This window comes from Oryzias latipes, chromosome 6 (assembly GCF_002234675.1).
Source record: "Oryzias latipes chromosome 6, ASM223467v1".
Lineage (NCBI taxonomy): Eukaryota > Metazoa > Chordata > Actinopteri > Beloniformes > Adrianichthyidae > Oryzias > Oryzias latipes.
The window spans coordinates 10,450,348-10,735,404 of record NC_019864.2 but is presented as its reverse complement, the minus strand read 5'-3'; the positions used below and the strand labels follow the sequence as shown (position 1 = coordinate 10,735,404).

Below are 285,057 nucleotides of genomic sequence, written 5' to 3'. Positions count from 1 at the left end.
CGGGACCAGAACGCTTCTCCTCCATTCCTCAGGCATCTTCTCACTCTCTAGAATCCTATTGAACAACCTTGTTAGAAATTCCACTGCTGTCTCTCCTAGGCACTTCCATACCTCCACAGGTACGTCATCAGGACCAACGGCCTTTCCGCTCTTCATCCTTTTCAGAGCCTTCCTAACCTCATCCTTTCCAATCTCTGCTACTTCCTGCTCCACAACAACCACATCTTCCTCCCTTTTTTCCCTGTCATTTTCCTCGTTCATCAGCTCCTCAAAATACTCCTTCCATCTTTTCTGTACACTCTCCTGGGTTGTTAACACCTTTCCATCTCTGTCCTTAATCACCCTTATCTGTTGCACGTCCTTCCCATCTCTGTCTTTCTGTCTGGCTAGCCTGTACAAGTCCTTTTCTCCTTCCTTTGTGTCTAACCTGTCATATAGCTCATCGTAAGCTTTCTGTTTGGCCTTTGCCACCTCTCTCTTCACTCTACGCTGCGCTTCCTTGTACTCCTGTCTACCTTCCTCAGTCCTTTCTACATCCCACTTCCTTTTAGCCAACCTCTTCCTCTGGACGCATTCCTGTACTTCCTCATTCCACCACCAAGTCTCTTTACCGTCTTTCCTCTTTCCAGATGACACACCTAGCACCTTCCTACCTGTTTCCCTGATAATCTCTGCTGTAGTTTCCCAGTCATCTGGAAGCTCATCCTGACCACCCAGAACCTGTCTCAACTTCTGCCTAAATTCCTCACAAGTTTCTTCATTCTGTAGCTTCCACCACTTGGTCTTCTTTTCTGTTTTCCCTCTCTTCTTCTTCCTGACCTCCAGAGTCATCTTACACACCACCATGCGGTGCTGTCTGGCTACACTCTCTCCTACCACCACTTTGCAGTCAATAACCTCTCTAAAATGACCTCGTCTACATAGGATGTAGTCCACCTGAGTACTCCTACCTCCACTTCTGTATGTCACTCTATGTTCCTCTCTCTTCTGGAAGTAAGTGTTGACTACAGCCATTTCCATCCTCTTCGCAAAGTCCACCACCATCTGTCCCTCCAGATTCCTTTCCTTCACACCAAACCTGCCCATCACCTCCTCATCACCTCTATTGCCCTCACCAACATGCCCATTAAAGTCTGCTCCAATAACAACTCTCTCTCCTCTGGGGATACTCTCTATGACCTCATCCAACTCACTCCAGAATCTCTCCTTCACTTCTAATTCACAGCCAACCTGTGGCGCATACCCACTGACTACATTCACCATCACCCCTTCAATTTCTAACTTTAGGCTCATCATCCTGTCTGAGACTCTTTTCACCTCTAGAACACTGTTTACAAACTCCCCCTTCAGAATCACTCCTACCCCGTTTCTCTTCCTATCAACACCATGATAGAACAGTTTGTATCCTCCTCCAATACTACGTGCCTTGCTGCCCTTCCACCTTGTCTCCTGCACACACAGTACATCTACCTTCCTTCTCTCCATCATGTCTGCCAGCTCTCTGCCTTTCCCTGTCATTGTGCCAACGTTAAGAGTCCCTATTCTCAAACCTATGTTCCTGCCTTTTCCCTTCTCTCTCTGGCCACGGACCCTTCTGCCTCCCCTCTTTCTTCCACCAACAGTAGTCAAATTTCCACCGACACCCTGTAGGTTAACAGCATCGGTGGCGGTCGTTGTTAACCCGGGCCTCGACCGATCCGGTATGTCTAAATCTTTCTCGTGGATGATTCGCATGGTTATTTTGGCAATTTTTATGCCGGATGCCCTTCCTGACGCAACCCTCTCTATTTATCCGGGCTTGGGACCGGCACAGAAGTTACTGGCTTGCAACCCCTGTGGCTAGATTCTTTTCATTTACTGACTGCAATTTGGCATATGTAAAGGGAATCAAACAAGTTAGCTCTGGTTTTTGCTTTACAACAAGTGGCTCAGCATACTTAGAAGTAAACCCTGGAGTGGTTTACTTAAGTTTACATATTTAGGGGCTTTTCAGGAAAGAAAGAAAGAGCAGAAATAAACGACAGAGCCAAGCATCCAAAGAAGTTTGATTAGAGGAAAAGGTGGAAAATGTCTTGGGGAGGATTTGGCCCCTCTCACTAATGATCTTTTTTTTTCAACAAAAGCTCATCTTCCCGGCTCCAAGCGCGCACATGCACACCAACGCACAGCGTGCACGGTTTATGATTTGCCACAAACGGTTCAGAGATGCTGCAGGAAAACATGCTGGGACACATCGCCCCGCTAACCTTCCTCTCAGGCTGAGGCGTGTTCCAGGTCGCTCAGCCAAAGATTAATGTGTGTTTTGTAATGCTGTATTGCTTTATATCTGCCTTAATACAAACATACCTACATAGTTTATGCTTAGGTGGGAAAATACAAAAAAAATGCTTATTCTGTTTTTGCCTAAATTTCTATCTGTGTGTAATTTTTCACGTCTATTCCTGTCATTAATTTGATGTCTGCCCTGATTTGACAAAGATCCCATTTTTGACTGGTCTGCAGAAGACTAAAACGAACAATAAACTCGTGTTTAGTTCAGGAGCTTCTTTGGAACCGGGGGAAAAATCCGTTATGCAACTAAACATCTGCATTGAGCTTAAAGTATCACATAGATCATCTTTTCATCTATTGTAGAATCAATCCCAGTGGTCTCTTAATCATGATTATGCCATTTTAAGCCCAAAAGCCTGTGTCGTTTTCAAGGACATAGTTTCTGCAGAGCGGCAGCAGGAGTTCGTTAGAAATTTACCTATGAGTTGTGGGCGGGACCGTTGTCCCACAACTCATATTGGAGCTATGAGCCAGATCCCAGGTCAGATGAGGAAAACAAGGATGTTGATCTATTCGTCTATAAGTGGATGCATCCAAATGAAGAGGAGCAGGAAGCTTGTTTCCCACCCAACGTAACAAATAAAATCTTTTTCCAACTGTATTCTTTTCATCTGCTCCTGATTCATAACAATTTGAATAAAGAAATACTCTGAAATGCAATTTTTAGCTTCATTTTCTTTATATCTGTCCTCCATCATCAGAAAAATCCCAAAAGAAAATGTCAAAAACACTAGAAAGACCATTTTCAACAGAGTGGGTTTTAGATGTATCAGTTACGTTTACAATTCTTTTCTGTTTCTTGTTGCTTTTGTTCAATTTCTATCATGGTTTCTACAATACATTCATGATCTGAGGGTTACACACTATGTGAGGGAAAAAAAAGAGTTTGTAACATCCATCTACCTCTGTTTGCAAAAGTATAAGTTATTTTATTGTTCTCATATAACATCACTTTCTGCTCACCAGCAGTCTACTATTATCCTTCAGCCACACTGGATGTACAATTTCGATATTACATTGTACATTTTTAGTTTGTTAACATTTATTTTTATGTTTAATCCTAATTTATATATTACTGTAACCCTTGTGCTGTCCTAGGCACGTTAACATTGGGAGTTGGGTCATCTGGACCCACTAGACAGTGCTCTGAACCTTTTTTCTTCAATGATTTGTGATCTTCACTGGTGTCCATGGATTACATGAAATCTTTCCACCTTTATCCACCTTTGTCATGGTAGGAAGAACACGTCAATGTAAGTTTGTTTTAAAGGTAGAAATAAACTTTCAAGTGCATTTCTAGGTGTTAAACGAACTAAAATGAAAAGCATTTAAAGAACAGAATCTGGGATTGTGTCAAAAATTGGTTCATAGACGACTGTAGAACAACCAAGTCACCATCATCTCCCAAATAAGAGAAAGTAAAGAAAGTAGAAGTGGAAAAGTGGCAGGTGAAAAACGTTTATTGGGCTTCTTAGATGACAGTATGATAAACACGTTGGACCAGAACATTTTTGAAGTATTTTATGTAATTATTTATTTTTCTTAAGTGAAAAATTTAAAAAAAAATCTTAAAATTTCAGATGCTGAAGCCTTATTTACCTCACTGGTTTAAAAAGCCAAAAGAATACAAAAACTTTTTAAAAAATGACCAGAAGCATACCAACAATCTCAGTAGTCTTGACGTCGATTTCTGCTGAGCTGTGATGATTATCTTGCAGAAAAGAGAGGGTGTGTTCTGCAAATATTGGTTTTAAGGTTGACCTCAGGGGATTTTGAGATCACACCTTCAGAAAAGGAACACAAAATAGTTTCACAGAAAATGATGAATGAATGCCAAAAATGTTCAAAGAGTAAACAACATACTCCAACTTAAACAAAACAACACTGACTCGATAACTGTTTCTTTAGCTTCTTCTCTGCTCTTGGGTCATTTTCCTGTCTGAGGTCAGCAGAGCTGTGCTGTGATCTGAACAGCTGCTTTGAGACATGTTGATCCTCTTTGTCCGTCCATCTCCCGGTGACTCGTGCTTTATGCAAAATTGAATTTATTCCTCATAATTGATTGCCCGTAATCACTGCTTGTTGTTTCACCTCATTTGGCGACAACATCTGCAGCACTAATGACACGTGCCATCTGTCTGATTCGTAGAGTGATTCACTTATCTGCCATGTGGGACCTATTCCCATCCGAAATAATCTGCACAAACGCTCTGGTGATCCAAGTCACGCAGAACCGCGCTGCTTCTGACCTTCAGCTCATTAGCGAGGATAAGCTGCATATCTCTGCTAGGAAGCAGAGGGCAGCAAGCTCAAACCCAACTGCAGTTTGTGAAAGGTTTTTAGGCCCCGAAAATTACAAGAAACGTTCACACCGGCCTCGGTGACGAGGGTTCAAGAGACCATTTCCAATTAAAAGTCTATGTTAAGACATGTTTTGGGCTAAACGCATGTCCAAGAACCCACATTTGGCACGTTTTTGAAAGCACGCCACATGCCCCGTGTGAACTTAGCTTAACAGTTTATCACAATAGGATCTCTTGCTCGTTTCCAGTCAGCCAAGGCACAGAGAAGAAGAACAAGTTTTTTTTCTAAATAATAAAAAAAAAAAACTTTTGACAAGTATGCAGTATATAAAATTCAACTTTAGATGGATGAAGTGATAGGGGTATGCACTTCTTTAATCAAACATTCTATTTGCTTCATTCTTGTGGAGTCTTAACCTTAACCTATGGGTTAAGAGCAATTCCTTCCCCTTAACTTTTAAAATAGGAGGCCTAATCAGTTGTTTTTGATAGTAATGATCAATTTCTTATTGCAAAAAATTTGTCCATTGTGAACATAACATACAGTATAAGGCTCACATCATGCAGTTTCAACACAAAACAAGAAAAAAGCAAGAAGCTGCAACAAAAAATGAAAAAAAATCACTGAGGGCCACTGTGAAAGCGGGGCACTGACATGATAATGGGCCTTCTTGATGAGTTGTAGGTTTACAGCTACAAAAGAAAGCCTTTTACTGTTTGGTAACACAGTGACAACAGATGTGTTTACTCAGCTTTTATTACCTGTCATCATTGAGCCGACAGTGTGCATGTTGAGACAATCGAGACTTTGCACGCGCACCGAGAATAAACTTTCAATTTAGGGTTTCGTGAAAGTGTGACATGCCTCCGAGGGAGGAACATTACAAAACCTCAACATTTGGGAGGCTTGTATGAAGAAACTTGAAGAACTTGCTGCCTGAAGTGGGGCAGAGTTTACAAAATTGAGAAATTCTTGTAATCACAGCTCCCTGCAGGCATGACTTCGAAGGTCGGCTTTTTCGCAAACACCTCAAGCCATTTCTTGTGTTTTTGTGCACACGTTATTTTGACCGCCGTCCTGTTTTCCTTACCGTTGTGTTTTTTTTTTAGATCACAAATGTTTGTTTGCTAAACTTGCAAAGCTCCTTTTGGCCATTTTTCTGCAAGTTCTTCATGTTGCAACACACTTTTCTTATTCAGAACACACTTTGAATGTATGTTTTTCCCTCAAGGGTAACAGTTAAAAACAACGTATTTAGTGGTTTTGATTTGTCTCGTTTATCTTATATTTGATCCTCAATTCAAAGAATGAATATTTAATAAAAGTAAAATAAAAGCCCTTATTCTTGTAATAAATGCAAGAATTTTATTTCTTTTACACAGACTTTAACATCTGGGCTTGGTGTATAAATATCCATAACAAAAGGCCCTTTGTGCTTCTGCCACAATAAGAGAAGACCAAATGTGCTTCCTGTTGTTTTATAGTTTAAATGCCGAGCTTACTGCTTATTGTCTGCAATGTCATGCTCACCCAGCAATTGAAAGATTTCAAGGCTCCCTGAAATACATCTGCCCAAAAGGGGAAATGTGTTTTTTATGTCTAAGCAAGAAGTCTCTTGACATGCAATGAGCGTATTTTCCACACTATAAGACACACTTTAAAAATATATTTTTTTTACTAAGACCAACAGTGTGCCTTATAATCCAGAGAGCATTACATAAGCCTGTGAATTAGCCCAGATTTTGAAGTGATTTTGAGAGTTACACGGTACTCTGTCAAAATGTCGGTCTGTTTTTTGCCGTGTCCCAAACAAGATTTGGTATTATTGTGAATATGTTGATGTGACTAACGTGTAGTGGTGTCAGACTGTGTTTTCTTACGTTTCAGTAACAAGGTGGTTGGGAGTACGCGTGGTCACGGAAACATTTGTTTTAGCGGTACCAGTCTATGTTTTTCCCATGTTGTGAACAAAGTTGTGTGTTGTTGTGGATACGCTTATGCTTCAAAGGTGTAGGTTTTATTTATTGACGGTGCCCCTCATAATTCAGTGCGCCCTGTAGTGCGGAAATTACAGTAATCAGTAAAAATGGTGAGAAAGCAACAGAAAAGCAGTGCAACATTTCGAAGAGGAAAAAAAACATGAGAAAGAGAACAAATGAAAAAAGTAAGATTAGTCCATTTGCAGGATGATGCTGCAGATACATCTCAAACCCACTTTCCTCAAACAAAAGTCTGGAGGGTTTAATAAAAAATGTGGAGGAACGTGAGCGGAGAGGCCGCTCTCCAGACCAAAGCCGTCTGTTTATTTTCTGCCCATCAGAGTTTGTTGCTGTTTCTGCTTGGCTGCAGCCTGAGCTTTGGAGAGGTCCACAGCTGCAGGCTATAGTGTTCAACACAGACCACGGCAATTATAGCCAAGCTTTTCAGCCAAGCAAACAGCTACAGTGGACACTCCAGGGAGTGTGTTTGTGTGTGCGTGTCTGCTCTGTTACACTGTGTTTAGTTATGGACAGCTGCCAGTTGAAGGAGCACGATGAGGGATACGAGCTGGATGGATATCAGTGTTTACTCTGGCACTGCACCAAAAGACTCCTCTGTTTTGCTCAGCTGGCGATAATAGATGGAGAGGCCAGAGACGGAGGAAAAAAGAGCCAGGGTGACAAAAGGAAAAAAGAACTATATTGAGGTGAAAAGGGAATGAAAGGAGATAAAAGAAACAAAGTTTGAATCATGGGATTCTTTGTAGCCAGATAAAAATAATACTAAAACACGAAAATAGGAGGCAAAAAAGCTAAAGTATGAAAAAAAATAGAACCACAAGAGGGAAAAAGAGAGTTGGAAAGAGAAAGCAAGGTTGCAGTAGCAGGACAATAAAGGAAACAGGAAGAGGATAAGGAGACAAAGCAACAATAAAGGGAAGGAAAAGGGAGAAGAAGAAGGTGCATTTTATGAAATGTGGTGACAGAGTGCATTTTTATTTATCTGCAGTTATTTTAATATTCAAACCAAGAAAAAAGGGAACATGCGGTCACGAGTAAAAAAGAACATTTCTGTGGCTCCTTCCCTGTTTTGCTGTTTTAGGAGTCAGCCTAAGCTCACAAACTCCCAACAAACCCAACCTTTTCTGTGCTTGGTGCAATAATAAAGCCTTTGTTAGCTGCCTGCGTCTTTGAGATAAGTACAATGTGGCCATAAACCTGATTTATTAGGACCCGACCTACACTGCTTATAAATCCATAACAGCAGGGACATAGGCAGCTGCTGCGACTGCCAGAGTGTTTACCTCAGCGATGCCCACACTTTTTCAGCATGCTTTTGGAAGATCTAACTTCATATAGATACACGCAACAAATTTGATTATCTTAATTAAATAAAATCATAATTACATTTACAGACTTATTATAAAAGGAGGATTTTGAGGGAATTAGGGAATAATTTTGATTTGAATTGATACATTTAAATAAATATGTAAGATTACAATATGATCGAAAGTTCCTCTTTCCTTTCTCCTTCAACCGCTTGTCGAATTGGACCGTGTGTTTGTAGTTGTCATGTCAACAGTGGGACAGCGTCTGCCACAACAGAAACGCTCCGTGTCCATCCCGATCAAGGTTGTTTTAAGTGACTGTTCTCAGGCCAGATGGAAAAAAAAAATCAGCTACATCAACGTTTAGGAGTCTGACGCTGAACGCTCATACCTTTCTGAATGTCAGGAGAAAGAAAAACTCCATATCAGGCGGTGACGTATGTATCAGAAGATGTTCAGTTGGCCGTTCTGCTTGTCAATCAAATGATTTATTTCACAGTGTGGATGATGATTGTCTGATGGCTATTTTCTTTATAAAAGTAAACAAATTGTTTGTTTTCCGGTTCTTAATTTTAATGGTCTACCATCTACCCACACATCCTTCAATGTGTTGGGGACCCCAGTTTAGTTGGATGTGTAATTAGGGGTGTAACGATTAATTGACTTAGTCGATATATTGATTAATATTCATACAATCCAACCAGATCCATCTGTCTGAGGCCAGTTGTTAATCAAAATGCCCTATACCATTATCATTTCCTTTCAAAATAAAATAAATCAATTGTAGTAATATTGGAAAATACCATCTAGATTTAAGACATGGTGTGTTTATTTTACTATAACATAAAACTGATCAAGTGTCATCACAGCGGAGAACATACATGTGATGGCAGCAAAAAAGGATTAAGCCATCATTACAGACCCAGTTTGAATTTAGCAAAGTCATGTCACCATACAGTGTGGTAGAATGTTCTAATAATGTTTCTTTTGGATTTTTTTGACATGGAAACTTTATGAGACTAAAATATGAATGGATTTGACATTACTTGTTTGTTTGTACACATATTTAATTTATAGTTGATTTTTTGCAAGAAATACAAGGAATCTGGATAACTTCCTCTCTGTGCAATACCCAGGTACTTATCTCTGAGTCACACTGATTGAATCTCTGGCAAAAGATGTCCTGAATCAATTTTAGGCCAGTGAATTGGATCATTTAAAATGAAGCAAAATTGACTTTGAATTATATCGCCAGCCCTGACATCATTACTGAGTCTGACATTAGCAAACTATTTAGTTCTGTAAATAGTCAATTAAATATTTATCCATCAACTATTTTTTTCAACAAAAACAAAATTAATGTTGAAATTATTTTGCCAAATGTTATCCTACTGCCTCACCATGATTGAGCTTTTTGCATCATTTAATGCTGAGACATTGTTCAAATGCTGCATACAGTTTTTGTATAATTACATTTGTCTGACTTTGAAAGCCTTTGGAGCAACAGTTTTTTTTTTTTCCTATTAGAAATTGCGTCCAAGCTTAATGCTGCGTTCACCGGCCTCTGCAAAGCACGTTTAATCAACCACTTCCAATGTAAAGTCTATGTAAATGCCTGTATCAGTGCATTTCTTTTTTTTTTTTTTTTTTTTTATTTTTTTTTTTTTAACTTGTCCTGTCCAACAGCTAGGCAGACAGATGAGAGCTGAGGGCCTCTTGGGTTGGACATATTTTACTTTAACAAGAGGGGTTATTAATCTTCAGACAAACCAAAGGTATGTCTGAATAAACCCCTTTTGTAATTGAGGCCAAACTTTATTAATTTCAAACATGTCTGAAAATCTTTGGTGTTGGACCGGACGGAAAAGGAAAGAGGGGAAGAAGAGAGAGGGACATTAGAGAGAGGGGGGGTAGGGGGTGATAATAGGAGGGGAAGGGGGATAAGACCATGAAGCAGCATAAAGCAGCAAGTTTACTGGTTGTTAATCATTATGGTAAGGTTCAAATGAAAAAAAAAAAAAAAAAAAAAAAAAGGGCGGAGCCTGTCCACACACACACTCAAATGTTATAAACACACCTGTTAGTTGCAAAAATGTCCACCTGTCGACATGTACACAAAACAGATAGTGTTCACACGCATACTTATGCCTTAAAACCAACTAGTGTGAAATATTTCAGTCATTCAGTCTGTTGAGCTAACACCAGTGCTCAGGTGAGTGTTTATGTTCTTCTAAAATGGATGGTGGAACGTGAAAAGAAGGAGGGAGAGTGCCCAGCCATCCCCACCCCAAGACCCCCACCGCACCAGCAGCGGCAGCCGGAATCCCCCCAACGCCACACGGGAACCGGCAGGGAACAACCGCCGCCCGGGCGACCAAGCCCGCCACCCAGGCCAGGGCCAGCAGGGCCGCCGCAAGGCCCCCAGAGCCAGAGAGCAGGGAGGCACGGAGGGAAAGAGGGCGCCGCCCCAGCCCAACCAGGAGAGCAGCCCCCCCGCCGCGCCGGGAGAACCCAACGCAGGGCCCCACCGGAGAAGGACGCCCACAGCCCCAGACGAGCACCCCACCACCACCCAGGAGTTCCGGGCATCCCCCCGCCCCAACCCCAGGTACGAGCCAGGACCCCCCAAGGGAGACCCACTCCGCACTCCAGGCAGCCATCCGCCCGGCCCACGGTTGGTCCAGGGAGGAGCGAGGCAGGGGCCCGCCGCCCCCGCCCAGAAGGGGGGAACCCCGGGGAAAAAAGAGGGCCCACAAGGGGTGTTGTAAATATGGCCCGACCAGGCTCGGCCACAGTTGGAAATTTGGCGGGGCCCAGCACTCAGGAGCAAGGACCAGAACCCACCCCCCAGGGACACGAACACCCCCGGCTCAGATGTAATGTGAACCCCCCCACCGCGCGGAGAGAGCACCGCCGGTCAGTGCATTTCTGGCTTCTGCGTTCAAAACTCTCGCGTTCGTACATCAGTACAAACGTTCTTAAGTACGTTTTTGGGCTCTACATACGAAACGCATAGCCACTGAACGTGAGTTGATAGTCACACCAGTTGAATTTTGACCACCCCTTAGGGACTCGGATTTGGTAGTGAAGTATAGGTAGAGTCGCTTTTAATTTATGGAAATGTCAACTGTTTGAAAACTGATCATGGAGAAGTTAATATTTGCGGTTTGTGTCCGTCCGGAGTTATATGACACCAAGTCTTCCATATATCGGAAAAAAGCTGTGAAAGAAAACGCCTGGTCCAAAATTCGCAAGATTTTTACCACTTTGACATTTCACACCAAGCCTCTTCCAACGCGTAGACCGCCGGCCGCCTGCCCCTAATCTCGCCTGGATCCAGACTACTCCTGTTTCTTCTCTGCTCTTCTCTGCTCCCATGTTCGTTATTGACCCCTGCCTGGCTGACCCTGATTTAGCTTTGTGGACTTTAAGCTGTGCTAATAAAACCTGCTGCAGTTGGAAGCAGCCGTCTGCCTGTTTTGTGACTGCCATGCAGCACCTCCAGTCTGACACACGCTGCTCCACGTTCACCACATCTGTGGCTTTGATGGCAGCGACCACTAATCCAGCTGGGGCGGTGTTTACGGTCGGTAGTTGTCGCCTCTGTGCGACTTTGGAGCTGAAAAAAGTGGCACCGCGTGACGTGACTTCTTCTAACTTCATAAAAATCAGCCGAGCGCAATTAGTCGTGTTTTTACACTACCCATCAGCCCCCGAGGCCTTTTCGTGTGGGCCTCTCCGTATCGAGGAGGGACAGGAGGCAGAGGAGCACCCACGTTAGCTAATTGAAGCCCACATCTGACGCAGCGTGCTCTCTGATGTTAGATGAGTCCACATGTGAGGCTGTGGGAGGATGAAAGGCTTTGGAAGACTTGATTTTTAGTCTTTTCATCATTGGGGAAATGTAAATCTGGTAAAAGACGGGACACGTGATCTGGCAACAATTTCTCTATCTTTTATTTTTGAAGCCGAATGGTTTTGGTAAAACGACTCTTGCTTTGTCACAGCTCCAGCTCGAGGAGCGGGTGGGAGTTAAGCAGATTAAAGAGGCCGGTTCCTGAAGCTCAGTGTTTGTTGTTGTTCAGTTTGAAGTTTTCTGTTGATGATAAGAGTCCTCTCTGATCATCAGGCCTTGTTAGTGACCTTTTCAGAAGGCAGCTCATTACAGCTATCTGATAAAAAAAAAGAGGGGAGAACAAAGCAAAGGGGCGGATTTGAGCTCTCATAACAAAAGATCAAAACTATAATATCTGAATCCCTCTGTGTTTGTTTGCCTTTCTTTCCATCCTTCCTTGACTGAGTGGCTCTTCAGACTGATAGTGTTTTTTTGGGAGTCTTTAAAACCCAGACGCTCTGCTCTTTTGTTGGGGGGACTTTGATGAAAAGAGGGAAAATCCTCTTAGATGCAAAAGAAGAAGAGATTGGAGGGGTTTGTAGACTTTCAGCTGCTCCTGAGGGAAACGTCTTGAAATGGAGAGAAAATTTTATTAAGTTGAATGTTGTGAGCGGTGTGAACATTTGAAACCAAACAGGACTTAACCGCATTGCTGTGTAGCAACTTTACCGTATTTTCTGCACTTCTGCACAAAAAACGTACCTGTGACTACGCTACCTCCCAACCTTATTAGTAACACAAAAAAGAACACAATCTGACATGGCTACATGTTAGTGTATTTACAAAAATAAAGACTGACGTGTTGACAGAGTGCCGTGTCAGTAAGCACAACAAGAATTAATCCAACATGACCCGGATTATTGCTGTCATTTTGAAAATCATTAAGACTTTCTTAACACCAATGACCATATTCACAGAGACTTCCTTTAAGTATTTCTGAAAGGTAGTTGCATCTCAGGCTATGCTCACACCTCAGCAACACATTCAAGCAACCACTTTCAATTAAAAGTCTATGTTAACGCGCATATAGGCAAAACTTTAGCATTCACGCGTCGCTTTTCCAACTTTTTATGACTGTTTTCAGAACTTTGACCAATCGGGGACCAGGATCTGGTAGTGACGTATGAATGGCATCCCCTTTAATGCACGGAACTGCCAACTATTTAAAAATTGATCATGGAGGAGAAATTAATAAGTAGCTTGTACTTGGCCAGAATTCAATGACACCGAGTCTTTTAGTTATCAGAATAGAGCTGTGAAAGAAAAAGCCTGGAGCAAGATTCAACAGAATTGCACCACTTTGACTTTTCGTACCCAACTGTAGGTGGTGGACATGCGCTAGTCAACAGTAGAAGAAGAAGAAGAAGCCCGTCACGTGTCAAGTGTGAACACCACAAGCTGTTCAGAAATGTGCACTTAGTGCGTTCTGGTGTGTACGTAGCTTCATAGTTCACCAGAGGCTGCCAAACGTTGCTTGCTTTTTTCTCATTTAATAAAACCTTAGGCAAATCACTTAAGTTCCGAAACGTCCTGGTGAGGGTGGGACATGATGCTGGTGCCTTTCCTGTAGGCCAGACTGCCTGATTTAATTAGGCCTTTTCCACAAAGCAATGCTTTTGAAAGCTCAGCTCCTTACTTTAAACACGCCAATTAACATAATTGCTTCAATTGGCTGCACCTGCAAAGGGATTCGTAATGAGGTCAACACAAAAAAGTTGCTTTTTTTTTTTACAAAGAATTTTACTTCATAATTAAGTTAAATAAAACCGGCCATTTTAAATATGATTGTTGGATAAAGGTGTTTTTCAAGCAGTATGTTGTAATGCTGTTGCATCAATACATCTGTTATCTTGTGTTTTGGGTCTTGTCTTTTCTTGTTTCTGATGCATTTTTTGTAAAGGCTTTCCTAAAGATCCACCTGCAGCACACAAATATACACCCTCGATGCAATAAATAGGGTTTCTCTGCAGCTTTCATTAGATAAAACAAAAACAATAAAACTTATATGTTGGTAAAACTTTTTCATGCCAGAAAAAAAATATGGAACTTAAATCCATTTTATTAAGTATGGAGCTTCGTTTTATTACTTTTAATGCACATTAAAGTTGAAAAATTAACAATTGAGTAAATACCATTTTCAAAATTTGACTAGGTGGAAGTCCCAGTGATTTCCATGCCAGCTGATCGTATGTGTTTGTAATGCTGGAGTGTGTGAGTCTTAATAGTATGGATGATGTGTTTGTGTGAACTGAAGCTAAATGCTCTTGAACAGATGTTAAAACACCCAAAAAGCTTTGGATTGGCCTCTATTTCTCAACAGATAGTAGCAAAGATCAAGGGTGGAGTTGATACTAACTCCAGGAAACATTTGAAGTTTTCTATCAGTCCAAGGAAATACATTTGAAGAAATATTGTTCCTGATAGACATGTTAATAAATAATGTTTAAACATGTTTTTGGGATAAAAAAAAAAAAAGGTCTTACATTCATCTGAACTCAATTTTGTAGAAGAAGAATAATAGTACTGACATTAAACAGGGTTGATGACAGATGCTTTTTGTATATTTGTTGCAAGCTACATCGCTGTTTTGCAACAACCTGTAAAACCAAGTTCATTCATTCATTCATTCATCTTCTTGACCGTTTATTCCCTTTCGGGGTCACGGGGTTGCCGGAGCCTATCCCGGCCACTTGGGCGTAGGCAAGGGATGCCCTGGACTGGTCGCCAGTCTGTCGCAGGGTGAAAACCAAGTTAAGAAAAAAAAAACATTTATCAGAAAAGGATGTTATCAGACTTGCAACCACAAAATTAGGTCATTTATCAAAGTCCAATCATTGGCAGTGCGCTCTTTCTGCTAAAATGACAAGGTTATCTCTGTTGAGTTCTGAGCATTTCTTGCAGATCACCTGTTTTACACTGAAGGAGGGCAGAGTGAGCCTTCATTTGTGATTGGTGATTTGTTCTGCTTCACTGAGCCTGTGCATGTTGTCAGTTGTGTTGTGGTAACAGCATTTGATGTTTGGCTTGGTAAATTTGTTTCCGCTTGTGTGGTGACTTTGTGTCAGTAATCCGTCTGGTGTGCGGCTGTTGCGCCTCAAGCTGAGTTGTAAGGGTTTGAGCAACCTCGACCGGACAACCTCTGATTATGAAATCATTCTGCTCAGACACGATACCAATTGTTTCTAATTACAAAATAAAAGCTTGGAATACGTGTTTTGTATTTTAATTGTTTGTTTAGGCAACTTAATAGGTTACAGTCAGGTTCCATGGATGCAATTAGTTTTACATTCCATCATATTCTGCAGATGCAGCTGCACATTCAAAATGCCTTTGGGTAGAACTCATTAAGAAAGTGAAAAAATCTATTATCAACATAGTAAATGGGATATTCATTTTTAGGCAGGTGTACTGCGGGTAACAACGTTTAGATTTTACTGTGAAAGGCACTGCTATGAAAGAGTTTGTATGGAGAAAACCACCTTAAGTTAGACCAGTGATTCTGAAACAAAATGCATGAAGACGCTGAGGGTACTACATAGCCCAGTACTCTAGGGCAGTGTTTTTCAACCAGTGTGCCGCGGCACACTAGTGTGCCGTGGGAGATGGTCAAGTGCGCCGTGGGAAATTGCCCTCATTAACTGATCTAAAAACATTTCCATCTCCAGGATTTCAGCTCTGTGTTCATCCAAACAGGCCCTGATAAAACACTGAGAAGTTAGGAAAATCAAAAATCGTAAAATGCTTTTTCTTTGCGTTTATTTTATTTTATTAAAGACATTTTAATAAGAATGACGGTACCGCGATTCAGCTGTAGCTTCGGCTGTATTTTGGAAAAGTCCCGTCCCTTTAACTGTCTCCACCAATCATTCTTGGGGGGCTTGATCACATGTCATCAGTCTGACCAATCAGAAGTGGTTAAAGTCTTCACTTCCTTGTCCCGATTTAGCTCGTAAAGTCGCTCAGTTCTAACAGAAATACCAGCTAAAGCTCATCTTTAGCGCTGTAGCTTTCCACAGAATCTGGTATCAGACCGTGGAACAAGTGAACAAAATAATGAAGCTCCGATAAGCGATTTCCGGCCGTTTTATGCACTACATCTCCCATGATGCATTGGGTTGTGAGAGTGACAGCGCACAAGGAGATCTGTTGTTAAACGTCTTGAAACCAACGAACAAAAATCAAACTTTTTTTAAATCTTCTAACTTAACTTTTATTGCATCTTTTTGAAAAAAACAGCTGCAGTTTCCAGCTTTTTCTGCAACAATTATCTCAAAAATGCATGTAAGATTGTGGAGGGACTGTAGATCAATACAGACTATGAGTTACTCCTTTTTTTTTTTTTTTGGATGCTGATTTTTTTTATGGTTGAAGTGTGCCGTGGCTCAGAAAAGGTTGAAAAACACTGCTCTAGGGTTCTCTCCAGAAATGTGAAACTTTATGAAGTTTTTTTTTTTTTATCTGTACAGTTTTTTATTTTTAAACTCTGGTCTAAACAGGGTCAACCCAATTTTTTATTGCCAACCAGAGAGCATTAATGAAGTCATTTGTTATTTTCATATTTTCTGCAGGGTGTTTATGTAAAATAAATTGATTTTATTTTCAAAAGGTTTAAGAACTTCCTCAGTCATTCATTTTGTACAGGATTTTAGATAATCAGATCATATGAAACAGTGTTTTCTTTTTGATGTTTTATTTTCCTACCAATAATTGTGGGTGAGTTTATTTTTATTTTTGTATTTTTTGTTCATTTACAGTTTTTTTGTGCTTTCCTTTTGTTTCTGTTGTGAATTTAGATAAATAGAGATACTTTAATTATCCCTGAAAGAAATTATTGTGAAGTTTGTGAAGCATTTTAAATTTGACATTCAGAGGATTATTTGTCTTTAAAACTGTTTTATAAGAGGTGAAATGTTTGAAAAAGGTCAAAAACGGCAGATTTAAAGAATGTAAAATTAACAATTTTACAAGAATATGTGTAAGAAAGCAGAAGCATGACATCTTATGTTATGTTTCTCAGCAAATATTTCATGTTAAACTTATATTTCAACAAAATAAGATATTTTCCAGGTGATTGGCCTAGAAGAAAATCCCTGTCATAAAATGAACATGAAAGCTCACATGATCAGAGAGAGGAAATCCAAAGTGATTGGAATAGAATGATCAAGGGGTCATTTCAGGTTTTAGACACAAAGATGTAGCCATTTGGTGGCGTCCAAAACTGCTGGACTTGGATCGATTAGGATAAAGATGCAGAGCCTGAGAGAGGAGTGACAAAAAAAAGTTTCTTTCAAACCACAAGCTGTGGAATCGCTGACACTTTCGCTTTTAAATCAAGGCATAAAAAGCAGAAATTAGTCAGAAAACGTTTCTTCCTCTGATCTGCCTCCTCTACTTCTCCCAGCGGTCACATGGGGGCATACTTGAACCGATGGACGCTCTTTCCTCTCACAGACCCAGCCTAGCTGACAGAACACTTTTGACAGTCGCTCTCACGCAGGTTGACACCCCCTCTCTTTTCAAAATACACAATTGCCATTCACTCTGCAAAACACACACACACACACATACACCAAAGCCTGTCTGCTTGGGTTCACTTCATCAATACACACGCACTCACACAAACTTACCAACATGCAAACACTCTTCACCCAGCAACCCTTTGGCCCTGTTAGGTGCTGGGTGATTCGATAGGTGCGTTTAGTTCTCAGCTTTTCGTTGTTTTTGTCTATTATTTGCTGGTTGCAGAAACCGGCTCATTGGTCTCGCTGGGAGGCCACACGAGGGAAGCCTTGCCCTTACTTGTAGACCCGTGACCTGAGACATTAACAGCTATAAAATAAATCCGCTTTTGCACAAAACCAATGACTGATCAGATTTGTGCATGCTCAGTTTTTTATGTCTCAATTCTGTGATTTCTGCAGGCTAAAACAACAGTTCCTGAAGGCTTTATTTGTTGTTTGTCCTTTGCACATGATAACTATTTCCTATTTAGACCATATAGCAGTTCATGTGAGGAACACATTTGTCAATCTAGATGACCCGACGGGGAATCAAGGGCCTCTGCAGACAGCTTGAAAATGTAAGCAGTATCACAAGTTCACTCACAGCTTTGCTATGGTTTTACCTGAAGGTAACCCAGAAGATAAAATAAGTTTATGAGTATTTATTTATCCAAATTGTTGTGAATCAGGAGCAGACAAAAGAAATGCTGTTGGAAAAAGCCTGTAGCTGTGACGTAGAAGCTTCAGGCCGGGACGGGCCACAATCTCCCTGCTCCGATCTATTCCGATACATCCACTTGCAGACAAATAGGTCCATGTAAGTCTTGGTTTTCCTCGTCTGAGCTGGAATCTGAATCTAAACTGTACGGCTGGATCGCTTTAATTTTACTCACCATTTTTCTTTTCACCACTAATGTTAGGTTTAGGGTGTGAGGGACTGTAAGCTAGAGGGAGAGCGTCTATGGATGACAGGAAGTAGAGGCGGACTTTGATTTTACCTGAAATCAGTATATAATGATATCATCATAATTAAAAGACCACTAGGAACACTTTGAAAATAGAGCAAAAGATGATCGGAGTGGGATTTCACAAGTTGAAGGTTCAGAGGTTTGTGTGGACAGTCAGACCTTGGTGGCTTGTAGCGTGTCCCTGATAGAAGTATGCAAGGTCCCTCACATTATGCAACTCAATCCCGGAGGATAAAAACGGGAAAAGTTTAATGTTTGATGCTTTTCCTTTTCACACAAACATGTGATGTGAAGTAAAAACTTGAACTATGCAGTATTACAAAACCTATTTGAATGCTGTAGGATTTTTGAAAACAGTATAAAAAATCATGCATCTTTCTTTTTAACTGTCCTTTTAAACTGGTTTCAGAATAAACAAAACAAAGTCAAAGTAACGTTTAATGCCCTTCGTTTATGAGACGTTTGGTCTCTGCACGCATGCAGGCTGTGCACTGTGGTCCGCTCCTGTCTCCAATCTCTTTCTAGGGATGGATGAAGGATCACTGGAGAGGTCTGGGTGGGGGGGGGGGGGGGGGGGGTTGAAAGGTAAAGATGAGGGGGCTATATATGGGGGGATGGACATGACAGGGAAGGGGGTGACCGTAGTCTCTGGGAGCAGATGGCGTGCCTCTCTCTGTCTGTCCTTTTTGGTGACGTCCACTGGGAATTGGAGAGGCCTTTAGGCATTCCTTTAGAGGCCAGAGACAGATAAGTGAGTTATGCAGTTCACCACCATCTGGGTTCAGACAGCGCCTGGCCTGCAGCTGACAAGTGTGTGCGTGCATGTGTAAACTATAGTAATAGTAAGGGGGAGGTGGCTCCGAGTTTGTTTCCATAGCGATAGGTCCTATTCCTGGAGAGAGGTCTGCACACACTCCTCCTCCTCCACAGGCTTGTTCCATTATTGTTTCTTGAGGATGCTGACTTTGGGAACCCTCTTTCGCCTTTCTCTACTATCAAAGTTGGTCTCATTCTTGTGCAGCTGACAGAGTCTTCATGGAACATAGCATCTGTTGTGGAGCAGAATGGAATGGGGGGTTGGGTGGGGAGGGGGTGATGGCAGGGCACCATGTGATAAGGTTTGCCAATTTTCTTCTTCCCATCGACTCTGGCTTTGTGTGTTATACGAGGCAGCTGTGCGTTGCCAGATCGGATCTGTGCGAGACGCCCTGCACATATGTGTGCTTTCTCCACTTCTTCATTGTTTTCTCGTGCACAGAAGCAGTCTTGTGCAAGTGCACCAGTGTGTGCAGATTGCAGAAAACTGTACTCCTAATTACATTTGTGATTGCAGCTTTGGTGAAAAGGCACATTTATATACCTATATCAGTGCTACAGCAGCTTCCAACACAGTCAGGCCTGCAACCAATAATACAAACATTAACAACAGTGGGGGGGGGGGGACACAGGGGAAACTGACATGTGGAGCTGAAATATCATTAAATGCTTCCTGGATTTTTATGCATTACTATTTGACCCCTATTAATGCAAATATGCATCAAACCACTTCAACTCCAAAATTATTATTTTTTTCTTAGATGGACATAAATTCAGACGTCAAGGGGTAAAAACAAAAACGTTATTTGTAATTTGATTTTTCAAACTTCAGATAAGAATCCACAAAGCCTTTTATTTTCAACTGATTCCAAGCATATGTTCAATACAACATCTGTAAATTCACCATTGATTAAGGAAAGCTGCATCTTTGTGAAGATGTTTGTCTTTCAGCAGTTAAAATCTACGTTGTCTGGTTCTGTTTTCTGGCTTTCTATTTATGGAAAACTTTGTGAATTAGGATCAGAAAAGTTATCTTAGTTTAAACATCTAATTCTTTTTAATTCAAATCTGAAAAAACAGTACAACTGACAGCTGTCATTACAAAATTGCCTTAGAGAAAAATGGTTCACTAAAACGGACTAGACCATTGTTCTGCAACCTGTGGCTCTTCTACCCCTCATTTGAAACTTTCTTCTTAAAGAAAAAAAGTAAATAAATAGTTGAATTACAGTTGGTTTCATTTCCCCAGGCTTTTGACTGTGTCAATCTTAATGCTCCAACAATCCATCAAGCCTCATGGTTCTCAAAGTCGTACTAAAACATTTTGAACGATTCTGAAGCGCAGTGTACCACTGAAAATCAATTGGAAATCAGTGACCACAACCAGAATTCAAACTTAAGGTTTGCCGGGTTATAAAGCAGAATTTTTATTGTTGGAAATTGCAAAGATTTTATTTATGGTCAGGGTCCAAAAATATGGTAAGGGTCACTTAGATCTGATTCACAAATTTCTACAACAGTAGAACAAACAGATATTGTTTTCCCTGCTGACATCACACCACCAACCACTACCTTGCTGCAAAGAGATGTGATACAGGATGTCTTTTATTTTGAAAGAAAGACATGTGAACATCTGTCAAAAGTTATAAACTATTTAATATTTGGGGAAAAAATGAGGCTATTTGCTTTTTCTGTTTATGTTTTACTTACTTATGCTTAAAAAAAACCATCCATTTATTTATTCATTCATTCTCTTCCGTTTATTCTCTTTCGGGGTCACTGGGCTGCCAGAGCCTATCCTCGCCACCTGTGGGCGAAGGCAGGGGACACCCTGGACAGGTCGCCAGTCTGTCAATTTATATTTATCATAATAGTAACAATGACATAAATACATAGCAGTGTTTTCTTTTTCTGGAGAATTTTTTTAGACTCCTACTGGGTTGTAGTCGGGAAGAAATGTGTTGACAGTTGCAGACCCCTGGGCTAGATGTTGAGCTTTTCAAGCGTAAATTAGATTTTAAACTTTTAAATGTTTTACTCCCTAAAGTACTTTTACTTGGCTTTACTGGGCCGTTTAGTTAAATTTTACAATATTTGTACCATTTACTACAGGGATGCACAATAAGAACATCATCTGTGGGTTGGGATAAAGAATTAAAACAGGTGTATGTTTATTTTATTAAAGAAGAGTTTTATTGCAAAGTGTGGAAGATTTTTCCCTCATAGTTTGTTTTATTTGCCTGAATCCATAAAACAGGGAACATAAACTAATAATAAGGCTTTTGTCTCAAACTATTTACTTGTCTAATCATTAAAACAAATATTTTTTTACTTTTACATGAGTGATATTGTTCACAAAAACCAATGACTCCTACTTGTGTACTATTAGTGGATACTCTGCTGGTCTCTGCTGTTTTCTGAGGACACAATGCAGGCCGAGTGCCCACAGAGTGAGTACAAAACACACACTGAGACAGTTTCCCCTTTTTTTGTTCCGTCTTACTTTCTTGAGTCGTCTTCAAATTGGCCCTGCACCACATCACCTGCTTCTTTATTCTCTCCCCAGCCAACTGTTCGTGCTCCCCACTATCCATGCGTGCGATTTTATACGTGAGCATGCATGAGTTTATATGCGTGCATGTCTAAACAGGCCTGTCCTGCTGTGTAATTGCAGGCAGTGTGTCAGCCCATTGGCGCTGCTCTGTGTGGAGACTAAAAGATGTTGCTAATCCGCCAGGTCAAGCAGCCAGCAGTGACTGAATTCAACCCCAGGACCATAGCCACAAATTGGGACAGACTGACAAGGCCCTGAGGCATTCTGGGTATTGTTATGAGCTGCCAATAGGCCTCTATAGCTTTGGCTTATTTGTGAAAGAGCAGCCAAGGAGAGGGGAAGATTAATAGGGCCCTGCTGACCCTGGAGTACGGTTGTAGATCTATATCACCACCAGACACTTTCTGCTTGTTGCATGTGTGAACGTTTTTGACAAAGATTCCAAAACACTTCAAATTCAAAATCAATCTGAAAACAAAGCAGGACATCACAAAAAAAAGAAATCTGATCTCCAAGAAAAAGCAGCAAAGTCCAAATTCTGACTCTTCTGGAAGCACTGCAGTCTGATGAATGATGGCCCTTTGTTGCGTAATGCATAAAGCGGCCATGGCCGACCCTGTTTTATCGGACTTGGAGAGCAAATGTGAGAAGTGAATAGCATTAGTCCAAGTCAGTGCACCCATAGCAGTGTAGCCAGCCCTGAAAACTCAGTCTGCTCCGACTCATCCACAAGTTTTATGAGCCAAGATGATTGAAGGAGAAGCAAACGGGAAGGCTGTAGGAAGAAGAGGCGTTACTGAGATGGATGGATGGAAGGCTGAAGTAGAGACAGCAGCCGCTCAACAGAGGAGCGTCGCCCTGTGGAGGACGGAATGCGAAGGGGAACAGGTTTTCCTCACAGGGACTGAAAAGGATTGACACAATGAGAGGAGGGTAAAAGAATGGAAGTGGAGGACTCTGGCTGTCAGGACTGGCGCTGGGATGGAGTTAGATCTCATTTCTCAAGTGTCGTTGCACTATCTGCGCCTCCTCCTCTCCTTTTTGAGCAATTACAACCACAAAGAGGCTGACTTCTTTCCTGCAGATCCTGTGATGAAAATGCCACCGTGTTCAGGGAAAGCTGACTTATTACGAACACTTTTCTGATCATGATGCAAAAAAAAAAGAAATGTCCACCGCAATAACATCATTGAAAATCTAATTTTACAAATTAAAAATAACCCAAAACCAAATATTGAGAAACCTGTCATTCCATCAGAGCCGTAAAGGCCTTGCTTTGGTGGCTGCAGTGCTGGGCGCATGTGGGCGTTACACTGCTCACATACTGATGGAGATCTATTGATGGAACAGAGTCCAGGGAGGAGCAGCTCAGCTGAAAAATCCGTTCAAAGCCGGGATTCTTCTTCATGTAAGGCAAACGGAAAAAAGCTAAAAATCTTAAACATTTTCGTATTAAAACACAGTATATATTGTAAAAAATGAATAAATTGTTATGTGAGCTGATTAAAGTCCCCCTCCGATCATCTTTTGATCTATTTTCCAAGTGTTCCCGGTGGTCTTTTAACACTAGAAGTCCCAGGCTTTTCAGTGCCTATTTTTGATTAGTGGAAGCTAGGTGGCAAACTCTGGTGGCTAAAGTAGCATTACTTCACATGTAAACATGGTTGTTAACTGAGGAATGTGCTCGGGATGTAAAGATGTGCTACGGGGTTGTTGCTGTGGTTTGTTTGTTTTTGTGTGTGTGAGGAAGGGATAGCTGCTAACTCACTGTTGAGAAGATTTTTGGCAGACTTTTGGCAGTCTTCATCCTCTTGCCCAGTTTTAGTTATGTATATATTCAGACATGTATGAATTTCCTTGTCTGCATAAATGTAGATTGCTCAGCATAAATGGGTACACCCATTTAAAAATACACATTTTGTTTGTAGCTCAATGATATAAACAGTTCATCACGATTGTGTGTCACTACTGCTCTGGATTATGTCACGCATAGACGGTGTGGTGCTCCAGAAAAAGCTTAACCCGCTGCTCGGCGCGAGTGAACCGTGTCTGTGAGCAGAGCAGCCGGAGTTATAGCTTTGTGTTTGCGGACAGGCGGGTGGTGCTTTGTTATGTGTTTATTACGGGTTCTTTGTTAGGCTTCCGACCCGCCGCTCTTAGAAACCGTTCAAACGATCACATGGATTTGTGTTTCCAGACGTGTCCCGACTAAATAAAGGCCGATGTTATTCCCACATATTTACGTGCAGCCAAGATGCAGATTGTGACATTTCCCGCATGGATTTTGTGTTCATCAAACAAGGCTAATGTTGTTAGAGCGTGTTAGCTTCCTCCTAACTCTTCTTCCAGCACTGTTCTTCCACAAAAAAAATCACTGACCACACAGATTAAAAATAAAATGATGAGCGAACAGACGCTTCATAATATTAATAACAGTAATAAAAGCACATTTAGAAGATCGTCTCCTATATTACCGAGCTGCTGCATAAATGTATGTGGCATCTCGGTTTGTTTACAGAGGGACTCATTTCCTCTTCTGGTATTTTAAACACAACTGCGCATGCCACAATGATTTATTCTGACCAAAAGTGTAAACGTTTGTTATTATCGGAAAAGGTTTTTCTGGGCCCATGCACACGGTTGAATTCTAATCTGACCATTGATCCGATCAAGATATTTTGCCCATGTAACTGCGGCTATTGGTGCTGCAAGAAAAATGGTGAGCAACATGAGAGCTATCCAGTCGTACAGTTTAGAGCCAAGACCATGTTGAAAACACCAAAAAACACAATTTTCATGCGTGAGTCTATAATAAGCTCAAACTAAAAGGCTCAAATATTTTTACAGATAAAATTGTCATGTTTAGTTTCCTATATTTACATTTAGATGGAAGCTCATATGAAGATGATTCATTGACAGTTTTATTTGTCTGACTTGTTATTCCTGCTGCAGGAAATTATTATTAAATCCCAATTTTTCCCAAGTCTGGGAGTGAGCAGACAGTCTCACAAAGGCGACTCAGAGTGAAGCAGTCTTTGACGTTGAAGTGTCGCCGTTTGGAGTGAAGATGGTGAAACCTGGTGCTTTTTAGGCGCCAGCCTTGACTGACCTTTTTCACCTTTTTTCTAAGGAGGAGGGGGTGGCTTTAGGGAACAGAAAATCCTTTAATTGCAAACTTAAAAAGGAGCAGGTAAACACTTGGGGTTGGGATTTTGAATCCTAATAAATTGCGTTTTGGGGAATTTTTTTAAGCACATTGGAAGAGATTTTGTTCAGAAATAAACACAATATTGGAATATCACAGACTATAGAGTTCACTTACAATATCATGCTTCAATTTTGTACGAGTTCTTGCAAACTAAACTACTTTTATTAGTAAAGTGAAGCCTAAATCACAACTTTAAATAAAGCTTAATGCTCTGGTCTGGCAATCTTTATTCATATTTTCAACATAAAAGCCTGCTCCAACAACAAAGAATTTTAAGAAGGCAAAAAAATAACATATACATCTTTCCTACATGTTCAAAATAAAAAAATAATCTAAACTAAAACCCTTGAATTGCAGTTTATACCCGTTTATGTCAACACTCTGGCTTTGATGTGGCTTTTCAGCGTGCGTCATGCAGACAGGACTCAAAGCCGCCGTGCGCCACACGTTCCAAAGCTTTTCTAAAGGATCTGCTTTTTCCTCTGCGCAGCATTAAACCCGATCCCCTTGATGCGTGGGGAGCGCAAAGTAAATTAGAGATAGAGGAAGGAGGAGGTTGATCCGCTCCCCGTCACCTCCATCCTGCTCCGCTTCGAGCACAAAGTCGGGGCGCAAAGAAAAAAAAAAAAGAACAGAAATGGAGGCAGAGAAAAAAGATATTTGAAAAGCTGCCACGAGTTCCCTGTCACGCCGCCTCCTGTGTGGACTGAGCCACGCTCTTTGTTATCCACGGGCATGAATACTGAGTGGATGTAAGGAGAAAAAAGGCCCAGAAGAAAGGAGGAAGAGAAAACCTTGCGTCTGCATCTGCAACAAGCCAAACAGATTGACTCCTAATATGATGCTTAAGATCTCTTTTTGTCCACTTGGATGCAAATATTAAAAAAAAAAATGTGTCATTTAATAGGATCTTCGAGACATTAAATCAAAACAAAAGCTTATTTGTAACGTTTGCTTCAAAACTGCTTAATATTATAGTGACTCCACAAAATAAAATAAAAATTCATTTTATCCTTTTAGCATTTCTCCTTCTAAAATCCATGTTATCATTGTTTCAGTAAAGACATAAGTCACTTGAGACCATTTTTCACAAGAGGGACAGGTGTCTCCTCCAATCTGCGCCAAGGACACGTGACGCAGACAAAGAGGAGGCAAAAAAGAGACTTATCTTATATATCAATATATTATAACAATATTGAATATATACTTAATGATATGTAGTTGAAGAAAATGCATAAAAATGTGTCTAATTTTGATTCCATGACCGAAATGTGTGACCTGCATGGATGTGCCCCAGCCCTGGACAGTAATTAAAACATTTTCCTATCATTTGAGATAAATGGAGCAAAATACAAAAACCAGATGATTACTTTTTGAGGGTTGGGTTCGGTGTGTGTGTGTGGGGGGGGGGGGGGTCAGGGAGCTTTAACTCGGTGACAAAGGCTCATTTGCAGGTCAATGCGATGGCACACTCGGCTCTCCTCTCCATCCATTTCGTCTTTGTTCCCCGTCGCCTGCGCCGATGCCAGATGGTCATGGAAAATGCTAATTTTCACAAGCACCCCCCCCCCCCCCCCCCCCCCCAGAGGCTGATTTTCCTGTTTTCTAAATTTAATTGCAGACTTCTTGTAGGCTGTCTCATTAATTGTGTGTTCAAAGTGGAGATTGTGTCGTCCTCAGTCATATTTTTGGTTGCTACTTTGGACAAACTTTCAAGCTTTTGCGTCTCAACATGTGCCTTATTTAAAGAGGAAGATATATATATATAACTATATGTATATATAGTTATATATATATATGTGTATATATATAACTATACAACTATATATATACATACATATATATTGTTTGTGTGTGTAGAGAGAGAGAGAATTTGAGACTTTGTCAAACGTTATAGTGTTATTCTAAAAAAAGAAAACATGTTTGCAGATCTTATTAAAACACAAAGTCCATTTTTCCTGACATACTTCTGAAAATATTAATAAACATTTTTGACCTTTTTATTTACCCTTTAATTTCTAGATGTTTTTGTCATAAAAGGAAAAGAAAACTACGCTTTTTGTTTCTGTAACCCTAAGAAATGATACAAAGAATGAAAAAAAAAACATGGAATTCTACAGGAAATCTTAGATCTTCTTGCTAATAGGAACTAATTTTTTGATGACTGAAACAAATGAAACTCTGGCTGTAAGAGTTAAAGGTCAGACGGGTTGTGAAGGGCCCATGAGACTGATTCTCTCTGTCAGCAGCTGCCCTGTTGAGTAATATTCTGTAAGGAGGCATATTAATGAGGTCTATATGCTCCCTGTCATCCTCCCTTTATGGCCGTCATATATCAAGGCTAAATGAAGTTATAATTGTCATCCAGGGTGTTGTATGATGCTGCATTAACGTGTTTGCTGTCTTGGAAGTGCTTTAAATGTCTGACATAAATTGAAATCATCTTCTATAGATCATAAAATTACGTTTTTGTTATTTCTCTTTTGAAGAAAAGTGGAATTTAGTTCCTTCACCTGAATGACCTCTTTTAAAGTGCCTCGAATTCAGGCCCTTTTTAGGAAAACAAATCCGAATTTAGGTTCTTTTAAGGGGGACACATTTTACATAGTTACACAGCTGCGGAGACAAATAGGGGAAGATGACCCTTTTAGCACTGTGGGGTACTGGAACCCCCTCCAATGTGTCCAGTGTCCAACATAGAGGAGACTTCATTAAAGTAACACATAAACAGCTGTTGTCTTTAACATGTGAACCATTGAGAGTTTAAAACGATGCTGGGCTCCCCCCTGTGCATATGGGCGTTAATTAGCTGGATATAGCCATAGATTAATTATAATATTTTTTTCACCCATTCCTATCAATGGAGCAGCGAGACAAAGTGCCCTTTGTTCTCTGATGCAGGACATTCTGTGGCTGACTGAATAGGTCTTGGCTATGTCTACATGGATTTGCCATATGGCAACAAAAAGGAAAGAATAGAGCCGGAGAGCGCTTTGTGTTAGAAATCCGAACAAGCTCCGTCACAGCTTATAGCCGCATAGAACCGACAAAGTCACTCTGGCAATCAAAAGTCTGCCTTCTTTTAATCTGAACACTCATGTGAGACAGTCAAGGCCACTCACAGGCCCGCAGAAACTTATGGAAAATGATCTGTCGGGTGTTTTTGTGTGCGCCCTGGTTGGCTGGCTGGCAGGCGGCACAGGCCCTGCGCGCATTCATGAGGCGCTGCGTTTGGCTTCTTTCAATTAAGGGTAAACTTGCAAGTATGACCTGTTGAATGGTTTGTTTCAATGGACGAGGACAATTACAAAGACTAGTAGTTCTCTTTTTCCAGCTCTGGCAGGTGGCCTCCACGCCCGGTGTATCCACGGAGGGGTAAACAGTGGATGTGAGTGGGTCTTTAGAGGGCTTGTTTGAGTGCGGGTGGATGTGGGGGAGTCTTACAAAGCCCGGATCCGAATGCAGCTGCCGCTTCTTTTAGAAGAGCCTTTAAATCCCGAGACTGGATCCTGCAGCTGCCATCAAGGTCGCGCAGAAGATGGAGCTGCGTCCACTTGAGCCCACGGACTCGGGCCTTCAAAACGCAACAGCTCAAGGCGTGTCCGGTTTCATAATGTGGCTCATCGGTCAATTTAGGAGAGAGAGAAAAAATGACGCATGGGATGTGGCAACGTAAAGGCGTCACTCAGCAGTTTGCGCAAAATTTCACTCAAAAAAAAAGAGAAGTGAGGAAAAACCCTCATAAAAGACTACAACTACAAACAAACAAGTAAAGTGAAAGACATTTTTTATTCTCATCTTTTACAGGACTCAATCAGTATGAAAGCACAAAAAACGGCTCAGACACACACAAAGAAACTAGTTTTCAAGTCAACTAAAGTTACATGATTGCAAAAAAAAATGTAAATAATAAAATATGCCGAAATCAACAAGGCTTTTAACAAATACAGAGAAACATAAATAACTTATAAGTTAGAATAAACTTAAAAAATATACATTTTACAGTAAAAACCCGGAACAGAAATAAAATACGCTTTTGTTTCTATAAAGCTGTACACTTTTGGCCAGTGTATTCTTTTAAAGAAATTTTTAGGATTGCACAGATGTTAAAACATTTAACACTGTCGAGTGGCTGCATGCAAAAGCAACAATGTCTGCTACATTTGTACTGGATATAAGTCATCTGGCGCAGTTTCCTCTTTTTTTTTTCCTCCTCCTCAAACTCCTACGTCTCCTCCGGTCCTGAGAGTGAAGCCGCGCTCCGCCGCAGGTCGCTCCAGGCGCGCCGGCTTCTCTTCGCGGCCCGTCCTTTCCTCCACCGCCGCGGCGTTAAGGATCCTTTGTTTTTTTATAATCATGCATTGTAAAATAAAACGGAGGAAATAGTGCAAAAATCCACCTGTAGAGAGGAAAAGAAAACCGACATGAGTCACTGGAGAGCCAGGATAGACGGCCGCTGAAGCTTCTCTGCTGAAACAAGAGACAGCAGGCGTCACCCTCTTGCCTTTTCCCGCCACATCGTGACGCAAATCCCCCTCCCCCAACCACTGGTGTTACTACAGCTACTACTATCACTACTGCATTTTCACCACCACCCCATCCCCCACACAAATAACACGCTGCACCCGTTTAAATCCCCGATTTGATGCGTAAAAACGCAAAGCTTCTATCCAATCCAGCAAGGAGCAAGATTTTGTCCTACTAGAAACAACACTGCTGAGAAAATGATTTACTGTAACCAGAGTCGATAATTGTGACAGCTCTTCATTACCTTCAGCGGATCCTTTTTCGGGGAGTCTGCTCCACCAGGATGGCTGACTTGGAGAGATGGCAAGCGCTGGTTTCATTCGTTTTTTTGTCAGCAGACCTCCTTCGTTTCACGAAAAATTCTGTACGAAAATGAAAAAAAGAAAGTTAGAAGAAGACATAAGACGAGTGGGTTTAAAACGTAACCGTGGGTAAGACGGATGGAGCCACGCAGGAGCTTTAAACGTACCTGTGATGCGTGCGTTGCCGTCCGCGGACGCCGACCTTTTGCGCCCCGTAAACGGGAGCTGTCTGCTCGTCCTCCCTGAGTAGACTTTCTGTGCGCGGTTCTCCTGGTTCACCTCCGCCGCGCACGGAGCGCCGCTGCCTTCGGGAACCGCTAAACGCTCCAGTACAATCGGGTTCTCCGGGAGAGCGCAGTCCGAGGAGGCTCTTTGCTTCACGGGCGTCGCAGGGGTCCGGCCGCTCTGCACGCAGTCCCGATAAAACGCCGGGCTCTTCTCCTCGGGAACCTCCTCCCACTTGTAATCTCCATCCAGAGGGGTGTCGGCCTCGAAATTAAAGTTCCATCTCTGTCGGTCGCGCTCGGAAATCTCCCGGAGCTTGGCTTTCACGTCCCGGCTCAGCTCTTCGTGGTCCACTGGTCCGAAGAGGCTGCGGCAGACGCCGGTGCGTCTGTGGAGAGGAAAGGTCCTGCGGGCCACCAGCCTCTCCAGCGCGCTGCTCGATAACTCGACGTTGGACATATCCGAAATCTTGGACACTCGGGGATGACAGAAGGAGGCGCGTTGTGGAGTCCAGACGAGGGGAACACCAAGTGTTTTTGTTGTTGTGTTGTGGGATCAGTGCGTGTCTTCTCTCCAGACAGACAACACCCTTCCTCTTCCACAGATCTGTTTAAATGTACCTTGACTCGGCAGTGCCCTGACTATATAAGCTCCCGACGCGTCAACACTCCAAACAGGCACCTCGGACGGCTTTCTGATTGGTGGCTTGCATAAGTCCAACCCTCACCAAACATACCCCCCCTCTCCCATGTGCCCACTTGGCTATGTGCCGACTGCAGAGAGTTTCTGTCCCGCTGATGTTACAAAATTTGTGCTTGATGTCCTGGAATCACAGAGAGGTCCCCGTTCATGGCTTTTTGGGAGTTTTCCGACCTGCTTCCATATCTTCTTCACTGTTTTTCTGCTACTTTTATAATGCGTCCGATTTACTGATGAGCATAGAGTTTTAAATTAAATGAATTTGCTCATTTTGAACTTAATTAATGCCAGCAAAGGGTTCAAGTCACCTAATTATTAAGTTCAGAAGAGTAGAAATCAGCGCAGGCATCATTAACTTTGACTTCTGTCCTCTGAGCTCCGAGGAGAGACCCCAGATTCCTGTCAGGGGAAAAAACAGCAAGACAGAAAAGGAGGACAACGCCTAAAGGAGCCAAGAGATGAGCGCACAGTGACCCCTAGCGGGCTATGAATGAAATTGCAGTTCATTAATGTGGGAACTCGGGGACAATTTCATGTCTATATATTACAGTTTTTCTCCATTGGTTTGGCTCATTTCTTGAAACAGAAATACATTCTCAAAACAACATGGACAAAATTCCAAACCACTCTGCATTTGTTCACAACAGAATGGCATTTCTCATTAGTTTCATCAAAATGCAAATGTCTTAGTACATGTCTCAATGTTTCAGTACGTCTTTCAAATGATTAAGTACAGGTAGCCTTCATTTAGCACAGATTCCAAGTGAATAGATCTTGTTGATCTAAACTGATTGTTGATTCTCACTCCAATGGTTGTTCGCTCCAAAATGAGTCAGCATTATTTCATTGTGTAAATCATCACATGCACAATAGTCTGTTCAATTGTCAAAATCAGTCAAGAACATAATAGCATGAATACGATATATGATCCCTTGGAACATTTGACAAATTTATTACAGCAATTGACAGTCAGGTGAAACTAGAACTTGACTAACGAAGGAGGATGTCCCAGGCCAGCGAGGGGGCAACATAACTATGTGTGCTGCCATATCTGAGAATGGTGTGGCTACTCACATCCCCAGTCTTGTCCCATACAATACACAGATGATCCTCATCTTCTTTGACCGCCTTCATTTTGATTTCATGACTGAAACTGAGAGAGATGTCGTAGGGCCTCACCTACCACTATTTGTTATTGTATGGGACAATGTGAATTTCCACCATGGCTCGCTCATCAGGGCCTGGTTCACTACTCATCCAAGGATGTTCATAGTGTTCCTACCACCTTACACTCCTTTTCTCAATCCGATTGAGGAGTTTTTCTCCGCTTGGAGGGGGAGAGTGTATGAGCATCAAGGTCAAGATCAGAGGTCCCTGCTCTATGCAATGGATGCTGCTTGTGAGGATGTTACAGGATATCAGTGTAGGGGATGGTTGCCACATGCACGCCGTTTTTTCCCTCGTTGTATCACAAGGGAGAAAATACGCTGTGATGTGGACAAGAATCTGTGGCCAGACAGACAGCAGAGTGTGGACGGCCAGCAGGGTGAGGACGATGGCCAGGAGAGGGAGGGTGAGGACAGCGACCAGTGAAAAACTGTAGGCTGCATATCATTGTCATTGTTTTTTGTTTGTGTTTAAATTATAAAGTATATTATGCTGTAAACATTTTCTTTTTATTCTGATGTATGAAAGTTACTTTATGTGTGTGAATGATAATGGTTAGAATTTCCTTGGCAGTATGAGTGCAACGTGTGCTGTTACTGTAAACCTAAGAGGCTACTCTTACCCTAAAATCCAATTTCTTTTTTTCAGTTTTGTACAAAATTTTATTCTGTTAGCTATACAAAAACAGTACAGTTACCATTGTCAATAAAGTACTGACCTACAACTGAAAGGTGGACATGAGGGTTATTTCAATGGTCCTCTGCTATAGTGACAAAACATCTAATCATTTTGTCTTGCAGTGCCTACACAATGCCAAAGGGACAAAGTATTTTGGAGGCACTGACTGTTTAAATGAGAAGGAAATTTAGTTTTGACACATGAGTGAATTGCTTTGGGAGAGATATGGCTTTTGCAGGTGAACCATGGTGTTGTGCCGACCCATCCACATTATTTTGAGAAAAGTACTAAGAGTGTTGAGAACGTCCAGTCTGATCAAGAAATGAGCCAAAGCAATTGAGAAGGATCTTTGCCTTTTTGGTGGCACTGACTCTTTACATGGGAAAAGAATTTAGTTTTGAAGCATGAGTGAACAGTTTTGGGAGATATATTATGTTTTGCAAGTGAGTTTTTGTGTTGTGCTAAACTGTAATACTGTTTTGCCAAATGATCTTAGAGTTTTGAGAATGTAATTTCTGTTTCAAGAAATGAGCCAAACCAATGGAGAAAAACTGTATTAAAAACATGGAAGTTCTTAGTGCAACGACATTCTTGCTTTGCCATCCAACCCACTAGATAAAAAAATACACAAACATACAGGTAATAAATGCAGTTAATAAAAAGAACACCATTTAAAAGCAGAAAACGCACTAAAATGTGACATTTGTCAAAATTAAAACGTGCTTCGCACTGAAAAAAGCCTGTTATTACTTATTATTATTGTTTTCAAGTGTGGATCCGTCACAGCCAATGGGGGTGCAGATGGTCGTGATGCAAAGGAGGAAGTTGTAGAGGATCAAAGTTTTTTCAAATTTGGCCTTTTTGACCAGCTGTGTAGTGTTGAAAGTCTAAGTGAAGGTTCCTGCTGATGTGAACTCCCATGTTTTGGGGCGAACAGAGGTTGTAGTAAAAGAAAAAAAGGGAAAAGAAAACTAATTTTACTAAGAAATTTGGGCTCTTGCATCACGGTGAGGAGGCGCTGGTTCCAATCCCAGCTGGGATCTCTGTGGAGTTTGTATATGTACATGTGTGGGTCAGATTTCCTCCCACAGTCCAAATAATAGGGTAGTCCATAGGGTAATTGGTGACTCTAAATTGTCTCTAGGTGTGAGGCTGCTGCAACAGACTGGCGACCTGTTTACTATTGCCCAACAGCAGCTGGGTTTTCTTCCAGCAACCTTGTGACCCCGTGAAGGATTCAGTGGGTTCTGGAAATACATGGATGAACGGATGTATTACTACATGCAGTCATCATCACAGAAGTAAACGAGATGAGTGAACAGGCAGAAGCACTCAGGTGTTCAGTGAACTTCTGCATTCTTTGTTTAGAAGACAGTGCCTTGGGCCTCTCGGGTGGCACTGAAAAGCATCATAAATAAGTCAGTAAGAGCATCTCACCTAACATGAAAGTGAGGATTGTCACATGTGCAGAAATGAAGGGAGGGATGGGACTGTATGCAGCTTCCTACTTGAACCACCCACATAGATGCCCCCCCATGTCCTTCCCTGTTGTCACTAAAGTTCTCACATGCGTTCCTTCAAACAACAATAGTTCACCAGCTATTTCTGCTCTTTTAAGTCATTCTATTTGAACTGTAAAAAGATAAAAATGTGTAGATTTCAAAGTTTGCTATGTTTGTTAGGGAGACAAGTAAAGATGTTTCTTTCTGTTGAAGTATGTTGTTAAAGAAAATGATTTACACAGGGAATTGTATCCACAAAGTCAACACAGGGGCATTTTCTTTTAGTTTCTCTCTCTTGGCTTCAATAAGTAAAATTTCAATTTTTTTCTGGTTGAGCTGCAGAAAATTTGCCATCGGTGATTTCACATCTAAAATAAATTTTAAAAAGGGCTTCTATTGGTCTTGTGTCATCAGGAGACATATAGCTGGGTATCATCAGCATAGCTATAAAGGTTACCTTATGGCTTCTGATGACATTCCTCAGAGGAAGCACATAAATGATAAAAAGCAAGGGGCCCAGTCTGGAACCTTGAGGCACACCACATTTACAGTTTTTCTCGGTCACTTTAGTACAATTCTCAGATCAGAATGAAATTCCCAAAACAATTTTCAATCTTCACATCATGATGTCACTTGTGCACATCATATGAGCAGTTTCTCACTTCTTTGAACAAATTGGTACATCCATGCAAATGATTATGTACAATTCTCTGCTCTTTGCTAAATTATCAATTGTTTATGTCATGTTGATCAAAATGTATTATATAGTTCCCTATGCAATAGTCTTACTCCTCAAAACACCTAGTCATTAGTTCATCGTATAAGTCATTAACTGCAAAATGGTTGACCAAGTTGTCATAATGTGACAAACATATTTCTATACATCTCCATTATATGTTTTTGTCTAAATCACACCAGACGCCTGCATAGGCTGGATAAGACACTCTAAAAGATTCTTTCCACGCTGCATTGCAAGAGAGGATATTTGCTTTGATGTGGTTGAGAATTTGTGGCCTAACATACAGGAACGACAAGAGGGTTTTTTTTCCCCTTTGTGTTACTGTTTGCAGTGGATTTTTTCTATGTTGGGATGACATGGTCTGTCAACAAATTACAATATGAACAATAAAAGTGTAAATGTGAATCTTGTCCAGTCTCTTGCAATCAAACAAAAAAGGTGTAACTTACATTTTACAATAATTGTCATCAAAACTTTAGCCATAGTTTACATCAGAACCTTCCTCTAAAGTACACAGTTACATTGACAACATGACTAAGTCATTTGACTGTCTTGTTCGTAGACAATGACACAAGGACTTGAGATTCTGATGGCACTGACATGTTCAATGACATAAAGACTTAGTTTTGAGAGATGAACTAAAGATTTTGAGCAAGTTACGGGCTTTTGCAAGAAATCCATAGTTTTTTGCTGTTTGTACAAATTGTTTTGAGAAATGCACACACAAATTTGCAAACTTCAATTCTGATCTGAGAATTGTACTAAAGCGACTGAGAAAAACTGTAAGAGCAGTACCTGAAATCCCAAGACTTTTAAGTCTGTTCACAAGGACCAGGTGATCAACACTATCAAAATTTGAACTTAGATCTAATAGAACTAATGCTAAGATCTATATCCAAGGCACACCTGACATCATTAACAATCCCTAACAAGTCTGTCTGTACTTTGGTTTGTTTTGAAACCAGACTGGTTTAACTCAAAGATGTTGTGTTAGGAGAAACTCATTCAGTCGTTTCTGAGTGTTCCTTTAAAACTGGCGCTCTGAGCACCAGCCCCTCCCAACCCACAAAAAAGAAAAATGCAGTTTTTATCTTAATTTTCTCTATATATGCCCTCCATTATCAGAAAAATGCCACAAGCACATGTTAAAAATAGTTTTAACATAATAATTTTCATTGGAGTGGGATAGAAACAGTATTTTTATGCTATTTAGCTCTTTCTAGTGGAGACTCTTGTTCACTGCAGCTATTGAAAACGTTCCAGCAGAAAATCCTTCCATCGTTTATGCTCTCATTTTCTTTTTGGGGGTCACAGACACTTTAAACAAAGGTTACTGCAGGATCACATGTAAATGAACAGTTGCACAGGCTAACTAGGTGCAATAGAAGAATAATCATTTATTTATGCAACACATATGGAGGACAGTTCACACAGGAAATCAATTAGTCAGCCTTTTCTTTTTGCTCTCAGGTGTTCAGTGTAAGCCACCCCTATCAGATCTTCTCTGTGGTGTGGCAAATTTTATCTGAGCATTAGCCAACACGAACCAGACATGTGAATTAGTAAATCTCAACAAAAAACAGCATATCTCTGAGGAAATCCCACAATGATGATAGATAGATAGATAGATAGATAGATAGATAGACAGACAGACAGACAGACAGACAGACAGACAGACAGACAGACAGACAGACAGACAGACAGACAGACAGACAGACAGACAGACAGACAGACAGACAGACAGACAGACAGACAGACAGACAGACAGACAGATAGATAGATAGATAGATAGATAGATAGATAGATAGATAGATAGATAGATAGATAGATAGATAGATAGATAGATAGATAGATAGATAGATAGATAGATAGATAGATAGATAGATAGATAGATATGGCTTTATTATTGTCACTGTCAACTTGGACAATGACACTGTAGTAGTCGCAATTCCAGTGCAAAAACGAAATCTAACAAAGTACCATATAAGACATGTCAATATGTCCAAAGGAAATGTGCAAATAAAAAAAGTCTGTAATACTATGGAGAGTGATATGTACAGACATAAACATGTCTGATGTGCAAAAACAGCATGTAGGTGGGGAAGTGTTGACAAGTTTACACAGCATAGTTACTCAAATAAGCAGATATACCCCTTGTGCTATCTTAGATGACCCCACCCTTACATTGACGTGTTCTCCCTACCATAACAAAGGTGGATAAAGGTGGAAAGATTTCATGTAATCCATGGACACCAGTGAGGATCACAAATCATTGAAGAAGAAAGGTTCAGCGCTCTGTCTAGTGGGCCTAGATGACCCAACTCCCAATGTTAAAGTGCGAATTAGTAAGTGAATTAGTAAGTCTCTCAGCAGCTAAAATCCAAGGAGAGTGTGTGAAATAAAGAGAACATTCTGGCAGCTTTTTAATCAGAGTAACAGGTTTGGTCAGTGGGCAAGTTCAGTGATCCCTGACCTGTTGGTGGGAAAAATGTTACTTTCATCTTTTAAGCACACACATGCTTCAGCTGGTTTAGTTCTCTCTTTGAAATCTTTGGAAACATCCAGAGGGGCTTAGCCCCAGTTAAGAACGCCCTGGGGACAAACCAGACTTCAGACAGAAGACTGATTGATGAGCATTCAGAGACCAGAAAAAGATTTTGATGCATTTGAAGAGGAGGCTCTTGTCAGACGATTGATGTGTACCCAAAAAGGTTTGAACTCAGTGAAAAATAACCCAAATAGAAGCTTTCATGAGTGGCACTTCAAGAAGTGGAACTTTTACATAAAATGTTTGTTTTGAACTAAAAACTCACATTTTAAATATGTAGTAAGAAGAAGTACAAACTGCAGTATGTTCTATTCAGATTTAACATTATTATATTACACAAACTTCCCATTTGCTCACTTAACTTGGTAAATCACACAAAAATCAATCACAATTGGCCATTGTTTTTGTAACTTTTCATTTCCTTTTTTTATTTATGCTTTTTCGATTGTTGTCAGCTGTAAATGTGTAACTTTTGTCGTTCTACATCGAAAGCTGTGCAGCCGCGCCTCAACCAAGATCAGTCACCTGAAAAATGGAGTCTTTTGATGTTTCAGAGGAGCTGCAGGCATGTCTCCTTAGAACAAAAGCCCTTTTGATCCCACCATCCCAAACATGCTTTTTATTGCATGTTTAGAACAAGCTTGAAAATCTGAACGAGATGAAAAAGCTTCTTTGCTTCTTTACAAATGAACTCTTCCACACAATAAAATGGAAATCTAGAAAGACACAAAGTGTTCTCCCAGCACACAAATCTGTCCTTGCTTGAGAAATGCTTGTGAATTGTTTTTATAATTCTTTGTTTTCAGAAGCGAGTTCGGTCACATGGCTAGCGTTAACCCTTGTGCTAACATTGGGAGTTGGGTCATCTGGACCCACTAAACAGTGCGCTGAATCTTTTTTCTTCAATGATTTGTGTCTTCACTGGTGTCCATGGATTACATGAAATCTTTCCACTTTTGTCATGGTAGGGAGAACACGTCAATGTAAGGGTGGGGTCATCTAAGATAGCACAAGGGTTAAGAAAAGCCCTCCTGTTGTAATGTCAGATCAAGCGTGGAAGTGGAATCTGTCAATCTGCATGTTATCCTGTGGTAATATTACATTTTTATTTTATTCCAATGGAAAACCTGTTTTGCACAATTGATCATATTCTGTTTTGAATTTATTTCAAGTTAAAATTGATGTTAACTGATAGAAAAACACATTTAGGGAGCATTTTTTTGTGACTCTGGCACCGAAAAGAACATTTGAGTTTAAATGAGTGTAACTATTTGGGTGTCAAATTACCATGTAAATCATGATTAATTCATTACAGACATTTCAGCACATTATCTTTTAAAATTCACATCAATTTCATTTTAAATGTATAACTACGGCATTTTCTTTTATGTAAGGGATAATGCCTGACGAGGTGTCGATTATCAGAAATTAAATGACGACACGTCAAACCGTTACCACCAAGTTCATTCATTTCGCATAATACACCCCCCCATCGGGCCTCATTATACCATGGTCACTGACCAAACAAATAAACATTAAATCAATTATTAGTACTTTAATCTTGTTTTGTCGTTTAGGTTTGAAAATTCTTTCACAAATTGCAAGTTATTTAAAACACAGTTTGACTCGTTGTCATGGTAACAGCTACCAAAGCGTCCCTCTGCAGCAGGACAGGAAAATGGTATATATGCTGAATAAGAAGCACGAGGCATCATTTCAGAGGGACAGTTTACCTCTTACCGCTTGTTTTTGTCCAGACTATGAAGCAAAAGTTTGTTTCAAAGAAACAAACTGTTCATTTCCTCTGGTGTCAACTCCTAGAGTTTCATCTCCTCCTCTCTCCTGCATCCTGGTCTTCAAAATGATCAAATTCACCAATCAGGTTAAAGCAGGGGTGTCAAACTCATTTTCACTGAGGGCCACATCTGCGTAGTGGTTGTCCTCAAAGGGCAGATATAACTTATACATGTAACTAAATGTAATGAAAAATAAATGTAACTACTCCTTAATGTGCTGCACGGTGGCGCAGTGGTTAGTGCTCTTGCCTCACAGCAAGAAGGCCCCCGGTTCAAGTCTCGGCTGGGGGACCTGAACCAGAACATCAATGGGGGACCTTTCTGTGTGGAGTTTGCATGTTCTCCCCGTGCATGCGTGGGTTTTCTCCGGGATCTCTGGCTTCCTCCCACTGTCCAAAAACATGCTTCATAGGTTGATTGGCAACTCTAAATTGACCATAGGTGTGAGTGTGAGAGTGAATGGACGTGTGATTGAGGATGTTCTACCCTGCGACAGACTGGCGACCAGTCCAGGGCATCCCTTGCCTACGCCCAAGTGGCCGGGATAGGCTCCGGCAACCCCGTGACCCCGAAAGGGAAAAACGGTCAAGAAGATGAATGAATGAATGAATACTCCTTAATGTTAAATAACTCAGTTTTTATTATAACCTTTTAAAGTGACAATTATAGTTGCATAGAAAACATATGTTTGCTTGTTACTCTAACATAAATTCTTTTAAATATTTTCCGCTTATTAAAACTTCATTAATGGAGTTCATTAATGAAGGATCAAACTGTCAAAGTGAATAAAGAGAAATATCAGAAAACTGAGCTGAAAGAACATGAATTATTGTGTATCATTTGACAAACAAAAGGCTGCACACAACAACAATTTGTCTGCATTCACACAGAAGACCTGCAAACATTGAATAATTACAACAGCAGCTACGTCTAAATAATATGTAATCAACTAGAAAATTGTATTTCATTTTAAGAAATGAAAAACCTTTTTGCTCTCACGGGCCACATACGACGACATGGCGGGCCGCATTTGGCCCGCGGGCCTTGAGTTTGACACATGTGGGTTAAAGGAAACTACAAAGCTTTTTCTAATGTCTTGCTGTTGTACTGCACTGTGGAAAAGGGTATAACGGTATATTTTATTGTATTAATAAGAGATTCATGGTCGCATATTTAGGATTGTTCTGAAAAGTGTTCCTATATTGTTTTATTTTATGTGTTAAATTAGAGCACTCTGACCTTAATGCTTTGTTGTTTTTTATTTTTTAGTAATCGTTCAAGATTGAAAAAAATTCCCCTTAGTGATGTAAAAGTAAATGTCGGAATGACGAACATAAAAAAAAATTTTTGTTTGTAATTTGATCTTTTACTGTGGCACATTGTCAATAAATGTAATGAAAATTCCTCAAAATTATTTTGTTCAGAGCAATTGTGGGGTTTAATTATAAAAAGATTAATTAGATTAAATAATTATAGAACATGATTAATGAATAGCTCAGAAGTTATAGAGTATATATTGTCTGTATTATCACTTATAAAGACATTGTTATTGCATGTTTTATAAATAGTTTGTTAAGGAATCTTATTCTTAAGTGTCTCTGTATTTTTTTAAGTGTATGCGTATTTATTGATTTCTCTGATTATTTTTTGTCTCTGTTCTAAGTTCCACTGGTGAAGAAAGTTCCTACCAAATCTTTATTTTAGGTTGGTTGATTTTAAAGTGTGCAATACTTTGTTTTTGATTCATTTATTACTGCACTATATGGGGTAAACACCACTGAAATGTAATTTTACTGTAGAATTTGGTTAAATTTTCATATAAAGTTGCTCTTCTGTTTAAATATTCGCATCTTGACATTTTCACTACATATTTTTTCATCTTCTAAAAGAAGAAAAGCAAAAAGCAGATTTGTGAAAGGAGAATTATATGACGCGACCAGAAGGAGGCACCATAATGTACTGCTAGGAGTCTGGGTGAATGCAGAGGGTTTTGCCAGGAAGGTCAAACGAATCACAAATAAATATTTTATACCGTGTACGTTTATTCATTTGTGGCCCAAGTTAACAACAACCACCACCAGTGCTGTTGACCTACAGGGCATCAGTGACAATTGGGCGACTGTTGATCAAATAAGGAGTTCAAACTAGAGAGTCATTTGATGGAAAGAGGAAAGTTGGAGCTCCCGAGTCTTCAAGAGACTTGATGGAAAAGCAGCAGGACTAATAAACTACAAGAAGGTTAAAACGGTTTATCATGGGGTGGATGGAAAGAAGAACAGAGGGATCATGAAGGAGGATTTTGATAAAAAAAAAAAAAGTTAAGGAGGTGAAGAAAGTGTCAGAAAGGGTGATGAGTCTGAACCACGAAGCTGAAGGTGTGATGGTGAATATTTTAGTGGTTATGAATGTGGGCGAGAGGAGAAGGAGAAATTCCAGAGGGAGATGGATGAGGTGATCCAGGGTATGTCTTCACAGGGAAGAGAGGGATTAAGAGACGTGTGGGTGAAGGAAACGAAGGCGATGAGGATGTTTGGTGTTCAAGACAGAAATGCAGACGGACACAAGAAGAGCAGAGGACTACTTCTTTTCAAGGAGGGGGGCAGAGGATTTGCTGTGACGACCCCTTAAAGGAAGCAGCTGAAAGAGAAAGAGCTTTCGTTGGAGCTTGGGCTTTCTGTACCCTTAGCAAAAAAGTAGTCAATTTAAGTGTACTCCAACGATATTTAGTCTATACTAAAAATTTTCTTTTTATATACTATCTATATATTGTAAACTCCAGTTTAGTCTAAATAAATATTCTGTTCGTACACTTCCTACACTACACGTCCACAATCTATACTATAATATACTTGCTATACTTATAATGAAGTAGTAAAATAAACTTTGAGTGTACTACTTTCTTTCTAAGGCTACTCTTCTCAAATTTTAACTGCAACCTCACTGATCATCATTTTTTTTAAATATTTTTTTTCTATAAACTGTATCTCACAGTAGATGTAGAAATAAACTGTACACTTTCTTTGTATTAATTTCTCATCTAAAATCACAGATTTAATGAATAGACTGTCCATTAATAGTGTTTCAATGGGGTTAGATTATAACAACAAGGTCTTCATGAATTAGTAGTTTATTGGCAGCTTTTTTAGCCTATAGATCCAATGCAATTAGAAACATAAATAATACACATGATAATGTGGTAACATACTACATATCATTAAAATCATACTAAGAATTTTGGAATCTATCCAGAATTATAGTTTTTTATAATTGTACAGTGAATGCATGATCCAGTAATTGGCTGGTTAAGGTGCAACAAGTGAAATGCTGTTAATTTTTACAGAAAGGGTTCATTGTGCACAGCTTAAGGTTTTGGGCTTTTTTGCAGGAGACCACAGAGTTCCAGGACGTTTTATGCAAATGTGAAAAACCACTCTGGCGAACTCCATCTCACAGACAATAGACTATGCTTCAACAAAAGAAAGGAAAATAACATCAGGATGCTGTTCAATAATCACAAAATTTTGAATTTCCAACATCTGACAGAAAAGCTGATAAACTGTTCTGAAGCTCTTTGTCAGAATCATAGGTTGGACGTGCATCATTTGCAGTTTGCTCATTGATTTTAAAGAACAAATCAGTAAATATAGGAAAGTCTCATTTTTCTAACCTGGTGGATCTGGTAAATCGTTCCAAAATTGATTCGTTTTCTAAAAATTGTAAATAACGGACCAAACTTTGTTATAATCAAAGGGGTTTTTTTTGTAAAGAAACAACATCCTCTTTAAGGTTTGGAGACATGACCAAGTTTTTAAAGTTGAGAGAACCATACAGTGTTTATCCATCTTCCTGGTGCCTCACAGTTGATCATCTATAATGATTGCTGTAGCTCTTTCACATAATGTACAACAGCCATTTGATGAATAAATAAGTAGATGAATAAAATTAAAAAAATGTTAAAATTACTATCAAAAATGACCATTCATAGATAAATTGAAAAATATATTATATATGTATATATATATATATATATATATATATATATATATATATATATATATATATATATATATATATATATATATATATATATATATATATATATATATATATATATATATATATATGTTGTTGGGTTACTATAAGGCCCTCATAAAACTTATCTGGCAATTTAATGTTTTTTTAGCTTTTTATATATATATATATATATATATATAGTCAGACATCAACTGGGATTTGAATTTATTGATTTAAATTTCAAAAGGTATTATCAATAATATAGTAGTGTGAACAATTCTATACAGCGTTTTACAAAGATATTTACTAAATGACAAGTACAGGAAAGATCTCCTGAGGGGACTTGAGATATGCTCACCATTTAGGTCTTTGCACATGCCTGCATTAGTTCTCAAGCTGGCCCTGAAATGCTAGCGCATGTCTCTGGTTCTGAGACAAGAAAATCTGAGCATATTTATAGAGCTTTACAGACGGGTTGAACTGAAGAGACGACTCGGATTAGTTTTCAACACATTAATAGATGGAAAAATTATCCTCTCTCTTTTTCTTATGAAGTCATGTCGTTATAGAGGTTTCACTATGATACTTTCAAATTTGTAAATTTCTTCACAAACTAGGTAAATGATGCAGAATTAAAAATTGAAATCAATAGGATGCAGATGCCCCTTGGCAAAGAGTAGTACATTTGAAGTTTATTTTATCAAATATACTTGAGTGTAATTATAGTCTAGTATCCCTTGTGCTATCATAGGCACTTTAACATTGGGAGTTGGGTCATCTAGACCGCACTAGACAGTGCGCTGAACCTTTTTTCTTCAATGATTTGTGATCTTCACTGGTGTCCATGGATTACATGAAATCTTTCCACCTTTATCCACCTTTGTCATGGTAGGGAGAACACGTCAAAGTAAGGGTGGGGTCATCTAAGATAGCACAAGGGTTAAACTATAGAACATGTTTGTGTAGTGTAGAAAGTATCCCAACTGTATACTTCTTGGCTAAGTTTGAACATTTTAAGTTTGAAATGTATAGATAGTAAATAAAAAGTAAACTTTAAGTATACTACCTCACTTTTAACAGACAGTGAACTACTGTAATTGTAATACACTTAAATTAACTACTTTTCGCTAAGGGCCTTCTAATGATAAGAATGTGAGAATAACTGCCATAATTGACTATTACGGTATTTTAGTAAAACACCTTACTCAGGTTTTTTATGCTTTCTACATTCGCACTCCCATGTTTATTCTTTTTAAATTTCTGTTTACAAAGAAAACGGATGTGACGTCATACAAGCCACCCAATTGTACCTCCCTAGTGAACATCTCTTGCCAGAAATCGGGTTTATTGCTCGTTTCTGTGGTCAACAACCTTAGCTAAATCAATGCATAACTTGATTAAATATCGGTAATGAGTTTTTGCTAAACAATTTTAAAACACGACATTAAACTACGCACGAATGAGCCAAACCCGCCAGAAAGGTCAGACTGTCAAGTTAAATAAAATTAACAAGGACAAGTGAAAGGATGACTTCCGTGTCAAATATTTTGATTTCAAAATAAAACCCCGTGACTCGGAAAAGGTTGATAATATTTTAAACTTTAAGATCTCAGTCCGGATGATGTATTTCTGAATGACAGTTTTACCAATTGTACATGTGTGTCACTTGGTTATAGCCGAAAAGAGTCCGTCTGCTTGTCTGAATGTGTAACTGGCGGTTTATGGCCGTATGATTACGGTATCGTTCAAATTACCCTCTCTCTTTACAGCAAAGCGGATTTGAAGCGCACGTGCTAATGTAACTATAGCAGCGTCTTAAGCCAAGCGGATCCGGACTGCGGCTTCTAATTCGGTAAATGCAGCTGGTAAGTGATGTTAGCCACATTTAAACACAACAAAAGCCACGCTGAAAACAGTAACGGTAACGCTCTCACTCTAACTGAGATTTCACGCCGGTCAGTGATTTATAAACAGCCTTATCACTTATTATTTAATAGCCTCTTTCGCGATGTCAGCCCATAAAAAAGTAGTCCGTTGAGAAAAATAGCTAACGCAGTGAAAAATTCTTGTAGATTTACGGGTACACTACCTTTACTGTGATTTATTTACGGGTTGAATATTTTAAAATAGTTTATCTTATAGGTGGTAAAAGACATTTAGAAATATCCCGGTGGTGTTTGTTACTTTTATTTGGTCGTATAAAACATGTAAGTGTTAGGTCGTCATCCGCCTGTCTTAGCAGTGAGCTGGTCAGCCACTAACAGAAAATGTAGGACGTGACTTTTCAGGTCCCCCCTCCTTAGCTGTTATGCTCTAGTAACGTTGCTTTCCTTCGCCCCCACCCCCTCTAAGGATGCTTGGGAGGGGCTGACGCAGATGACAGAGGACGGGAGTGGAGCCCTTCGGATAAGCCCAGCCGTACTGGGTCATATTTAAAGCGCTCGCGGGCTGTCCATGGGCACAGCCATGACCAAGCCCGAGACGAAGAAGAGTGGCGTCGGCGGCAAGAGTTCCTCCGCCCCCGCTGTCAAGCAGGACGACAACGGCTCCCTGGAGGTCGGCTGTCCGGATCCGAGCCCGTGCTGCAAAGCCAAGGTGATGAGGCAGACGTCCAAGGAGAGCCTGCTGCACCGGAGGCACGCGGAGTGCGAGGTGTACGACGACGGGACCAACACCTTCTTCTGGTCAGTGTTTGGTGATGAACTGCTGTCTGTCAGCGCGCTGTGTTGTAACTGTCAAGGTTATCTGAAAGGCAGACCACAATGACCCCGTAAACAAACCAAACGTTATGACACAGTTCTTAGAAATCCCGAGGTGGGAATGAGTGTCAGGCTGATTCGATCAAGACTGATCCATTTAGTTTCCAAATGGGGAAGTCTTGTAGCAAAATTCCAAACTTGGATCTATTTTTTTATTGATACACCACAAGTCTCCCATGATAAATTGGTGGCAGAAACACATTTGAAATGTGTGTTGGTGAACATGTGCGTCTTCATGGGAACACAGGCAGCTGATCCAGAAAAGTAACATTCTCCTACACATGCCTTTGTTTTAAAGCTGTCTTGACTCATCGACCCGTTGCTCCAGTATTGTCTGAGCTTAAACGCCCACTCTTAAAAGTATTGTATTTTTTTTTTGGTCTTCGTAACATGTTCTTGTGGCATCTTTCTAAAGATTTATATAGAAAATTCAACTTAAAATTGCATGTCCAATTTATTTACATTCAAATTTGTGTGAATCCAAAGCAGACGCAAAAATGCAGTTTGGAAAAAGATCATGTTTTTTATGCAGAAAATAAAATCGGCGGGCCACAAACTCCTTGCTCCTCTCCATTCCGATGTCTTCCTTTGTTGACAAATGGAATCATGTACGTCTTCCAAGCTGGCATCTCGATCAAAACAATAGCCCTGATATTGCTCGCAATTTTTGTTTCACCGCTAACATTAGGTTGGGGGTGTGAGGGTGTGAGGGGCTGTAAGCTAGTGGGAAACGTGTAAACCGATGAGGGACGGGAAGTTTGGTAGGGCTTACTCCACATTATCAGTCCCGCTGTAGGTACCATAACCGTTCGGCCTGGAACTTCTGTTCGGGGTCACACTACGGTAACCCCACTTGGACAAACTACGTAGCATCGAGATCTGCTCAGGCAAATTTTCATTTCACGTTCCCTTTTGTAACCTTAAATTATTTTCCCTCATAAATTGTGTCTGACAATATTCTTTGTAATTTTTGTAAAGACATGTTGCCACAATCCGATTGTTATTCCAGTTTAAGTTCAGCCGTGCCTGAAAATGTTGTTAGTACGGCTTAATGTTGTTCTTCCTGGACCGTTCTGCCAATAATAAAGCACTGGGTGCACGGATTACAAAAAACTATAAGCGAACATGCATTCAATAATAATGATAACAATAATAAAAGCACGTTTAGAAGACAATCTCGCTCTATGTCCGAGTTTGTTTACAACAGATTCATAAAATCTTCTTCTATGGTAGTATCGTAATTTGTCCAGACCAATCATTATCTGATACGTCATCGGACCAACGTACAGCCAATCACCTAATGTGACGTCAGCATTGGTCTGAGGAACGGAAGTTCCAGGCCGAACGGTTATGGTATCTACACCGCCCACAATTCAGAGGCAAATTTCTAATGAACTCCTGCCGCCCTGCAGAAACTATGTTCTAGAAAACAACACAGGTTTTTTGATTTTTGCAAAAATAAACGGTATAATTCTAAATAAAAGGGCACTGGGAAAGCTTTTATAATACATTAAAAAATGATCGGACTGGGTCTTTAAGTGCATGTTCATGAGTTGTGTGTGACCTGTGTATAAACTCAGGATTTAGTGGCCTAGTGAGTGAAACACCTTTTAAGCTTCTATTCAGGTTAGATTTTTGTAAATAAAGGGTCACATTATTACACCATAAACATTTTATATTCAGAAGAGGTAAAAATCTCCTTTAATACCTGTCATTCCTTAGCTTTTTGTAGATAAAAATGCGACGATATAGAACTAGTTCAAGCTGCATCTTTGTTAAAATACTGTGCATCAAACTCAACACAAAGTCTTTCTGACGGCTTAGTTTATTTTCTAGAGATAACATGTTTTTGATTTGTCCAAACCTTTGGTCTGTACTGTATGTGGATTTTTTTTTGTACTGTTTTGTATAAGTGTACGCCATTTTACTGTGATGATGGATTGACAGATGAGACCTTGTGGTTTAGTGAAAGCAAGGAGTAGGTGGAGGGACATCTAGAGAGGTGGAGGTTTGCTCTGGAAAAGAAAGGGCAGGTTGGAGCAGGAGGTGAAGAATGTGGAGGACTTGGGGTCAACAGTCCAGATGGATGGAGAGTGTGGAAGGGAGATGAAGAGCCGTGTACGTGAACAGGTTGGAGCAGGTGGAGGAAGGTTCCTGGTGTGATGTGTGACAAGGAAGTGTCAGCGAAAAGGAAAGAAAAGGTGAGGAAGACTGTGGTGAGAGCTGGTCTTAGATGAGCAGGAGGTATGAGCTGAAGATGATGAGGTTTTCTTTGAGGATGGATAGGATAAGGAATGTTTCGGAGATAAATGCTGGGAAGCAGATTGAGATGGTCATAAGATGGCTTTCAGAGGAGGAACAATGATTAAAAGTGACCTTGAGGTAAAGCAAAGCGGAGGTTCATGGATGTAGTGAAGGAAGAAAGCTAAGGACATGGTAGTGGTTTGGTGTGTGAACAAGGAGGATGCAGAGTAGAGCCGATCAGGTTTAAATAGGCCGGATTTTTTGTTTTTCTGCGGAAGTAAGTGATATTTTCCAATATATTTAGGTTTATTTAGGTTTTTGTTGTTGTTGTGTTTGTTTTTATTTTTGTAGTCAAAGTTGAATTGGTATAAGGTAGGGCTGCACGATATAAGGAAAACTTGCGATTTGCGATATTACTGGTCAATATTGCAACGATGATATAACTTGTGATACATGAAAAATAGCATAACAACCAATAACAACATTTCCATGTCAACACAGCAGTTTTATTTAAATAAGACTCATAAACTTAAATTAGAATTCAAATGACCCTCGTCTACATAGGAGGCAAACATCTAACATAAAAGGGTTCTATCAGAATGTCAATGATGGAGTCCATCCACTTGGACAAAGGCATAAAGGCATTTATTTGATTAGTTAAATACTTTTGCCAACTTTTGCGATGATCGTATTGCACAGCTTGATATCGCGATAACGATAAATTTGTGATTTATTGTGCAGGCCTAGTATAAGGGAGTAGGCTTAAATAAGTTACAGCTTCTACCTAACTCTGTGTATTGTTCTTCAGTTTTGTCAAATAGAGACTGACTATAGTTATCATCGAGTGTATACATTTATCTATTGTAGTTTTTATAATAAATGAACTAAACTACTGTAACTACCTTCAGTAAATGATTCGTAAGTTGTTGACTATTTACTTCTCAGAATGAAACTGTTTAGACTGGAAACAGATTCTCTATCAGCCGCATCTATTCATCTGTGGTTTGTTGTGCGGTTGTTAGGCAGGAGTGAAGGGAGGCTCTCCCTGGCGTATACTATGAACTGTTAAAACCGGTTGGATGAAAATGTGGACCAGGGAGAAAAGGCTGACACCCTGCATGCTGTCGGGATTGGAACACTGAGCTAAATGGTTTGAAGAAAGGCTGACGATACGATCCGAACTCCTTAAACACTGCAGCTTCCAAGTTTTGGAAAAGTCAAAGCAACAGATTGTGGTCTGTGCTTGAACCACAGTGCCTCCTCTGCTCTTTTAAAGTTGTGAAAACAACAGAAACAAAGTGAAACTTTGCTAAATAATGGTAAATCTAAAACCTGTTATTATCCTAAACAAGTTTTTAACTGCAACTGAACTGGTTCCTGCTTAACAAGCTGAAAACAACCCTTTAATTAGTTAGAAACATTTGACAAATAGCAACACGTTCATATTATCTACTCTTGTGCTCAAGGAACCTTTTAGTGTGTTAGGATTATTGTTCTTTATTTTTTTTTAAGTCAATAAAAATTGTGTTATCTCAATCGGAGACAGCTAAGAACTTGTTTGGCAATGGTTTCTTGGCCTATGTATGTGTGTAAACATTTAAGGTAACCTTCTATCACAGTTGGCACCATTTATTTGTGATATTGCACAAGCTGATATTGCAATGTCGATACATTTTCGATTTATCATGCAAGCCTAGATGCAACAAATCACTTTCTCCACGATTTGGTTCCATGGTGTTTTAAATTAAGATTTGTGGCATCCCTAGTCGTAACAGGAAAGGTTACAACTCACCTGGTACATCCCAGGTCTCACCAACCATTGTCCTTGTTAACACTGAACAAGTTCTTTTACCTCCTTGGTCTCTGGATTTTTCTGCTTTACGTTGCTTTCCAGGCTTTTTCAGGGTTTAATCATGCAGAAAGACTCTAAATTCATTTGATTTAGTTCCAGTTACTTGGGCCACAATCTTGAGAACACATGAACCAAAAAAGGTACATGCTCAATCTTTTCACTGTGATGTCACCACTAACATGAAATATGTGATCATCCAATGATTTGGTGGGATTTCCTTTTTAAGTTTTTTTTTTTTTCCAGAACCACAGCATATTCATTTTTAATCCTGCCAGATGAAAAGCTATATTTACTTTGCAAAGGCCGTACATGTCATTGGACCTTGGAACTATGATTGAGAATATAATCCACACAGAATTGACCCACAGAGGGTCAAAGAAAAACCTTTAACCATGAACAGCTGATATAAATGTCATAGGTGTTCATGTTTTCTGGTCCCTTCAGATCATTTGCTAGCCAGCAGCCAAAGCCGTGGCCTTCAAAGTCACCTATGTTCCGTTCCAAATCACGAGAACGTATCAGAGCAGATGGAAGATCCATCAGAGAGTTGATGCAAGAGCCTTTTTTTTTTTAGACGTGTTTGCATAATGTTTACATATTAAGGTCGATGCACTCTATCTGCATCTATTTTTAGACCCTACAGTAGTTTCCTGACACAAACCGAAACAAAGATAAGGATTTTTTTATTACCAGTTGAGGCTAAGATAGTTAACAATCTTTGATTCACTGAAAATTGGATTTTTTGAATTGACATTTATTAAAATAGGCTCCAACTATTGTCGTCTTCCCTCTCACAGGCGGGCTCACACTCTAACGGTGCTCTTCATCCTGACCTGCGCTCTGGTCTACATCACGCTGTTGGAGGAGACTCCTCGTGACACAGCGTACAACACTAAGAGGTCAGTAGGTCATGTCCGTCCCATCCTCTGTGTGAAGCACCAGCAGGCCCGCATCCAAGAACATGGTATTCACTCTGGACAAGCAGGGAGAAGCTTCTTCTTCTTCTTTATCTACTGTTTACTAGCAAATGGACCTACAGTTAGAAAAGGCTTTGCGTGAAATGTCAAAGCGGTGCAAATCTTGCTCCAGGCTTTTTCTTTCACAGCTCTTTTGAAAGTCTGGGAACAAACCAAAATGATTAACTTCTCTTCCATGAGCAATTTCCAAATGGGTTGACACTTCCATGAATTAATAGGAATGCCCTCCATACGTCCTTACCAAACCATGTTCCTAAAAGGTCAAAGTTCAAACTGGTTTAACTTGCAGCAGACGTTAAACGGCCATGCGTTTGGTACGTGGAGCATAAAAACGGCCGTAGAAACTTACGTAGCTTCGTGTGAATGCAAGTTTAGAAGCCCCGAAAAGCGCATATACACACGTTTACATAGACTTCATTGAAAGTGGTTACTTGAACACACATTGCCCAGGACGGTGTGAATGTGACTTTAGAGTTCAGAGCCTCAAAGAACAGGCCATAAAAAACGGATAGACTCATTTTTGTGTTAGTTCTTGGTTTTATTTTAATCTCTGGATGGGAACGAAAAGGAGAGAGACGGTGTTCTATTATGCGGCCGAACACTGGCCACATGGATGTGTGCAGAACATTTCAACCCCATAATCAGAACTAGAGTCATCAGCAGAGCTGAAATGCCAGTTTAGGTGGCAGTTTCTTTCTGTCACGAATTCAGAAAAACAGTTTTTGATTTTGCAGCCTCCCATTCTGCCTCTATCTAGAAACTTAGAGTTTTAACTTTTCTTTCACTATTGTTATTAGAGCTGTCACTAACGATTATCTCATTAGTCGATTATTTTTTTGATTAGTCAGCGATTATTGTTAACGTAAAATTATGGGCAATTTTTTTTTCTACAGAAGGTGATAGTGCTGGTACTCAGTCCGTGGAGGTTCGCGTCATGTATGGTACTGCTAATGTTTGGCGTGTGGTGCGTTCACAGAAGGGGAAATTTTACATGTGTAGTTCATGGATTTCAATTTCAAACACAAAGTTTAAGGTCCCAGGTGAGCCATACGCTAACACAAAAAAATGACATAGTTGGCTCGCAAGCTATAGGGTTCCTGATCCCTGCACTGAATCATTGTCTAAACTTCCCATTGGAACAGTTAGCAAAAACATATTTTCAAGATCATGGGCTTTACTTTATTGCATTTAGTGAACAGTAAAATATTCTACAATCATTTTTCCTCCATTAGTTTGTGGGGGTGACTTAGATTGACCCAGATTTGCAGGATTTGCACCTCTTTGACTTTGTGCACCGAACCTCTACCTATTTTAGATGACAGAAGTGAGCGAATAAACAGTAAATGCACAAAAGAAGAAGAATCTTTTCTCTGTCGCTACCTGCGTGTCTGGCGGCGGTCCAGTGTGTACATGACCGGCTGGAGGCGCATTCGTAAAATCAAAATGGGAAAAGAACAAAATACCAAATTAGCGTCGACCATTTGTAATAGTTAATTTGTAACCAGGGACTGCACAGGGAAAAAAGTCTGACTCCCAGCTACCTGATTTACTGATTACATCAATAATCCTGGAAATCCGCCAATTCCAGTCACCAGACCAGCAGCTGGTTTGTTCCTGCCACTAATCTGAGCTGATAACAGAGCGTTGAGGTTTATGTTGTGGATAAGAGCTCCACTGATAAAGACAGTTCTCAGCGTGTGACCGATTTGATTAGATAGAGAAAGAAAAAATCCAAAGATGAGATTCACAAACCAGCTGGGAAAACGTTTCCAAACAGCGTTTGCATAATGTTTTTGCAGTTTTGGTGTGGTCTTTGTCTCTTTAGTGTTGAGGACAAAGATTCGAGTTCCCCAAACTTTCTGAGCCAAAGTTCAGACCCCTAATAATCTTCTGCATTTTTAGCTCCATCAATCAAAGGCTGCAAAAGAAGCAGTTTTGTTTACCGGTATATTAAACAGCTAAGCGGTAGAAACAACTTTTATTCACTCATCCAATAAGAAGAAGAAGCCCTTTCCTTTACTTTCTGGGAAAAGAATGATTGAAATAAGTATTTTTATGTGCATTTCTGAAAGTTGATTTCTCTGCTGTTATGTAAGCTGAGGAGACTGACTGGGAAAGTCAGGAATGAACGCCTCCATCAGGCTCTGTTGGTGATGTGAGTTTTTGTGTGTTGCTCTCTGAGAGATTGCGGAAAGGTTCTTAACGGGATTTGCTGAAGTCAGCGGAGTCCGGCTTGCTGGGATAAAGACCTGAGAGCTTCTTCCTGGCAGCGGCGGGCGTTCGCACAGACGCACTGGCTTTTTAATCCCCTCCCACGCGCTCACTTTTACTGTTTGGAGTCCCACGCAGCACCATGTGCTTTCAAGTCCACTCACCACTTCACAAGAATCCCTGAACTGATTTATTCCCCTTTGCGCTTGTGGATCACAACACGCTGTAATCTCAGTGTGTGTTCAGTTTTTTAAAGCCTGTGCTGGTGGCCCTCAGATTTACCTGCTTCGTTGTCAGATCTGAACTGCTTTGATAAGCTTGCTCCTCAAAATAAATCAAAAGTGAGCAGCTGAGGCCTGCACTCAGACTAAAATTAAACCATTTATACTCGGTCTGTCCAGCTTCAGGTAAAAAAACTACAATGTGCTAAAGGCTAAGAAGTGATTTTAGATGCTATATTGATTCATGAAATGCACCAATTGGTTTTCTTTGATTCCATTTCTTTTATTATTTTTTTAAGAAATAAAAGGCTTCCCTCTTTATTTTCCTCATACATGCCATCAGTTAAAAGAAATAGCAAATTTATTCATAGTTCACCTTAAAAAAATCATTTTCTTTTTTAATACAATTTGTTTTTAATGAAAATATTTTAAAAATTGTGTTTGTGTCGAACATAATGAAGAATGTGTCTGTGATCTGGACAGCTGCTGCAGTCTGAATTAAGGTTTTTGTGTGCGTTTGTTGTGTGTCTGCTCTGCCTGGTGTAGGGGCATCGTGGCCAGCATCTTGGTCTTCCTCTGTTTTGGAGTGACGCAGGCCAAAGATGGACCTTTCACCAGACCCCACCCAGGTACCAAAACTCCCCAACCCACCTAAAAGTGCAAGCCAATGTTAAAAAACAGACTTTTTTTCCCCTTGACTTTTTACTCACACATTACTCTGGAGAATGAACTGATTGGCTCAAAGTTCATCCCGTTGCCTCTTCTGCTCTGAACTTTGACCAAAGTCTGTTATGAAAACCTTAAAAATAGACCATGGAGCAATAAAAGCAGAGCCTTTCACCGATTCCGTCACATTTTCCCACAAAACTGGCCGATAATTGCGTTAACTTAACAGTAGTGCTTAGGCTTAGACGACATTACCAGCCCAACCAAACGCATTAGAGCGGCTTAAAACTGCTCTACTAAACGGCATAATCTTTTTTATGCAGTATAGAAACCCCATGTTGTTCATTTAATGGGTGTTTTAAGACTCGTTTCAGGCTTAAAATGTAACAAAGATCACCTGAAATCTTGAGCTTTGACCTCATAATGGTCAGTAACTGTTATTTATTAGCATAAGTTTGATGATGCAAGTAGAAAAAAGGCTTTCTTGACAGTAAAGCTTTCAGCACACACTAAAATATGAAGTTTCTGGACTAATAATGGGATTTTTGGACACCTTCATTCACCGTAATGTATAGGGGAAATAGAATTAGATGCAGAAAGAATGCGCAGACTCTTATAGACTTAAAGACTGCAAGATTTGTGCAAACCGTCAAAGCTACACTCCCTGACTTGTTGAGCCAGTCGAGCCGTTCCTGATGTTGCTCAACGCGCCACTTTTCGGTTGAATCAGTTCAAATCCGATTTGTAGTCAGGGAAGGAAGCTCAGAAGGATTTGCAGACCTACAACCTGCAGTTCCTGCTGGATCCCAGCCTGGGAGTGCCACACAAACTGGTTCGTACATATGAATGTGTATGCATGAATCACCTCTGCAGTGACAGTTGGAACAGAGAAACACTTCACCCACGATGGAATAAAAATCCCTTCTAAAATAAAACCAAAGCCAAGATTTTCCAGTTTTGTGGTCAAATGTTACATAAACCTGAGTGAAAGGCACAGAGGAGAAAAAATACTATAACTGGTTATCTAGGAGCAATTCTTGAACATCTGGCAGGATGTATTTATAGAATCAGATTGGTGAAAACTACTAACTAAAACCAGGGCAAAAGTATTTCATTACATAACACTTCTGAAGGATAAATATTTCTAAATTAAGCACAGATTAGCGCTGTCATGTATGGACGTGTTTATACAATGAGTGCACTTGTTGGGGATTTGAAATGGACTTATTTGTTAAAACCTGCCGTCTTTCTGCAGCTTACTGGCGGTTCTGGCTCTGTGTCTCAGTCGTCTACGAACTGTTCCTCATCTTTATCCTGTTTCAGGTGCGAGCATTTTCAAATCATGGAAGATGTTTTGTTTATTTTTTACACACCAAGCCCCTGTTTTTACTTTCCATTCTGTCAGTCTGTACTGTAGTTCTGGTTCCACCTCTATTCTACATTGAGTTTTTTTTTTAAATGTGTCTGAAGATCAGCAGATGGAAGCAGAAATAGGTTGCTGGAACGCTGGCTCTGATGTGGGACTTCTTAAATTAGATTTTTCCACTAGTTCCACTGGAGGCTCTTTTTTCCTTCTCTCTGGTCTGATTCAAATTCAAACGCCACGGAGCCAGACCTTGTATACTTTCAGAGGTTTAATTACCTCAAGCATCTGAAGTCGTGAGAATAAAGCCGTGATAGCAGTCATTGTTGTTTGCTCCTACGTACCCTTTTGACCCAGTGGGCGTGGCTACAAGCAGCACTGATGTTCAGCAGGTTTGCTGTGAGAGTCGGGCCTATGTGACACAGCAGATACAGCACACAAAAAAGCAAATAATTCAACTTTATTTGGGCCAAATTTCACATTTAATGTATTGTGTCATGTACTATATGTAACTATACGGCTATTGATGATTAAAAGTAGTTAAAATTGCATCATTTACACATGGATGTCTTCTTTTACTTTTCATTTAGTATTTTTTCCAAGTAGGTCACAATAAATCATCCAAAGTGTGATATATTTATGTATAGATCTGTTCTTTTTTTGTGTGTCTTCCTAAGTATTTTTTGTTTTTGATTGCTTGAAATAAAAATAAACTAATTCCAATATTTATCTTTTTTTTTTTAACCTTATAACTACAACACTGATCAAAGAAGATTTGAAATATGACAATAAATGTCAGAAATGGACTTAATCACATTTGAATGCATGGAGATCTTCAGTATAGTGAACCAGTGGTTTGTTGAAGTTACTGACAAAAGCTGTATGTCGATGAAAATCTTTCAAACCTGTGTGGGGAAAGATATCCCCCTCATATTATGCTTTGATTCTCACTTTAATCTGCAGACAGTTCACGATGGCCGACAGTTCATGAAGTACATCGATCCCAAATTAGGGGTACCCCTCCCCGAGCGCGACTATGGAGGAAACTGCCTGATCTATGACCCGGGGAACACCTCCGACCCCTTCCACAACGTCTGGGTGAGACGAAGGTTTCACTGTGACGACTCTCATCTACGCAGAATCTCATTAAAGTTCACCTCAGATTCCGTTTTGTAATAGTAGGCTACGTTTCTGGATGGGCTTTAGTTTGAGGTTCCATCGTGTCAGGCCGTCTCATTTTCCTGCATGTGCCGCTGCTTTTAGGAGGACCTGTTTTTTAAAGTAATATTTGTATTTGATTGTGTTTGCTTTTCTTGGTTTGAATGAATTCAACATTGCAGCATGACGAAAAGCTGAATACACAAATGCTTGGACATCTGCAGAAACTTGAATGTGGAACTTTATTACAAAGCTAACCATTCAATTATAAATATCATATTTATAGTGCCAGTTCCGAGTAAATTAAAGTAGGTATGTAGGTACTCTGATGCTGCTACTTCAAAATAAAAGCATGTGTTTTCTTGGCATGTCTGGTCAGCTGGGTTTCTTAAACTTTGGGGGAAACTTTTCAGAGAAAAAGCTTAAATGGGGCGGCAGGGGTGTTGTTGGTTAGGACTGTAATGTAAACAGCTTAGGCAGTGCATCATGGGATTTTTTCTATCGTTACAGGACAAAATGGATGGCTTTGTTCCAGCGCACTTCTTGGGCTGGTACATCAAAGTAGGTTTGGAACAGAAGAAAACACAAAATGTTGTGTAAATGTGTGCAAAAGAAATATTCATGGATTTGAAGCAACTCCATCAACAATATTATTATTAAATTATAAATGAACATTTACTCTTTCTGCTCCATCGCAGACTTGACCTTGTTTCCATTTTCTTTTGCTCCCTCCAGACTCTGATGATCCGCGACTGGTGGATGTGTATGATCATCAGTGTCATGTTTGAGTTCCTGGAATACAGCCTGGAGCACCAGTTGCCCAACTTCTCCGAGTGCTGGTGGGACCATGTGCGTACAATGACCTCTGCGGCGGCCGCACACAAGCTGTCAATGTTTACAAGAAGAGTTTAGTACTCTGAGCCGCAGCTCTCCTCCTGTCAACTGTGGGATCAGAAATATGAGGCAGATTCCTGAAACGAGGAGGGAAAACTCTCCCTGTTACTTTTTGGTTGCAGCAAATTGTTGTCAACCCTACTGATGTTTGAAAGTGTCATCTAATACTGAGTTGTGAGGCTTGCAGCCTTTTTCCTGTTGAAATAGGAGTCAGTTTAGCATGAGAACAGCCTGTTGTGGGAAAGGAGAATCCTACCCATCACTAGAAGGACTAAGGAAGAATTGCAGCTCATTGAAATAACTGGAATGTATGTAAACAGACAGAAAGTGTCTTGCTGAAGCTGATATTGTAAAAGCATAACTTTCTCACACACTCAGGCCCATTTTAATGCTAAAATAACTGAAAAAAAGTTTTGGAATTGTCGTTTTTTTTCATTTGTTCTTAAAGATCCACTCCAATGAAAATTGTGTTGTTTTTTGTGTTTTTAACCCTTTAACAACCCAACCAAGACATGATGATTAAAACAAATGTGTTTTTTTTTTTCTCTACTCGTTGACTTGGTGGAGTAATACCCACAATCCATTTTAATTGGTTTTTAGATGTGCTCTGCAGTTTGGTTGAGCAGGCAGTTGATTGGATGATCAGAGTGGAAGTTTAATGAATTTGAACTTTTTTTTCCCCCTCTAGTGGATCATGGATGTGTTGCTGTGCAACAGTTTTGGAATCTACTGTGGCATGAAGACGCTGGGTTGGTTGTCCATGAAGCCGTACCAGTGGCAGGGCCTCTGGAACATTCCTACTTATAAGTACGACATTACCGAAGCTTCTGAGCAGAAAGAAAAAACACAAACCTGTTTTTCTCTGTTTCTATGTTACATGTGAACATTTGAACTTGCTTCCTTTCGCCTGCAGAGATAAAATAAAGCGAATAGCATTCCAGTTCACGCCGTACAGCTGGGTGAAGTTCGAGTGGAGGCCGGCGTCAAGCCTTCGCCGCTGGCTCGCTGTACTCGGCATCATCTTCATGGTGAGAATCACCAATAGATTGTGTGTTTCCTAGCTGTGACAAAGTGTTTGGTTACTTTCACCTCTCCATCACACTACAAATGTCTTTGTGTGAAACTCAACGTTGACGGAATTCAAAGTTGTAGGGTATAATTAGCTGTTTTTGTCTAGTTTTATTCCATGTACTTTTTCAAATTAAAGCTGTTTTGCTTTGGTGAGCACCATTTGTTAGCACAGCCTCATTTGTTATGACCTAGTGCTGAAAGATATGAGGAAAACTCGCGATTTGCGATATTAGTGATCAATATTGCGATGATGATATAACTGGCGGTATATGAACAAATAGCAAATCAACCAAAAACATCATTTCCATTTCACTGAAACAGTTAAAAATTACATTCTAAATGATCCTCGTCTACATAGGAGACGAGGATCTAACAGAAAGGGCTCCATCCGATTGGTCAAATGCTTAAATGGATTTATTTAATTTGCAGGCCTACCCTTTTTCTTGTCACACAGTAAAAAGACAGAGGACATCAAATCACACCAAAGGAGTTGGATTTTCCCTTTTCTTTTCGGCCAATCATTTTTCTAAATGCCCTGTAATCTGACAGAAGTTTAAGAAGAAGATGCTCCTCTTGGGTTGTGGATTTCAGGTTCATTAATATGGAAGCGATTCTGTAGCATAATTAAAAAAGTTAAACCAGAAATGCTTTTTCATTTTCAAAATGAAGGTGCATATTTTGACTCAAAATTAAAATGAAAAAGCAATCCACCAAAATGCTTTTTCATTTTCTTCCTCAACGCTGCTTATTCTGTCACTTATTTAAAATGATAATGAAAATGGTATTTGACATTTCATTTTCAAAATGTTCTCTGGTAAATGTGGAGCAAAATTCATTTAGAAATGTCTAATTTGACATTTAAATGGATTAACAGAAATGCTTTTTCATTTTCTAAATGAAGCTGCATCAAATGACTTAAAATTAAAATTCCTCATATTAGCATAATGATAACCCGTCTTTCGGGTTCTCCTTGCAGCGAAGAAAAGAGCACTGACCGCATGCTTCGCGCTGAGTGAGTGTTGGACCAACCAGCAAACGTTTAGCATGGTGAAATCTGCTGGAGCTGTTGATGCGGCTCCAACTGTCATGGAACAGCAAAATCAGCAGAAAGGCTGCAGGAGACTATCTTCTAAATGTGCTTTATTACTGTCATGATTACGCCCCTAACACAAAGCCACACTGCTCCTAGCATGTCTGTGTCTGTTAGCAGCCGGACACACGGAGATGGCACTGACATCATCACCCCACCTCCACTCTGGAAATGCTAAGTCGAATTGAATAATGCGACAATGTTCACAGGGTGGATGTTAAAATGAAAATGCAATCCCCTCTTTGCATTTTCTTTTAAATTATGACACAGAATAAGAGTTTTTTTAAGTAGAAAATAAAAAAGCATTTTGAAGTATTGAGCTTCATTTAGAAAATGAAAAAGCATTTCTGGTTTTGACTTTTATTTTTAATTATGCTACACAATCACTTCCATACATTAGTGTGTATTTGGCTGTGTGTTTGATTGTTTCCAGCTCTTTTCTTCGTGCTGTTCTTGTGCTCTTGGTTTAGTAAAAACGCTGTCACTGTTTTTCTTTAAATTGTTTATTTTCTTTTGTTTCTGTTCAGTTCCTCCTGGCTGAGCTGAACACCTTCTACTTGAAGTTTGTGCTGTGGATGCCTCCTGAACACTACCTGGTGCTGCTCCGTCTCGTCTATTTTGTCAACGTGGGAGGCGTGGCCATGAGGGAGATTTACGACTTCATGGACGACCCGTGAGTGACTGCTGTGACCCTTTCTAGTCGGCCACCACATCCCTCTATACTCATGTCTTTAGATTCCTTCAATCGGGAGAAAAAAAGTACATCCGGTTGACTTTGTTTCCTAAACTATAACTCCTCAATATTTTCCCAACAGGAAGTTCCACAAAAAGCTGGGCCAGCAGGCGTGGCTGGTGTCAGCAATCACAGTCACAGAGTTCCTCATAGTGGTCAAGTATGACCCCAAAACCATCATGCTGCCCATCCCCTTCTTCGTCATGCAGTGCTGGTTTTTAGGAATCTTCCTCATATTCATCTGGACTCTGTGGCGGTTCTTCATCCGGTAAGAAGTGGGATGTGAAGGGGGGGTAAATATTGACAGATTAAAACAATCAAAGTGTTTGAAAACATAGTGCTGGAAATCAGGAAAAAGTCACAGGAAATCACCTGCATCACTATTATTAGTTTTTTGGAAACAGATTTTAAACTGTGGCCACTTGAAGCACATTAATATGATGTCAGCATTTTTTTAAGTTCAGATCTTATTTCATCTTATTCATATTCTGATTCAAACACGACTGTGACAATGCACTTATTTGATCATCCTTAGATCATATTTAGGAAATGTTCAAAGATTCCAGCTGGTTCATATCCTCCTGAATACCAGATAAAAATATAAAGTTGAAATATTAAAAGAAATCCAACAAAAACTACAATTCCCAGAGTTGGTATCATTGAGAATCCCCAGATGTCCTCTGGAGACTCCAAAAGGAGTTTATTCAGTAGTATGCACCTGTTGGGACATATTCATATTTAGAAATGTCCTCCACAGAGGAAACACGTTCACAGATGGTAACAGGAGCTTAAAATGATCCGTCAGCTGACAGTTTTCTAGATAAAGTTTTTACTTTTGAACTACAAATTTTGTGCGAACACTCAATCGAATCAATCAAAGGCTGACAGATTTATTGCTTTTAGGAATGGGCGATATATCTGTGCCAGTATCGGTATCAACCCATATTTGCATAATTTAACTTCATCTGTAACGGTCCGATATTAAAAAAATGTATCGATATTTTTCTGACTGTTTTCAGAAACACTTTATTTATATGCATACTTGTTCTTAACAGATTGGGAAGCTTATGTTTACAGTCATAGTCAGTAATTGACTGTTTCCAGGTAGATTTTATTTTTGATAGGGAGACAATGGGGAGCTTATGGTTTACAGTTATGTCCAATATTCAATAAATGGTTTGAATATTTTCAGATATATTTATATGAAAGCTTTAAAGTGATACTTGTTCCTATGAAATCCCTTGCAGTTTGTTAAAAAGGTCAAGTACAATATATTTGTCCAGTAAAAGTTGTGCATTTCTAGTAAAGACACAAAAATAAAATCTAAACTAAATATTGGTTGTCTGCCACAGCTGCAGGGAAAATATCAGTTATGGTATTGACCGGAAAAAATTAAATCAGCCCATCCCTAACTACTTTATGTAAAATAACTAAAAAAAATCTGTTTTACAATATAGTATCGTGTGAATGACCTCAATATCCTTTTTTTTTTATCTTTATTTGCTGTGTCATGAGGTCATAAAACGCAGATAGTTGTTATCACTAATGTACAATAAACAGCAACCATCTTGTTGCTGTGTCAGAATAATAATAAAATCTTGTTTGGATTAGGAATGAATCCAGATTGTGGATGTAAACTCAAACAGGCGCTTTAAAAACTGTTCAGACTCCTTCGGTTTTTTTGTAAGTTTAAGTGTCACAGTCACATTGTAATGGTCTGCCAAGTGATATTAACAGTCATTCCCCCTTAAATCTGGATAACTTTAGTCCTCTTTAGGCCTGCACAATAAATCGCAAATTTATCGTGATATCAAGCTGTGCAATGTGCGTATCGCAAAAGACGGCGAAAATCGCAATAAATGGTTATCTTAAATGTGCTAAAACAATCTCATGGCAGCTTGAAGTATTTAACCGATCAATTAAATCCATTTATGCATTTGAACAATCAGATGGAACCCTTTCATGTCAGATGCTCGCCTCCTATGTAGACGAGGCTCATTTGGCGTCTAATTTAAGGTATAGAACATACCAAAAGTCATTCAAAAGTCATTCAAATGAATGGGAAGGTGTGTCCAAACTTTGGGTCTGTACTGGATGTTGACTCTTATTTAAACTAAACTGCAGTGAAATAGAAATGATGGTTTTGGTTGTTTCGCCATTTGTTCATGTATCGCTAGTTATATCATCGTTGCAATATTGATCACTAATATCGCAAATTTTCCTCATATCGTGAGCCCTAGTCTTCACTGACTGGTTGCTGCGTTTTGTCAGTTCTTTGTGCGTTCCCCAAAGGAATTTGTTTTAGCCAGCAATGGAGCCTAAACCTCAGGCCCTGCTGCCAGTTTGCTGTAATTAGATTGTTTGTTTTCGCCTCGCTCAGCGCCTGAGCCAGCATGTCTGCCTCTTGTTTGTTTTCTTCCCTGCACTCTTAACCCTCGCTCTTTACCAGGTCATTGCTGCTCATGCTCAGCAGCAACGTACCCATGAAGGGACGCCAGGGGACACCGTCCTCTCCTTTCCACTTTCTCCTGTCCCCTATTTTTTAAATGGTTTTACCCACCTCCTCCTGCTGTCACAGAGCACAAGTGGACTCCCCCTGTGATGCATATGGAAGCATTTCTGTATCGTAATTCACATTAAAATGCTTTATCATTTTCACAATAAAGCTGCGTTCGTTAACTCAAAAACAAAGTGAAAAATCAATCCGCCAAACGGCTGTCCAGCTGACGGATTTGAGTCCGATTCCAGCTCAGACGGGTAAAACAAAGACGTTGATGAATCTAATCATCTACAATCATCAGAAAGGAGCAGAGCTGGGAGCTTTTGGCCCCGCCCAGCGTATTTTCTACGTCACAAGTAAAAAAAAAAAAAAGTTCAATCGGCATCTTTCATCTGCTCCTGACTCACGGCTATTTGAATAAAGAAATATTCAGAAATGCTAATTTTAGATGAATTTTCTTGCCTTCTGTCCTCTATCATCAGAAAATTGCCACAAGAACAAGTTTAAAAAACAACCTAAACACCATTTTCCTCTTAGTGGGTGTTTAAAATGTGACACTGCAATGTGTGAAATGTTGCAGATCCTTGTCCTAAATTATGAATTTATTTTACATAACTGGGCTTCAAATGTCTGCCTCCATGGTTTTAGTATTTTTTTAATACAAAGAATTTCTCAAACACCAACATTTCTTTACGTTTTGACTCCTCCTCCTCCTATGACTCAGTCATTTTTGATCCATTGTAGCGATCATTTGATCTGTTGGATCTTTATTGAAAGCAAAAATTAAATGATTTGTTTTTTCTCCACCCCGCCCCCACAGTGACATCACACTCCGCTATAAAGAGACCCGCCGGCGCAGGCAGGAAGTCCGCGCCGATTTGGACCGGCCTGTGGGTGACGGCAGCACAGCCGCCCCGTCTGGACGGAGCAAGCTGAACGGCAGCTCTGAGACGCTGCGGCAGAGGAAATCCTGAGAGCGGAAAGGGGGCGGGGTCGCTGGGCATCACGCCGCCACAGACGGCCAGGGAAGGACGGTTTTTACAGAAGGAGATGTGTTACTTAGAGGCCAGCAGGTGGACACACGGTGCCGTTTAGGTTTGTTCTTGTGCCTACATGAACCAAGTAGTGGTTAAGCCCAGGCAGAGTGGTCTGTTGTGTAGTTAGTTTAACCCGAGCATGGACCTCGTTCTGCTACTTCTTCTTTCTAGACAAACATTCGTGAAGTTGTGCACAGGAGATGAAGCATTTTTGAGGGGTGGGGACGGGGGCGGTGTTATGGAAGGGTTGTGGAATCTACACTTTTGACTAAAACTCAATAATTTCCTTTTTCTCAGCGGCACTTTATCTAAAGAAGGGGACAGGGGCTTCAGAGTCCACGCCTGAAATAATGTTTGTGGTGCAAGTGAGAAAAGGAGTGTTTTAAAGCTCATTTCTACTGATTGAAGTGACTGATCTGGATTCTGTTGGTACACTGCTGTGCATTTGTTCCTGGGGGGGAAATCTGTTACGTTTGTGGAGCCGCAATGACACGTTTCTGTTGCTGCACATTTGCAGTAGTAGGTACATGAAATGTTTATTTTGTTTACATGAGGAAAACGATTGGTTTGTGAGTCTGGGGGTGTTTCTTATTTCTTATTTTTTTGTCTGACATTGAAAGCAGCACTGACCAAAAGCCATTCTCTCCTCTCAGGCTTTGCTTTAAAAAAAAAAAAAAAAAAGATTTTGAGAGGTGAGAAACAAAAATCAGACGGCTTTACTGACTTTTTTTTAAGCTGAAGTAAGCTTTAGAAATGGGATGTTTCTTCTTTTTTTTGTGTAGATTTTACAGTTTATTTAAAACGAACAAATGTCAGACTTGTGAGAAACACTAGATCGTGTTGGTGTCAGACTCCGGACGCTCTCACTGACAGTTGCAGCTCGTTCAGCCATTTCTCAGTAGGAAATGTGCTTTTGTCCCCCCAAAAAATATATGGAGATGAAAATGGTTTAACCGGAAGCCTCCTTTATTTTGTGAGGAGGTAAAAAATGGGGTTAAAGCTCACAAACACATCAATAAAAAAGTGCTGTTCAGCAGACCCAATGTAGTTTTCCTTTAGAATGGAGCTGCTCCTTCATTCTCAGCAGCTAAGATCCAATGTAGGTTTCTTTTTCTCGTTGTGACCAAAATGAATCTGTTCGCCTCTTTAGATGTGGAGTCAGGCTGATGTCATTGATTTTTCCAATCAAAATGTGACATAATCTGCTGTTCTAATGAAAAAGCTTTTATTTTATGGTAAACTGACCTTTTTGTTCTTGCTATGTCGTCATTTTTCCAAAATATGATTCTTGTTCGCATTTTAAAATCCTTGGAATATTTTGTTGTCAAAATAAGTATTTATTATTCTCTGCCGTCTTAAATCACTTGACTTTTATTCCTGTATTTGCCTCTTAATTGAAAGCAGATCGGGGGGTTGCTCTGCAAATGTGGGCTTGTCTGTTGAAAAGCTTAAATCAATGGAAAAAATGCAATTTACCGCGAAATTGAAACAAAATTGAGCCATGAAGGAACTATTTTAGTGGGGTAGTTTCCCCTTTTAGCCACATGGTGGCAGTATATGTTTGGATGGTTCGGCCTTGTCAGGTCTCAATGATTGACATCTCGCTGTAAATGCCATGGTGGGAGAATTCACTTTCAGGACTTAAAAAAATTCACATCTGCTGCTGCTCAGTGTAATTTTTTTAAAAACATTTTCAATAAAATCTATGGGAAGTTTGTTGGTTTACTTATTTAGTCTCTAGCTTGATCTTTTTTTTATTTTTTTTTACATTTCTTAACTCAAGTTATTAATACGCATACACCATGCATTGATCATTTCTTACCTCGACTTTACATGTATTCTGGTTTGGTAGGAAGTATCGTTATCACCATGGCAACTAATGATCCACTGATAAAACAATTTGGACGAGCTCAACAATGTTTGAGAATTCCAGAAAACACTGAACGTAACGAAGAGTATGAAACTCCTGAGTGACGACTTTGAAGGAAACTTGATTTAATAAATCCTATTTAGTTTTATAATTTTGTTTTTAACCTGTAAAGCTTTTTGTGTTGCTGCTGCATGAAACTGCTTGATAAAGAGCGTTTCAATTTGAATCACATTTGTCCAAACAAGTTCATCGGTGTCGACTTGATACAAATTTAGGAAAAGAAGACATTAAAAAAGACAAACTTAAGATGTACGGAGTCAAACTGGTTTAGAACAAGTTTAAACCAGTAAAACTACCCGATGGCCGCCAGAATGAGACAACTCAAATGTTATCGAACATCAACAGCACTTTGAGGTGAAATGGAGCACAAGATCCACAGGTTTACACTTCAGTATTCAGTTTTTATTGCATAGTTTCATTAATCTGTTACCTGTTCTTCCTGAAATCACTGTTCCCCTTATTAAAGTCATCAGAACAAAATTGCATAGTCCTATAAATGTAAAAAATCCCATGAAAAACAGTGAACTCGTCAGTTTCTGTGGAGCCACAAGCAGCTGGAGTGAATAGAAAATGTTTTTTTCTGCATCAGAGAACAAAGCAAGTTTATGTAAGAAGATAAAAGTATTATATAAAAGAAACATTTAAAACAATTATAGCTCCATCCAGAGAGACAGAGGCAAAAAATAAAGCTATGGAATTCACAGGCTCTCAAAAAAAGAAAAAGAAAAAAAGCTTCTTTGGTTTGAGAGCAAAAATTCACAAAATAAGGTGGTTTGGTTCAATTACAGTACAAGGCAGTGAATACTCAATCTCAGGCTGAAAATGGGATCAGTCAAGAGCTAGAACCCCTTAATGCCAGAATTTATTTTCAGCAATGAATAGAAAAATTCACCTCCATTGGTTTTCAAGTATGAGCTAAATGTAGTTAGTTTGGGGGCTGAAATGCTCCTTTTTTCCATATCAGTAGGCATCAAGGGGTTAAATGTGTAAGGTGCTGCTTTCAATGTTCTCATTAGAAAATACACTCTTTCAAAATAAAACTGCTACATTAAGAAAATATTATTCAATACATTAAAATTGTATTTAAAAAATGTCATCAGTAACTGGTTCATATTTAAAGTTGGAGTTGTGTTTTTTTTTTTTGGCTATTTCAGTTTAAAAGCGACTTTTTTTCTTCTTTAAGGGTTAAAGACAAACGTTGTCTTTCAAACGGCTACGATCTCACTAGTTTGAAGCCTTGCCCGGTGTCCAGTATGGCAGGTGGGCACCAGTTCAGCTTCCATCTTTTCAGACATTTCAGACAAAAACTCCAAATCCACAGCAAGTCCAGGCTGCCGCACCACAGAGCCAGCTGAACCACAGGAAAGGAGAACCGGGGGAAGGACCCGCTCAGGTGGTTGCTCACGTCGCTCCCCGTGGGAAGGTGCAGGGTGTAGTCGCTCCAGTGCTTGGAGAGGCCGTACGCGGCGGAGACGGGCCTGCCCCGCTCCGACCACTGGATGTTGCTGCTGGGGTTGCAGTTGTACTCCACCCACTGAGCGGTGAAGTCGCCGAGCTGCGGCGGGTCCTGCAGCTCTACGTCCGTCGCCCTGGAGAGCGTGGCCCCCTGCACCGCCGCGTACGCGCCCTCCACCTTCTGAACCTCTTTGACCCACGGCAGCGAGTTCTCACAGTCGAGCACCAGCACCAGGCGGGAGCAGAAGCTGCCGTTCTTCTCCCTCCACCAGTCCAGAATCTGATGCAGGTGCAGAGTGTCCCCACCTGAAGATAAACACGGTTAAGAACCCCCGTCAGAGCAGGACTCCACCGCTGAAGCGCAGCGCCGCTCACCTGCCAGCGCCCACTCTCCGGAGCGGTGCGTGTGACCACTGTAAAAGATCATGTACGTGTCGTGGCGAGGTCCGTCCGGGGTGCGCAACTCAAAAAAGGCTTTGATCTTGGCCTGCAGGGCCTCGAGGGTCAACCCGCTGGTCGAATAGTCGCAGCCAAAGTTCTCGATCAGGTGGTGGGCGAAAAACCGCTGCACGTTGTTCAGCATGCCAGTGGAGCGCTTGTTCAGCTCCTGCACTTGACCCGGGGGCAGGAGAAGGGGCTGGCCGTCGGGACTGCAGAGGAACGAGTGTTTTAACGCGTGAAGGGCACTCCAGTCAGAGATCTGTTGGGTCGTTTCTAATACCTGCAGTAGTTGGTGGGGATGACCACGGCGTAGCCCACACAGGTCCCCCCCAGAGTATTCCCCAGCTCGTAGAAGAGGCCATGGAACAGAGACTCCAGGGGCAGGATCAGGAGAAACATCCCTGTGAACAAGGCGCTGCCAGCCTGCAGAGACAACGGAAACTGCTGCAGACAAATCGAACCACATGTTGGAAATCTCTCGAAATGTTCGATTCCTCTCACCTGCAAACAGAAAATGGCGATCACAATGCTGGAGACCAGAGTGAAGACCGCCAGCCGCCCTGAGATGAGGCAGAAATGTCTCAATCCCTTGGAGGCCATGACCTTGTCCAGACTGGTGTCCTGGTAGTGGAAGAGGTGCTGGCAGTCGCTGAGTTTGGAGTGGAAGCCCCACAGGGTGATCAGGAACAGCACGTGGCAGGTGGCCCAGAAGAGCAGAAAGACCAGGAAGCCCGGCAGGAGCATGTACCACTGCGGCTGGTCTGCCATTATCCAGCCGGTCAGGCTGATGAAGAGCACCTCCACCCCCAGGAGCGGCAGCAGAGCCAGCCGGCGCCACAGACCCCTCCACAGCAGGAAGGACCGCCAGCGCTCCGTCACGGAGAGCCCGCAGAAGTAACAGTCCAGCAGGGGGTCGCAGATCAGCCGGCCGAAGAAGCAGGTCAGGGCGAACGGGTTCGGGGAGATCCCCAGGTTTTTGAAAAACATTTCACCTGATAAGACTCCGAAGAAAATCAGGTTGTATAAAGCCGCAGGGGCCCTCATTCGAAGCACGGCCATGACGGCGGCGAGCGCCGCCACGAGCGCGAACACGCTGGCGCACGCGCGCAGCGGCATCAGCGTGCTGGCCACGGCGAAGCCCCCCAGCTCCATCCGCTCCGCAGAGGTCAGGAAGGCGGGACGGTACCTGGTGCTTCCGAGGAGGCGCTCCAGCAGCGCCCACAGGCACCTCAGAACCACGCTGGCCAGCAGCAGGTAGTTGGTCGCCTGCTCCTTGCTGGTAAACTTTAGGTTGGGCGCGCTCGCCAAGGAGAGCAGACCCAGTAAAAAGCCATACCACAGGTGCAGGAGGCCGAGGCTGAACCGGTCCAAGTTGAAGAAGTAGTACAGAACTCCGGCTACTACCAGGACAAACACCCCCAGGACCAGAATCACCAGGTAAATGCTCTCGGAGGTAGCGTCCCACCGCGAGTACAAACCCCAACAGAGGGCGATGAGCAGGTTCAGACCGGACAGGTAGCCGAGCCACCGAACCGACGACCGCATGCTCACTTCCCCGTTGACCTCCTCCAGCCGGGTCATTGCTGCGTTGAGACAATGGCTGGTACAGTACCGAAGAAAACGACACATTTTCACGGGGAACGGGAAATGTAAAGAATGTTTCAAAGTAAAAAAGAAAAAGTTAATTGGTCTGAGTTTTGACAGAAACTTTAGCTAATCGCCCTGCTGATGACGGCGGTTAGCTTAACTTAACCGCCGGCTCTGCATCCTGAAGTCGGACTCGTTCGCATCGCGAGGACCGCAGTTGGACTCCTATCTGATGTCAGAGGCGGTTCGGAAAGACTGCGAACCGAACGGTGTCCGAACAGCCGCTGCGGATGTCGGAGACATGGTTACTCCAAAAGTTTGTTCCGTCAAAACTTGGAAGTCAGATCGAGTCAGACGCCATAACTATTGTGACTGTACGGCGTGCGCGAAGGGTCAAAAAGTCTTGGGTTGTGTACGAAAGCGAAAGAGCCAGCGGTAGAAACAGATTACGTCGTTAAAATAGTTTACCTTTTGAATATTGGTAGGTAAAATAGTAAAACTCTAAGAGGAATACTTTCTGCAAATTAATGTGTAATTTTAATGATTCAGATTGTAAAATAAAGGGAAAAGAGTTCATCTGTATGCTCTAAAACGTTTTATGATTTATCTGTTGTATTATGCATAAAGGATATAATGAAGTTGTATATATTGTTGGGTTACGAAAATGTTATATGATTAACAAATATGATAGCTTTTGTCTTATTTATCACAACCCATTAGATCAAATAATAGGTAAAAAGTTTTTTTAGAATAAAAATGTTAGAATTTTTTATTCTTAGAAGAAATCCACGATTAATTTAGCAAAATCGTGATATAGATAGTATCAATTATAGTAGTTTAACTGGGAAAACATCTGGAGGGCCTGGTTAACTGTACAAATGACACTTGGTCATTACAGTTATCCCTTGTGCTATCTTAGATGACCCCACCCTTACTTTGACGTGTTCTCCCTACCATGACAAAGGTGGACAAAGGTGGATGAAGGTGGAAAGATTTCTTGTAATCCATGGACACCAGTGAAGATCACAAATCATTGAAGAAAAAAGGTTCAGAGCACTGTCTAGTGGGTCTAGATGACCCAACTCCCAATGTTAAAGTGCCTAGGATAGCACAAGGGTTACAGTTTTCTGCCCTGTAGTTCATCGTCACTCCACTAGAGGGCAGTAGAAGTGCTTTTCCAGCTCTTTTCAAACTGGCTGCTTTCTCAAAATCTCAAAAACACTTAGCGGGAAAAGTTTGCTAATTTTAAAGCTTAAATATGAAAAAGGCTCATCTAATGTTATGTTGTCTTTTAAAGGGACTGCGTATTCTAAAGGTCTATATGTTTGATTCTTCAAATAGTACAGTTATACCATGTTATAAATGTGTGGATCAAATTTGACACAAAAAGCTGTTTTTTCCTCTGAACACATGTCATATTTTCATCCTAAACTACTATTGTTGTGAACTTTGTAACCCTTGTGCTATCCTAGGCACTTTAACATTGGGAGTTGGGTCATCTAGACCCACTAGACAGTGCGCTGAACCTTTTTTCTTCAATGATTCATGGATTACATGAAATTTTTCCACCTTTATCCACCTTTGTCATGGTAGGGAGAACACATCAATGTAAGGGTGGGGTCATAGGATACAAAAGTTTGGGTCATGCTAATGAGATAAGAGTCTCAGAAATGCCTGTATTAGATATAATAGGAATGGTTCCATAGGGTAAAATCAACATTAGTCACCATTATTTGATTTTATGTAAAGATGTGAATATCTTAAGTTTTATTGCACATAACATACAAGATGGAATTTTCAATTGAAAGAATGAACAAATGAATGAATACAACAAATAAAGAAAATGAAGGTTAAACGTTTAAGGGCTTTTTTTGTTTGTTTTTTAGGAAACAGACCTGTGAGGAAGTTGATGGGTGTCATAGTTCAAAAAGAGAGGATTCAACATTTCACTTCATGTCAAACTTTATTACCTAAATGTAACCCAGCCGTGTTGGGTTCAGAAATGTTTTGGTTTCTTTTCAGATACAAAGAAAACTTTGGGGAACTTCTACAGCTTGATGAGCAGGTCTGATGTCCTAACTCTACACTTTCCAGTCTGAAGGAGGCTATGCAACGATTAGAATCATGTTGACTTTTTATTTATTGCAGCACTTTCAACTTTCCTTTTCCAGTTCCATACTTTTCTTTTTCGTTGACGTTTTTCAGGATACAGAAATGCTGAGATCATGATGGAAAATATGCCAAAGCAACAATCAAACTCTCTATAATAAAGACAAAACACTGTTTACTCATTTGATGATTTTTGTTCTACTACAACCAGCAATTTCCCACAATACTTAATAAAACTTTAAAAAGTAACATTGCCTTATGGGTAAAAGTAATTGAATGTATTTTAACCACCGTCAGGCCTTCAAACCTTTTTGGTTTCTAGCTGATTTCAAGAAAATAAGCAGCTTTCTTAACTGCTGCTTCTTTCTTGACTTGAAACCCTTTAGTACACATCTGCAGCACTGGATAGTCAACACAAAAACAACACAACTTATACATCACATTCATTTATCACAGAGAAATACAACCGTCTGATGTGCACACCTTGTTCTGCATGGATGAAACGGTGATAATGAAGAAAAATAAATCATGCAAATGGGCCAAAAGACTGGAAGACAACAAAAAAGAAAAAAAAATAGAACTCATGTAGTCTCAAAATGATATAGAGAGCACAAACTTTGTACACCTACACTGTCTTGTTCCCTTAACACAACAGAGGAAGATCCTGTCAAACCACTCATTTTGTCCAAAACTGACATAAAAATACAAGGCACCTTCGTCTGAATGGGATTGTTTTATTGGCCAGTCATCGACTATTATTAAGAGCTAAAAGGACACATTTGCTGGGGCCCCCCCTGGATTAGGCAATAAAGTGCAGGCCACAAAAACAGAGTCCACTCCTTCATTCAGACCCACAAACACACTTTCACTTCACCTGGTAGTGTCCTCAGCTGAAACCGTAGCAGTTTTGTCAACTCCACGCCAGCCTTTTCTTCTGAATGACTCCCTATTAGAAAACTACCACTTAGTGCAAAAATTGGTTCGATTTTTTTAAATGAAAGGACACAGGTGAGGGGAAAATGCCACCCACTCCCACTGGTGTTTTTCTCTTAAAATAAAAGAAATGTCTATAATCTAACAAAATTTTGTCAGAATAATGAGTGAAGCCCCCCCAAAAAAGTACCTATTTAACATTTGTACCTTTTTACACATGAAGTAAACAGTTACATTTTCACAAAAGTAAACCAGGGTAACACTTCTTCTACTGTAGGATTCTAAAATTGCTACAAATACTAATTTTTTTTTTGTAAAATCTACAGAAGTCATTCAGTTCAAACAGCATCATCACAGATTTCACAGGTTAACATCTGACTAAAAGTATGGAGTATATTTTCCATTTAAAAATGATTTTTTTTGTCTAAGTAAACTAAAAGCACATCAATAGTCTGCTGCATGACAGTGACAGAAGCGAGTGCAGCCGTCCTTCCAGCCTTCGTGGCCTCTCAGCTTGTTGTTTTTGATCAGCACTACCTTATTCCAATCTAGACAGAATGTTGACGAGCCCATTTGGACTTTTCGAGAACGGTTTGGGAAATTTGCATTACAAAGGGGGGTCAATTTCCAAATATTAAAAATAAAAAGGAGAAAAACCTAGTTATATATGAAAATAGATCCATCTTAGTGTCAGCATGTGCAATTTTTACTCTTTAATGGAGTGTGGATATGAGAAAATAATCTGTAAACTTTTCTCGGTCACACTGTGCAAATTGCATTTTCTCGGGAGAAAAAGGGGGGAGAAGGATGCAGCAGGTTTGAATTTGGCAGCGCAGCAGCAGAAGGGGGGGTGCTGGTTCCGTCTAGCTCTGGAGCAGTATGGGGTCGTCCAGCTCTTGAAAGCAAGGTACAGAGCTGCTCTGGCTCTCCCCGGAATCCGAATCGTACGGCGTGTCCGGCAGCTCGTTGAAGCTCCACGCCAGCTGGTCGTCCTCGAACTCGGAGCGTGACTGCGCCGGCACGTCGGCGCAGTCCTCCTCCTCGTTGGAGTTAAAGTCCTGGGGGATGTAGAGCATCTCGGGGTAGTTGCGCGACACCAGATCACTGCTTGTAGCCAGGGACACCTTCCGGAATGCGATGAGGTGCATGTGGGAGTACTTGACGTATTTGTAGCGCTTGAAGCCCAGGGACTCCACCGCCACCCGCCAGCTGCGCATCATGAGGGCGTGGCGGTTCTGGTGGGAGGAGTCAGGCGTGATGATGAGCAGGAGGCCGTGCAGCTCCAGCAACTCGTGGGCTTTCTTGCAGCAGATCCAGCGCTGGTACGGCGAGGGGAAGTAGGAGAGGAGCAGGGAGAAGACCACGACGTGGAACAGCTGAGCGGGCAGGGCGTCGATGGGGTTGTGCAGCTGGCGGAGGAAGGCTTCCACTGCATCCCCCGCCAGCTGCAGAGGCTGCTGGAGCTGAAGGTTGAGGAAGTCACACTTGTAAACACTCTGAAAAGACACAACAAACAAATAAGACACACAATGCAAATGATTCGTAATTCATAAGCTTTAACCACGCACTAACACGCACATACGAGTCATCTCTGCTGGTTTCTAGCCTTGTGTCCTACAGGCCGTTAGTTAGCACACAGGCAGGACGCCTCACACCATGGGCGGCCATGGTGCAGCGCTAGGACTGTCGACCCATGATCGTGATATTGCAGGTTCGATTCCCGCCTTGTACACCCATGTGTCGAAGTGTCCTTGGGCAAGAGCTGCCACCGGTGTGTGAATGTGACTATGACTGTAAAGCGCTTTGGGCCTTCGAAAGAAGGTAGAAAAGCACTATACAAGTATACCCTATTTACCATTTTTATGTGATAAGAAAAGCGTAAAATAAAAATAAAAAACATACATAAAAAAGACCCAAGAGTTCTCACCTCTACTGCAGGCACGATGTCGATTCCAACGGTGAGGAATTCATCAAACTTCAGGAACGGGTTGAAGCAGCTTCCAACATCCAGAAGGCGCATTTTGCCCAGCTGGGAGATGGAACTGAAACGTGGGAGAGGCATCCGTGGGCAGACAGTCGCATGTAAAGCATATCACATAGAAGTACAGCATTTCCTCGTTTATCGCAGGAGTTCTGTTGCAAAATGAATCGTCTTTGTTTTTTACGATCACTATAGATGGTTTAAGGCTGTAACCCCCCCCCCCCCCCCCCCACTACACACTTCACCCACTTTTCTCATACAAACATTTTCACACTTTTCTCTCTTGTATGAGGTTCCACTTGGATGATCTCTTTCACAAGCGTTTCCGGTGGTCTTTCAATTATGAGGCTTTTAAGCAAAATCAGAAAACCTGTGTTGTTTTCTGGGACTTAGTTTCTGCAGAGCAGCAGGAGCTCATTAGAAATTTAACTCTGAGCTGTGGGCAGCTCTCCTGCTGGCTTACAGCCCCTCACAACCCCAACGTAACAAACAAAAATGGCGATCAGAGCTATCCCATCAGTTTTGAGCCAGAGGCAAAGACGTCCATAGATCTAGTAGTCTGTAAGTGAAAGCGGAGCCAGGAGCTCGTGGCCTGCCCAGCACATTTTTTACAGTCAGGACCATAAATATTTGGACAGAGCACATTCTTTTTAATTTTGTGTCTTTAAATTACCACAGTGAATTTTAAATCAAACAACTCAGATGCCATTGAAGTGCAGACTTTCAGCTTTTATTCCACGGGTTGAACAAAAAGATTGCATACAAATGTGAAAAACTAAAGCATTTTTTAAACCCAATCCCTTCATTTCATGGGCTTATAAGTAATTGGACAAATAAAATAACTGAAAACAAAATGGTCATTACAAATATTTGAAGAAAACCCTTTGTTGGCAATGACAGCCTGAAGTCTTGAACTCATGGACATCACCAGATGCTGGGTTTTCTCCTTCTGAATGCTCTGCCAGGCCTTTACTGCAGCGGCTTTCAGTTGCTGTTTGTTTGTGGGCCTTTCTGTCTAAAGTTTAGTCTTCAACAAGTGAAATGCTGCTCAATTGGGTTAAGATCAGGTGACTGACTTCAAGAATATTCCACTTCTTTGCTTTAATAAACTCCTGAGTTGCTTTGGCTGTATGTTTGGGGTCGTTGTCCATCTGTATTCTGAAACGCCGCCCAATCAGTTTGGCTGCATTCACCTGGATCTGTGCAGACAGTATGTTTCTGAACACCTCAGAATTCATTGGGCTGCTTCTGTCCTGTGTCACGTCATCATTAAACACTAGTGTCACAGTGCCACTAGCAGCTATGCACGCCCAGACCATCACACTGCCTCCACAGTGTTTTACTGATGATGTAGTGTGCTTTGGATCATGAGCTTCTCCACGCCTTCTCCATACTTTTCTCTTGGTAGAGGTTGATTTTGGTTTCATCTGTCCAAAGAATGTTTCTCCAGAACTGTGCTGGCTTTTTTAGATGCTTTTTAGTAAAGTCCAATCTAGCCTTCCTATTCTTGAGGCTTATGAGTGGCTGTTGATTTTGCCACTCCTAATACTTTAGCAATTTCTGGCATGGTTTTTTTTCCTGTTTTCTCAGCTTAATGATGGCTCCTTTCACCTGCATGGAGAGCTCCTTTGACCGCATGTTGTCTGTTCACAGCAAAATCTTCAAAATGCAGCACGAGTCCTCTAATCAACTCCAGGCCTTTTATCTGCTTCACTCATAATGACATAACAAGGGAATTGACCACACCCGCCCATGGAACAGCATGGACGTCAATTGTCCAATTGCTAACAGGCCCATGAAATGAAGGGATTGAGTTTAAAAAATGCTTTAGTTTTTCACATTTTTATGCAAACCTTTTTGTTCAACTCATGGAATAAAAGCTGAAAGTCTGCACTTCAGTGGGATCTGAGTTGTTTTATTTAAAGTTCACTGTGGTAATGTACAGAAACTAAATTAGAAAGAATGTGTCTCTGTCCAAATATTTATGGTCCTGACTGTACGTCACAAAAAAGCTGCTGGTCCAACAACATTTCTTAATCTGCTCCTGATTCACAACAGTTTAAATAAAGAAATACCCAAAAATTAAAATTTGAAATGATGTTTTTTATGTGTATCTTCCATCATCAGAAAATGTCACAAGAACAAGAAGATGTTAAACACAAAAAACACGATTTTCATCAGAGTGCATCTTTAAACCCTCTTAAAGTTCAGACCTTGGCGGAAAAATAAGTGCAGTATTAATAAATTATTATGAAATAATGTACAGGAGACACAGCACTGATCGGGTTGATTGATTAATTATACAGCCAATCAGGACACAGAACAAAATCCACGGTTATAGAGAAAAAAATGTAAAAAAAAGCAAAAAAAATTGAAAACCCAGCATGATTCTAAAATGTGAGACTGACTGGTAAAGGGTGATCTAGCTAGGGACCATGAAAAAAATCATATTAATATAATATTGTAAATGATGTTAAAGCCAAAATCCCTTGGGGTTAAATGTTCGTATCTGGCTGCAGGATTGCTGTTCTTGTTTTGATTTGAACCTTTTAACACCAGAGCTTAGCTCCAGTGTTGGCATACTTTAACTGTTTACGCTATGAACGCAACTCCAGCAGCTTCTGATGTGGAAAAAAAAATATGCGCCGATATGCAACACTGTACGGTAGGTGAGCGCTGACACAGTCTTCGTACATCAGCGGATTCTGACGTGAAGACAAGCGGCTTAGCGCTGTTGTGTTGCAGCGAAGCCGATGTGAAAAGACGCTTTTCTCTGCATCAGAATCTGCTGATTGGCGTTGATCAAAGAGTGACGGCGTGTCAAAGGGCGTGTGGGTTTTGAGGCGTTACCGGCAACATCTCAGGTGTTGAAGAGTTAAAGCACCAATTCAAAACCAGGGCTGATTTTAAAAAGCTTGACAAAAATCCAAAAAGAAATGTGAAAATATAAAATTATAAAAGAATATTTCAATCCTTTTCTGCTCAACCTATTGCACCAGCTAATGGTCTGTGTGAGTGACGAGCAGACTATATAATATTCCTCTGGGTGTTAGCCACTGTATTCTGTATCTTTAAGTTTCCTAACATTTCATTTATACAAAGGCTGTTTTGACTTCAACCTACCTGGGGATGGCGCTGTGTGCTTGAGCATTCACAGATGCTGCAGGCGGGTTTGCGCCCACCTTGGCACTCTTCTCATCCTTTTCTAAGACTCTCTTCACCCCACCCTGCAGGAAATACTCCTGACAGACGCTGAACGAGATGAGAGCAAACCCGTTCAGACGCGCAAAAAAACCTGGATCAAAAACCTAAAGCGTGTTCGGTCACCTGCGACACCACTCGATGCGGTTCTCTCCTTCACAGTTTTTGGTCCAGTGGTTATCAGCGAGATTTTTCATGGCCAGCGCGTACTCGCTCAGCATCTGCTCGTCCTCGCAGTGCTCACGCCAGATCTTTTCGAAGTCGCCCACTGAGGAGAGGAAAAGCACAACAAGATTAGAAGAATTTGCATTCAAGGCTGTACAAATTGGCTGATGTAGCAGAATAGCCAAATCGTATGGTGCTTTTGATTAGTCATCAAAAAATGAACCCACTTGCCAGCTTTGGTCATCAGTTTAGAGCTCAAAACATGATTTCACTTCCTAGAAAAGCTGCTGATAAGCTTCGCCACAGCTCCGAGTACTTTGATGCTTCAACACAGCGCACATTGCTGCATGAAAGCACAAAGGTAGCACTGTTCTTCAAAAAATTTAAATAAAATCCACCTCAGAGCAACAATGATATCCCACAAAAACTTCTCATCCAAGCAGCTCAGAAGCAGACAGCCAGTGGCATAAGCAAACGCGTTGATTAGAGAGAAATCCCATGACCAGAAGGGAAAAACAAAACTCATCTGATTTGTAGAAACGAGAAGCCAACGAGTCGATTGGTGGTAAACAGCGGTGCTGTGGAAGCATGACCACGCGATTCAATGCCAAGCCCTCCAGATCATGCTTTACTTATTAACCAATCATGAGGTCTGTGGGGATTCCTGTAGTCTTCAAAACAACCAGTTTCTCCTTCCCAGAATGTTTTAATTGACACATTTGACTTTGTGATTCATTTTAACAATCTGATAAAGGAGCATAGAAAAACCTGACCTCTTTGGTTTAGCTCCACACTGGAATTATAGGAGTATTGTTGCCTTGTTTACCTGTTTCTATGCTGTTGAAACATTCTTTCTGATTCTTGCTTTGCAATTTAATGATAAACAATCAGGAATGTATGCTGAAACCGTCTTAATTCATTACATTTATAGTTTTTGAACCAGAAAACTGAATAAAAAAACCAACATGGTGAAAATAAGCCCCTATTAATATTAAAAAGGGAGGGGGGGTTTAAAAATTTCATTTTTTTTTTAAGTTTCTTTCCTTTTTATCACAATTCCCTTAGGAAGATGCATCCTTTGTTTGTAAAGATGGAAAATGAATAAAAGCACAAAGGACCACGGTACATTTTGAAGACTAGATTTAAAAATAAAAACATCATATTGCTCTCAGAAGTCATGCACAGAATGAAGTTCTGCACCAGTGCTGTAAAGTTTATCTGATGTCTTTGACTGCTGATGATGGTGAGCTTATGTAAGTCAGTGCTGCCATGCTGCAAGAGGGGGTTTTCCAAACTTCCCATCTAGCACAAACCCAACTAGAAAATAAGACACTTAGCGGCAGACAAACATGCACAAAGGAAACCAAAGTCTTAGGCTGATATCTTCTTGATGTGGGGGTTTCAATCACTTTTGTGTACGTATGTGCACCCACAGCCACACACACACACACACACACACACAACATTGAGTTTGGTGTTTACGTTTAGAAGGATTATTCCAATCCTTTCCTTTCCTGACAAGCTGATCATTATTGTTGTTCCTGCTATACATTTTCTTTATGTTTATCATATGTGACACACATACATCAGTCTATATGTGTTACTGTTAAACCACATAAACAAACCACCGAGATCATTTCTCTAAAGAGTAAAAATCAAGAACCAAAACTTACATCTCCCATTTAGCACAGAGGGTGCAGAGGTAACCTACTAAAAGTAAAAGCTCAACATAATATGTCATTTAATTAAATTAATTTAAAAAAAAAACAAAAGGGAAAATTACATCACGTAGCATTAGCTAAATGCTGATTAAAACTGAATAAGCAATAATAATACAATCATTGCAAACCTTGTAATTACGTCACTTACCTTCCATAATTGATCAAATGGGAGATTCTGTCTGGATTTTAAACAGTCTGTTGTCTACCTCAGCTCCCATAATGCATTGCTCATATAAATCCCTGTCATTCAAAGATATTTTAATTTTAAATCAGTCTACAGTCGCTTTGGATAATTATTATTTTTTAAAATTAAAATATATTCAGAGTTAAATTAAAATTGATAAATCAGATGTCAAAATATTACTGTATTGCAGGCTTTAATAAGACAGAAAATACTCTATGAACATGATCCGATTATTTTATTGACTAGACCAGAGAGGCGGTATAAGTTATTCATTTCCAACAGATAATGTTTGTAAGAGAGAATACACAAAGATTAAACACAGCCCAATGGCCAATCCAATGCCATTATCAAGACCTTTTTTGCTAAAGCCTCTTTCAAAGCACTCGCTAGCTAAACATTGGCTAATAGACAGTTAGCTAAGAAACGATGCCCCAACGTGCTATGCATTTGATTAAAAATGTTTTGAATGTTAAAACGGTGTGCATACGTGAGAAGATTCGGTGTTGTTAGCCACAGGGCTGCAGTGCCACAGAAGGGCCCAACAAGAACAAGCTGCTTACCCTCTTTGTATTTTCTGCGCAGTTTCCTGTGGACGTTTTTGACGAGCCCCGACAGCTTCTCCTGCTCCTGCTTGCACGGTGCTTCATGCGGAATCAGCACGTAGGATCCCTCCGGGTGGCAGTCCGTCTCCCCTGTCTCTACATTATCCCTGGGATTCATCGCTCCGTTCCGCCGACGACGCCTCCGCTGACCGCTTCTCTTTTTCCAAACTGCAATCCGACCGGCCAGACACCACCAGGCAACAACGCGCAAGACGATTGGTCAATTTTGACACACATTCTGGGGAACTGACAGCCTGTCGTCCAATCACAGCTAGAGAAAGGCCTCCTCCCTCGACTGCGTGCTGCCATGAGGCATTTAGGTGAACTCGTAAATTTTACAACTTTTAATGTAGTTATATTAAATCGAAAATGACAAAACTTACTGAAGATATAAAATTGAGTTTTAAATAGACATTTTTTCTTTAGTTTTAACCGATTTAAGTGCTTTTGTGCTCATTTTGGAGACAATGAAGATACATTTCATTTTGGATTGAAAATCCAAAACGAGAAGGTTAATTCTTGATGACAATTGAGCCGCAGAATGCATCCCAGACATCAAATCAAATCAAATCAAATCAAACTTTATTTATAAAGCACTTTTCATATAAAAATATAACACAAAGTGCTTTACATTAAAACAACAAAATATAAAAACAAGCAAGCATTAATAAATAAATAAATAAATAATAGGGCCCCCCTCCCCGTACCTAGCCCCCCACGCCTTTCACACCTCCCACTCTCTAACTGATGGAAAATGACAATGAAAAATAGGCTGTAAAACATATGCTGAGCACAAAAACATGATGCGGGAAACGCTAATAATTGGAACCTCCCCCCCTGTGAACAGCCGCATAGACGGCCAAATGCAACATCACAGGCGGGGACCGCTCCACCACAGCTAAGCGGTGATGCAGGTCCCCACCCAGAGCCGCAGCGGCTGAACAGCAGCCGTCCAAGAGGGAGAGGTTCCAGCTGAGGAAGCACCGGAAATAAAAATGAATAAAAATTGAGAATCAAAAAGTAAACATATTGATAAAAACGATAAAACATTGAAATAAGGTAAATTAAAATAACACGTTAAAAATCAGGTTCAAGTTCATAAAACAAGATAAAATGGATAAAGAAATAAAATAAAAATAGAAAATACATATAGATAAATAACAATAAATAAATAAAAGTAGTAAAATAAATAAATAATAAATAAAAATTAGATAAAAGCCAGGTTAAAAAGATGGGTCTTGAGCCTTTTCTTAAAAGTATCAATGCTCTCTGCGGCTCTCAGGCCCTCTGGCAGACTGTTCCATAAGCGGGGACCATAGTGCTGAAATGCAGCTTCTCCATAGGTTTTAGTTTTTACAGTTGGAATGGTTAACAGACCAGTGCGAGAGGATCTCAGGGTCCGCGAGGGTTCATATCTTACTAAAAGATCTGATAAATAAGAAGGCGCAAGACCGTTAAGACATTTAAAAACTGTTAAAAGTATCTTAAATGTAGAGACATATCTATCTAACAATACATCTGCAATCAATCATTCATAACAATACCTTACTGCTATGTGGGGTCATCGGAGGCCCATGCATGAAAACATTTTTTAAAAAGGTGACTGGATGGGAATATGATTCTCTAGATTTTTATAATAAAACTTTTGATTTACAAATAGTATTACAACTTTGTTTTAAGAAATGGAGAGCTTTAACAGCAACAATTCAGTGACTCACTAATACACAAAAGTGAACAAATACACAAAATGAGAAAAAAAAGATTGAATCCTAGACTAGTCATCTAGTCATTTTGTACATCACTTTAGCTAAATCCTTAGCAAAAAGTATTCTATTTAAGTAAACAGTACTTAGTCCATACTAAAAGTGAGGAAGGATACTTGAAGTTTGCTTTTTATATATTATCTATATATTTTAAACTTAAAATGTTCCAATTTAGTGGAAAGAAGTATTCAGTTAGTGTACTTCCTACACTACACAAACATGGCCTGTAGTAGCTATACTTATACTTAAGTGCACTACTTTTTCTAAGGAAAAAGCGTTATTTTAATAGTGCATTTGTGTACATAGCGCCACCCTATGATCTGGTAGCCAACTTTAATAGGTTCGGTCTCATTGCAAAAGTGTTGGCTAATGTACATCAAATAAAGACAGTTTAATCACAGGTATTGTTCTTGATTTGAAGTGTATGTTTTCTGAAACAAAGAGAAATAGTTTTCAGTCACCCATTTAGAGTGTAGGTATGCTTTCCTGTAAACCTCTGACATTTTGAGAGCACTCCTCTCTCCCAGAATATCTCACAGCATGTGACGACTGCAGTGCTGTTTATGCAACTGCAGTAATCCATTGTAAATGAACTGTCATGCTGCCTGGCAAAAAGTAATCTTCACATCAGGATAAGGTTATCCTCACTTCAAAGCAAACAAACAAAAAAATATTAACCCTAAAATAATCCCCTTGTTTTAATTTATTTTTCATCAATTCCAAATTCTTTTTCATTTTCGCTTAGAATTCTTAAGATGTAGCTATGTGGGACTAAGAGTAAACTGTTTTTTAGTCAAATACCTATTAAAATCTACAATAAAACTGAGTATGCCTGATTTATTACTGCACTCAGCCAGTAATATACTCATAACTTGGATGTCTGTCACTGTTTCTGTGAAGACAGTTTGATGGCTGTGTTTCAAGGAAGTGTTAAACACTGGAATAATGACAAGGTGTGCAAGATTCCGCCAAAGTGCCAAGAAAGACAACCAAAAAAAAATGTCAATCATACAGTTAACAATGATGAATTGTCTATTACAAATGTGGCCCCACCTACTACAAGTTAGGTGACAGTAAAGTTATAAAAGCTGGCTAAACACACTGAAAAATTCCCGATTTATAAAAAAAAAACACTTAAAGTTTACAGTGATGCAATTAGAGCCATTGATTTCATTTTAATGTAATGGAGTGGATCATTGTTCATTCATTCATTTTCTGAGCCTGTTTTCGTCCCTTTTGGGGCTGCTGGAGCCAAACCCAGTCACTTGTGGGAAAGTATTTGGATGGTGGGAGAAGCTGAAGTCCCTGGAGAAAACATGTAACACATGGAAACTCCACACAGACAGGTCTCCTGTTGGAGATTCTGTTTCAGGCCCCCCAGCTGGGACTTGAACTGGGGCCTTCTTGCTGTGAGGAAAGAGTGCTAACCACTGTCCCACCGTGCAGCCCAACTAGTTAAAAATTAGTTTAACTTTGAGAATTTATTGATAAATGACTAATGTGACAGCTTTACTGCTTTGATTGTTCTTAAAGCACAAAGGAAATAAGCTCTCAACAACATACAATTTTACCAGCTGCAGTTTAGAAATGATAAAAACAATTATTAAAGAGACAAATCTGGCATTTAGAGCCATGAGAGGCAGACATTTGTATTCACTTTTAAATGTTTTTTTTTTTACTTTTTTTATTTTATTAAGAACTTGTCTTTGTACCTAAACAGCACACATACTGGTTTGGCAGTTTGATAGGATAGGTCAGCTGGATGTTAAGCATATTTTAAAACGGATAGTTCTTTAAAAAAGGATTTTTTTGTGAAGACTAAAATGCAGCTGTAGATTTAAAAAAAAAAGAAAAAAACGCACAAATCCAAACAGTAGGTAACTTTTTCTGAATTTTGGCTTTTTAACAACAGATCCTTCACCCACAACATTCTTTTACTCCATTTAAAGACGTATTGTGCAGAAACATGCCTCAACATCAGTCTTTGATATAACTTAGTATTTAAACCTAAAAGTCTAATTGGAGGTGAACAATTATAATATGAAATTCATATTTCCTAAATATACTTTAGAAATACAGTGCGTAACTGTAAAGCTTAATTGGTGATAAAAGCTATACAAATAAAATGTTAAAACTTTGCATTTAAATGTATTTGCCAGATGAAAAAATACTTTTTCATCTAAAACTTCCTTTAATTAAAAGCTCTAAACATAGAACTCCAAGCTCTAAAAGTCACTTTGCCACATGTTATTTATTCTAATTGAAGTGTGTGAATATGTGAACAATATGAACTGAAATTTGTTGTAAAGTAAGGAAAGGTACTGTAGCGTTCACGGTTTATCAAGTAGGTTTGGGTTTTTTCCTTTGTCTGAATTTGTTTTGTTCCTCTCGATCTTGGCCTGTTTTACACTTGTTTGGTTTTCTGATTCACTAGGGATTCCCTGATGTCTTTTGATTCATCTGGGGAAAAAATTAAATCATGAACAATAATAGAACAAAATTTAAATAATTGGAACATGGAACAATTCCCAGATGACGAGAGACAGGTTGTGTATCCATAAAAATGGTATTCAAGTAAAAGTAAATGGCGTATACTTGTATAGTGTTTTCTACCTTCTTACGAAGGCCCAAAGCACTTTACAGTCACAGTCCCATTCACCCATGCACACACACATTCACACACTGATGGTGGCTCCGCTGCCGAACACTGGCGCCAACCTCCCACCGGAGGCAAGGTGGGGTTCAGTGTCTTGCCCAAGGACACTACGACACATGGGCGTGCAAGGCGGGAATCGAACCTGCAATCTCACAATCATGGGTCGACCGCCCTACCACTGCTCCACGGACGCCCCAGTAGCAGGGGCGGAGCTACAGATGACGAGACCTTAAGCCCTGACCCCCCAATTGCCCCTGAATTTGGATTCAATATTAGTACAAGTATTGACAAATAAGAAATCATCAATATAAGCTTCTAAAGGCTCTGCACAAAAACCAAAAGCAGTATTTAAAAACAAAATCTTAAACCCCTCAAATTATTATTTTAAAATAATAACAGTTAATTAATAGCAGTTCATTTTTTGAATTAATTGAAAAAAGACTTCCTCTTGTTTCCAGTTTTTTATCAACAGTTATTATTCACCTTTTAACATATCCCATCACCACAGCGAATCAGCTTTCACTGATTTGCACAGGTGGTTTGGCAAAGATTTCTGCGTCAGATGCCCTTCCTGACGCAACCTTGTTTTTATTACCCGGGCTGGGGACAGGCACAGGGAGACCCAGACTTGGTCCCCTCGTGGCTACATGGTTAGGCCGTGGCGTGAAGGGTCTTGCCCAAGGACCCGCACTGGATTGAGCTCATTGCACCCCGTGTGAATCGAACCTTGTTTTTTCTGCACACCAGTCCAAACTTAAGGGTATTAATTGAAAAAATAAAACTTTTGCTTTCCTACTGTAGCTTTAGAAACATTACAAGCAAGATTGTTGACTCTCTCTGAGAATTCCACATCCTAACTATGGGCGCCAGTGTAAAGGATCTGGGTGCTCTACATCCAGCACCCGGATCCTTAACGCTGGCGCCCCCCAGGGGTGTGTTCTCTCCCCTCTGCTTTTCTCCTTCTACACAAACGACTGCACATCAGGAGCCCCTTCTGTGAAACTCTTGAAGTTTGCAGACGACACCACAGTCATTGGGCTCATCCGGAATGGTGATGAGAATGCATACAGAGGAGAAGAGGAGCGGCTAGTCCTCTGGTGCAGCCAGAACCACCTGGAGTTGAACCCACTTAAAACGGTGGAGATGACAGTGGACTTCAGGAGGAACCCCCTACCACACACCCCCACTCACAATTCTGAACACCACTGTCCCCTCAACAGACTTACACAGGTTCCAGGGTCCACCATCTCATGGAACCTTAAGTGGACCTTAAGTCCCATTGACTTAGTCCGGAAAAAGGCTCAGCAGAGGTTATACTTCCTGCAACAACTCAAGAAGTTCAACCTGCCTCAGGAGGTGCTGCTCATCTTCTACAAGGCAATAATCCAATCTGTCCTGACCACATCTATCACGGTCTGGTTTGGATCAGCTACCAGACACGACAGGAACAGACTGCGGAGAATCATCAGATCTGCTGAGAGGATTATTGGTTCCAGCCTTCCCTCTATTCAGGACCTGTACCGATCCAGAGTCAGGAAGCGGGCTGGCAGATTCGTAAAAGACACCTCTCATCCCGGAAACTGCCTTTTCAGCCTCCTCCCGCCAGGGCGGCGCTTTAGAACAATGCGCACCAAAACCACTCGCCACAAGGACAGCTTCTTCCCCCGAGCTGTCACTTTAATGAACTCCTGACTCCTGACCACTCAAGAACACGGAACAAAACCACAGAAACCGTAACAGCAGAACTACTGCTGCAGTTTTACTTAGTCATTTTTCTTATTTAGTTATGTTTATTTATTCCTGTATCTACCTTATATTATATTACATTACCTATAATATGTCTGCAATTGAATTTTGGTTGATTTTATTCAAAGATAATGTAAATATTAGAACAAGTTTTTTTAAGTGTTTTGTTAGACATATTTTTTCACATCGTACACAGAATGCATCTTTTTCTTTGGATGTTGGTGAGGTTTGAGGCTCAAGAGAACACAATCGCAGAGACCCTCTGACAACAAATGACGGACGCTTCATATTGAGAATATATAGTGTTTATTTCATAATGTGTCACAAACAATATGTAATGCCCATTTTCATTTGCGTAAAGTGCACAATCTCTGAACAGCCATGACATAAACAAGTCTTGTTTCCCTCGTCGTCGTAAGATTTCGGTTGTAATTATATTTTTCTCTTTTCCTTCTTCATGTTCTTTCTGGTGTAAACACATATCCCTGCAGTCGTGGGGCAACAAAGGTCAAACATCTGGTGACTTAGATTCAACCCAACATAGGAGACAGTAAAGTAGCTAAAACTTTAAAAGCCCACCCCAGTTCAAATTGTGTGTTTTTGGTGTTTTTAACATGTTCTTGTGGCATTTCCTCATGATGGAAGAAAAAAATTGAAAATTTATCTTAAAATAACATTTCTGAGAAATGGTTTATTCAAATTGTTGTAAATCAGGAACAGATAAAAAAAAATTCTGTTCAAAAAAGAGCTCATGTGTTACGTGGAAAATACCCTGGGCGGGCCAAAAGTTCTCTGCTCCGTCTGAGCTGGTGTCTGGCTCTGTACAATTGGATAGCTCCAATATTGTTCGCCATTTTTGTTGCACTGCAAATGTTGGGTTGGGGGTGTGAGGGGCTGTAAGCTAGCAGGATTGTGTGAACAGGTAGCTCTAAACCAGGGGTTCTCAAAGTTTGGCCCGGGGGCCAATGGTGGCCTGCGGGAAGATTTTTTGTGGCCCTCAATGAAAGAGAGCCATAGCAGGTTCTTTAAGGAAAAACATTGTGTTGGCGAGGAGAAAAGGCGCTTTCAAGCTAAGTGGACAAATACTTACTTTGTTGTACTTCATGGGTGTAGATAAAGTCCTGTGCCTTATTTGCAAGCAGGTAAAGAATTCAATAAACATTGTCACTATGTTACAAATCATAAAAGCTATGACAAATTTGCCAGCGAGGAGCGCAACAATAAGCTCCAACAACTACAACGACACTACGCTACACATTAGTCAAAAATGACTAAATTCAGTGAAGCTGTGACAAAAGCTAGATACGTTGCAGCTTTGGAAAAAAGAATGTCTGCTGATGGTAGCTGACATTTTTTGTCCAGTTTGTTCCAAAAGAAGGTCTGTCACATGATACAATTCCTGAACGAGTTAAAGATCTGGGCAGCAACCTCTGACCGCAACTGGGAAAACATCTGGAGGGCCTGGTTAACTGTACAAATGACACTTGGTCATTACAGTTATCCCTTGTGCTATCTTAGATGACCCCACCCTTACATTGACGTGTTCTCCTCTGACAAAGGTGGATGAAGGTGGAAAGATTTCATGTAATCCATGGACACCAGTGAAGATCACAAATCATCGAAGAAAAAAGGTTCAGACCACTGTCTAGTGGGTCTAGATGACCCAACTCCCAATGTTAAAGTGCCTAGGATAGCACAAGGGATACTAAAAACAACCTTTTCTGTTTATCCATTTTTTTCACCGAAATTGGCCCCCAGTCTAATGTCGAGGTCCTAATTTGGGTCTCCGTAACAAAAACTTTGAGAACCCCTACTCTAAGCAATGGGGAGGCGAAGGGGGGCTGGGGTTTCCAACAGTCCCGCCCATAACTCAGAGGTGAATTTCTCCTGACGCTCTGTGGAAACTATGTCCAAGAATATTACACTTTTTTTTTTTGCTAAAAACTGCACGATCGTAATTAAAAGACCACTGGTAATGCTTTTTAAAATAGCTCAAAAGATGACCGGAGTGAGTCCTCAAAGCCATGATGCTAACCAGTATGTCTTAAAAATTTGCTTCAGCTAAAATGTGGCAGTTTTGTTGGTCTTGAGCTGCTTTCTTGTTGTTTTGAACTGCTTGTTTCTCCCCTTGACACCACAGCCAAACCACAGATATCAAATAGAGTCCAAAACAGGCCAGGAAATCATATTGGTTTGCCACAGCCAGGAACACCACCAGCAAAGTGACGTATAACAGTGATTTTGAAACATTGCTCCAGGATATGCACCATAAAACATTTTGGCAGTGGTCTTGTGATGGACCCGCTGCATACGGATTCTCCTGAGTGTCACTGTTGTGGTGCTCTTCATCCACAGATTCGCAGATGGGGGGTAAGACTGGGGATGGGGGTCTGGCCCTGCTTGCAGAGGCTCTTTTGCTAGCCGGGAATCCTGCTTCTTTGACTTTGTCTTTACCTGCCTGTGCTGTTGTTCCCACAGCCCTCAGACGAAACATGTACAACTCCACCTCGTCGTCTGAGTCGGACTCTGCTGAGCTGCTGTTCTGACTTGTTAGGTCACTGTTGCGTTCATATGATAAAGTGGGCATTTCTTCACTCAGATGCCTCCCTATGACTTCTTTAACACACTGAGAACCATCTTTATTGTGTAGAATGTAGTCAGCTTGAGTGCAATCATCTGTCCTCTTATCTTCTCTGTCATCTTTATTACTACCTGGAACAGATACAACCTCTTCCTCCTCGTCTCGTGTAAGACCTGGGCCCTTAAAATTTCTGTTGTCCGCACACATGTCTGCCTGCACCTTCTCTTTTTCTCCACAACTTTCAGCCAAACTCTCTGGTGTACAATTTGAATTCTGCTTGTCATTGTTAATGTTTTTCAACTTTTCCTCACCCTCCCACTCCAAAACTCCCTCAAACTCGCAGTTTTGTTCTGTTTTTGCTTCCTTTGTTTCCTCCTCACCTTGGCAAGCCGCCATTGCCTTAAAATCTTTTTCTTCTGCACTTTTTTCCCCGAAAAAATGTTCTTTTATTACAACCTGAACTCTCTCTGAGTCATTGCATTTTTCGACCCCTGTTGCCCCCTGTTTTTTGACCCTTTGGCGTTCCAAAGCAGCTGCATTATTCTCCTTCTGTGCTTTCATTTCTGCAGCCATCCGTTTTTCCTCTACTTTATCTATTTTATTTGTCTGAATTCCTCTGCATTCCTCTGCATTTAAACCTATTAGCTCATTGTCTTTGTCATTCGTTGATGTGTTATTTTCCTCCTCCTCAACCATCATTTCCCAGTTTTTCACCACATTAATTTCTGCTAAATAGAAATCTCCATCTTGTTTTGAGGAATCTGTCATCCCATTTTGTTCATTTTCTTCCAGAGTTTCTTCAAATGCATCCATGTTTATGGATTTTTTATTTTCCATGGACTCTGCTACTTCATAAAGGATATTTATTACTGCAGAGTGTTTGGTTTCATCTTCAAGTGGACTGAACGTCTCAGTTTCTATTGTGTTGACATTTTTAAAATCGGTTTCTGGCTTTGAAACGAGACTATTTGAACTGATTTCAATGACGACTAAATCAGAGTTTTCAGAATTGGAGTCATTTTCTTCTTCTACCAAGTCTTCCTTTGTTGAAGATTTGTTTTTATTTTTCTCTATTTCTGCTAAGTCATCGTTCTGCGTCACCTCAACCAAGTCACAGCTGCTCTGTTGGTCTGCATCGTCACCAGAGCGTCCCGACTCCCTTTGAAGGGATTTCGGATCAGCTCGTGTTTCAATCTTTGCATTTCTGTCAGCAGCATTGACTGCAACGTGCAAACAAGCTCGCTCTGCTGGCAGAGCTCCATCAATGGCTTTGAAGCGGTCATGGGTAAGATCATCTTCTTGCGCCTCTCCCTGGAGACCGTCACTATCTTTATCCCTTATCTTTGTCTGGGAACTCAACAAGTCTGTGTCTAAAGAACCGTTTACTCCGTCAAGACCGTCTACCAAGTCTGCTGAATGGGGCTGTGGACTCTGACGGGTCTTTGTCCATCTCTGTTCTGACTGGGCTGGACTCTGCACTGCATCTTCCCAATCCAATTTTCCACCGTCTACGGTTTGTTTGCATTCAGTCTGTCTCCTCTCAGAGGGATCCATTCTTGCTTTGGTTTGTTTTCCCACACCAGCTGCACTAGGAACGTCAGCATCTAACCTGCCAAACACCTGCTGATACAGAGGAGCCACCACGGTTGTGAACGTGAAGCTTTCTCTGCTCTCAGTTATTGTATTGTCTTGATCCTGACAGCTTCTTTCAGTGACAGACTCCTTGAGGATTTGCTTCTCTGTAAGATGAGCAGGATCATTGAGTGGATCCACATGGCTCTTTGGTGTGTCTTCAACCCTCTCCCCTCCTGCTGATGGGAGTTTGGACAACTCAACCTCCTTGTTAGCTGCAAAGCCTTGTTCTCCGTTAAGAACAGGTTCACACAGTTTTTCAGAAGCTTCAAAGACAAACTCTGAGCCCTCAGAGACTGAGTTTCCTTCTTGAGATGCCTGCTTTGTTTCTAAAGGTGTTTCATGTCTATCAGTGTCATCAGCATCCCTTTGAGCAAAGTAGTTCCTCACCCTGTCCATTCGTTCAGCCGTCCTGTGCCTCCGTTGGGTTCTGTTTTGTCTGTCCTCCATCTGTCCATCAACAGGGAAACAGTCATTTCAGTGGGCTCACACGCTAGTCATGTTCCAACAGGAAAAAGGAATGAGGGGATATTTAAAGCAGCTCATCACATAGTAACATGCCTGAAGCTTATAGTGCAGACGTGACAAAATACAAGGCACCTAGGAAGGGCTAACAGCCTGCAGGCTGTCGGTACATTGTCCTACACAGCTGGCACTTGTGCTTCAGTCACATGATAGAGTTACACAAAGTGAATGGACACGTTGAGTTTCTGTTGCAGGTATTGACACATTTAGCTCGTACAAAAAGGTCAGAAGAGCGTTTCAAAGTGTTTTAGGTCACTCACCAGTAATTTCTGTTTCTCTTCTGCTGATGGACCCGCTTGGCCGTCAGATTTGTTGCTAGTTTTCCTTCTTTCCAGTTTAAGGGAAGAGTTTTCTGGACAAATAAGACAAAAGTTGCTATTTTAGTGCAGATGTTGTCTTTCAAATGGACAAAAAATAGGGCACCTTCTTTGATAGAAATTCTGCAAAACAAACATTCACCTGATGTCATCATGTCCTGCAATGGAGGTTGCTTTGATGAAACGTTTTCCACCGTGGAGAGACTGTAAAATGGTTCAAATCCACATCAGTCAGTCTCTATCCATAGGTGTGTTTTTTTTAAATCTTTATGTATAATTCCATAGGCATGCCACAATTCTGGTTTGATAACTATGTTGCACCATTGAACTGAATCATGGGGAAAGTGACGAGGTGCATCCCTACTGCATACCAGCATGTTTATATTGAAAGTGTCAAACACGCGTTGTACTAAATTTAAGACAAATTGATTGTTTTACTACATTACACCAGGCTTGGTATGAGCCAAAAGTAAAAAAAAAATTTGTCATTGTCACTTGCTTTATAGCAAGTTAAAAGAAGACTTTTTCAGAATTTTACATTTTTTATTGTTTTTTTGTAATAAGCAAATGTCAAAAAACCAAGGTTTGACCGAACAGGAAAGTGAATGGTTGCATCCCTGGAATCCCCACATAAGGTAGTACTGCAGAGGAATAGTGCAAAGACAGATGCACTGTCACTCAAAAATGATCAAGCTTCACTGTAAATTAGCTTTATTGGCAAAATGAAACCATTTTAACCACTCAGAAAAACAAAAAAGCTGTTCTATAACATTCATTTCCACATTCTAGGACCAATTGAACCTTAGGATTTTTGTTCTACAGAAGAAAACATTCAGCATTTATTGCATCATAAAGAATTGATCCGATGTTTAGGAAAGGATGTGCAGAGTTTGTGAATTCAAAGTAAAACAACAGTGGCAGAAAGAGGAAGTCAGATTGGCTGCCAATGGATTCCTGAGGAGGCCGGTGGCCGAAAAGGCTCAACTGAAAGCATAGGAAGAACACATGAGCCTCAGTGGCTAATGGACTAAAAAAATGATGAATAAAAAAGTGGAGTTTTAAGATTCTGCTCTGTAAAGTCATTAAAAGTAAAATGAAGCTTGTGGTATCAGTGGTTTGCCTAACCCTTGTGCTATCTTAGATGACCCCACCCTTACATTGACGTGTTCTCCCTACCATGACAAAGGTGGATAAAGGTGGAAAGATTTCATGTAATCCATGGACACCAGTGAAGATCACAAATCATTGAAGAAAAAAGGTTCAGCGCACTGTCTAGTGGGTCTAGATGACCCCAACTCCCAATATTAAAGTGCCTAGGATAGCACAAGGATTAAAGGGGGAGCACTTGGCTCAAGAGAGTATTCTGCCTATAAAACCTGGTTGGTGATTCTATGGAGATGTTCAGCTTTCTATACAATCAATATCTATACTGTAGAAGGTGAGATTAATTTGATGACAAGTTAAGAAAATCCTAGCAGAATAGGTTGTGCTGTCTGTGAAGACGATGAAGCTTATGCGTCAGTGGACCTTCCAACAGGGCAGGAACACCTGAAAATCCACCAGAGCTTGGTTTCAGAAGAAGATTGAAGAGTGACTACAGTCAGTTGCCTGACTTGGCTCATAAAAAATGTGTCAAGAAGGTTAAAGGAAGCTGAAAAATGAATTTCCATTAGAGATAAACATTTCTCAGGAGAGACGCCAGATTCTACTGTCTGGCAATACGTCACGTATGGAGGTTACAACTTAAAAAGGGTGCTATTCTGAATACTAAAGATAGTTTTGAAACGTCACTAAATCATTTTTGATTGTTTAGAATGAGCCATTATGACGTGATTTCATTGTAATTTTGACAACTAAAAGTTCCATTTTGCCAGTAAAACCAACAAACAAACTCAGTTTAGATTTTTAAATGCACAAAAGCTTATTAGAAACCAGCCAGTCTTGTCTTTTACTAGAAGTCCCCTCCATGAGTATAAAAAAGGTGCACCTCACCTGATGTTCTTCAAGCAGCTTTTCACATTCAAATTTTCTTTCTGCTGCGTGTTTGCATCCTCTCTGATCCTTCTGTGACAGAGCAGTACGTAGTTTCTGGCATTATTGTTAGCCCAGAATGTTCCCTCAGGAGTTTCATATCGCAGGCAAAACTCTACTCTGGCTCCCTGTTCCCTGAACCAAGGCACTACGGTGAGCCTAAAGGAGAAGCAGTCCGTCACACCATCGCTGGAGCCGGGGATGTACTCTGCCAAAAGGTCAAAGTGGGTGGCCCATTGGTCCAAAGTTGTTCTGATGAAAACCGCCTTACTGTAGGAGATGTTGAGGACACGGATCACACCTTTCAAGATTGTGGTCCCAGGAAGAAAATCGATTGTTTCCAGCTCTATTTTCTGCTCGAGCACTTTGGCAAACACCTCTTCAGATGACAACGTGAGGGAAAAAGTTAAAGGTGAGAGGTAGTATTCCTCTCCATCTATGGCTGTGGCTCCAGAAGCATCTTGTCCTGGCAGTTTGGACACCTCCCATGTATCAAACTCCTTCACCTCCACCAGGCTGAGGCCTTTGGCGTCAGCAAAGGAGACTCTCCTGGAACCGCACAGGGGAACATCAGGCTCCAAGTCTTCATCCGTGATGGAGCTCTTTCTTCGAGGCAGAGGAGAGCATTTGGGCCTGATGGCAATGAAGTCCCCCTCATCTTCATCCACGTCCAAGATATTGAAGTCAGGGACTCCTAGGAGGTTGCAGGCCTGAGGAGGTCTTAGTTGTCCCACACACTCCATGCTGCTCTCGCAAAGAGTCTGTGGGAATTTTCAGTGCATCTACTTCTGGCAACTGACATTCAACATGCTCTGACTTAACAGACGGAGTCCAGTTACAGATGACATTGTTGCAAGGGCCAACACTATAAATAGGTCAGCAGGAACATACACTACGTACAGTAATCTAAGCCTAAAACACAAGACAGCTGTTTTGATACAAGCTAAACACAACCATTTGACATTTGATTTTTGAGGACAGCCTTCCTCTAAAAATGCCCTAACTTCCCTGAGGAGATGTTTTTCTATCTCAGTAATGACCCACAGGAGGATCACAACAGAACAAATGTTCATTCCATGTGTTGTCGGACCTAAATCTTTGTATTTTCTTTCAGTTCCGCCAGTGTCTCTCTTGGGGTGCACAGACTAAATGTGTGGGATAGTTGTTATGCAAACTATCTTATCTTTTGAGACGAAATTTCCTCTACGAGTTACACAAGTTACTGTTTTTATCTTTTTATGTATTCAAAAAACACTAAAAAAAATCTGCATGATGTGTGATGTACAATAACCATTCCTGCAACAGTGTAATAATATGTTTTGTTAAAGTCAAGTTAAAGTCCAATTATCTGTCACACATCTGGGTGGGGGGGGGGCTGAGGACACAGCTGGGAGGCATTGGGGCTTATTTTTAAAGTCTTTGGCATGACTGGGCCTGGATTTGAACTCACGATCTTCCAGTCACATGGCAGACACTCTACCACAAGGACACTAAGCTGATAACCTGTAAGGATTTCTTCTTTGTTACTTGATAAATAGTCCGCAACTGATAAAGTATTCTTACAAATGATCTATCAACTTGTTCTAAAGACTCACACATTTGTGATGTACAACATGCTTTTATTTATGCCTTGTGCTTGTTTTAAGTGTTGATCTTTAACTGTACACCCAGTGGTGTTCTGCTTCCATCCACAACTTAAATTAAAACAGTTCATTTGGTGTACTACAGCAACAGATACAGGATACAGATGTAAATGTAGGTGCAATTGTAATTGTAAAAAACTGATAGTTTTGAGAATTTTATATAGAGCTGTTCCTGAGTGATCTGAATAAAGTCACAGATGGCTCGTATTCACCCAAAAGGAAAACGATTAAAGACCTGTACAGTAAATGTTGGATAGTGGGCCCAGGGGCGGAGCTAGGACATTTTAAATGAGGGGGTGGGGGAGGGGCAGAAGACTATGGAAGGGTGGCAAACCACCAGAGTGGAACGTCATTACAAATGAAATGATCAGAATTATACATTTCTAACAGTTTAATTTTTATTGTATTTATTTAATAAAAAATGCTGCTTTGGTTATTTTAGCGATGCTTGAAGAAGCTTGTATTAGTGATTTCTTAATCTTTGTCAATAATGGAGTGACAGACTCATTTTCTTTGTCGTTTAGGGAAACGACAGCCCGCTTGGCGCTTCAGTCAACTCTGGCATCGCACATCTCAGTGTATCAAAGGGGCTAGAACTTAGCTAAACAGTTTCTAGGCCTTTTGCTCCTACAATGACACTGACTCAAAAATGGGTGGGGTAAAAATTTTTGCTGAGGGGGCCACTGCTCCCCCTTACCGCCTGTAGCTCCACCCCTAAGTGGCTGTTAAATCTCAGTACAACTCGGGTTGTTGCATGGAATAACATTGAAGACATATGTAGAAACACTTTACATAAAATCACCGGTCACTATTTTAGGTCCACCTTGCTAGTACAGGGTTTAACCTCCTTTTGCCTTCAGTACTGCCTTAATCCTTGGTGGCATCGATTCAACAAGGTACTGGAAACATACCTAAGAGAGTTTGGTCCATATTGACATGACAGAATCACACAGTTGCTGCAGATTTGTCGGCTGCACATCTATGATGCCAATCTCCTGTTCCACCACATCCCAAAGGTGCTCTATTGGGTTGAGATCTGGTGACTGTGGAGGCCATTAGAGTCCAGTGAACTCATTGTTGTGTTCAAGAAACCAGTTGAGATGATTCCAGCTTTATGACATGAAGCCTTATCCTGCTGGAAGTAGTCATCAGAAGATGGTACACTGTGGTCATGAATGGATGGAGATGGTCAGCAACAATAGGCTGTGGCGTTGAAACCATGCTCAACTGGTACTAAGGGGCCCAAAATGTGCCAATAAATGTCCCCCAAACCATGACACCACCACCAACTGCCTGAACTGTTGATATGAGCCAGGATGGATCCATGCTTTCATGTTGTTGACACCAAGTTCTGAGCCTGCCATACAATGTGGCAGCAGAAATGGACGCTCATCAGACCAGACAAAGTTTTTCCAATCTTCTATTGTCCATTTTGATCCTCTGTGAATTGTAGCCTCAGCTTCCATTTCTTAGCTGGCAGGTGGTCTCCTGTCCATCTGCCTCAAGGTTGGACTTGTTGTGCGTTCAGAGATGCTCTTCTTAGACCTCGGTTATAACTAGTGGTTGTTTGAGTTACCGTTGCCGTTCTATCAGCTGGAACCAGTCTGGTCATTCTTCTCTGACTGCTGACATCAACAAGGCATTTACACCCACTGGAGTTGGTTGTGGGTGAAAATCCCATTAGATCTTAATGGAATACTCAGACCAGCCTGTCACCAACAACCATGTTCAAAGTCACTTCCATCCCCTTTCTTCCCCATTTTGATGCTCGGTTTGAACTGCAGCAGATCATCTTGACCATGTCTACATGCCTAAATGTATTGATTTGCTGCCATGTGATTGGCTGACTAGAAATTTGCATTAACTAGCAGTTGGACAGGTGCGCCTAATAAATTGGCCAGTGAGTTGTTGTTTCATTATAAAAGTTATTTCAACAATGGCAACATACTCTGCAGAGACTGAACCTTTTATTTTGCCACATTTCCAAACTGAGAATATATTTCATTATCCTTTGGACACATTTCTCTGAATCTTGTATTTTATCTGAAGTGTTATTCTGGCTTTCAATTGTACTGAGTGAAACAAAGACTCCTCCCTCTGCAGGATGCCACAGAAGTCCATCACTTAGCTCCTTTTATCAGTCTAGACGTGCTTTACTAGCAAGCTCCTGCTCCTTCTGGCTGCTCTGTCACGGTACGTACGCCTAATGAGTTTTTGTGTTTACTTACATTTGACTTTAATTGTTTTTCTGGATTTCGTTTTTTAAGCATAAAACCTCTGGATGTACTGCCAAAATAGGCCCCTTAAATAAGTAAAAAATTATTTCTCCAATGGCAGGTTTTGTTTAAATAAGCAAAAAATATCTGCCAATGGGGGAAGAAAAATGGTTTTACCAAAAATTCTTATTTTAAGAAAATAATTCTAAATCACTGAGACATGAATTCTCAAACTGAGATAGTTTTGCTATTGGAAAACTTTCTTGATAAGATACATTTTTCTTGCCAGACAGAAAATAAGACAATTTTTCTTTTTACTTTCTGAGATTCAATTTTTGCAGCATGTGTCCTTATATAAACAATAACTTGGTTGAATTAATTTCTCCAGTGTTCATTTTCTCCTAACTTGTACAGGATCCTCATGTCTCGACTGGAGATATAAATATTTTGGCGACCCTCTATTTAAAAACATAGTCAACAACAAATGCAGAAACACGAGTTTCTGAAAGTAAAAGTACAACTGTCATGAAAAGCTTTGAGTGTCAAAATGCTGCTGGAATTTAAAGTGAACTGGATTAAATCAAAATATTACAGAAATATCTGACTGTGTGCCCGAAGCGTTTCTGAAATCTTTTTTTCCGGCTTCACTTCATAGGATAATTAGCCTTTGATTTTTCCTGAATTCTCCTTTTTGTCCGCACAAAACGGCAACAGCAGCTCTTAAAATAAGAACAAAAGTTTTGTTTTTACCTTGTAGTTTTTACAAAGTCCTCATCCCGCTGGGATTATCATGTCAATCTCACATCTTTTTTCTTTATGTTGCTTATTGTCTATAGGAGCTGAACTGAGATGCCAGAGTCTCCTCTTAGTCCCACGGCGGCCCGTCGAACCCTCGCCAGCTCCCTGCTCAGCCACACAGACGCGGGAGCAGAGAGAGCGGCTGATGGGGACTCCTGCAGGGGGTTGAGGGTTGAAAGCTGGCAAAGCCTCCTCCAAAAACAGGTTCATTCCTTCCCTCTACCCTCCCCTTTAAGATTAAAGCTTTAAATAAATGGATATCAATATATTATCTTGCTCTTATTTAGATTTCTTCTGACAGAACTGTGACTCTCCTGCTTGAAAGCACAGTTAATGGATGCAATGTCATTTAGAATCTCAGTTGGGAAATGACAAGCAGAACTTTGAGAGTTTGTGAAGTTTTGCTCAAACACATGTACAAGAAAGCCACATTACCATTGCAAAATTTAAGTTCTCATCTTTTACTTTTCTTCCTTGTAACCTTAATTTACTGGATCACTGCAAATACCTTAATAATTTTCAAACAATCAGCTTCTTCTTTCTTCATTTTTCTCCTTATTTGCCATCATTTTGTGCTCATAATTCAGTTTCTGGTTCACTTCCTAAATAAAAAATTAGCATTTTATTATGATTTGTCAAAAATTGTATATGTGGTATACCAACTGACGGAGAACAGAGGAACATTTAAACAAAGTGTGCACATTTTTCAAACAAAAAGTTTTTTTGTTTTTGTTTTTTTGATTTCATATGTAAGTTTTACTTTGCTTGGTTTGGATCATTTCACTATAGAATAGAATAGAATAGAATAGAATAGAATAGAATAGAATAGAATAGAATAGAATAGAATAGAATAGACAAAGAGCATAAGATAAGTAACTTTTCATCTTTGTAACCCTCTCAAACAAAAGAAATAGACTTTAAAGTTATGTGACAACAGATGGACTGTATCTAACCCCTATATTAATAAGTCATAGTAAAAAAAGGGTTTATTCTAACTTTGTCAAACAAATATCTTTGTTCATCATGTTGTGAAAAAAAGATGAAACTACATCAAGATTTGTTCACCACATGTTTGAGGCATGTTCATGTAAATCTGTTCAAAAAAACACTTAAGATTGTGCTGTAAATTAAAATTGTTATCACAAATCAGTCATTTTTTTAAAAATATGAATAATGGAAAAACTGCCTTTTATAGTAAATACTTAATTCTGTAATGTTTTAAAACTTGACTTAAATGAAGCTAAGGTAAAAATTGATTGAAAAAATCCGTGCAGACTATTGATTTAAATTGTTTTCATCTGATGTGACTTATAGGTTGATTTCAAGCATCGATTGTAGACAACACAACACAAAATAAAACAGAAATATCAAACTCAATACAGAAATGACAAAGTGTAATGATTAAAAAACCTTAAACAAAGAAAAATTCCCATAAATGTAGGAAGAAAATACTTGTCTCATAATTATAAATAAAGATTTTTGCAAATTCATTGAATATGACTATTGACTAAAGTCATGTAGAGCTTTGTTTATTGCTTGAAAATAAGTGGCAAGAAGCGAGCTTATCTCGTCCCACCCCCTACTGAGTTATTTAATTTTTTGATTTTGCATTGTTGTTATATTCTGGTTCTGATCAGAACAAGTGCAGATTTTTTATGGAGTGCTGGGTGATTATCCTCAGAAAGTATTCTTTCAAACAATAACAGGAGTCTCACATCATGTAGTGGATTAATCCAGTAATCCTCGCTACACATTGCAACTCAAGTAAAGAAAAATGATGGTTTATTAATACTAATCAGAAAAACACTTTTGACTAACTTCAATAAACATTATCACACATATCAGCCATTTGATTATTTCCCCTCATTCAAGTTCACACATCCATGTATTTGAAATGTATTCAAACACCCTTTTAATCCAGCAGTTTCTTTGTACATTTCCTTGAATTTTGGGATATTTGAAAAATTTTTTTAACAATCCTAGTCACGATGATTTCATGCTAATCACATGCTGAAATTCTTTTCTCGATTATGTTCTATTTTAAAACATTCTATGTAAATGTAAAAGAACATAAATGCTGTTTAAATAACAAGAAAACCTACTCCCCAAAAAATTAAATTTTTCAGCAGTTTTACATGCGTTTCTTTTTTTGTTTTGTTTTTTATTGTAGATATTCTCTTTTCTTTTTGACTTACGCGGCAGTGAATTTTCTGTTTGTGTCCCAGTAGGGAAGTAGCCTCTGCTTTTTGCAGCTCAATCCCAACCAGAGCAGTTATTATTCCGCCAGTGTTTGCTCTCATTAATAGCCGTTCACTCCCATTAAAATCCACAACAAGCATGAAATTGTGCCGCTAATCAGGTCTCCCATTATCTCCCGTTTTATTTAGGGTCAATGACACAACTCAGCATGATGATGTTCACAGAAGGTTAACAACACTGGAGTGTAATTGGAAAAATTCACACTTAATGGTTGTTCATGTTGACCACATGCCTCTTTGTCTTGAAGGCCTTGTTGTCTGTGATGGCTCCTCAGCAGATGAAGCAGCTTCTGTCTCCAAACCAGCTGCAGGCTCTGATCCTCCACAAGCAGCAAGCCCTCCTGCTCTACCAGGTAGGTTAAGCCTGACAAGACTAAGCCTCATCATTTGGTGTAGTGTTAGTTAGTAGTGTTAGTTGCAGTATAAATATTTCATATAAATGAAACAGATAGAAAATTATAAGCAGTTTACTTTTATTAATTCGGCTGAAAATAACATAAAATACCCTCCAGAGAGGCCCAAATTACAATTATTATTTCTTTATAAGATTTTTTTCTTAAGGGGTTGCAAAGCATATGTTAAATGTCTCACGAGACCTTTTGTAAAAGAAAAATAAAATTAACTAGTGTTTATAAATGTCATGATTTGGATAAATGTATTTTAAAATTATACTATGAAAAGCTTTTTGTTTTTACTTTTTTTTTTTTTTTTGCAATAATTTTGTAGATGTGCACTAAATATTCAAATTTGCACTGTCAGTGTTTTCTTAAGCAATATCTTTAGGCCAACAAAAAAACAATATTTATTGTATTTGTGTCGCTTTGTCGTGTTTAGAAAGTGGAAACTTCACCCGAGATTGAACTAGCATGTTTTCACTGTTGGCTCAAAAAAGGCAGATTGTTTGTGGGGTTTTTTTTTAATGTGTGTCAAAAAGAATGATGGCTTCACAATACAATTTCCATCCCAAATGTTTAGCAACATCTGAGGGAGCTTTACAAGAAATACCAGGAACAGAATGAACTTCTTCAGGAAGAGTCCTGCAAGAAAATAAGAGAGGTGAGTTCTTTTTATTTTATTTTATTTTATTGTATTTTATTTTATTACTATTTTTTATTTAGAGGGTTACCTTTTATGGTTATTTCAATGATGTTGTCCTTTTTAAAGTTTTCTTTTACATTTTTTTGTACTTATAATTTTCGAACAGTCTTACAATTCACACACTGTACCTCTCACACATGAGGGAATAGTTCAATTTGATGTCATGACTTTACTTTTAGCGCAAAACTTCAGCTTCATAGTTTTTCTTGAAATTGTTCTAAAAAAAGTAACAAACTACTAGTAAATCTTTGGACCGATGTGGTTTCACAATAAAAAGTATATGTTTTTGAATCTTATTCTGATTAATTTCCTTTTATTAACACCCTTAAAATGAAATAGATAAATAAACTTGATAAAAATAAACTGATAAAGTGCTTAAAAAGGAGAAGAAAAACTGTATTATTTCCCCCTGCCAATCTTACTCTATTTTTTACATTAATTTAAACATTTGTCAGATAATTATTATTTACATAAACACAAACTAATTAAAGAAAAAAACCAGAAAACATTAATGTCCAAAAACAATGTCACAAAGTTATGATTATATGGATATTGACACATTTGGCTTCTGAGTTTCTAATTGATACGTTCCCAGAATTTTCAGTTTGTAATTTTTTTTAAATTTGAGTAACGTTTTTATCTATTTTGATACTTTTGTTCTGGTTATTCCACAACCTCACCCACCAAACAGAAATGCACAACATTTTTTTGGTTGTCTTTACACAAGGCTGTTTGAAGTCCTTTTTCTTCTCCTTCTCTTTCCTGAAACAGTTTTTGGATGTTTTGTGGAACTTTATTCTCATTTTGCATCCCGACATGTCACTCCTGATCCTGCAGCTGCCTGCAGATCAGCAGGTCTTCCAGCAGCTTCTTCAGCAGCAGCAGCAGCAGCTGCAGACTCAGAGGCTGGCCGCTCCAAACCCACCTGCAGGTCACCCACTCTTTACCTTTATCTCCCAAAATTGATCCGATTTGTCTTTTATGTCTTTTCCATCTGCCTCCTGTGAACATTTGTGACATTTTCTGTCATCTTTTAGGCTGCCTCAGTGCTGCAGAGATGCAGCAGATATGGAGAGATCTCACATTTGGAATAACTGAAGAGAAAAACACCACAAAGGAAAATCAGGACTCTGCAGCTCAGACAATGTCAGCAAAAGACTTGTGGAGACTGACTGGAGACCAGCCCCTGTCGTCAGGCGCGGCAGAACGGTATCATCCTTCTGTTGTAAAGTCACTGCAGCGCTCAAGTGATGCTCTGTCTCTGTGAACATGAAAGACTTGTCATCTACAAACATTGTCTTTCTCTCACAGCGAGTGGGAGTTGTTTGCTTTTGAGACTTCACATCCAATTCCCGGAGGAAAGGTGTAATTGTTTGTTTGCTTTGAGTTCCTCCACCTGAGGTGGTTTAACGAAGAAAAAGTTTACACAACTACAGTACATGTCCCAAATCAAAAGTAAATAGTTCTCCGTTTATTTTTCGACAAACCTTTCCACCTTTCCCTGTCATGTCATGCTACCTAAAAAGAGAAAAGAGACACTTTTATGTGAGTCCTTTGTTGCAATTTTGCTACCTGTCTTCTGTGGATCCTCATCCTCCTCTTCCTCCTCGTTCAGCACCACTTCAGGTGATGAAGCAGCTGCACTCTTCATTAATGGTGTGTGTAACTGGCCCGGCTGCGAGTCTGTCTGTGGAAACGTCAATCAGTTCATCAAGTAAGTGATGTTCATGAATTTCAATTTAGCTGGAAAAGAGGATAAGTGAGGACAGTAAAGACTTATGGGACTTAATGATGGATTTGTCTTTATCAATTCTATTTTTTACTGCAAACATAATTAATAACTCAAACATTACCATATCGTTTATTGCAGAGCTGCTTCTCCTTATTACTCTTTCTTCTGTCGAAAGTAAAAGCTGCTGCATCTCAGGACACAGATTTGAATCAGTTCCTAAAGCTAGTCCAGTAGTTGTTACATACCTAAGTTTTTGAAATTTGTTCTCTGCATTTGATCCATGGAGGAGCGTTGAGCTGCAGACACACACAGTAATCATTTGGTGCTTTAACCCCTAAAGCCAACCCCGTAAGTGTCAAGCAGGGAGTCCTTGCTTTGATTCAGCCTGGATTTAAACTCAAACTTCCAGTTGCAGGGCAGACACTCAACCACAAGGCCACTGAGATAGTTATGAATGAGTTCTAAATGAACCAGTCAGGCTAAATTATATATTTTATTTTCAAAATTACCACCAAGATTTCCTATAGGCTCACATACAGCAAGAGTTATTCCACCAAAATTCAATGGTGTTGCATTTAGCAACAGCAGAACTCATTGATGATTTCAAATCAGGCATGCATGTGATGTATCTGCAAAAGAAAAAGTGGACAAAACTTCTCTCCGCTGGCCATTTTGCAGACAGAAGAAACATTTTTCAGCCCACATCATGACTTCTCTGCATGCGTTTCAGGCACATGAGCAGTGAGCACGCGCTGGACGACAGGAGCACAGCTCAGTGCAGAGTCCAGATGCAGGTGGTTCAGCAGCTCCAGCTTCAGGTGAGGCCTGAAGGGCTCAGTGAAAGTGACAGAAATGTTTGTAATAGTCCACCTCCAATCACATTTGGATCTATTGTAAAAGCGTTCCCAGCAGTCTTTTAAGTATGATGATGTCGTTTTTACCCAAAATAAAAAAAACTGTTGTTTTCTAGGAGAATATTTCTGCAGTAGTTCATTGGAAACCTACCTGACTTTCATTTGCAATCACTCACAGTAAACTTAAGCACTGCACTGAGCCTCACTCAGTGTGAAGTATTGGTTGTGTCACTCTGCCTGCATTACTGTTTTGTCAGACACCGTTGGCCTGTCACCTGCCCGAATCTCGCCTGGATCCAGACACTCTCGTCTCTTCTCTGATGCTCCCATGCTTGTTATTGACCTCTGCCTGTCTGACCTTGATTTAGCTTTGTGGACTTTTAGCTGAGCCAGTAAACCTGCTGCAGTTGGAAGCAGCCATCTGCCTGTTCTTGTGACATTATGTATTTTGAAAAAGTCAGAATTACAAAAAAATTGTTACACCCTGAAAATCAACAATCTAGAATAAATAATAATGTGAGGTTTTGTGGTCTTAAACATTTATGGTTGGATTTTTCAAAATCTCTTTACATTTCTAAAAACAAAACATATAAAATTTTTCAGAATTAAAAATAATATTCCTATGACATACTGCTATTATATGACCTCTTTTCGCCTGATCCTTTTCCTGCTTCCACCAGCTTTCCAAAGAACGGCTACGTCTCCAAGCGATGATGGCTCACCTTCATCTGCCATCTTTAAAAGCACAGTTCTCTGAAACGGCTGTGGAGCTTTGTGGACCACAGGTAGACGCGCTACAAACAAATGCATGTCTAATTCAAACTTTATTTTCTTCTCCGCTGGAGAAGTTTCTTCCAGGCTGTAAGTGACCAGATGAAATATCAGGCTTGAAAAATCTAATTTCTCTGGCTCTATATGACAAACAGGTTTTGGAGGCACTCCTGCATGAAGATGACCATCAAATGTGTCCTATTGTGTTTTCAGACAAGCCACACGCTGTGATTATGTGAAAACTAATCATATGTTAATCTTCCAATCATCATGCCCTAATCACAACACTGACCAAACAATTTCACCCTGTAATTAACAATAATTGCCTTCCTTTTTTGGGGGGTAAACATGGAATCACCTCAGTTGAGGCGATTCAAATCAGTTTGTTCCAGCCTGTTAAAAATGTCTGGCCAGGTTTTTTTTTTCTTTTTTTTTTCTTCTCAGTCCTTTTGTTCCTTTTGCTGTCAGCTTTGTAAGTCACCAAAAATCTGTGCCCAGGAGTCCCCACAACCTCTGGGTCCTGTCGGCGCTCGAGCCAAGACGAGCAAAGAAGAAACGCAGACTCTCAGAGGAAGTGCCGGGGCCATCAGACGTCCTCATCACCCGCTGATCTTCTCTTTGTCTTCAGGTAAAACCAGATCTTTTCAGCTAAAAGGCAGTTTGATTTTGATTTCTCCGCAACTTCTTTATCGTCTTGTTTCAGAAAATGAATACGAGCTTTACGGGAGCGCAGACATCAGGCCGCCGTTCACGTACGCAACTCTGATTCGACAGGTAACTTAACCCTATACCTCAGATCTAAATGCTTGTTTTGTAGATTTTATGCACCAGCACATGTACCTACAGCTGGTGTGAAATGTCGAAGTGAAGCAAATCGTCCTTCAGGTTTTTTTCTTTCATAGCTCTATTCCAATAAATGAAAGACTTGGTGTCATAGAACTCAAGCAGGGCACAAACCACAATTATTAATTTCTCCTTTATGATCAATTTCCAAACGGTTGGCACTTCCGTGAAATGAAAGTGACGCCATCCAAACATCACTACCAAATCTGAGTCCCTGATTGGTCAAAGTTCAACCAGGTTTGATTTGCAGCATGCGTTCAACTGACGCACATTGTGTATGTAGAGCCTGAAAACGGTTATAGAAACTTGCATTGTTTCAAAACGCGCATTTACATAGTTACAACTATTTGCATGTTTTTAAGTTTTGATCTTTTAAAAACAGTATCTCAAGATAAAAGCCGTTACACAGCTATATTACAAAGGATGTGAGATTAAATATTGTAAAAATAAAAAATTTTGCTTTGCAATTCTTAACCCACTTTTAAGTCATCCTGCAATGTGCAACGCTTTAATTCCATCTACAGGCTATCATGGATTCATCCGACATGCAGTTAACCCTCAACGAGATTTACAACTGGTTCACAAGGACATTCGCCTACTTCAGAAGAAACGCTGCCACCTGGAAGGTAGCACACCTGCCAACATTTATCTCCAAAATGTGTCTGATCAAACTGTGAGCTCTCCTTTTACTCTGGTCAGAACGCGGTCCGCCACAACCTAAGCCTTCACAAGTGCTTCGTACGAGTGGAGAACACGAAGGGAGCCGTGTGGACGGTCGATGAGGCGGAGTACCAGAAGAGGAGGCTGCAGAGGATCACAGGGTAAAACTCCTGCTCCTCACTGCACTGCCAGTAAAAAAAAACTAGAAAAGGATTCCAGAAACAACTCAGTTTCAGTCAAACACAAATTCGGTGTGGTCTATCATTCAGGATTGCACGTCAGGTAAAAATAAAAATTCATCAAATTCTAAACATTTCCCTAAGGAGAAGTAAAAACATAAGAAAATCTTCAACTCTATTTAGAAGAACAAAGTTTGGCAGGTTCATTCAATTTTTTTTCTAGCAAAGGAAATTCAAAGAAAACATTTATTGACATTGACACTGTAAGTTTCCTCAACGTGGGTACAAAACCTTCTTGAATATTTTTTTGTATGCATTTAAAGGAAAAAACAACATACATTTATCAAGAAATGAAAACGTTATTGAGCTCCTGTTTTGGTTGATATTTTAGTGGACCAAATCTGCCAAAGAAAAGTGAATTAGCGACAAATTTCACTTAAACGCAACTTTTTAAAATTAGAATTCAACTTTATTGTCATTACACATGTCACAAGTACACAACAACGAAATGCAGTTTGCTTTACCAATATAAATATATATACGGATATTCATTGTAGAATAGAAAACTTATAACAGATATTAACAGAGAAAACAGGTCAAAAGCAAACATAAAAGTTGTCTCTAGTAGAATGCAAAATGTTTCCATGAAAAAATAGTTTAGGTACATTTAAATGACTGGGTGCAGTTCCATTACATAGTTTATACAGTTGGCCCCATTTGTTTCATGACCTCACCAACATGACTGCAATGTCTTAGTCACATGCACTTGTGCGGGAGTTGATCCGTACGGGTACTTTGAGGTTTTCAAAGGGATGTCATGAAAATGAGACATACAATTGTTGTGCATGTGGTAAGTGTATCATGAAGTATGTGTTAGGATAATATAAGTTACACACGCTTATGACGTACAGGTGATGCTGTCGCACGGTGGCCTTTATGCAGCAAACTGGGTCCTTACTGACCGTGCGCAAATGCTGTGCACACAGGTGATACATTAGAGCCAATGTCTTCATTTCTAACAGCCAGGCTGCATGCACAGAGCATGCACCTTTCACTTGAACAGCACTAATGGGCCCCTTCTCTAAGTGCGCAGATTTTGGGGGGAAAAAACATCTGTACTACACGCCTGCGTCTCACCTACTTTAGTCCTACTCCACCTGTGATGTTTAAGTGTTCACTACAACCTGTCGTCTGCAGCATGCACACAAAAAAAAATGCATGAAGATTTTTGCTTTACAGGCTCACTGGGTGGTCTACGATCCTAAAATTTCTTATGGGTCACCTGTACAGATTTGCCACGCACATTTTTGAGAATTCCTCTAAAAAACTGCACTCTGAGCTCCAGCCCCTCCCTACCCATAAAAAAAGAAGGTTCTCACATCGTCATGTAGACCAGTGAGAACAGCCCCTTCCAGGAAGAGTCTGCGCTGCCAGCACCGCCCCCAGGCTAACACACACATTTTCTCTGCAAAGCTGGCGTTGATTGGCAGAACGCGTTTCTTTTACATGCACAAGTTTGCATCTTTGCAAAAGTTTGGATGCTGTTTGTTTTCGTGGGCAAAACGAAGGCACGCTGCCGAGGTCGACTAGGTTGACGCCATGAAATGGGAAACACCGCCAAGGAGCAAAAGGCGGTCCCTCAGTGATTGAGACGCCTTACTTCTGGGTAGGAAAATGAGCTGCGAAAATAACTCATACTTCATTCAAATAGTGCTCAGTTGTGTGCCAAAGGTTACACTGCACATTATCATTTACATGGATATTGTTAACTGTAAAAGGCCTAGCATGGTATAGAGCCTTTACAGTTATTGAAAAATCAGCAAAGGTTTTACCTGTTATTTCCTTTGTAACTAGTTCAGATATCCCTGTTTTTTCTGCAGAAGTGCATCACTGATGAAAACCGTCTCCTCCAAATCAACCTTTGGGAAAGATTTGCACCCCAGCTTACAGGTGAAAATCAATTTTAGTAACTTTTTAAAAGGGCTGTGTAGATCTAATGTTCTGCAGTGTAAATATGTCAGATTCTTGCTCAAAAAGTGTTCAGCTGATAGAGTCAACTGTTCTGGTCATGACTCATAATGTATCTTTATGATGGATTTCCTGCATTTTGAAGAACAAATTAACCTAAAGCGTTCAAGTCCTCTGCAGGCTTCGATGGAACAGGCGTCGCTGCCCAGATTCAGGAAGCTGAGTCTGAGCGGCACCTCGAAGCGCCACTTACAGGAGCAGAGAGCTGCACATGACAGCAGCCTCAGGAAGCAAAACCAGCAGTGAGTTGGCTTATTTGTGATCTCGAGCGGCAAATTTACTGATCCTGACAGTAATATTTGAGTTCTGAATTCTTGCAGGGATTTATTCAATGAAGAAGATGAGCTGAACGACCAAGAATGTCTGTTGACGGTGGTAAAATCCATCAGCCAGCAGGACAGCGCAAAAGGAAACGATGACAAGCAACTGTGACCTTGAATGATCCCTCTCAGCCAATGTTCTGAAAATCCAAGGAAACAAAGGATTTTTCAGTCAAATATATGTAACTGTGAAGGTTTTCTGAATTGATATAATATTCCAAGATTCAAAAATGTAGTCATTAAAAGCAGCGAAAACGTCTGGAGAAGTTTAAAAGAACAGGAAGGAAATGTTACATAGATGCAGTGTCATGTAAATTAGAAATAATGACATCAGTAAAAGAATAAATCTAAACATTTCAATACTTTGTGGAAAACTGCTAGTGTTGTATAAATGTCTGTTTTTTCTTATGTTTTTTTTGTAATAGACATCATTCAAACTTCAAAATAAAAGTGTAAACCAACAGTAAACATCAGATTTTAGTCTCTGGTGGTATTTATGCCGTGTATATTTGAAATTATGTAAGCATATTTGAGAAAATAAATAAAAAATAAATAAATAAAATAAAATAAAAACACGACATGAAAACAGAACCAGATTAAACATTTGCATGTCAAACAAAGGTCTTTTAAGTTTTCCAGAAAATTGTAGCTCCCTTCATTTTTCTGTACACATAAGGGGCAAAATAAAATATACATTTGACTGATGGTGTGTCATCAGGATGAGGTCTGCTGAAAGAAACTGGTCTTTTGACATATTCAAAGTGCATTTCTGTGTTCTTTGTACCCTTTTTCTTTTAAAAATCAAAAATATTCTGTTTTAAAGAAGTAGTTAATAACCAACTATTTATAGTTGTTGTGCATGCATCCATGTGTTTTCACTTTAATAATAAGGCTGCTGCCGTTAGGAGCAGACACTGGTGTTTCTCTGTGCAGGTGAATAAAGAATATGAAAACCTGTAGAAATACGTCTTCTCTTTCTGTTTCAAACTTCCTTTTTTCTTCCCCATTTCATTCTTTGCATAGACGGAGAATAGGGGCTGCTCCTTATAAAAGTAAATATTTTACTAAAAGCAGATTTTAGTCATGCAACAATGGATAAACCAGAGAAACAAAAATGTGTAATGGTTGCAAATTTTTAGGAATCTGAAAAGTACACAGTTGATGTGTGCAGAGCATGAGAAATACTAAATTTGAGATACATTGGAAAAGCAGGTTTTGTCGGTGATGTTGCATAATAATCTAAATATTTGTGTTTTTTCAAAGTATTTCAAAGTGTGCAATATAAACTGGAATACTGCTAATAGAAATACTTTTTTTATATTCACATTATTTCTGTTTAGAGTGGAAAAACTGTCAGACCTCGATGGTCGGCTGCATAAAAGTCTCCAGTTCTTGCTCATATTTTAGTTTGTAACCACTCAATTAGTTTACAAAAACACAATCATTCATAACATGAAGGAGGCTAAAAGCTTTATAAATTCATATGAGGTAAGATCTAACGATCACAAAGATATTAAACATGCACCCTTAGAAAATCACAAAACCAGTCTGTGTAAAGATGATCTTCACACAGACTGGTTTGGTGCAGCTGCTGTCCTGCCTCTTGGAACCTATAAATGTGCAGGCAGAACAACTCCTGAGGCTCCTCAGCCCAGACACAAACTCCAAACACAGCCTCCATTCTGACAAGAGACTATTGATCCTATTTTATGCATATTTAAACTCATCCAACCATTGTCTTAACTGGCTGAATCCCTTTGGGGCTACTGTTGGGCAAGGTGGGGTACACCCTAGACAGGTCGCCAGTCTGTTACAGGGCCACAAAACCCATGCACACCTATGGGCAATAACCAATTAACTTATGAAGGACATTTTCGAACTGTGGAAGGAAGCCAGATTTCCTGGAGTAAACCCATATTCTATCAGTAGAACATCCAAACTCCACACAGAAAGGTCCCAGCTGGGATTTGAACCAGGACCTCCTCCCTGTAATGAACCACTTTGCCGTTGTTCAGCCCTAAACTCACTCAGTTAATTTAATTTCCAGGTTTAGATTTTTGATTCTGATCTTGCGGAATATTTGTGATAATTTAAGACCCTCTTAACCAGAGGTCTCAGACTCCAGGCCTTGAGGGCCACCATCCTGTTGGGTTTGGGGAAATCCTGCCTCTTCTGCTGTGATTACCTGGATCAGGTGTGTTTAGCCAATAAGAAGCTTCAATGGTTCTTGAAGCCCGAAGTTTGACCCCTGTGCCAAGTTATTGGTGCCAGTTTTTTTGCTGATCATCAAGACAAGGTTAAAAGATTCAAATAAAATGTTTGGTAATACAGTTTTAGAGTCCTTCATGGAATTGGAGACAAATCTTTCCAAAACAGAAACATAAAGACATCAACAAGAAACACTGATGAAAAAATGCATGTCACTAAGCCGAATGGCAATATAGATGAGGGAATACAAATCTGTATAAGGTCAAATTAAAATTGATAAAAGTTTAGCATTGAATGGAATAAAAACATATACATCTTTATCCAAGACTTTTGGTTGCTCTGGTTTTCAAGCTTTTCGATGTTTTGTTAGAAGGTAATGATATAAAAAAAAAAAAAAATCTTTCCAATCAAGAGGAAATATTAGTTGCAACTCAGCTTTTAAAATATTACAGCCATAACAAAATTAATGAACAAGCAGTCCAAACCTTATGACAACGTCACGTCTACTGCTGCATTTCTTATCTTCACAGCCAAACACAGAACAAAAGATTTTTCATCTTCCTGTTTTGACTAATGTCAGCGCTTGTCTTTGTTGATATCATGTTTGCTTTTTGTTTGCCTCTGCCTCTCAGTTCCGTCTTTGATTCGCTGTCAGGATATTAGAAGACATTTTTCCCTGACTGTCTCTCAGTGTGGCGGCTCCCTGACTGAACGCCATGGGTTGCTTTGATGTGCCACATGCCCACTGTGAGGCAGACAAGTCTACGCTGTTTTTCAGAGCGGCGTTTCTGACAGCAGTTAGTCAACAGCCCCTTAGTTCACACACTCACATCTATAAAGCATTATAAAACCATTGTTTTTATTTCTTCTTCTTCAGAATGGTAGAGGGCAGGGAGCCTGTCCTCTGCTAATCAAACACTAGAAATGATCCTTTCTGGTTTTCTCTTGTCTTAGAATGCAGATTTTCCAAGATTTAGTTATTGTTTTGTTAACATTGATATTCTGACTAATGTTGTGCTTTTACAAAAACTGCACCGATTCAACAAAATACATGATGGTCCTGCAGGCAGCTTCAAACCAGACAAATGTTAGCTTTAGAAGCTGAGCTGAGGTTTGAAACAAAGATTACGACCGTTTTATATGGGCTATAAGTCACTCTGGAGTACAAGTCGCAGCCACAAAATTCACAACAAAGAACAAAGGTAATATTGTTAATACTGTTAAATTAAGGTGATACATTTTTTTAACACAATATGAGAACAAGAACAGACATTTTCTATTGAAAGACGAGTCATAATAATAACGGAATAGATAACAATAATAGACTAAATGTATGCCAGCTTCACTACAGTTACACACTTTTTAACTTCATGAAACAGGAGGAATTTTGTAAATCAGTGCAACACATGAACAATTATTCAGGTAACTGTGGCATAAAGAACAAGCTAACAGGTCAACTAAACTCTTTATATCGCTTTATATCACTAAATCTGTTCAATTCTTCATCCTCTGTTTCGCTTTTGAATAACTCCGCCAGTGCCGGCGTCAGACTGAGTAGAGCTTCTTCCTCTGTGTTGCTGTCAGTATAAATACTGAAATCTACCTACAGTCCCCTTTAGTGGTTGTTGCTTTTTTTTTAAATCACATGTAAATCTCACCTGGGGGTAAGTTGCACCCGTGGTCAAACTATGTAAACAAAGAATGCGACTTTTACTCCGAGAAAACATATGCAGAAAACATTACAATCATTAACTGCATATTTGGGAAATAAAAGAAAAGGACATTTGATTTATAGATTTTACCTTATGTTCAAATTCAAATATTAAAAAAATAAGATGATCTTACTCACTGCACCAGCACTTCTAGCAGGAGTAGCTAAAACTCATTGACTGTAAATGAGAACTGGATTGAGCTAAAGTCCATTCATCTACAGAAAATGATTTACTTCTGGCTCCAACAAAATAAAGTCTATTTAGTCACTATATTTTCATTATAAAGATGTCGCCATATTGGATGGATGGATGTAAAGATGTATAGAAGAACGTGTTAAAGAATGGGTAGCCGAGCAAGAATGGTTATACCGACAAATAATCCTGCATATAACCATTCATATCATTCTATTTGTCAGTAATAGCTGTTTATTCTCAATTGAAGTCTATGGGGTTTTGGCTTCTTGGGGCCAGTGGGTACTTCCTGTTTGGATCTTGCAGATTGGACACCGGAAATCAAACATTCGGCTTAAGCTTGAGCTATTTCCATTTTATCAAGATAAATTGAAGAGATATTCGCAGACAAAGTGTGCATCATCAGAAATGAACGCACGCCGTGGAAGCCTGGACTGTCTGACTCGAAGCAGAGGATGGTTGGTTCCGTGAAGTACGTTAATTTCTGATAATGCTCACTTTGTAGGCCATTAACCCGCTAATACTCTGGCCACTTACAAAAGAAATAAACATTCAGTCAGTCAGTTTTTCGTACATTATTCTTGTTATTTTTTTGGTTTGGAAAAGTTACGTGGATCGGCATGACACGCACTCTTTAGCCTGCTTGGCTAGCACGGACCTCGAGTGCAGCAGCAAAGGAAAGCAATACTTATGCTGATTGTCACGATGTAGTAGTAAAGCATCAGTTCAGAGAGAAAGTTCACCTCTTACCGCTTGTTTTTGTCCATATGATGAAGTTAGAATCCACTGCAGTAATACAGAACATTTAAGACGTGACTTGAACTTCTTTTTCGGAGTGCAGTTATAACTGTGGTATATCACTTTTTAATGCACACCCAGCAGCCAATCAGAATTGAGAATTCACCCGGACCATGGTATAAATGACGGTAATCTTCTGTTGGCTTTGCAATCAGATTTTAACATTATTTAGTTCATTGCTCCCGAAATCTTTCTAATTCTATACGTTTTCCTGACTGCATCATACTCATACACACTCATTCTGCCTTGTTATTATGCTGCTGCATGAAGAGCATATGAAAGGCAAAAAATACAGCAAAATGACATTGGTTTGTGCTTTGGTTTTAGCAGCAAATTCTTTGAATAAAAATATAAGAATATCAGCCCTGACATATATTCTTGGATGGAAATGGATTTGTGCACATATTGCCATTTTTACATTTAGCTGAGAAAAGGGTTAATTGTAGAACAATGGATTGTGTGTGTGTTTCAGTTGGGGGGCATGCATCCAGACATCAGCTCACACCTTTGTGAGGCATGTGTCTCCTCTGTGTCAGGTGATTAAAAGCATCGATGAGAATGCAGGCTAAAAGTACACCAATGGCTCTGCTGTATTATCAACAGGGTCAAAGTGGCCACCGACATACAGGGCAGGAGAATATATTTAGGGCAGCAGACGGTACAAAGACGTGGAGCACAGCTCAGAGTCGCCTGAGCTGTGACTCATGCTGGGTGTTGTTGGACGTTTCCTGACTACTCAGCACAGAGAAAAGCAAGAGGACAAAGACAGTGTTTGGGGGGAACAGCCATGAGAACCTGACATGTTAGCAGAGAACCCTTTAGGTGTGGAAGAGAAGGAGAAACAGAACGACTCGACTGGCGGCAAGTACTGAAGATCTGAGCAATCGTTCACCAAAAGCTTGTGTGGAGCAAAACAATCAGGGTTTTATTGCTCGAATTGTTACCAAACTGATCATAACTGCGTTTCTGTTCATTGATGAGAATTTCTGCTTATATTGATTTGTCAAATGTTGGTCTTGTCACAGGATATAAGATACAGCTGATGGGGCTTTGGAAAAAGCACATTTTCAACTTGATTTATTGATTCATGGCTCTTTAAATAGAAGTTAATGGACAGCAGACTTCTTTTTTGTTCTATTTTACATAGTAATTGATTTATAATTGCTGTATTTAACAGTAACTTAATGGAAATTGTCCCCATTGCAGATAAGTGAATATTAATTACTTTTATAGCCAGAGTACAATTGTTTCGTTGGCTTCAATTTCCATCTCACTTAAACAGAGAAAGACAGTTTTCATGATTTTTCATAAAAACACCTTGGAGGCATTTATTTTACGATTACCTGAAGCTTAGCCTGTTTCCTATCTATGCACATTACATCAGAACGCGTTGATAGTGTTATAATAATGTAATATAAGTCTGATGAACTTTATAAACCGATCTTTGATCTCTGTTATCTCACCCAACATGCTTTTCTGTTGATGAACTTGAAGGTTTCAAATCAGCGGAGGAAATCCTTTCAGTGTTGGAGCCTGTTAGCAGAGGAAACGCTGACGCCACCGCCCTCATCAGCAGTGAGTGGAAACAATGCCGTGGGAATAGGCTCAGGTTATCAATGCTGATAATGGGCACTAATGTCATATCGGCTTTAACGTAAAAAAAAAAGATTAGGAAGAATTCTACGTTATAAGATAAACCTGAGCATTTTGTTACCTTGCTTCCAGTTTGTGCAAGCAGAACGTTACTGCTAACGAAAGTATTTTGTTTAAATTTAAAACTGAAAGTCATACTTGACAACATAACTTAAGTTAACTTTTCTTATGTCTCAATTCCCAGTTTTTGTGTTAAGAAAGACAAGTTTGTAAGAATTATAATTCAAAATGTATTCAAGTTTTAGGTGAAGTAAAAGAGAGTTTTCCAAACATAATTATAAAGCAAAGTAAACATTCAACATGTGACACGCGTTCAACCTGGTTTAACCCATGGTGTTCCCACTGGACAAGCAGGGAGGGGCTTCTCCTTCATTTTCTACTGTTTACTAGCGCATGTCTGACACCTACAGTTGGAGGGGGCTGGGAGCAAAGTGTCGAAGCGTACATAACTCTTGATTCTTGCTTCAGGCTTTTTCTTTCACATCTTTATTCCCATACAAGAAAGACTTGGTGTCATATAATTCCAGTGGGCACAAACCATAATTATTAATTTCTCCTCTATTATCGTTTTTCAATGGGGTGGCATTTCCGTGAATTAAAAAGGACACCATCCATATATCACTACCTAATCCGAGTCCTGGATTGGTCAAATTTCTTCCTAGTTCAAGCGTAGTGGCTACGCATGAACGTAAAAGTTTTGAACACAGAAGCCCAAAACGCACACGTACGCACTTAAACACGCGTTACTGAGGCCAGTGTGAACGCTGCTTAATGGTTTCATTTCACTTTGTCACCGGTGTCAAATAGTTTTCAAGTAGAGACTAAAGAAATGTTCATACTTCATCTTCATGTACTACTTCATCTTTTAATGCAAAAATTAACAGCAGCATAGAAAAACTCTAAGTAACACTTTACATGGCTTTCAGTGCTGTAATTTTGACTGTCAGCACAGCAGAAAATATGATAATGAGGCGACAGAAACTTTTCTCAATCACAAAATGAAGTCAGATGGTTTACAGGATCCACTTCTGAAGATCAAGTCATCCCGGCTGTTTGTGTCTCGTCATTCAGAATTTTTTCATTGTATGAATAGTTTTTACAAGTATAAGAGATAAAATTTGAAATTAATGTTGTTTTTTTACCATAGATCAGTTATTAACTTATGTTTAAAGCCTTGGAGCCAGCACAAGATGACATTAAAACGTTTTGAGGTTTTTTTTTAACTCACAAATGACCCAGAATGTCCCTTTAAGGTAAAATAAAACAAACAAATGTAGAATGTTATAATTAGATTAATTATAAAATCAGTTTTGCACAACCTAACCTTTTCCCATCTGTCTGGTGACTCCAGCCCAGCCTCTGCTGGCCACAGCTCCACCAGAGGAGGCCACACAGGAAGCAGCAGCGTTTCAAAAACCCCTGCTGGACGATCAACAGATCACATGTCCACAATGTGGCCTCCTGGTACCAGATCACAGACTGCAGCCTGCTCATCAGCTGAAAAACTCAAAGCACGGCAGCAAAAGGAGCAAAAGTGGCAAATCCGGATCCCACGAAAGTGCTGCTGCACCTGCTGGTAGGAGTTATGCTAAATGTCACTTTTACACACTTTGACCGAGACTTGACAATGCAGTCATAAACACAGGCGTGCAGCCGAGTTTTGACGAAGCTGCAGCTGATTGATAAGATTTTTCTTAACGCCAGAAAGAAGAGCATTACAAATATCTATAGGTCTTATAAAAACGTGGGAAAATGTTTCACCTCTGGCTGCATTCTAAGATGATAAAATGCAGTCTTTGTAACTTGGTTTGTGCGCACTATTAATTATAGTTAAAATGTATTTTAAACACTAAAGTAAGTGCAAGGCTGTTTAGCTTAAACAGATATCTTTTTAATGTATTTTACTGGATTAAACAAATGTCCTTCTGCAACTCCTTGTTTATCAGGAGTTGTTATATCTATGAAGTTAAGCATCAACATTATAGCATCTGGCACAAATAGTCTTCTTTTATCTGTTCATGCATTAGCATAGTTATGTAGGGGGGGTGCATATAATTTGAGAAGAGTATTGAGCCTTCCCTCTGGGGACTTCTGCTGTCTTCTTTTCATTTGCTTTCGTCAGTAAACAGGATGAAACAGCTGGATTTGCATCAGCTCCCACACAGCAGCATTGTAACAGTAGAGACGGAGACGCTCCAACACAACCGTGAGGTTAATTCATGCAAGTTTATCCGTGCCTAATTTGGCTAACGGGGCAATTATCATGTGACGACTTCCTGCTTGTTTATGTTCATCACTGAAAGCTCTGCGTGGCCTTTTGTATTTTCCCACGGGAATAGAGAGGGAAGCTCTGATTAAACAAACACAATCACATTTGATCACTTCAGAAATGGTTTCTTTTTTAAGCGCTGGATGACACCACCAAACATCCAAGAGATTAATTCGGGGGTTAATGGAAATGTTAATCCCTGCATTTGACAGACTTTTAGAAGACACAACAGCTATTGTGCGATCTCACATGTATTCATTCTCATTTGATTCCCTCATTTCCTCCACAGATTATTGTTTTCACCTGCTGCTGGCGTGCTTGTGGTGTGAGTTTTCGGTGCTGCTTTTGGGTCTGATGGAGGCCTGCTCCTCCTGCCTGCAGGGCCTCTGCTCCTCCTGCTGCCACGCCTGCGCCCGCTGCTGCTCGGCCATCCAGGACACGCCGGTGGAGGAGTTCAACTGCCACACTCACTGCCACTCGGTTTTGTTCGAGTCATGCTGCGAGCCAACCGAGTGTCTGGAGTTTTGCTTGGAGTGCTGTGAGATCTGTCACCGCAGCTAGTGTGCTCTACACACAAACTCACAGACTTTTTCAAACAGACTAGTATTAAAGTCCATGTTTTAAATCATGAGTTTGCTGCAATCTTGTTGGTTATGGAGTTATAATAAACTATTTGGGGAAAAAAGTATGTTTCATCAAAAAGAAACAAACACAAAAAAAACAAATACTTTGCAGAAACAGCTGTTTATTTCGTACACAACAGAAAAAAAAACCTATATATCGAACTTTAAAATAAACGTATAGGAACAAATTTACAAAATAACACAATACCTATATTTTACTTAATCAAATTACCTGAAATGTGATTTTGAAGTTTAGAAATAGTTATCTCCACAGAAGTCAAAATATAGCACAAGTAAAAACACAACACATGCAAACATAAATAGGCATACTAACCTTCAAAGACCTCAGGGGGTCCCCGAGTCTTGGTCTGCCTGTATCGGACCCTAGCCTGGATAAAATACAGGGGCTGTGATACGGAGGGCATTTGACTTAAAAACTCTCTGTGCGGATCGATTAAATCTGATTCACTGTGGCAACCTCTGGAGAGATTGTCAAATGTCTGGGATTCCCTCGTGCACCTGTTCTAATCAGACGGCCTTTATGAGTTCATCACGCCCTCCACCCATTGTCGGTTTGTCTGCTTCTCTATAAAAGAATACAACAATCTATTTTGGTTGAAGCAAACTAAAACTCAAACCAAACCAAGCAAAGCACCAGTAAGCCAAGTCAAGCTCCTTAAAGCCCAATTAAGCCAAGCTTCTTCTAACCACTTTAAGCCAACCCGAACCAAGCCACATTAAGCCAAGTCACTTGAAGCCAAGCCTCGTCAGATCCTTCTGGATTCATCCCCTTTACACCATCAAACACCAACTCTGGACCTGCCAGTTGCCTCTTCATCATATTTTTTATCCACATTACTTCGTTCAATAAACTGCACATCTTCTAACCTAATCCCTGTCTGCTTTTGGGTCCAGCTTATTCAAAACCTGAAAGGGATATGTCAAAAGGTGACCAAAAATAAAGTGCACTTTCTGTAGTTAAAAGTTACTAAAGGGGACATTACAGCAAAAAGAAAGCCACAATGCATTAGGTTCACACATAACATATAGTTCAAACGCCATTATGCTGATGGTCTTTGGCTTCATGGAGTTCAAATAAATGAGCATAAATCGGAACCTAAAAAGGTCTGATACTTTTCTCTGCTGAGTGTTTCATATGATCAGTCATCAGAGGGTTCTGCTGCTTTTTGCAAAGAACAGGAGCAGGGCCGATGAAAAACTTACCCACGCTTTCCTCAACACTTTTCATATTTGTCAAAGAAGCACTTAAAACATGAGACGGATGCTCACAGCTCCTGGATCTTTGAAGATCTGAGCCTGCTCCCTGAAAGCAGCACTTGACAGCAGAGGAGCAGAGTAAACAGCCAAAAATAAAACAAAGCGCCGATAAAGACGGTGCTGTCAATCTGAACCAGCACGCCAAAAGGCTCATTTACAACATGTTACACCACATGAATCCAATTTAAGTGTCCCTTTTTGCCCAGAACACATTTGGATTGGGCTAGAGAAAACACAAGTCTAAATCGGAGCGTAGCGCAAAATAAATACTCAGGCTTGTTCCAGTTGTTTCCACTGATTTGTTCTGCTGATGTTTCCCTCCCTGTTCATAAGCAGATTCTTGAGCTGCAGCCACACACCGACACTGAATGCTTGTTGACATGACGCCCGCACCAATAGAAATCTTTTTAATTTGACATAAGATTGTTTATCTTTAGACCGCGTCCGTGAATATTTGCTTGTATGAAAAATAGAAATATATACCATGACAGGACAGGGCATACCATTGGGAGGACTCACTCTGGCCTTTCTGTGTATTTCTTTTCTTGCACATCTGTCCCTTGCATATTTCTACAGTTGATATCATGTCAAGAGTGCACTTGTACTGTTTTGCTCTTGGGGCCAAAGACTGCCTCTTTACTGCTGCATCCAACCTATAAAAAAGAACTTCTACATTTTATCAGATTGCTACTTGGTTGGATTTAGTTTGTTCTGAAGATTGGGAATGAGGAGTCCAGACCAGAGAGACAGTGAAGAAGACTCATCGGTAGCTTGACTTGTCAGATTTCTGAGCATGTTCACAATGTTTGGAAGCATTCATCTTATCCTGGAATTCAAGTTGTCAAAGTTCTGCCTTCAGACAGATAAATGGATGTACTTTAATAATTCCAAAGGGAAATTGTTGGCTCTGCTGTAAACCAATGACAGATAAAATAAAATAAAAATATCATAAGAGTACTGGTAATTAATAGTTAGAAATAATAATAATAAATATGAGTTAAAGAGTATTGTTACTACCAAAGAAAATGAAAGAAAGATAGGAGAACAGCAGACGGGAATCTGTTGGTGTGCAGGCGCACAGAGGAATGTTACAAATCAGATTGAAATGAATAAGAATAAAAAGACCTTGATATGGTAAAAATAGTCACAAAATTAACAATAAATACGATATTTAAAGAAAAAAAAGAAGAGATAAAGTTGTTTAAATATAATATAAACATTCTCTACGTCACATTAAACCGGAAGGTCTTGAGCCTTCCTTTAGAAATACGAACAGTCTCTTCCAATAGATGACAAGTTTTCGTATCATAAAAATCATTGCACTAAAAATATTTCTTTTGATAATGCACATTTGTAGTTTTTGTATACCTTATGTCTTTATCTCATGTGCTCCCTGATGTTCTGGTTGCACCCATTTTCAATGTGCCTGTTTTCAGAAATAAAACAAATGGTTTGATGACCAATTTGATCTGATAAAATGTGGGGTATTTTGTGACCTCAGAATCAGAGAATCAAAATCAGAAAGCCTTTGTTATCATTGTTACACAAGAAACTTGTGACAACAAAATTCCGGTGCTCTCCAGCTGTTCAAACAATATAAATAAGAAATATACTTTTATAAAAGAACAATAAAGAATTTGTGTAACTGTGGAAAGTTACATACGTACATACCTACATAATTTTCTGGATCTAAAACTATATTGCACATGGGAACTGTTACTATTGCACATTGAAGACTTCCAACATTGCACGAGTTCCAGATTCTTGTATGGTTCACATTTGTTTAGGGGGTTGACTGCTCTGGGGAAAAAACTGTCCTTGAGCCTGTTTGTGCGAGCCTTGTGTAGCAGTTGGAACAGGTGGTGGTTGGGATGGTGGGAGTCCTTGATGATTTGTTTGGCTCTGCTTGTGTAGTGAGACCTGGTGATGTCCTCTAGGCTGGGCAGGGGGGAGCCAGTGATATTCTGGGCCGAGTTGATCACCCTCTGCAGCGCCTTCCTGTCTGCGGCCGAGCATCCTGCATACCAGGCTGTGATGCAGTACGTCAGGATGCTCTCTATGGTGGCTCTGTAGAAGCTCACCAGCAGCTTCTTCTCCAGGTTGTTTCTCCTGAGTATTCTCAGAAAGTGGAGGCACTGCTGGGCCTTCCCTACTGCTGCTGTGGTGTTTGCAGTCCAGGAGAGGTCCTCAGTGATCAGCACACCCAGGTAGCGGATAGAGTAGACCCTGTCTCCCCTTTCTGAAGTCCAGGATTATTTCTTTGGTCTTGGTGGTGTACAGGTGGAGGTTGTTTCCTGAAAACCACTTTTCCAGTCTGCTGACTTCATCCCTGTAGTAAGTCTCATCTTCCTCTGAGATGAGCCCGACCACAGGTGAAGCATTTTCTCAGTCAGGATGTCAGGGATGATGTTGTTGAAGGCTGAGCTGAAATCCAAAAAGAGCCGCCTTACGTAGTTCCCTGGGTGGTCCAGGTGGCTCAGGGCAGAGTGTAGAGTGGTGGATATAAGATCAACTGTTGTGCGATTTGGTTTGTAGGCAAACTGGAGCAGGTCGAAGGTGGGTGGAAGCTTAGCTTTGATGTGTTTTGATATTAGTCTTTCAAAACACTTCATGACTACAGTCGTGAGAGCAACTGGCCTGTAGTCGTTAAGACTGTCTGCTACTGGCTTTTTGAGACCAGGAATTATTGTGGAGGTTTTGAGGCAGGCTGGGATGCTGTACTAATGAAAGGACTGGTTGAAGATTCTGGCGAAGACCTCCACTAGTTGGTCGGCGCATGCACTGAGTACTTTGCCTGGTACTCCGTCGGGTCCCTTTGCCTTTCTGGGGTTGGTTGACTTAAGCACCCGTTGTACTTCATGTTCCTGAAGTACTAGTGTGCTGCTGGTGTGGGCTGGTGATGTTTGTGGCGTAACTACTGGGGGGACATATTGGTGCAGTCAGCTTTTCACAAATTGGCCTCCTATTCCTTTGACTGAGTTTGGACATGTTGGTTAACCAACATGTCCAAACTCCCATGATTGTGAGCAGCTTCAACAACAGACTGATCCACAATTACTGTGTAAAGGAGACATTTTGCAGATCTTTCCAGCTGCTGCTGTCAGGCTCTACAATTAGCATCACTATTAGGATCAGTCTGCACCTCTCATCACAATTCTTAACCTAAATGTGTTTATGATTTTATTTTATTTCCTATTACAGTAAACCCTTGTTTTTCGCGGGGGCTACGTTTTTTTACAATTATTATACAATTAAATACTCTATTATACATTGAAAAGAAAGAACAAACCATTTTACCGGCTCAAGCATTTGTTTCACAAATTAGAAAAGTTTTTTCAACAAATAACTTTTGTACTGTACTGTCAAATAATAATTTGAATCATCGATGTGAACAGAAGGCTTCAAATGGCAGAGATTAGCCCCGCCCACCGCGACCCGAGAGTAATTGGAATAAACAGGAGAAAATTTAAAATGACTTTGAAAAAAATACAAAGTACAGTCGGACAAATAGTGACTCAGGTGTATTTCACTGCTCTTCATTCTGAGCCGCTGCATCCTGACTCCGCTCTGCAGTGTTTTCTTCTTTTGAAACCTGCGGTGCAGGTGTGTTTGTTCGGGAGAAGAACATAGTGATAGGCAGTTGTTGTTGCTCTTTCTTCTATGGATTTTAGAGAAACTCGAAATTGCAAGAGAATTTGCACGTACGTGTTGTAAATTTGGCAAGCTGTTTTACGTATGTGTACATATTAAACTGCAACGTTATTGACGCACAGGTAGAGAAGAAGCGGAGTGACTTTTTAGCCAATCAGAATTCAGAACACAATGCACGATGCAAATCCGTGAAGTAGCGAAACCGTGAACAGTAAACCGTGTTATACCGAGGGATCACTGTACTGTAAAATATGAAGAAATTAAATTTAGTTAATTTTTTTTTATCATTATTCTGTTTTTTTATTATTATTCTTTACAGTAGATTTCTGTAGCTGTGTTAGTAAAGCATTGTGTGACTTTGTTGTTGTTATTCCTCTTCCTGTTGTTTCTTTAAACCTTAAACAACTAAAAGACCCACTCCAATCAAAATTGTGTTTTTGGTGTTTTTAACATGTTCTTGTGGCATTTCTCTCATGAAAGAAGACATAGATAAAAGAATAAAAACTCAAAAATGATCGAACGTCTGTCGTTAAAGCTGTTCTCCAGTTCAGGACTTCTGGTCCATTGATGTCAATTTATTTTATTTTTTTTTATTTTTTTTCTTTTTAACTTGTCCTGTCCAACAGCTAGGCAAACAGATGAGAGCTGAGGGCCTCTTGTGTTGGACATATTTTATTTTAACAAGAGGGGTTATTCATCTTCAGACAAACCAAAGGTATGTCTGAATAAACCCCTTTTGTAATTGAGGCCAAAATTTATTAATTTCAATCATGTTTGAAAATCTTTGGTGTTGGACCGGACGGAAAAGGAAAGAGGGGAAGAAGAGAGAGGGACGTTAGAGAGAGGGGGGGGTAGGAGGGTGATAATAGGAGGGGAAGGGGGGTAAGACCATGAAGCAGCATAGAGCAGACAGGTTAACTGGTTGTTTATCGTTACGGTACGGTTCAAATGTAGTACAAAAAGGGCGGGGCCTGTTCACACACACTCAAATATTATCAACACACCTGCTAGCCGCAAAAATGTCCACATGTCAACATGCACACAAAACAGATAGTGTTCACGAACGCATACCTATGCCTTTAAACCAACTAGTGTGAAATCTTTCATTCATTCAATCATGCAAACTATTAGTGCAAAGGTGAGCTAACACCTGTGCTCAGGTGAGTGTTTATGTTGTTCTAAAATGGATGGTGGAATGTGAAAAGGAGGAGGAGCGCCCAGCCACCCCCACACCCATACCCCCGCCGCAGCAGCAGCGGCAGCCGGAGCCCCCCCAACGCCACACGGGAACAGGCAGTGAACAACCGCCCCTCGGGCGACCAAGACCGCCACCCAGGCCAGGGCCAGCAGGACCGCCGCGAGGCCCCCAGAGCCAGAGAGCAGGGAGGCGCAGAGGGAAAGAGAGCGCCGCCCCAGCCCAGCCAGGAAAGCAGCCCCCCGCCGCGCCGGAAGAGCCCAACGCAGGGCCCCACCGGAGAGGGACGCCCACAGCCCCAGACGAGCACCCCACCACCACCCAGGAGTTCCGGGCATCCCCCCGCCCCGACCCCAGGTACGAGCCAGGACCCCCCAAGGGAGACCCGCTCCGCACTCCAGGCAGCCACCCACCCGGCCCACGGTTGGTCCAGGTAGGAGCAAGGCAGGGGCCCGCCGCCCCCGCCCAAGAGGGGGGAACCCCGGGGGAAAAAAAAGGGCAGCCCACAAGGGATGTTATAAATATGGCCCGACCAGGCTCGGCCATGTTGGAAGTTTGGCGGGGCCCAGCGCCCAGGGGCAAGGACCAGGACCCACCCCCCAGGGACACGAACACCCCCGGCTCAGGTGTAATATGAACCCCCCCACCGTGCGGAGAGAGCACCGCCGGGCCCAGGGAGCCGGCACCCAAGGGACACGGCCGCCATCGCCAAGGGGCCCGCACCCCCCACCAGGGAAGGGGTAGGGGACAGATGGACCCAGGTCCCACCTTCCTTGTAAAATGTGTGTGCGTGTATGGGTGTTTGAGAGGGTGTTTGTGTGCATGTGTGTGTGTTTATGTTTGAATGTATATATTGAAGGGGGAAGGGTGTGTGTACTAAGGGGGGTGCAGTTAAAATTGGCGAGTAGGGCACTAAGGGGACATCTCCTGATTACTCACAGTGATGTCCCCTCACCCTCCACACCAAGGGGCCCTAAATGTCTAAGGTGCGGTTAAAATTGGCGGGTAGGGTGCCAGGAGGACATCTGCTGCTTGCTTGCAGTGATGTCCAAGCACCCCCCCACCAAGGACCCTACATGTCTAAGGTGCAAATAAAACCGAAAGAGGGGGGGCCCACTCCATACGGCAACCATAGGAGGGGGGCCACTCCCAAGTAGCCCCCCCCCCAAGGCGCATCGCAGGCTAGACCCCCCACCCCCTCACCCTAATATGAGGTTATATAAGGAAGGGGGTAAGTTGGGGACAGCTGGTAGACTGTCCCCCGGTGGTCAAACAGCCGTCCCCCAGCCCACCCCCAGCAAAGGGGCCAGGGCCACCCAGCCCAGGGGCCCACCCCCGGAGGCGCCGACACCCCAGGCCCGGCACCACCCACCCCACACAGAGAGAGAGGAGCCAGAAAGCGTCGCCCCCCCCCCGGAGCAAGCCCAGGCCCCCACCCCCAGACGCCGGCCCTAGAAGAGCTCTGGTCAGGCCTCGACGGGACCGAGGAGGCCAACCGGCCGAGGCAACCACTGATTGCCTCAGCGGAAACCCCGACCCGCTAGCCCCCCCGACCCGTACTAATAATGGGCCCCCCCTCCCCCCCAGAACGCCCCCCCACAGGACAGGGCCGACAAGCCCCCCACCCCACCCCACCCCAGACCCCGCAGCCGAAGCGGGTGACACCCAGAGCGACCGGGGGCCCCGAGAGGGTTGTCCCGTCCCGTCCCAGAGCCAGGGAAGGGCCGATCCCAGCCCCAGGTGCAGATGGGCAGCCCATCCGGCGCCGCTGGGCCCCCCCACCCGAGCAGGGCCCCCCGCCAACCCCCCCCAGCACAGGCAAAGGGACCACCCCCCCAAGCCAAGCCAGACCACCACCCCACCCCCCACCACGCACCCCCACACCCAAGCCCAGAGGACCACGCAGCGCCCCAGCCCGCCCCACCCAGGCACCGGACCGACCCCCCGACCAACGGAGCCCCCCACCGCCCCCGCCAGGCACCGGAAGCCCCGACCCCCACCCCAAACCACGGCAGAAGGGCAAGGAGCAGCGACGACCAAGCCCTCCACCCCCTAAGTCATGGAGTCAACCACAGGAGACCAGAGAGACTGAATTCTTTCAAAGTTACTTGAGCTTTGGGCTGACATTTTTTCCAAGCTGATATGATCAAACAGCAGATTTGTGTGTTGACTTATGTTTATATTTTTCTTGTTTATCCAATTTATTAAAATAGTTTTTTTGGCAATACAAAGAGTTATGAAAATGATAGATGCTAATCCTTCTTCTATATCGATGGCACTCATGTCACCAAGCACACAAAGTGACGGTGAGGCAGTGATTGAAACCTTAAGCCAGACTGATAAATCGGCACATACCTGCTGCCAGAGAGCCTGGACAGGAGTGCAGAACCACAGTGCGTGCATGTAGCTGTCGGGTAGATTATTATCACAGTGCTCGCAAATGTCTGAGTTACTGAGACCCATCTTGAACATCCTCTGTCCAGTGTAGTAAATTCTGTGAAGAGTTTTGAGGTGGATTAGCTGCAGATTTGGACTTGTCGTCAGTTTAAAGGTGTTTAGACAGAGTTCTGACCAGAAGCTTTCATCTGTGCTGATGCTCAAATCTGCATCCCATTTTTTTGTTGGAAGGGCAATATTGTTATCTAAATTACATAAAAGTTTGTAAATTTTGGAGAGAGTTCTATTCATTGAAAAATTAATCAGAGTGGTAACTACATCTGGTAGCTTTAAATCGTCGTCTTTAATTTTATACTTTTTAGTAATACTTGATTTAAGTTGCTGATATTCCAAGAAGTTATTTATTCCATGTTTGTCTTGAAGTTCCTGGGGGGTTATGAATCTTCTATCAATAATTACGTGCTCTAGTTGTTTTATGCCCCCTGCTTGCCAAGCTGGGAAGTGAATCATTTTTTTGTTAATAAGGATGTCCGGGTTGTTCCAGATGGGTGATGTCAATTTAGCCCTTGTGCTATCCAAGGCATGTTAATGTTAGGAGTGGGGTCATCATTGACCCCACAAGATAGCACAATTTCCCCACTATGGTAATTTGCCTAGATAGATTCCAAAAAGATTCCAAAGCAGAGGACATGCCTGGATAATACAGAAGAAGGTCAGGGTCCAGACACTGGAGTCTAGGGTTGGAAAAGCCTATCAAAATAAAGAAAGTTTTAGCCTTCCAGGAATTAAAAGAGGTTTACCCCTTTAAATCTTTTCATATGCCAGGAAGACTTACTCGACAGGAAAAAAATTATACATACAAATATAAATACACACATTCAATGTGTAAGGCAAACAAATGCGACACTAGTAAGATGGAAAATTACAAATCTGGTTTGATCCTAACCCTAACCCTGACTCCTTGATCTTTAATCCTCTACAAAACCTGCCTCAAATGTTAGACAATTCACATGTTTTAAACCATTTACAAATTGCATGACAACAGTGGTACATCATGGGAACAGTGCTAAACAGTATCAAGCACAGAAAGTTCCTGACATTTAAAACAAAGTATAGAATGTGCCGCTGTGTTGATATCAATCAGTTGAGCTGTCACTGATAGAGATTTTGACAGAAAAGTCATTTGAACTGATTAGCTATCTTCTATTGCACATGTGTGTTCAGTTTTAATACAGCTAAGCATGTTTTAGAGATTAAACATAAAAAAGATCATCTTGTATCCATGGATGTTGGTGAAGTTGCAGAAAAGAGCACAGTTGAAATGTGTAGATGACTTAATCAACATGGATTTTTTGCTTATTACACTGCTGATTAACTTTTCTTTTTTTTCCTGAGTCAGACCAGAAGTCTGTATAAATAAGTGTTGTCAAGTTTTCGACTCCACTTGTGTTTCAAACCAGTGGCAAAAACAGCATTTCTAAGGTAATTATGGCTTTTGATAAAGAAGTTTAAAATAATTTCAAGAATAGGATTTTTCTAATGCAATCTAAACAATTTCTCCCATTTCAATTCAAAAAAGGTTTCAAGGTCAAATCAATAATAGGTGGATAAATGTGTAATTGTGTAACTTTCATTAGCTTTAAATTGACTTGTTATAGTAAAGCCCTGCTTGGTTATGTTGCTTTTAACCTAAATGGGTTACACAGTTATAGGAATTGTGTCATCATTTTTTTTTTAAATATCTGGATTCCATCTCTGCCTTTAGATGATCGGGAAGCGTCTTCTGCTCAGCATCTTCAGCTTGTTGATTCCAAGTGTCTACAACCTTGCTGGAGCTTCCACGACAACAGATCCAAACAAAAAGGATCAGCATGCATCCAAAGGATTGGATCAGCGCTCCTCAAAAGACTATGCACATTATTCACATGAATATGGTAAGGTTTATTGTCCTTTCTTCTGGCATTTTGACAAATATATCTTACAAATAAAACTAAAAACTAAATAACAAAAATCTACTGCCTGTTGAAAAGTGACGAAAACCAAAAAGGGATGTTCTAATTCCTCTGTCCATCTATACACAGCTACTGGATTAAAATATTGACAAATTCTACAAAATTTAAATTTTTGGATTTGGAAATTTTAGAATTCATAGACTTAACTGTACAGTCTATTTCCGTTTGGTTGTTTTTCCTGCTTCTGTCTGTTAAAAAAAAATATCCAAAACGAATTTCATAACATTGTTTTATAATTACTAACTAAAGAGTCTTTTGAGTTTCCTTGAAGTTAAAGAGGAGTTAAAAACTCTATTCAATTCAATTTTTAATTCAATGTTATTTTTATAACCCAAATTCACAACAACAGTCGTCTCGATGGGCTTCGTATAGTATAGATAGTATAGATAGTAAAACATAAAATCAAAAGGATCATGAATACATAGAATTCAATAGGAAAATACTAAATTGAACTAACAAACTGACTAAGCTAAACTGGACATCCCTGCCCTTAGACCCCCCTTCATGGTAAGGAAAAACTCCTAAAAAAACAGATTCCGGAAAAAACGAAGAAACCTCAGAGGTGTCCAGATGAAGGAGGGATCCTCCCCCACGATGGACAGGCGATTACCAGAACTCATAGAAAAGAATTAGCTTATCTAACCCTACAACTACATATTTTAAGTCCAGAAGACAAGCTTCATCCAGATGGAGTTGGGGGGACGGCCGGGGCCGCGAGACGAGCCAAAGGCAGGATCCACAGCCAGGTGTAGGAGCAGTAGTAGAGGCGAGCCAGATACAAGGTACACAGTCAGGTACAGGGGCACGGATGAGCCAACTGGAATCTGGAAGCACTCCCACTCCCCAGGAGGGGAGAGGGAAAGAGGGACAGTACATGGATCACACTGCACCAAACAGAGGCATGGAGAACTAAATGATGAATAATAATCAAGAATAGAGGAGAGAAGGAGGGTAGAAGTAGATGAGAAATGAAGACAGAACCCCAATGCACCATAGTTACCCCAGCTTCAAAATTACTTGCAGCCTACAAAAAACAAATAGCTATTGTTAAGTTTAATTGAAACACATTAATATTAAGTTAAATAATCTCTGAATACTAGCTATTCTGACAATAAGCCTGTCCAAAGAGGAATGTTTTCAGTCCAACTTTGAATGTAGAAACTGAGTCGGCCTCTCTTCCATGAGCTGGGAGCTTATTCCATAAAATAGAGGCTTGATCACTAAACGCTCTACCTCCAACCGTACTTTTACTAATTCTAGGAACCACAAGCAGTCCTGCATTTTGGCAGCGAAGTGTTTTATTTGGATGGTATACCTATCGGATAAATAGGATTCAAACCACTGGAAGGCAGATACTCTGATCTACACGTCATAATCTAATCTTTGGAGTAGAACACTATGGTCGATAGTGTCAAAGGCTGCACTGAGGTCCAACAGGACCAGAATAGTCTCTTTTCTGAGGCCAATAACAAGTCATTAGAGACTCTAACTAGTGCAGTTTCCGTGCTGTGGTGAGGTCTAAACCCCGACTGAAAGTCTTCAAAGTGGCTATTTTCCTGTAGGTGGCGGTAAAGCTGCTTAACTACAACTCTTTTTAGGATTTTTAAAATAAAGTGGAGGTTTGATATTGGTCTATTGTTGGCCAGATTGCTAGGATCTAAACTGGGCTTTTTTAGAAGAAGTTTAACAACTGCATATTTAAAAGAATGTGTCGCTTCAGCCTGCTCTGGGCTGATAGTAGGAACAACTAGATTCAACTTATGTCTAATATTTGAGATTTTACTATCGAAAAATGTAAAAAAATCATCAGAGCTGAGAGAAACAGGAACACGTGGTTCTACTGAGCTCTGATTGCGAGTTAATCTAGCAATAGTACTAAAGAGAAATCTTGGATTATTTCCATTCTGTGATATTAAGGTTGAATATATTCACTGGGTACTGGGTTCTAGCTCTACGCAAACCTTTATTATAATTAAATAGGCTATGTTTCCAGGTATTCAGAGACTGCTCTGAACTGGAGCGACGCCATTCTCTTTCCAACTTACGGGTTAAGAGAACGTTTTTCAGCGTTAAACCACGGTGCTACTCGGTTTTGTCTAACGAACGTAGGTCTCAGGGGGGCAACAACATCGAGTGTACTCCTAAGGGCCTGTAAAGCATCATTAACAAACAGGTCATTTATAGTAGGACTGAAGCTATGGGAGCTGTTCTCAGAGTATTTGCTCTGCACGTTACTTACTTACTTACTTACTTACTAGTTCCAATGTGAGTTTAAACGGAGACACAGAACGGTCAGATAATGTTCTTGTAAGGGTTTTTTTTATTCACTGGGGCAGTAGCATGTTCTAATGTAAACTGGAAGGTAATCAGAAAAGTGATCAGAAATTATGGGGATATGAAGAAGGACTATCAGCATGCTGGTCTCTAGACCATGAGTTAAAACAAGGTCCAGGGTGTGCTTGTGACAGTGAGTGGGTTCATTTACATTTTGGGTGAAACTGAAACCAACATCATCTAATAAAGCTGCTAAAGCATTTCCTAGTCACTGGGGTCATCAACAAGAATATTAAATTCCCCTAATATTATAATTTGATCAGAATCTAAAATAGTAGTCGATAGGAAGTCGGAAAACTTCGTTAAAAATTCTGAATACGGGCTGGGGGGGGGGGCGATAAATAATTACGAATAAAACAGGTTTTCGAGTCTTCCTCTTTGGGTGATTTATAGGCAATATGATGCTTTCAAAAGAGTTATAAGCATGCTTTACTGTAGGGCTGAGAAGTAAGCTAGACTGTGATATTACTGCTAAACCATCTCCTTTCCCTGAAATCCTGGATTTCTGTTTGTTATTATAACTGGGGGGGTGCTTCATTCAGTCTAACATATTCATCCTGTTTGAGCCAAATGTCTGTTAGGGCTAGTAGACTAAGTTTGTTATCATTAATTAACTCATTGACTAAGAGGGACTTAGACAAAATGGATCTAATGTTTACTAAACCACATTTAATGACATCATAATTCTGCTTGTGAGTACTGTTGTCTGTTACTTTAAGGTTTCTGTGACGCAATCCTTTCACTTGTTTTTCAGCACATAAGGTAAAGCTAGGACCTGCTTGACTTTCCCTGTATGGGTTTTGCACCAGCACTAAGGGAGGCTCAGAGGAGACATAAACTGCTGCTCTGCGCCTGGGTCTCTACCAAATATCTGCCATCCAGTGGCGGTTTTTGATATGGGCGATGTGGGCGGTCGTGGGCACTTCATAGGGGGCGGCATTTGCCGTGCCCGATGCTGTGCAACTATATTCAAAGAGGCTACTATATTCTAGGAGGAAGCTTTGCGCTTTTAATTTGAAATTGCTTCAGCTGCCGACACTTAACACTTTTAAATTGAAACATCAGACACTTAAGAATGTCTTCATCCTGTTTCCTCTTCACACTTATGGTGCAAAAAAAAAAAAAAAGATGAAATAACTCAGAGTGAAACAACATAAAACAGGCACATGAAAAGGAATTAGGCAGAACAAACACCCGTGCTCAACCCAATTTCAACAAAAGCAGGCAATGGGGATTATTTCCCATAATTCTTTGCTCCGACACAGCAGACCCGACGCACGCGTGACCACCGCCCTCTGCTGCAAGATGCTTGCGGCCACACCTCTTTGCGGCAGTCTTTGGAGCATAAGTCCAAAAACTCGAGAGGGGGGCGCAACTCGCCGGTGGCTGGCTGAATCACACTAAGAGGTGATTGGGAGAATTTTCTATCTGACAATCAACTCTGAGCCGCAGCTGCGCCTCCCGTCATAGAGACAGAGCCGCGTGTGTCAGAGGGAAGGGGAGGGGGAGGGATTGTTACGGGGGGAGAAGGGAGGAAGCACCCAGGCGCAGAGAGCGAGAGGAGGCAGGGGAACGGGGGCTTTAATAAACAAAACTAAGGACACAAAACCAAAACCACTGCAGACGGCAGGCTAGAAACACTAAACACTCGAAACGGGGAGAGCAGACTAACAAGGGACTAGAAGGGAATGACAAGACTTAAATACATACAGACAACCGAGACACAGGTGAACACAATCAGGAAGGATGGGGAACCAAAGTAAAACTCACAACAAAAACGAAACAGGAAACCCTACAAAATAAGACAGGAAGTTAAACTCAAAACATGCCAGAACAAAAAGGAAACAAACCACAGGGGCAAAGAAACAGAAACCGTAACAGGGGTGCTGGGTGCAGACCATTTTTTATGGATTGAGTTTTTTTGGGAGGATTTCTACTGTTGGTGTTGCACAAATTTAGGGAAATGCCAAATATTTTTGGAGTAATCCCACTGATGAATTCTATGATTTAGTCTTTTATGTTTTATAAGACATAAACATATTAATCACAATACGTTTTTTTTTTTAGATCTAATCCCTCTGATATGTTTCACAAAGACTCACTCAGGACGTCACACATTAAGAAATTATTGCTAAAAATGAAGCAGGAGTCCAGCTCTAAAAAAAAATGCTCAAAAAATGATGAAAGAGCAACAAAAATGGAATTATTTGATATGTAATTTCTTATTAATATTTCCAGGCTTTCTTTGTTTTGTTCTGCAGCATGTTCATATTTGTATAATTTTGACAGAATATATTTCTATGGAGAGCTAAATATTACAAGTTATTTAGGGTTTAAGTTAACTTGTGTTCCTGTTTTTATTCAGATTTATGTTAAAAAAGTTCAGTTTAAAAGGTTTAAAAGTTTAGCTTTAGTGTGTTCAGTAAATCTTTATCTTCTTCGGCCAAAAACCTTAAGCGTGTTTTTAACTTAGGCCCCTGTGTAACTGAGTTTGACCCCCCTGTAATACGAGTCTAGAAAATGCATGCATTTTTTATGTAAAATTGCTAAAAAGAAGATAGGGAACACAACAGGATGTTGTCAAATTTTGTATGTGTGCGGTGCGGGGGGGGGGGGGGGGCTGTGGGGTTACTCGCCCAGGGAGTAAGTTAGTGTAGAACCGCCACTGCTGCCATCTCAAAGAATTTGACACTATTTAAAGTATATAAAATATAGGTGATCACAGAAAAGTAACCCTCTCATTCATGACAAGAAACGTTTTTCAACAGCAACACCATTCTTGGGTGCCAACACTAAAACTATCCATCCATCTTATTAAACCACTTGATCCTTTTGGGTGGTAGCTGGAGCCTATCCCAGCTAGTATTGGGCAAAGGTTCAACCCTGGAAGGTTTGCCAGTCCATCACATAGCAACACAACCACACAGTCACACTCACACTTAGGGACAATTTAGATTTTCCATTTGACCTACCTCGCACAACTTCTGGTCATTTTATGATCATGTAGTTAAACTAGAAACTGTAGAGAATCCTTTTCAAAATTATTCCGAAAGTAGTGGTATCAGCTCGGGGCAGGAAAGATCTCCTAAACTCCAAATGAAGATTCTCTGTTGTGAGAAAGTCAGTGTCAGAAAGAGGATTCAATTAATTATAATAATAATTATAATAGTAATAATTGTAATAATTAAGAGCCATATTAATTTCTTTTAAACTGTTGCAATGATTGAGTGGTTTTCTTCACTCTGCTTCAGCTGTACTTTACTCTTCTGTCTTTATTCAAACCCAGATCCCCATTTTCCACCTGTGCTAATGGGACCACCTGGACCACCTGGACCATGTGGACCACCTGGACCACATGGACCACCTGGACGTCCTGGAAAAAATGGACAAAAAGGCGAAAAGGGTGCAACTGGACCTAAAGGATCACAGGGATCACCTGGAGAACAGGGTCCAGAAGGGGAAAAGGGTCTAAGGGGCCCTCGGGGGCCAAGGGGTCGAAACGGAAAAAAGGGGCGTCGCGGACCAGAAGGTGAAGAGGGACCACAAGGGCCAAAGGGTGAAATGGGACCTGAGGGACCACCTGGACCTGAAGGGCCGTGGGGTCCAATTGGACCTGAAGGACCTTGTGGACCACATGGACCTAAAGGTCAACCTGGACAAAAAGGTGACAATGGACAAAAAGGACAACCTGGACCTCAAGGACCAATGGGACCTCCAGGACCACAGAATTTGAAAGGTGAAAAGGGAGCAAAAGGATCACCAGGATCGAGTGGACCACCTGGACCACCTGGACCTCCAGGACCACAGGGATCAAAAGGTGACATGGGACCAAAAGGATCACCAGGATCAAATGGACCACCTGGACCACCTGGACCTCCAGGACCACAGGGATCAAAAGGTTACATGGGACCACAAGGGCCAAAGGGTCAAATGGGACCTCCAGGACCACAGGGATCAAAAGGTTACATGGGACCCCCTGGACCTCAAGGACCACCTGGACCACCTGGAAGTCAGGGACCAAAGGGTGAAAAAGGACATAAAGGTGAAAAAGGTGAAAAGGGATCAAAGGGAGAAAATGGTGAACCCGGAACACAAGGACCTCCTGGACCATTGGGACCTCCAGGACCAAAAGGCTTAAAAGGTCAACAGGGTTATCCAGGACCAAAAGGTACGCCTGGAATACAGGGACCCCCTGGACCATGTGGACCTCCAGGTCCTTCTGGATCAAAAGGTGCAAAGGGGGAAAGAGGACCAAGTGGACCTCCAGGACCAACTGGAAATAAGGGATCACCTGGAATGAAAGGTGATATTGGACCGCAAGGACCATGTGGACCGCCTGGACCATCTGGACCTCCTGGACCAGCTGGAAATCAGGGGCCAAAAGGTTATAAGGGCGATCAGGGCAACAGGGGACCACCGGGGCCCAAAGGTAGCACTGGACCACCTGGACCAAAGGGTTGCAAGGGAAATAAGGGAGACAAGGGAGAAAAGGGCGAAAAGGGTAAACGGGGTAGAAAGGGAGAGAAGGGTGAGAAGGGGGAAATGGGTCCACCAGGTCCACCATGTTCACCATTACCTTCACTTCTACGAACTCGACGTGGAGTAACTGGACCAATTGGAATGCCAGGACCAATTGGACCTCCTGGAGCAACTGGACATCAAGGACCTCGGGGCTTAAATGGGGAAATTGGACCACAGGGGCCACCTGGTGAGCCTGGATCCCATGGACAACAAGGTCCAGCTGGATCCCCTGGAACACCCGGAATCTGTAAAACAGGTAATCATCTTTTGATGTACCTACCACTAGAAAAATATGAAATGGGACCAAATATGGGATGTTGTTAATCTGATCAGAGCAGGGGGCTTTAGAAATATTATAATCACGCATATGTGATGAAAGGCACGTGAAACCATAATGAGACTAATTGCTCTATAATACATGTTTTTTTAACTTGTTTTATGTTACATTTTTTTGTCTCTGATCTAGACTCGGATATCAGCGTTTTGCTGAACAGTGTAATCAAGATAAAGCAGCGCATACTAGGTAAGACAATGTTCAACATTACAGCTTTATTTGGAACCGGAAAAAGCTGCAATTTATTCATTTATCAAGTCTGTTCAACAGATCTGGTTGTTTCCATATTTTTCTTTCTTCCTTAAAACATCAGTTGATTATTTTCATCTCTTTTTCCAGCTAATACCTTCCAGTTCCTCTGGAACGTTGGTCAGAAATTCTATGTGTCCAACAAGGACAGCGGTTCTTTTGAGACAGCCGTGGAGTTCTGCTCCCAGCAAGGCCTGGAGCTGGCTCTGCCCCAGAATGAGGACGAGAACAGCAAACTGATGGAGGTGTTTGGGGACGCCTTCAAAGACGTCTGGATCAGTGTCAACAACAAAACGGCAGAAGGGAAATTCCATGTTGACATGAACAATCAACGTCTGACCTTTACCAAATGGGAAAAGGGACAGCCAGGTGACTCCATCCAGCACACAGGCTGCACTGTGATGACTGGAAACGGCCTCTGGAGGGTGATGCATGACTGCTTTAGTGATGCATTCATTGTTTGTCAGCTATAGGAGAAACAACGTCTTAACTGTTGTGTCACTTCTTAAAAAGTAATATATTTGATCTAAGTTTTAAAGTTTTTTTCTACAATCTATTTTGTCATCTGTAAAAAACAAGCGGTTCTGATCTTCGTCTTTATTTAAAATAAGGTTATATCTGTCTGAAGTGTTTGCCACTTAATTCTACTAAATATAAATCATTAAAAGAAAAAAATATTTATTTTAAGAATGGAAAGTCTGTAACATCCAAGTGATGTTTGTTAAATATCAGCTTTTAGTCTTTAATACCACTGTCTTCTTTCTTCATGAAAATGTGCATTAAATGGTTTAAAAGCTGTTGAATTCAGAAAATAAACACATAAAACCTACTTTTTCCTTTCTGTGTTTTCACATTTGTGCTTTTGATAATGTCAATTTAGTATAGGTTGCTGTGACTTTCACATTAAAAACTCCTGCATATGCACAGTCTGAAGATGTCTTAGACATTTTCAGACCGAGAATGCAAGAGTTTTGAACACAGAAGCCCAAAACGCGCATTTGCTCAAGTTTACGTAGACTTTTCATTCAAACTGGCGGTATGAACGAGCGTTGTTGAAGGTGCTGTGAACATAGTTTGAAATGCTTTCCTAAACGGAAATCTAAATGCAAAAATACCTTTTTTCAAAGATGTTTTCTGATTAGTATAGAATATGTCCATTATCACTTCATAGGTATGTCTTGAATTATAATATTATTGATGGCAGTAGATACATTTGGGTTAGCAATAACATTCATGTTTTTGGTTAAATGTGCTTCATGCCAAATGGTGTATACTTATATAGTGCTTTTCTACCTACAAGGACAAAGTGCTTTACAGTCACAGACCCATTCACCCAGTGACACACACTGGTGGCTGCTCTGCTGCCAAACACAGGTGCCCACCTACCACCAGAGGCATGGTGGGGTTCAGTGTCATGCCTTAGGACACTTTGACTCATGGGCGTGCAAAGTGGGAATTGAACCTGCAATATTATGATCATGGGTTGACCGCCCTACCACTGCACCATGGCCGCCCATATGTTTTAATGCATTTCAGCCCATCTTCTTGGTTAAACCCAATCAGAGATAGTCATGGGCATGACTCCATGTATACAGAAATTTAAGTTTGCATTTGCATTTCTAATATTAATAATGGGTTAGATTTATCTGCGCTTTTCCAGACACTCAAAGCACTTACAATGTTTCCATGATTAATTCATTATTCATATTCGGTGATGTCAGGGGCGTGGCTGCCAGTTCGTACCTACAGTCCCTCTGACCATCGCCAGGACACTCATGCACATTCACACACCAGTGGAGCCACACTGAAGGCAGGGAGAGTGAAGTGTCTTGCCCAAGGACACAACGACCGTTGACTGGAGGAAGCAGGGATCGAACTGCCAACCTTTTTATCAATGGATGACCTGCTCAACCGCCCAAATATTTCTTTATTCAAATTGATGTGAATCAGGAGCAGACGAAAAAATGCTGTTGGAAAAAACTTCTAGATGTGAAGCAGGACCTACAGTCTGCAGGCACAAGCTCCCTTCTCTGCTCCATTCTGATGCATCCACTTGCAGAAAAATAGATCCGCATACGACTTTGCTTTCCTCGTCTGAGCTTGCAACTGGTACAAAAAGTACATTTTTATTGTACCGCTAATCAGATACGTGTGGTGAGTTTCAGCACAGGTGAGGCACTAATGTTATCTATCAGTCAGATTTACAAACACATGACACTTAAAGAGTAGCTCAGTCACCATTAGATTGACAACAGTTAAACTGTGTTGTTTAAAATTTCATTTCAACCTTTTTCAACCTATCTCTAATGGTCTCCAGTCATTTTCCTTCAAACTTGCTGTGATGATCATGAACATCACTACCAACAATAATCCAGTGAAAGTTTTGTGTCACCTTAAATGAAGCAACTTTAGAAAGATTTGACATATGACAGATGTGCCCTTTTACACTGAGTATCTTCATTTCTGTTTGTTTCCATTTCATGACAAGCTCAACAACTCACAAAACACTCTTCCTAGTGTTAAATCTCACTTTTAGAATCTGTCTGATTGATTATATTTCAAACAAAACACGTTATTTCTGGTAGTTTATTATGGAATGAACATACATGCAATCTAAATGAATACATTTGTACATCAAATGACAATATAGGGCTTGCAATAGCTCTCATTGATTTCTGAGCACAGTACATGTTATTTGAGGATGGGTAACTGTGACATAATGATATTAGCGCTTTATACCGTCTTTTCGGCTCGCTGGGCGCGTGTACCCTAAACTGTTATGTAATTGTGCATGCAAAAAGTCAGTGACGGCTAGCGAGACCGCACTTCCACAGATGTCGGCTCACTTGACCGCGGTCTTCTTTACACATTCCTCCATCCATTTTAGAAGAACATAAACACTCACCTGAGCACAGGTGTTAGCTCACCTCTGCACTAATAGTTTGCGTGATTGAATGAATGAAAGATTTCACACTAGTTGGTTTTAAGGCATAAGTATGTGTGTGTGAACACTATCTGTATTGTGTACATGTTGACATGTGGACATTTTTGCAGCTAGCAGGTGTGTTGATAACATTTGAGTGTGTGTGTGGACAGGCCCCGCCCTTTTTTTTACTACATTTGAACCTTACCGTAATGATAAACAACCAGTAAACTTATTGCTTTATGCTGCTTCATTGTCTTATCCCCCCTCCCCTCCTATTATCATCCTCCTACCCCCCCCCCCCCCCCTATCTCTAACATCCCTCTCTCTTCTTCCCTTCTTTCCTTTTCCGTCCGGTCCAACACCAAAGATTTTCAAACGTCAATTACAAAAGGGGTTTATTCAGACATACCTTTGGTTTGTCTGAAGATTAATAACCCCCATTGTTAAAGTAAAATATGTCCAACACAAGAGGCCTTTAGCTCTCATCTGCCTGCCTAGCTGTTGGACAGGACAAGTTAAAAGAAAAAATGTAGAAGTGTTCCTTTTCTTCCTTCAGTTTCTATGGAAGCATAATTAAAAAGAAAAGTCAAAACCAGAAATGGTTTTTCATTTTCTTCTTCAACACTGCTTATTTTGTCACAGTTTTAAAGTAAAAAAGGAAAAAGCATTGTTAATGATTGAGTTTTCATTTTAATTTCGCGTCATTGATGTAGTTACATTTTGAAAATTACAAAAGCATTTCTGTTAATTCATATTAATTGTCAAATTAAACATTTCTAAATGAATTTTGCTACGCATTTAATGCAATTCAATTCAATTCAATTTTATTTGTATTGCCCAAAGTCACAACAACAGTCGTTTCGATGGGCTTTGTATCGGTAATTGCAAAAGTGAAACATACAATCAAAAGGATCATGAATACAATTACATAGGAAAATACTAAAATGAACTAACAAACGGACTAAACTAAACTGGCATACCTGCCCTCTTCGCGGTTAGGAAAAACTCCTAAAAACAACATATTCCCGAAAAAACGAAGAAACCTCAGGGGTGCCCCAGATAACTTTTTGAAAATGAAATACCAAATAACATTTTCATTAACATTTTAATTAAGTGACACAATAAGCAGTGTTGAAGAAGAAAATGAAAAAGCATTTTAGCGGATTGCTTTTTCATTTTAATTTTGAGCCAAAAAACACAGCTTCATTTTCAAATTCAAATTAATTTTATTTATATAGCACCTTTCATGACAGCAAAGACAGCTCAAGGTGCTGTACATAAAAACAAAATCAAATGCAATAAAATACAATAAGATACATTAAATTAGCCCCACACAATAAAATACACAAAGACAAACACCAGTGGAAAATAAATAAATAAATAAATAAATAAAGATAAACCAGAGAAACCAGGGGCCTGTTTCAGAAAGGAGGTTAAGTGTAAACTCTGAGTGCGTTAACCCTGGAATCAGGGAAACCCTGGGTTTTCCATTTCAGAATGGGAGGTTTGTTAAACCAGAGAAAGCAGAGTAAGTCAAACCCGTTTCTGAAAGAGAGGTAACTTATACTCGGAGTCAGTGTCCATGGTTACTTATGCTGTGAACCTAACCTGGTCGGGAGCAGGTTTTATTCTCCAAACTCAAGGTTTCTGCCGGTCCCCTCCCCTTTTTAAAGACGAAGTGGTATTTTTCGCTTTAACCTTCATTGCCCACATTTCCGTCACACAGAGACTGTCTAAGTGACAAGAATGGCTTGTTCTTTTTTGGAGGACCCAATAGACGAGGAGGCTGCATTAATTCGTAGAGAATTATATTTACCTCGTACGAGGATTTTGAGAAGACTCAATATTTTGTCATTTCTCCATACGTTTTTGTTTGAGCGTTACCGTTTTTCGTTGCAGTCAATTACATATATACAATGAAAACAACATTAGATATTGCTATGTAGATGTTTCATACGTCAAATATTGTCAACAAAGCCTACATCCATGACATGCTCATATTTGACCTGATTGAATTATGTTTTTATACTTCATTTTTAGCTGCTGCCATGTTCTTTTAATTCCTGCAGGATTGCATCTACATGAAAATGAAATCAGGGACATTGAATTAGATTAATGTAACAATTACTTTTTGGAAACACAATTTGCTAGTACTGCTTACTTTCTTAATCCCATATAAACCTATACCACTTGATCAATACAAGGGTAGTGTTGCAGTGTGTGTGTGCTGAGCGGGGTGCGAGTGCAGGTGCTGATGGGGGGGGGGGGTGTGAGCACAGAGCGGAGGTGTGTGCGTGGAATATATTGTGTGTTCGGAGGACGGAGCACTTAGTTAAGTAAAGAGAAGGTGTCATTCCCAGAATAACTGTTTTGGGGTCATTCTTAATCCGCTCTGGAGGTTGAGGGTTTCCAACGGGAAGTGAACCCCGAAGGAGAATTCCCTTCGGCCCTGAAGGAAATCTCCCCTGCGCTTCTGACCACGGTCGGAAAGACGAGAGAAAAGAAAGGAGAAGTCTTCGCGCAGCGAAAGGTTCAACAGTAGACAAAAGTTCCCTTTTAAAACACAATTGCATGTATTAATATTAAACTGACCAAGAGGGGAAGGTTAACAAAAAAGTCCTCTAAACATTATCAACATTAAATGCATTTTTCCCCCAGATTGGTTCTGAACACTATGCAGCATTTCATGCATTTACACCAGGAATAACACTTCAAAAGTACACCTAAATATTGCCATTTTTTATTTCACACCTTACGCTATTTAGAAAGTTATTACAGCCAATATTTTATAACAATGATTTAAATGCAAACTTAGGCATTAACTTGAGCAGCTATGTTTTCCCACGCTAACTGTCTCTGTTTTGCAGATGCAGCGGTGTTGCTTTTCTTCCAGAATATGTGCTCATATTCACTGTAACTCTGCAGCAGCACGTCAAGTTCAGCTGGCGAAAAATACGCAGACCTCTTTTTTTCACGGTTGCCATGGTGACTCGTGATATCTGCGCTCCATTGATAATGGCTTCTTATAGTCGCGGTGCGCACGCTAAACTCCGAATCAGTCCACTCAGAGTTGATTGACCTAACTCTGATCAGCTTCTCTGAAACAGAAAACTCAGAGTTGTTAATCTCTCGATTGACCAACTCAGAGTTCAAGTTCAACCTCAGAGTTGGTTGAACCTCCTTTCTGAAACAGGCCCCAGAAGCCAGATTTTGAAAATGAAAAAGCATTTCTGGTTTTGACTTTTATTTTTAATTATGCTACAGAATCGCTTCAATAGTTTTCAAGGTCTCTCTATCACTACCAGTGACGTGTCTCCTTAATTTCCTGAGTTTAGAGACATAATCCTTCGTTTGGAAAATAATTATAAACAATAGTAAAGAAACACTGGATGACTGCACTTGACTTGCTACCACTAATTCTATTATTCTTTTGCTGCGGTGTCACATTCTCTAAGATCACCAGCGCCCTCTGCCTTGAGGCAAGCGGACCTCACCAAGTATACTCCTAAAGCGCATGTTTTAACGGATAAAAAAAACTAAATAGGTCACAAACTGGCACCAATGTAATCAGACAGTTTGCAAAAAATAACCAAATTAAATCATTTTTAATAAAGGGTCTTTTTTGACAATAGAAAGACTGAAACAGTGAAGTGCATGTGTCAGCTGCAGCTCAGTGTGTTCAGCTCAGGGGAGGAACAAGTGGATGGTGCCACCTTATCCTACATTATCCCCCCCCCCCCCCTTTTTTTTAACCAAAGAAATTTTGAAAACCCACACAGTAAAACGTAATCATGGAATATACATGTAAAAAAATTAATCAATGTTTTATTTTTCATTTAAAAACTATATTGATTTAATATAATTTAATTTAATTTATGCATTTTGAAGCTATATTGCCTCCCCCTGACTGCACGTCACTGCCGCTAATGTTAAGTTGGGGTTGTGAAAGCCTCTAAGCTAGCGGGAAAGAGTATACAAAAGGATGATGGGAAATGTCGGCAGGTTTACTCCATGCCAACAGTCCAGTCCACAACTCTGATGCAAGTTTTTTTTTTTTTTATGTCCAACAGCTGGGTAAAAGATGAAAGCTGAAGGCCTCTTGTGTTGGACATATTCTATTTTGACTACAGGGGTTATGAATCTTCGGAAAAACCAGAGGTATGTCTGAATGAACCCTCTGAATGAACTACCACCCAGGAGTTCTGGGCATTCCACCACCCCAACCCTAGGCACGAGCCAGGACCCCCCAAGGGAGACCCGCCCTGCGCTCTAGGCAGCCACCCACCCAGCCCACGGTTGGTCCAGGAAGGGCAAGGCAGGGGCCATCCATCCCCGCCCAGGAGGAGGACACCCAGGGTAAGAGGAGGATCCACAAGAAGTGTGGTAAACATGGCCCGACCAGGCTCAGCCACAAATGGAAATTTGGCGAGGCCCAACGCTCAGAAGCAAGGACCAGAACCCACACCACAGGGACATGTGTGTTTGTGATGGTGTGTGTGTGCAAGTATGTGTGTTTGTATTGGAGTGTATATTTTGAGGGGTAAAGGGTGTGTGTACTAGGGGGATGCAGTTAAAATTGGCGGGTAGGGTACTAAGAGGACATCTCCTGATTTCTCACAGTGATGTCCCCTCACCCTCCCAACCAAGGGGCCATAATGTCTAAGGTGCGGTTAAAATTTGCAGGTAGGGCGCTAAGGGGACATCTGCGGCTTGCTGGCAGTGATGTCCAAGCACCCCCCCCCCCCCTGCCAAGGGCCTTGCATGTCTAAGGTGCAATTAAAACCCGAGAGGGGGGGGGGGCTATTCTATACGGCAACCATGGGAGGTGGACCACGTGCAAGTAGCTCCTCCCCCAAGGTGCATTGCAGGCTGAGAGGGTTGAGATGTAAATTTTTATTGAACTACTGCCACTCTCCAGAAACTATCCTAGAAAATTGATTAATAATATTATTATTATTAATTGATTAATAATAAAAGGACCAAACATAACCCCCTAACCCTGACAACACACTGTGACATGGTCTTGCTGCATCTTAAGTTTTTTTGTGCAATATTCGATTATATTTTACTGTACAGTCATTCTTACTTGTATAGGTATTAATTGAAAAGAGCTGCTGGAAAAACTTTTATTGTGCACTGCATAATGACAATAAAGGATTCTGATTCTGTAAAGGTGGCCCTGAAGTGCAAACCCCATCAGCAAATCACCCAACATGAAAACATAAGACCACAACAACAATTAAAGGAAAAATGATTGTAAAAACATTTTATTTAGAAATGAAAGCAGAAACCAAAACACAATTCCTTAAAAAAGTTGTTTTTATTTAGATTTCTGTTTAGGAAAGCATTTCAAACTATGTTCACAGCACCTTCAACAACGCTCGTTCATACCGCCAGTTTGAATGAAAAGTCTACGTAAACTTGAGCAAATGCGCGTTTTGGGCTTCTGTGTTCAAAACTCTTGCATTCTCGGTCTGAAAATGTCTAAGACATCTTCAGACTGTGCATATGCAGGAGTTTTTAATGTGAAAGTCACAGCAACCTATACTAAATTGACATTATCAAAAGCACACATGTGAAAACACAGAAAGGAAAAAGTAGGTTTTATGTGTTTATTTTCTGAATTCAACAGCTTTTAAACCATTAATGCACATTTTCATGAGAAAGAAGACAGTGGTATTAAAGACTAAAAGCTGATATTTAACAAACATCACTTGGATGTTACAGACTTTCCATTCTTAAAATAAATATTTTTTTCTTTTAATGATTTATATTTAGTAGAATTAAGTGGCAAACACTTCAGACAGATATAACCTTATTTTAAATAAAGACGAAGATCAGAACCGCTTGTCTTTTACAGATGACAAAATAGATTGTAGAAAAAAACTTTAAAACTTAGATCAAATATATTACTTTTAAAGAAGTAACACAACAGTTAAGACGTTGTTTCTCCTATAGCTGACAAACAATGAATGCATCACTAAAGCAGTCATGCATCACCCTCCAGAGGCCGTTTCCAGTCAGCACAGTGCAGCCTGTGTGCTGGATGGAGTCACCTGGCTGTCCCTTTTCCCATTTGGTAAAGGTCAGAAGTTGATTGTTCATATCAACATGGAATTTCCCTTCTGCCGTTTTGTTGTTGACACTGATCCAGACGTCTTTGAAGGCGTCCCCAAACACCTCCATCAGTTTGCTGTTCTCCTCCTCATTCTGGGGCAGAGCCAGCTCCAGGCCTTGCTGGGAGCAGAACTCCACGGCTGTCTCAAAAGAACCGCTGTCCTTGTTGGACACATAGAATTTCTGACCAACGTTCCAGAGGAACTGGAAGGTATTAGCTGGAAAAAAAAGAGATGAAAATAATCAACTGATGTTTTCAAAGAAGACAGAAAAATATGGAAAAAACCAGATCTGTTGAACAGACTTGATTAAAGGAATAAATTGCAGCTTTTTCCGGTTCCAAATAAAGCTGTAATGTTGAACATTGCCTTACCTAGTATGTGCTGCTTTATCTTGATTACACTGTTCAGCAAAACGCTGATATCCGAGTCTAGATCAGAGACAAAAAAATGTAACATAAGACAATTTAAAAAAACATGTATTATAGAGCAATTGGTCTCATTATGGTTTCACGTGCCTTTCATCACATATGCGTGATTATAATATTTCTAAAGCCCCCTGCTCTGATCAGATTAACAACATCCCATATTTGGTCCCATTTCATATTTCTTAGTGGTAGGTACATCAAAAGATGATTACCTGTTTTACAGATTCCGGGTGTTCCAGGGGATCCAGCTGGACCTTGTTGTCCATGGGATCCAGGCTCACCAGGTGGCCCCTGTGGTCCAATTTCCCCATTTAAGCCCCGAGGTCCTTGATGTCCAGTTGCTCCAGGAGGTCCAATTGGTCCTGGAATTCCAATTGGTCCAGTTACTCCACGTCGAGTTCGTAGAAGTGAAGGTAATGGTGAACATGGTGGACCTGGTGGACCCATTTCCCCCTTCTCACCCTTCTCTCCCTTTTTACCCCGTTTACCCTTTTCACCCTTTTCTCCCTTTTCTCCCTTATTTCCCTTGCAACCCTTTGGTCCAGGTGGTCCAGTGCTACCTTTGGGCCCCGGTGGTCCCATGTTGCCCTGATCGCCCTTATAACCCTTTGGCCCCTGATTTCCAGCTGGTCCAGGAGGTCCACATGGTCCAGGCGGTCCACATGGTCCTTGCGGTCCAATATCACCTTTCATTCCAGGTGATCCCTTATATCCAGTTGGTCCTGGAGGTCCACTTGGTCCTCTTTCCCCCTTTGCACCTTTTGATCCAGAAGGACCTGGAGGTCCACATGGTCCAGGGGGCCCCTGTATTCCAGGCGTACCTTTTGGTCCTGGACAACCCTTTTTACCTTTTAAGCCTTGTGGTCCTGGAGGTCCCAATGGTCCAGGAGGTCCTTGTGTTCCAGGTTCACCATTTTCTCCCTTTGATCCCTTTTCACCTTTTTCACCTTTATGTCCTTTTTCACCCTTTGGTCCCTGACTTCCAGGTGGTCCAGGTGGTCCTTGAGGTCCAGGGGGTCCCATGTAACCTTTTGATCCCTGTGGTCCTGGAGGTCCCATTTGACCCTTTGGCCCTTGTGGTCCCATGTAACCTTTTGATCCCTGTGGTCCTGGAGGTCCAGGTGGTCCAGCTGGTCCACTTGATCCTGGTGATCCTTTTGGTCCCATGTCACCTTTTGATCCCTGTGGTCCTGGAGGGCCAGGTGGTCCAGGTGGTCCATTTGATCCTGGCGATCCTTTTGGTCCCATTTCACCTTTCAAATTCTGTGGTCCTGGAGGTCCCATTGGTCCTTGAGGTCCAGGTTGTCCTTTTTGTCCATTGTCACCTTTTTGTCCAGGTTGACCTTTAGGTCCATGTGGTCCACAAGGTCCTTCAGGTCCAATTGGTCCACACGGCCCTTCAGGTCCAGGTGGTCCCTCAGGTCCCGTTTCACCCTTTGGCCCTTGTGGTCCCTCTTCACCTTCTGGTCCGCGTCGCCCCTTTTTTCCGTTTCGACCCCTTGGTCCCCGAGGGCCCCTTAGACCCTTTTCCCCTCCTAGACCCTGTTCTCCAGGTGATCCCGGTGATCCTTTAGGTCCAGTTTCACCCTTTTCGCCTTTTTGTCCATTTTTTCCAGGACGTCCAGGTGGTCCATGATGTCCAGGTGGTCCACATGGTCCAGGTGGTCCAGGTGGTCCCATTAGCACAGGTGGAAAATGGGGATCTGGGTTTGAATAAAGACAGAAGAGTAAAGTACAGCTGAAGCAGAGTGAAGAAAACCACTCAATCATTGCAACAGTTTAAAATAAATTAATATGGCAACAACCCAGCATCAGTTTCACCAAAGGCTTTGTCACAAATTAGTTGGATGTGGGTTTAAGATATTGGATCAAAATAAGCCATCAATAAAAATGGAATCCTTTTTATAACACTAACTCAGTCACAAGAGACTCTTCATTTGGAGGTTTCTTCACATGTGCTGTAATGCTCACTCTTAAAGTTGGTCCTTCCTGCCCCCAGCTGATACCATTACTTTCTGAATAATCTTTGAAAAGGATTCTCTACAGTTTCTAGTTTAACTAAGTTATCATAAAGTGACCTGGGGCCTCATTTAAAAATGTTGCGTACACACAAAAGAAGGCGTACGTCACTCTCTACGCAATAATTGAGATTTATAAAAAGCAAACTTGACGGGAAAATGTGCGGTCCTTCACGCAAGCTCTGACCCAGGCGTACGCACAAAAACGGGTGAAATGAGAAGCGGCGACACCGTCGGCAGACGGAAGAAAAACACGTGAAAGTGAAAATGACAATACTGCCTATCAGAAATTACATGAAGACTTCACAAAGCAAGTCTTACAATTAACAGCCTACACGAACACCCGTTTGATCGATCAGCAGTGAGACAAACAAAAAAAATCAAACGAAAATTACAACAGAAATTGAAATGAACACTTATTTGCAGAAAGAAAAGTGAAATATGTTCTGCAATATTGGCATGTTGTGCAATTCATCCTCATAAATAATATAGTTAACAGAACGAAATAATGTACAAAACTGATATTGTCGTTAATGTGTTCATCTGGCGGAGCAGATATAGGTGCAATTAGACAGACAGACAGACGTATTAATTGTCCAATGGGGAAAGTTGTTTTCATAGTAAAACATTTCTTCAGAAGCTACGGAATTATGGTATTCATGCATATGCCTTTAGTTTGTTTTATTTTTGATAAAACAATGTATGGCGTATGTCTCATTCAGAAAGCAACAAGAAATTACATTTGCGCTGATCAATTTCCCATTTCCACGTTGATTATTACCGACATCTGTAGCTTGTCAGATGTAATTAAATGGATGGAAATAAAATGCCCCATCTGCCCCATCACAATGACGCACAATGGGTGGCTGATCTTGCGCTCTTAGAAGATGTGGCAAATGGAAGAATTCGGAGTGAACGCATCTTTAGACAGCAAGAAGACGCGTGCTGGCAAACGAGGACAGGTGGCTTATGAGCCGGTTCCGGCTTTCTCGAGCCGCCCTGTTGGACCTCTGCGGGCTTTTGGGGGTGTGTCACCCGGTTCATCTGGCACGTCGGTGCCCCCCCTGCGCCCCAGTCACCACTCCACTTAAGGGATTCCCCAATTATTTTATGTTTTTTTTTTTTTTTTTTTTTTTTTTAAACTTGTCCTGTCCAACAGGACTGGGGCTGTGGGCGTCCCTCTCTGGTGGGGCCCAATTATTGCCGCCAGTCTCTCATCAAGAGGGGTCAGCTCCGGAAACCCCCCCCCCCCCCCCCCCCCCCCGTGGCAGACACACTCTGGCGATGCAGCGCCAGACGTTTTTTTGCCTCGACTTTGATGTCCGACCATTTCTTTTTTATTTCGGCCACGGTCCAAGGTTGTGAGGCTACAGCATTTAAGGCGTCTGCCACCGTTTGCCACTCACGTGCCTTTTTGGCATTAGTAATGCCCACACTGTGCCCTCCAAACAACACTTTTCTCCTCTTTTCCACCTCGCCAACGATAACTTCTACTTCACATTGAGTGAAGTTACGTTTTTTTTTATTTTCTCTCCGTGTTTGGCATGGTTTCGCAATCAATGAATATTCATTTGTGGGCGTTTCACGGACTATTTATGGGCAACTATGGGCGTGTCATGAAGCCGCAAAAGCTGCGCTGCATTTAGAATCGGTTGTGATTTATTAAGGGAAAGATGCGTAGGATGTGCGTGCGCACGGTTTTAATAATCCGAATATTTCTGTGCGTACGCACGTCCTATGTTTCATCCGTGCGCCACTTCTGACGCAAATCCTACGCAAAGTTTTATAAATGAGGCCCCAGAACTTTTGTGAGGTGGGTCAAATGGTCTTTTAACTGAAATTGTCTATCCTGAACCTGCAGTTGGTTTTTCAATCTCAAGTAGCAAGCAAACTTCTTCTTCTTCCAACAAATAGAGAATGAAAACTTGAAAAATCTTACCAAAATATATTAGTTATAATTAAAATCAACAAATCAAAGCAAACAGAAATAGTCAGACATCCACATTTTTGGAAAAACTTTTTTAAACAGCAACATCTATTGGTTATAGTCAGATTCAGTGTTTGACTGTACGTTGATCTTTTTAGTTGCTGCAGAAGATTTATGTATACTAAATTCTGCTTGCACAGCAAGTTTGACATGTAGATATAAAAATGGAATTTAAAGTCCCCTATATTTTAAATACTTTAAATGGGGTAAAATTCTTTGAGATGGCAGACATTTGGTAGAGTTTTTAACTGCTCTTTAACTTCAAGGAAACTCCAAAGACTCTTTAGTTGGTAGTTAAAAAACTCTGTTATGAAATTTGTTTTGGATGGGTTTTTTTTACACAAACAGAAGCAGGAAAAACAACCAAAACGTAAATAGAAACTGTACAGTTAAGTCTATGAATTCTAAAATTTCCAAATCCAAAAATTTTCATTTTGTAGAATTTGTTAATATTTTAACCCAGTAGCTGTGTATAGATGGACAGAGGAATTAGAACATCACTTTTTGATTTTTTGACACTTTTCAACAGGCAGTAGATTTTTTTAAATTTAGTTTTTAGTTTTATTTGCAAGATATATTTGTCAGAATGTCAGAAGAAAGGACAATAAACCTTACCATATTCATGTGAATAATGTGCATAGTCTTTTGAGGAGCGCTGATCCAATCCTTTGGAGCCATGCTGATCCTTTTTGTTTGGATCTGTTGCCGTGGAAGCTCCAGCAAGGTTGTAGACACTTGGAATCAACAAGCTGAAGATGCTGAGCAGAAGACGCTTCCCGATCATCTAAAGGCAGAGATGGAATCCAGATATTTAAAAAAAAAATGATGACACAATTCCTATAACTGTGTAACCCATTTAGGTTAAAAGCAACATAACCAAGCAGGGCTTTACTATAACAAGTCAATTTAAAGCTAATGAAAGTTACACAATTACACATTTATCCACCTATTATTGATTTGACCTTGAAACCTTTTTGAAAAGAAATGAGTGAAATTGTTTAGATTGCGTTAGAAAAATCCTATTCTTGAAGTTGTTTTAAACTTCTTTATCAAAAGCCATAATTACCTTAGAAATGCTGTTTTTGCCACTGGTTTCAAACACAAGTGAAGTTGAAAACTTGACAATACTTATTTATACAGACTTCTGGTCTGACTCAGGAAAAAAAAGAAAAGTTAGTCAGCGGAGTAGTCAGCAAAAAATCCATGTTGATTAATTCATTTCCACATTTCAACTGTGCTTTTTTCTGCAACTTCACCAACATCCATGGATACAAGATGATCTTTTTTATGTTTTATCTCTAAAACATGCTTAGCTGTATTAAAACTGAACACACTGATGCATTAAAAGATTGCTAATCAGTTCCAATGACTTTTCTGTCAAAATCTCTATCAGTGACAGCTCAACTGTCACACAATATGTGCTTCAGAATGCCAGGAACTTTCTGTGCTTGATACTGTTTAGCACTGCTCACACGATGAACCACTGTTGTCATGGTGGTCTGACATATACCAACATGCAAGCGGCGGCAGATCAGTTGGTAGAAAACAAAAGGAGTTCATATAAATTAGTTCAATATAAGTATAAGTTCTTTTCGCCAGGACTTCAGATTCCTCCCACAGTCTTAAATCATACTTCAGGTTATTTGGTTATTCTATATTATCCCTTTGGGCTTAGTTTGTGTGGTCGCCTGTTTCTGTGTTGTTGCCATCCGATGGATTGAAGTTTGTGCAACAAAATTGAGTCAAAAATATGTTCCTTCAGGCTTTAATGTTTGCTACTGATCATGTGAAAAGTTGAAAACCATCTTTCATTATAACAGAACCCAAAAAAGAGACCCAGATATTTAAAAGTGGTGTCAAGTTTATTTAGTATTACACAATTTAGGGCCCCTGGTCAAAATCAGGATTGCTTGGGATGACACGGTGGTTGGAACCAAAAATCTTCAATTTGGACTCATTAGACCAAAGCACAGATTTCCACGAGACTAATGTCAATTCCTTGTGTTCTTTAGCCCAAACAAGTCTCTTCTGCTTGTTGCCTTTCTTTAGCAGTGGTTTTCTAGCAGATATTCTACCATGAAGGCCTGATTCACACAGTCTCCTTTTAACAGTTGTTGTAGAGATGTGTCTGCTGCTAGAACTCTGTGTGCCATTGACCTGCTCTCCAATCTGAGCTGCTGTTAACCTGTTAACCAGGGCACACATGTGAAGTGAAAAACATTTCAGCTGACTACCTTTAGAAGCTCATCAAGAGAATGTCAAGAGTGTGCAAAGCAGTAATCAAATCAAAAGGTGGCAACTATGAAGAACCTACAATATGACATATGTATTTATTCCATATGTGTTAATTTACAGGTTTATGCCTTCAGTGTGACTCTACAATTTTCATAGTCATGAAAAGTAAAGAAAACTCTTTGAATGAGAAGGTGTGTCCAAACTTTTGGTCTGTACTGTAAATATATGTATAGAGAAAAAGATGAAAGGATTTTTAATGTTTGTAATGTAATGATGAGTATTTTAAAAAGTAAAACTAGACTAAAACATCAGACAGAGGAATTTTACAAGTCAGCAAAAAACCTTGAAGTCATAAAAAACTGAAATGACTTTTTTTTTTTACTTTAAAAAACTAACGTTATAATAAAACTATCATTCAAAAAAAGACAGTGGGCTTTTGACAAGTACAAAAAGTAAATGACTGACCAATCACTCAAGTTATCATCATGTTTTTGTGTTTTAAAGTATCAGGCCAATATATAACTTAAAGTTATTTAGTGTGAATTATTTTTAACACTTAAAAATAATTTAAACCTTCTTGCTAACAAGGTATCAACCCCTTGATGCCTGAATTTATTTCCAGCTATGAGAAAAACAATTCACTTATCTTTTTACTTTATGTATATGCTATAAATTAAGGTAATTTTGAAGCAAAAGTCTTTTGCTCAGAAAATTGGAGATCCCTTCACTACTGTCCTGTCATACTTTATTAATTTAGCTTCTTCTTCAATACTCTTTGTAGGACCTGCACACAGTGGATAGTGCTCTCATTTCACAGTGAGAATGCCCTGGTTGAAATCCCAGCTGGGAATTTCCTGTGGAGTTTCCATGTTCTCCTCGTGCATGTGTGGGTTTTCTCTGCTTTCCTCCTAAAGTCCAAATAATTACTTCATAGGTTGATTGGTATCTCAATTGCTCCAGCAACCCTCCGAAAGGGATTCAACGTGTTCTGATGATGGATGAATGGACAAACTTCAGACTGTTATCATAAGGGGACAGTTTGGTCTGCTGTACACAACACACTGTCTTGGGTCATTAAGTCATGTCACTCATCCTCTAACTTTTATGCGCATTTTACTATTATATTAAAAAAAACATCATATGCACCAAAGCTGAAGCTCTTCTTGTGGAACTACTGTGGATAGTACAATGTCAGTAACTGATATAATCAAATACACACATGTTGGACCAGAGGTGAAAAATACAATTCATTTCCTAAAGTAGATGGATGTTGTTGAATCAACACACTCTTCAAACATAAATAATTGTGTAATTTTGTATCAAATGTAAACAGCTTACAAGTATTTATTTGTTTAAAACTTTTCCCAAAGAAAAGAGAAGCATTAACATTTATTTTTAACTTTGTAAAATATAAATTCAGGTTTAAAAAAGTGAAACCAAATGTAAAAAGGGATGGTTGGTCTTTATTTTATTGGAGCAGAGTATCCGCACCAAGCACTTACTTTATTCATTTTTATTTATTTATTGAGAAATATGTACACATAATGTTAATTAAATCAACACATATTTAAGTTCTTAACAGAAACTCAGATTTCAAAAAAAGAAAAATAGAGAACAAGTCTAAAAAATGTATTTAAAGAAGTAGGAAACATTTAGTTTCACGAGACATTAAGGAAAAACTTGGACAAAAATGTCACTATAGCTGACAAACAATGAACGTGTTGTAGTGGCAGTCATGCATCACCCTCCAGAAGCCGTTTCCAGTCAGCACAGTGCAGCCTGTGTGCTGGATGGAGTCACCTGGCTGTCCCTTTTCCCATTTAGTGAAAGTCAGAGGTTGATTTTTTACGTCAACCTGAAATGTCCCATCTGCCGTTTTGTTTTTGACACTGATCCAGACGTCTTTGAAGGCGTCCCCAAACACCTCCATCAGTTTGTTGTTCTCCTCTTCATTCTGGGGCAGAGCCAGCTCCAGGCCTTGCTGGGAGCAGAACTCCACGGCTGTCTCAAAAGAACCGCTGTCCTTGTTGGACACAAAGAATTTCTGACCAACGTTCCAGAGGAACTGGAAGGTATTAGCTGGAAAAAAAAGAGATAATGATAAACTCTTGGCTACAAAGAAAAAAACAACATGAGTTTTCATGGAAGCAAATGTCAGAAAATAAACTACAGTACTGTGAGTTTGAATTTTACAAAGAGAAATGTTGAAATTAAAACAACTAACACAACTTGGTGGCTTTATTTAAATGCAACCTATGCAATAATCCACATTTAAACATGTTAAACAACAAGACCAGAAATTTATCAATAAGAATATAACCAAACTATGGACATTTTAGCTTGATTTTAATGGACTAGAGGAAAGCACATGAAAGCTAAGAGGCTTTAAAAACGAAAATCAACAAATACAGCTGTCCTACAGAAATGACAAAAAACGTGCAATAATGGGAACGTGATTATCCTGCATGTTTACGTGGTAATATGCTTAAACTTACAAGTAATTGTTGGCTAACATTTCACACTTCTGCAACCATTGTAGTAGTGAAGGATAGGCCTCAAAGGGCAAACATGCTGCTGTTTTTTCTTACACAGATCAATGGGTTTCTAAAATAGCTGACAGTTCAGTACCATGTATAGTTGAACCATACAACTTTCTATCTTTACAGTTGCAAGAAAAAAGTATTTTAACACATTCGAATTACTTAGATTTCTGCATGAATTCATGAAAAAACATGTTTTGATGTTTATCTAAGTCAGAAAAATAGAAACTGTCTGTATACTTAAGGACCCACTCCAGTGAAAATCATGATTTTTTTGTTTTTTAACCTCTTCTTATGGCATTTTTCTGACAATGGAGGACAATTAAGCTTAAAATAGCATTTCTGAGTATTTCTTTATTCAAAAATGTTGTGAATCAGGAGCAGAGAAAAAAATGCCATTTCAAAAAGGTTATTTGTGACATTAAAAATACCCCTGTTGGGCCACAAGCTTCTTGCTCTGAGCTCTCAGCAAAAGGGGTGGGGGTTGCTTTGTCCAAACAGTCCCGCCCACAACTCAGAGGAGAATTTCTAATGAACTGCTGCCTCTGCTGAATCTATGCCCTAGAAAATAACACAGTTTTGTTCTTTTTAATAGAAACGGCATAATCATAATGAAAAGACCACCGGGAACACTTTCACAATTGTTCAAAAGATAATTAGAGTGGAACTTTGAAAGTTCATTCTAGTCTTTACCAAGAGTACAATTCCTTGTTTCTCGTAATCTTACCTAATATGTACTGTTTTATCTTGATGATGCTGTCCTGCAGGTCACTGATGTTCAAACATCCGCACTCTAGGTCAAATGGAAAGAATTTAGTTAACACATGGCAAACAGAGAATAGTTATCAAGCTCTTGAAATATCACAGTCAGCCAATTTTAGATGTTAACTGTTGCTTTTATTTAATTTGCTAATAGTTAAAGAGTATTTACACACAGTCTGTAAAGATTATAACTTGGACACAAAAAAGCTGGGTGGTTGGTATATTCATTTACCTTGTTGACAATCTCACTGGCTTGTGTTAAAGTTTTACAGTAAAACATTTTTTGTTATTTCCAATTCTATTTATTATTTTCAGTTATTTTAAGGACATGAAACACCACTTAAAACAAGAACTTGAATACTGCAACACAGTAACTGTATGACATCAAATAATTAGTTTATGGTTTATATTTAACATTTGTTAAGGAGAAATAGGATGTCACCTGTTTCGCAAACTCCTGGTGTTCCTCGTGGTCCGGTTAATCCTTGTGGTCCCTGCTGTCCATGTAAACCAGGTTCTCCAGGGGGTCCCTTAGGTCCCCATGGTCCCTGTAACCCCTGTGGTCCAATGTCCCCCTTTAACCCCTGTGGTCCCATTTCACCCTTCAACCCCTGTGGTCCAAGATCTCCACTTGGTCCTCTTAGTCCAATAGGTCCTGTTAGTCTTGATGGTCCACGTGGCCCTGGTGGCCCAAAATATCCAATTATTGAACGTGGGCTTCTTGAGTTTGGAGGTGCTGGTGGCCCTGGTGGCCCTGGTGGCCCCGGTGGCCCTGGTGGTCCCGGTTCTGCTGCTGAACCCTTAACCCCCATAGGACCCAAATCACCCTTTGTTCCCTTTTCTCCTATTTCACCCTTTTGTCCTTTGGCTCCTTTATCACCCTTTAGTCCCTGTAGCCCCATGTCCCCCGTTGGCCCCGGTGGCCCCAAATCACCCTTTAATCCTGGATTCCCAGGTGTTCCAGTAGGTCCCTGTGATCCCTCATTGCCCTTGGGACCCTGTGGTCCTGTATCACCTTTTTGCCCTTGTTGTCCCACATCACCTTTTGGCCCCTGTGGTCCTAAGTCCCCCTTTTGTCCTGGATTTCCTGGTGTTCCACTAGGTCCCTGTAATCCCTCATTGCCTTTTGGCCCAGGTGGTCCAATTTCCCCCTTTGGTCCCGTGGATCCCATATTTCCCTTTAACCCCTGTGGTCCCATATCACCCTTTAGCCCATTTGGTCCCATTTCTCCCTTTGCTCCCATTGCTCCTGTATTACCCTGTGGCCCCTGTGGTCCCATTGCACCCACTGCCCCTTTTGTACCCTTTTCTCCCTGTCCCCCTGGTGGTCCAGGTGGTCCCTGTGTTCCCATTACACCCATTTCTCCTTTTGTACCCTTTTCTCCCTTTTGACCTCCTGGTGACCCAGGCGGTCCAGCTGGTCCCTGTGGTCCCACATCACCCTTTGGCCCCAGTGGTCCTATTGCACCCTTGAGTCCCTGTTGTCCCATATCACCCTTTAAACCTTGTGATCCCTCGTGACCTTTTGGCCCTTGTGGTCCTAAATCACCTGTTGGCCCCTGTGGTCCCATATCACCTTTTGCTCCTGGTGTCCCAGAAAGTCCAGGCAGTCCCTTTAATCCCTTTTCACCCATTTCACCCTTTGGCCCTTGCTGTCCCTTTGCACCTTTTGCTCCCTTTGGTCCAATGTCTCCCTTTGGCCCCTGAGCTCCTTTATTCTCAGATGGTCCAGGTGGTCCCTGTGGCCCAGTTTCACCCTTTGGTCCCTGTGGTCCTGTTTGACCTTTAAGCCCTTTTGGTCCCATTTCACCCTTTGACCCCTTTGATCCCATTTGACCTTTTTGCCCCTGTGGTCCAATGTCACCCTTTGCTCCTTTCAAACCCATTTTACCCTTTGGCCCTTGTGCACCAATTTCTCCCTGTGGTCCCTGTGGTCCTGGAGTTCCACACATCCCAGGTATTCCATTTGACCCCTTTGGCCCCATATAACCCCTTGGTCCTTCTGATCCTTTGATTCCAGGCTGGCCTATTGGTCCTTGATGTCCTCTTTCACCTTTTGGCCCAGGTGGTCCTTGACGTCCAGGTTGTCCACGTGGTCCAGGTGGTCCACATGGTCCAGGTGGCCCAGGTAATCCAGATGGTCCACTTTCTTCAGGAAGTACAGGTGACCGGGAATAGTCTGCATGTAATACAACAAACGGAAACATTAAAGTTTACCTTTTGAAAAGATCAACTTTAAATACCCATGTAGCACTACTGCCCTCACTCTTTCTTTTCCCTTTTGATTTAACAATTCATTGACAAAGATTTTTACATTGTGTTTATTTATCTTGGTTATATTGGTTATATTGGTTGTCTTTATTAGCAATATTCCATCGAAATGTATTCATCTTAATTTTTAGCATATTGATATTTTTATTTGCTCTGTCTTTTTTGCGCAGGACCAGAAATACCAATTTAGTGTCACCCTTATGTGAAATTAAAAAAAGGATCTTTTAAAAATAAATGTCATTAACTACTCAAAGGGAAGTTTATTTGATCACCAGTCACCCAAACAAAGGGGTTTACTTCTGGCTCCAACTAAATAAAGCAAATTCAGTTGCCAATTTTTTGGCGATACAGACGTTTGGAACCAAATTACGTCAGTAAGCAATGATTGGTCCGACTAAGTCTAGGTCAACATTTCTATAGCAACCCCTCTTACCAATCAGGAGTGAGCTTGTTGAAAGGCCTCATCCCTACCATTGAAAGCAGGCTCAGGAGAATCTCTCAATCAAATGTTTCGAATACAGTGATCCCTTGCTATAACGCGGTTTACTTTTCACGGTTTCGCTACTTCACGGATTTGCATCGTACATTGTGTTCTGCATTCTGATTGGCTAAAAAGTCACTCCGCTTCTTTTCTACCTGCGCGTCAATAACGTTGCAGTTTAATATGTACACGTACGTAAAACAGCTTGCCAAATTTAAATTACATACGTGCAAATTCTCTAGCAATTTAGAGTTTCTCTAAAACCCATAGAAAAAAGAGCGACAACAACTGCCTATCACCATGTTCTTCTCCTGAACAAACACACCTGCCCCGCGGGCTTCAATAGAAGAAAACACTGCAGAGTGGAGTCAGGATGCAGCGGCTCAGTCTGTAGAGCAGTGAAATACACCTGAGTCACTATTTGTCCGACTGTACTTTGTATTTTTTTCATAATCATTTTAAATTTTCCCCCGTTTAATCCAATACTCGGGTCGTGGTGGGCGGGGCTTATCTCCGCGATTTTGAAGCCTTCTGTTCACATTGATAATTCAAATTGTTATTTGACAATTCAGTACAGAAGTTCTTTGTTGAAAAAAAGTTTCTAAAGTACTTTTATTTGTGAAACAAATGCTTGAGCCTGTAAAATGGTTTGTTCTTTCTTTTCAATGCATAATAGAGTTTTTAATTGTATAATAATTGTAAAATAAAATAGAAGTTTCTACTTCACGGATTTTGCCTATCACGGGTTCTTTTTGGAATGTAACCCCCGCGAAAAACAAGGGTTTACTGTATATGACATAAGAACACCTACTGTTATTGACCCATGTGATTACTCAGTTTATAATTTGAATAACTTGAAATAAGATTAAAAAAACTGCAGAAAAAAGTTGAGTAATAATTGTTATTCTAACATATGACTGAGTAATAGCTGTTTTTTTCTCTATAGAAGTCTATAAGACCTCGACTTCTTGGAGCCAGCAGGTACTTCTTATTTAGAATTATAGGGGGAAGGAGTCACTCAGTCCAATTCTCATATATAGTCAATGTCAAAGACCTGAAATTGGATGGTATTATCAACTTAGCCTACATGGTTTCGGGTCATTAAGAGTCCTTTGTCCTCAGCTGGGCGTTGGGGAGCCAGTAACTCCCTCCCCAAACTGGTCATCTCTTTCAGCTTTCCACTTCAGATGGAAGTGGTTTGGTTTGTTTAGGTTTCAAAACACTGCCGTAGATGGATGGAAGAATAAACCTGAGACCACCATTCTTATTAAGAGAAGGTTTATCCTCACTCAAACCATCCTTTCTCTCTGGCTAGAATTCGGACTTCACTGTCCTCGAACGAGTGGTTTGTGGCCTTCAGGTGGAAGTGCACTGCAGACTCAGGTCCACTTGGGTTGGCTCTGCGATGTTGGTAAAGCCGCTACACCTCAAGCGGCTTTACCCCATTAGCGCATATATACCTGGCTCTTCGACCAGCTAATTCAGAATTGACAAAACCTCTTGGATAGGAGGTGAAACGTCTTCTAACTTTAAAAACCAAGTCCAGATGACATCCCCTAAACCTACTACAATGGAACCAACCTGGATGAATGAGAGTCTTCATAGACTTATTAATTTATTGTAATCATGTTTGTTTGTATCAAAATTTCCCGCCTTCATCAGAGGTCAAGAACCAACACAGAAACTTAAACCAACCTGAAAGTGGCCGTTTTATCAAAGTAAACAAAAGTACTGAAAACTAATTAAAGTTTTGACTCCATCTTTTTCTTTCTTTTGCTTGTAAAGCCACATAGACATACAAAGTCTAACATTGTGTGATAAATGTTTTTTGAGAAATAGGTGTCAACACTCATAAATTTATGGACAAATGACCCTATGATGAATGCCATTTACCCAGGTAGAAACCAATGACGATCCTTCAAAATAAACAATCAACATCAGATTTAAAGAAAATAAAATGATAGGTTTCTACTTTTTCTTGTGGCTGCATTTATTTACTTTGAAAATAAGCACTTTGCTGCCTTTCCTAAGACCTGTCCCACTCAGCCTCGTGCTAAGTTTCAGGCAGTGGTTGTATTGCTAATCAATCGATGAATAAGGAAGGTTTTTGTTTACCTTTTATCCAATTGTAAAATACATCTTTAGATTTGGTCATATGTCATGTTTTTGATGAAATTTGCATATTATAAGAGAGATCTTCAGTCTGCAAACTCTAGAAGAGAGCAGTGTACTTGTTTATCTCAGAGGAAAGAGGATAGAGAAGAGGGTTCTCAGGGAGCTTACACGTGTCGGTAAGATTCCCCCTGGCTTATTAAATTCGTTGATTTTGTTATATTTTTGTTTTCTTCTTTTTTCCTAGTCTCTTGTCCTTGCAAAAGTAAGCAGATGAAGGACTTAGGAGATTATAAAAAAGTGTTTAGACATTCAGACTAGCGGATACACAAGCTATTTACTTAGATAACTTTCTTATGACCTTGAACAATGTCTGCAGTCCTGGTGAAAAGTCAAAATTATTTACAAAAAAGATTTTGCAAGTAACTTAATGTCATTGGATAAGTGCAATTTATCTGCAAAATTTCTGATTTTCTCTTCTCACTAGTTGATCTGCTTTATTTGAGAAAAACCTCAAATTTGAGCAAATAAAATACCTTTTTTAAAGTTAACTCTTACCTCAAAACGTCAGACTATTTTGCAATGGTGGTTTTGATTAAAGTTGAATGTTAGGGAATATTTGTAATTGGGTAGATGAGGCTCTTTGCTTTTGTGGTCAACCAAAGCAGCTGATCATTCAGATTGTTTAAGGCTGATCTTGTTTTGTTTTTTTAAAGAAGACGTTTTGCTGCAAAATCACATTATTTTACTTTTGTCAAATAGTAGAACTTAGTAAAAGAGAAGTCAAGCTAAATTTACTTTATTAATTCTATAAAAACAAGAGAAAGGAATATATTAGGGTATGCATTGTAGCTTTAACTGTTCTGGTAATGACAGTGGAATGTGTCCGCAGAACGCGAGCTCCACCTTTACCCTGCTGTTTTACACACACAATGTTCATAAAATGTAACCTCGTTACTCTATATGTTGCTAATTACCCAATAATTAATAAATAAAACAGTTAATTTAAGGTTACTTTATGTCATGCGGCTTTCTTGCTTCCCCCCCCCCGTTTTCTCAACATTAAAAAACACGTCCTTGAACAAAATTTCAGTGCTCTCAGCTAGTTTTCCATTTCTGATGTATTTATGGAATGAAAAAAATTTAAACCCTTGCATTTATCTATGTCAGAAAAAAAATTATGGAAATTAAACTTACCATATTTGTATGGTAGATATGGGTGTTTGGGTTGGTAATGAAAAGCCCATCCTTGGTTAAAGGAGTTTAGAACCATCAAGTAGAGGACACAGAGATGAAGGAAAATCATCATCTTCAATGCACAAACCTGAAATTAAGACAAAATTACAGTAAGGAGTATCAGAACAATGTTTTTGTAAACTGTTATTTTTACGTTTAATTTCCCCAGATGTATAGATTAAGAAATGCAATACTATTAATCTTGAAACCTTGAATAAAAATATGACAATAAAACAGAATTTACCTTAAAGGTTAGGCTTTGTCAAAGGTTGAAACACAGAAAGGACAGAAAAACCAGTTTATGTATATACATGTACATATATTAATATATGAATATGTATGAGGCCCAACCCACCGGAGAAAAAATCAGTAGTGCATCGTGAGCATTATTTCTCATGCAGTCAGAGGAAACATCCCGTTTAGATAAAGCCTTCCCATAACAAAGTTTTATCCAGATAGATATACTTAAACAACTGCACTGCACTCTACCCTCTGAAACATGTCTGGGTAAATGATTCTGGTTTGGCAAAATAAAGCTGTTCAACTGCTAAATCAGAAGCTAAAATAGACTGTCCATTCTATGCACGGCCATCCTAACGTGGTGAGGGGGGCTGAGCTTGAGTGATTCTAGGAGTTGCTAGGACAAATACCCCTAGTGGGGTCTCTCATGCCAGACAGGTTCAATTTAGTTCAACTTTATTTATATAAAGCAATGTTTCAAAAAATGGTAATTGCATAAGAACATGAAATCAGTCATAAAATTCAATAGGTAATTGCTGAACCAAACTAAACAGACTAAACTAAACTGGACATCCCTGGCCTTATACCAGAGGTGCTCATTATGTCGACAGATGTGGCCATCAAAAATAAATAAACAAAAAAATGAAAGCATGTTTTTTTTTTAAATCCGTCAGTGAATCATCATCATCCTCAGCGTGAAATACGTCACTTGATTGACATGCAGAACGACAAATTGAACATCCTCTGAAACATACGTCACTGAGTTTAACTACACTGAGCAAACTTTTGTTTTTCTTTGTTTCTTCTCCCGGCGCGCAGTGAGGCCTCTATCGGCCCCCCTGCATGAGGGCTTGTATGACATCATTAACAAACTGGTTGTTTTTACTGGGACTGAAGCTATGGGAGCTGTTCTCAGGGTATTTGCTCTGCACGTTACTAAGTACTAGATCCAATGTGAGTTTAAACTGAGACACAGAACGGTCAGATAATGTTCTTGTAAGGGTTTTCTTGTTCACTGGTGTAGTAGCATATTCTAATGTGAACTGGGAGGTAATTAGAAAGTGATCTGAAATTATGGGTTTATGAGAAAGGACTCTCAGCATGCTGATCTCTAGACCATGAGTTAAAACAAGGTCCAGGGTGTGCTTATGACAGTGGATTTATTTACGTTTTGTGTGAAACCAACCTGATCTAATAAAGCTGCAAAAGCATTTCAACCACTGGGGTCATCAACATGAATATTAAAATCCCCTATTATTATTCATTGTAATTTGATCAGAGTCTAAAACAGTGGTTGATAGAAAGTAAGAAACCCCAGTTAAAAATTCTGAATACGGGCCAGGAAGGCGATAAATTATTATGAATAAAACTACTTTTTGAGTCTGATGTTTTCATAAATAATAAAGTAAATAATTACGAGCAAAACAGGTTTTCGAGTCTTCCTGTTTAGGTGATTTATAGACAATATGATGCTTTCAAATGAGTTATAAACATGCTTTACTTTACGGCTAAGAAGTAAGCTAGACTGGGATATTACTGCCAAACCACCTCCTTTCCCTGGAAACCATGGATTTCTGTTTGTTATTATAACGGGGGGGGGGGGGGGGGGGGGTTGCTGCATTCAGTCTAACATAGTCATCCTGTTGGAGCCAAGTTTCTGTTAAAGCTAGTAGCCCAAGTTTGTTATAATTAATTAACCTATTGACTAAGAGGACTTAGACAAAACGGATCTAATGTTTACTAAACCACATTTAATGACATCATAATTCTGCTCGTTGTTATTGAAAGTGCTAGTGTCTGTTACTTTGAGGTTTCTGTGTCTCCCTCCTTTCACTTGTCTTTCAGCACATAAGCTAAAGTCAAGCTAAAAACTGCCCGACTATCCCTGCATGGCTTTTGCACCAACGCTACAGGAGGCTCAGAGGAGACTTCTAAACTGCTGCTCTGTGCCCGGGTCTCGTCCCTGGCTTGTCAGTTTACATACAGGCTAGCAGAAATGTTCATAAAAAGAAGTGCGATGCATTCCATCTCTCTGCATGAGACTGCGTTTTTCCCCAAAAGCACTCCAATTGTCAACAAAGACAACGCCAAGGTTCAAGGTGAAGAGCCAGACTAAAGCAGTTTAAACACACCTTATTGAACCATTAAAAAAAAAGGAAGTTAAAATAAGATAGGATAACCCTTTAGTTATTGCTCAGAGGGGAAATGTCTTCATTGCAGCATTAGATAATAGTTGAAGGCCCACTTAGAGGAAAAGTGTGTTTTTAACATTATTGTAGTGTGGAGGACACATATGAAGAAAATTAAGCTTAAAATTGTATCTCAGAGTATTTCTTTATTCAAACTGTTTTGAATCAGGAAAATGTAAAAGATGCAGTTAGAAAAAGGTTGCATATTTTATGTAGAAAATATGCTGTTTGGGCCACAAGCTCCCTGTTCCACTTCATTCTGATGCATCCACTTGCAGACAAACAGATCCGTGGACGCCTTTGTTGTCCTCGTCTGAACTGGCATCTGGATCAAAATTGAACGGTTGCTCGCCATTTTTGTTGCAACACTAATGTTAGGTTGGGGGTGTGAGGGACTGTAAACTAGCGGCAGTGACTGTTAACAGATGGATGATGGGAAGTGGGGAAGGTTTGCTCTGTGCCAACAGTCCCGCCAACTATTCAAAGTCTAATTTCTGATGAACTCCTGCCACTCTGCAGAAACTATTGGAATGTCTAAGAAAATTATTTTTTCTTTTTTCTTTTGACCAAAAACAGCATAATCATAATTAATAGACCACTGGGAACGCTATTACAATAGATTAAAAGATGAACGGTGTAGAACTTTAAAGAAAGTTAATGGAAGTTCACTCATCCAATCCCTTTTGCTTCATAGAGAAGGTTCTTGTCCCTCACCCATGGGTTTTGTAGAAGGTGCTCTTGGAATCTGGGACCTGGGATCCCCTATTAGGGGTCATTCAGTCTCTATACAGCCAGAGAACAAATTTGACTAAAATAGCAGTAAGTCAGTCCTGTTCTCAGTGCATGTTAGATTCTGGTAGTGATGCTTCTTGTCACTAATTCTAGAAAAAAGACCGGACAGAGTTTGGTTTGGTGACCACAGGATTTCATTTCCATTTTTACTATTAATATCATTTTAGCAAGTGATGTTGTTCCGTTGGCTCCACCAAATTAAAATCTCTCTGAACTGAAAACCAAATGTTGAATTTTAAAATTATAACTTTTTAAGTTGCAAAAAAAAATTAAAATTATGTTTGCTTGCAGAATCAGGTGATTAACCTGGATTCCATCCTGTATTCATTTATGGTAAATGGTGCCAACTGGTGCCAACCCATTACCCCCAGCAGCAGTTGTAGATACCATCCTGCATCAATTGCAGTAAAAGATGGATTTAAGGATTGACAAAGCACTTGAATTAGTGGTCAGCCAATGGTTCTACCCTCTCACATGACTATGAGCTCTGGGTCATGACTGATAAGATGATACAGTTGGCTAAAATGAGCTTCCTTTGCAGGGGGACTTGGAGCTCCCACAGAATAATGAGCTCTGTCATCCGAGAGGAGCTCATAGGAGAGCTACTGCTCCTCCACATCGAGCGAGGCCAGGGATGTCCCACCAAAACGCGACCCCAAGTAAGTCCAAGGACTCGCCAGATGGTGTAACCCTTGTGCTATCCTAGGCACTTTAACATTGGGAGTTGGGTCATCTAGACCCACTAGACAGTGCTCTGCACCTTTTTTCTTCAATGATTTGTGATCTTCACTGGTGTCCATGGATTACATGAAATCTTTCCACCTTTATCCACCTTTGTCATGGTAGGAATAACACGTCAATAAGGGTGGGGTCATCTAAGATAGCACAAGGGTTACGTCTCTCTGCTGGTCTGGTAGCACCTTGGAATTCCTGCAGTAGAACTGGAGGAAGTTACTGTGAGAGGGAGGACGTCTATGTTTAGACTATTAGATAAGCAGGAAAAGATGGATAGATAAATGGATTAATAGGGACGTTTGTTTAGTTTTTGTAAATTCAGTTCATGGACAAGACAGCAGCAGCACATTCAAGGATGGAATTAGTGACTGCAAATGCCAGTAACTATTACTGGCATCCATCAGTGCTCCCTCATAGTCAGTTTTGCAGCACACAACAGAAATAAGATGTACAGTAGATGCTATTGTTGTCATTTTTTTCTACTTTTGGAGTGCAAGGATTCCATTTTATCTGAAATTCTAAATCAGAGCAAAGAAATTTGGCCTCCTAAAGGTCAATACATTATCAGCTCTTTTATTGTGGTTCAGTCCAACCTTGTGATGGGGATAATGTTGTTGATAGGGTACGTTCTCTTCAGTGAATGATAAAATGCAAAGATGAAGCTTGACGCCTCCATCTCAGTCAAACTGTGTTATTTTGAGGTCACGAAGAGGTCACGGGCTTACAGTGTTCATGTCATGTTACACCACTGGCAGACTGAACAGTTTGAGGGCCCCAAGTGAATAATAACATGGGGCCCTCTGCAGCGGTTTTATTTATTTTTTTATCCATACCTTGGTTATAATGTCAAATTACTTCCAAACATCCACTTTTAGACTGCACCAGAGTTAATAATCCAAAGAAAATTGCTTTAAAAAAAAAAGGTTACTTTAAATCATAATTTCATCTCTGCCAGTGTTGCTACGTAGAGTCATGATTTTTTTCAGCCCAAAATGTCATGATTTGATTTTGTTGTCTTGTTTTTGGTCCTTGTTCTGTCTTGTTTCTGTTTCCTGTTTTATTTTGAAAGTCTCCTGTCTTGTCTGGTTTCTTGAGTTTTACTTCCTTTGGTTCCCATTCAGCCCTGATCGTGTCCACCTGTGTCTTGTCTGCCCTGTCTGTATATAAGTCTTGTCTCTGCCTTCCTCCTGTGTTGGTCCATTAGTTACCCCTGTTATGGTGTTCATGCCATGTCCCTCGTTTCTTGTCTCATGCCATGTCACAGTGAGTTTTGTTTTTTGGTTTTGTCATCCTGCTCTGCAGCGCTTTTCGTTTGTGTTTTGTAATTAAACCCCTTGCCCCGGAACTTTGTGCCTCCTGCCTCTGCATTCTGGGTCCTACCGGCTGTCGAGCCACCCCACCGCCGTGACACAAAAGTCATTTAAAACCAACAGACCCAACAAAGAACTACCCAAAATATGAATCGGTTATTCATTATCAATTATCAATCATGCAATATTTATTGGTTCCTGATTTGATTGAAAATACAACTTTGACACATTTTTAAATCCAGCATTTTTGCAGTCAGTCAGAGAAAAACACAAAATAACAGACTCCTATTGAACTTTATCAAACACAGATCTTTTGCTCAATTTTAAGAACAATTAAAAAAGGAGAGGAAAGGGGAAAAATTCAAATAATCAAACACCAGAAGTTCTAGTAGCTCATAACTTATAAGCCTATAATAAACAAAAGTGGAATTTGTTCTCATGTTATTACTTTTCACGAATCGAGGTAAAAAAATAAAGAAGGGTTTGATTTTCAAAAACCTATTTTTGTGGGGGGAAATCCCCAAGTATATAAAATAATACATTAAGAACGAAACCAAATATCACCTAAAGATAACTCCAAAAAGTATTTGTTGTGCAAATATTACACAAATACACAAAATATTGAGGATGAAAATGATTAAAATGAATATAATTAAACATAAATTGCATTAATAGAACAGGTAAGTGGACACATATTTAGTCTGACTGCACATCACTGGTTGAAAAGGTTTTCAATGAGGAACTAAAAAACCACCGAACCGATCCCTGACCGCCCAATTTATATCTCCCCACCTAAAGCAATTGTTGCCCACATAAATTAGAAAAAACTGCAACTATCAAGCTAGAAACCGCCCACCTCTTGTTAATTTGAGTCTGTCCACTTGCTGTTGACAGGGACCCGATAGTCCAGATTGACCACATGCTCCAGTTGGTCCTGTTTCACCTCGTCGACCCTGTAGTCCCATACTTCATGGAGGTCCAGGTAGTCCTTAAAATGCCTTTGGTTCCCTAGACCCCCTTTGGTCTGTGTTTACCTTCATCCCCAGGTGGTCCAGGTTTACTTTGTGGTCCCTTTTCACCCTGTACACTTTTACCTTAAAATCCTTCTGGTCCATGTGGTCCAAGTTCCCCCTTTAGTCCCCGTTCACCTATATCCCTAGGTGGTCCATTTGGTCCACTTTTTCCATCCCTTCCAGGGAATCAAGGGATTCCTCTTTGACCTGGAGCTCCAATACAAGTAGTTGCTTAGACCATTGCAGGGCCACGTCCTGATGTCTCTAGTTCTTGTCACAACAAATTCTCCTGAAAGGAAAACATGTTTTTAGTATATAATTGAGGCTTTTTCCTGAAGATGGAGAACATATATAAATAAAATGAATCCCCAAATTGCGTTTCTGAGTATTTCTTTATTCAAATTGCCATGAGCAGACAAAAAAAAAAAACCTTTGGAAAAAGAGGGATGTGATGTATAAGCAACAACATACCACAAAGCTCCATTCTGATGCCTCCAAATAGATCCATTGGGAGCAAACAGTCCTGCCAACAACTGAGAGGAAACTGTCAAATTAACTACTGCCGCTCTGCAGAAACTCTGCCCTTTAAAAATGACAGGTTTTTTGATTTTGGCTGAAAACGGCACAATCATGATTAAAAAAAAGACCACTAATGGCTTTGACAATATGTCAAAAGACGATCGGAGTGGGACTTTAAGTAGTTAGTTGTAACAAAAAAAGCAGAGATTAAAACACATTTGTTTTCTTTGATCTACATAACTTCACAAATGCAAAGTATTTTGTTTTTTAAGTGTTTCTCAGTCTTCCCAGTGTCAGTACAGTGTAAAGGCAGGAAAACAGTGCCATCAAGTGAGAAAATCGATCACTGCAGGACGTTTTAAACCAATGAGAGAAAACACATATTTCATTTCAGTTGATAAGGTTATTAAATTTAAAAAAATGTATATCTAAATCAAGACGTTTACGTGCAGTAAGTGAATTAAAGCTGTCTTTGGGGTCTGAGTTAACGTGTCCACACATAAAAGCTCACTTTAATTTGCATTTTTGACAAAAGATTTTCGTTAAGTGATGGCACATTAGAAATTAGGTGGGTAAAAAATCAGGGATTCTTTATATACGTCGTCTTATTTTTATATATCTCCGTGGTCACTACATTTCCTATGAACACTAGACTATGACGTGTCATCAATTTATTATTTGACTATTTGCAATTGTATTACTTTTGTAAATGGCATAATGTGCAATAAAGTTTATTTGAAAAAAAAACATTTAGCGTTTAAGTACATTGGACTAAACCATATATCCAGTCAATGGTTTAGCCCAAAGATGGGGGCTCCTTTTGGGCTTTTGGGCATTGGGCCAGAGGAGACACGCCCACTTGGGCAGCCTGGCCAACGGTAGCGGAGTGCGACGCCATTTTGGTGAGGTCGTCGATGCCCAAATGACAATGCTTTCTATAGCATTTGGTGGCATCGAAGTTGCTTATATATATATATATATATATATATATATATATATATATATATATATATATATATATATATATATATATGTATATATATATATATATGTATATATATATATATATATATATATATATATATATGTATATATATATATATATATATATATATATGTATGTATGTAACATTTTGACGTTTTAGACCTCTCTGACATGTAATTTAAATTATTAAGAAAAGCCCAACAATAAGTCAATAAATAATAATAATAAATCACTAATAGTCAATAAATAACACGAATAAATCAATCTTCTTCCACTTTCGGCTTCTCCCATCAGGGGTCGCCACAGCGAACAAGTTGCATGGTAAATTTGGCAATGTTTTACACCGGATGCCCTACCTGACGCAACCTTCTCAAACCGGGCTTGGAACCGGCACAGAGGTAGAGAAGGGAACAGGGAGCAGCCCGGAGTCAAACCCTGGTTTCACGGACGGAAGGCGAATAATAAGTAAACTATAAGTCCGAAAGTCAACAATAGATTTACCCTAAAAAAAACAAAGAAAAACTATAGATTTACTGATACACAGTGAGTGATCGATTTGGTGTAACACAGATGCTATGGTGCCGGGTTTCAAGCGAACAGTCTGGCCTCTTATCAAGATCTGTTTCCACCAAATGTTTTGAGCATAGCCCGACTGTATTACTAGTTGGTACCACAGTGATCCATCCGGGTTAGTTCTTTTGATAGCTAAGGCCCACTTTTTCCTTAAGTCTGAATCCATTGGAAACCTGCAAGAAAAGTTCAGTCACTGAGTCAGAAATGTATAAATCTATATTACTATAATTGCCTAGTCCTACAATACTGTATATAGGTTTAACAAAATAAAGTTTACATTTATGTCGACAGCAAATTATACGTACATCATGCAGCATGTTGATAATAGCCCTGCAGCATCATGCATATCAACATGTGTACTATGAAAGATTGCCCCTGGAGCATTAAAGGGAAGAAATTATAGTCCTTACCTTTGAAATGTTATGTCTTCCTCCTTCGTGGACTAATTTCTCCGATTTTGGCAGTTGAAACCCGCACAATGAACTGGCATTTTGCAAAATATGTGTTCACATACATGCACTGCAGCAGTGACTTCACCTCACCAAGATGGCAGTGCTCTGCTCCCACGAGGAATCACGTGATGTCTCCTCTAGTCATATAATTCATTGATTTAGCACATTCCAATGATGGAGAATGAGGCATTAGGGCAGGGGTGTCAAACTCATTTTCACTGAGGGCCACATCAGCATAGCGGCTGTCCTCAAAGGGCCAGATAAAAGGTATACAAATAGCTAAATGTAATAAAAAATACATGTAACTACTCCGTAATGTTAAATAACTCATTATTTATTTACTATTACTTTTTAAAGTGACAATTACAGTTGAATAGAAAACATACGGTTGCTTGTTACTTTAGCATAAATCCTCTTAAATTTGATTCTGTCAGGTTAGGTTATATGGACAGTGTTTAAGTCCTAATGTTTAGTTGCCCAATCCGATGTTTCAAGTCAGATTCTAGATATGAATAAATACATACCAATTTTTATTTTTTATTTTAAGAAATTAAAAACTTTTATTTTCTCGTCTGTCTCATAAAATGACATGGCGGGCCACATTTGGCCCGCGGGCCTCGAGTTTGATACATGCGCGTTAGGGGAACGGTCAAAAAGCGGGAAAAATAAAGACATAATTATTGTGTAACAGACGTTGAAGAGAAGAGTGAATAAAAATATTTCGTTTAAATGTGCTTTTTGGTTCCATAAAAGCAATAATTACATTAAACTTTTGATAAATGGAAATTATTATTGGAACAGTTTTTAAAAAAAACTATCAAACAAAAGTTGAAAATAGGCCATTTACTATGTTATCAATTGAAATTACATGTTTCTTTGATATAATTCTGAGCCTCAAAGAGTTGTTTTTGTTGTCTTGTATTTTATTTTATAGGACTAATGAAAAAAGGAACAATTTACGTTTAAGTGGAGGGTATATTAATCGGATAGCTTTAGAAACCTTTTCTCTAGTGATTGAAAAGGTTAATTATTAAAAATGACAATTAAAACCATTACCTATGTATTAAACTGATAAAAAGCGAGATTATACTAAAGATTAAAAATATTAATATTTGCCAAAGTCAAACTTTTGGGTTTGAAGCTCGAAAATCACGTGACCACTGCATCATCACTCCCCCTCCTCTTTCCCCCATCATCCCTCAGTGCGTCCCGGAGATAACGGCGGTGTCTGCGCGCCTTTCAGAACCTTCCTCCTTCAGCGACTCCATCCCCGGCCAGAATAAACCCGCACCACGCCGCGACCATGTCTACCAGCTCCGCTTTCAATGATGAGAAGGGAGGCTCGTCCAGTGTCGGGGAACCGGAGTACGGCCACGATCCGGCCAGCGGAGGGATTTTCTCCTCTGATTATAAAAGGTAGAGCCTCCCGCTTTCGGTTGACGCCGTTTTTCTCTGAGTGTCGAGGTTTAAAGGGGCGGCTTAAGGGAGGAGGGGGGAGGTGCAGATAAAGCGCTCTTTTAAACATGGGAGCTCAGAGTGCAGAAAAACATCAGACTTGAAGTTCGGTGTTAGAGAGGGCCGTCGTTACGCGGCAGCTGCGTTTTGTTGTCATGGCCGTGATTTAGGCGCGTGCTGAGGCGCAGTCGCGGCAGCTGCAGCCGACTGCGTGTCCCTTCACCCCTCATGCGGACAGGAACACATTTTATAGATGTATAGCGACGCGCTGAGTTGAGATGTGATTGGGCCCGTTTGGGAGGACGGCAGGCCTCTGCTCCGGCATTTCAGCACCACCCCTGCTGAACAGCGACAGCCGCGCACGCGCACATCCCCCGATAAGGCTCACGACCGGAGCAGGATTCTCGTGCTTGTACTTTACCACGTGCTTGGTGTTTATTTTCACCTTGTATCTTTTTGAAGTAATTAGATATAAACAACCGGTTTGCTGTTTATTTCTTCAATTACCATAAATACTTTGTAGTAAATCAAAGTCAATCTTTTGATTTTTGGTAAGATTTCTGAATGTAAGTTCAGTTCGTTATTAAGCTTCACTATTCTCACCTATACTGATCATTTTAAACTTTATAACTAGCTTTTTCCATAAGTTCAGTAGGAAAAAAAATCATCTCATGTCATGTAGAAAGCAAAGAGTAAAAAATACAAACCAACACATTTGGACATTAAAGTCTATTCTGTTGTTATATTGTTTATGTTATAGCTTAATTTAGGCAAATAAGCATACACAAAAATAACCAAACGAAAGGAAAGGAAAGAGAGACAGTAGATGGTTTACCATGCATGAGGTGACAATAAGGAAGGACTAGTTTCACGCCCCCCTCAGCAACGCGAGTTAAGGAACCACTTTTAACGTTAACGCACGTTTAGGGTTTCCGTAAGTGTCTGCGACCGATTTTGGGTTCTACATGCAAAATGTGCTGTCATTGACTGCACTAAAGTTAAACCAGGTCAATCTTTGACCAATTGGGGACTCAGATTTTGTAGTGACGTATGGATGGCGTCCCTTTTAATTCAGGAAGTTAGCCGTTTGAAAATCGATCATGAAGGAGAAACTAATAATCGGCCAAAATTCCATGTCTTTCATATAAGGGAATAGAGCTGTGAGAGAAAAAAGCCTGGAGCCAGATTTACAAGATTTGCACCACTTTGACATTTTGCACCAAGACTTTCCAACTCTAGGTGGCAGACATGAGCTAGTAAACAGTAGAAAAAGAAGAGGAAGCCCCTCCCTGGTTGTCCAGTTGAACACCATGGGCTAAATGCACATTCAAGAATGCTTTCTGGAATGTGAGTTCTTGAACGCATGTCACATGCCTAGCTTGAGCGTAGCACCACAGAAAATAACCTCAGAAAGGCCCCATAGTTTGGGGCAGAGAGATGCTCCACTCCGATGAAAATTATGTTTTTAACATGTTCTGGTGGCATTTTTCTCATGTTGGGGGACATGTTAATTAAGATGTTTCCGATTTAATGTCATTTTGATTCTTTAAATAGTTATGAATCAAGAACAAAGGAAAAGAACGTATTTGTGATGTAAAAAATACACAGGCTCCCTGCTCCGCAACAGCGATGAGAAGGGGGTACAGGCCGGGTTGCTCTGCACCAACAGTCCTGCCCATTTCAGAGGAGAATTTCTAAATAAACTATTGTCGCTCTGCAGAAAGAGTGGTTGCGGTTCCATGTGCAGAATAGCTTTGATCAGATCCAAGATTGGATTAGAACTGAACTGTGTACATGGGCTCAGAAAACCTTTATCCGATTATATATAAAGTTTACATATGCCAAACTTTCGGTTGGAATAAATCATTTAGACATACGCAGAATGATCTAAAACACCGGAAAAGACCGTAGAAGAAGAAAAAGTGAGTCCCGTTGTAAACAAACAAAGCTGAGGCATAGAGCAAGATGATTTTCTAATTGTGCTTTTATTATTGTTATGATAATTATAAAGTGCTTGTTCGCTTATAATTTTTTTAAATCTGTGCGAACAGTGCTTTATTCTTGACGGAACGGAGCCGGAAGAAGCAGGGTAGGTTCGGCAAATACGTACTGACAACATTTAGCCCTGGGTGAACTTAAAAAATCCATGCGGCCAGTGTGCATCTTGGCTGCACGTAAATATGTGGCAATAACATCAGCCTATATTTTATGTGGACACGATTGGGAACATGACTTCACATGATTGTTTACACGGTTTCTCAGGAACGTGTGAAGTGAAATTTCTGCTTTGAAAAGCCATCCCTGCCAGCTCACACTAAAGCCGCTCCTCTTCTCGGAGACACGGTTCCCCTGAGCAGGGCTCGACATAGCCATTTGTCCGCTGGCCCGGTCCTGTTTTTCGAGCAGTACGGACCACAAGACTTTATTTTTTACTTGTCCGCTCGGGCCACTAAAATATCTAACAATTAATACATTTTTCACCTTTTACAATAAAGTATATTTTGCGAAAACGTGTAGATTTACCTCGTCTTTATAATTCACTTTTTCAGCTAGTCCTGTGTTCAGACTTCAAGGGTTTCTATGGGAAACCTTTTATCACTCTTCTCCTCCTCTCCCGCCTGCGCGCGCGGCTGTCACTGCCGAGCACCACGCGGCACGCGCTCAGTCAATTTTTTTTTCAAACTTTATTGAATGTAACAATTCAATACTAAACAATGTTAAACAGCAACAACGAAGGAACAAGCCAGTGGGTTATTATTACATTTTAGGCAGATATATTTAAACTGACACACATATCAGCGCGCCCCCTGGTGGTTTTTCACCGCGATGATCATAAATCCAACACCGTCACTGAAGAGAGACTGAAGCATGTCAGAGATGTGGAAGACATGGCAGGAATAGATAGGAATATGTTAGATGGAGTGACGGGTGGAATTAGTACTATGGACAGCAAGATATTTAATGAATGCATTGAAGATGAAACTGTATGCACTAAGCTTTAAGCTGAATGTCAAAGAATCAAAGGCAACTCAAAATACCTGAATCTCAGACTCAAATGGAGTATAAGGTCAAACTACTTAATTTTGTTTTTCTTTACAACACTGTAAGCAGTAAGTATTTCTAGTTAGCTGAATGATCTCAGTAATTTAATTGTATTTAATTTTTCAATTATTTAATTTAATTAGGTAACTAAAGTAACTAAAAAGTAAATGTAACTTTGCAACAGTAACAAAAAGCAGAACCTTAAGGCAGTCAGGGCAAAAAAGTCAATAAAACTTCTTAACTATTGATTAGGAACAAATGTGAAATAGCAGTGATTAGAAGCAGCATGAAAACTTCTTAACTAGTGTTTCCTACTACACTGCAGTGTTCTCTTCAAAACATCTGAAACAGACTAGAGCAGATTTAAGTTTGATATGCTCTATTTTTAGTCATTGAAAAGTGTATAAATAAGTGCTAGATGTCACCAGAATGCACCAAATTGCACCATATTAAAATTTTCCGGGGGGGGCATGCCCCCGGACCCCCCTAAAGTTGCAAGCACCTGCGGAGCGGCGGGTCTCGCTGTGCGCGGTGTCGGGCCAGTAACTTTCAAAAACTACTGGCCCTGTGGGCCAGTGCAAATTTCTGGGCTATGTCAACCCCTGCCTGAGTTTAGCAGCTCGCTCATGCAGAGCAGCCGGACGGACTGCGGTGAGAAGCCTCCTTCGGAGCGCACACACTAACAAAGCACCCTCCCCTGCCCGCAAACATAAATACCAGTCTGCTCTGCTGAGAGACACGGTCTGCTCGCATGCATCTTCCGCTCATACTGCAGTAAAAAGATCGCCGACAAACGCCTCCAGCCCAGTCACATCACCAACATGAACTAAGCGCCACTGACTTTTGACTGCTCTCGTTCTCGAGAAGAACAGGAGTAGCGATACACACAACGGGGCAGGAAAATTCTGCGTTTATTGTTGTGGAGGCAGCGCCGGGCACGTTACGCCTCACTTTGTGAATGGACGTCCGCCTTTTTTAAACACACACTGAGTGTGTGTGCGTATGCTTAACCCGGTGTGTCTGCGCTCGCGCATGTGCAGGAAGTAGGGGGGCAGAGCGCTCAGCGCGAGCGCGCATTCTGTTTGCGTTGCTCTGTTCTCTGTCTTTTATAAACCCGCTCTGGAGGTTCTGAGGGTCCGAACGGAGAAGTGAACCCCGAAGGAAGACCCGTCTTAGGCCCTGGAGGGGATCCCCTTGCGGTCAGAAACGTCATCGAAGAAAAGTCACAGTAGTATGTTCATTGACATATCGCAGGAAAGTTTCACCACTAGCATGCATATTTTATCATGCCCTAACACCCGGTGCACCTTTTGTATGTGTCAAAAACTGAAAAATCACCCATAACTGAGACTGCGCTTTATAACCCGGTGCGCCCTATGGTCGTGAAAATACGACTATGTCATTTTTGGACCAAAAAAATAAAAACCTGCGTTGTTTTCCAGGACATAGTTTCTGCAGAGCGGGAGGAGTTCATTAGAAATTCACCTTTGAGTTGTGGGTGGGACTGTTGGCGCAAAGCAACCTCGCTCCTATTCCCCTCCCTATTGCTGACAGCTCGAAACAGGAACTTGTGACCCGATCAGCCTATTTTCTATGTAAAAATGATGCTCTTTTTTTCTCCTCATTCACAATTATTTGAATAAAGAAATACTCAGAAATGCAATTTCTAAGCTTAATATGTCCATTGTCAGAAACAATGCCACAAGAACAGGTTAAAACACCCAAAAAAACATTTTCATTAGTGGGTCTAAAAAAAAAGTGGTTTGTTCAAAATAATTGTGTTTGCGGTTGTTTATTCACTGTTGAAGGCAAGATTTGTTTTGTGTCTTCTGATATTTTCTTCTGGTGATGTTTCTGCTGTCTGCTATGAATAATAATTAGCAGTAGTGTTGATCTAGTTTGAGCATTAGATAATACAATTATTTTACCAATATGCATATGGGAACAACACTTAAGTTAAAATTGAATCACCTAAAGAGTAATTCTTAACATAACCACACATCCTGCCTATATGAACACTAATAAAAGTGTAGTTTTGTTAGCTGAAAAATAAAAACACAATGCTAGTTTTTTTTTAATTTCAGGACATCAAATGCTATTTTCTTACAATATATAAATATGTAATCATAACTGTTAATCTCCTCCCCTGCTCTCTGGCTAAAAGCTGCAGAGGAACGTCAGGATTCAGGGATGAGCAGCCTGGTGTCCTTCAGTTTCTCACCAGTAGGGGGAGCTCACCGTGTGCACAGCTGAGGGAACTGCAGAGCTGTCAGTGCTTAAAGTCTGCCTTCACTGAGTGGTTTAAACAGAGCATGTTGATTCAGAGATCTGTTTGCAGAAGGGATGTCTACCTAAAGCAGACAGCCGGACCAGTTTGTCTGTACACATGATGGAGGACGGCCCTGCTCTGAGGCTCACTCCTGTCTCCTTGGAAACGCAGCCTCAGTCTTTTTCAGAGCAGCTTTCTTTATAGGCTTTTGACAGTATCACATCTGGTTGAGTAGAGAGTGAGAGGATGAAAGTGCTCCATTAGAAAAATCTGAACCTTTATTTTTCTTCTCCACCGATTGTTTAACGCTGTTTCTTTCAGAAATGACCGGTTAATGTTCAGCTTCAAAACAAAACATCTCTATGATCTTAGGGCTTATATATTTAAATATTTGGTTACAGTTGTGAAGTTAATGCTTGAAGACACATAAATGAAATGAGTAGATAAAAATGATCAACTTTTGTTTTGAAATTCTTTCAGATTCATGGTTGCAGAGTAGTTTGAGTAAATCTGGAGCAAATGTTCTCTGTTAAGGTGAAATGTGTTGTATAGATTTTTATGTAATTAATTAGAGAAAATGTGTGGGCTTGAATTCAGTCACACATTTTACAGACAGTAAGTCATCAGCATTGTTGGTGTAAATAAAAACCAGGAACAATAAAGAGAAAAAAAAATAAAAGCACATCAAATAATAAAATCCAAAGCAATATAGTTTATATTCTGTCTTCTTACATCCTAATTTCAAATTCCTTTGAAGGGTAGATATGAAGAACAAACGTGTGACGATGCAGGAGTTGAATAATTCATGGAGAGGTTTTTTCTTCTAAATTACATTCCCTTTAGGATGAGTTACCCCTCCTTTAAAAAGAAGTATTCAGAATGAGTAGAACTAAAAATCAGAACTCTGGTTTCATTAAAGGGAAAGCATTAGAGGAGTTCCTAAAAGATTTGCGGATGGTTCTTTCAAAATGCTGTGATGGGAAGCTAAAGGCTGCAGTCTGGTGAACCAGCATCCCTTTCTGAGCCGACCGGAGGAGGAAATGTTCTCGGCTTTCCATCAATTTGTGTTTTACAGCCCTTTTGGGGCGCAGCATTCTAGAAACGCTTGAATGCGTCTCTGCAGCCTTAAGGTACCGCTCCTGATCCGGGGTTAAAAGTCCCGTTAGTCATTAGCGAATGTCAACAGATCCTAAAGGAGAGCGAATTGTGCTTTGAGGCAGTCACTGGGAACATGGAGGAGAAGAGTGGGAGCGAATGAGTGAAGTGTCCTCGTCACGACACTGTTGAAAAAGCTGAGTCATGTTAGACCAGAAGAAAGGAGGCTCAGTGGGAAAAAAAAGGGATAAAACCGAGCAGATTCTCAACACAAGGAGTGAGAAATGTGACAGCGTCTGCCACGGCGATTCATTCGTGGCAGTGACTCACAGAGTGAGGTTCTAAGGGTTTAGCCAACATGATAGGTGTGAGGAGAGAAGCTGATAATGTTTCAGGGGAAAAATGGTAGCAGCCGTTTCATTGGTGGAAGATCATGCATGTGTGTGTCACAGAGGGGAGGGTGCAGCAACAGGAACCACACGAGGAGGAGCTGTTAGAGAAGAGGCGTCACAGCAAGTAAAACTCCACGCCCCTCCCTGCCGAGCATCCATTTACTGAGCCGGCGCTGTGCACAGACTCAGCAGCAGAAGGGGGGGGATGCAGAAGTGCTCCGTGGCATCGCTGGATTTAGATTAGAGCTCTGCGGCGGCACAGAATTGAAGCGTCTCCACGCTGGAGCATCTGTGAAGGGACTTGCTGTAACAGTCATGCAAGAAAGATCCACACTGGATTCATCTGACCAGGTTACAGAGGAGGTGCTCTTGAGTGCGTGAAGACCGTCTGAGGAACATCACTGGAGCAGCCCTTGTTCTTTTTGCCTACCAAGTGTGGAAGATGACCACCATGCAGAGGCTGCTGCAGCTGCCAGTGAACGCTGTGAACATGGTGAAGACGGTGCAGAGTCAGGTGCAAGGCCAGGAGGAGGCCAAGAGTCCGGTGCTGACCCCCGACGGCGCTCAGCAGACTTGGTACAACGCCCTCCAACCTGATGAGCTGCGCCACCTTCGGTCTTCTTCAGGTACAGGTGGAGGTGGAGGTGGAAGTGGAGACCAGGAGGAGCGAGCAACTCTGGAAGAAGGTGGCGGAGGAGGTGGCGGCAGTTTCCAGACTCAACCGCTGCGGTAATCATAGCTGTTCCATGCTGAAGGAGTGTTGGAGGCTTCGTCTGCCTGTCAGGGCAGGTCCCACTGAAAGCAACAGGGCAGCTCGAAGAGCAAACAACACTGGATTTTTGCTGAAATCCAATTTGCTAGTATTAAGTAGCTGTTTGAACATAACATTTAAACATTTATTTTCACTTATTAAAGTTCTACCAACAAAAGTCAGCAATCCACTTTTGGACTCACCGTAAACCACATTAGCTAAAAGCAGGAAGGGAGGTTAGTTTCAAATAAACTCTGTCCATTCAAGAGTTAAACTTCACTTAAATGTATTTATCAAAGACATTTTCTACTTTAGCTTTTTCCAAACGGTTTACCGCTGTTCAGGATTTGTGTTGCTGTTTTGATTGTTCAAAGTAGATGACGTAAGGTTGACGCGTTGGATGTCCAGAGGTTGCCTTGTTTTTTGTTGCATTTTTAATCTCAAACTGTGGCAAATGAAAAACTTTTCTTGGGTTTTTGGATTTGCCACAAAGCTATAAATTCGGAATCGCTGCGCTTCTGTTTGTTGTAACAACACTCTCTTGATGTCTCTCCTCATGAAAGCTTTTGGCAGAAAACTTTGAGTGTCTGACGGCTCTATTTCGACAGAACAGAACAGGAAATGTGACGCGTGCCCAAAAATGTGTTCATAAACTTGACACGCCAGACGTGTGTGGGAGGAGCTACAGTCTAAAGCTTTCCGCCTCATTGCTACATGGAAGCATTGTCCCGCAGTAGATCATTATTGTCTTGATGAAAATAAAAAAAAGATCACAAAGTTCAGGAGGAGAACGATCAGATTCTCCTCCTGTGTTTGTTTTGGACTCCACCCACTGATTGTTTCATCTACACGCCACAATCCGAAGCTGAGTCCCTGATTGGTCGACGCATCTTATCTGCCAAAGTTCAGATTTTTGAGCTGTCGCTGTCCTAATTTTGCCAAAACATGCTTAAATTGCGACGCAAAACCTCTGATCATGTCTGTACATTGATCTAACATTGAAACTGGGCGTCCTGGACATGCTCGATCATGTTGAGACTTTAAATAGTCGTTACCGTTTACCGCCAATGTTGCCGGAAAGCCAAAACATGACTATGTTCTGCAAAGATGTTGATATTAAACAATAGTGGCAATTAAAGAGACAAGTTGGAAGAACAGGACGGACAAACTGCTTTAATTTTAATCTTTGCTCTCCATTTTCTCCACACACGTCATGTTTTCCATTAAAACCTGCTTATTTTCAATTATTTATGTAAAAGAGTTTCAACAGAAAGCTTACGTAATACATGTACATAGCATTAAACTTAAAAGACATCTTAAATAGTTCAAAAGATGAGATAAAAACATGGATGGATAAACTGATATGATAATAGCTTGTTTTTCTAAGCATTAGACAGCCTACAATCTCAGCACACCCAATTGCTTTGACTTGCTCCACTGACATTCTAAGTTTGGGGTGGCTAAGTCCGGGACTGTTGTCGCACAGTTGCAACAAACATTAAAAATATATCTATAATGAAAACTGCTCAATCAAAAACAAATATTGAGGGTTTTCATATCCGTACCTTAGTCTTTTTTAAGGTAACTTTTCTAGATGTTCCAGGAAGCCAAAATGACATTACTAAAACAACATTAGTAAGTCAAATACAAACTTCATGCTCTTGTTTGATCCGCGTTCTTGTTAACAACCAGTTTCCACAACAAATTTGATATCTTTTAGCGCACATTAGCTAGCTTTGCATCTCTACCTTTCTCCAATTGCAAACCTTTGTATATTTCAGTTTTGTAAACTTCCTCCAAATTTGTCAAAGATTTCTGGGTAAATACGCAGTTATTTCACTTACCCTGCTGTTTAATAGTAACAGAGATGAGTCATTTCACAAGTTGGAATTATTTAAGCTGTCCTTAAACAAAAGATATAAAGAAATGTTAAAGAAGCTTAAAGAGCATCATTTTAATAGATTTAACAAAAATCATGAATGAGATCTGCTGAAACATTTTAGCTGCAATCTGAGGATGATGGTGATGAAAGATCTTTGTCTTACAGCTTTTATTCTGTAAGATAAACAGCGTTTTTTCAAGGACCTGAGCACACTTTGAAGATTCAGAAATAGAACACAAAGCTTTTAAATTAGCAGCAAGACAATCAGCAGTTGATAGATATCAAGAACTGAATAACGGTTTCGGGTTTTGTGGTGGTGGTAAACGCCAGCGCAAAGATCACACACAGTGGTACTGAGAACCAGTTGGGGTGTTTAGGGAGCTTCAAGATACAACGACAGGAAAAAAAAAAGAAATGTCTGCGCTCAAAGAGTCACTTTATGTAAAACAGCTACTTCCAAATGCAAACTGAAACTCCTTGATCTTTTGCTCAGAGCTGAGTCACGAACATTTCCTTTCATTTGATCTCATTTTTTAGTTGGTTTGTCAGGTCGTGTCTTTGGATACTGGCCTACTTTCAGGGATACTTTCCAGAAGGAGAGTCCTGATAATCTTTGTGCTTTGGTGCCAGGTAACCTGACCCCTTCGTACCACGGCGGGTTCAATAATTCAGAGCTGTTCAGTGGGACTCCAGAGTAACCAGAGGAGTGATGGTGGGATGAAATTACCCCTGTTCCTTTGTCCGTTTTTCACAGATATCTCACAGACGGAGTTAAAAGACAGTAAAATTGACAGGGACGTCACCTGTCCGCCTGAAATTGCTTTGAAGCTTTCCATTTTGTTTATTTGTGCTCAACTTTGTGTTTCCTTTTATCTTTTTGTCATTCTTTAAAAAAAAAAGAAAGGCTGTCAGAGTAAACAAAAGAGTTGTTTCCTTCCCTCTAGGCAACATTTTTCTGCACTACTAAATTAAACTTTCATCATGTCGTTTTATCATTTAAATACATGGGAATGCTCCTAATGTATGGCTCAATTATCTGTGGATGCAGACTCACAGCCAGGCTGACTCTAGCCTGGGTAGAACAGAACTAATAGGACTTTCTAGGTTTTAATTAGGCAAAGCAAAGCTTGTTTGGCTTTAAAGAAGCTGCTTTAATCCCTTTCACACAGTTAATTAGCAGGACTGATCAGCACGAGTTATTATTTTTTTCCTTATAAGTAAAAATTGAAGAGCCAATACTCTATGTAAATGATAATAAAGATAATTCTTCCCTCAAACACTCCAGTGTAGTCAGCTTTAATCATTATTAGTCCGGGTTCTTTTTTAGCATTTTAGCTTTCGCTCTAATAATTTTTTTTAGAGGCAATTCGTAATAATATTTATAGTTTTTTTAGTGCACACAGCTTCTTTTTTACAGATATTTTTATTATGTTGCAAAGTTATTCTACAATACACCTGAAAATGTTCAAGAAACTCAATACCAAGAAGTTAATGTTGTCAATTTTTTCTGAAACAATTCCCGTAAATTTAGATGAAACTGTCTTTATGTTTTGTAATAACATTTAAAAGTATACAGATAAAATAAAAATGTATAAATCTCCCCCAAAAGTAAAGACAAGGTTTAAAAAAAGGATTTACAGTAAAAACCAGGCAAATTTACCCTAAACTATGAAGAAACTTCCAAAGGATTTATTCCAAGGTGTTTCACATTTATCGTGTGTCATAACTCTTATTATGTTTGTTTTAAACCTAAAACTATAAAGCTAATAACCTTGTTGAAACCTTCACAGAAAATGTTTATTGAAAGATATACTAATGGCGGGTAGGCATCATTCCTACATCACCAACGATGTGATTGACAAGCGCACAGGTAGTGCAGAGACCGCTGATAATTAAGTTAGTGACAAATTTATTGAAAGGATCGCAATGAAGTTTCAATAAGGTTGTGTTACACGTTTGGTTGTTGTGCTGCTTATTACTCCTAAAAACAGATAGGAACCATTTGTCCTCAGTGTCACGGTTTTAGTTCCTGTGCTTTTGTGTTCTAGTTGTCTTTTGGTTCTTGTTTTGAGTTCAGTTTCCTGTTTTATTTTGTAGGGTTTCCTGTGTTGTGTCGTGTTTTCTAGTTTTACTTTTGGTCCCTATTCTGCCCTCATTGTTTCCACCTGTGTCTCGTCAGTCCTGTATGTATTTAAGTCCTGTGCTGCGCCATAGTCTTAGGTCTCACCTTTAATGTGTATTTTGAATGTATTTCCAATTTTGAGTTTGCCTGCCTGCTGCAGTGGTATTTTGGTTATTTTAGTTTAGTTATTAAAGCTCCTGTTTCCTGGAACCTCCTGCCTCCTCCTCCTCTCTGTACCTGGGTGCTTCCCTCGTTCTCCCCGCCGTAACACTCAGTGCCTTTTTTTTTTAAGTCAGAAACATTTTAAATCATATTTTTTAATCTTATTAGAGCCTTAAGTTTTGCAGCAGTAAAAAAAAAAAAAGATTCACCCTTTAGATATGAAAACAGGGAAATAGAAAATCTAAAAATAAAAAAAACATGAAAAAACTCATGACTAATATTTATCAGAAAAAACATAATTTGAACAACCAGGGTACATGTGTGTTTGTGTGACTCATTCTTTTCTGTTGGGTCCATTTGGAGCCATTGTGTTGGCCTGCTGCCATCTTTGCTAGCTATAACTAAAGACCCACAGCTGTTCTTGGAGTGTTTAACCATTGTGTTATCCTAGGCACTTTGACATTGGGAGTTGGGTCATCTAGACCCACTAGACAGTGCACTAAACCTTTTTTCTTCAATGATTTGTGATCCTCACTGGTGTCCATGGATTGCATGAAATCTTTCCACCTTTATCCACCTTTGTCATGGTAGGGATAACGCGTCAATGTAAGGGTGAGGTCATCTAAGTTAGCACAAGGGATACACGCGTGACAAAGACACGTGACGTTGTTGGAACATGCTCACAGAGGTTGTCTTAGACCTATGGATTCATGCTCACCTGTCAAAATACTGCCCCAAGTCGTTTACCATTTCAATTTCAAATATAAAATAAAACAATGAGGCAAAAGGAGTACAGTACGGTACAGTACAGTACATCACCAGTACAGATTTGATGAATGTGAAATCATGGAGCCGGGCCAAATATTTACATTGGATTGAACAGGAACCTAGCCTTAGTCATAACTGCCCTTATGGATGTAGACGGGCTGTCTGCGGGCAAAAAATGGTCAAACCCATTCAGGGCATGCTCCATATGAGATAGTAAGGTTGAAGATCGCTTTGTGATCCTGTAGAGCGAAAATGTTCATGCACATTTTTCAACGGCCACGCTGTGAACGTCAGGTTGTAGCGAACACAAACAACATGTGAGGGTGAAGAAAGGGGAAGCAGGTGAGATGCAGCTGTTACCTTTTTTTTTAACTGCGAGATGAGTGAGCTCTCCTTCCATGGTTATAAACTAGGAAATTTGACAAGTGTGTAGTTTGTGTTAGCATCCTACGGGGGTCCTACAGGAACTTACATGACACGTACACACCTCACACATGCACATTTGCACACACTCAATAAGGGGCCAATACACGCACCTTGCTTAACTAGAGTGTGGTGTAAGGGCACCATTGGCCAGCGTCATAAGTGTAAATAATAATAATACACTAACCACACGCACAACAATGGTACGTTCCATTCCCATGACGAGTCCCAAGGGAACTCCAAGACACAACTACACCCCCTTTAACCCTTGTGCTATCCTAGGCACTTTAACATTGGGAGTTGGGTCATCTAGACCCACTGGACAGTGCGCTGAACCTTTTTTCTTCAATGATTTGTGATCTTCACTGGTGTCCATGGATTGTATCTTTCCACCTTTATCCACCTTTGTCATGGTAGGGAGAACACGTCAATGTAAGGGTGGGGTCATCTAAGATAGCACAAGGGTTAAGATGCTGCAGCTCCTGTCTAGAACCCTCTACGCACCTGGACAACCCAAAAACCAGCAGCACCTGTACAGGCTTTACTTTGCTCCAGTTACTTTTACTTTGAAACAGAAGTCAAAAGGAGGCTTCTTGCTGCTGTCGTTCCAGTGTTGCTGCAAAATCTTCAATCACTGCTGTGGAAATTCAAAGATCATCCCTTGAGGGCTCTAAATGTGTCAATGTGAGGCAGAGAAATTCTTAATTTTAAACACCAAATCTCTTATGTTTTTGTCTGACGTTGAGCTGACTTTCTTTTGTGGTCCAGTTTCCTTTAACTAGTTGGTTTATTAGTGATCCTAAATGTTTATAGCAGTGAATCTGAGAGTAAAAACCCTGTCGCCCTGTATTTTTACAGAGAGTCCCACTGGCATGTTAGTAGACTTCCTTCTTTCCCCTTTTCAGTGTCAAAAAGTGTCTGTTCACAAGAACAAACTAAAAAAGGTAACCAAATAAATTCCAGCGAGCTTAACTAGATCTCTAATTTAAGCAGAGCTCACAAAAATAGAACACAAGCTACAGGCTGTTGTCTGTCATCATGGAAGCACAGGATAGAAATGATGGAGGGGGGGCTTCAACCATCAGCAGGAAATCAGAATTATCTTTTTCCTCATCTCCAGATGCTAAAATGTCCAATTGCTCCAAATATGAGTCAGTCATCCATCAATCATCAGCCTATCCAGCAGAAGTAGTGAAGGCTCTGTTATACAAAAATACTGTCTGTAAGAAACATCTCGCTCTGAAACTTGAGCACTTTGAGGCATATAAGGAAGTAATCCCTTTTTTAGGACAAAAATGTGCACTTGTTGCCATGTAACCGATTTCAGCTTTTGGCTACCGCCCAAACTGAACTCATACTGTGAGCTAACAATTTAATTATTGCAGTATTGACCCAGCATGACAGATTGCACTACTGTTGAACAGCATGTATTATCCTGTTGTCACTTTGCACAGATGAAAACAAAGATTTAATGGGCGCATGCATGAGCGCTTGTCTGCACAGTTGTGTAGTACGGGCTGTGTTCAGCAGTGGCCACCTCCTCACAGACTGCAGGCTCTCCATTCACTGCTGCTGTGCGATCAAGAGATGAATTATGTTCACCGCTTCAGCAGTGGTTCTGGAAGCATTTTCGGATGGCTTGGTTTAGAGAGAAAACCTTTAAAAAAGGTAGAGAATCTCTTTGTGCCTTGATGCAAGTTTACTTTTTTATAGATCTCAAGGCAACAAGCCAAAGACGTGTGAACAAAGCAGCAGAACAAGTGGCTGTCAAGGATTTACTCGCAGAAGATAACCCATTCTGAGCATTTTTCAAACTGCAAATTGTGCCTTAAGCACAATATTCCTACAGTGTTGCTCGCAAAAGTCTTGGTCGCACTTTATCATCTTCTGTCTTTTCATTCGATTTTTTTTTCTTTGGGATTATTTTTCGTTTCCGTGTCCATAGTCCAAATTCTTGATTCACATCTGGGTTAAGATATTATTAACAGTTTTATATATATATATAATTATGACATTTTTAGGCAATTAAAAAAAACTGTGTTGTTTCTTAGGGCATAGTGTCTGTAGAGCAGCAGTAGCTGACCAGAAATTCACCTCTGAGTTTTGGGCGGAGCAACCCCGCCCCCCTTTCTCTCCCCATTGCTGAGAGTTTAAAGCAGAGAACTTCTCGTCCGTATTTTCTACATCACAAATACGCTCTTTCTCGAACCGCATTTGATTTTTGTTTACTCCTAATTCAATGATTTGAATAGAGAAATACTCAGAAATGTGATTTTAATTTGAATTTTCTTTATAAATGTTCTCCATTTTGAGAAAACTGCTACAAGAACATGTTAAAAACACCAAAAAACACATCATTGGAGAGGGTCTTTAAATATGTAAGTTACAATGTTTTGTGAAAGTTGATTACAGAAAGTTTTTGGTTTTTTAGATCAACGAAACTGTGTAATTACAGCAAAGTTAAAAAAAAAAAATCAGGAATTTGATTAAAGGAGCTTACAACTGAGTTAAATAAAATGTAGCACGAATGTTTTTGTTTAGTGAATTTTTTTATTTGTTCCAACAAAACTAACTCTAACCTTTTCATTTATCTGCCCTTCAGTTGGGCCACATTTGTTTAGAACATAAAATATCAGAATGAAGTGATTAAATTTGGTCCCAGACTATAAAAATGTAAAACTGTGCATTTGCAGAAATGCATTTGAAAGTCTTTTATGATTGGAGATAGCCTTCATTCATGTCAACTCTTGTTTTTCCATTGAGGAATATTTTTCCCATACCATCACACTGCCTCCACCGAAAACGTAACTGATGCCTCGGTGAGTTTGATCCTTTCCACATGAACTAAACACTTTGACTCTACATTCTGACTGAATCTAGACTCATTGCTAAGCATGACATATTTATGCCCACTTTGCAGCCTGACTGACAGGTCTATATGGAACAGGTCATTTAGTTACAAGTTGATACTCAAGTTTTACCCCCCCCCAAAAAAAAGTTTCAGCTTATTTTTGCCACCAATGCACACATATGCTCACAGCAGAAGGTCAAAACTAAAATAGAAATGTCCAAAGAAACTGGCATTTTGGAAAAGTTGAACTCTTTCCCAAACACTTTGAACCAACTACATTTTTGATTATAAGGGACATAAATAGAGTTTTCAAAGGAATAAGAGGCAAAATTATAAATTTCTTGCTTTTTATGTAACGTGCTTTTGCATGGGGACTTTGGGTTAAGAGTTAATCACAATAACCTTAAGATTATTGATGTTTTTTTTCAAAGGAGGGTTTCCAGACCACAGATATTGACCTGTTTGTCCTGTTCTTTATCCGTTGTTACCCAACAATGCTTTGTGTCTTTATGGATCAACTTAAACATTTCTGAAGTTGAAAGAAAAGCATATAGCTTTGCTGCCATCTATGAATACTTCAGTCCTTTCTTTGTTGAATTTTTCAATGATTATGATGTAATTTTGCTCTCCTGGACCATGTTTCACATAGGTTTTGTACTTCTTTTTTTCTGAGGCTCATATACATATTTTTCTTTTAATGCAGAAGATGTCATGGAATGTTCACAGGTAAAATGTGACGCCTGCGCTCTGACAGTTTTGAAACGTTTCGTTCTTTGAAAACTGCAAAAAAGCTCAGCGAACAGAGAAAAAAATCACTTGATTTCATTTTATTACATCCTTTGTTGCCTAGGAAACTAGTGGGCTTTCCTTTAGGAGGGGAGACTCATTGTTTTTAAACAGTTTCAAAAGGAGTTTGTTGAATGAGTGATGTGTCAGCAGAATAATAGGGCATGAAGAATTCTAATAACAATAAAAAAAAAATTAAATTAGTTTTTTTGTCAATCCTTTATTATTTTTCCATAGACGTTTTGAAAAGTTGAGTTGTTAAACAAGTGCAACCAATATGACCACTGATCCTGGACATTATAGTATCTTTATACAAAATATTCCATATTTCAAAGGTACATTAAATCCCTGATTTAGAAAACAGTTTCAGTAAATTAAATTGATTTTTCTTTTTAAAATCTAAGTGGTCATGTTTCCTTCGAAGCGATTGGTTGCTTTTATTTTAGTTTTAATACAAGAATTTAAAAAGTAAACTAAGTTTTTACTTTGAAAGTTTTTCCTTTCACAAATGTTGTTTTGACGTGGTTTAAAATAAATCCAATGAACTGAAATTATTAAATCCTAATTGAACCATCTGATTAATTTAGCATCGACACTCAAAGTTTTGAGCTCCATCACTTGACTACTTTTTGTGTTGTTTCATTGACTGTAAATACACTTTTTTAACAACCATTTTTTAAACCTTAACAATAAAGGACAGTTGGCTTTCTGGAAGAAGCTGGCTCGGATTGCACCTCTATGCTAAAAGGGAAAGAAAGGCTGGGTCGGCCTCATGTCTTCACATCAGCAGCAGAAACCCCACCAGCAGCGATCTGCCGTGTGCTCGCTCCACGCAGAGGCTTTAGCCGAACCTGTCAGAGCTGTTCGTTCCACTTTGTGTGTTTGTGCAGCAGCAGGGTGGGGCTGTCAGCTTAGATCCACTCAGACAGGGATGGTGGGTCTCTGTGAGGGGGCTCACTGATTCGCTCCTGTCGTCTCTAACAGATCTTATGAATGAAAAGCCTGGAGTGAGTGGCGCATGTTAGCGGATAGTGAGCTCCACGCTGACATGACAGCTGACGTTGTTGATGATCAAAGATTAGGAAAACAGCAAAACATCCGCGCTGGTGATGGATTTATTTTGGCATTTTTGGGGGAAAGGTGTGATGATGCTGTCAGTCGGGAGTGCAGCTTCTGTTCTGTTGAGTATTATGCTCATGTTTAATGCTCAAGTTTTATTCTTCGTCATGTTTTGCCTTTACACCAGGGGTGTCCAAACCTTTTGCAAAGAGGGGCAGATTTGATTCCTTTTAATAACATTAATTGCAAATTAATTATTTATTTATTTTTTTGCAATAGTATATTTTTACTTTCTTCACATAGAACACAAATATCTGTAGATACATTTAAAAAAAAACTGTGAAAATGTTGAAAATGCTTCACATAATTCACTATTAAATGCTCACTGTACATTTCTAAATCTAAATCAGATGAACAGGAAAATAACACAAATAGTTATTTTATTCAGAAGTGATTTTGATCACAGAAACAAATAAATGCTCTTCTCTTTGGCCCTTAAGGCTCTGAATGTCAAGTAGCCCCAGGTTGTTGCCGTAGTTTTAGAACAGCTTAGTACTGTACAAACAAGAAATTGTCGTTTTTAGAAAGGGATTTTTGGCCCACGGGCCAGACTTCAGTGGGCGAGAGGTGCAAGACACGCTTACGTTTAAGATACAACAACAAATCCTAGTTCAGACTCACAAATCATGAAGCACTAAAAAACATTATAGATACATGAAACAGTCCAAAAGCATTTTTACGAATTATATTACTACAGTAATACTAGACAGTTTTTGAGTCACTTCCAGTATTAAGGGTATTCCCTTCCCATTAAGCAGCCGGCCGGCAAGTACAAAACATGACAGCAGAAAATGGAGAAAAAATTGACAAAAGCGAGCAGCTTTCCTTTCCAGCCGTAACTTTTCTGTTAGAAGCCGTGTCTTCGCTTTCGTTGTTGTGTTTCTGTATTTTGTCATGTGTTCTGTGATTTGCTGTTGTTGTATGTTAAATATAAACGTGTCTTGCACCTCTCGGCCACCACACCGGACTTTGGACATGCCCGTTTCACAAGCTTACTCATTCCAATCTGAGTGAAATGGAAGTATAAGAACACAGATCTTGTACCCCAATCTTCCTGAAAATGAAGTTTCAACTTTAAATTAGTTTGTTTTCAAGCTTCATATTATTAGGGAAATATTAATTTAAAAAGCCCAAATATTGATTTGATCATGATTTGGTAAAAGTATTTGATAAACATTTGAAATGCTCTTTTCCTCCAAAGACCACAATAATAACACTTCGGCACCTGAAAACAACTGCAGCTTTTTGATATGTGCTGAAATAAACCCTCTGCACTTTTAATGCAGAACTTTCTTGAATGAAGTGTTTTCCTCCAAGGCAACTTCTCCCAAATGTGTAAAATATTCTAGCCGCAGATGTTGTCGGTCCTCCTCTGCATCTGCAGCTCTGCCTGACAGTGGCGGTCATTAAAATCAGGCTGAGCGGGAAAGCATGGAGCACATGCAGGATGATGAACCCCGAGGACCCGGTTTGGGAAACATCTCCTGCTACTTGGATCAGTAAAATACCAGAATGCAGAAAAAACAAAAACCGAACTGAGGCGTCTGAATCTCAAATGGCAGGAACAATGCATTGTGGGTGCACAGCAGTAAAACAGAGTATGAAATAACTATTTGTTTCACAGCCGTCAGTCTGTTGAATCATCAATGTTGCAAATGCAAAAATATATTTTGCTTGAATTATTAGTTCAACTCAGAAATACTTTATAATAACGTTACTTTAAAGCTGTAGGATATTACATTTTATTTTTTTAGATTTAATATTTTAAACAAGTTGCTGCATAAAAATGATGAACTATAAACATGTAATAAGCAATTATAAGCACTGAGGATATTTCATGGCTAAAAGATAATAAATGAATACATTTTGAGAAGAATATTAAATGTCTTGATAATTAAAATCACATTTTTAAACATTTTGTAAACATTTATAGAAAAATTGCAATTTAAAGTAGTTTTTAAAAGAAAAGTAACATTTTAACAGAAAGTAATGAGATTTTTTTTAATTAACTAACTAATTAATTACTTCGAAATTAATTAGATTTTTATACGACTAAGATAGTAAGACACATTTAAAAGAAGATATACTTTGTTACATTAGGTAGGTTAATTTTTAGGACAATTTTATATTTACCAACAAAGTTTAAAATCTTTTATTTTTTATGAATAAATGAACAAACTCTAGATTATAATGTTGCTGCATGTTATAAAGGGCTCTTTAAGGCCTTTTGGTTTCGTCTTGCTCACTTGCTCACAATATTTTCAGCGTTTTCCAGTAAACTATATTTTTTTAAGCATAAACTTCATCATTAAAGGCTTAAACTATAACTTTCTCTCAAGTCGGCCCTCATCCTCGCTCTTTGGCTCATATCATCTGAAAAACATTTTAACTCTGTCTTGTTTGTTAGCTGGTTGCCTTGCTTTAACATCTTTGTCTCATTTCCTGGAATCAGTAGTAAAATCCTTGGAGCTCTGCTTCATTTTCATCCATTTTCATACCTTTTTTTCTTTGTGGTATATCATTTTTTTAAATGACTCTTGAGAATCCTGATCCGTATTAAGTATTCAGTACAAACTGCAGTTAGTCTGCACTCTTTGCTGGATTCCTCCTGCATATTTCTTCTAAATGAAGGAGGAAACCAGGCCGTGTGTAATCCCTGGATGTTTCTCTGCTCGCAGACACGACGACCTGAAAGAGATGCTGGACAGCAACAAGGACTCCCTGAAGCTGGAGGCCATGAAGCGGATCGTGGCTGTGAGTTTTAAAAATGGTTGTGTTCCAGCTTCACAATAGGACTGAAGGACAAACCTCAAAACAGAAAAATCAGCGTGTATCCATAGAAGTTAGTGAAACTTAAACACAAAGATCTTTGCTCTAAATATTCACAAGCTGTACAACACAGGCAGCCTTACATAACTACAGGGGTAAGAGAACCAAAGTGTGCAGGAAGCTGTTAAATATTCATTCCTCTGTGTCAAGAGTTCTTCCTCTGAATAGCTTCGTATCCTTCATTTCTGCAGAACAGAAAAGATGAAAGAGATGGAAGAAACTTTTCCATGAGACTCACAGAATTGGGCCAGATCAGATGTATTTTTCACAAACCCTCCGTCTTAACCTATTGGTTCTTGTCTCTGCAGATGATCGCTCGTGGCAAAAACGCGTCCGATCTCTTCCCAGCGGTGGTGAAAAATGTTGCCTGCAAAAACATCGAGGTTTGTCACGAGCTCATCTTCATTTGAACAGTTTTAAAATCCAAATGCAATAAAGCATACCAGACCTTCCATTATTTTCTCAACTGTAGCGAGTGACTGAACTGAGAAATTTGACACTAACTCATTGAAAATGAGCTGCCAGGTCTGAAAACAGTGGAGACAAAGGCCTGTTTACCACATTGAAGCAGCCCTTCCCTTTGTTCAAACCTGCTTGCAGATGTCAATTTAAATTCAGAGTTTGGATGTTAGAATTTGGTTCTTTTTAACAGCAAAATATGTCCAACACAAGAGCTTTTCAGCTTTCATCTGTTTGCTCAGCTGTTAGGAAAAAAAAGAATATGGCTCTTTTTTTCCCAACCCTAAGAGTGAGCCGTCAGCTTTAAGCAGATATTTTATTCGATGAAACATTAAGTATTTTCTATAGGCAAAGACCAATTCAAGACTGTTGCAATTTTTCTTTCCTTTTTGACATCTTAATCAGATTTTTCTCAAAATTCATCGCTTGAATGTTCTCTGTGTTTTTGTTTTTTTACGTATTTAATTCTTTTAGGTCAAGAAGTTGGTTTATGTTTATCTGGTGCGCTACGCCGAGGAGCAGCAGGATCTGGCTTTGCTGTCCATTTCCACCTTCCAGCGTGGCTTGAAGGTACAGCTCATTTCTATTAGTGCTTTTTTTGTGAAAGTTTCAACGTTTCTAAAGTTTATAATTTAATTTAAAAATGATCATTTGATACTAACATAATGATTAGTTCTTTAATGATTTATTTTGATAACTGCTGGCTGATGTGCTGACATTCTGAGGTTCCAACAGATCCGTTTTCCTGACTCATTATCTGGCAACAGCAGCTCTCATCAATCTACATAAATATGAGCAAATATCTGGCAGCAGGAGTGACAGTTTCACCGTCAGCTAAAGAAAGACTTCAGTTGTTACAAATGACCTCGGGGTCATTGCTTTTCCTCTCATTCCTAATGTCGGGGAATTTCTTGCACTTTGGCAGGATCCAAACCAGCTCATTAGAGCCAGTGCCCTGCGGGTCCTCTCAAGCATTCGAGTGACAATCATCGTCCCCATCATGATGCTAGCCATCAAAGAAGCAGCTTCCGACATGTCTCCGTACGTCAGGAAGACAGCTGCTCATGCAATCCCCAAACTGTACAGGTACAACCCTGCAGAGAGAGCCACTGCGATGGCAGCAATCCCTGATCAAACTACTGTTCCATCACTGAGCTTTTGATTTTCAATAGACAAAAAAAAAACACATCCTATTGATGGACGGATAGATAGATGTCCATGTTATTTAGCTCAGAAAGCTCAATTGATCGGAAATTTATTTAAAAAACAAAGTTATCGTTTTTTTTCTCATATAACAAAACAAGTTTTTTTGATTTTAGTTTGGATCCCGAACAAAAAGACCAGCTGATAGAAGTCATAGAGAAGCTGCTGGCAGATAAAACCACGGTGAGTTGGCCTCTGTTGTCACACGTTTTCTGCTCATGCATATAGAAATGAAAATATTTTACCAGCCTATCATCTGTTCAGTCTACCGTTTTTGTTGAAGCTGTCTTAGCTGTTTCCGTGCGTCTTTACATGGAGAATATTGTGATGCTCTTCAGATTTGAATCCTAACCCTCCTGTCGCTGTCGTCCTTGCTGCAGTTGGTGGCGGGAAGCGTCGTGATGGCCTTCGAGGAGGTTTGCCCGGAGCGCATCGATCTGATCCACAAGAACTACAGGAAGCTGTGTAACCTCCTGATCGACGTGGAGGAGTGGGGGCAGGTGGTCATCATCAACATGCTGACCCGATACGCCAGGACGCAGTTCCTGAACCCAAACATCAATGTGAGCCGTGTGCAAATAAATAACAGGATTTTTGATTTGGTTGCAACCAATTGTACAAAAATCTGGGGGTTTTACCTTTTGGTTACTTTTTTAAAGTATTAAATTATCTGATCCTCTAGCTTTGCCACACTAAACATTTCATTGTTAAACCCTTTTTTTATTCTATTCTTTTTTTTACTAATTTCATCTAAATTTGGTTTCACATGCAAGTACTTTTTCTGCAAAAAAGTATTCATTCAAAAAACATCTAAACAGAACACAACTCTAAACTGTGTTTAGTTTCATTTTCTTAAAACTATCTGTTTCAAAAGGACTTTTTTTGGATAAATTAATAAATCCAATTTATCTTCATGTGAAAATAAACTTTCCGAAATACAGATTAGCTTTTTTAAACAATATTTCTGTTTTATCTCAGTGTTTGATCCCAACTGTGAAGTTTACTGTCGTCCCTTGAAAACAAATAAAGATTTTGAATTTATAGGAATTTATTAAAAAAATTATCAAATTTGATCTAAAATGAATGAATTGAGTTGAAACTGAAATAATTTCAATTCAACTCACAGGAATCCCTGCTAGAGGAGGGAGGAGGCGGGGATAAGAAATTCTATGCCTCAGATGAAGATGAGGATGAGGATGAGGAGAAAGACAAGAAGGCTGAGGCCGTCACCATGGCAAAGAGGAAGCCGTACGTGATGGATCCAGATCACCGGCTGTTGCTGAGGAACACCAAGCCGCTCTTGCAGAGCCGCAACGCAGCTGTGAGACCGCCGCACGCCACATTTAACACCTGGAGACTCCAGTCAGTGATTTAGAACCGCTGTCAGACACGATTTGCACGGCCAAATTCTGCCACAGCATTGATCCGCCAGCGGTTTGAAACTACTGGAGTTTTCTGCTGAGTGCATCACTGCCTCCTTTAGTAGTAATATAAGGAAATGCCTTTGGTTGGATAACAGTTCATACAAGCAGCTACCTAAAAAAGAAATTTTTGATTTTATATTAGAACATATTTGTTCCTAAAGCTTCAGGTGAGTTCTGAGCATTCAGAGATGATGCATTGTTCTAAAAAGAGCTATTTAGAAGTGGTAGAAAAAAGTCATTTAGACATTTATTGATGAAGAAACTGAGATATGAATCACATAAACATGGTGTGTTTTGAACATTAAATGTCATTCAATGGCTGTGTCCGAATTCCCACCCTAACCCTAAAACGATCTAGTGAGGGACTACGTATGTATTGCCCTGTATTTTAAAAGAAATTTGGACACCATATTCGCTAGTTGTTTGTTTTTTTAAACGGCAAATATGACGTCATCAATTTCACGAAGTGAAAATCTCATTGAAGTTAAAATCAACAATCATTTCTGAATCCAGTGTGTTCTGAAGATGAAAATAGTAATATTTTATTTAAAAATACTTTAAAATATTTTTTTTTGTAAGAATTGTTCAAACGCAATGCATTGTGGTCTATATTAACCAATCTAGTGAGCATCGATGCACACTGGGGTTTTTTCCCAGAGATTTCTGGTAAATTTCGATTTTGGAATTGTAGATTTTGATAGCACTACAAAATGATGAATGCCCTACATAGTGCACTATATAGTGAGTAGTAAAGGAATTCGGACATAGGCAATGTTAGAGCCTTAAAGAAAAAGTAGGAATATCAACTCTGCAAAGGGGCCCATTCATCCTCACTGCATAAACCAGCAAAAAGGCAGAGGAATTAGTGATGGAAACCTTGAAACTGATCAATTTCAGACGCCGTTTCGTTCATAAAGTGTCTGCTGCAGCATGCGGGGGGGGGGGGGGTGTTAGCGCTGTCAGCTCACATCAGTAAGGTTGACAGATGGGTTTCTTTAGTGCACTCAGACTTTGACTCATTTTCTACTATTGAGACTCTGTGAAGCAGCTCAACACTTGCCTTATCTCTGTTTCATCATCTGGCCTTTTTCCAGGTGGTGATGGCTGTGGCTCAGTTGTACTTCCACCTCGCCCCCAAGGCGGAGGTCGGCGTGATTGCCAAAGCACTGGTCCGTCTCCTAAGGAGCCACAGGTGAGCTTTATCTAGAATTTCAAATAAGCTTTGTTCAACTCTAATACAGATTTCCTGAAGAAATCACACCGGTCCCCCAAAATGAACCAGCCGAGTCTTTGAGAAAAGCTGACGTTCAGAAGAGAAGTACAAGAACAACAGAGAAATGTAATCTTTTGGGCTTTAAAGCAAGAGAGGAAATGAAATGAGAAGCAGTGTGAAGGAAGATTCATGTGAGAGGAGAAAGCAGGGAGGGGTGACAGCGCTGGGGGGTCTGGAGGCTACAAATTTACCCGACTGTCACTTTTATTGAACGAGCTTTGGGTGGCGGCGCTGTGTGTGCTGTAATGTTATCATCATTCAGCAGCGACCTGTGGTTTATTACAGAAACACGGAATTACTCAATGAATTCTGTGTTCTAACAAAATACATGTTCACCGCTTTCATTTATCCGTTGTGCTATCTTAGATGACCCCACCCTTACATTGACGTGTTCTCCCTACCATGACAAAGGTGGATAAAGGTGGAAAGATTTCATGTAATCCATGGACACCAGTGAAGATCACAAATCCTTGAAGAAAAAAGGTTCAGAGCACTGTCTAGTGGGTCTAGATGACCCAACTCCCAATGTTAAAGTGCCTAGGATAGCACAAGGGTTACAAAAAGCTGAAAAATAGTTTTAAAATCAAAGCTGATTACAAAGGATGAAGTCAGTGGTCACATGAAAAACTTTGTTTCTAGAAAGTCTGATTTTCAGCAATACAGTATGGTTTTTTCGCCATGTTGGCAGGATCACCAAACCCCTTAAGCAGAAAAATCAATATTTGTTGGAAATTGCCCAGTGAGGTTATTGTACAGCTGGGAAGTGTTGGTGACACATCAATCTCAATAGCGCCCCCTGATTGTGTACAATTTTTAGGTTAAATATGAAATGAAATGGCTTTAAATGTAGAATTTAAAGACCCAATCTGATGAACATTGTGTTTTTCAGTGTTATTAACATGTTGTTGTGGCATTTTTCTGATGATGGAGGACATATACTGTATATATATGAAAAAAAGGCATAAATAGTATTTGGAATGTAGAAAGTATACTGGGCTGTCACAAGCTCCATGCTCCGCTCCATTCTGATGGATCCACTTGTAGACAAATAGATCCATGAACGTCTTTGTTTTCCTCGTCTGAGCTGGAGTTTGGCTCAACTGTCTGGCTGGATAGCTCTGTTGCTCGCCATTTTTGTCGCACCGGAAATGTTAGGCTGTGAGTGTGAGGGGCTGTAAGCTAGCGGAAGAGAGTGTAAACAGAAAACTCTCAGCAATGTGGATGGTGAGATTGGTGGGGTTGCTCCACACCAACAGTCCCGGCCTCAACTCAAATTGTGGCAGTAATGAAATCCTGCCGCTTTGCAGAAACTATGTCCTAGAAAATAACACTTTTTTTTCATTTTGACCACTGGAACGCTTTTGCAATAGGTCCAGATGTCTAGATGATCGGAGTTGGACTATGATACAGGAGGAACTTCAAACAAGCACCTAGTGGCTACCTGAAGAACTGCAATAGGCTTCATATACATTTATGTTTTTTTTAAGGAACACACAATAAAAAAAAAAACACAAAATGTAAATTTTAGCAAAAATATGATTCAACACCACATCAGCAATTTTGTTACATTAGTCGTGTAATTTTTCTTCTAGCTGGAGTTTTATGAGAGGCTTCTAACAAAAGAGCTCCATCACCTGATGTTTTAAGGAGACGGACTCTTCCTTCCTTTTCCCTTGCATGCGTCTGTTCAAATCCCGTTCCATTGGTTTGTCGTTCCTCTCAGAGCTCTTTTATGCAATTTCACTTCCTACTGAGCGATCCCATGATGCAGCACTGATCTACACAGCAATCAGGAAAATACTCATATGGTGATAGGAGCAGAAGGTTCAAAAAAGACTTCATCAACTTTTTATGATCGCTGCGCTTACGCTCCATCAATCCCACAATTCATGTTGCTTATTGATGTACAATGTTCTTTGCTTTCTGAGATATCTGGAATTTGAGCTATACAATTTTTGAGTGAAGGCAAAGTAAAAAAAAAGAAATCCTTGAACCCTCCACTGCTTACTTTTTCAGTCAAAAGTTCTGTAATTCCAGTCCTTTTTCTTTCAAACCGATCGAGAATGTCATATGCTGCAGAAAAGGTTCCCTAACCCTGATGCAGTTGTCTAACACGTGTCCATGTCTCTTGCTTCAGTGAAGTCCAGTACGTTGTCCTTCAGAATGTGGCCACGATGACCATTAAAAGACGGGTGAGATGAACCTACAGACTCTTTCCTCCTGTGTGTGTTTGCATCACTGTGGTTCACGCTGAACGTGTGACCTTCATGTCTGTTTAGGGCATGTTTGAGCCATACCTGAAGAGCTTCTACATCCGCTCCACAGATCCAACGCAGATCAAAATCTTGAAGGTCCTTTTATTTTTCTCTCGCTGTCCTTTTTTTTTTTTTTTAAGTTTGCCAACTTCTAGAAGACTGATGTTTTTTTATGTCTATTGCAGCTGGAAGTTCTCACAAATTTGGCAAATGAGACAAATATTTCAACTATTCTCAGAGAATTTCAGGTATGGTAAGAAGACACTGTCTGCACATTATCAACAATAACTTTTGTCCTGCTTTATTCATTTTCATTTTCTAAACCCGTTTCTATCACTTACGGGGTCACGGGGCTGCCGGAGCCTATCCCAGCCACTGCAAAGGCGGGGCACACCCTGAACAGGTCGCCAGTCTGACGCACGGCCACAATCACACACCCGTACACACCTTACAATCACACACCCGTACGCACCTTACAATCACACACCCGTACACACCTCACAATCACACACCCGTACACACCTTACAATCACACACCCGTACGCACCTTACAATCACACACCCGTACACACCTTACAATCACACACCCGTACGCACCTTACAATCACACACCCGTACGCACCTTACAATCACACACCCGTACACACCTCACAATCACACACCCGTACACACCTTACAATCACACACCCGTACGCACCTTACAATCACACACCCGTACACGCCTTACAATCACATACCCATACACACCTTACAATCACACACCCATACACACCTTACAATCACACACCCATACACGCCTTACAATCACACACCTTACAATCACACACCCGTACACACCTTACAATCACAAACCCGTACACGCCTTACAATCACACACCCGTACACACCTTACAATCACACACCCGTACACACCTCACAATCACACACCCGTACACACCTCACAATCACACACCCGTACACACCTTACAATCACACACCCGTACACACCTCACAATCACACACCCGTACACACCTTACAATCAAACACCCATACACACCTTACAATCACACACCCATACACACCTTACAATCACACACCCATACACACCTTACAATCACACACCCGTACGCACCTTACAATCACACACCCGTACACGCCTTACAATCACATACCCATACACACCTTACAATCACACACCCATACACACCTTACAATCACACACCCGTACGCACCTCCTTCTTCCGGTTCCGGGGTTAAGGCAGGACGCGTGGTCGCGGCTCTCTGCGGATACTATCTTCAAATTACTTAAGAAGTTGATTTTCTCCAAAAAGAGAGCTGACCATGCCCCCGAAGAAACCCCAGGAATATGAAGAGCTCAAAAAATCTCTTGACATTATTCAAGAAACGCTGAAAAGTTTTATGGATCAAGTGTCGGCTAAGCTAACACCGCTCTGGGATATGATGGAAGAGTTCCGAAGATTTCGGGCTCAAAACGAGCAGGGAGAAAACCGGGTCGAGATTCTGGAGAAAAGACTGGACGATGTGGAACAGCAAGTAAGGATGAATAATGTCATTCTCACTGGAGTACCAATCAAGCCTCGAGCGAAGCTGAATTCAGCAGGAGCTAGCACTGCTAATGCTAGCGCTAGCGTAGCTAGCAGTGCTAATACGGAGATCGACGCGTCGCTGGAGCAGCAAATACATTCATTTCTCACATCTAAAGGGATTTCCCTGGATCTCAATACCATCGAGACCTGCCACCTGCTCCCCAGGAGAAAGGAGACGGATAAACCAGCGATCCTCATCAGGTTTGTGAATCACAAACACAAGCTAGCTCTGATGAATCAACGCAAAAACCTGAAAGGTTCGGCTGCTTATCTGAACGACCATCTGACAAGAAGGAATGCTGAAATCTCAAAACATGCACGGCTTCTCAGGAAGCGTAAGCAGATTGAGAACACTTGGGTTAAAGGCTGCAGGATTTATGTCAAACCGCTCGGTCCAGAGGACCGCACCAAGGTTATGGTTGTGAACACCATGAAGGACTTTGAGAAGTGTTTGATCACGGTCGTCTGAATCAACGTGGAGTAATAAATCAAAGAGCCAAATAATTTCAAGAAATATGACACCTGGAATCTTCACTTTCTCCATAAGTCTGACGTCACCTGAATAACAGCAGAGAGTTCTGACCTGCAGACAATTTGACCTCAACTTTCACCGCAGCTGATATCAGCTGAAGAAGGATATGGACCTGAATCTAATGTCTGCAGACATAACATGGAAGAGAACTATTAACTGTTTTGAACCCAGAAGATCAGCTGTTATCAGTAAAAGAAGAAATACCAACCTTGGACAATCGACAGATTGTGGACCCTTTTAAATTTTTTTCCTTACAGCATTACCTTATTATAAAAAAAAAAAAAAAAAAGAAAAACAAAATTTTTAAAAAGTAAAACAAATGATTAATCACTTATTGAAAATTGTTAAATTGATTGACTTTTGATGATATTACTTCACTAGCTCCTAAAATTGATAAAATGATTCAAAAATCTTTCCTAATGTAGCATAATTTTGCACATGTTTTTAACTTTTGATACTTGATGAAATTTTGCTATGAAAACTCCTGAAACAGTGTTGTGTCTATTTTACTGGTATAGTATTATGTTTTAAAGCATATGAATGACTTTTAAAAGTAACATAATTTGCATATATTTCAGATGCTGCATTTGCCATGTTGATTTCTAAAGTTATTTTTGACGTAGTACTTAAGTAATTTCATCTTTGGCACGTGCTTTATTGATACCTTATGATTATTAATTCTGTCTGATAAAACCTAGGAACCGGATATTGATAAATCATGTAATAAAATGGTTATAGTATAACGGGGTGGGATTATATAAGTTCGCTTCTTTCCACTCCCTTTCAAGCAATTTTTATTAATTATGTCTAATTATCCTAAGTTTGATTAGTTACTGTATGAATGTATAACTGATGATTATATTGCTTTTGTGTGTATTACTCCTATTTGATTGCTTGAAATAAACCATTTCAAATCAAAAAAAAAAAAAAAATCAAAAAAAACCTTACAATCACACACCCGTACACGCCTTACAATCACATACCCATACACACCTTACAATCACACACCCATACACACCTTACAATCACACACCCATACACACCTTACAATCACACACCCGTACACACCTTACAATCACACACCCGTACACGCCTTACAATCACACACCCGTACACGCCTTACAATCACACACCCGTACACACCTCGCAATCACACACCCGTACACACCTCACAATCACACACCCGTACACACCTTACAATCACACACCCGTACACACCTCACAATCACACACCCGTACACACCTTACAATCACACACCCATACACACCTTACAATCACACACCCATACACACCTTACAATCACACACCCATACACACCTTACAATCACACACCCGTACGCACCTTACAATCAAACACCCGTACGCACCTTACAATCACACACCCATTCACACCTTACTACCACACACCCAGACACACCTTACTACCACACACCCGTAAAGCCTTACAATCACACACCCGTACACGCCTTACAATCACACACCCGTACACGCCATACAATCACACACCCATACACACCTTACAATCACACACTCATACACGCCTTACAATCACACACCCGTACACGCCTTACAATCACACACCCATACACACCTTACAATCACACACCCATACACACCTTACAATCACACACCCGTACACACCTCACAATCACACACCCGCACGCACCTTACAGTCACACACCCGTACACGCCTCACAATCACACACCCGTACACACCTTACAATCACACACCCATACACACCTTACAATCACACACCCATACACACCTTACAATCACACACCCATACACATCTCACAATCACACACCCGTACACGCCTTACAATCACACACCCGTACACACCTTACAATCACACACCCGTACACACCTTACAATCACACACCCGTACACACCTTACAATCAAACACCCGTACACACCTTACAATCACACACCCGTACACACCTCACAATCACACACCCGTACACACCTTACAATCACACACCCGTACGCACCTTACAATCAAACACCCGTACGCACCTTACAATCACACACCCGTACACGCCTTACAATCACACACCCATTCACACCTTACTACCACACACCCAGACACACCTTACAATCACACACCCGTAAAGCCTTACAATCACACACCCGTACACGCCTTACAATCACACACCCGTACACGCCATACAATCACACACCCATACACACCTTACAATCACACACCCATACACACCTTACAATCACACACCCGTACACGCCTTACAATCACACACCCGTACACGCCTTACAATCACATACCCATACACACCTTACAATCACACACCCATACACACCTTACAATCACACACCCGTACACACCTTACAATCACACAACCGTACACACCTTACAATCACACACCCATACACACCTCACAATCACACACCCGTACGCACCTTACAATCACACACCCATACACACCTAACAATCACACACCCGTACACACCTCACAATCACATACCCATACACACCTCACAATCACACACCCGTACACACCTTACAATCACACACCCATACATACCTCACAATCACAGACCCGTACGCACCTTACAATCACACACCAATACACACCTCACAATCTCACACATCCATACACACCTCACAATCACATACCCGTACGCATCTTACAATCACACACCCATACACACCTTACAATCACACACCCGTACACACCTCACAATCACACACCCACACGCACCTTACAATCACACACCCATACACATCTCACAATCACACACCCGTACACGCCTTACAATCACACACCCGTACACACCTTACAATCACACACCCTTACACGCCTTACAATCACACACCCGTACACGCCTTACAATCACATACCCATACACACCTTACAATCACACACTCATACACACCTTACAATCACACACCCGTACACACCTTACAATCACACACCCATACACACCTCACAATCACACACCCGTACGCACCTTACAATCACACACCCATACACACCTAACAATCACACACCTGTACACACCTCACAATCACATACCCATACACACCTCACAATCACACACCCGTACACACCTTACAATCACACACCCATACACACCTCACAATCACAGACCCGTACGCACCTTACAATCACACACCCGTACACACCTCACAATCACATACCCGTACACACCTTACAATCACACACCCATACACACCTCACAATCTCACACACCCATACACACCTCACAATCACATACCCGTACGCATCTTACAATCACATACCCGTACGCACCTCACAATCACACACCCGTACACACCTTACAATCACACACCCGTACACACCTCACAATCACATACCCATACACACCTTAGTGTAACCCATGAACATGAAAGCATGTTTTTGGGTGGTGGGAAGAAGCCAGAGTCTCTGGAGAGGACCCACGCATGAACGGGGAGAACATGCAAACCCCACACAGATTGGTGTTCTGTTTCAGGGGGCCTTCTTGGTGTGAGGCAAGAGCGCTGACCAAATGCAGCCTGGGCTGCTTTAATGTAGACAAAGTCAAGATTCCTGGTTTCCTTTCAGCCTTTTGGTTGCATGTTTGCAACAATTAGAAGCAACAGCAGATTGATTGATTGGAAAATCACTAATTTCAACGCACAAAATGGACAAACCTGTTCACTCCCTTTCATAGTCCCTAAATGCACCATCACCAGCCTGTCAAGCTCTCTGTTGTCATGACAACTTCTCTTTTTTATCATCAGAAAGTCCTAAGCTAAAGTTTTATTCTATTTGCATTTTAAAGAAGCTTTTATCTAAACTTAATAACAGATGATTGTTTTGACAATTGAAGGTAGTTAGGTTTATGTAATAATGTTTCCTTCTTTCAGCAGAAGTAATGCATGGATAAAAACTCTTTCCTAGCAGCAGAGGTCACAAGAAAAGGCTGGCGAACATTTCAATTTGAATTTTGATTGAAAATAAATTTGAAAAACTGTCTGACGCACAATATATAAATGAGGCTACAAAGTTGCAGCAGCAAAAGCTTTTATTTGTTTAGGGAGAAAGATGAACCACAATGAAGGAAACGTTCTGGAAATTGGACCAAGATAACATTATGGAATAAATCTCCATAGTAACTTTATTCAGTCTAATTTAATCTGCTTTTATGCAGCTAAGTTTGGGCTAAATTTATCTTTTATGCATTTAAACTCCCAACCCAGGCAGCACAAACTAAATATTTATTGAAACTGAACATGGTCTCAAGGATTTTGGTTTTATTCAACCAAGTCAGAAGCTCCTGACTTTCTCAACTATCTGTGTAACACCTCTAAGTTTATCACGGTATATAAAAAAACTGATGGTTGAGTTTCCAGTCCTGCCTCCTGTTACAGTGTGTTAAAGTTAATGACAGAGAAACGAGCCACAAAGCTCTCTGTAGATCTAAAATGTAGTTACAAGCAATTTAGGATGTGAACCAGGATTAAATCCCATTTTCTTCCTGGCAGACCTACATTAAAAGTATGGATAAGGATTTTGTGGCTGCAACAATCCAAGCCATCGGCCGCTGCGCTACCAACATCGGTGAAGTGAGGGACACCTGTCTGAACGGCCTGGTGCAGCTGCTGTCCAACCGTGACGGTGAGAAGGTTCACCTGCTGTTCAGAACGACATGAGGACTTCTAGAGGTTTCAACTTTTCTGTCCCGCTGTTCAGAGCTGGTGGTGGCTGAGTCTGTGGTTGTTATCAAGAAACTCCTGCAAATGCAACCAGAGAAGCACAGCGACATCATAAAGCATATGGCCAAACTGACAGACAACATTCAGGTGAGAGATGAGCTGCTGACAAAATCATGTTGAATTCATGTTTTACAGAAAAAAGTTACACTTACATCAATTCAAGCTAAAGTTTGCAGTGAAACCTCCGTTAAAGTCCCGCTCCAATCATCTTTTGATCTATTGTAAAAGCGTTTGTAGTGGTCTTTTAATTAGGATCATGCCGTTTTTTGGTAAATTTTTATAAAAGTGTTTTTTTTCTAAGACATAGTTTTTGCAGAGCGGCAGTAGTTCATTAGAAATTCACATCTGAGTTGAGGGCAGGACTGATGGTGTGGAGCAACCCCAACCCCAATTCCCATCCATCTGTTTACATGCTCTCCAAAGACGTGGATGCATCAAAATGGAGTGGAGCAGGGAGCTTGCGGCCCACCCATTGTATTTTCTACCTAACCAATACGTTTTTTTTAAAACAGCAGTATTCTTCTGCTCCTAATTCACAACCATTTTGATAAAGGAATACTGAGAAATGCAATTTTAAGCCTAAATTTTCTTTATTTATGTCCTCCATTATGAGAAAAATGCCATAAGACCATGTTAAAAACACCAAAAATACCCTTTTCTCAGAATGGGTCTTTAAGAAAGTTATTCCCTTTCTTATATATATATTTCTTCTTATATTCAGAGCAGGTTTTTAAAATGACCTTTCTCTGTTCTTGAGTTTGCTGCTTTCCTGCATCTATCCTGTGTCCTCTTCAGCTGCCTAACAAAATTCCAGCTGACATTTATGACATTTCTTGTCATCAAATAATTATATTTTAGCTCAATTCAATTAAAATAAATGCAGTTCAGTTTCTCTAGAAAGCGCAATGTCCCCAACATTGGTCAAAGAATGCAAGACGTAAAATATAATTCTGTTCAGACTGTCTTCAATGTGTTCTGCATGTAGTCAGAATAACTATTCTTTTTATACGGAAAAAGGAGAAAAGATGCAGCAGAACCAGATAACAATTAGACAAACACAAAACCATAAACACTGAAGGACAAATGACATTTTTTTCCAGGATGGGAAAGATCAGAAAGCAAAAGTGTTGAGCTGAAGGTGAGGAAGGCAGTCCCAGCAGGCTTAGCTTGTAGCAGCGTGTAGCTCTGGATCTCCGGGTCCAGATTTTTCCAGGAACTTTATGAAAAGGAAACAACTGAAGTGAAGGACCTGCAGGCTGAAGAGTCAGTTTTCCAGCAGACTTAGGATGGAATGATCTGTTTGGAAAACTCCCAAGCTTAACCCTTGTGCTATCCTAGGCACTTTAACATTGGGAGTTGGGTCATCTAGACCCACTAGACAGTGCTCTGAACCTTTTTTCTTCAATGATTTGTGATCTTCACTGGTGTCCATGGATTACATGAAATCTTTCCACCTTTATCCACCTTTGCTATGGTAGGGAAAACATGTCAATGTAAGGGTGGGGTCATCTAAGATAGCACAAGAGTTAAAGCAGCACAATGATTTGCCATCTTGTTGATAATGTTTTGTGTTTCTGTGGAAAATGCATGACTCTGGGTCCTTGGAGAATCCTGTTAATAATTTATGTTGATGGAAGTTTTCTCGAAGTTAGTTGTATTGAGCTAGATGCATGCAAACCATTCCACTCGCTCTGTGTTGAAAGGTCCCGATGGCGCGGGCCAGCATCCTGTGGCTGATAGGAGAATACTGTGAACACGTGCCCAAGATTGCTCCAGACGTCCTGAGGAAGATGGCCAAGTCCTTCACCAACGAGGAGGACATCGTCAAGCTGCAGATCATCAATTTGGCTGCCAAGCTGTACCTGACCAACTCCAAACAGGCATGAAGACTCCTCCGTCTTTGTGTAGAAGTTGAGTTTGTTTAGGAAATACCCTACTTCCTGCTCCAACTATAAGAAATCAGTTGCCATTTTCTGGTCCAAGTCGGCCGGAGTCAACATTTCTATGGCAACCACTCTCACCAATCAGGAGTGAGCTTGCTGGAAGTCCACAACCCTGACACTTGAAAGCAGGCCTCATGAAATCTATCAATCAAATGTTTCATCCACATACTTTTATTTAAGCATCTGATTGGCCAGTTTAGAACTTGAATAACTTGAACTCCTGAAAAAAATACAATATAGTATAAAATTAAATATAAATAAATATAATTAGGAGTAGCAATACAATATTAATAAAAGGTATCAGAGTAGGAATGGTTTTTCTGACAAATAGAATGACTGAGTAACAGCTGTTTATTTCTCTATAGAAGTCTATGGGATTTAGGCTTCTTGGAGCCAGCAGGTACTTTCTATTTGCAATGCGAGGGGGATGGGTTACTCCGTCCGGTTCTTATATTCAGTTAGTTGATGTGTTCAAATTCGCCTTCCCAGGCGCGTTGGCCGGGTAGGCCGGATGTTAACGGCTGTGTACTTGGACGAGTCTAGCCTTTGAATAATTCCAGCCGTTACATCGGCGAATGTCCTGTCGCCTAGTAACCGTGAGTCCCGATACAGAGAGGAGTAGTGAACAAGTCACAGAGCTAAGAACTCTTGCTTATGTGATCCAACTTTTAACCTTGGAGGTGTAATTTTAAAAAGGTGTAATTATCTTCAACTCCGATTCCCGCTTCACATTCCACCCATTGTTATCAGAAAATCTCCGGGTTCGGCCGCAATGCATCTTGGGACATGGACAGCATAGAAATATACACCAGACGTTGGCTGTAGTCGTTGGCTGCATTTGAAGGAGTTGTTGAATCTGAACAGCACTTGTCGCAACGCTGTGACAATAAGCAGCCTACAAATGCAGCCCAGGAAGAACGCAGCCCTTAAATTTGAACACGGCCAATGTAAACTCCCCAGTCATTTTAATTTTTGATTTGTTCTGGCATTATAAAAGACGCCTTGGTAGGTCCTTAAGAGGTCTTAGTTTGTCCATGTTGGTAAACATGAAAACACGTGTTTATGGCTGCATCTGTATTTACTCACTTCTCCCTGTTTAGTGTCCTCTATCTGCCGTGTTGACGGTGTCCAAAGCTACAATTCCAAAATCCAGTGTTTTTGGAAATTTCCTAGAAGTCTCATGAAAAAGATGTTTTTGGCCTCATCACTTCATGAAGCGCCTGTGTATCTCTCATTTACAATGCATGGAAGACATGGATGATGTAAAGAGATCGGAATTAGTTATTTAAAAAAACTCTCCAAAAACATTGGTAACGCCAGCTCCATGTCTGGGTTTCTGGGATCATTCAGAGACTCTCCCAGTATAGTGAGGTTCACCGTCTACTGCAGGAGCTGGGTCTGAACGGCGCCCGCTTTCACCGCTACTTCCGTCTCTGTGACCCAGTTGGATGACTTGCTGTCATCAAAGGAGGGGAAAAATAAAAAAACAAGAATAAAACTACTGTAGATGGACCTTATGGATATCGTGTTGATGCAAATGTACGATGCTCAAATCGCGCCGCAGGACCTCATATTGCGCCTGTGCGTTGAAACTGGACACCCACGTCGCGCAAATCATGTTCGGTGAGCATAAGAAGGAAATTCAGACACAGCCTATGTAGAAGCTATTTTTTCTGGCTAATGGAGAGTCCTATTGCTACCAGGATGAAGGACTCAGCAAATTATCACAGTTTCCCCAATTCTGATAATACACGGCCCTCCGTGAACTTTCAAAAAAGTTCCACACTTAGCATAGCAACCAAAAGCTACACAATTGATTTTAATAAACATTTTGTCTTAAACACATCAACCAGCCTATTTCAAAGTCTTCTGCTCTTAAACTGCCTTAATTTGAGCATACTAACCATTGTTTTCGTGGGTTCACTGGTTTCAGGTTAAATTTCCCCAATAATTAAAAGAAACAAACAAATCAGCTGGATAGGATTTCTGTTTACTCACCATGTGAGTCCTTCTTCTGCAGACTAAGCTCTTGACTCAGTATGTCCTCAACCTGGCCAAGTATGACCAGAACTATGACATCCGTGACCGCGCACGCTTCATTCGTCAGCTCATTGTTCCCACCGAGAAGAGTGGTGCTCTCAGCAAGTACGCAAAGAAACTGTTCCTCGCCCTCAAACCTGCTCCGGTCCTCGAGTCTCCATTTAAAGGTAAAGACGCTCAGAGACTCTAATTTATGCTTCCTTCCGTGTATTTAAGTCACAGATTCCGGTTTCTGTCAGTCATTCTTGTGGGGTTTTTTTTTCCAGATCGAGACCACTTCCAGCTGGGTTCACTGTCCCACCTGCTTAATGCCAAAGCCGGGGGCTACCAGGAGTTGCCTGACTGGCCCGAAGCCGCCCCTGACCCCTCCGTGCGCAACGTGGAGGTGAAGGAGTCTGTGCGTGCAGTGGGAACAGTAACATACAGAGACACAGGGGCCCTCTGGGGTCTACAGGGGCCCCAAAAGATGGAGGGGAGCGAGGGTTGCTCCTTTCGCAGAGCAGTGCTTCAGAGGGGGTTGAAGAGGGTCGCCAGAGTTACCTCAAACTCCAATATAACACTGATTTTCTCCCACTCATCATTCATTCATCTTCTGCTCGTTAGCATGGCGACCTCATCGGGATCGTCTCGCCACACGGATGCTGCCTAACACCCATAGAGGAGGAATGAAGTGTTTTCCCAAACCTAACTAAAGCTCAAAAGAAAAAGAAAAAAATCAAAATCTGTCTTTGGAGATTTTATGTGGAGTTCAGCGCTTCCCATGATCCTCTCTGCTACACTGGCTTCGGTTGGGCAGCAGCCTCCTCGCCCCGCCCACATCCCTCCTCACCGCTGTGTGAGCCACCAGCACATGCTCTGCAGAAGGGAGCTGGCTTATTTCAAGTCTGCAGGGACACCACTGCAAAAGTTCACACCAAATCTGTTTCATTTGGATTCTTTTTCCCAAAATGTGCTCAATTCAAGTTTATAAGGGAGTAAAATGATCTGCAAAGCTCTCCTCTTCTCCAGCCCCTTCGCTTCATGTGCTTCTGGTGCAACAGTTTGATCTCAGAGAAACCAGGACATCAAGGCTTAGGTGTCACGTAGCGATGACCCTAAGGCTTGATTTTGTTGCATGATGTTGTTCATAACTCCTCATTTAATCAGCTGTGATGCAGATTTCAAGATGAGGCCACAGGTGCAGTCCATGGAGACACTGTTTCTGTTCTGCTTGTAGAGATTTGTCACTTTGATAGGAACAAAAAAAAGTTTATCTGTACTTTTGAATAGTTTAACATGATCTTATGCAGACATGCAGCTGTGAGGTAGTTTTTGTTTTACTTAAAACATACATTTCTTTTAACTCTGGTTAAACAATCATGGTAATTTTATACTGGTTTCTAAAATACAAAAAAAGTTATAAAAGAAAGTTTTAATGACTCGATTTTGGCTCATTTTAAGTTTCATTTTTAAAGAAACTCAACAAAACAAAACCCTTAAATTCAAAAGAGCCAATGGTTCATTTAAAGAACATAGAAAACATGTTTTTTTTAAAACAAGGGGAAAACAAAAACTTTTTGTCTAATTTGTACGTTTCTGAAGTGCAATTAATAATTATGAATTAATCAGCTAGTAAAAAATCTGGCAATTATTTAAATGTAGGCTTTATTACCTGGAACTAATGAAATAAATTAGTTTTTGTTTTGTTTATTAGTAACAAAATTCACCCTTTTTTTTCCTGGTAACAAAGATTTTTCACAATAATTCAAATAAATTGTCAAACTAAAGTTGACAAAAATGGGTGTGGTGATGCTTCATACGTGAAGCCTCAAAGCAGCAAACCACTCTGAAGCAGCGCTTAAAATGACCACCAGCCAGGAGAGCCATTCATCAGCAGCACTCACCCGCTGTCTCCCCCTCTGCACACCGCACGCAGCCGGAGGAGGTCGTGACCTCCAGCGAGGGGCGGATCAGCCTGCTTGGAGACTGGCGAGAGGTGCTCCTCCCTGTGGTGTGGAGTGCAGTGGAGTCTCCAGGACTCTTTTTCTTCTCTCATTTTAATTCCTGCCTTTCACCGCTATGATTGGATACGATGGTCTAATCTAATCTAATCCTTACCCTCAAATCTATTCCTTGTTAAATAAAAATAGGTTTAAAAATGGACAAATATTACGATTAAAACCTGATCTGGGAACTCAAAGCTACAGGGTGTTTCCCTTTTCCCCCTTCCTGCACTCTTGTGAAATTTGTGACACAACTGTCACAAATCCAGTGTGGTTCTGTGTTTTTCCTCTTCCTCATCTTCATCATTTAAGCATGATTTGATTGGAGGAAAAACACTCATACTAATTGCATCTATGTCTGTTTTCTTGCCGTGTTATCAAGCAGGAATAAGAAAGGTTCTTTGGTTGCAGTGTATCTGCAGTTTTGAACTCAGGTTGTGTCCAAATTCCTTCACTACTTAGCGTGCTATAAAGGGCGGTCGCCATTTTTTTCAGCGTGCAAAAATAAATCCAGTGCCCAAGAAATTACCCAGAAGTCTCTGCGACAAACCAGTGTGCATCATTGCTCACTAGACTGATGAATATAGACCACGATCCATTGCGTTTTAACAATTTTTCATGTAAAAGAAATGCATTTTAAACCTTTTTTTATTATAAATCATCCAGTTTTCATCATCAGAAGACGGTGTATTCATGAATAGTCTTCTTAAAATGATCATATTAATTAGGTTTATACTTCAGGAAATCTGTGATGTCATATTTGCCATTAAATAAATGTAGTGATCATGGTGTCGGAATTGCTTTTAAAATTTAGGGCACTTGATAGCCCCGCACTTTATAGTTTTTAAGTAGTTAGGCAGTGGAGAGGGAATTGGGACACAGTCTGTTATATTGGAGTTCTAATTATGGCCGTTTTGGAGCTAATTTTTTAATCTGGAGGGTTTTTTTCTTTTGTCTCTGTAATCCAGACTGTTCTCACACGTTGTGATGTGTTGCCCTTTAACCTTTCCTCTGTCTGATTTTTACTGCTCTCCTGACTTTTCTCTAAAGAAAAAAACTGTTCTTCTTTTTCTCACCCCCCCTCATCTCCATTCCAACCTTTTTTTCTTTTCTACGTCCGCCAGGTTTTTGCGCTGCTTGAAAGAGTCACAACACTAACGAGTGTGAGTCAGTTAGCGGCAAAGAGCCAAACATCCTTGAGCCCCAACCCACACAGCCGCTGAGAACCCAAATGCTTCATGACACCCCCCTTTTGCCTGACCTACTAGTTGCTGTTCTGTGCTTAGCTGAGCCAAAGCCCCCCCCCCCCCAAGAGTCAGCACCCTCTTTCCCCCGCCATTAAAGAAGTGATTGTTTCAGCAGGGCCTCCTCTCAAACTACCTCGGCGTGGGTCTAAACTGGGTTTGGGACACTTCCACGCTCACCTTGTAGGAGAAATCACTTCTCTTAATGGAAAAACTCCCTGTTTGTTTTTTTAAAAGCTGCAACTGGACATGAAGGCAACACCTGGTGCTCAAAAAAAAAAAAAGGCTGCCATGCAACTGTTCCTGTATGAGCTGTCAGATCTGCAGCAGCAGCAGCGTCTGGCTTCATTTGGCTGCATCAGGCATAAGCACTCATGGCCATGCTACTGTAATCTGCCCCACAATAAATGCTTCGTGCTCGGGAGGGGGGCCCCGCCAGGCTCGGCTTCCACCGCTAACACCAGGAACTCTGCTTTGACCCCCAGGTGCCCGAATGGACCAAATGCAGCAGCCGGGAGAAGAGGAAGGAGAAGAAAGTGGAGAAGCCCTTCTACTCGGACTCTGAAGGCGAATCCGGGGCCACAGAGTCAGCTGACAGCGGTAACTTTAGGCCAACTCCTACTTCTAGAAACACGTTTTTATGTGCGATCAATGACGGTTTTTTACTCCAAATGTTTTAATAGTTTTCATATTTTCATCCGGACTCCAATTTAAACAAAAAAAAAACTTTTTAAAAACTTTTTCTGCTATGAATCCATTCTGAATAAACGAGTCTTCACAAAAGTTTTTTAAGGTAAGGTGAGTAACATAATTTTTGAAAAAAATATTCCTCATCAGATTTTCAAACATTCTTAAGACTTTTTTATTTTTATTTTTTTGTAAAGAAACCCCCTACAATATCAATCCAATGTAATTCTAGTGTTTGAATGGAATAATAAATTGTAAAATTAACATTCAAGTTTGAATAAATGGAAACAGAAATGAACAGGTTACACTACACATGCATACAATGTTGATCAGTCTTATATAAGTTTTGAATCCAATTTGTTTTTTAACTAATTTTATAGAATCTATCCTAAATAATAAGCGTCATAACGAAAGTTTGTATTTGTTTTAGCTATTTTTATTGTAATTTATGACCAATAAAGAATATTTTTCAACTTGCCCAACAACTAGAAAGAAATTTAAAAATGAAATGATGGACTAGAATTTATAGAAATCTCCCAAAAGCCTTAAAAAACACACACAGTGATTTTTTTAGTTTATACTCTTCCATAAAAAAAATATGAGTGACTGTTATTGTCCTTCCCATTTGGCGAAACAGATAAACAATCAATAAATGAGCATTAACCTCTGAAGACCTGAACTAATATTTGAGCAAACATCAACAAGTCACAGAGCTCCAGTTAAGCAGAATTAACTACTGTGGTAATAAATCCCAGAATGTGATGTCCAAGCATGTGGTTGCCAGGTTCTAAGAGGTTAAAGAATGTTTATTTATCCTTTCTCTTTTTATTTTGCATGTATTTCAGTGTTGTAATGTAAGATAAGGACATTTTTTTATCTCTAAGTTCTGACCATAAATTAACCCAATACTTCACTTCCATCATTGCAGTGATCTGGTTCTTGAAATGCTTTCTGCTTGCAGTGCAGGAATTCTGATCTTTATGTTTCTCATCAAAAATATTTACACTCCTGGAAGAAATCAGCTATGGTATTTATTTTAGAGACCTACAAGTCTGTGGAGGTTTGTGCTCAGCACTGACCCCCACTCACTGCCACCTTCCCTCCTCAGAGTCGGACTCCGCCAGCGGCTCAGAGAGCGGCAGCGAGGACAGCCGGTCCGGTTCTGAGAGCGATGAAAGCAAGGAGGCCTCAGAGTCTGAGGAAGAGGAGGAGGAGGACTTGAAGACGAAGAAAAATAAGGAGAAACCGCTAAAAAAGCCAGTCCAAGAAAGTGAAAGGTATATTGTACTGTCTAATAGCTCTCACCAACGGGAAGGGGAGGCGGGCTTCCTCTGCACCAACGACCCACAATTTCGAATGAACTCCTGCCGCTCTGCGGAAACTGTGTTCTAGAAAACGACCCAGGTTTCTTGATTTTGACTATAACAGCATAATCATAATTAAAAGACCTCTGGCGACGCTAAAAGTGATTTTCCTTTAACACCCAGAGCCACTCTGCTGTGTAAATCAGTCTGTAACACTGATTCTGTTTAGTTTACAGAGACGGTTTTACAGGAGAATCTTGTACATGAGGTTCAAATCAGAGAAAAATGTCAACCTTTTCCATTTCCAGCGAACAGAGCAGCGAGGAAGAAGTCAGGAAGCCCGAGAGGAAGAGCAAACAGAGCAAGAGCGACTCGGAGTCAGAATCCGAGTCGGAAAGCGAGTCTGAGAGCAGCGAGTCCGAGTCGGAAGACTCTGAAGACTCTGAGCCGGAGCTGAAGAAGAAGAAAAAGGTAGTGAGTGGAGGTGGAGGTTCCTTCTCAGTGATGACGTGGAGGCCGTCCAGTTTGTGAGTGTTGATTGGATCTCCTTCAGGGGGCTCCATCCAAACCTGCTTTCAAAGCGACCAAGAAGGACAACAAGAAGGAGAAGAAAGAAATGTCTTTGCTTGATCTGGACGACTGTAAGTCTAAAGAAAAAGTAGAAAGTTCAATGGAGACTTAAAACTAGCTTTTTTTTTTTAGCACCAGCCAAAGTGTCAACTCTAAAACATAAAAGTTCCCCCTATGATGCTTTGAAATAAAGAAATACCAACTTCCTGTTATTTCGTCACTACAAATCTGGTGACAATGTTCATTTTAACTCTTACGTTTGAAGACTTTTTCTCCAAAGACTTCAGACTTGAACTTAATGCAAACTCTTCCCACTTACTTGCAACAGAAGACTTGTGATCATCTGGGCTGGTTTCTGTCCCCTCAGTTGAACCGGCTCCATCTCCTCAAGTCACCCCCGTCAACTCCTTCCTGTCCAACAGCCTGGTGACCGACCTGGAGGGGCTGTCCCTGTCTGACTCTGCTCTCATGCCGGCCGTACGCGCTTCAGTCGCACATTCCAAGATTCCAAAATAAAAAAGCAGACGTCTGACTCGCCGGGTCTATTTTCCTGCAGACCATCGCCCCGTCCAGCGCGCTCAAGAGCTACGAGCTGCTGCACCGCATCACGGGGGAGGGCCTGTCGGTGGAGTACTGCTTCAGCCGGCAGCCCTTCATCACCGACGCCAACATGGTGGCGGTGCAGGTGCACTTCACCAACAACTCCACCTCCGACACCAAGAGCCTGCACATGGAGGACGTGAAGCTTCAGTCGGGGATGAGGGTCAAAGAGTTCCCAGAGATCGGTGCGTGGGATGTGCTGAAGATCAAATGCTGGAAACATATGAGATGAATTTCAGCGTTTATTTCTCCGTGTTATGAAAATACTTCTATGTCTTAACTTTTATGTCACATCTTTACTTGTTTTGTGTGTTTCTTTGTTGACAGAGTTGCTGCCAGCTGGCGAGACGGCCACGGCGGTGATGGGCATCGATTTTTGTGACTCGACACAAACTGCAAACTTCCAGCTGTGGTGAGACCCCAAAAAGCAGACGTAAAACGGAGCGTGGAACAGACATGGAGAAGACGATTCGTCAAAAAACACCATAAAAATTGACGTTAATTCACTTTAACCCTTTGAATGTGGCACAGAATCATGATTCTATAATAAATCAAAAACACTCATGTAAAGGTCACCAAGGGATGAACGGTGGTGTAGTGGTTAGCACTCTGGCCTCACATCAGTGGTTTGAATCCTGCAGTTTGCATGTTTTCCTCATGCATGTGTGGCTTGTCTCTGGTTTGCTCTCACAGTTCAAGAACATGCTTCATAGGTTCATTTGTATTGCCCGTAGGTGTACATGTGTGTGTGTGAGAGTGTGGCCCTTTAACATACCTGTCCAGGGTGTATCCCGCCGGGATAGGCTCCAGCAACCTGGAACCCCTAAAAGGAATTCAGTGGGTTTGGAAGATGGAAGGATGGGTAGTCACCTACATGTGGTGAACTACACTCTCTACATTTTTGGTTGCAGTTGGCTGCACGGTGGCACAGTGGTTAACGCTCCCTGCCTCACAGCAAGAAGCCCAGAACACCAATGGGGGATCTTTCTGTGTGGAGTTTACATGTTCTCACCGTGCATGTGTGGGTTTTCTCCAGGGAGTCCAGCTTCCTCCCACCGTCCAAAAACATGCTTAATAGGTTAATTGGTTAATCTAAATTGTCCCTAGGTGGGAATGTGAGTGCGTGATTGTGGACACTCTACCCTACGACAGACTGGCGACCTGTCCAGGGCGTCCCCTGCCTTCGCCCACAAGTGGTCAGGATAGGCTCAGGCAGCCCCGTGACCCCGAAAGGGAATAAACGGAAGAAGATGAAAAAAAAAAATGAAAGAGGTTGCAGTTCATAAAGATAAAGCCTCATCCTAAAATATAGACCACGCAAAAAATCATTTCATGTTTAACGACGAATGGGAAACACATCCAGTAGATCATTCTTCCTCTCTCCCTGTTTTGTCGCAAATTCCTTCAAACCCTTTAAGCCTCTCCGTCATCGCTTTAAGCAAAAACGAGTTTTAGCTGGAGCGGTCCGCTGTGTTAGGTAGGTTATATTTGGAGTCAATACAGTCACTATTTGCAGTTTAACTATTAAGTCAAACGAAGGAATATATAGTAAAGCTGAAATGTCTTTTTTTTCCCCCTTTAAATCTTGTTTTGCAGCACTCACACCAGGAAGTTCTTTGTGTCGATACAGCCGCCTGTTGGGGAGCTGATGAGGCCTTTCTTCATGACGGAAAACGAGTTCAAAAAAGAGCAAGGTGAGGAAGAAAAATGTGTTTTTATTCTTTAAAAAAAAGTTTATTTCTAACTGATTTCTATCAGGGGTTTATCCAAATAAACACCTCGTGTGTCAGAAGATTCAGTCGTCTATTGTAACATCTGTTCGACACAAGAGGCCTCAGCTCTCATCTGTTTGCTGGACAGGACAAATTTAAATAAATACAAAGAAATTAATCAAAAAATGACCTACTGATGTTCGATAGAGCGGGTTAGAGCATCTGCAGCTTCCCATCATGTTTCTGCTGTCCTTTTCCATCTCTGATCTTGTGACCTTCACATGCTGACTGTCTCCCATCCCTGCCTCTTTCCTACTGTTCTCTGTAGAGAAGCTTTCACAGATTGTAGGTAAGTCGGCTTTGACAACATCACCCCTGCTTCACAGCCTCACCCTGACCCCCCAGCCCCCACCGCTCATTTGCCTCCACCTCCTCGGCGTCCTGCTTTCATTAGCGACCTGCTTTTCCAGCTGCAGACAGCCCCGCCCACTGCTGCAGCAGGACTCACCGTTCGTCCCCTGAACCCACTTCACTGTCCGCCGTGTGTCACGGGGAATCCACCAATGAGCACAGCCTCTGTAGGGCGCCAAGAATATTTCAATTTCTTGATCCAGATCTGATCTAAGAAGAATGGATTTAGCTTGTAAAAATGTATAGAAATGCATTTTTACCTCGCCATTTAAAAAAAACTTAGGTTCAGATTCTTACTTTTTGTTTTGTTATTTGCTGTTGCCCTTTTATTTTTTCCCAGATCTCTTTCAGACAGGCTGCTGTGGGGAAAACAATTATAATAAATGTTGAAGTTTGCCGCAAATTTGATATCATGCATATTTTAGATAAAATGGGTTCCTTGAATAACTATGATTAGATGGTATTCCACTAAAAAAAAGCTTTTAGTCCACAAGTTTTAGCTTATCTAAGACCCTTCCATAGTAAATATATGAAACGGCGTGCTGATGATCACATGAGGATGAATGGATCAGTGGATTTCATCTTCTACTCTAATAAAACAAAGTTCCATCATTTCTTTGCTGCCACCTAGTGTCTGTAAAAGGCGGTGCTTCTATTTTGTCTACTGCCTTGAGAAAGATGGCAGGATTCATGCTGACTTTTTAAGGATTATTGATATAATGTATTTTTAAAAGTTTAGCGATTTTATAGCAGTATTGTCACATACTTACATACTAAATGTAACTCAAAACTATTAAAGTTATTTTTCATTATTATAATTGTAAATTGCTAGTTTTTGGACATCTAATTTTTGTCCTGAAATTTTAGGAATGAAATCTATAATAGCCATAAAACATGAAACAATTTGGGAAAAATATATGTGGATGTAAATGATTTATTGAAAGCATCTGAATCCATGTAGCTTAGATAAATAGCAGGCTGAGCAGCTTCTAAAAAAGCCTCTCATGCCTTTGAACATTGCTTTTATTTTTAGAAGATATATTATATTTACCACAGCACAAGTTAAATAATGCGATGAACAAGGATAAATAATTTAAAATATATATATTAAACATAATAAATAAACAAAAATTTTTATTGAACAGTTATATTTAAGTAAAAAGAAATAAAATATTTATTATAAGAGAAATTGTAAGCACAAGCAGAACTCTGATGTGATCTCTTCAGAGAAAGAACAAATATTTGCTTCCATCATTAGATTTTTATATTAGATTTTAACAGTAATTATTGAAAATACTTCTATACTTCTCTACTTTTACGTTTGGCTACTGGATAAACAAATACAGGTTTTGTTTTATTAAACGAACAGAGAAATTCCAATTAGAAAAATAATCAAATTTGCAAATAAATGTTCCAACATTCTCTTAAACTGTCTGCAATACCTCAGATTTATAGCCGAGTTCTTAAAATTTTACCTAGAACCATGATGATGTATTTAAATCAATTACTCTTGCGTCCAGCTATAAAAAAATACAGTTTTAAATGAAATGTGAATGAATTTATTTGAATTGGTTTAAATTGGGTCAGTTTGAACTCTATTATTGGACCTCCTAGAAGCGGTCTTCAGTGGAGGCTGTTCAGTTTTACGTTGCCAGTTTGGACGTCAAATCCCCTCAAATGTTTGGGAAAGTAAAGCTGCTTTTGCTGAGTTTTGTGCCGTGTGGGTGGAGGGGAGGACTGTAACAGAGCACTGTTCTGCAGTTTGCTGCTCTCTCTGAAGAACGCCGCTATCCTCTCCACGCTGATCAATTCTAGGGGTAAAATAAAAAAAAAGGAAAAGAAAACGACAGAGAACATCCTGGTGACTGAGCCTCGCTCCCCTCTCTGCAGGTCAGCTGATGGGCATGAACGAGATCACAGAGAAGCTAATACTGGATGTGAAGTGTCGGAACGAGCACGCCATCGTGCAGAAGGTCACCACCGCCGCCAACCTCAGCAGAGTGCCCTGCGGCTCCGACAAAGAATGCAGGTGAGTGTTTGAGCCGACCTTTGATGCAGATTTTTTAGGAATTGTAGTTACAATGCAGAATAATTTCCATCTTTCGAGTCAGGAAGTTTTGCTCCAACTGTGCTCCTTTGACACTAGATCTTAAATGCTGGATGGTTAATTTATACAAAATTAAACACCAAAATAGTTTATTTTTGTCTGACTATATTGTTCATAATGTTTAATCTGCATTTATTCTTCTTATTCTGTGGCTTCATCTTCTGACCTTTACTGCTTTGACCTCAGTACTCCTCCTCCTCCTCCTAAATACCCTGTCTACAGGTTTGCAGGCAGGACGGTGACGAGCAGCAGCTTGGTGCTGGTCACCGTGGCAACCAAAGACCAAGGCGCCGCTCAGCTGACGGTCAACTGCGAGAAGATGGTGATCGGCACCATGCTGGTGAAGGACATCCTCCTGGCCCTGACTCAGTGACAGGAAGCTCCGCCTCCCGTTCACGAGTCACCGCCGTAGCATTTCCAAAAATAATCCCTAATCTGCATCTTTGCAGGGCCGACACTTTCCTTTGAGGAAAGCAGACTATATTTGTCTCCCTGATGCATATCTTTCATAGAGAGAAATCCTCCTAAAAACAGCAGTTTGACATAACGTGCTTCATAACTCAGCTGCTCCTCTACTGAATCAAGAAGGATCGAGTCAGAACCGACGGCCTCGTCTGCTGTTCAGTCGTCAGTATTTCTATCCAAACTCAAATACCTCTTATGTTGTGAAAAGCTTCTGTGCAAAACAACAAAGTTCTGCAGGAAAAGAGAGCAAGCGCCTGCAGATGTTTCACTGTGGAGTCCAACATGAAGGTGTGTCAGCAGCCGCTGTCCTCTTCAGAAGGAATGGAAAAAGTTATTTTTTGCAGCTTTACGCTTCACCCTAAACAGAAGCGGTAAAACCTGTCCGCTGTAGTCCCACCTGTAAGTGGATCGTTACACTTTAGCTCCTGAAATGGTTATAAAATGAAATGTTCTACAATTTTATCATTCATTTTCCAGCAAATCATTCAACTCTGACGTTCTTTGTTGACCGCTTTGACTCATCAATCGTTGGAACATGTAGCAGTCAGTTTCAGGGGGGAACCATTAAAAAGGCGCACGCTTCCTAGAAAAGCAACACCTTCCAAAGCTACAATCACGTCTGCTAAGATTTGGGTTTTATTTTGGTTTTTCTGTGGGTGTGTTGTGGCTTTCAAATATTAAGAGTATCACTCTGTGTGTGATTGAAATGTAACCCTGAGGTTTGACAACTTTATTTATTGTACGAATAAAAACTACAAAGATAAAAAAAGGGGTTTTCTATTTTCTTACATCCTCCAGAACCATCAAAAGAAAAAAAAAGAAAAACCCTGAAAGTTTGACCAAAAATGTATTTGAGGTTGAGGTGTTACTCAGGGACAACATTAAAAAATGTTATTAAGATGCATTTCAGTAGAAGAGCACAAAAGTAGCTTTAGATTGACTTTTTAAAAGAGTTTTGGTTGTTTTTTCTAAAGTAAACTTTAAATAAGGGTCATGAGGGAAATAAACTATGTGGAAATTATTTTATTTTTTTAATTTCTTATCAAAACATAGTTTTACTCTTTCAAAAAAGTATTCAAGAATGCATTTCAGTGTATTTATAGAGCTGTTTAAATATAAATTCTGATGGCTGGTTAAAATAAATTCAATTTGGAGGAAGAGAATGACTAAAAATATTATAACTGCAGACACATCTGAAAGCTAAACGCGCTAGCAAAACGCAAATACAACGCCCAACAAATTAAAAAAATTGGCATTCATAAATGGCAGAACGTATAAATAAGCCAAAACAGCAAACATTCTTAATGTATTTCCTAAACACCAAATCAGCATAAAAATGAAGGAATGCTACACTTGGGTCAATACTTGCTAACATATTGCTAAAGTTATAGCTAATACATATATTAATATATTTATATGCATTAGCTAATATAAAATATATGATTAAAAAGCCTTGGTAGATGCCAAATTAGCTAATTGAGCTACCATAATGCAAAAACAAGGGTTTAATAATAAATTAGCAGTAAAACATGGAAGAATATATACATTTGCCAAAACTGTTAGCATGTTGCTTAAATCATTTCATTTGAAATTCTAAGAAAATTCAAATGAAAGCTTTCAAGTTGACAAATAAACCAGAGGATAATGAACAAGGAAGACAGTTAAATTCTGTCACTTTTATTAAAACCCTTGTGCTATCTTAGATGACCCCACCCTTACTTTGACGTGTTCTCCCTACCATGACAAAGGTGGATAAAGGTGGAAAGATTTCATGTAATCCATGGACACCAGTGAAGATCACAAATCATTGAAGAAAAAAGGTTCAGAGCACTGTCTAGTGGGTCCAGATGACCCAACTCCCAATGTTGAAGTGCCTAGGATAGCACAAGGGTTACCTTCCAGGTTTGGTTTGCAGGAATGTTTACTTGTGTGGTTTAAAAAATGTACAAAATAAAATAATAACAAGTGTTTATTGAAATAAATCGACCAGAACAAAAACGGCTCTGAAAATGTGGCTCATCAGCATGAAGGCCTCACAAAGAATGGCAGCAGAGACACAACCTTTGGTTTTCCACGGACTGGAAAGCTTTTAGTGCGAAGTAAGAGCAAGTGATCAAGTCCTTTTTTGGCTTTAAAGGAGTAAACATTTGGTTCCTTAAGTGACCCTGGAGGAACTGGATGTCTTACGGGGGCAGATCACTGACCTTAAAGATGCTAAATTCATCAATGAAACACAAAGAAAAGATGTGGAATGTGTTTTTTTTTTTCTTGAAGACAGTTGTGGCTGCAGCCTCTGCAGAACTCTTCACAGGTTTTTGTGTGTAACTAAAATGGACACCATCACAAAGTGAGGATAAAACGACATTTTCACCTAAAGGCACGTATTTGCTCACCAGAAGAATCCTTCTTGGAAGGCAGATTTGGCCATTTTTCTATTCTAAGGGTTGGAAAAGGCACAGAGGGATGAGGTTCAGGTGAGCTCCGTCTGTTTGGTCTGAGGGAGCAGCAGACTGACGAGTCCTCCCGTCAGCAGCAGAGCCGACACCAGTAGGATGGGGACGGCGCAGTTCGTGTCCACCAGCTTCCCGAAGATGATGTTCCCCATGATGGCTGCCACGCGGCCCACGCCAGTGAAGAACCCGAGCGCAGAGGAGCTGAAAGAGGGGAAACGAAGTTCCTTTATGCCCACAGAGCAAGTATGTCACTGCCACAGATCAATGCCGCGGCGCCTTTACCGTAGCTGGGTGGGGTACAGCTCGGTTCCCACCACATCCAGAGCGTTCCAGGCGATCACAGAAACTCCACTGAAGACGCAGGACAGAGCCAGACTCTGAGTTTTGGTCTGAACCACATAGATGAGGAAGACGCTCAAACTGGAGACCATCAGGCTGCCAGCTGGTCAGGACACAACAAAGGAGGGAGCACCGATTAGCTGATCAATCAGCTGCAAACAGCCAAAATCCCCCTCAGGATGAATCCACTCACACAGCAGCGCCTTTCCTCCAGTGCTGTCCATCACCAGAATAGTGAAGATGTTCCCCGGCAGGTTAGAGGCGGCGACGATGAAGCCCTCCATGTACACTGGCCGGTCAAGAGAGAACACACACACACACATGGATTACGGGGACATTCTGTACATGAATGCTGCCTCGTCAACTCTCCGTAGTCTGGACACAGTTTATCACAGTGCCTTGCGTTTTATCACAAACTCTGCATACAGAACCCACCATTGTGAACTATTCTCTGCTCTCTTGGTCTTCACTCAAAGTCAGGCGACAGAAACACTGCTAATATTCACCTATAAGGCCATTCTCGGCAAACTACCTCAATATCTGTGCCATCTTCTTTCTCCTGTTAACAACATATATAACTCTCGTTCCTCACTCAAATTGCTTCTTTATGTCCCTAGATTCCTCAGTGAACTAGGAAAAACAGCCTTTTCCATTGCTGCTCCGCTTTCCTGGAATAATATTCAAAACTCTCTGCATTTAAGTGACCTTATTCCATTGAATTGTTTTAAATCAAAACTTTCTGAGCTTTTAAAAGAAACATGCACATGTCACCCTTGACCTATCTGTACCACTTTTTAATTAATCCTTGCCCTACTGTTCATTTCAATTTTAATTGCATCTGTATTTTGTAATGTATTTTATTTTAGTTGTTTTTTAACTGTATTTATTTTGTTTTGATGCCTTTTGGCCAGGTCTTCCTTGAAAAAGAGATGCAGTCTCAATGGAATTTCCTGGTAAAATAAAATAAATAAATAAAAAAATAAATAAACACACAAAGAGTGAGGATGCTACCAGTAAAAATGATGATCTGCTGGACACTAAAATGAGTTGCAGCACTTGGAGCTGTTATAGAAGATGTTCTATTTATTTATTACTGTTAAATGTATTTAGAAGAACAACTTTGATTGTTTTAAAGAGTCAAAAACTGAAGAGAAATTAAATGTTTCCTTGTTAGCTGCTTCACAACTTATTTTTAAAACATTTATTTTGATCAGAAAGTAGGCAGATTGTACCAGAGTTTTGTGTTTCAAAATATATTTCCTAAAGGACTTGAATTTAAAAACATATTTTTCCTGAGATTCAGATGAAAATCCTGCATTTGTTGCTTTTGATAATAAACAATAATCTAATTCTGAAATCTATTGATGTGCTGTAAAAGCGTTTCCAGAGATATTTTATGGTGATGCCGTTATTGGCCAAAATTAATAAACCTGTGTGGTTTTCCAGGACATAGTTTCTGCAGAGCGGCAAAAGTTAATGTGAAATTCACCTCTGAGTTGTAGACAAGACTGTGGGTGCGGCGTAAACCCAACCCCACTTCCCTTCCCCCTTCCGTTTAGACTCTCCCACTAGCTTACAATCCCTCACACTTGCATTTTTGTCATCAATTTGGATCTTAATGTTCTTTATATCTGCCCTCAATCCTCAGAAAAATGGTAAAACAGGTTCGAAACACCAAAAACAGTGTGGGTCTTTGGAACAGTCAAGATTTCGAGAAGAAAAACTGCACATTATACTCCAGTTATTTGTTATTTAAAGATGTTTGTTGTTTTTTTTGCAGTCTGGAGGATTCAAGTGTAAAATATATTTACCTGGGATTCAGATTTAAATAATCTATTTGTTGGTTTGCATAAATCTATTGTTAACCCATAAGAACCCAGACCCATTTTTCTTCGATTATAAAAAAACAGATATTGTTATAAATTTAAAGGAGTTAAAGCAACATATATGGAAAGTTTAATACCTTTTCCAGTGAAAGCTGCAAAATAATACATTATTACTTAAATACTTCATCCACAGTGAGGTAAATCCTGTGGGGATCTGATGAATGTTTTACTACCTTTTCTAACCCAAGTAGGCTGTAAATAAACTTGCAGCTAGCTCCATGTACGTCCAGAGGAGCGCCCACTGCACCACAGCCTTTACATAAAGTACAAAACCCCCAAACTGACATGTATTCCAGCCTAAGTACAGCACTTCTGTAAATATACCTACTAACTGTCCAAATTAAATAGTTTCCTTAGAACAAATCATAAAGACTTTCTTTTTTTCTTACTGCACTTTGAATTCAATCAAAGACTGAAGACTGCAGATCGATTTCTCTGATTACATCTGCAAAGTCAGAAGATGATCTGAGTATTCCTTCATTCATGAATGAATCATTGTTAAAGTATTGCTAAAGTAAATAAAGTATGTTAAAGTAAAACGTATTCATTCATTCATGAAGGAATGAATACTTTTTGCTCAAGCTGATAGCTTTTACTTTGATCAAGAACTGTGTGGGAAAAATACTTAGAGGTCACATTTTCACTTTGATTGATTTCCTGTCCTGCTGGTGGAAAACCCACCTGCGGTCTTGACTGGGTAACAGCTCTGGTTGTGGAGCGCAGACGGCAGAGAAATGTTGGCGCACGGCGAGCCGCCCCCCTCCACGCGCTCAAAAAGCTCAGGGAACCACATCCACAGGCCGTAATACCTTCGCATCAACACACAAAACAGAGCCGCTTTTAATTTGAAAGGACCAGGTGTGAGGAATTCTTCCACAAATGTTGGCCGTAAACATCGATACGAGAAACTTTGTTTGTTTTTTTAATCCTATTGCTGGCATGAAGAAACCAGTGGAGCATGTAGAGACTTGGATCGTGTTAGGTTGGAAGATCTCACCCAAAGGAGATGCAGTAAAAGACGATGAGCAGAGCGCTGCTCCTGCCTTTGAGAGCTCCACTGAAAATCTTCTTAATGGGACTCAAACCCTGAGAAATAAACAAGGAAAAACACTAAAATACACAGTTTTATCATCATGTATTTAAAAAAGAAATGTTTAGAGAAACCTTGACTTCTTTATTTGGCAACAATTTGAGAAATGATTCACCTTCTTCAACATTTTTATCAGATTTTCTCGTGGTGATGCGGGAGTTCGGATTTCCTCCAGGTCCCCCTTTTGGTTCCTGCTTACATGCAAACTAAACTCCTAAAAACAGGTCAGGATGAGCTTTAGTGCACTCACAGCAAAGCAACAAGAAGAGGAGGAAGATGTCAACAGGAGTAAAAGAAATCACAGTTTACACTCATCTCCTGGTTGATCTCTCGTCACAGCTCATTTTGTTTTGTTACTGTGTTTAAATAGATTAGAAATATTTCTTTAAACATACATAAGTACTAATGTTCTGATGTCTTCTGGCTGTCTAAACTTTTTTTCTAATTCTATTCTTCTACACCCTGCGACAGACTGGCGACCTGTCCAGGGCGTCCCCTGCCTTCGCCCACAAGTGGTCAGGATAGGCTCCAGCAGCCCAGTGACCCCGAAAGGGAATAAACAAAAGACGATGAATGAATGAATGATTCTTCTACACCAAAGATCTGTAACCTTTAGCAGTTAAAAATAGTCATTTTAGTCGATTTATTACTTAATACAAACTCTGACTTGACCCTTTAGAAAAAGAAGCTACTGACTTGTTTGTATGTTATTCTTACTATTATGATTAATATACATAAACAGTTGCTTTTTTTTGAGGAAGAAATACAATATTAACATGAAGTGAAAATAACTTTTTTTTTTTCAAAATAAGAAATTGTTTATAACTTTTGACAGACGTTCACATAATTTCCTTTCAAAATAAAAGACACCCGGTACTATATAGGATCATCTCTAATGCAAAAAATGCTTTAGTAAGAAGTGTGAGGTCAGCAGTGAAAGAAAATAAATATCATACATTTTGTTTTACCATTGTTGGTGCATCTCAGGCAGAAATTTGTAAATTAAGAGACCCTTCCTTACCTTATGTTACTCATCGTTTCAGAAATAGAAAATCTGCTTTAAAATCCAGCAGCCTTATTCATGGTTTCGGCTGTACTTATTGATTTCTAATGGATTTTCTCCACTCTAAAATCTGTCAACATGATATGGTAGGATTTTGGTAAACTACAAAGCCACCCCCCTTGAGGCGTTGTTGGTGCATTGTGGGTACTGTAGTCAGTAGCCTTGCAGAGTGAAATTTAAAGGTGTCTTGCATGTCCAGGTTCATACGCGAGGAACAACCGACTTGGCCTAAAAACTACATTAAGGAGTTAAAAAAAAATCAAACTCCAAGGATGTAAAAGTCTTTCATTCGCTTCTTAAATGTTTTCATCTCTCATTTCTTTAATCATTTCTGCGTTTTACCCTCTCCAGATTCCACTTTCAACGTGTTTATCAAGAACTATCTGGGAATGTAAAACAGCTACTTTGTTAAAATATTTCTGCTGCATTTTTATCTCTATATATTAAAAATATGTTTGTTTTTTTGCTTCAGCATTTCTTCATGGCGTGCTGCTTACAGAGAAAATGTTCCCCTTTCCACGGTTGTTCAGGTCAAACATCAGTCTGAAGACCTGGATCGCTTCTGCTTCTTGTCCGACCTGCCAAAGATGAAACACAAAAAGCAAGGCCATGAATAAAAGTTGATTTCCTGAACAGAAGCTGCTGCTGGCTCCTTTAGCACCTCCATGAGGAACTTTGGGCTCTCTGGCATGAGCAGCTTGAAGATGAGCGCCGAAGAGAGGCTGGGAATGGAGCACAGGACCACGAACAGCCTCCAGCTCTGGAAGTCCAGCGCTCCCAGAGAGACGTGAGCCCAGGTTCTGGGGATCACCATCCAGGCCAGACCTGTGAACCCAAAAACATGGCGGTGGCGGCACACAAGCAAATCCATAATTGAAATCCATAATTCCATCTTTTTCATCAAATAAAATTTGCGAGATGTTTCCTCTTAAAGTCTAGATTTTTGGAAGTTTTTAACAGCAGAATTAGATTCCATATTTAAAATAATGCCAATTTTATTTAAATTAGATAACCAGCAATCCTGATGAACATGATAAATAAAAGAAACATTTAAAATATGTCTGCAGTGCTGTATTTTGGATTTCTAATCACAACATTGGAGGACTTTAAAGATGTGTTTAGTTCAAATCATTTGCTTCTTAAATCTCAACATACTAAATGTAAAAGTGTAGACGTTTTCACTCAACAGAATCTAAACTTAGACTGAATGAAACTGGGGTTGGACTTTTGCATTAAAGCAGTCATTTAACCAGAAAAGAGAACAAATAAATGTTTATTTCTTCTTGTTGTTTTAAGAAATCCTCCATCACACATTTTCTCACCTGCAGCCAGGATGTTTCCTGCCATCCAGAAGGTGGCCAGAGCACTTATCATGGCGCCCCTCCTCAGCCGGGGCATGAACTCTGAGAAGTAGGAGAAGATAACAGGGATGGACCCGCCAACCCTGCAAAGGGACAGTTATTACAGTCTCCTTGTCTGTTGTGATAACACGGAACAGACTGAGAGTTCAGACTGTCTAGGAGAAGTGGACTGACTGAACGTGACCACACCCACAGAAAACGCTTTACTTTCAGCTCCAACCAAACAAAGTCAATTCAGTCGCCATTTTTCCGCGACATAGACGCCGCCATGTTGAAGCCAGACCACGTCAGTAAGCAGCAATTGGTCCAAATCGATCTATGGCAACACCTCTCACTAATCGGGAAGGAGCTTGTTGGAAGGCCACGCCCCTAACACTTGAAAATGGGATACACAAAATCTGTCAAAGGCTTCAAATGTCAGACCGCATACTTAAATTGAGGCATCCGAATGGCCAGTTTAAAACTTGAATACCTTGTAATAAAGAAATAGCATCATAAAAAATTGGGATTATCAAGAACATTTTAAAAAGGTAGCAGAGCAATAATGGGTATTGTGACAAATAGAATGACTGATTAACAGCTGTTTACTTCTCTATAGAAGTCAATGGGATTTTGGCTTCTTGGAAGCAGCAGGCACTTCCTGTTTGGAATGCGAGGGGGAGGAGTCACTCAGTCCAGTTCTCATATAAGTCAATAGTTCTGTGATTGAACTTCCAGAGATCCAGGCTTTAGTTTGGGTACTGTTATTTTATTTTATTTGCTTTAGAAAGACAAAAATTGGCCTCGTTTGTTGCACATAGAGTCTCAGAAGGTTCAAAAGCTGCACAATCAGCCCACAGAAAAGAAAAGTAGAGTGACTTCAGGCCATGGCAGCATCTCGCTGAGCCGCTGAAGTGGTTCGTGTGAGCGAACTCTACTGTGGAGATGAACGGTGATCTGGAAAAATGAAAAAATAAATAAAAAAATCCAAAGGACTTGCTCTCACCCAACGCCGCTGAGAAAACGCAGCAGCAGGAAGAGCCAGAACCAAGGAGAGAAGCTGGCCAGGCATCCAAACACGCCGTTTACGGTCAGGGAGACAACCAAAACTTTACACCGGCCCCTCTGATCAGCCAGGTACCCCCACACGTAACCCCCCACCATCATTCCTGCAAGCAGAAACAGACAAGTCCTGTGATTTCAAGACACACACTGATAAAAAATGCTGTTTTTAACATGTTCTTGTGGCATTTTTCTGATGATGGAGGACTTACAGTACATTAAGAAAATTAAGCTTAAAATTGCATTTTTGAGTATTTCTTAAACTCATTGAGAATCAGGAGCAGACGAAAACATTTTGTTTGAAAAAGCTTGTAGTAGCTGTGACCTACAAACTCTCTGCTTCCCTCCATTCTGATGCATCCACTTGCAGACAAACAGATCCGTGTTCGTCTTGGTTTTCCTCGTCTGAGCTGGAATCTGTTTCTAAACCGCTCAGCTGGAAAGCTCTAATATCACTCGCCATTTTTGTCGCACCAGTAATATTAGGTTGTGTGAAGCTGTGAGCAGGTGAAAAAACATGTAAACAGATGGATGATGGGAAGGGGGGGGCAGGTTTACTCCGTGCCAACAGTCTTTCCAAAAACTCTGAGGTGAATTACTAATGAAGTACTGCCGCTCTGGGGAAACTATGTTCAAGAAAACAACACAGGTTTTTTTTTTAGTTTTTTTTACTTTGCCTAAAAACTGCATAACTTGGGAATGCTTTTACAATAGATCAAAAGAGGATTGGAGTGGGAACACATCAGATTTTTAGTGATTTTACAAAATGAAATGAACAAACTGCTCATTTCAACAAAAAGCAACTCTTTCACTTCCCTTTGATCATAAAAGCAGGATTCTCAGTTTGACTTTGCTGGTTAGTGAGCAGAGGTTAAACAAGGCCTTGTGTGTTTCAGCAGAATTTATTGCTCAACAAACACTAAGTCAACAAACCAGCAGGAAGAAGAAAAAAAGGGGTTACTGCAAACCAAACAGGGTTTGAACAGATCAGAAACCAAGAGGTTTTCCCTTCACTTTGACCTCAACCAGAAGGTTGGAATCGCTGAAGACGATTGGCTGTTTGACGGACCCACCGAGGAAAATGCTGGCAGTGAGCAGGCCCATGTCGGCGGAGCTCAGCAGCAGGTCGCAGCGCGCCGTCGGCAACAGAAAGGAAACGCACAAGATCTCCACGGCGTCGCTGGCGTTGGCCCAACCGCACGCCAGCAGCAGCAGCCAGTGAAACAAACCGAAGCCTGCAGCAACGGAAAAAAAAAGCTCAGCCTTATACAAAAACAAAAAAAATCTTGGATCTGTGACTTTTGAACAATCCAATGTTAGTCTGAACAAATGAATTTTGGATTACCTGCTCCTTCAACTGCTTCTTCATAAGACAGTTTTCTGGCTGTGTTTCCACCTCCTTCATGTTGGCTGCTCCGCTCAAAAATGATTTCACCTTAAAAGAAGGAAAACAAACACATTTATTTAGAGAAAAAAAGCTTGCATGCACACATGCAGAATGCCATGTAACTAACTGCAACTAACCTTGCTCTGCTTCCAGGTTGCGACTGTGGAGAATTTTCTTTAAAAAAAATTACCTTACGTTTTCAGAATTGAGTGTGTTCCAATTCAATTGCTTCCAAGACGGCATTCATGTATAGTAAGTGACTTAGAGACCCATTCCAATCAAAACTGCTTTTGGGGGTTTTAACATGTTAGGTTGGGGTGTGAGGGGCTATAAGCTAGTGGGATGATGGGAAGCAGGTGGACTTGGCCAACAGTCCTGCCTTTCTAATGAACTACTGGTTAATTAATTTTTACATTTTGGTTAAGAACAGCAAAATCATAGTTAAAAACCCACTGGAAACACTTTTACATTAGATGAATGATCAGACTGACGCTTTAGGTAACTCTGCGTGACCCGGTTACTTCAACTCGTGGCTGTGACCCTTCAGACCCCACAGATATGGGATTTGCATGGATTTTTTGCTAAACACAAACTCCTCACCCAGGCTTACACAAGTGAGCTGCTTCAATGATTCAGCTCTAAACTGGTCGCGTTATGAGAACCCAGGACGTCAACAGTTCTAAGTGGCCCCTTGCACAGTGCACATTAGTGGTGTAACGGTTAACAGATGAATTACATGTTATCCAACCAGATCAATGTGTCTGAGGCAAGCTGGTAATCAAATCAAGTAATCTGTAAAAAATCATTTCAAAATAAGATAAATTCATAATTGGTGTTGGAAAATAGCATTTGGATTGAGACGTGGTACGTTCATTTTACTATAACTGCATCACAGCAGAAAACTCACATGTGATGACAGCAAAAGATGATCAATTCATCATTCCAGTCCAATGTGTGGAAACACTTTGAATTTAGCAAAGACATGCGACCACACAGAATGTGTAAAGTTCCCTTTGAATTATTGTTATGTGGAAAAACAACAGTGAGCTGAACTTAATGAAGCGCAAATGTGAATGGATTTGACATTAATTCTTGTTTACTTGTTTGTTTGTAATCATATTTCATTTACACTTGATTATTTGCAGGAAATACCAGGAATCTGGAGAACTTGACCTGCTCTGTTCAGTACCAGGTATTCATCTCTGAGTCACACAGGTTGACGTTTTGGCTAAAGATGTCCTGGATCCATACAATGTGCCTGAGGCTCATCTATTCTCCCCTTACTTAAACCTTGAATGTCGTTGAAGTGTTCACTATACGCTGGTGCTCGCAGCATGGCAGAAAGAAAAAAAACGTGTGTTGAACATTTGCGCTCTGCTGGCTACCAAAGGGGTCTACAACCTTGATATGTCGTGTGATCCACATGCGCACAGATTTGCCCATTTTTCACTGGCAGACAGCCTGTATCCACCCAACAGGGCAGTTAGTTGCCTAGTTTTTCTCTAATGGTAGAATCCTTTTACTCTGACTTTCTCTGAGCCAAATGATTTTAGACGCCATTGTGTGGTCTTTTGCGAACCTAAAACGACTGAAAATGTGCTGAATTTCACCACTTCACCATAAAGTCTTCTCAGTTGTTGCATGTATTGCAACAGGATGTTGACAATATATTCCTTCAAGTCCAATACAAGTGATTCATAGTCTATTAGTTCATTTTGAACGGTCCGATTCACTGACCTAAAATCACTCCAGGACATCTTTCAGCCAAAGATTCAACCAGTGGGACTGTTTTTTTTCTGATTCCTTGCATTAAAATTAGGTGTCATTTAAATATGTGTACAAACAAATAAGTAAACAAGAATTAATGTCAAATCCATTCATGTTTTTGGTCCCTAAAGTTCAGCCCACTGTTGTTTTTCCACATCAACATCATGCAAACAAAACATTATTAGAATACTGTTTTGTTTGCATGTACTGTATGTACATGACTTTGCTGAATTCAAATTTGGACTGGAATGATGACTTCATTTTTTGCTGCCATCACATCTGTGTTGTTCGCTGTGATGACACTTGATCATTTTTACGTTACAGTAAAATAAACGCACCATGTCATAATCGAAAAGCTATTTTCCAATGTCAATATAATTGATTTATTTTATTTTGAAAGGATTTTTTTTTTCATCTTGTATGGTAATTTGATTTAATTACCAACTTAACTTGAATCGATCTGGTTGGTTAAATCAATTCATTGAATAATCCTTACACTCCTAAATCTAAAGCATTTTAATGTGAGAAAAACAATCATGATGGATGCAAACTACTGTCCCACCACTGCATCTGAAATAATTTTTGTTTTTGTAAAAACAAACACAAAAAGTTAATTATTATTCAGGATATGATGTTAAAAAAAAAGAGTATATGGTAGTATATATTTGCTGGCAAAACTTTTATTTTGTAAAATGTTGCACCTATCTGTTTGGATGTGAATGAAAGTCACTGATCTACTGATGTTGTGATGGTGGGTTTACCTTCATCAGAGTCCAGCACGCTGGAATCCAGCTGATCTCCGGGGAGCAGAGGCCGTCGCGCGTCCACGTCTCCTGTATCCAAGTGCCGGGACATCCTGACAGGTCGTCGCTGATCGAGACACCGACTAATTAGCCGGCCTCAACGGGACCCCAGCTGCTGCTGCTGCCGCCGGGATCCCATAACTCCAGCGGCTGTTAGCAGGCTAACGCTGAAGCTAGCTTGGCGAGGAGAGAAGGAGGACCAGGAAGTAAAAGAGCAGCAGCGGCTCCTGAGCGACGTCCGTCCTCCTTCGCTGGTCCGTTTGGTTTAGTTGAGGGGAACCTTTGGCAGCTAACCCAGGACGACACGTCAATTAGGCCAGGAAGCCTCCCCCCTTTTTCCTTTTCTTTTTTCTTTAAGAAAAAGAAAGAACGAACTGAAGATGGCGTCCAGTTCGGAGCGGAGTCCTCCTCCTTTTCCCGACACCGAGGACCAAGATGTGCTGGATTCTGAAGAAGTTGGTGGTCGAGACAGTGACGAAGACGACGGAGAGGAGCTGTTTATGAGCGCGGTACGTGTCAAAGGAGCTCGCGCTCCTTATCATGTTAGCTATCCCGCCTCTGATTTGGCTAAAGGATACCAACTGTCAGCAGGGAGGTAACGTCTCCGTGAGAAGCTAATTGGATAGTTTTGGTCAAACTTTTGTCGTGTTTTGTGAGTTAGCATGACCAGAATCTCAGATTAAAACGTTTTTTATGCAGTTTGGGTTTTGGTTGCGCGTGTTAGCAAAGCATTCATGCGAATTCTTTGGGCGGTTTTCGAGTTTCAGTGGTGGAAACTACCCGACGTGCCCCGCGTCACTTGATTAAGCAGAAATTTTGCAAACATTTCAGGTAATTTCATTCTTAAAGGTGCATTGTTTTTACCGCTTTCCATTCGATTTGTATCTACAAACCGCATCTAAAGAAGATGGTTCGCGTAAAAATAACTGAATAACTCTGATTCTGGGTGTGCAGGCTCTACACTGGGGAGGCCACGCGTGGGGGGGAAACCTGAAGTTTGCAGAGCATGGGCTTATTGTGGTTGAAGTTGTGGTTGACACGCAGATGTCTCGGTTTTGTGTTTTCTTTTGTTATTGTCATTCAGTGCTTTTGAATGAGAATAGAAAGTTTGCTGAAGCTGCCTCCTGTCATGTGAGCACGCATAGGTCACATGGTCTAAACCCGGATGTTTTCCCTCAAAGTTCACAGGGCAGATTGGAAGTTGCTGCCTTTGGCTTTTTCTGCGTTTACTCAGAGCTGCATGGAGGACATTAGTCTGCTTAGTCAGCAGTTTCCAATGTTTCTCTGAACTGAGCTCACGGCTAAAGTAATGGTTGCAAATGGCAGGGTGGCCCAACCTCTGCCAAGATGTGCTAATCCACTTAACCACACTTGACTTTTTGTGCAACTGGAGAAATAGAACAAAAACAAGTTAGCATCATTGTTTACTAATAGATCAATTGCTTAAAAAAGGGCTGGTAATCCTTGCCAAAATCCAAATTTGATTTTGATTTGAGTCCATGATCCAATTAAACAGATATTTTCCCGATTTCTGTTCAAAACCAGTTTTATTTGATTACTTTTCTCAGAAAATTGAGATAAATTAGAGTCAAGCTTTTTCTAATTGAATTTCTTTTAAATTAAAATCATCTAAAAGCTTTTTTTGTCTTAAATTAAAAAAAAAACAAGAATCACTTTTAAAGGAAGGTAAAATATTGGATTTGATGCATCAAAATTGATTAATCTTCCAAATGAGCTCCAACAAACGAAGCAGACCTCTTTCAACAATTTGATGTATAAACTTGTTAATCAATGATCTCCTACATTGGATCAGATGAAATTGAAAACTTGCACTATTGAAAAACTGTAAAAGTATATTGTTTAGTAATGCAATGTTAAAATAACATAGACCCAAAGAAGTGGATGAATTCCATAATTTCCTTAAATCAATCACTGAAGTTGTTAAGAAATATGAAAATAAGTCGTACTCTAGTTAATCTTTAAAATCCATTTTTAGTGTTGCCACTTGGAGGTTTAGAATGTCCCATAATTCCCCTGGCCAAATATGTGCATAGACTGGAAACAAATGTTGTAATTCATAAAATCGGTTTCCTAACACAACCTGATAAATATATAGTTCAAAGAATCAACATTATCCAGATTCACAACTATCGTAGTTATGTGAGTATTTGTATTAGGGATGCAACGGTTCACTTTCCCCACAATTTGGTTGTGATTGTTATGATTATTTTTTGTTCACGTGTTCATTTTGGTTTGATATGATTTATGTAATACAAAACAACAATAAGAAGAAATTCAGAATAATGTCTTTTGAATAATGAGAGAGTAAAAATAAAGAAAAACCTTTCCATGGGCCCATACTAAACCTGGTGTGATGTCATAAAATAATAAATCCTTCTTAAATTTAGTGTTAATGTGTTTCACTTCCAATGGAAACATACTGGTATGCAGTAGAGTTGTCTGAAATTGTTTTCAAACAGGAAAAAAATGAGCATGGATCACACAAATCGTATATTAGCATAAACGTTTGGAAAAGATCAAAAGAATTTGAACGTGCCAGTTAAATGATCCCTGACTGTTGGGTGTGGGGAAACCCCACATCACAATGATCTTTGTGTCAAAGGCCAAGGCTTCCTACCAGAGAATAGTATGAACATCAAAACCTTTTACAGCTACATTTCTAAGAAATAAACGGAATCCACGGCAGCCTCATGAGCTTGCTAGCTGCTGCACGCTTTACTATATTCTGAGGTTGGGACTGATTGTGAAACTGCCCTGTTCACTGAAAATGGCTATAAAATACTCCTTGAGTCCTTGAGATTCTGAGCTTTTATGCTTTTGTTTAGGGTTAATATCTAACATTATAGTAAAAATATAAGGCTAAACAAATACAAAAAATAATTTGGTATTGCTAACATTGTTTTTTGTTTACAAACAAACAAACAAACAAACAAACAAAAAACCTCAATCTGATGTAAATACTTCAGTCTCTCAGTACTCTGAACGTTCTACTCCTTCTTTGGCCTAAAGGGGGCACTATCAGCATTGAGTAGTTGAATTCAGGCTTTCTGCAGTAGATAAAGTTTTAACCACTTTTTCTCTCTTGCTTCTAAAATATTCCTTCATAAAAAACGTAACCTATTTTTCTAACTGAAAAAGAAAAATCGTATTCACTTTCATAGTGCAGGTATGGACTAACAGTGATTTTTATGTTTGTCTTCAGAGCAATACTCCTTTGACCAAACAGGACACCCCAACTTCCCCCGACAGTCAGGCCAGCGACCTCATGGAGGATCTCTCAGTCGGGCCTCCAAGCAGCCAAACGGAGAAGAGTGCAGCCAGCTCATCCCCCGAAGAATTTGTGGACCTGACCAACAACCTAGATGCAGAAAGTAGAGACGCAGCAGAAATCTCTTCCCCTGAGCCGTCGGATGAGTTTTTTGACATACTGGGAAGTGAAACGCAAAAGGTGGAAGTCGAGGCTTCTGTCAAAGCCGATTCAGGTGAGGCGTCCAGTGGCGGTCCGGATCTACCAGGTGAAAAAACGGGTTCCTCCTCCGCTGCTCCGATTATCAACCTCGACAACGATGTACAGCCGCCACGCGTCGGGGGAAAAGTAATCGACCCTTTAGCTCAGATTCTCGGTGACACTCCAGCCGCAGATCCCAAAAAACCCAGCAGTGCTGTAGTTGACCTGTTTGAAGACGACGGCAGCGACATTTTCACAGGAGCACCACAGAGCAAAGCCAGCAGTCGGCCTGAAAAAGGACTCTTCGGGGAACCTGACGAGGACCTGTTCGGCGAGCCGCTGGGAGCCATGTCCAAGAAGACCACAGAGAATGAAGGGAAGTCCAGCACAGCCAAAGCTGCTGGGCCAGCATTCTCCAAACCCACCGAACCTGCAGATATCTTCACAGAGGAAGCTGCCACCACGGTGCCAAGAACCAGCAACACTGTCAACTCCAAGGCCAATGGAGTGCACTCTGAGGAGGACTTATTTACTGGTGGGTGCTTTATTTATTTACAAAGTCACCATTCTTTTCCATCTTCTTCAGCTTCGATAAATGTGGTTTGAAGTGGGAACTCTTTTAGGTTGTCTTGTTTCAGGAAGTATACAATCATAAACGGATTTTGTTAACCACACCAACCCTTCCCTCTTTCACTTTTATGTTCGTTTTTTTTTTTTTTCCTGTTTCTGCTCATCAGAGGCCACAGTGGAGCTTTCTCTAGACAGTCCACGGAGCAGCAGGAAGAACGAAGAAACATCCAAGCCATCTGCTTCCTCCTCTTCCTCCTCTCTTTCAGCCCCCGCCAGACAGGCCAAGCCGCCGCCTGCTGCCCTGGAGGAGGTACAAACCAAACCAAGATGAAAGTCCCGGGAATTTGTTTATATCATCATTTTTATCATAAAATATGACAAAGATGAACCTGCAGGGGAATTCTGCTTTATTTTTTGTATCCATGCCTACAGACATTTCCTAAATCAGAATTGCAGTTATGTAGGAGAAGTGTTTGTGGGAAACACATGTTTCTAGATTTTCTTTCTTTGGTTTTCAGTTGGAAGATGAGGAAGAGGCAGAGCTGGAGGACAAGTTTGACGTTTTGGTTTCTGTCAAAGATCCTGAGAAAGTTGGTGAGTGGTTGTGTTTCCTGTGACTTTGTGAAGCTGCTGTGTGAAAGAAACTCTTTAGGTTTGGTTGATGACAGCGGGGCTGCAGGCCTCTGTTGTTTGCACTGTGAAGACTAAAACTACGAACACGGCGGTTCTTACACGTGCGTTTAGCCCAGGGGTGTCAAACTCCAGGCCTGGAGGGCTGACCTGCTGGTTTTCCTGAAACGCTGCCTGATTACCTGGATCAGGTGGGTTCAGCCAATAAGGAGCTTCAATGGCAGGTTGGCCTTCGAGGCCTGGATTCTGAGACCCCTGATTGGTGTCCACACTGGACCAGCAGGGAGGGGCTTCTTTTTCTACCGTTTCCCACCGCATGACTGCCACCTGTAGTTAAAAGAGGCTTGGTGCAAAATGTTGAAGTGGTGCAAATCTTGCAATTTTGGGGCATGAAATGGTTCCGTTCGTTGGGAGCGTCCTTGCAATGGCGGATATGGATCACCGTCATGTCAGGAGAGCGACCTCGGTTTATCTTTATTTAAAAAAAACAAACCCAGACGCCATCAAGCTCGCCGTCATGTCTGGAGTCACCAGATAAGTCACTATTCTGGATTAGCCCAAGTGTGACCTAGTTTAACTTTCAACGCATGTTCGTTTTGTACGGATAGCCCAAAAACATTTGTAGAAACTTGCGTAATGTGTGTGAACAGAAGAATTTCAAAGGCGGAAGCCTGAAACGCATTCACATCGAGCTTTTTTTGCATTTCCGATGGCCGTGTGAACATAGCTTTAAAAACAAAGAAATGTTAAGAATACTTCACTTTGTTGTCTTTTAGGGGACGGCATGAACGCTTACATGGCCTACAAAGTATCCACAGAGGTAAAGCTGGATTTTTGGTTCTTTTATCTGTCATTTTTCAGGACTGTACTTTTTCACATCTGATGCATGACCCTCCCCCCTCCCATGACCCTCTTTCAAATTAAGTGCTCTTATTGTGAAACATCTCAAATTCTTAAAGACCCACTTTGGTCTTTTGATCTCGTTTTAAAGTGTTCTGCTGCTTTTAGGCTAAATCCAAACACCTGTGTTGTTTTCTGGGGCACAGTTTCTGCAGCAGCTCATTAGAAATTCACCTCTGAGTTGTGGGTGGGACTGTTGGTGCACAGCAACCCCCTTCCCCTTCCAGTTGCATGGCAGGAAGCTTGTGACCCTCCCAATGTATTTTTCTACATCACAAATGAGATCTTTTTTTAACGATTTGAATAAAGAAATATTCAGAAATGCAGTTTTAAGCCTAATTTTCCTTCATCTATGTCAGAAAAATGCCACAAGAATGTGTTAAAAACACCAAAAATGACTTTCATCGGAGTGTGTCTTTAAACCAATTCCATCTTTGAGAGTTTTAAAAAGAAAAGATGACAAGGTAAATTTTTACAACTTTTTTTTTTCCCTAGACCACACTGCCAATGTTCCGCAACAAGCTGTTCACAGTCCGGCGACGCTTCAGCGACTTCCTAGGCCTCTACCAGAAACTCTCCGAAAAACATGGACCAAATGGATTGATCGTCCCTCCACCCCCAGAGAAGAGCATTCTGGGTAAGGGTGTCTGGCTTTTCCATCTCTCACTTCATGCATATTTCTCTAATCCTGAGTGTTGGGTCCTGCAGGAATGACCAAGGTGAAGGTGGGAAAAGAAGATTCCTCTTCGGCAGACTTTCTCGAGCGAAGACGAGGTGCTTTGGAAAGGTAAAAGAAGATGAAGGTCATGAACTCTGGAATCACAGACTAAGATCTGTGATTGAATACCTTTTTATGTTTGTTTCTTGTGTGTCTACAGGTATCTTCAGAGGGTGGTGAATCACCCCCTGCTCCTCCAGGATCCCGATGTCCGTGAATTCCTGGAGAAGGATGAAGTACGCTTCAGTTGATCAATCGCTGTATCTGTCCTTTAATACCAAACCCTCGTTTTTAACTCTCATCAAACCGAACGACTGTCTCTCTTTCCCAAACTTTTTAGAGCGTCTGACTCTGTTTTATGTCTCCAGTTGCCCCGAGCGGTCAGCACACAGACTCTAAGCGGCGCCGGCTTCCTCAAAATGATCAACAAAGCGACGGATGCCGTCAGTAAAATGACCATCAAGATGAACGAGTCGGACGCGGTGAGTCCAGCTGGAAAACCCCGTCCTTTAAAAGTTCCACCAAAGTGGATCCAATTGAAGCAAAGGTGTTGTGTTGGATTCAGAGGCTCACAGACGCAGCTGGTTGATGATGACGATGTGTTTTCCTGCAGTGGTTTGAGGAGAAGCTCCAGGAGGTGGAGTCTGCAGACCAGCACTTCAGGAAGCTTCATGCTCTGGTTGAATCACTAGTAGTTCATAGAAAAGGTTTGGATTTCTCTTTTCTGTAGTGAAATGCCACCAACCCCCCCCCCGATTCTTAAGGTCTTTTAAATCTCCTCCAGAGTTGTCGTTGAACACAGCAAACTTTGCCAAAAGTGCAGCCATGCTGGGCAGCGCCGAGGACAACACCGCCTTGTCCCGAGCTCTGTCCCAGCTGGCCGAGGTGGAGGACAAGATCGAGCAGTTGCACCAGGACCAGGCTGCGTACGACACCTTCAGTTTCGCAGAGCTGATCGCAGATTACATCCGCCTGCTGGGAGCCGTCAGGGTACGGAGGACATTGCGCCCAACGATTCGTGCAGAACGACCTGAATGTTTTTAGGTATTTTGGAACACAAACTGAAGTGTCTGTGCGCGTTCGGCCTACAGGGGTCGTTTGATCACCGGATAAAGGCGTGGCAGCGCTGGCAGGACGCCCAGGCCATGCTGCAGAAGAAGAGGGAGATGGAGGCCAAACTGCTGTGGGCCAACAAACCAGACAAACTGCAACAGGCCAAAGAGGAGATCGTGGAGGTAAACCAATCAGAAAGCAAATGAAACTCTTAATTTTGCACCAGTTAAAGCCTTTGTCCCATTCACACCTATGGGGAAGTGGCTGCGTTTTGGGTTGTGTGGGACGTGGAGGGTCATAAAGAGGGGGGCACAGATGTGTTCTACAGTTTAAGCTCCAATGAACACCTCATGAAAATGGAACATACGGTTGTCGTGGGTGGTAAGTGGGTCATGAAGTGTTTGTAAGAATAATAGAAGTCTTATGATGCACAGGTGATGCAGTGCCCTCTAGTGGTTAGTAAGGTCCTCAGTCACTCTCTACTTGTTAGTCAGGTTATCAGCTCTAGTCGTTGGTTAAGGTCGTTAGTTGCACTCTAGTTATTAGTCAAACTCTGTTAATAAAGTTGTTTGTCAAACTCCAGTCATTAGTAAGGTTCTAAGAGTTAAGTCGTTCTTTGCTTTAGTCATTAGTAAGGTCGTTAGTCACACTCTAGTCTTTAGTGAGTGAGGTTGTTGGTTGTTTTCTAGTTGTTAGTATGGTTGTTGGTTGTTTTCTAGTTGTTAGTTAAGTTGTTGGTTGTTTTCTAGTTGTTAATAAGGTTGTTGGTTGTTTTCTAGTTGTTAGTAAGGTTGTTGGTTGTTTTCTAGTTGTTAGTAAGGATGTTGGTTGTTTTCTAGTTTTTAGTAAGGTTGTTGGTTGTTTTCTAGTTGTTAGTTAAGTTGTTGGTTGTTTTTTAGTTGTTAATAAGGTTGTTGGTTGTTTTCTAGTTGTTAGTAAGGTTGTTGGTTGTTTTCTAGTTGTTAGTAAGGATGTTGGTTGTTTTCTAGTTTTTAGTAAGGTTGTTGGTTGTTTTCTAGTTTTTAGTAAGGTTGTTGGTTGTTTTCTAGTTGTTAGTAAGGTTGATTTCTTGTTGTTAGTAAGGTTGTTTTCTAGTTGTTAGTAAGGATGTTGGTTGTTTTCTAGTTAGTAAGGTTGTTGGTGGTTTTCTAGTTGTTAGTAAGGTTTTTGGTTGTTTTCTAGTTGTTAGTAAGGTTGTTGGTTGTTTTCTAGTTGTTAGTAAGGTTGTTGGTTGTTTTCTAGTTGTTAGTAAGGTTGTTGGTTGTTTTCTAGTTGTTAGTAAGGATGTTGGTTGTTTTCTAGTTGTTAGTAAGGTTGTTGGTTGTTTTCTAGTTGTTAGTAAGGATGTTGGTTGTTTTGTAGTTGTTAGTAAGGTTGTTGGTTGCTTTCTAGTTGTTAGTAAGGTTGTTTTCTAGTTGTTAGTAAGGTTGCTGGTTGCTTTTTAGTTGTTAGTATGTTTGTTTTCTAGTTGTTAGTAAGGTTGTTGGTTGTTTTCTAGTTGTTAGTAAGGTTGTTGGTTGCTTTCTAGTTGTTAGTAAGGTTGTTTTCTAGTTGTTAGTAAGGTTGTTTTCTAGTTGTTAGTAAGGTTGTTTTCTAGTTGTTAGTAAGGTTGTTTTCTAGTTGTTAGTAAGGTTGTTGGTTGTTTTCTAGTTGTTAGTAAGGTTGTTGGTTGTTTTCTAGTTGTTAGTAAGGTTGTTTTCTAGTTGTTAGTAAGGTTGTTTTCTAGTTGTTAGTAAGGTTGTTTTCTAGTTGTTAGTAAGGTTGTTGGTTGCTTTTTAGTTGTTAGTAAGGTTGTTTTTTAGTTGTTAGTAAGGTTGTTTTCTAGTTGTTAGTAAGGTTGTTTTCTAGTTGTTAGTAAGGTTGTTGTTTTTTTTTTTAGTTGTTAGTAAGGTTGTTGGTTGTTTTCTAGTTGTTAGTAAGGTTGTTAGTAAGGTTGCTTTCTAGTTGTTAGTAAGGTTGTTTTCTAGTTGTTAGTAAGGTTGTTGGTTGTTTTCTAGTTGTTAGTAAGGTTGTTAGTAAGGTTGCTTTCTAGTTGTTAGTAAGGTTGTTTTCTAGTTGTTAGTAAGGTTGCTTTCTAGTTTTTAGTAAGGTTGGTAGTAAGTTTGTAGGTTGTGTTCCAGTTGTTAGTTGCATTTTAGACATTAGTTAGGTGCTCCTTACTGACCATGTGCAATAGCTGTGCACACAGGGTGTGCAGGTGATGCGTCACTTACTTCACCCTAACTTACCCGTGTGTTTTGTAGAAGTGTTCGCTATAACCTGTTCCCCACAGCATGCCTGTAGAAAAATAATCGTGCCTTTACATTTTGGCTTCACGGGCTCACTGAATGGTCTACGATCTTAAAGTTGTGTGATGGCCTTTGTCTGGCCCTCAGTCTACTGGTAACAGCATTTGGGACTAAGGCTTAAGTAACCAATGACAGTCCTAAAAAAGTTTGGTTTACAGTAATCACTTGATAAGGAGATCTCGCTCTCATTTCTCTTTTCTTCCGGATCGCAGTGGGAAGCCAGGGTGACTCAGTTCGAGCGAGACTTTGAGAGAGTTTCTGCAACTGTACGCAAGGAAGTCCTCCGCTTTGAGGTACGGCTCTGACCCTCATTCATCCACAACAGCTAGCTCTGGAAACGATCAACTATTTCTTTTTTTAAATCCCTCTTTTAGAAACAAAGGACCAAGAATTTTAAAAGGCAGATAACAAAGTACTTGGAGTTGTTGCTTCAGTCTCAGCAGCAGGTGAGTCGAGAAGAACAGTCAAACCCTCTTTCAGCTGCTATAAAAACAAACAGTTGTGAAACTTTGAATATCTTCAAATACAAACCAGCTCAGTATGTCTTTTCCATTTTTGTGTACTTCTCTCCTCAGCTGATAAAGTACTGGGAGGCTTTCTTACCTGAAGCAAAAGCCATTGCGTAAAGCTGGACGACAAACAGGCTGCCTTCTTCTACACTTTACCTCTATTGCCTTTAAACCAAGCGAAACGTGCTGAAAAGGGAGATACAATCAACCTCTTTTTTTTTTCTTTTTTTAATCACATTTAACCCCTTTCTATTCTACTAGTAATTCTATATTTTCACCTAACCAGTCAAGAATATTTTCATATGAAAGCAAGAGTTTGGATCTGTATAGTGGTGAGGAGAAATAGAGGAAAAGCGTAGACTCTGTCTATTGTCAGAAAAAGAAGGTCAAAATGATCAGGAGCTTCAGAGTTTACAGCAAATGGGACTCAAAGGGAAGCATTTAGAGGATAAAGTGAACACGTCTGAGCCTTTCTGCCACACATCCCTCCCTGTCATCATGAAGAACTAATAGATGTTGAGAGGCATTAGTAGCGCTGTGAGCTGGAGTTATGCAGCAGGTTAGATTTTTTTTTTTCTGTGAGGTTTTGCACGCAAACTTTTCTTAATGTGCCTTTTTTTATGCCAAAAAAAAACGTGTTTTTTGCCTCCAAACAGCATTCTGAGTGACAATTAGTGCAACTTGTTCAGTCAAAATCCAGCGAGGACGCCACCCGGTCAAGATGCTTTTCAGTTCTCACCTAGAAGGTTTTTGTGTTTGGTTTTTTAGGCGGACTCCACACAGGCTGTGATGTTTAAATGTGCGTCATTGTTTAGTGGTAATCACCAGCTCTGATGGGAGGGAGTCTGTTTGGATTAGTCAACCAAAGCTAGTCTGAGCTGCTGGTTCTGTGGCGAAAGCTGCCTAAAGGGGCGGAGTCTGCGCCTGCGTCTTTTACTTCCAGATGTCTAAACTCACTTTATAGTAAAAAAAACAAAACAAAAAAATCGTTACACTTAGAAGAGAAGGTCAGGCACTTATTTCTTTCTTCTATTTTTTTTTTTAAGTGATTCCTTTCTTGCTTTTCCGTTAAAAAATGATCTTAAAATAAAATTCAAATCAATGAAACATGAATATAATCTCCTCACTGTTGATTCACAGAGAAGCAGCAAAAGTGGCTTTACTTTGAAAAGCCGTAGCAGAAAAAGAAAAAATAATTTCACCTGGAAACACTTCTATCACAGATGCCCAGATGGTAACGTTCTGCACAAACACTAGAATAGACCTTTAGGAGCCAGTAGGAATGAAATTATGGGATGTGTGCTGAGGATTTGACAGTAACTTCGACCCCAATGCCATACAGGAAGCTCGAAGTTTAGCCAGTGCGGCGACTTCCTGTTCTTCTCGGGAAGACTCTCACACAGCTTTAACTTTTTCCCTTTTTTTTGGTTTTTTTCCTTGAAGTTAATTGCAGTTCAAATGTTTGAACGTCATAACTATAGCAGCGGTTCTTAAGGTGCAGAACAACGTCTGTATCATACACTGTGTCAACGATGACTTTTCCAGCCAATCAATCAATCAATAAAAAGCTGCACTGTTTACACCAAGATTCATTCAGACTTTGTGGTTTTTCTCTTATTTTCTTCAGTGCTTACATGCAGCTTCTATGATGACCTGTAGTTCACTTATTTCAAAATAAAATGTTCATTAAATAAAAACGGTGTTTGTTTAGAGGGTGTGTTTCAATGTGCAGCTCAGATATGAGCTTTGATTTTCAGATGGAGAACCGCTCGCATCTGTGATGGGAAGAACTTGGTTTCACAGAACCTTCTTCACATTAAGGATAAATTATTAAAGTTTGTTTGACCTTAAAGACAACCTATTATTCAGCTATAAAGGAACTACATCCTCCGAAGACGTAGAAGTTCTGGAAAAACTGCGGGATGTTTGGTGTCTGTGTTGGCGAAACAGAAAAAGAGCCTGGTTTTCTGATAGGAATTTGGTTCCAATGCAACCATTCACTTTCCCCACAACTCAGTTTAAAGGTTTAAATATTTGGTTTGGTGTCAAACGGAACTGCTTTCCAGGACTGTAGAAGTGTAACCTGGTTCCTTCACTAGATGGATCACGTCAGTCTTCAACATGCAGGCGTGTTTGAGGAGGAAACACCTTTTTGTTTTAAAGATCCCCGCCGATCATTTATTGTGAAAGTGTTCCCCGTGGTCTTTTAATTGTGATTATGCCATTTTAGCCTAAAATCTAGCAACCCTGTGTCGTTTTCTGGGACATAGTTTCCACAGAGCAGCAGGAGTTCATTAGAAATTCTCCTGAGTTGTGGGCAGGAGCAACCCCGGCCCCCCTTCCCATTGCTGAGAGCTCAGAGCAGGAGTTTGTGGCACACCTAACGCAATTTCTACGACACAGATATGATCTATTTCAAGTGGCTTCTTTTTTTTTTCCATCTGCTCCAGATTCACAACAATTTGAATAAAGAAATACTCAGAACTGCAATTTTATTTTCATTTTCTTTGTCTTCCATCTTCAGTTAAAAACACCATTTTCATTAGAGTGGCTCCTTAAGTACTTCTGGGAACACTTTTTCTTCAGTTTGAATAACATTGAATTGATTCTGTACAGGAACTTCCTGTAAATGTCACCTTGTGTGAACCTTAACTCCACCTTAACTCACGGAAGTGTTTGGATGAACTCTTGATAAAGCAACAGACCGTCACACTGCCAGCTTTACTTTTCCATTTATTAAAAAGTATTTACAGTCCGGTGCAGTGATACAAACAGCGCTTCTGTTTGTCCTCCATGGCGTGAGGCGGTGAAAGACGGGAGTGGCGGACCCTCCACTCACGACGTGCTCAAACTGAAGAGGCAGACGGTAAGACTCTGGCCGACTCTTCTGAGGAGGTCGACCATCGTGAAGCAGTAGGAGGAGGGGGAGGAGCCGTGTGGAGACATGGGTGAGGCACAAAGACGGCAGAGAAGATGAAGGTGGTTCCTGTTGGCAGCTGGACGAAGCAAAACAAAGCTCTACACGGATCTTCAGACCGTGACGCTCTTCAGTGTTGTGACGGCTATGCTCTGTAAATGGAGGTTGCAGGAGATCCGCTCACAAAAACACTGATCACATGCACATCAACCTGACAAGGACATGCCGACTGAACTCTGACGAACGTTAAAATCCAGGTCGCACTGAGACAGGAGGTGAGAAGACAGTCGAGGGGTGGAGCCATCACCAGACACGCCCCTGATCATCTCTGCCCTCAATCCCAGACAAAAGTGCAGATTCTTCCACAATGTCACACAAAGAGGGGGTGTAGTTACTTCCTTTCTGTCTAGTCAGATAAAAGGCGGAGTTCAACACACTACAAGTGCAGTCAGTGGGGGGCGGAGCTTAGCACCAGGACTGAAAGTAGGGACGATGGAGGAGGAGCCAGCTAACAACCTGAACTACGGAAGTGATTGTATGAATATACATAAAACACTGAATATACATAAAACCTGTAATAAGCCCAAATTTAGCATTCTTGGAAAAAAAAGTGTGTATTTGTCTGTTTGTGTAAGCGGACTCGATTTACATATATATATATATTTTGGAGTTTTTTTTTTTATAGAAGACCATAACAGATGGAAATGACTGGCGTCGCTGTTTCCTCTTGGTTGTGTGATGCATTCGCTGCTGCTGGGACACTGCTGCGCTGTAACTCTGGCGCTGCTCCTAAAGCATACATTCCAAAAGTCAGTGGAGCCTCCGGCGCTGGCAGACGGATCATCAGAGTCTCTCCATCAGGACGACAAACCAAAGACGGCTGCTGTTTATGGACATGGAGGGCGCTCGGCCGCACCGGCTCTGGGCTGCGAGCCACTTCTGAGAAAAGTCTGGGCGACGTACCGAAGAAGCCCCCCGTGTTGGAAAATGATGACATCTATCTGAGAGTCGAAGAGTGCGGTGACGGAGAAGGACGTTCCTTTGCTGGTCTGCAGGGCAGAAAGAGAGGCTTTGCTGAAGCGCGGTGGCGTCACACGGAGGCGGGCGCAGGTGCCGGCGCATACCTTAACGGTGAGCTGCTGCCTGGGACTCAGGCTCTCTGGCAGGACGATGCTGAAGCGCTCCTTCCCGCTGAGCTCCAGCGAGTCGGCGCTCTGGCCGGGCAGGAACTGAAGCGGCATGATGCCCATCCCCACCAGCTGGGACTTGTGGAGCTTCTCGAAGCTTTCGGCGATGACCGCTCGCACGCCCTGCAGGCACACAGAAACGCTTTACTGCCAAAACAAAAAACAGCAAAAAAGAAAACTCCAAAACGAGTGTTTGTTGTTGTTGTTGTTTACAAGCAAATAGGGCCCTTTGGCAACCCAGTCCCTGGAATTCCCAGAGCCGTACTCCTTTCCTGCCAGGATAACCAGGGGAACGCCATCTCTCTGGTAGCGGTCCGCTGCTTCAAAGACATCCAGCTGGAAGGATGAGCGCAGAACAGAGGAGCAGAGCAGATAAGCTAAACACAAACACAGGAAGGACGGCATCAGAAGGTTCTGCTGCAGCGCTCACCGTCTGGCCTGAAGGAATGTGCAAAGTCTTCGGGCTTGGCTTCCCGATGAACCGATTCAGGAGCTTGATGCTGGCAAACGTGCCTCTGGTCATCACCGCATCGTTTCCTCTGCGAGCGCCGTACGAATTGAACTCCCGCGGGGTCAGCCTATCCAAAACGCACGCACAAACACGGTGTGAGCAGCGTCCGCCGATCATTATCATCATCACAATTCCCTTTATTTTAAAGAGCTTCTTTGTGGCATAGAAAATACGCTGGGCGAGCTACACGCTCCGGGCTCCTAGTGAGCTAACAGTCTACTACAACAAGCTCCTGCCGCTCTGCAGAAACTATCCACTTAAAAGAAACACAATGCGTTTACTATTCTATTGAGAAATAAACATCTGTTACTCAGTACTCGTCCTTTTTGTTAACATGTTTTAGCTATTCCTCCTACTATCTGTAGTGAAAGCTATAAACTCCATAAAAGTATACGTGGTCTCACGATGAACATTTGGAAGGTTTCATTGACAGGTTTCAAGGTGAGGTGGGATCTCACTCCTGAATGGCAAGAGTGGTTGCCATGGATACTGTTGTACATCAATGTTTGTGTTAAGGGAAAGCTATAAACACCCGCTGTCAGTTTTTCACATTTTTTGTGAGAAAGAAATAACATGGAATCTGGATGAAAACATTTGGATTTAAAGTTGTATTTTAAAAAAAAACATTTTAGAATTTTTAGCCAATTGCACCAACGGCTTGATGTACCTCATGGAGAACTTGTGGAAATGCTGCGTTTATGTGATGTTTGAATGATCGTAAGATAGAAAAACAACAAATGTTCCAACCCCACATGGATGCTAGAGCGGAGTCCCCAAACTTTAACTTGTGAGGTCAACATTTGATGTTTTTTTTCAACTTTTATCTGTCTTTTATTGTAAAGCCCTATAATAAAGTTTTATTAATTCATGGTCCTTTTAATAAGATAAATAACACTATTTATGTAATAAAAAAAATGACCAAATAACTGTGATTTTTCAAAGACCAAAAGTCAGGAAAAAATAGAAAAACCAATAAATAGAAGATCCTCTCCCGTCGTTGACCAGCTGAGACTTTGAAGCTGCAGCTCCTCACGTCTCACAGTTTGCGCTCAAACTGAGCAGCTGAGTCCTGCACGTCTGTTTCTCATCCAGTAATAATGAAAGAAAGCACATTCTTCTGTCTTCTGCTGCAGCTACGCATATAACTGCGTTACCTTTTCACCAGTACAGAGTTCCCTCCTTTATTGCAGGAGTTACGTTCTAAAAATAACCATGATCGGTGAAATCCACAGAGTCTGATTACAAACGCTTATGGCAGTAAAACTCCTCACTGCACACTTTCTACACTTTTCTCAGACAGACATGAACATTTTCATCCTTTTCTCTGTTTAAATTCTGAAACTTTCATAGAATTTAGGTCAAGGATCTTAGAATGAAAACAAAGATCTGATTGATCACAAATTTCTGTAGATCTGAAGAGCTCCGCGTTTCTGTACAGGAGACACGGAGGAGATTGATTGACAAGGTCTCCATCCAATCAGGACACAGAACAGGGTGCGCTGTTTAAAAAAAGTAGCACAATCGCTCTAAATGAGTGAGCTAAACCGGGAAAGATGATCTGCGACGTAGAAAGGGAAGACTGTCTTCTGTTCTGTTTGACAGAGATTTTAGAGGGTTTCAGGCTGGAGCTCAGACTGCAGAAGAGGGGGATAAAATTTCACGTTCTATGCGGGTCGTGATAGTGTAGCCAGATCAAAATAAATGATATAACTGATATTGTTCAGTGGGCCGGACCAAACATGGAGGCGGGCCGGATCCAGCCCGTGGGCTGCAGTTTGCCCACCCCTGGTGTAGAATAAGCTTGAAGTATTTAGCACTGATCAGTATGGTAAAGAGAATCAAACAAATATCTGATCCCTGATTCCTGATGCAACATTTGATTTTGATCAAGTGTGAAACTCCGTGATCAGATCAGGCCGTCCCTCCCTGGAAATAACCCCATTATTAACGTTGGGCAGGACAGAGTCAATAAAAAACCAAAGCTTGAAACTGACCGTCTGCTCTGCAGGTATTTGGCGGCGGTGCTGGCCCTGGCGATGCTGCCCGCTGGCGAGATGTGGTCGGTGCTCACTTTGTCCCCGAGGAAGAGTAAGGCGTGAGCGTTCTCTATGGACTGAGGAGCGGGGAGCTCTTTGCTCTGAGACAGGGGAGAGGAGGATGAAAGGCGAAGTCAGGGTCCCGGCGCTCCCACAGAGAGCTTTCAGAGGACTTACCAGCTTGCTGAAGAAAGGTGGACAACGGATGTACGTGGACTTGGGATCCCACGGGAAAACCACCGAGTCTGGACTTTCAATGTTGTTCCAAAACGTGTTCCCTTTCTGGAAGAGAGCGGAACATCTGTCAACATTTACTCACATTAAGAAACGAACTTTCCTTTGCATCTCCATTAAAAAGACAGCTTTAGTTTCATCTCCTAACCTCCATCCTTCCCCTGAGATCCTTGAAGACAGAGGAGATGACCGTGTCCTCCTCCGTCTGCTGGACCTCCTCTCTGGACGGCCAGATATCACTAAGATACACCTCCTTTCCGCTTGAAGATAAACCTGATCAAAGACACACAACAACTCTATTGTTACTTTGCAAAAGAAAGAAAACACTACAAATACACCAGAGCCACTATTTTGTAATTTTCTCCCGTTTAGTCCAATTACTCAGGTCGCGGTGGGCGGGGCTAATCGCCGCAATTTGAAGCCTTCTGTTCACATTGATGATTAAAATTGTTATTTGACAGTACAGAAGTTATTTGTTGAAAAAAACGTTCTAAAGAACTTTTATTTGTGAAACAAATGCTTGAGCCTGGAAAATGGTTTGTTCTTTTTTTTCAATGTATAATAGAGAATTTAATTGTAAAAAAAATAAAGGTTTCTACTTCACAGATTTTGTCTATCAGGGGTTCTTTTTGGAACGTAACCCCCCCGAAAAACAAGGGTTTACTGATCTATATATATATCTATATATATATATAGATATAAATGTATGTGGTTTTTTTCTTTTCTTATTTCTTTTTTTTAGTTGTCAAAAACAGGGTTTTTTTTGTCCATCAGCAGGACAAGAGGACCAGCATCCTTATCAAAAACCAAAAAACAAGGTCAGCTGTCATGAGGTGTTAAAGATGAGGTCAAGTTTTACAAAATGTCTTTTTAAGGATTAAACACAAAAGGCTCAGTTTGCAGAAATTGCTGGCAACGTTCTTTTTCAGCAAAGTCGGAGATTACCCAACCTGGAAGGATCATCCTAAAACCAAAACTTTACTTTTCTCCTCAACACCTAAAAGACAGCGAGGGAGATTGTTGAATCAGATGAAAAAGTGTGAAGAAGGCAGATTTTGATCAACTTGAGTGTCTAAAAAAGCTTTTTTTTTGAGTGGCTTCAAACATCGGGTCATGTTTCTTAAATAACTTGTACAGCTGGCGCCGGCTGGATGATTTGAGGCGTTCAGACGCACAACAGAGCAGAAAACAGTCATTTCTGCATAAACGTGTGTGTGTGCAGCACACTGAATCACCACAAAAAGCCCATTCACTGTGATTTAAGCACCAAAATCCTCCCATGATCCTCACACGCAGATCCCCGCCCTTACCTAACGGCTCCTTCTCAAAGTCGATTCCCACAGTGCCCGCAATGGCGTAAGCCACCACCAGGGGAGGGGAGGCCAGGTAGTTGGCACGCACGCAGTCGCACAGGCGTCCTTCAAAGTGCCTGTTGCCGGACAACAGACCGCAGGTCACCAGATCCCCCTGAAATGAAGACGTTCATTATTAATGGGTTAAAACAAACAAGCAAATAGAAAAAAAGCACAGAGGAGGATCACAGATGGTGGAAAACTACCTGTTTGATGGCGTCCACGACGGCGTCCGGTAACGGTGCTGTGTTTCCAACGCAGGTGGCACAGCCGTAACCGATCACCTGAAACCTGTGGAGATATAAACACCAACGTTAGTGAAATAAGTCCAGACAACTTGAAAAAATAAAAAGACCAAATCTGAAAGTTTACTGGAAAAACTCCCCCAGTGAGCAACAAACGTTGAATTTGAAGTTTTATGGATTTATCATAGATTTGAAATATTTTACTATTTTAAACTAATGGCTTTTAATATTGATGGCTTTTATGGCTTTATTTTTTTTATTGTGTGTGTTGAATGGAAGCAGCTGGCCGCTTTTTAATTTCCTTCAGGATTAATAAAGTTTCTTCATCTCTTATCTCTCTGAGAGAAAACATAATCATATCACTGAAAAAAGAATTAAAGGATCCAAACATACAATCAGCGATAGAGAGCACCTTTTTTCCAGTTTCAGGTTGAGAAACATAGCTTTTGTTCAGTCAGATTACAGGGGGAAAAAACAGATTTTATGCAACTATCAGATGGAATAGAATCTGTTTTAAACTTGGTAGAAGTGGAGTGACATCAGAGGACAGAAAATCTCTAAAACATTGACTTCCAGCAGGTCCAGAGCAGTGGTTTCCAGTGGTTTTACCCCAGCTGACTGAAGTAAGGCAGAACGCCGCTGCTGTTGAGGTAGTGAGTGACCATCCCACTTCCAGGAGCCAGACTGGTCCGGATGTAAGGCTTGACAGTGAGGCCGGCTTCCACGGCCTTTTTGGCCAGAAGACCTGCAAAATAAGACGAGAATTAAATCAATAAAATGGTCTGTAGGCGAGAATGGGCAGCACAGAGGAGCATGAGGCATAAAAGAGGCTAAAAAATGTTTTTGTTTGCAATCAGTAAAACAAGCCTAAACAGCTGAAATAAAAGTACTTGGCATAAAAATCAAATCCTACATGCTTTTCTACTGAAGTGGAGATTCTGCCTTGAAAGGATCCCTTACTGGCTGAACGAAGACAAGAGGTTTTCAAACAAGATTGTCTCGATCTTATCATCAGTTTGTCTTCTATAGCTGCGTTCACACCGAATGCAAGGAGTCACCGGTCAAATGCGATTGGAGGTTTTGAGTGTCAGACATGCTGCAGCAGCAGCGTGTTTCAGGCTAAAGATTTTGCTACACATCCCGATGGTTCTAGAGTTCAAATATCTGGACTCGGGCGAAAACTCTGAACCTTCTCCCCCTGAACTTTATCATACTTTTCTTATTTATTATTATTTCCCTCCTTGGACTAATGTGGGACAGGAGGTCGTTAACTGGTTCACAGAGAGACGGAGGTACCGCTGAAAGCGGCTGACATTCAGACGCAGCTCCTGCAGCAGACTTTGGTGAAGCTCACCGCACTGAGAGAATCTCATGAACCCAGACATGGAGACGTGATTACAGAGGCTTTTGTAGAGCCCCTGAAAACAAATAAACGTGAACTCTAAACATCATTTATGTCTTCCATTATGCAGAGATAAAGCCAAACGTTTTTGACGGTAGCTCCACACACACACAGCAGGAGAGAAAGCTTTACAAAGACTTTTAGACAAGCTAGCAAATCTTGTTCAGTGTGAACGTAGAGTCGCTCCTTATTTTACTTCTCCTCCACCACTGACATCAGTGGCTTTTTATGAACCAGTTTGTAAGCTTTTTTTTATTTTCTAGCAGTAAATCAATCACTTCTAAAGCGCTTCATGGCGTCAGTCAGGCCCCCACCTGCAGTCAGCATGACAGACGGATTGCAGTTATTGGTGCAGCTGATGACGGCGGCGATGACCACCGAGCCGTGCACCAGCTGGTACTCCTGACCGCAGTGCAGGAAGGGGACCCGAGTCTCCTGCTTCTCCTTGGAAATGTGGAAACCTTTAAAGCCCACCTGGGATGGAGAGAGACGTTTGTGAGGAGTCAAAGGCGGCGCTTCGGCCTGACTAAACCCCCCGTGTGCGTTCTTTTGCAGCTCACCTTCTCTTCCAGACAACTCTGAAAGTCTGCCTTCATGTTACTGACCGCCACCCTGTCTTGGGGCCTTTTGGGGCCACTGACGTGGGGCACCATGGAGCTCAGGTTGATCTCGATAACCTGCAAAGGCATCAATGCTTTTCTATCAGTTCGTTGTGGAAAGAGGTGCGCCAAACGCTCCGGAGAACAGCAGCCATGTAGGAACGATGGAACATGAAAGAAAAGTGTTTAGATACGGAGGAGCAGATTTTGGGGAGTTTACCTCGGAATACTGGACGTCTTCCGGAGGTTCTTCATAGCTTCGGAAAAGTTTGACTGCCTTCACGTAAGACTCCATCAATTCAAGTTTTTCATGGCTGAAATCTGCAACAGCGAGTTCCAACAACAGCTTTAATCACCGAGACCCAACAGACTGAGCACAAAGCGTCCGGGTTTTACAGCTAAACGCTGAGCGGCTCACTTGTCTTTTTAAAGTGCTTGAGTGTGACTCGGTCGATGGGGAAGAAGCTGACGGTGGCGTTGTACTCCGGGCACATGTTGGCGATGGTGGTCCGGTCAGGAGCCGACAGCTGGGAGACTCCGGGTCCGAAGAACTCAACGAACCTCCCAGCGATGCCAGCCTGCCGCAAGTGCTGAGAAAGCAGTGCAAAAGAAACGTTAACACAGTGTTCAGGAAAGGTCTGGATGATTCCAAATATGAAGAACTCCTGCAGAAATAGAGGAATCGTTTTCCTTTTTTTTGTTAGGTGGGAAGGAGAAAAACAAAGTTCTTTGCGCTGGAACGTTTCATTGTTCACAAGAAGCTAAGGAGCAGAACGAATGAGAAATTTATTTACTACAACTGTGTGGTAAAAGTCCGATTTGAACTGGAACTTTTATAATTCCACAGGTTTTTCCTCTAGTTCCTCTAGAGGAAAAACAACTATTTTCAAGTTAGAAGTTATTATTGAAAATTATCGCAACTTTTAGGAAAAACAGCTGCAACTTCAAAATATTTTTGCCTCAATTATTACAAAAAATGCTACCAAGATGGTGGACAGACCGGACATCAATACAGACCATAGAGTTTCTCTCTTTTTTTTTTTTTGGTTGCTGGATTTTTGTCGAGGAAAACAGTGTACTTGGGCTCCAAAAAGGTTGAAAAACCCCTGCTGCAGTCCACGTCCTGTTCTGTTTCAATCAGCTGACTGACTTTGTTGTTGGTGCTTTAAGCTGAGGGAGCTCAACACCAGTGACTAAGTTTACCTAATAGAGAGCATTCAGTCTGTGGGGTCATATCCTTAATGACATAATTATACGTTCAGAAAGAACAGGAATATTGGGATTCCCGTGTTTCGGAGCATTTTCTAAATAATACACCGTCAGCAGCAGGAGACGTCATGAAGGAAGAAGTGGATATTTTCCCATCAACAACATAAAGAGCCTGTGTTTGATTATTCCCAAACATGCAGAGAGTTGGGGAAAAAGTTCACAGAATGGGAAAAGAAAGAAGGGGTTATTTTTTAGGGATCAAGAACATTAGAATACAGCGTTAACTTCTGCACGCCTTTAAACGAGCCTAAAGAGTTAAAGTGCTACAAAAAGCATCACATGGGTTTCTCCCGTTATCAGGAATGCCTGTTTACGTAGCCGAGAGTTATTTAATATATAATCTCATTATGCTAAATGATTAGAAGTGGAAGTGCTCAAACAGTGAATCAGTAAAAAATGTCATTCATACGCTCAAAGTCCAACTGGTTTATTTGTGCTTAATGAAACAATGGATAATTTAAACTTTAGAAAATGCTTTTGTTTGGTTAGAAAAACACGTTTTCAACATGAGTGATGACAAGTAATTATCACTACAATTAAATTAAAATGTATATTTTGATGAAATAAGTTAAATTAATAAAATAATTTAAAGTTATATACAAATATAATATATATATTACATACATTCTACATAATATATACATAAAAAAAGAAAGACTAAATATAAATGACTAAATTAATAAAACATGTAAAAACACTGAACCTGGATCTGGATCCTTAGTCTTTCTTTTTGGGACTCCCAAATAAAAATGCAATGTCTAAAGAAAAGAAAAGACCGTACCATGTGTGGATTTATGCTGCAAGACTTTAGTTTTGTCAAAGGTTTTGTTCAGCTTGTTTACATTCTGAGCCTGTTAGTGTCCATTTTAATTGATATTTTTATAATTTAATATATTTTACATTTAAAAACAATCTTTCTAAATGTTTTCAATCAAAAAAATATTGAGGCTTAATACAAAACAATAAAGGACAGTTAAAAAACTGTTTTTAAAAATTAAATTATATTCTTTGTTGAAAATAATAAACATATAGATACATACAAAATAAATCAACTACATAATAGATAAAAGAAACATATATAAATCTTAATACGTTTTAAAAAAAAAAAACGCTTTACAAAATAAAAAAAGAAATATTTGAAATAAATTCATTAGAATAAATTAGATTATTTTACATTAAAAATAATAAATAACATTTCCTTCAAGTTTTTTTTTGTTGATGGTTTAAAACAAATAAATAAATTTAACTATAGCAATATTCTAACTTCCTGAAAGTCAACTTGATCCACAGACTTGACTGTCATCGTCACAGTTGGACTGAGAACGTCAGACGGACGTCCCTGTTTCCTGTTTATTTGTTGTTTCACAAAGAACAAATCAACAAAGCATAAAAACACAGCAACACCACAGAGACACCACCAGATCCAGCAGGAGGGCTACCTTTGTGATGCCCAGCACGATGTCTATGGATGTGCTGAGAGGGTTGATGGAGCCCACCAGTTTACAGCCCACCACCTGAGGGAGAGTCAGAGACACGGGCTGGCCGAGCATCACGGCTTCTGACTCAATTCCCCCCACGCCTGACAGGGAGAGACCAGCAGTCAAGTTACATCAACTTTCTCTTTTTCTTCACCTTCCTGCTCCGCAGAAAGAAACATCTTACATGAGTCCCTACCCCTAGCCCTTCTCACCCCATCCTAGGATCCCCAGCCCGTTGATCATGGTGGTGTGGGAGTCTGTTCCCACCACACTGTCCGGGTAGATCACACCGTCGCTGACCTGCGCCACCCGCGACAGGTACTCTAAATTGACCTGATGAACCGCACCCACGTCTGGAGGAACCACGTTCACGTTCTTGAATGCTTTGGAGCACCACTGTTTGGAAACACAGAGAAAAATGTTGAGGGCAGACAAGAACGCCTTCACTGTTTTTCAGAAATCACACCATTCACAACTTTTTCCGGTCAAATCGATGGTTAAAAGCTCTACTGAAGACCCATTCTGATCATCGTTTGATCTATTAGAAGAGCGTCCCCGGTTGTCTTTTGATTATGATTATGCTGTTTTTAGACAAAAACCAAAAACCTGTGTAGTGAAGAAGACTATGAAGGTGGATGCTGTGAGCGAGGAAGATGCAGAGGACAGGGTTAGATGAAGGCCAATGATTCTCTGTGGAGACCCTCTCAAAGGAGACGCTGACAGACATCCCATTGGTAATAAATAAGTGATAAAAACCGAAATGTCAGGCTTTTCTTCTGGTACCTTAAAGAACTGAAGCCTCTCCTTGTTTCTTATCAGTTCCATTTCCTGATTCTTCACAGCCGTTTCAGTTCTGCAAATAAAAAAGCTTTTAAATGACTCAAAAGTGTTTCTCTGAGTATGAGAACCATATGACTGATCTAAGAATAAAATGTGAGTCTTAGAACTTGGTTCAATGCTTAATTCAGTAACTACCATGGCACAAACACAGATGGTAGTACATAGTGAGCTTACTCAGACACAGGCTTTAGGTGGAAGGGGCAGAGAAGAGGCGTGTTCTCAATCTGCTGGACTGCTGCTGGACGTCCTCCTGAGGAGGCCGGCGGGTCGCTACAGGCGGCTTTGCTACAGGAGCCCTGCTGGCCTCCGCAATGTGAGCCGCCTCTGGATGGAAGCCTGGAGGGCACAGAGCGAGGAGGAGCCAGGCTGGGGGTCGCACTTTCCCCTCCACCGGGGTTTGGAGCATTCTGTATGGCACTGTGAAATAAGGAAATATGAGAAACATAAAAACAAACTAAGATTGTATTTGCTGACTTCATAGAAGAAGAAGAGAAAATGCAAAAGATAAAAGCAAACTCACCATTTGCTGAAATCAATCTGTAATGAGTGATCTACAATCAGGTCTGTGGGGCATTTAGGGTTGACCAAACTGGGGTCTTCGCCGTGTTTAGCCACGGCGTCCCTCATGGCTGCCAGGTCCACCATGGCAGGAATGCCACTGACAAAACAAACAGGTTTTAAAATGTGTAAATAATCCTGTTGGGAAAGACAATCATAGCTGTAGATGGAGTTGTTGTTTCTCTTTCGGCTTTTCCCATCAGGGTCGCCACAGCGAACGAGTCGGCGCCGCAAACCAGCACGAGCTAAACCGGCTGTAGATGGAGTTACATGTCAAAAAAGATCCTTGCAAATGTAACCCAACAGCTGAGAAACACAGGCAACTTTGAGAAAATCCCAAAGCGCTCAGTCAGGATTCAGAGAACCACAGCTCTGTGCAGCAGTGGTCTCCAAACCCCCGGGTGGTGGACCAGTACCGGTTCACGGTTCATGGTACTGGGCCACAGAGACAGTTGCACGGAAACAAATTAAAGTAAATTAAAACGTCTGCTGGAGACTTCCAGTTTATATATTCTAGGTAATTCATAGATAGACGTTTTCTGGTGATTCATGATGCCAAAATCTGGAGAAAACAGCAGGTTTATCAGTTTCTAACAAAGGCATTTATACTGGAGGTGGGGGAAGGGCTACCGGTAATTTCATGGAATCGACTTTGGAACCACTGCTAATCCAATCCTATGAAACAATCCTATCAATCCTGTTCAAATGACAGCATTGCCACTCATTCAACACAGAGAGAAAACAGCACAAACATGCTTCAGTGCATTTCTCTTTCACTAAGGTAACGGTTTTTTTTTGTCTTCCTCATTCATTTAGCATAACTGGTAGAAAAGCCAAATTTTCTTCTTAAACTTTTGCAATAACCTTACTCATACCATGTTACTATTCAACCAAACATTTTGAAATTTACCAGCTATAATAATAAAGATTTGCCTAATTTTTGTGGTCAGTGGTCCTCAACCCGGGGCTGCAGACCAGTACCGGTCCAAGGGACAGTTAGTACATGGAAAAAAAACATGACCTACTTTCTTTCTGATTTTAAAGGAAGTTTTTTTTCTTTGGAAAACTACTAGATTTTCGTCACCACATCCAACTCATTGTTGACGCATATCAACAATGAGCGGCTCGGTCCCGTGTTGAAAATACATCCGCTATTTTATTAAAGAGGCTGCTCCGACCACTTAAGCTAGATAATTCACAAAAAACAAATCTATTTGGAAAGTTGCTTTTTTTTTACAGAAAAAAAGGGAAACCTTTGACTTCAAAATAAAAGACAGCTGCTTATGACAAACAAATACCAGGAATCTGAATTTGGATTTATAGCCAAAGTTGTTCCTATTTACCATAATAATAATGGCTAATAATTAGCAACAGCTGTCTAATGTTATGAATTTCTGCTAATAAAGTTGCAGAAATTCACATTTATTATTATATTTAGAAAATATCAGTTTTAGTGACTTATTTATTTCGCACCTACAAAAATGTATATGAAAACCATGAAACCAGCTGCAGATACTTTACAGAGGAAGAAGAGAAACTTTACCATGAAAAATAAAACAAATATTAAACAACCACTTCAGACTTGTACAGGCCTGTGAAAAACTGTTGTCAGACATTAAACCGGTCTGTGGTCTGAAAAAGGTTGGAGATCGCCGTTTCACAGCACCTCAAATGCTGTCAACTCACGTGAAGTCCTGCAGAAGGACTCGTGCCGGAGTGAAAGGCACTTCGGCTTTATCCTGCTGCTGCTGCCAGTCCAAGATGTTCTCCACGTCGCCCTCTGTGGTATAAAAGCCATCGCAGTTGCGTATCGCTGCCTCCAGAAAGACACGGATGGACAGAGGCAGCCGGTCTGGAAAACACAACCAGAAAAAAAAAAGGCTGATTCATCTGGAGTTCCCACTGAAAACAAACATCAGAGTTGGTTCAATATTACCTCAGACCTTTTGCAAACTGAAGAAGCCAAATCTCCCAAATATTAGTTGAACCAACCCTTTTAATCACTAGTTAAAAAATTCTTAACATTTTCACAGCTAGTTTGACTAAGAAAATGTACAAATAAATCATCAGATAAACAATCAGACACAAAAGTTTTGTCAGTTTCAGGTCTTGGAGCACTGAGGTGTGGGTGACCTCACTCCCCCCCATTTATCCATCCATCCATCCACTTCTGCTCTTCCAGGACCAGGCTGGAGGGTCAGCAAGTGAAGATGCCCAGAGCAGCCGCTCTACTCCCAGCTCTCGCTGGGTGATCCAGCTTCTCACCCTAACTGTAAAGCTACGTTCACACCACTCTCAGAAATGGTTGTTCAAGCAACCACTTCCATTGAAAGGTCGATGGAAACGCGTAAATGCCCGTTTTGAGGTGCTAAAAACCAAAACTCAGTGGAAATGGTTGTAACAATTTTAGACTCCTTTTATTTCAAGCCACACCATTTAAGCCCCAGAACTCTGTAACTTAAAGTTATGCTACTGACTAAAGCCAAGCAGGAACTGATCCAAAACAACACGCAGCAGAACCGTTTTCCACAGATGAAGCAGGGATTCAAAACAAAAGTGTCAGGGACTTAAGACGACCGCAATCTACAAACCCTCAAGAACTGAAGAAACCTCAAAACAAGTCAAAATGAATCCAAATGATGATGTGAGACACAGATAACGTCATAGAAAAATCAATCACAGCAACTTAGAGGGCTGACAAGACATTTAATCATCGGCAGGTTTTTTTCACATTTTTGCATTTTGGCTTTGTTTTCTTAAAATACTGTCTGAGGTTTTTCTGTTTGGCTGAGGTTCTCTAAATGTCTTATTCTCAGTTAGGGCTGCTAAAGCCTTTTTGTTTTCCAATATGCACTAAACTTTGCTAAACATTAAAAGCAAAATGTCTTAATGAAATCTTCAGCAGGAGTGATTCCTGAACTCACCGTATCTCGGATCGTTGAGTTTCAGCGGGTTGAAGAATTTGATCTTGCCATCTTTCAGCGTGTCGATGACATGAGAGTATGGGTGCTCTGCAGAGGGAACGCAAACATTTGCATCAGAACACCAAATTTAGCAGCCCTGCTACACATGGTAGAGACATTTCCAGCAGTAATTGTCCTAAATGTTCTCTGGTGTGCGTACACTCAGAGATATTGAGGCGAAGCTTTGCGGTCTGGAAAAACAGAACTACTGTGATTCAGCGAGGAACTGACATTAAAACAATGTGATTAAGACCAGCCAGGAACATCCAAAATAGATTATGATTTAATCTTTTCATTAAAAAAAACAATACTTTAGTGTGCAGGATTCACAGCAGGACATCAGGTTTTAACTTCAGCTCTTGTTTAATTGTGGTTGTCACAACTCTGATCTTTCTTTTAGACCACATTTGTCAAACTCAAGGGCCCGTGGGCCAAATGTGGTCCGCCATGTCATTTTATGTGGCCCGTGAGAGCCTAAAAGTTTTTAATTTCTTAGAGTAAAAAATGGTGTGTATTTATTCATATCTAGGGGGAATTGGATTTAAACTATCGGGTTGGGCAACTATACATTAGAACTTAAACACCGACCGTATAACCTAACCTGACAGAATCAAATGTAAAAGGATTTATGCTAGAGTAACAAGCAAACATATGTTTTTTATGTAACTGTAATTGTCACTTTAAAAAGTTATAGTAAACAGCGTTAGAAATAAGGGGGGGGAATTGGTTGTCCGGAGGACAACCTGGCAAGTAATATTTGGTTGTCCTTCGATACCAATATTCAACAGCAACGAAACCTATTCAGGTGTCAGTACTTACATCTTTATTTCTTCTATACATCTAATATCAACTGCCTCTTATGATGGACATTTAAAAAACTCTTTAAATATTAAAAACAAACTTTTTACTAAATATTGAAGCATCTGGTTACACAAAGTATTGCCATGTAAATACTGTTACGGTCAAATGAAAAAACTTTATCTTACCCTATAATTTATCAGAAAATTGATTACATCAACCAACACTGTAACCTAATGAGTATTTTTAAAATTTAGAACACTTGTATGGACTGGGACTACTACAGCACTCCAAATATAAAGTAATATTTATATGTGATGAAAAGTTATAATATGATATTACATCTATTTCAAATAAACACGTGTAAATGATCCCATGTTTACATTGTGCCCTGCAGTAGCAGTAAAGACTAATATCCCTGATCTTTTAAACAAGACATGCAGGTGAAATGTTGTCATTTTTGACAAGTAATTTCAGATAAGTTCCTCTAGGGGTATGTCATGATCATCCACGTCCGACTCCGTCTGCTGAGGCTGATGCCGCTCACGTCTTCGGGCGTACTCGGTTCGTTCGGAAGTCACGTGACATCGTTCGTGTACACTCGGTTTTATCTTAAAAAGTCGGACGTCGGTTTCCCAAAAACTTTGAAAAATAGTAAAAAAATACCAAAATGTTGAATAAATGACCAGGTTGTCACACGGACAACCATCAGGTTCATTTTTGGTTGTCCTCCGTGACATCTGGTTGTCTCGGACAACAGGATAACCGCTTATTCCAACGCTGGTAAATAAATAATGAGTTATTTAACATTAAGGAGTAGTTACATTTATTTTTCATTACATTTAGTTACATGTATAAGTTATATCTGGCCCTTTGAGGATAGCCACTATGCTGATGTGGCCCTCAGTGAAAATGAGTTTGACACCCCTGTTTAAGACACAGAAACGCCTCAAAAAACAGCATCAGCCCTGACACCATCACAAACCAAACTTTACAAAACCTTTACAAGACTGTGAGAGCCAACATAAATGAAAAAAAAAAGTATTTGAGAATAAAGTCTTCAAATTAAGAGAAACAAGTTGTCATTTTGCGAGGATAAGCCAGGCTTTTAGGATAATAAAGTTGGTTGTGTAAGCCTCCATTCATGTTACGTGCTGACTGAATCCATTGACCATTTTGCTTATCCCAGGAATCTATGTGCCATATGCAAATTTAGGACCACTACAAACCAAACCACTGCAAATTTAATATTTATTTCTTTATTTAATAAGAATCTCATTTTTGATAATAATTTTTCATAATAATTTTAGTAATATTTTTAATTATCTAATATAAATGTAATTTGTGATGTCCTTTATTGATGTTATATTATATAGATTATTTCTGAATGTCATGTTGCTGCCACAGATAAATGAAATTTCCCCACTGTGGGATTAATAAAGTCATCTATTTATCTATCTATACTTCCAATGACATAAACAGCAACTCCAACCATTTCTTCCACCAAGTCTGTGTGCCATTTTCTTATGCAGAGGCCCAGTGTCTAGCAAATTATTTTCAAAGTCCACATACTAAAACAATAATCTAATGTTGACTCATTAGTGTTTCCTTATTTCTGAAACCAATGCTAAAGTTACCACTTATAGTTACTGTTGTTGCTATTACAGCCCTTTTCCTCTTAAGTTTACGACTTGCACATTTTTAACTTATAAACTTATGTTATTCTCATAAAATGTTGACTTTTGTCCTCATAATTTTACAACTATGTTTGTAAAATGTTGACTTTTTTCTCATCTATTTATTTACACTTTTATTTTTATGATGGCCCTAATACTCTGTCGTACAAGATTATATATCATCAGAATAATTAAACTATATCTTTCATCTCAGTCCCACACACTTTTTAAAGTCCCACTTTGATCATCTTTAATCCAAAAGTGATTAAAGTGGTTGGTTTCAGAAATAAGGAAACACTAATGAGTCAAAAAGTGATCAAAGTATTCCCCGTGGTCTTTTAATTATGATTATGCCATTTTAGCCCAAAATCTAGCAACCCTGTGTCGTTTTCTAGGACAGTTTCCACAGAGCAGCAGGAGTTCATTACAAATTCTCCTGAGTTGTGGGCAGTAGTGTTGGCACGGAGCAACCCTGGCCCCCTTCCACTTCCCATTGCTGAGAGCTCAGAGCAGGAGTTTGTGGCACACCTAACGCAATTTCTACGACACAGATATGATCTATTTCAAGTGGCTTGTTCCCCCCCATCTGCTCCAGATTCACAATGATTTAAACAAATGTGCAAGTGTTTGCAGGGTAGTTTTTGTTATGATTATGCCATTTTTACCCAAAGGCTCATAAGAAATTTGCCTGACTGTTGGCACATCACTGCTACAAGATTTTATGATTTGAATTTTTTTTTAAATACTCAGAAATGCCATTTCAAACTTAATTTTCTTTATACATGTCCAACATCATGCGAAAAATGCTACAAGAACAAGTTAAAAAAATATTTTCAACAGTGGGTCTTTAAAAAGGAACCAGTAAACCTGCAGTAAAGACACGTCGCCTCCTGTGTCTACTGGATTTCCTCTAAACTCAATGACAGCAAACCATAAACAATCCAAAAGGGCTATAATTTAGCTCACTTTACGTACTTTTACTGAAAATAAGCCCTTTTGTTGCTGTAGATGTAGGGTTTCATTAGTGTCAGAGCAACTATCTATTCATTTTAAAATAACACAATTTTATGCATTTATAAACCCCTCATTTCCCTTAGTTATTTGGTAGGTTTAGCTATAAGACAACAGCCTTTGTCAGGTGTTTGGAGAAAGCTGAGTGGAGTATCTCACTGTATTGTCACTAAACAGGTTTAGCTTTCTTTAGCAAAGATGGAAAAAAAGAGAGAGAGATAATAGCGTAAATAAACTGATAATAACCTTTTTTTTCACTTCCTATTTACTTCAGACATTCACTAAGTATTTAATTAAACCGAAAAAACACGTCTTAAAGCTGGAAATGCGTTGCTATCATGTCAATTCGTGTTTTTGTTTAGATATTTTAAGCTAAAGCTTATTTCCGTGCTTTTGTTTTTCTTAGATATCTTAGTAAGAATTCTTACCATGGAAAAAAACATTTTTTGATTTAATACGAGGGGGAAAAAACACCTCCGAAAAGTGATTTACTTATTATCTACAGCTTAAATGACGTCTGGGTTCATTTCCAATTTAAAAATAAATTCTAACATCTAAACTGATGTTTGGTGGAGCTGAAGCAGAACTACTAGCAAAGCTTCAAGTTGCTAGCATCGGTCCCTTATCGTAAAGCACACCATGAGCTACGTACTTATCACGCTACCCCAAAACCATTCACGAGATAACCAGAAACAAACGACGTCACATCAAACGCACACGAAAGTCCTGCCGGTGAAAGACAGCGCTGAGAACTATCATGTTTTACGTTACTGCTTAGTTATAAGACAAGCATTATCAAGCTAACAAACGTTAGCTAGCTTGTTGTAATTCTGACAAAGTAAGGCCGAAACATTGTATATAACACTTGCTTTGGGCAAGCAGCAGCTAACTATAGTGATAGTTAGTCTTTTTTAAAGTCGTCGCCGTCTTTTAAGACTACGCCATGCATCGGATGAAAGCTATCCGTAGAAGGTTCTCCAAAGACAACCCTTTACCTTTGATTTGGGTAGCGAGCGCCATGATGACTCCTGAAATTAACACGACCCGTAGGAGCTACTGCAAAGGCACCGGCAAGCCGACCAATCAGAAAGCGGAATTCTGAGGCCACGCCCACATGCATGAACCCGTGGAAATAAAATATAAACTGATTTAAAAAACAGATTGATCATTTTAGTTCTATTTCTGTTCTTTTAAAAAAACTGCATTCTGACATTTCCCTTTTTTTTAAAGAAACCTACAAATCTAATATTAAAATACAACAACAACAACAACAATAATAAGATAAGTGTTTTGCTAAATTATGAATAATATTAACTATATTCACAGCTTTTTTTGTTAGCATGTTATTGCGTTAATTCTAAAAAATTATTACTCATAAAATCTTTGACATTTTATAGTTGATATCTAAAGCTGCCTGTATTTTTAAATCCAAACTTTAAAGCTACGACTAATTGCAAAAAAGCCCCTCTTATATGGGGCCATACCCCTTTTCTCATTGCAAGGGGAAACAAAAGGAAAAAGGAAAACTCATATTTTTATGCTCACATGTTGAAATAACTACTTTATTACCTCAATTTTACTTTTAATTATTATACTTTTTGTGTTTAAAAACACATTAAGGTATTTCTATTCAACTAGAATATTTTTTATTATATGTATTACTGTACGGTCATAAATAACTAAACTAAACGTCGACCACACAGGTCGACAGCTCTGTGATCTGAGACATCCAATATTCCCAGATCACAGAGCTGTCTTTTAGTCTAAATGTGAACGTTTTCACCAATTATAAATATCAAAAAGTAACTAAATCTACGGAGTATGGAACGTTTTATATTAGTTGAAATACATTTTCTACATTTTTAGATGTCTATGTATGCTATTACACCCATTAATAAAATGATTCTTGGACAAATAAGACTTGCTATGTTTATTTATCAACTTCCGATGAAAAAGCAAACGGTCTTAATTTTAATAAGGTAAGTAACATTTCAGTGTTGACCTAAATGCATCATCTGCTCGTGATGCTTTCAAGGTGCCACGGGCTTATGACGCTTACCTGTTTTGAGATTTTGTCGCGTCAAGATTTCTTTTTATTTAAAAAGAAAACATATCGGAAAATTTGTGTATCCATTAAAGTTAATTTGAAGAGATGCAGAGATGTAGATTTAATTCTTTTTTAAAATATTAATTATTTAAACTATACATTAAACATTTAGCAAAGCTTTGCGTTTAATGTAAGGCATTCCTGAATACACTTGTGTAAAAATAAATCTAAACAAGCGAAATTATAAACTTCACATATGTTATTAGAAAACTCGTAAATAAAAACAAACACTTTTTTTTACTTTTAGCGGCTAATATACTTGCCAAAAGCTCCTTGGATTTCCCACTTTTACGTTGACCATAAATGCGTCTTCATCGAAGAGGAACTGTCTGCAACATCAACATTGCAATTTCATTACAGTACGTTTCTCTCACTTATATATATTTATATTTCGGATGTTTTGCGCATAGCAATATTATAAACGCTGCAGAGAAGGGTGGTCTCGTGACCTTTAACCTTTTCCTGACGTTTGCTCGCGTTTGGACGGCAGACATGACCGTCCTTGCACAGCAAAGCCAAAGCTGCAGTCCGTGTGAATTTGAGGAAAAAGACTCGACTTTATAGCGTTTCGGAAATGCTACGGGTGTTTTTCTGATCTTTAAGGTACTTGTTAATGTGTGTTTACGATTAAACTAATGATTTATGTCGGCGTTGGGCCGTAAATTCCACAGTTCTTCTAGATGTTAGCTTGATGCTCCGTTAGCAAACACTCACTGTGACATCATCACACGTGGTAAACAAAACTTAAGATCTTTAACGAGTTGTTGAGCTACAACAATCTGAGGACGCTGTTCCTTTTTGTTTTTGTGTGTGTGGGCCTTTTGCTGGTGCTTTCCCCGCGTTTTCCGTCGTGTTTTGTTAAAGTTTCGTAACTTTTTCTGAAAGTGGGTGTGTTTTGAAAAATCAGCCTGGTTCTGTTGTTTTTGTTTCCACGCACAGCATGAAGAACGCAAACGTTACGCCGCAGGCCACGCTTCATAGTTGAATAGTTTCATCCAAATGTTATCTTTTTTTCTTCTTAATTTTCACTGTAGTTTTGAATCAGGCATATTATAAAAAAATAAAAATAAATCAAATGAGATTTATTTTTCGAAAAAGTTTTTGATCTTGCTCTTATTTAAAAAAAATTTTAATTCTAACTTTTATTCAAACACAGACCAACACTGGTATTTCTTTATTCCAATCATTGTAAATCAGGAGCAAGTGAAAAAATGCTATTTGTGACGTAAACAATATGTTGGGTGGGGCCACAAGCTCCCTGCTCCGCTCCATTCTGATGCATTCACTTGCAGACGATAGATTCTCAAAGTTCTTCATTTCCACGTCCGAGCTGGAATCTGACTCAAAACTGTGCAACTGGATATCCCCAATACCACTCGCCATTTTTGTTGCACCACTAATGTTAGGTTGGGGTTGTGAGGGGCTGTAAGTTAGCGGGAGAGTGTGTAAATACAAGGATTATGGGACTTGTGGGCAGGCTTACACTGCGCCAACAGTGTCGCCCACAACTCAGAGGTGAATTTCTAATAACTTGCCTCACTGCAGAAACTATGTCCTAGAAAACGACACAGGTGTTCGGATTTAGCCTAAAAACAGCATAACAATTTCAAAATAGTTTGTGGATTTTGGCTAAAAATGTCTAAATGAGAATTTAAAGGCCAACAATGGACACTACTAAATGTGACAGAGATGCTCCTGTGGATAGAAAAAAAACAGATCTGACTTTGCTTTATGTTGTAAATATTAATGCATTTCTACTTTGATGCCTCATACCTACAAAGTTTTTGATGTTAAAATCTACTGTATCTATACTCTAAATACATTTGTTATTACTTAAATTCCTTCTATGTTTAGTGTTTTACAGAACAGCTCAGAATTGAGGTTCTGTCTCCACAACTTCCTGTTTCTGATCAAAAGTTACAATACGACCTGCAGTTAAATTAAACAATTTCAAAACACACTTGATTAATAGAAAAAAAATGCTAAAACAAACACTTACGATGTTTTTCTTTCCTTTATTACTATAATTTTCGATTATTTGTTCTTGTTTGTAATAAGGATGTTTCACCTCCGTCCCTCGCCATTTTATAATTGACCTCAGAGCCGCCGCCCACAAACAGGAGGCCTGGTTTTTGATTGACAGGAGATCATCAAACCCGGGTCCTGTTAGGTCAATAATTCGGCTTGGTATTCTTAAAAACACTGTGATTGGATGTCAACATGTCTAGATGAAATGGTGTCAGCTGCAAACAAAGAAACAACTAAGTTAAACCAAGCTTAGTTCACAAAGTAACCACTAGAGGGGGGTGTTGCACAACTTAAATCTTATTTTATTTCAATGTAAACTGGTCTAACTTTAAATATATTTACAACCCAGTGCAGTTTGAAGCTCAGAGCAAAAGCCTCATCAAACCCAGGCTCATCTGTGTTTGAAAGATGGGTGGCGTTGCCATGGTAACTTAGTCTGTGAACCTAACCTGGTCAGAAGCAGGTTTTCCTGAAGAGTTTAGGCTCCTACCACCTCAAGAGCTCACCGGATGACCCACTGTTTCACGTCCACAGGGAGAGAACTCATAAAAAAGCAGTTATTTAATGTAATTTAGATAATATTTGATCAGAAATGGTTATGTTGATCAATAGATATGGAGAGTTGATACAGATTAATGTCAGAATACATTTCTAGAAATTAGATTACCTCACACCTCTGATTATTTATCAAAAATAAATCCTTTCTTTATCTGAATGTAAGTCCTTTCATTTTTAATACTCTAGCCTTTGTGGGGTTTTTTTTAAATAAAGCTTGATTTCTACAAAACTTTTTTATCAAGAATAGATTTTAGAAAACATCTGATGGAAATAGAAGAACTTGAATAATCACAGAAATGGGATTTTGGGTTTTCACATATCTTCATTCCACCTTTTAGTGAGGATGATGAGAATCCTTTTTTCTTTTTTTTTTACTTTCATATCTTCACAGGTGTGATGGTTGATGACAGCTGGGGTGCAGCGCTGCCCTCCCAGTCACCACCATGCAGCAGAAAGGTCCCATCCAGATCATCGAATGGGAGGACCTGGACAAGAGGAAGTTCTACTCCCTGGGTGTGTTCATGACCTTCACCTCCAGAGCCACGGCCTACCCAGCCAGCCTGATCCGCACCCGCCTGCAGGTGCAGAAGGGGAAGGCGGTGTACTCCGGCACCTTTGATGCCTTCTTGAAGATCCTGCGAGCGGAGGGCGTGCGCGGCCTCTACCGCGGCTTCATGGTCAATTCCTTCACCCTGCTGTCCGGACAGGCGTACGTCACCACCTATGAACTCGTGCGCAAGTTCGTGTCCCATTACTCGCCCAGCAACACTGTGAAGTCCTTGGTGGGGGGGGGCGCTGCATCCTTGGTGGCTCAGACCATCACCGTGCCGATCGACGTGGTTTCCCAGCACCTGATGATCCAAGGCTGCCACAGCGTGTCGCAGCTGTCCCGCTTTAAGGTCAAACCTAAAAGGGTGCTTGCCGCCTCCAAGAGCAAGCGAACGTTTGGGCAGGCGTGGGACCTGACGGTGCAGATCTACGCAGCCGACGGAGTGAAGGGATTCTACCGGGGCTATGTGGCGTCACTGCTCACATACATCCCCAGCAGCGCCCTCTGGTGGCCGTTCTATCACTTTTATGCAGGTATACCAACAGTGAAAACCTCCCCGTTAAGCACAGCACCATGTTGCAGCGTTTGACATCCTTTATGTTCACAGAACAGCTGACTCTGTTAGCACCGAGTGCTTGGCCTCACCTGCTCCTGCAGGCTCTGGCTGGACCAATGGCAGGAGCGACTGCCTACACCATCACAAATCCCCTGGATGTCATTCGTGCTCGAGTACAGGTTCGTTGAAATGCAACTGCTCTTTCTCCATTGATGGATTGGATTGATTCCGTTTTGATTCCACATCATTCAGTTGTTGCTATAAGCATTAGCTGTAGATCCTTTAGTTGTGTTTCATGAGTAAAACTAGAATCAAGTTTCCCCCATAGCATCCAATACCACATAAATGACCCCTGAACTCCTGTCAATGAGGAAGCTCCTAACAATGAGTGTTCCTGGCACAGGCGCATGCAAAGCAGATCATGCATCACATCAGGAACTCTGGCCGGGGCCCCCAAACCATCAGATCGGAGTTGCCATGGGAACAGTAGGGGGTGTTTTTTTTCTTTAGCTCAGTGAAAAATGCGCTCAATATTCCAAAACGTTTCTATATTGGAAGTTATAGTTGAAAAATACGCTGTGCGGGCCACAAACTCTCTGCTCTGATCCGTTCTGATGCATCCACTTGCAGACGATTAGATCCATGTTTGTCTTTGTTCTCCTCGTCTGAGCTGGAATCTGGCCCCAAACTGTACGGCTGGGAAATTTCATTAAAAATTTGAATACACGAATTGTTGACTTCAGCTGGACAAAAAGAAATGACATGCAATAGAAACTTATTAGGAATGTGGGCATGGTTAACTAAAAACCTCCGTTGGCAAGGAAATCCAAAAGTTTACTTTTGCAGATTCTTCCAAAAATGATCACCTCCTGACTAACAGACAATGAAAGGTTGCTATGGAGATAAAACCAAGAGAAAAGCTGCCTTTCGCCACTATGTCACATGCAACTCTGACCAGGGTTGCCGGGGCAGAAGGGAAAGTGGACGGCGTGCAGCAGTCGTTCAGCCGGTGTGGGCGGGGTCACAGCTTTAGTGTTGAAATGTTTGTGTGCTTTGTCTCTCAGGCTAGTTTTCTTCTGCACCATCCGCAAATGTGCATAGTACTTTCCACCTCAACAATCTTTCTCTGTGGAGTGATGGCGCCCCTAACCACAGCGATTTCTCCTGTCTCCTGAAGGTGGAGGGACGATCGTCCATCATAGAAACGTTCAAGCAGCTGCTGGCGGAGGAGGGCGCCGGGATCGTGACCAAGGGGCTGTCCGCCCGCATCCTCTCCTCCCTGCCCACGTCGGTGCTCCTGGTGGTCGGATACGAGACCCTGAAGAAGCTGAGCCTGCGCGCCGAGCTGATTGAGTCCAGACATTGGTGAAAGTCCAAGAGCGGGACCAGGACTCCGCCTCTCCGCCAGGCTCCACCCCCCAACACATACTGTGACCCGTCTGTACTGAAGCTGCTGGGTCTGCTTTGGGGCATTTCAGAGTTGCTGCACCAACTCTTCACTGGAAATCTCTTTAAAAAGAAGTGAAAAAAGCCGTTCTGCATGTTCAGGAGGTCACAGCAGCACGGCGACAGTCCAGTCGCCGTCTAAGACTATTCAGGTTTTCACATGTTTTTGTGTGTTTTTGATGAACCTCAATAGGAAACGTATTACTCTACCTGTTTGAAGCTGAGTCAAACGAGAGACTGTTACATTTTTTAGATTATTAGCAGACAAAACTGCCTTTTTTTTGTCCTTAGAGATCCTCTGCCAGAGTGAGGAAGAGCGTGATGTCTGACTGCATTCCTTGTGTTGAAGATGTAAAAGACATAATCCCTTCTCAGACTTTTAAATGCTGAGCCTTGGGCTGTTTTTTGCCATAACAAATGAATCTTCTAAATCGTGCACCAGCAGGGTTTTATTTATTCCTTAAAGTCTGTTTTTTTCTGAGCTAAAACTTGCAAAACAAATTGGAGCAATAAGACTTCAAAAAAAGAAAGATTTACTGTAATAAGAGTTTTAGTGACGGGTTTTGACTTCATTCTGATGCCGGTTCAGGCAAGCAGTTGGATTTCACCTGAGCTTTTAGAGTGAAAGGTGAACCACAGGTCTGAGCCCACACAGGTGTGGTGGAGGCATTGCTGCAACCGTTCTCTCTAAATTTCCTGCTGCTGCTTTTAAACAATTATAATCAGGCAGAACTGACATTTCCCCCTTTTTTCCCCCCCCAAAATGTTCAGGAGTTTAATAATCAAGTGCTTTATTTTGAAAACTAGTCAATTATAAGCAATTCTGGTTAATCCATTTTTCAAAGATCCTATGTATTTTTAGATAGATAATGGCAAAGATCCCATTTTTGAACCAATTTTTGCTGCACAATAATTGTGCACATTTTATTTACTGTCAAGCAGAAATATATTGAAATATACAATTTTTAGTTAGAGGGCAAAGTAGATCAAGACATGTCCTTCATATGTAGTATATTAAGCAAATCACTGCCTTCATGTTCAGACACCTACCAGCCTTTCTAATGAGCCCTGATGTTAGATTTTAACTTCATTTAAAAGGACAGTCGTCTTTAATGACATGCAGTTGATAAAAACTAGTTACAAAAGAAAAAAAAGACTTAAGTATTTCAGAAATTTGAGAATCTTTGTATATTTGAAAGAGAAATAAAGGTAAAATATGTCAGAATTGTCTACGTCTTTTTCTGAAACCGACTGCAGTGCACATTCATGATACTCTGTAACCCTTGTGCTATCCTAGGCACTTTAACATTGGGAGTTGGGTCATCTAGACCCACTAGACAGTGCTCTGAACCTTTTTTCTTCAATGATTTGTGATCTTCACTGGTGTCCATGGATTACATGAAATCTTTCCACCTTTATCCACCTTTGTCATGGTAGGGAGAACACGTAAATGTAAGGGTGGGGTCATCTAAGATAACACAAGGGTTATACACAATCCCTTCATTTCATGGGCTCATAAGTAAGTGGACAAATGAGTAACTGAAAACAAAATAATCATTACTAACATTTGGTTGAAATCCCTTTGTTGGCAATGACAGCCTGAAGTCTTGAACTCATGGACATCACCAGATGCTGGGTTTTCTCCTTCTGAATGCTCTGCCAGGCCTTTACTGCAGCTGCTTTCAGTTGCTGTTTGTTTGTGGGCCTTTCTGTCTGAAGTTTAGTCTTCAACAAGTGAAATGCTGCTCAATTGGGTTAAGATCAGGTGACTGACTTCAAGAATATTCCACTTCTTTGCTTTAATAAACTCCTGAGTTGCTTTGGCTGTATGTTTGGGGTCGTTGTCCATCTGTATTCTGAAACGCCGCCCAATCAGTTTGGCTGCATTCACCTGGATCTGCGCAGACAGTATGTCTCTGAATACCTCAGAATTCATTGGGCTGCTTCTGTCCTGTGTCGTGTCATCAATAAACACTAGTGTCCCAGTGCCACTAGCAGCCATGCACGCCCAGACCATCACACTGCCTCCACCGTGTTTTACTGATGATGTAGTGTGCTTTGGATCATGAGCTTCTCCACGCCTTCTCCATACTTTTCTCTTGCCATCATTCTGGTAGAGGTTGTTTTTGGTTTCATCTGTCCAAAGAATGTTTCTCCATAACTGTGCTGGCTTTTTTAGATGCTTTTTAGCAGTCCAATCTAGCCTTCCTATTCTTGAGGCTTATTAGTGGCTTACATCTTGCAGTGTACCCTCTGTATCTACATTCATGCAGTCTTCTTTTTATGGTAGACTTGGATATTGATACACCTACCTCCTGGAGAGTGTTGTTCACTTGGTTGGCTGTTGTGAACAGGTTCCTCTTCACCATGGAAATGATTCTGCCATCATCCACTACTGTTGTCTTCCGTAGACGTCCAGGTCTTTTTGCGTTGCTGAGTTCACCAGTGCTTTCTTTCTTTTTCAGGATGTACCACAGTGTTGATTTTGCCACTCCTAATACTTTAGCAATTTCTGGCATGGTTTTTTTTTCTGTTTTCTCATCTTAATGATGGCTCCTTTCAGCTGCATGGAGAGCTCCTTTGACCGCATGTTGTCTGTTCACAGCAAAATCTTCAAAATGCAGCACGAGTCCTCTAATCAACTCCAGGCCTTTTATCTGCTTCACTCATAATGACATAACAAGGGAATTGACCACACCCGCCCATGCAATAGCATGGAAGTCAATTGTCCAATTGCTAACAGGCCCATGAAATGAAGGGATTGAGTTTAAAAAATGCTTTAGTTTTTCACATTTTTATGCAAATCTTTTTGTTCAACTCATGGAATAAAAGCTGAAAGTCTGCACTGCAATGGCATCTGAGTTGTTTTATTTAAAGTTCACTGTGGTAATGTACAGAAACTAAATTAGTATGTATCTCTGTCCAAATATTTATGGTCCTGACTGTATATATATATATATATAAAAATGTCACAGAGCGTTCTTGTTTAAATGGTGATGAAAAAAAGTCAAAACGTTCAGCTCAGTTAAGTTTAACTGCTAAACGTCATTTGTACAGGAAAGGCCTTCAAATAATCGAAAATCTAAACTTTTAGGTGTTTCATTTAAGCAGCAATATTTTTCTCTCATCTGATGGGCCTAACCCTTGTGCTATCTTAGATGACCCCACTCTTACTTTGACGTGTTCTCCCTACCATGACAAAGGTGGATGAAGGTGAAGAGGATTTCATGTAATCCATGGACACCAGTGAAGATCACAAATCATTGAAGAAAAAAGGTTCAGAGCACTGTCTAGTGGGTCTAGATGACCCAACTCCCAACGATAAAGTGCCTAGGATAGCACAAGGGTTACACAATGTCATTTTTTGTAGACTTGGATAAGTACCTCCAATCTGTGTAGTGCTTCCAATGTGCTTAAATCACATCAATTCAAGCAGTTATTTGTACAAAAACAGAACTTTTATTTTGACAGCATTGCTAAACAAACTTTCTCATTTACAAGAGTCATATCCCTTCCCTCCTGGATCAGAGCGGCCGGTCTCCGTCACACGGGACAGTCGTAGATGTGGATGGCGCGATCGTCACCAGCCGAGATGATCTTTGAGCCGGTGTTGTTGTACTTCACACTCCAAACCTGCAGAGACAGCAGCACCAAGAACTATGGACAAGAGGTCAAAAGAAAACTTAAGAGACTCAGGATTTCCCACAGAATGCTATTAAAGAACAGTTGAAAGACCCACTGTGATGAAAATGGTATATTTAGGGTTTTTAGTTGCAGAAGAAAATACGCTGGCCGGGCCACAAGCTACAAGCTCTGAGTCACTGGGAGGGGAAGAGGGGCGGGGCTGCTAAATAATATTCTAAATGTGTCAATATTAAAGCACCTTCAGCTAAACACACAGGCGGTCTTTTATCTTCTCAGAAATTCTTCTGCTTTAACTTTAATTACAAGTTTGTAAAATCAAGAAACATTTTCTTCGGAAACATTTTGATGAGACAAAACTGATGCTTAGAATTAAAAACAATTTCAGCTGAATTCTGTTAAGAATTTGGAGGTTCTGGTCAAGTGGATAGAGGACAAATATTAGGCAAGATTTGGACACTTTTTTTGTACTTCAATTTTGGAAAGCTACACTACTAAAACCAGATCAAGATGTTTTAATCTCATCACAAATCGAGCTGTGAATCACTGAAAAAATGCTGACTCATCAAAACAATTAAATGTCTATTTATTTATTATTATTTATTTATTAATGTTTTTTTACTCCTGGAGTTATATAAACTGAGCAAAGGAGGAACTCTGATAAACAAAATGCAGATATTACTGATTAAAAACACAACCAGAAGCACGTTAACAGAAACTAAAACATTTATTTTAAACAATTGATTCGTTAATTTGATGAATTTGTGTTGATTTTCAAAGTGAAGATAAATTGAATATTAGTTTGATCAGCTCTAATCACAAACACCAAACAAATGATGCAACCTTTGCTAAAAGTGTCACAAAGACGAACATTTCATAACTTCCAGCTCCTCTGGGTTTATTCCCTTCATGGAGGAGCTGGAAATAAAGCTGCTGATCTGGCCCCTGAGGAGCTTCTCCTCATCAGAGGCTCAGCAGCAGAACAGATCTGAAGTCTGATGGTTTCGGCTGAAACATCCGACGGGTTATGTGATGAGTCGGCGCTCCTGACCCACTCCCCCTCCCCCACGCAGAGCTTCAGATTGGAAAAGGCAAACCATGTCCATCACAAGAGGTTCTCAGCTGCAATCTGTGTGTGTTCAGTCGTTGGACAGGACGAAAACGAAAAGGAATGAAATAAACCAAAGTACAGCGAGACCCGCTCACGGCTCCGCTACCTGATCCTGGTGGTCGAAGAAGGTGTTGATGCAGGCTCTGGAGCTGGCGTCCCAAACCTTCACGCTCTTGTCAGACGAGCTGAGAGGAGCAGAGAGGACGATACGGTGAAAAGCTCTCACCTGCCCAGCTCAGTTTGAACATGAAGAAGGTCAGCTCCTCATCTTCAGCACAGCATGAAAGAAGAAAAACATCCCTTTCTCTACCTGGAGACAAAGTGGGTGTCATCAGGGGAGAAGGCCACGTTCAGCACCCAGGAACCGTGTCCGCTCAGCGTGGCGGCCAGGTTAGCGTGTTGTCTGCAGTAAAGTGACCACGAGTTCAAGCTGTTAGAGAGACGCTACAACACGCATGTCTTCCAACAAACTTCTAATGCGTCTGCATCACAAAGGAAAAAAACAGACAAGAGCAAGACACGCACACGTCGTAGATTTTGATGTAGCCGTCGTCTGAGGCCGTGACCAACAGCTGGGAGTCCGGAGAAAAGGTCAGAGAGCGGATCGGCATGGCGTGACCTGCAGACACAAAACCCGTTCTCTGGTGAGACCTTATCCACTGCTGAAGGGAATTCCCCCTTTGAGGGACCAAGAAAGTTTGATTCCATTTGCTTTTGTTAAGAAAGTATTTCTAGTTACTTTTTAATTAGAAATACCTTCAGATTGTTTGTCAAATTTCCGTCTTTGCTCAGTTTATAAAACTACTGGAGTAGAAAATACTTTTAATAAAGTTTAAACTGAGATTTGACAAATAAATACTGAATTGATTCAATCGTAAATCAACGTTTAGAGAAATGATTCAGTATTTGGCCAGTAATTCCCAGCCCTATTTGTGAGAAGATAAAAAACATTTTGAGCTCATTTTTCTGATGCTTCAGAGTAAAGAGTGTGGTTTTCCAAAATTAGATTAATTAGTCAGATGTTTCTTTAAATTTGTCTTCTGCACAATATAATTTCCAGATCCTTGTAAAAATGTCCTGAAAGTCATCGATCATCTATTGATCTAGCGTTCCTAGTGGTCTTTTATTTATGATTATGTTGTTTTTAGTCAAAAATCTTTTAAAATCGGTGTCGTTTTCTAGGTCATAGTTTCTGCAGAGCTGCAGTCGTTCATAAGAAATTCACCTCTGAATTGCTCACGTGAGCCTCGGAATTGTGGGCGGGACTACTGGCGCAGAATAAGCCCGCCCCCACATCCCCCCCCCCTGTTGCTGGGCGGAGCAGGGAGATTGTGACCCGCCCAGATTATTTTCTATACATACGACAAATATGCTCTTTTTTCAAACGGAATTTTTTGCTCCTGATTCAGCATTATTTGAAGGAATAAATACTCAGGGATGACATTTTAGGCTCAATTATCTTTATATGTCATGAGAAAAATGCCACAAGAACATGTTAAAGATAACACAAACACAATTCTCATCAGAGTGAGTTTTTAAGAATTTATCTTCAACAAAAAGCAAACTTTGTGTGTCCATCAAATTGCAGTTTCTGAGCGTTTAAGACTCTGAAGTTGACATTTCCATTTACCACATCAGCTTTCACCCACCTTCCAGCGTGTGAAGCAGCTTTCCTGTGGCGATATCAAAGATGTTGATGATCCCGTCGATGGCTCCACTAGCCAGATACTTTCCATCAGGGCTCTGAAGGGCAAAAACACATTCAAATAGATTAAATCGGTTTTATACTACACACTAGATATGACACTATTATGATCCAGAGACACTTCTATGTCTGGGATGCAGGAAATCCATCATTTCTTACATAAGCTATACTCAAAATGAATTTTCCTCGTGTGTCCAGAGAATATTCCTTCTTGCTGCTTTCCACACCAAAGATGTTGACTTTGCCATGATGGCTGCCGGTGGCGATGTATTTAGAGTCCGGAGAGAAGGCAACCGACCACGCATCCACTGTAGAGGAGAGGAGAGTCTACTCATCACAGCCAACGGCAGCAGCTTCTTATATTATGGGACTTGTGTGTGAACAAAATCCAGATTTATTGGCAACAATGCAGAAAATGTTCCCAATGATGAATACGTTCCTTGAAGAATTAGAAAAAGCTCTGTCCTTCTTTAACTAAACATTTTCAGCAGATTACGATTTGAAAACATCAAAATTTAGAGTTTTAACAATTATCCGTTTAAGTTTTCCCACCTGGCCCTGCATCTATCGACTTAATTTGTTTTCCAGATTCCAGGTCCCACAGACGGATGTGCGCGTCGAGGGAACTGGAGGCGGCAATGGCACCATTGTGGCTGATGTCCACCGAGACCACGCCCAGCTGGTGGCCCTCAAGGGTCCACTGCAGCTCCAGCTTCTCATCTGACCTGCATGAAGAGGAAGCGGGGGATTAATGAACGACAGGCCGGAAAGAAAACAGGTTTCAGAGTTTAGAAGCCCCAAATCACCCAGAGGACAAATAAAATACATGTTTGTATTTGTATCCAATTACTAATTTGATAAAAAGTGGACAAACAGAAAGTTCCAAAGAAAAAATTCAACAGTATAAATAAGAACCAAAAGGGCAACATAAAGCAACATAAAACCCAAAAAATTTGTTTTTTTCTACTACTAAGAGTCTTGAAATAACACCTTTTGTGTCACAGAAATGTAAAAATGTGTACTGAATTTTATAGAAAGATAATTTGCATGATTGAATGACTGAAATATTTCACACTAGTTGGTTTTAAGGCATAAGTATGCGTGTGAACACTATCTGTTTTGTGTACATGTCGACAGGTGGACATTTTTGCAGCTAGCAGGTGTGTTTATAACAGTTGAGTGTGTGTGTGGACGGGCCCCGCCCTTTTTGTACTGCATTTGAACCTTACCATAATGATTAACAACCAGTAAACTTGTTGCTTTATGCTGCTTCATGGTCTTACCCCCCTTCCCCTCCTATTATCACCCCCTACCCCCCCTCTCTCTAACGTCCCTCTCTCTTCTTCCCCTCTTTCCTTTGCCGTCCGGTCCAACACCAAAGATTTTCAAACATGGTTGAAATTAATAAAGTTTGGCCTCAATTACAAAAGGGGTTTATTCAGTCACACCTTTGGTTTGTCTGAAGATGAATAACCCCTCTTGTTAAAGTAAAATATGTCCAACACAAGAGGCCCTCAGCTCTCATCTGTCTGCCCAGCTGTTGGACAGGACAAGTAGAAAAAAAAAGAAAAAAAAAAGAAAGATAATTTGCCTGTGACACTTAAATGTTGTAATATTTTTTGATTTATTGATAAGAAAAAAAATTTTACGTGAAAAAAACTTCAAATTCTATAAAAGAAAAACAATAGAAACTTGACCAATCACGTCTCTGGTTGTGGATTTAAGCTTTATAAATAAACCAAATTCCAGAAAGATTAAAAAAGCAAAACAAGGAAATTTGACAAATGCAGGGGACACATTTTCAGACACGGAACCATAATAAACAGAAGCATTTACCATTTCCAGACTTTCACCATATCATCTAGTGAGCCTGTGACGATGGTTTCTGAGCCGTCTGCTGCACTCCTGCCCCACGCTGCCGTCCAGATGGCGTCATCGTGAGCTGCAAACACACAGGAGGTTTTAAAATTTAAAAGAAATTCAAAGATTCATTCATTCGTTTAATACCCATACACTAGAAAACGGTTAGAACATTCCTCTTAAAAAAAAATTCAACCTTTACTTGTTTTCATCTGTATTTAGAAAGCATAAAAACATTAATAAACCAATAAAATTAACACAAACTCAAATTTGCTTTTGAATAAGAGGGAATCAGTGCACAGATTCACTTCAAATAAAGGACTACATTTGCAAAGATGTCTGATATCCTGGTGAGCCTTAACAACACTGGGGATCTGATTGATAAGTATATTAAATATTCTACTGAAAATATGAGGGGAATCCAGCATGTAAACACACTATGCGGCGCCGCAGAAAAATGGAGGAGGACGAACAGAGTAACACTTACCGTGCTCTTGTTTAAACAGAATGGTGTACTGGAGACAAAACACAGGCTTAGCATTAGTGTTTGGTGAACGCATGGAGGCACAACATGTTGCTCTGTCTCTCAGTTACCTGAGTACTCATCGTTTTGGTGATTGGTCCACCCAAAAATGGAGCCACTTAGCGTAGTTTGTTCGACCTGAAACCAACATACAATTGTTGGGGAATATTAAATAATGAATAACACCGTTTTAAAAAAATAATAATAATAATGGCAGATTCTCTTCATGCAAACATGAAGCTGACAAGACAAGAGCGTCGGAATTATTAACACCGAGCCTACAACTTCTTCTTCTTGCTGCTAGCTTATTTATTTTTAGCATGAAGCGAGTAAAGACGGCAACAAACGTGTTTTTAGGTTACTTACCAGATTTAAGCGAATACTACTTTTATTATTTGAAAATTAAAGTTAATTGTTTGTAATAGCATGCATAAAGCTTATTTAAAATTCCAAATGCACGCTTATTTAAACTTGGATTCTCGGTGCTTTACATGTGAAGCGCCATAACATTACGCGTCACTTCCGCTTTCAACATCATTAAGAAAAACACACAATGATGCCACTATTGCCCCTAGCGGCAGGGTGGAGAGTTACAACAGCTTAAACCACCAATCAAATTGAAAAAAATGATTTTAAATTGCGAGCTAAAATTGAGATTTTTTTAAAACTCCTACAAGATAAACAAATTAAAGTTATTTATGTTTTACAGCTAGCAATTTTTAAAATGGTAAATGGTAATGGTCAGCAAAAGATCTTATAATCATTGGCTGGTTAAAATTGTGAAAAGGCTGGGAAACTTTCTTCTCACGGCCCAGCCTTTTTGTCCTATAAGAAAGTTTAAGGTTAAGTTTTTGTTAAGAGAACGAAAGCTGGCTTCAAGTCTTAAATATGTAAAGTAAAATTACAATGTTGACAAAATGTATTTTTGGTCACTGTCAATTATAATAGGTATCTGTGTGATTTGGAGTGTTCAACCCATCCATCCATCCATCTATCTGCTGTCTTGTCCTGTGCAGGGTCAACAGGCTGTTTAATTCTTTCTTGTAAAATATGGGATTATTTATTACATTTGTGGATTTATAGAATTTCTTTAACATAAAGAAATAGTTTGTAGAAGGTTAACTAAATTTTCTGAAATCATTCATGTACAAAATATAGAAGAGAGACTTGTGGCCAACCAAAAGAACCCTAAATAAATCAGAGTAGACTCACCTAAACAAGGGCATTCTTTGGAGCTGTTCAACTGAATAGGTACTTAAAATAGATTTCTAGATTTAAAAAATATTAATCACTGGAAAAAAGGATCACATAAACATAAAAAGCATAACCCCAGAGAGGAATAAAAAAGATTTATCAGATTATTTCTTCTACTTAGACGTGTAATCTAGATTTAAAAAACTGATTTATTTATAAATTTTTAGGGATTACATGACTATTTTCAAAATAATCTCTTTAGTCAAAAATATTTAAAAAAAACACAAAAATTGGTCATTTTTGTTTTTATCGAAATTGCAGAGACTAAATGTGGTCAAGTACAAAAAAAAAATCCTCTTATGTTTGTCCGAGCTGAAGTGGAACATGCCTGTATGAAAGAGGGTAGAAAGCGCTTCTGTTCAACCTCTACATGCTGCCACTAGGGCAGTTAATACGCAGTAATAACATATCTTATCACAACTATGCAGATGATACTCAGATCTATGTGTCACTGACAACAGGTGAATATGGGCCGGTGGATTCACTCAGCCACTGCCTCCAACAGATCAGTGAGTGGATGCAGAACAACCTTCTCCAGCTAAACTCAAACAAGACAGAAGTTATTATTTTTGGCCCACAGAAACAAAGAGAAAGTGTCAGCAGCTACCTTCATTCTCTGTCTCTGAAACCCTCAAATCAAGTCAGAAATCTAGGGGTAATCATGGACTCTGACCTAAACTTTAACAGCCATATCAAGTCAGTAACATCAGCGGCATTTTACCATCTGAAAAACATTGCCAAAATCAAAAACATAGTGTCAAAGCCAGACCTGGAGATACTTATTCATGCATTTGTCTCCAGTAGGTTAGACTACTGTAACGGCCTGCTCACCGGCCTCTCCAAACGAGCTGTAAAACAGCTTCAGTACATCCAGAATGCTGCTGCTCGAGTCCTGACCAGAACCAGGAAGTATGATCACATTAGTCCTGTGCTCAGGTCTCTGCACTGGCTCCCTGTACCTCAAAGAATAGACTTCAAAGCAGCTCTGCTTGTGTACAAGTCTCTCCATGGCCACGCACCAAAGGACATCTCTGACATGTTAGTGCCATATGAACCATCTCGTACTCTGAGGACCTCAGGGGCCGGCCTCCTGTTGATACCCAGAGTCAGAACTAAACAAGGGGGAAACAGCGTTTCAATATTCTGCAGCTAAAATCTGGAACAGCCTCCCTGAAGTCGTAAGACAGGCCTCTTCTGTGTTCATATTCAAATCTAGACTTAAAACATTTCTGTTTAGCTCTGTGACTGAGAGGTCCTATCTGCACTTTTCTTTCCTTTCCTTCCTTTATTTTTAAATCAATTTTCAATTATTATTTTTTTTTCTTTTCTTTTAAAGTAAATTTTACGTTGATTATTTCTATGATGTATTGTGATTTTAATGCATTTTTCTGTTTTGTGAAGCACCTTGAATTACTTTGTGTACGAATTGTGCTATACAAATAAACTTGCCTTGCCTTGCCTTATATAAGTATATGCCATTTACCATTTACCATTTATGTCAGAGTGCACACAAACATGTGTACCATGCAGCTATTTTTAATCTCATCATTGTATCTGATGTAATTTGACGAGTAATGGAGCTGTTGCGGCATTAACTGTGCTGCATTCAAAATATCTGATGTCATGGCTACTGACACGGAAACAAGGCAAACTAATTTCATGTTGGCTTGGTCTGTACATCTGTTTGAGGCACAGTTCTGCATCAAAACATTTCAATTTTTTCATCAGCTATCAGGAAAAAAAGGGGGATTTTGATAGAAACAACTCTTAAATTTGCTCTGTCATCCAGGTGCAGCACAAGTCATCCAACAAAGGCAGGACACAGCTCCTCCTGTGATGCTTCTTTTTTTTTTTCCATTTAGCTCCTTAAGTTCTCAGTTTGCTTCCTTGTAGGATTTTTGTCTAGCACACTACGTCAGCAAAAATAAAAGTGACAAATCCCACAGCTTCAAAACTTTTTAATCCCTGCTTCAAAAATGTGTTTTGATCCATAAAAGTGACTTAAAAGTGTGAAATTCAGATGAGCGCTGAAGATCTGTTTCAGTCTGCCTGCAAATGTGAGAAGTGTTTGAAGTCTGTGTTATATTACTGTCATCTCAGGGTGTCCAACCACTTAATGAAAAAGCTGCTTCAAAGCTCAGCAGAGTCCAAAATCTTGTCATGATCCATGTTGCATAATCCTAGAAGTTTCTATACATCGACATTAAAGAATGAAAATGGAACAAGGGAGATTAAAAGCTTATATGAAGAGTTCAAAGACGATGAAGGTGTCACTAAAGCATACCCTCAGCCAGAGGACCGAATATTAAATAATTTTACCGCCATACAGAATCTCGGATCCATGATTTAAATGCTAATCAGTAGCTTTAAATGATTCATTAGCAGGTGTGCAGTCTTCTGATCAAAGTGAAACCTGACAGCTTGCTGCTCAGATGCGTGACCGTCAGAGTAAAAGAAATGGAGAAGCAACTGGAGTCCATTATTCTGCAACAAAAGGAAGTCTGGATTCATTTATTCAAAAAATCCTTCCACAATTAAAAAAATTCCCACCTGAGCTCACAAGTTGCTGCACAAAAAGAAGGTAACGTCCAATCAAGCAACTGCTGTCCGAATTCCTTCACCAAATCCTGGAAAGACCATCCAGTGCAGTGCATTTTAATGCAATTCAGACACCATGATCACTGCGCAG

The 285,057-nt window shown here is 40.4% G+C and overlaps 15 protein-coding genes across 28 annotated transcripts; 7 read left to right on the top strand and 8 right to left on the bottom strand.

Annotated features, from left to right (window-relative positions):
* Positions 1-28,654: 28,654 nt before the first annotated feature.
* Positions 28,655-30,572, bottom strand: cdkn1c (cyclin dependent kinase inhibitor 1C). Its single transcript, XM_004069487.4, has 3 exons — positions 29,881-30,572; positions 29,656-29,773; positions 28,655-29,283 (listed from the first exon to the last, which is right to left on the bottom strand). The coding sequence occupies exons 1-2, from the start codon at positions 30,395-30,397 to the stop codon at positions 29,658-29,660; spliced, it is 633 nt and encodes a 210-aa protein (XP_004069535.1). The 5' UTR covers positions 30,398-30,572; the 3' UTR covers positions 28,655-29,283; positions 29,656-29,657.
* Positions 30,573-44,726: 14,154 nt separating this feature from the next.
* Positions 44,727-65,586, top strand: ptdss2 (phosphatidylserine synthase 2). The gene is made up of 13 exons (XM_004069883.4): positions 44,727-44,946; positions 45,434-45,765; positions 50,734-50,835; positions 53,892-53,974; positions 55,267-55,334; positions 56,338-56,472; positions 57,043-57,093; positions 57,268-57,381; positions 58,115-58,233; positions 58,340-58,454; positions 60,115-60,260; positions 60,403-60,588; positions 63,641-65,586. Exons 2-13 carry the CDS (start codon positions 45,536-45,538, stop codon positions 63,792-63,794), a joined length of 1,503 nt encoding a protein of 500 aa, XP_004069931.1. The 5' UTR covers positions 44,727-44,946; positions 45,434-45,535; the 3' UTR covers positions 63,795-65,586.
* A 1,258-nt stretch (positions 65,587-66,844) lies between these two features.
* On the bottom strand, positions 66,845-69,676 carry LOC101164723 (transmembrane protein 168-like). Its single transcript, XM_023955645.1, has 4 exons — positions 68,185-69,676; positions 67,964-68,106; positions 67,618-67,892; positions 66,845-67,548 (listed from the first exon to the last, which is right to left on the bottom strand). The coding sequence occupies exons 1-4, from the start codon at positions 69,310-69,312 to the stop codon at positions 67,001-67,003; spliced, it is 2,094 nt and encodes a 697-aa protein (XP_023811413.1). The 5' UTR covers positions 69,313-69,676; the 3' UTR covers positions 66,845-67,000.
* A 1,538-nt stretch (positions 69,677-71,214) lies between these two features.
* On the bottom strand, positions 71,215-80,704 carry bmt2 (base methyltransferase of 25S rRNA 2 homolog). 3 transcript variants are annotated; one of them, XM_020703840.2, is made up of 6 exons: positions 80,125-80,704; positions 77,621-77,762; positions 77,417-77,545; positions 74,240-74,354; positions 73,774-73,808; positions 71,215-73,725 (listed from the first exon to the last, which is right to left on the bottom strand). In XM_020703840.2, the coding sequence occupies exons 1-6, from the start codon at positions 80,282-80,284 to the stop codon at positions 73,176-73,178; spliced, it is 1,131 nt and encodes a 376-aa protein (XP_020559499.1). In that variant the 5' UTR covers positions 80,285-80,704; the 3' UTR covers positions 71,215-73,175. The 3 variants fall into 3 exon arrangements, with proteins under 3 accessions (XP_020559499.1, XP_004069534.1, XP_011474186.1); XM_004069486.4 differs by having other exon boundaries at positions 71,215-73,808; positions 80,125-80,702; XM_011475884.3 differs by lacking the exon at positions 80,125-80,704 and adding an exon at positions 77,887-78,361 and having other exon boundaries at positions 71,215-73,808.
* A 5,916-nt stretch (positions 80,705-86,620) lies between these two features.
* On the bottom strand, positions 86,621-94,491 carry LOC105354194 (protein phosphatase 1 regulatory subunit 3A). Of its 2 annotated transcripts, XM_011475883.3 has the most exons (5): positions 93,379-94,491; positions 91,529-91,590; positions 91,330-91,421; positions 90,935-90,994; positions 86,621-86,816 (listed from the first exon to the last, which is right to left on the bottom strand). In XM_011475883.3, the coding sequence occupies exons 1-5, from the start codon at positions 94,158-94,160 to the stop codon at positions 86,787-86,789; spliced, it is 1,026 nt and encodes a 341-aa protein (XP_011474185.1). In that variant the 5' UTR covers positions 94,161-94,491; the 3' UTR covers positions 86,621-86,786. The 2 variants fall into 2 exon arrangements, with proteins under 2 accessions (XP_011474185.1, XP_020559497.1); XM_020703838.2 differs by lacking the exon at positions 86,621-86,816 and having other exon boundaries at positions 88,257-90,994; positions 93,379-94,249.
* A 2,548-nt stretch (positions 94,492-97,039) lies between these two features.
* Positions 97,040-109,389, top strand: LOC101164476 (forkhead box protein P2-like). Its single transcript, XM_020703837.2, has 15 exons — positions 97,040-97,253; positions 98,113-98,278; positions 100,581-100,685; positions 101,308-102,361; positions 102,468-102,639; positions 103,046-103,144; positions 103,893-103,980; positions 104,697-104,801; positions 105,286-105,415; positions 105,491-105,561; positions 106,155-106,256; positions 106,330-106,451; positions 108,350-108,419; positions 108,618-108,739; positions 108,818-109,389. The coding sequence occupies exons 4-15, from the start codon at positions 102,124-102,126 to the stop codon at positions 108,927-108,929; spliced, it is 1,431 nt and encodes a 476-aa protein (XP_020559496.1). The 5' UTR covers positions 97,040-97,253; positions 98,113-98,278; positions 100,581-100,685; positions 101,308-102,123; the 3' UTR covers positions 108,930-109,389.
* A 4,958-nt stretch (positions 109,390-114,347) lies between these two features.
* LOC105354193 (myoD family inhibitor domain-containing protein) lies at positions 114,348-118,280 on the top strand. Of its 3 annotated transcripts, XM_011475881.3 has the most exons (5): positions 114,348-114,588; positions 115,222-115,302; positions 116,732-116,956; positions 117,503-117,586; positions 117,939-118,280. In XM_011475881.3, the coding sequence occupies exons 1-5, from the start codon at positions 114,528-114,530 to the stop codon at positions 118,208-118,210; spliced, it is 723 nt and encodes a 240-aa protein (XP_011474183.1). In that variant the 5' UTR covers positions 114,348-114,527; the 3' UTR covers positions 118,211-118,280. The 3 variants fall into 3 exon arrangements, 2 of the variants coding, with proteins under 2 accessions (XP_011474183.1, XP_011474184.1); XM_011475882.3 differs by lacking the exon at positions 117,503-117,586 and having other exon boundaries at positions 114,354-114,588; XR_908867.3 differs by lacking the exon at positions 117,503-117,586 and having other exon boundaries at positions 114,359-114,592.
* Positions 118,281-134,434: 16,154 nt separating this feature from the next.
* LOC111947528 (collagen alpha-1(I) chain-like) lies at positions 134,435-137,125 on the top strand. Its single transcript, XM_023955644.1, has 3 exons — positions 134,435-135,916; positions 136,127-136,183; positions 136,334-137,125. The coding sequence occupies exons 1-3, from the start codon at positions 134,449-134,451 to the stop codon at positions 136,714-136,716; spliced, it is 1,908 nt and encodes a 635-aa protein (XP_023811412.1). The 5' UTR covers positions 134,435-134,448; the 3' UTR covers positions 136,717-137,125.
* A 7,931-nt stretch (positions 137,126-145,056) lies between these two features.
* Positions 145,057-161,669, bottom strand: LOC101164228 (collagen alpha-1(I) chain-like). The gene is made up of 8 exons (XM_023955445.1): positions 161,600-161,669; positions 161,317-161,443; positions 155,698-157,434; positions 155,221-155,286; positions 153,651-154,032; positions 145,926-147,451; positions 145,660-145,716; positions 145,057-145,504 (listed from the first exon to the last, which is right to left on the bottom strand). Exons 2-8 carry the CDS (start codon positions 161,426-161,428, stop codon positions 145,122-145,124), a joined length of 4,263 nt encoding a protein of 1,420 aa, XP_023811213.1. The 5' UTR covers positions 161,429-161,443; positions 161,600-161,669; the 3' UTR covers positions 145,057-145,121.
* Positions 161,670-171,466: 9,797 nt separating this feature from the next.
* On the top strand, positions 171,467-221,395 carry ap3b2 (adaptor related protein complex 3 beta 2 subunit). Of its 6 annotated transcripts, none has more exons than XM_023955640.1 (28): positions 171,467-171,579; positions 191,959-192,034; positions 192,418-192,492; positions 193,043-193,138; positions 193,494-193,654; positions 193,888-193,954; positions 194,152-194,334; positions 194,898-195,092; positions 196,290-196,387; positions 198,606-198,660; positions 198,748-198,819; positions 198,909-198,971; positions 205,330-205,462; positions 205,538-205,647; positions 207,264-207,440; positions 209,524-209,710; positions 209,810-209,940; positions 212,650-212,688; positions 213,255-213,369; positions 214,565-214,733; positions 215,069-215,231; positions 215,314-215,401; positions 215,698-215,807; positions 215,887-216,115; positions 216,258-216,342; positions 217,527-217,624; positions 219,944-220,082; positions 220,383-221,395. In XM_023955640.1, the coding sequence occupies exons 1-28, from the start codon at positions 171,467-171,469 to the stop codon at positions 220,531-220,533; spliced, it is 3,378 nt and encodes a 1,125-aa protein (XP_023811408.1). In that variant the 3' UTR covers positions 220,534-221,395. The 6 variants fall into 6 exon arrangements, with proteins under 6 accessions (XP_023811408.1, XP_023811411.1, XP_023811410.1 ...); XM_023955637.1 differs by lacking the exon at positions 171,467-171,579 and adding an exon at positions 178,570-179,145; XM_023955643.1 differs by lacking the exon at positions 212,650-212,688 and having other exon boundaries at positions 209,810-209,928.
* An 875-nt stretch (positions 221,396-222,270) lies between these two features.
* On the bottom strand, positions 222,271-233,998 carry LOC101173142 (synaptic vesicle glycoprotein 2C). The gene is made up of 13 exons (XM_004069485.4): positions 233,774-233,998; positions 231,204-231,293; positions 230,932-231,093; positions 229,803-229,965; positions 228,779-228,900; positions 228,118-228,281; positions 227,954-228,034; positions 226,509-226,607; positions 226,301-226,389; positions 225,985-226,112; positions 223,611-223,706; positions 223,361-223,520; positions 222,271-223,279 (listed from the first exon to the last, which is right to left on the bottom strand). The coding sequence occupies exons 1-13, from the start codon at positions 233,865-233,867 to the stop codon at positions 223,096-223,098; spliced, it is 1,632 nt and encodes a 543-aa protein (XP_004069533.1). The 5' UTR covers positions 233,868-233,998; the 3' UTR covers positions 222,271-223,095.
* A 14-nt stretch (positions 233,999-234,012) lies between these two features.
* On the top strand, positions 234,013-245,544 carry LOC101163736 (sorting nexin-1). Of its 2 annotated transcripts, none has more exons than XM_004069878.3 (15): positions 234,013-234,324; positions 237,039-237,819; positions 238,022-238,164; positions 238,373-238,448; positions 239,261-239,304; positions 239,880-240,021; positions 240,093-240,171; positions 240,263-240,338; positions 240,471-240,584; positions 240,716-240,809; positions 240,887-241,092; positions 241,194-241,337; positions 243,656-243,736; positions 243,818-243,889; positions 244,019-245,540. In XM_004069878.3, the coding sequence occupies exons 1-15, from the start codon at positions 234,196-234,198 to the stop codon at positions 244,067-244,069; spliced, it is 2,232 nt and encodes a 743-aa protein (XP_004069926.1). In that variant the 5' UTR covers positions 234,013-234,195; the 3' UTR covers positions 244,070-245,540. The 2 variants fall into 2 exon arrangements, with proteins under 2 accessions (XP_004069926.1, XP_011474181.1); XM_011475879.2 differs by lacking the exon at positions 234,013-234,324 and adding an exon at positions 234,381-234,646 and having other exon boundaries at positions 244,019-245,544.
* Positions 245,545-246,665: 1,121 nt separating this feature from the next.
* ireb2 (iron responsive element binding protein 2) lies at positions 246,666-266,114 on the bottom strand. The gene is made up of 22 exons (XM_004069484.4): positions 266,024-266,114; positions 261,505-261,591; positions 260,267-260,432; positions 258,543-258,680; positions 258,197-258,439; positions 257,966-258,035; positions 257,395-257,578; positions 257,144-257,283; positions 254,854-255,025; positions 254,656-254,756; positions 254,397-254,513; positions 254,151-254,310; positions 253,044-253,179; positions 252,396-252,480; positions 252,148-252,304; positions 250,986-251,110; positions 250,781-250,885; positions 250,562-250,704; positions 248,487-248,634; positions 248,270-248,392; positions 247,994-248,179; positions 246,666-247,918 (listed from the first exon to the last, which is right to left on the bottom strand). The coding sequence occupies exons 1-22, from the start codon at positions 266,046-266,048 to the stop codon at positions 247,757-247,759; spliced, it is 2,973 nt and encodes a 990-aa protein (XP_004069532.1). The 5' UTR covers positions 266,049-266,114; the 3' UTR covers positions 246,666-247,756.
* Positions 266,115-267,403: 1,289 nt separating this feature from the next.
* Positions 267,404-273,498, top strand: LOC101172653 (solute carrier family 25 member 44). 3 transcript variants are annotated; one of them, XM_011475877.3, is made up of 4 exons: positions 267,404-267,494; positions 270,113-270,804; positions 270,879-271,006; positions 272,005-273,498. In XM_011475877.3, the coding sequence occupies exons 2-4, from the start codon at positions 270,165-270,167 to the stop codon at positions 272,194-272,196; spliced, it is 960 nt and encodes a 319-aa protein (XP_011474179.1). In that variant the 5' UTR covers positions 267,404-267,494; positions 270,113-270,164; the 3' UTR covers positions 272,197-273,498. The 3 variants fall into 3 exon arrangements, with proteins under 3 accessions (XP_011474179.1, XP_011474180.1, XP_004069531.1); XM_011475878.3 differs by lacking the exon at positions 267,404-267,494 and adding an exon at positions 267,592-267,738 and having other exon boundaries at positions 270,884-271,006; XM_004069483.4 differs by lacking the exon at positions 267,404-267,494 and adding an exon at positions 267,593-267,738.
* Positions 273,499-275,709: 2,211 nt separating this feature from the next.
* Positions 275,710-281,648, bottom strand: wdr61 (WD repeat domain 61). The gene is made up of 11 exons (XM_004069482.4): positions 281,481-281,648; positions 281,186-281,252; positions 281,079-281,106; positions 280,568-280,673; positions 279,284-279,456; positions 278,891-279,039; positions 278,676-278,769; positions 277,552-277,645; positions 277,337-277,429; positions 277,133-277,211; positions 275,710-275,906 (listed from the first exon to the last, which is right to left on the bottom strand). Exons 2-11 carry the CDS (start codon positions 281,195-281,197, stop codon positions 275,817-275,819), a joined length of 918 nt encoding a protein of 305 aa, XP_004069530.1. The 5' UTR covers positions 281,198-281,252; positions 281,481-281,648; the 3' UTR covers positions 275,710-275,816.
* Positions 281,649-285,057: the final 3,409 nt, after the last annotated feature.

What these genes read in the sequence shown, in the direction of transcription:
- LOC105354193 (XM_011475881.3), top strand. Translation starts at nt 114,528, where the DNA reads ATGTTAGCAGAGAACCCTTTAGGTGTGGAAGAGAAGGAGAAACAGAAC. An exon ending in CGCCACCGCCCTCATCAGCA is followed by an intron (nt 115,303 to 116,731) that starts GTGAGTGGAAAC and finishes TGGTGACTCCAG; the next exon opens with CCCAGCCTCTGCTGGCCACA. An exon ending in GGAGACGCTCCAACACAACC is followed by an intron (nt 117,587 to 117,938) that starts GTGAGGTTAATT and finishes TTTCCTCCACAG; the next exon opens with ATTATTGTTTTCACCTGCTG.
- LOC101164228 (XM_023955445.1), bottom strand. Translation starts at nt 161,428, where the DNA reads ATGATGATTTTCCTTCATCTCTGTGTCCTCTACTTGATGGTTCTAAAC. An exon ending in ACCAGGAGTTTGCGAAACAG is followed by an intron (nt 155,287 to 155,697) that starts GTGACATCCTAT and finishes CATTTGACCTAG; the next exon opens with AGTGCGGATGTTTGAACATC. An exon ending in GATAAAACAGTACATATTAG is followed by an intron (nt 154,033 to 155,220) that starts GTAAGATTACGA and finishes TTTTTTTTCCAG; the next exon opens with CTAATACCTTCCAGTTCCTC.
- LOC105354194 (XM_020703838.2), bottom strand. Translation starts at nt 94,160, where the DNA reads ATGGAGTGTGTGGGACAACTAAGACCTCCTCAGGCCTGCAACCTCCTA. An exon ending in GCAGGACATGATGACATCAG is followed by an intron (nt 91,422 to 91,528) that starts GTGAATGTTTGT and finishes TTATTTGTCCAG; the next exon opens with AAAACTCTTCCCTTAAACTG. An exon ending in AAGAGAAACAGAAATTACTG is followed by an intron (nt 90,995 to 91,329) that starts GTGAGTGACCTA and finishes GTTGATGGACAG; the next exon opens with ATGGAGGACAGACAAAACAG.
- bmt2 (XM_004069486.4), bottom strand. Translation starts at nt 80,284, where the DNA reads ATGAATCCCAGGGATAATGTAGAGACAGGGGAGACGGACTGCCACCCG. An exon ending in CGCATCGAGTGGTGTCGCAG is followed by an intron (nt 77,546 to 77,620) that starts GTGACCGAACAC and finishes CATCTCGTTCAG; the next exon opens with CGTCTGTCAGGAGTATTTCC. An exon ending in GCACACAGCGCCATCCCCAG is followed by an intron (nt 74,355 to 77,416) that starts GTAGGTTGAAGT and finishes CCCACGTTTCAG; the next exon opens with TTCCATCTCCCAGCTGGGCA.
- LOC101164723 (XM_023955645.1), bottom strand. Translation starts at nt 69,312, where the DNA reads ATGTGTCGTTTTCTTCGGTACTGTACCAGCCATTGTCTCAACGCAGCA. An exon ending in TCGCCATTTTCTGTTTGCAG is followed by an intron (nt 68,107 to 68,184) that starts GTGAGAGGAATC and finishes TTGTCTCTGCAG; the next exon opens with GCTGGCAGCGCCTTGTTCAC. An exon ending in CGGAGAGTGGGCGCTGGCAG is followed by an intron (nt 67,549 to 67,617) that starts GTGAGCGGCGCT and finishes GTTTATCTTCAG; the next exon opens with GTGGGGACACTCTGCACCTG.
- LOC101172653 (XM_011475877.3), top strand. Translation starts at nt 270,165, where the DNA reads ATGCAGCAGAAAGGTCCCATCCAGATCATCGAATGGGAGGACCTGGAC. An exon ending in GTTCTATCACTTTTATGCAG is followed by an intron (nt 270,805 to 270,878) that starts GTATACCAACAG and finishes TTATGTTCACAG; the next exon opens with AACAGCTGACTCTGTTAGCA. An exon ending in TCATTCGTGCTCGAGTACAG is followed by an intron (nt 271,007 to 272,004) that starts GTTCGTTGAAAT and finishes TGTCTCCTGAAG; the next exon opens with GTGGAGGGACGATCGTCCAT.
- LOC101163736 (XM_004069878.3), top strand. Translation starts at nt 234,196, where the DNA reads ATGGCGTCCAGTTCGGAGCGGAGTCCTCCTCCTTTTCCCGACACCGAG. An exon ending in AGGAGCTGTTTATGAGCGCG is followed by an intron (nt 234,325 to 237,038) that starts GTACGTGTCAAA and finishes GTTTGTCTTCAG; the next exon opens with AGCAATACTCCTTTGACCAA. An exon ending in CAAAGATCCTGAGAAAGTTG is followed by an intron (nt 238,449 to 239,260) that starts GTGAGTGGTTGT and finishes GTTGTCTTTTAG; the next exon opens with GGGACGGCATGAACGCTTAC.
- ap3b2 (XM_023955637.1), top strand. Translation starts at nt 178,859, where the DNA reads ATGACCACCATGCAGAGGCTGCTGCAGCTGCCAGTGAACGCTGTGAAC. An exon ending in CCATGAAGCGGATCGTGGCT is followed by an intron (nt 192,035 to 192,417) that starts GTGAGTTTTAAA and finishes TTGTCTCTGCAG; the next exon opens with ATGATCGCTCGTGGCAAAAA. An exon ending in CGAGTTCAAAAAAGAGCAAG is followed by an intron (nt 217,625 to 219,943) that starts GTGAGGAAGAAA and finishes CCCTCTCTGCAG; the next exon opens with GTCAGCTGATGGGCATGAAC.
- LOC101173142 (XM_004069485.4), bottom strand. Translation starts at nt 233,867, where the DNA reads ATGTCCCGGCACTTGGATACAGGAGACGTGGACGCGCGACGGCCTCTG. An exon ending in CACTGCCAGCATTTTCCTCG is followed by an intron (nt 229,966 to 230,931) that starts GTGGGTCCGTCA and finishes TTCTGCTTGCAG; the next exon opens with GAATGATGGTGGGGGGTTAC. An exon ending in TTACCCAGTCAAGACCGCAG is followed by an intron (nt 223,707 to 225,984) that starts GTGGGTTTTCCA and finishes TTGACCGGCCAG; the next exon opens with TGTACATGGAGGGCTTCATC.
- cdkn1c (XM_004069487.4), bottom strand. Translation starts at nt 30,397, where the DNA reads ATGTCCAACGTCGAGTTATCGAGCAGCGCGCTGGAGAGGCTGGTGGCC. An exon ending in CGGCAACGCACGCATCACAG is followed by an intron (nt 29,774 to 29,880) that starts GTACGTTTAAAG and finishes ATTTTCGTACAG; the next exon opens with AATTTTTCGTGAAACGAAGG.
- ireb2 (XM_004069484.4), bottom strand. Translation starts at nt 266,048, where the DNA reads ATGGCGCTCGCTACCCAAATCAAAG. An exon ending in GTCCTTCTGCAGGACTTCAC is followed by an intron (nt 258,681 to 260,266) that starts GTGAGTTGACAG and finishes TTGTTTTGTCAG; the next exon opens with TGGCATTCCTGCCATGGTGG. An exon ending in CCAAAGGGCCCTATTTGCTT is followed by an intron (nt 248,180 to 248,269) that starts GTAAACAACAAC and finishes GTGTGCCTGCAG; the next exon opens with GGCGTGCGAGCGGTCATCGC.
- LOC101164476 (XM_020703837.2), top strand. Translation starts at nt 102,124, where the DNA reads ATGCACAACATTTTTTTGGTTGTCTTTACACAAGGCTGTTTGAAGTCC. An exon ending in CGCTCCAAACCCACCTGCAG is followed by an intron (nt 102,362 to 102,467) that starts GTCACCCACTCT and finishes GTCATCTTTTAG; the next exon opens with GCTGCCTCAGTGCTGCAGAG. An exon ending in GAAACGCTGCCACCTGGAAG is followed by an intron (nt 106,257 to 106,329) that starts GTAGCACACCTG and finishes TACTCTGGTCAG; the next exon opens with AACGCGGTCCGCCACAACCT.
- wdr61 (XM_004069482.4), bottom strand. An exon ending in GCTGCTTCACACGCTGGAAG is followed by an intron (nt 277,646 to 278,675) that starts GTGGGTGAAAGC and finishes TTGTGTCTGCAG; the next exon opens with GTCACGCCATGCCGATCCGC. An exon ending in TACATCAAAATCTACGACGT is followed by an intron (nt 277,430 to 277,551) that starts GTGCGTGTCTTG and finishes ACTTTACTGCAG; the next exon opens with ACAACACGCTAACCTGGCCG.
- LOC111947528 (XM_023955644.1), top strand. Translation starts at nt 134,449, where the DNA reads ATGGGACCACCTGGACCACCTGGACCATGTGGACCACCTGGACCACAT. An exon ending in ACCCGGAATCTGTAAAACAG is followed by an intron (nt 135,917 to 136,126) that starts GTAATCATCTTT and finishes TCTCTGATCTAG; the next exon opens with ACTCGGATATCAGCGTTTTG. An exon ending in GATAAAGCAGCGCATACTAG is followed by an intron (nt 136,184 to 136,333) that starts GTAAGACAATGT and finishes CTCTTTTTCCAG; the next exon opens with CTAATACCTTCCAGTTCCTC.
- ptdss2 (XM_004069883.4), top strand. Translation starts at nt 45,536, where the DNA reads ATGGGCACAGCCATGACCAAGCCCGAGACGAAGAAGAGTGGCGTCGGC. An exon ending in GGGACCAACACCTTCTTCTG is followed by an intron (nt 45,766 to 50,733) that starts GTCAGTGTTTGG and finishes TCCCTCTCACAG; the next exon opens with GCGGGCTCACACTCTAACGG. An exon ending in CTGTGGCGGTTCTTCATCCG is followed by an intron (nt 60,589 to 63,640) that starts GTAAGAAGTGGG and finishes CCGCCCCCACAG; the next exon opens with TGACATCACACTCCGCTATA.